The sequence below is a fragment of the Tribolium castaneum genome, chromosome 7 (assembly GCF_031307605.1).
Source record: "Tribolium castaneum strain GA2 chromosome 7, icTriCast1.1, whole genome shotgun sequence".
NCBI classification, from domain to species: Eukaryota; Metazoa; Arthropoda; class Insecta; order Coleoptera; family Tenebrionidae; genus Tribolium; species Tribolium castaneum.
Genome location: NC_087400.1, coordinates 17,142,812 through 17,380,974, shown reverse-complemented (window position 1 = coordinate 17,380,974; position 238,163 = coordinate 17,142,812). Strand labels below are relative to the sequence as shown.

Below are 238,163 nucleotides of genomic sequence, written 5' to 3'. Positions count from 1 at the left end.
GCTTTTAAATCTCATCAGCACTTGTATTTCATCCAGTTTTTCGACCGCCGGCATTTTTAATCGTTCTGAAAGAAACAACACAAAATTAAAATTGCTTTGACTTAGTATTGACCATAAATGACTGCTCACTAATATTTTTTATTACATTTTTATCATAATAATACTTACCCTTGATTTTTCTTTTCACTTTGAACACAAAAGCCAAACTCAAAATTAAAATTTGACATTTCGAAAGTCACGTGACCGGCGCAAAATTTTGCATCACGGACAATAGTTGCTGCTACGCTGCGACATTGCACTTTATCGACTTGAGATCGGACGCATCTCGTGGTCGCAGAGAGCGCGCAAATCACCCGCGCAAAGTTGCACTGCGACCATGATTTGCACCGGTCGTATCTCACAACTTGAAATTGGCCCGTTACTGTTACGTCTATTAGGTCTCTTTTGTGATTGATTAAGCGATTGTGAGTTCAGGGAGTTAGTGTCATCCAGGCATCCCGAACTGATATAGCCAAATCGAACCCTTACTGAAATAGGTTTTACTGATGATGCGGATAGATGGCCTTTGTGTTTTACGGGAAGAAGAAATCCTATTGGCGGATTTAAAATTTCATATTATTGAAGAAAAACGTGGTACCGATGCGCGGCTGACAAGTAAAAATTTCACAAACGTCAGCAAAATTTGAGTTTTTTTTATAATATCACGTTAATTTATCAAAGTTTTGTTAAGATAGTGGTTCAAGGTGTAGTGTTTGGGTTAGACTATTGCCTACTATCGGTTAGGAACAACATGACCTCCAAGAATATAACGTAGTAATGAGCACCAGAAGGTTTTCGTAGATAGGTGCGTTTTTCCCAAAAGTGAGTTTTTTGAGACCGAACCGCAAGTGAGTCACACTGCGAGGAGACTCCCATAGACAGAACATAAGGTGCCAGTTTGGCTGATTACAAGTATGTCTTTATCATCGATTCGGTGACGACTATTAGTTTAGTAAACTTAATGGATTTAATAAATATCTTTAATATTAAATGTGTTTAGATCGTGTCATGTTGGGTAAAATTCTTCCATCTGTGCTGTCTGTGCATCCACCTTTTCAAATACAATTAGAAAATTTTCATAATAATTGTATTTGATAAAGTCTTGACATCATTTTGACGTGAGCAAAAATTTAAAAAATACAAAGTAATCGGGATTATTTTAAATTCGCGCCATTTTTAGTACGTGATGATACGGCTAGATAGCTCCAGCTAGGAATTCATTGCCAACCATTATGTTCCGCTTCTATAAAGTTTTATTCTAGGTAGAGACTCGAGAAGACGCAGCAAACATGGCAGACTGCTATCTCTGATGTTTGTTAATAAAGAGTTTAAGTTAAGTTAACCGTGAGTTTCATTAACATCAGCCCAACAAGAACACAACAGAAATTGGCGACGAGTATAAAACCATCAACAGCAATAATGAAGAACATTCCAGTGGCAATTCCACCGTTCAGAATGTATGATGACTCAACAAACCTTGGAGTCCGTTGGGAAAAATGGATGAGCCGATTTGAGAATTATCTTATTGCAGCCGACATTCAATTGAAAATCCACCGCCCAACATTTATAAAACAACAACTCGGAAACTGAAAGCGTACTTTCACCCTAAAGTCAACAAAGAATTTGAGAAATTCCAATTTCGGCAACGAATTCAACAAGAAAACGAAACCATTAATCAGTTTTATGCAAATTTGCAAAAACTAATGCCCGATTGCACAAAAGATAATTGGGCATTAACAAAGCGTTAATCGTCCATCAAAAATTTTGTGCAACACAAAACACCGCTGACGGCTGATTAATCTCTCATCAAGTATTTGATGAACGTCAACGATAATTGTCAATTAATTGTTGATTAACTCTGTTTTCCGTTGCACAAACGCAAATCAACGCAAATGTCATAGTTAATCAGTGATTAACGAATCATCAGTTTGATGGCCGAACGACGGGCGATTAATCTCTGATTAACCGTCTTTAACAGTTGTTTGAGAATTTAAGGTGTTTTTGATAAAATTTCATTAATTAAACTGATCCATTACCTAAGGGGTAAGACAATAACAAGAATTAAAGAAGAAAACCTTGAATTTATTTTATTGGATGAGAATGGTTATGTGCAAATGACTGAAGTATCTGAGAGACCTGTGCAGAAAATCAGAGATCTTGAGGATCTGTTTGAGATGTCGGTTAACCATGAGTGTAAAAAGCGCTTTAGTTTAAATAAAAACCAGAGGTTAAATTGTATCAAAACGCAACTAATCAAATCTCTCAGTGCGCAAACAAAATTTTTATTTTTTTTGCGTTTTTGGTTTTTTGTCTTTTGTAGAACATTTGTAGAGTTATCACAGAAAGTTACAACACAACTCGTTCACACATGAATTTGTATCGTTTGTTCAATGAAACAATTCGAGAATAACTCATTTTTTAACCAATAACATATTATCTACTTTATTGCTTCCTAATTTGCCAATGCGCATGATTCACTTTTAAACAGCATTGTCCAACAGTTCTAATAACTTAACAAAAAAAATGCAAAAACTTTATTAGTTTTAGTTGAAATAAAACCCCAATGTTCAAATGAAGGTTTATTGATTGTGGTAATAAACACGTGTAGATTCCTTTACGCCCTTAACTTCATCCACCCTTAAGGCTATTCCCTTCTTTCGCCTTCAGGAATCGCTTTTTGGTACCCCCTTGGCACTTAGTGGCAAGGCAAAAACACCCGAAAAAAGAAAACTGGAGAGTTCGCTAACACGTCAAAATTTCACAATGCCAATTTCGCTTCTTGCACCCTTTAGGTCTAGAAATTTTCCATAAACTCTATCACTAGTGTTAACAAATCAACACAAGACCACAAACACTATTTCTGGTACCATAAATTGTCTGCATCAAACAGAACTTTTTGAAGACGAAAGAACACAAGTTAAATCGTCAAGTAAAGCACTGAGTAAAACCCGAAGTCCGAGAAAACAAAATATTAATAAAAAAATCAGCTGTCAAATGTATATGAAATGACAAATTCAAGACGTAAGGCTTTGTTGCCAAATTGGTTTTTTGCTAATGGATGATTAACGGAGCATCATATGATGAACGATTAAAACATGTGCAAATTGTTTTGTGCAACGCAATCAAAATTAACGAGCCATCAATTTTTGACGGACCATCATTTTGACTTTTGTGCAACCGGGCATAAAACACCAAACACCCAAACACCAACGATGAACTCAAATCACAATGAACACGAGACAGTGAGCTACGAAAATTTGGACTAACCGAACAACCCAATCTGGAAGACTTGTTAGCTAAGGGTCGTATCATTGAAGCAACAAAACAACAATTGATAAAGATTGAAGAAAAACAGCAACAACATGGAAGTAAACAAAGCGAACGAAGCAATCGAGTACAACACCACAAAAGAACATCAAAAAAGCCTCCCACTCAAAACAAACACAAGAACGGCAGCGGTAACAAAACAACATTAATCAGAACAATAACACACAACGTAAATGCAAAAATTGTGGAAACAAGTGACACGTAAATGGCAGAGAAACATGTCCAGTCTACAACATAAACTGTCATATTTGTCAAAAACGAGGACACTTTGCAGCTGTATGCATGTCAAAAAACACACCAGGTACAAGTCGTCAACAACACAAAAATCAAATTAACTACAATGAAGCAACAACTGACCAATCAAGTTCTGAAAGTTCATTCAAGCTAACAATCGAAAATGTCAACAGTATAAGTAACATTCCTAAGGTAAAGATTGATGTCGATAGGACCAAAATAGATTTTGTCATCGATACTGGATCATCAGTCAACATTATCAGCACAAAAACCGTAAAGCAACTCCTTAAACAGCAACTTAAACATGTCACAACTTGTGTTTTACTTCACAACTCGCGTCAACAACTAGAACTCGTTGGTAAATTTCAAGCAACTTTAACATATAACAAAACAAAAATAGAAGTTGACATACTAGTAGTAAGAGGATCAGCTGAATCCGTACTTAGTTTTGAAACATCGAAACAACTAAGTCTAATCCAAATGTCACTCAGTAACAACGTTAGACTATCAGCAAATGACGTTCAAAAGAAGTACCTAAACTTATTTCGAGGAATTGGAAACCTCAAAGGAACAACAGTCAAGTTACACATTAATACAAATGTACCCCCTGTAGCCAACAAACACAGACGCTTTTCTTTTCACCTTCGAGCAAAAGTGGAAGAGGAGATCCAACGACTTGAACAACAAGGCATTGTAGAAAAAGCAATTGGCGAAACACTCTGGATATCACCCATTGTCATCGTTTCAAGAAAAAATCAAGACAAAATGCGAATTTGTGTTGACATGAGAGAAGCCAACAAGGCAATCAAAAGAGAACGTCACCCAACACCTTCAATTGATGAAATTATCTCAACATTAAACGGTGCCACCGTTTTTTCGAAAATTGATTTGAATGACGCTTATCATCAATTAACACTAGATGAAAACTCATGTTACATAACGGTATTTTCCACCCACATAAGTTTATATCGCTACAAACGGTTAAATTTTGGCATAAACTCAGCAGCCGAAATATTTCAAAACACAATTAGTCAACTACTGTCGGACATCAGTGGAATACTAAACTTCAGCGACGACATCTTAATTTTCGGAAAGAGTCAGGCACAACACGATAAAACGCTAAATCAAGTTTTAAATCGCTTAAGCTCTAAGAATTTAACAGTCAATCCGAAGAAATGTACCTTCAACACTAACAGAATAAAATTCATTGGTTACATTTCTAGCCGATGGTATACACCCAGACCCGTAAAAAGTGCAATGTGTCATGAATTTAGAACCCCCAAAAGATCAACATGAACTACGAAGTTTCCTAGGAACTCTCAACTACGTTGGAAAATTCTTACCAAACTTAGCTAACAACACCGAAATTTTACAAAAATTAATAACAAAGAAACAGTCTTGGATATGGACCAACGAGCATCAAAGTGCCTTCGACTTTCTGAAACAACAAATGAATTGCGATGACAAACTAGCATACTATGACGACCAAACCAACACATTTAATTGTAGACGCCAGCCCCTACGGCCTAGGTGCCATTCTGTCTCAAGGTTCCAACGATAACTTCAACACTGTAGCATTCGCAAGGAAGACCCTTACTGACGTCGAACAAAGATACAGCCAGATTGAACGAGAAACATTAACAGCAACTTGGGCAATTCAACACTTTAGACTCTATCTATTAGGAACACGTTTCACCTTACACACATATCATAAACCGTTGGTTTCTTAAACAATCCAAAAACATACCCAAGTGCTCGAATAGAGCGAATGTGCATAAAACTTCAAGAATTTAGCTTCTTCAATAAGCACCAAAATGGACAGTCTAATCCGTCTGACTATTTATCACGATATTTACCAATACTAAAGGACTATCACATCAAGAAACAAACTTGAGGAATACATCAACTTTACTACGGTGTAAACAGCATACCAAAGTTAATCTCCATTACTGAAATTCAAAATGAAACCAACAAAGACAATACCTTGAATGCACTAAGTATGGCGATTAAAAACAACGACTACAAATTATGGGAAGCACCAGAATTACGACCATTCAAAAATAGCAGAAACGAAATCACGGAATATAATGGAATCCATTTAAGAACAAATCAAATAATTATTCCAGCCTCTCTACAACAACGAGTGATCGAACTAGCCCACAAAGAACACCAAGGAATTGTACGAACAAAACACTTGCTTCGAACTAAAATGTGGTTTCCACATATTAACAACATGGTTGAAGAATATATGAAGACTCGTTCAGCATGTCAAGTCACAACAACACACATAAAACGAAATCCAATCACAACAACAACGCAAGCTACGTACCCATTTGAAAAAGTTGATGTGGACTATGCAGGTCCTTTCCCAAATGGTAAATATTGTTTTCTTCTGATCGATGAACATTCCCAATTTCCAATAATTGAAATCGTTCCCTCAACTAGTTTCCACCGTCTAAAACCCATACTAGACAAATCATTCGCTCTGTTTGGCATCGTCAAACAACTGCAATCAGACAATGGCCCACCATTCAACAATCACGACATAGCAGATTACTGTCAGCAAATGAACATAAAACACAAAAAGGTAACCCCTTATTGGCCTGAAGTCAGTGGAAGACCTGAACGATTTGTGAAAACAGTGAAGAAATCACCTATATGCTCAGTAGCAGAAACCAACGATATGTCACAACAACTTCAACAGTTTCTAACAAACTATAGAAGCACTCCACATCCAACAACAAACATGACACCTTATTATTTAATTATTCAACGAGAAATTCAAACTTATTTGCCGACAATAATTTACCCTAAACGCAACAAAATTTCATACGATCCCGAGTACGAACGAAAACGACGAGAGAAAATTAACGCAAAGATCAACAAAAAACGATGAACAAAATTTCACAGCTGTAAAATCAACGACATAGTCTTATGCAAACAAGCAAAGAAGAATGCTCTATCACCAAAATATGACCCGAAACCCTTCTGGATAGTCCAGATAATTGGATCGCAAATACACGCAAAAAGAGGAAACCAAATAGTAGTTCGGAATTCATTATTTTTCAAACACCTTTATTCAAAACCTGCTATTTCTGAGAAAAAAAAAGAAAATAGCATTACCCAATTTTGTCGTAATCCCAAACCTATTGTCTACGATAACATCCCCGTTCCCAAACATCCTCCAATCGCTGTCCCTCTTGCACAAACTCAACCTACTGAGGTTCAACAAAGAACACCGTTAACTTCGCCTCAAACTACAAGCTTGAAAATACCTTCAAGGCAAACAGCAATTTCGCCATCGACACCAGCAACGCCGACAACATCGCGTACTCCATTTCCACACTTAGATGGGATGGACAACAATGTGCAACCGTCCCACAATGATGACCCACCCCAACTCCAGAGACGCTCAACGCGGTAAAGAAGACCCCAAAGACACCTTGAACAGTACACAGTGCACAGTTGACCAGTGAGTGCCGGTGAATTTGTCCATTTCGAGTGTTTTGTTCATTTCGAGTAAATAACCTTTATTTTCATGTTTTTTATGTTCATTTGTTGTAACTTCAGGAGAGATGTAGTGTCCTGTAATGTTCTTAGATAATAAATAACAGATGGCGCAAAAGATTGAACAGTTAGAGACTCGAGAAGACGCAGCAAACATGGCGGACTGCTATCTCTGATGTTTGTTAATAAAGAATTTAAGTTAAGTTAACCGTGAGTTTCATTAACATCAGCCCAACAAGAATACAACAACACTGTGCAAGAAAACACATTTATTGTCAAAGCTTATTTCCGAATTGAAGATTTAATAAATGAAGAACGGTAATATTCGGTGTCTAAATGCCTTTCATTAATTCTATAAAGCAGCATTTTTTAATTTAGATGGGAAATTCACAGACGACTAGATGAGAATCATTTAAAAACACATTGATATATCGTATGCAATAATACAAGTTAATAGGAAGGAAATTTTTTATTTCACGATTAACTAGTAAATATCAGTTTATGTTAACCAATAATCAGCAACAACTTTGTAAAATTCTTAACGCAGAATTTCACCAAAATGTTCCGACATTCCTCTTGGTGCTATAGCAGAATTCTTCATGCTCTTTTCACAGTACACCAACGCTAAGCCCATAATATTTGAAATTTAATTTTTTTATCGTCCAATAACGTTTACATTCCATACATAATTTTATTCAAATGTCGTAAAATGAAGCAATAGGAAGGAGGTTAGAATAAAGTGAAATATAGATATTTTTATTTATGGCATTAATTACATTGTCAACAATAATTCAAATCACAAGTCAGGAAGTTCTTTCGTCAGGCCGTTCCAGCGGATAGACCAATCAGCTCAGATTTCATTCTGTAATGAAGTATAAAGGGTTGTTGAGTATTTATGTCAATAATTACAAGACTTAACATTAAAGGTAAATTAACATTTAACTTAAGAACCATGTATGGCCAGATTTCTCTCACTGAACTGTATAAATCGTGCAATGGTTAGCCCGCTAAACCCCACTTGGTTAGCCTCCACGCCGACCTGATCTTGCAGCTCCTTCGATACTCAATCGTGCAATAGAGTGGAATCCACCATCCCTTGGTTAGTATTGGATAACCTCCACCGGATTATGCAATAGGTCAACTTTACAGTCTCCCTAATCTTGATCTTCGGATGGCAGTCATACCGTGACGTTGGTAGCTTAACTACCCTAACTGACTCCACCCGAGACATACCTCATTACAACCAGATCGTGCAATAGATTGGAATCCACCAACCTGACCCTGGCCTAATGATAACTCTACCAGATTGTGCAATAGGGGTTGGACGTAATCATCCCTAATCCTGGTTTATGATAACACATGATCAGAGTGCATGGCATATTACAAGTTCTAGTTTTGTTAGAATTAATAACAATAATCAACTAATCAATCGACCTTACATTCTCTGAGAGAATAACACTCACCGCTTTAACTAATATTGTTTATAAATACTCGTAAAATTTACGCCTTCTGCTTTTCGTTCGTCAGGATTGAAGTTCGTTAAATTTGTTTATTAGAATTTTTATATAGTTACGCGCAAACTAGTGTGATTCACAAACACAAACACATCATTGGTTAATAAATTTATAACATGAAATCATGAATCTTAATTTAACAAATTACAAAAGAAACTAGTATAATTCGACTGAAAGCTTGCAGATTAGGTTGACGCCTTGCTGTTTTAAAAAGATGTAAATAAAACACTTATACTTCTAATAAAAGATATTTATAATTATTTTTAAATCAAATCACATATTTATAAAATACAATCCTCCAAATTAGATTAAAATAAAACACAAATTATAAAGAGTCATTGAAATAAATACAACAATACAGTTACAGTATAAAACTATTATTAATACAAAAACGACATAAAAGACTCAAATAGGCATGATTAGAAAAAAGTATCTAAGGCCCGGTTTCACCAATGGAGGTGAAATTTAGTAGTAGAATAATTCAACAGAAACGATTGTTATAATTATAGTAACAAATATTTTTAACTGTTTATTGGATTCATCTAAAGCTGGTTAAACCGGGCCTTAATTTCTATTCTCAATACGCAACAAAAACAAATTACATACGATTCAAAACGGCTGAGTATGGTTATTTCCACAGTTCTTATTTGGAGGACATTTTTTGGCCAACGAAAAAGCTTTATACAAGTAAATTTAGTAAAGAATCGTTTAAACAACTAAAATACATAAATTATTTACAATGTTTGTATCACATAAAAATTCTGAAACACTTTCCATTCTTCCATTCACTCGCACATCATTACATCACGCGCAATCAACACTAGGTAGTTACATCAAGACTGTCAAAAGTTAACTATTTTGCCATAAAATTTAATAACATTTTTAACGATAACATCAAATACTAAGACCTAAAATCGTTTAAAAAATACAATATACTTCAATTATTTTACATAGTAGATTAATACTGTTTAATAGAACATGCAGTTTTTTTTTAATTTTTTGTAAATTTTAAACAACAAAAACCCTAGACTAATGACAAGTAATAAATTTTTCAACATATTCAACACAAACAATGCATTTGACACCGTATAAGTTACAATTGCATCTTTTCATAATTTTCTTCTTCTGTTTCTTCACTCGGAGTCCAGAAGACCGAAACAAATTCTCACAACTTATCCATTCCTCGATTGGTGCGGATGTAACACTGGTCCTGGTGTAGATCCTACCTTTGGTTTCAGGTTAGCCTAATAGCAAAAATCAACAAATGGACAAAATAACAAAAAAAAACACGCACCAGTCGAATTATTATTATTAAGACAAAAGTCCGGTGATTTTTTTCAAATAAAGCAAATTTGGTAAAAGGTCTTCAGTCGATTACAGGGGCCTATGTCTAGTAAAATTACCCAAAACATCAACAATTTGCTCCCTTTTGGAACTAAATGGAATGATTTTGTTCCAGCGTTTCTGGGAACGTCGGCATTTGTATCCAGCACGTATGGAAGGAATACCTAACTCCCAGACTGGACACACTGAAACACATTTTTACTGTTTTCTCTAATAATCTGCAATGAACATTAAAAATTTTCGCATTTTTTTCCACAAATTTTAATTACATACTTCACATTCAAACTTATTTGTGCCGACTAGGAAAAACTTAAGCACAGCTGTTTCTTCATTACCTTTAAGTAGCTTAAAGACAAGTACAAGTGTAGAAAAATCTAATGCAAACAAAGACCATTGCAATAAAAACTTAAAAAATCGACGAAAGAATTACTTACTAAAAATGTTTAACTAGGGAACAAACGTTGTCAACGTCATCAAACCATTTTTATTTGGAAACCTATAATTTAATAAAACAATTTTCATAAGACTAGTCTTAAAGCACGAATTTAGTGCAAAGAATGAGTACTTCAAAGTTTTATTAAATAAGTCTTTTAGACTATTTTTTGTAATTTCGCACCTTTTTTGTCGTTTTTAGACAAAAATTATTATTTTAGTCGATTTAGAGATTTTTGTGACGGTTGGTAATGTATTTATTTTGAAAGTGAAAAATTGATTTAAAATTTTTGTTTTATCCAAATTTTGTCAAGAAACAAGGGTATGGATGATAATGGAGGTAATCTTGCATGAACGCTCTTTGAAATTTGTAAAATTGGCAAAAATACGGTCACGAATTTGCTTCTTGCCAACTTAAAAATGTTCTGTCAAAAAATGACTATTACGAGTTATGACATCGCACGTGCTTTAAGATACCTATTAAAGCATCAAAATGATAGCAAATTACAAAAAATAGTTTACTGAACTTTAGAAAATACGAGTAAATGTTACCTTACCTTCTCTTCCATATCTACATATTTCGTATTTAAAAATGGTAATGGTAAATTTTGGAAGTTCATAAATGTTTTCGTTGATTCTTTGACACCCTAAAATGTTATTTAAAGTTATGTATAATGAATTTCAATGTTGATTTAATTCTTACCTTGATTATGGGGGCACTCGGTTTAGTATGGGACGGTCTTGATTTTATATTTTGTAAAATTTTTCAAAGTAAATATTTGTATTTTTATAAATAGATGGCACATAAAATTTATTTAGTTTGATTATTTTCTAATATACATTTAACTTAATTACAAATAAATAAGGTGTTGCCAAAGTCAAGGAGTTAACAAAACAAATGAGAGTATTCTGAGACTCTTTATGAATTTTCATTTTCAATTTACAATTACATCAGCATAACAAAACTGAAGAAAAAAAATCTACTTTCGGTTACACAATTTGCATAGTACTAATACAGTATGAACTTTTTCCCCAAAATCTAGTATTGTACCTCGAGTGTTTGATGCATATTAAAAAGATAAAAATAATGAAACGATACAAACTACAAACCTCACAAGTATCTACTCAAAAAATAATGTTTCAAAATAAGTGAAATAAAATCATGTTCAAATAAAAAAACTTAATTGATCAATTTACCTTTACTCCAATTATTTAAAAATTAGTTGACGGACGACAAAAATTTATAAAAACATATAAGCTGTTTCAAAACTATAAAAACGCCAACGTCGCATTTTCTCTCAAAATTAGCTGTTATAAATTATTCATACACTTAAAAAATAGTTAATATAATTTATGCTTTCAATGAGATCATTAATCAATAATAAAATAACTATTCAACAATTTTATCAACCTTATTTAAAAAAATTATTCGATAAATTGTGATGCTGCCGTTAGTTTTGAAACAGCCAATACATAGCTACAATTGATTTAATAAAAAATGGGACAATGGCAGTTATATGAACTATAAATGTCACTTTGTCATTGTTTTTCATTGAGTGGTACAAAATTTAAATAAGCAGATTAAAACTTTTAACGGATATTAAATTAAGACTTCACCACATTCTCACTGCCGTATATAAAATTATTTTAATTTAACTTGTATCAAGACAAATATACATACATTTTCAGAGTAGGTAATTACCAGTAGATATATACGTACGAGTAGCTATTAGCTGTTCCAAAACTATAAAAACGCCAACATCGCATTTTACTCTCAGAATTAACTGTTATAAATTTATCATGCACTTCAGAAAAATAATAGCTAATGTAATTTGCAGTTTCAATGAGAGATCTAATCTTTAATAACTATTTTCCAATTTTATTAACATTATTTAAAAAAATAATTCGGTAAAATATATAAATAAAAAACAATAAAACGCAAAAAATATTCCAAACTCTTTTAAACAAAAAAGAAACACTTTAAACCTTGCTGTAAACTGATGGTAGAGGTAAAGAAAAGTGGCTTGTACTTCGTAATTTCCTCTACATATTTGTGAACTATCTCGGTTAACAAACATGAAGACGGTTAATTTCAAAATGACATTTGAGTACTGAAAAATACTACTCTACGAATGATTTAAAAAAAAATGTTTTAGCCATGAAATTTACCGCCACAAGCAATTTTCTTATCATTGGTATTTTAGTAAACACTTAGGTAATAGAAAATCCAGTTAAAACTAGAATTAAGCACATTTTAGAAAATTGATCTAATTTTAAATTTATGATGTAATTACAACCCGGTAGGTGTTATTAGAATAATCAAGTATTTTGTTCCAAATTTTGCAGTAGTGTAATTAATTTTTGACGATTTTCTGCGTTTTGAAGAACTAAATCAATAGGTTTTTTCCCTTTTTTATTAATAACATCCACAATTGCACCATGCTCTAAAAGAATTTTGACGATATCGTAATCATATTTTTTATTCATGCATGCGAAATGTATTGGTAGGTTACCATCTTGGTTGCAAGCATTTATTTTTACACCTTGACCAATGAGAAATTTTACAACATCCAAGCTCCCAAACTGACATGCAAAATGGATTGGCAAATTATTATTCTTGTTGCAAGCATCCAAACGTTGGCCCATTTTTAAAAGTAATTTTACAATTTCGCAACCATACTTTTCATTCATACACGCTCGATGTATTGGCAAATTGCCATCTTGATCACAAACATCTACTTTTGATCCATGATCAAGAAGCAATTTTACGACATCCACGCTGCCATAATGACATGCTAAATGTATTGGAAAAGTACCATTTTTATTGCAAACATCCAATTTTTGACCTTTTTTTAGAAGTAATTTTACACTGTCGCAACCATACTTTTCATTCGTACATGCTCGATGTATTGGCAAATTGCCATCTTGATCGCATACATCTATTTTTGAACCATGATCAAGAAGCAATTTTACAACATCCGTATTGCCATACTGACATGCAAAATTTATTGGAAAACTACCAAATTTATTACAAACATCTAAACTTTGACCAATTTTTAGGAGTAATTTTACAATTTTGCAACCATATTTTTCATTCACACATGCGAGATGTATTGGTAAATTGTCATACTGATTGCAAACATCTAGTTTCGAACCATAATCAAGAAGCAATTGTACGACATCCACGCTGCCATGTTCACATGCTATATGTATTGGAAAATTACCAAATTTATTGCAAACATGCAAACTTTGTCCCGTTTCTAGAAGTAATTTTACAATACCGCAACCATACTTTCTATTCTCACATGCGAGATGTATTGGTAGGTTCCCATCTTGATCGCAATTATCTACTTTCGCACCATGATCAAGAAGCAATTTTACAACATCCACGCTGCCATACTGACATGCAAAATTTACTGGAAAACTACCGTTTTTATTGCAAATATCCAAACTTTGACCCAATTTTAGAAGTAGTTTTACAATATTGTAAGCATACTTTTTATTCATACATGCCAGATGTATTGGAAAATTGCCATACTGATCGCCAACATCTATTTTTGAACCATTACAAAAAAGCAATTTCACGATATCCTCGCTGCCATAACGAAATGCAAAATGGATTGGCAATTCATAAGAATTTTTTTTACGCACATTTACATTTCCACCATTCTCAATTATAAATTGAAGAGTTGATAAATCGTTCTCATTACAAGAAGCATAATGAATTACAGTCATATTATCGTCATGTATTTCATTAATATCCCATCCACTGTTAATAAAAGCCTTCAACATTTCGAGTGATTTTGAGGCACATATTTTATATGAAAGAAATACTTCCTTCTTCAATTGATCTCTATATTGTGGATTATGCAAAAGCAAGTTTATTGCATGAAACGCCTTTGACTCAATTGCTAGATCTAAAAGTGTCTCACCAGTCCCTAGGCTTTTCGTATATATTTTAATTAGAGGAATTTCGTCAAAGTATTTTAAGATCAATTCGTGATTATATTTGACTGCGTAATATAAAATTGAAGGAATATGCATTTCATCTAGATTAGTTGTATCGCTTGTTATTATAAAAGGACACAAAAGAATTATTTTTTTCAATCGTAAATCTGCTTCATTAAATTTCCTTAAATAATGGCATGTGCTAATGCTTGAGTAATTTTTTGTTTGAATCACTTCATCATGATAAATGTCGAAAGAGTCTTCCCCCTTTATTGTTTTTAAAATAGGATACTTTGTATTCCATTCCAAAGACAGTTGAAAACTGTTACGGTTGAATAAATCTTTGTGATTTAATTCATCTTCAGTACACTGATCTAACATTTGACTACTTTTATACAACACGGCCATATGAGCTTTACAATTTCTGGACAAATTCAAATCTAAAAAAAAACGAATGTTGTCATATTTGCCATTTTCAATAAAATAAGAGATTTTATCAATTTCTTCCAGATTTTCAAAAAGATATAAAGCTGCAAAATATTCTCCAAATGAATTATGTAAGAACTGTGGGGTCAAATCTTCTGTAACTTTTATTATAAAACCGTAAGGATCTTTTTTTTTGTGAATGTCTTGACAATCAGTATTGAAGAATTGTGGAAAATAATGATGAATAGCAATTTTCATATATCCATTGATTGCATTAGTTTTCTCTTTATTATATATTTCAAACATGTGGTCATTGTCAAGATCGACCTTTAATTTTTCTTTAAAAAATTTCTCAATTATCGTTTCAACAAAATACCCATATATATCACTTATTAAAAATATTTGTTCTTTTTTGCCTAATAAATTTAAAGCAATTTCTTTATCATTAGTGAATAACTCTGTTAAAATGTAGGTATGTAAGGGTATTCCCAAAATGTCATTATAAGGAGAAACTCGAATGTGAGACTTAATTTTATCAAAAATGTTTAATGATTTGCTATCTGAACCTGAAACTTGTAAGCGATTCTTTATAAAAGTTTTTTGCTCTTCTTCTCGAAATTGTTCAATACGTCTAGAAAATACATCAAATTCTGTTTCTATTTCGTTTTCTAAATGAATTCTAGATGTCAACCATTGCCTGATACCAATACTAGAAACATCACTTACAATACTTTTTATAATCTTTAGTGTTTTGTCACTGATTTCATCAAGACCATCCCAAACCAAAACTATTTGTTTTTCTGACTTGAACTGTTGAAAAACCTTCAGCTCTGTATCATTTTTTCTGTAATTCTCAGTCACAATATAATTCAAAAATTTTTCAACGTCAGCCTCTGAATTGTTCCAAAAATGTTGAGCATGGTTTCTTGCCACTATAAATATGATCCAAATGGAAGATGAACTGTTCTTTTTTAAACTTTTCATCAACATTGTTTTTCCCATTCCTGGATTTTCACATACAGAATTGATAATGTTGTTGCTAGAGTTAGTAAAGAATTCCGTTTCTTCTATGGAATTGTTGTTATGGAGGTGAAATTCTGACAAATGTTTTCTCAGTGGAAATAAACTGTTTTTATTTGAAGTTTTCATTATCGTTGATTTTCCCATTTCTGGATTACGACATATAAAATTTATAAGTTTGCTGCGTGAGTTAGTGAGAAATTCCGATTCTTCAATGAACTTGTTTTTCTGAAGATGCAATTCCGACAGTCGAAATTGTCGCAAATGCTTGACTCCTTTTAAGCTTCTGATCCATTCGAAACAATCCAAATTACGATATTTCATCAAATGACAGTTTGTTTTTTTGGGATATTTTGAACATAATTTGTCAAACTGTTCCTGTGAACATTCATTTTCCGTGACGTAGACAACTTTCTTTTCTTCACATTTCTTCTCTATATCTTCTTCATTAAAATGGTCATCAAGGATAACAATTTTATACTCGATATATCTTTCCTTGAAGCTGTCTAGATGTGTAACACAACTAACAGTAACCAAGGTATCTTCTCCAATTTTTTTCAAGAATTTGGAATCAATCAAAATTCGGGTCAAATTTCGTGGCACGTAATAAGGTGGTAACGAGAATTCTTCAGATTTCCCAATTTTTAAATTGCCTTCTACCATTTGCAGAAGATTATCAGTTGTTATTGCATGTTCCACATCTTTGCAGATGCGCACTAAATCTTTTAAGAATGCAGGTCTCTGTCCTTCTATCGAAAATGTAAAACTTCGAATTATATCCTCATATAGTTTTTCTTCGTTTTTAAGGTTGGCCAAATGTTGAAAACAAGATTTATTTTGTGTTTGGCACTTCAGTGAATCCATCTTCTCTTCTGAGCAAAGAATAACCAACTGTTTATTAACATTTAATAAATTTATTGTTTTAGTAATCCTTTCATTGTCTTCCACGATTAATGGACATTTGCCCATTAGCCAAAGTAATTTATTAATTTCTGTTCTTTTTTCAGTACTTTGGTTTGCTAATTCCTCTTGATTTTGTATATTTTTAAACATTATCTGGTATTTTATATCAATTTTGTTAAGTTCTTTAATATCAATGTTATGAATTGCGTTTTTCCAGATAAATTTAACCTTCTCGTAACTGTTCTTATTAAGAACAGTAATTTTAAATTTGGAGACAGCATCTTTAAATAACTTAGCGTTTTTGGTAATCGGTTCTGCATTAAACAGTAATGGTCGAATATTAGGAGTTAATATTAATGTCAATAAAACTTCTTCGATCCAGGATTTATGCAACTTTTCCTTTTGTCCAACTCTTAAACTCCAGTTATATATAAAGTTTAAGTATTTTTGACAAATATCTTTGTTAAGGGAAAACAAATTGTGGAATTGTCGGAAGCATGCTGTTTTTAAACCATCTATATTTAGTTGATTAGTGAATAAAAAAAAATTTTCAAAAAATTTTTCTTCAGAATCAACCTTGTACACATTTCCTTCTGAAACACTCATTAGCATTCGTAATTTGTTGAATTTTTCGTACTCTTCTAATTCTTCAACATCAAATACACGATATACTCGTTCTTCATTTTTCAAGTTCAGTTTCAAGTGATCTGAGCAGTTTTGAAATTTAAGATTCGTAAATAAAATTACTTTAACAGCTCTTTTCGATAGGTTTTGCTCATAGTCTTTAAAATATTTTTTAATACTAAAGTTGCCCTTGGCTTGAGTTAGGTCCTGCATTTTTAGTGTACCGCTTTCTTCGTGTGTTAATTGCAGAGCATACGTTTGGTAGTTGTTTTCCCCTTTATATTTTACTTCTAATACAACACCGTCGAAAACACCGTAATTGTGATCATTAGAAGATATAAAGAAATCCTCGACCGTGTCATTTTCAATTAATTTCAGAATTAGATATGAAATGAATAAGTGTTCGTAGTCTTTTCCAAGATCCACAGTACGTCTTCTTTTTTTGAAGATCTGAAAACGATATGATATGATAAACTTTCCTCATCCGGCGATATTGTTATGGAGTGAATAACATTTAACAATTTACAACTGTCACACAGTCAATATAAACTTAGTAACAAAAGAACTATTAAAGAGGTTTTAACAACTCGTAATTTTTAGTTTTTTGACAGTTTTGATACTTTATTTGTACATTTGTACTAAGAATACCTTGTAGTTTTAGCAAATAGTCGATTTTTAGTTAAAGCACGCAGATAATATACAAAGTGTACCAAAACGCAAAAAGTTGAATAACATTTTTTTTACAACTGGAACACCATGTATTTTTTTTTCACCCATCGATAGAAAATTTGATAAGCTTTCTAATAGTATGAGGTTTCTGAGAAATATTTTTTGAGATTGAAAAGTAAATGTTTTATTACAAGAAAATTTGTTATTGTTATCCGATAAGTCAAATGGTAATATATGTTTTATGTGTACTAATGTAACTAATGGGTGGTAATAAAGCGATCAGTAATAAATCCGATTATGATCAGTGTATACTAGTAAATGATCAGTATTTAATTAATTTTTGCATAGTAAAAAACTAGAAGTGATCGGTATAATAGAATATTTTGCACAGTAAAAAATTTAAATGAGAAGGGAATCACACGCACAGTATTTTATTAAACTTTGTTCAGTATAAAGTGCCCAGTAAAACATCGTATATGCACAGTATCTAATTTCACTTGCACAGTTTAAGTAATGAACGCTCAGTAGCTAGCCTACAGGCTGGGCCTGCGCCCCAGCGAACTAAAAGGAAACAGACCCCTTGAACGATTAAACTTGAAATGAGGGATTCTAAACTCTCCAATTTTGAAATGCTGTATTATTTATTTACTGTGCATTTATTATTTTTACTGAACAAAAGTACATGTCGTTTAAGGAGGCCCCCGAGAACTATCAAAATCCAACGTTACAAATAACTTACGTGACAGCAAGATACGCTTTTGCTAAAAGTTTTTTAATTTTGAACAGTGAGAACAGCCCTGCGAACACTACACCGATCTCCTTTCTATTTGGTACAACTTGACTTGTTTCCCTTGTTCGTAAGATAGCTTTATTGAGAGTCTCTTTGTGATAGGGATGATTCTTGCACGGAAAGCACTAGTAGCACTCCGTCCACATTTTACTTAAGCTATCAACATTTCCACATAATCCCCGAAAGAATACATTAAGACAGAGTACGGTTGACCCCGATAGCGCTACTATAGTACTATTAAAATTTTCACAATGACGTTTGCTGACGTTTCCCGCAAATTTCATAAACGACTATGGTAGCGCTCAGCTCCATTTGCGTGTGCGTCATCTGACATTTCTGTCACTACGTTTACATAGCAGGGGCATTCGGAAATAAAATTAACTAGACGCCCTCTGGTGATGACTTTTGAACTATGTCGAAAACAGTAAAGAAATTTTCGTAATGCCACATTTAACTGACATTTAATGAATTGTTCAACAATTCTGCGTGTATAGTGTTAATTACTTACAACAGAAAGAATTACTTTAAAAGTACGTGGTGGTAAATACTAGCGTTGACTTTGGTTCTGTAGTTTTTCATGGTATAATTGTGTTTATTGTTGGAACTTGAAAGTGGATAAAAAGTGAAAAATATTTAAATTTTGATTACACAGTGTTATCAAACAGTTGTCTAATTAAAGATTATAAGTAATGGATCACAGCGAACACAAAGTTTGGCTCAAGAAACCAATAAATTAGTAAAGTGTTATGAATTTTAGGTTAGAATTTTCCACAGAAAAAATCATGAAATGCTGCGGTAAATCTACAAAACTACAATAAAGATTAACAACTGCTGATACATTTAAACGTAAATTATGCCAAAAGGTAGGTTTTTCAATGTCTTTGTAATAATTTTCCAATAAAGAAAGTGAACCAAACAGTCATTCGTTATTCGTGTTTTCCTCGTCATCTCTCATTTGTCAACATAAGTTTCTTGCATCAAAGATGCAATAATCATTCCGCATAGGCAATGTAATAATTGTGAAGCCCCAAAATTCGTACAACGCTCAAAATATCCGAATAAACATTTTCCCGCCATTTATGGTTACTGTTTTCGACCTAGTTCACTGGCGCCCCCAACGGTAATTTTACTTCCGAATAGTGGTGACAAACTATCAAATATTTTTTGAGGTTACGAAGTGTTTAAATTATGAGTTGTTACAAAAAATACAGATTCACAAAACAAGAACTAATAAACGCAGAATCAAAAACCTAACGAAACGCAAATCACAAAACACAATAAACAAACAGAAAATACTTGCGATTAACACCGATAACACTTTCGACAACCATGCGACGACGTCTATAATTTACTGTCAATGTCAGTTTGACAAATTCGTGACACTTGACGGTGTTGTCGAAGTGCACATGTAAATTAATGTTCAAGGATACCACCCTTAGATAGTCCTTAGCTGTTTAAATTTGCATTGTTTTTGATAATTTTTTATACCTTTGTGTTGGTAATGAAAAAATGAAATTGATGACGCACACGCAAATCGAGCTGACCGCCACTATAGTTTACTGGAAAGGTAATAAAGCTAATAGAACATGCAACCGAGCAACAATTATGAGAAATAACCTGGATGGTTTAAAAGACTCTGATTGGTCGAATTAAAACGTTCTTTTCTTGATTAGCGTTCAAGATAGAAAATTTTGTCATTAGGATTATTTTTTCGTCTTTTTATGAGATTTCTTTCATGTTCTCTGCGCGAGTTGTGGGACAGTGTGTATAAATAGCATGTGGTATACCGGGTGCTCAAAAACCGGCGCACCAACTCAATTGTGTGTGGTAATGAATTGCTTCTATATGAAGATAAAAATAGTAAAAAAATCATTGTATTAAAGTTATTGATCAATAACGAATTTTAAATAAATGATATGTGGCAACGTTGTCGAACAGTCGTGATCGCAATAGAATTTGATCAACAATAAAAATAAATTAGTATTGAAATGTTTTCCTAGGAAATAATTCCCAGTATTGAGACATCTACAAACTGAGATTTTTTGATAAATTTCATTTTTTTTAATTCAAAAAACTGCTAAAATCTGATAGTAAATTTAAAAATCACTATTCATCATTGTGTTAGGGATCAATTACTTAGTGTGAAACATAAAAACATTAACAAATAATAAAAACTGGAGAAGTCAACAAAATAAGTTTGTAGCTCCATATTTTTTTAAATATGACTTTAGGAGTTTTTTCAAGATTTATCCCGTAATCTACACATGCTTTTCAACAACGTACCAGTGAGTTGGTGCGCCGGTTTTTGAACACTCTGTATAATGGCAAGCACTCTTTGTCAAAAGATTTCAAAATGACAGAGTATCGTAATGTTTGTATAATATGGCCTCTATCGGCTCTAGATGGCGCCCTTCTAATCAGAGTTAAAAACGCAAAAAATAAAGAATTTCAGTTATTCAACAAATAAAAAATGATGTAAAATAGCGTTTCAATAAATTGGTTTTTGACAACACGTAATTAATAATTACAAAGATTTTAGCTATACTTACTACGTTTATATCATTAGTAGCATTTGGTCTTTTGATAGTCTGGCTGTCCATGTTCCTCGTACTTTCTTCTCTGTTATTCATGATTTCTTTTTTTACTTTGCTATGAAATTTACTTTTGACAGTCTCGGTATTCATATTGCTTTTTTCTTTGTTTTCTGTTGTCTTGGTCATCGTGGTCATAAATGATTCAGATGGTGATCCCTAGAAGAAAGAAATTTAAAGTAGCTAAAATGTAGACATCATTATTTTTTAATAAACTTAAACGCTTATTAATACAACATGAGTACTTCTGGTTGGATTTTCTTGGCGTGGAAATTAACTAAAACAAAGTTTAAAAACCCGACACACCAAACGTTTATTTGAATCACAACGCGTTTCAACCACAAAGTGGTCATCCTCAACATATTTCAAAAAACCCTTTGCCAAAAATGATTAGAGATTTCAACAACTCCTCGAAAACATGTAAGAACCTTATGACTCCTGAATTAAACGTAAATTGCATGTTTCCAACCCAGTTGTTCCTAAATTTTATTGTCTCCCAAAAATTCACAAACCTGGAAAGTCAGATCCATAGTTTCAGCGATTGGCGCCACAACTTTCAAGGTTTTAAAATGATTAACTAACGAATTTAATAACTTACCACTCCAGCAACCTAGTTTTTCAGTAAAAAATTCTTTACAATTTATTAGTAGTTAAGAATATCACACTGCATAAAGATGGGTTATTGATATCATTTGATGTAAGCTCCAGTTCCACAGAATTTCACTTACTTAAAAAATTTGTTGTCCCAAAACAATTTGGAACAATAAGTTATTTACGAATATATTCAACTCACAGAACTTTGCATGAAGCAAAATATTTTTTAAATTTCCGGAAAGTTTTTCGAATAGCAAGAAGGTACGGCAATGGGATACTCATAATCGCCTTTCTTTGCTGACCTTTTCATAAACCGTTTTGAAAAGGATTTAGAAAAAGAGCTCGAATATTTTCTAAGAGTTTGGCTAAGGTATGTGAATGACATTTTTGCTATTTTTGGTCTAAGTAAATGTACAATAAAAGAATTCATCAAAATTTTAAAGAACAGGTTTTAAAGTATTAAATTCACTTGGAAAAAAGAAGTAGAAAGTTGCCATTTTTAGATACATTAGTTATTAGAGCTAGCAAAAGATTAGAATTTGATATTTATAGGAAAAATACTAGTACACTTTTTGATTCACAGGTTTATTAATTTTCCCTTGAGTAACGCAAGGTTTGAAAAGGGGTTCAATAGTTTTGAGACAAGAATAATTGACAAAATTGTTCGAAAAGTTAAATATAGATCTATGATCAAAGAATCCACGACTTTTACAAACACACCCGAGAAAACAAATAACTTTACCCTATACTCCCTCAATCACAAGAGGTTTATATAGAATTTTAAAAAATCTTGACTTACAAGTCAAGGGTTTTCTCGGTATTCCAGAAGATAAAGTTGGACTTCTGGAAAAATATCGGGCAGACACGTCGATCAATTTTAACACTAGATTTAAAGAACATTTAGCACATTTAAAATTCAACAGATTTGAAAAATCAAGTGTTGCCCAACACATTTTTGAAAAAGGCCATAAAGTTGATAGCACTAACTTAAAAATTGTTACAGTAGTTAATAATTGTAAATTTCTTGACCCTTTCGAGAGTCCCCCGTCCTTTTTTTCCCCTCTACTCCTTGGACAGGGGTAGGAAAAGTGAAAGTCGGCAAAATTTATATACAGGTGTCCCAAAATTGGCCGAACAGATTAGCAGGAAGGTGTGGTCTATGGTCCAGAAACATCAAAAAAAAATATTTAAAAAAATCCATCTTTCTTAGTTTTTAAGATATTCGCTCATTTTTAATAGAAAATTTGGCAATATTGCAGTTTTACCTTGATGATCTCGATGGGCATAAAGGTGACCTCTTAAGTTCATGGAAACAAGATCCACGTGCCCCAACAATAATGCAATAATAAAAATTATGGAAACCATATAATAGCGACAATAAAAACCAGACTTCACAAGTCACAAAATCGTTTCAAAACGTCAATGTAAATATGACAGTTTAATGGTAAAACGAAAATCCATCTTAATACAGCTCTGCCCCAGTCCTACGACGCTTTTTGTTCTTGTGGTAACAATGGTCGAAATCATGCAACTTTGGCCTGGTACAGTAAGACCAAAGCAGACGGTTTTAAAAAGTGGTTTCTACATCCGGTTTGAATCTTTGGGCATTTATGCTGACAAAATAAAAAAAATAGCAAACATTTTTGTTTACAGGCATCAACGCATTAACCGACTACAAACAAAAAGGTAAAGCACAACTCAAAACTCGGAATTTATTACTTAATTTCATTGTCATAAGCATTGTTAGTGGCAATGTTGCCGCATATTTTTTCAGGTAAAATGGTCAAAAAATAAATAGCTGTAAAAGCTACAGACAATACCGTAAAAAGCTGTAACTTGGAATATAACTTTTTTATTTATTTCTCTAACAAACCGCATTAAAAAATACATGAAATTTTTGTAGGTACTGAACTAAGTGAGGTCAAATGTTCCAACTTGAAGCCTCCATTACAGCTTAAATAAAAGAGATAAAATTTTTTTAACATTTTTTCTATGATCTCTAAACAGTACCTATTAGTGTACCACATATCTGTTCCGCCAATTTTGGGACAGTCTGTATAAAGCAAACATTGTAAGAATTAGTTTATTTTATATTCCCACACGTTATGTTTCAAATAAACGTTTGGTGTGTCGGGTTTTTAAACTTTGTTTTAGACAACATGAGTATAAAATTATATCAATATAACAAATTTATTTAATTGTAGTAAGTAATTCCTTCAAGGGTCTCTTAGTTTTAAATTCACTCACTTCTGTATCTTTAGAAGCAATTTCATTTTTGAAAGTTATCCTGTCCATGTTGTTTTCCTCATTGTTGTCATCGATATTGTGCCCCATTATTGTAGGGACCTCTTTACCGTGAAGCGTATCCTCGATAGATAATTCAGAGGAGGATAACTAAAATATTAAATGTTTGCGGTGAAGCCGTCCAAAGTCAGAGTTATTAAAATATGAAAATTTATCAAAAATCTAGTTTAAACTCACCTGTGGGACAGCTCTCCTTTTTGTTCTCTTTTTTTTCCTATGGGTTGCGGCACCGGAATCTGAAAATAAGTTTTAATTATATAAAATTTTGAATGTATACCCTTCCAAGCGAAATAATGAAAATTGATTAAAGTATTATTTCATGATAACAATACTGTTGGGGACTGAAAATGATTAGTCTGCACTAAAATGCAAATTAGGGTTTCTTCGGGTAAACACGTTTATTGTTCACTTCGTCACACTTTCCAAAACAAATGTCATGAACAGATATGGGGCCTAAACCGAAGCAAGCCCAAAGAAACCCTAATTTGCATTTTACTGCAGACTAATCATTTTATGTCCCAAACTGGATTGTTGTCATGAAATATTACTTTAGTCAGTCTTCACTATTTCGCTTGGAAGAGAATACAGTCTGTTCCGTTTAAAACCCACATTAGATCCGATAATGATAATGATGACAGGTTATCCAGTACTCTTTCTAGTCTTTCTATATAAAGCATTCTTCACACAGAATCAATTTTGCTTTAAAAATCAATTGTAAAACACAATTTTATCAGATTTCACAAGATGAAGCTTTGAATAAGCGCCGATATGTCCTTTAATGCTAACTGCTTCGTTTTACATTTTTGCATTTTATTCGAAAATCGTTAATTCTAAGACAAAAAAGTTTTTAAATTAAATGAGATTTTAAACGCTCATAATGGCAAAGCCAAACTAATTTGTACTAAAAAGTTGTAAGACAAGTTATTCCAAGGGGGCACCTATTACATAAATGCAAATTACACTGTCATGTGGTAAATAAAAATAATGTTCGCATGCCAAATTTTACAAAAATTAGTTAAATATTTTTCAAGAGCAATAAATCAAAAACAATTTTTTTAAATATTTTTTAAATGTTAATTTATGGTCAAATAGTTGCACTCGTAAGCGGAACACCGTGTATATCTGAAAATTAGTACCCACTCATAATCCGTTAATTCCTTCTCAACATCTCTTTTAAATACCAAAAAAAACGATTTCAAAATTTTTTAAATTAAAAAATTCAAAGAATCCTAGGACAAGTATTTTAAAAACAGCCTAATTTAAGTGTAGAAAATGTTGATAAAAACTCTCTTAAAATAACTTGAGAAATCCAAAAACACAATAAACAGTAGGTGTAGCTTCCCATTTCAAATAAGACAGTTGATACTGTCTTCCAGTGTAATTAAAAGTGACATCATTTTGATACTATTTTCCTTGTGCAACACCAAACGGATGCCAATTTTCAAAAAATATTACTAACTAATAATAAAAATATTATTAATATAATATAATATAATATAATAATTAATAATAAAAATATTATTAATAATAAAATTGATTTCCAAGAAACTAATTTAATTTAGTATACCGGGTGGTTAGAAAACAGAGATTTTTAGACAACATAGCTAAACTTACCATTTGCAAGTTTTAAGAAGATTTCTTCTAAAGAAATTTGATTAACAATGTAATCATCAATACAAGGAAATTCCATTTGTAAAGCATCAAATGTTGTGAATATCTCAGTTAATAGTTTGTTTTCATTGCGTATTTTATATATCAAAGAGCCCTACAAAAATAATAATATAAATAAAGTAAATTACTAGAGAGATAACTTTGTACAGCATATTCTTCTGATAAGTGTAATTGTAGTTCAGAAAGTTTCTGTTTAAGTAAATCAATGTCTTTATCTGACTTTAATTTTACTGTAACAGTGTAGCCTTTGTTGTATTTATTTTTCAATTCCAATAGACTTCCTTTGTCCTCTATTACACCTTTTTTCATTATTGCTATTCTAAAAGAAAATATTACATAGCCTACTTTAACAGAATAGGAGCTACAATACTTACTCGTCCCATACATTTTCACATTCTTCCATGCTGTGAGAACAAAGTAAAAACGATGTATCCTTCTTCCAGCTGCGTATAATTTTCCAAAAGGTACGTCTGCTAGAAGGATCCACCCCACTTGTAGGTTCATCCAATAATATTATTTGTGGAGATCCTACAAATGCTAGACAGGAACATAATTTTCTTTTATTTCCACCACTGTAGTCCGAACAAGGTTTATCTTGATACTTTTCAAGCTCTAAAAATCAGTAGCAATGTGTCACATGAGATTGAGGGTTGGGCTAAAGTATGAAACCAAGCGTTATTTGCGTATTCATAGTGTTACAAAAAGGCATGATGTCACATAAAGTGAGATAAAGTTGAGGGCAAGAATTATTATTTTTTCGCATCTAAACGGTAAAAAGTCATTTGCTTTCATATATTTTATGTAGTCAACGTCAACTGTCCAGAAGAGGGTCCAGTCAATGGCGCGCAATATAATTAATAATGTATTTGTTCGTCCGGGTTACGGATATCTAAAACTGAGGATATGAAACCACGTACAAATAAAACGTCCCCGTCCTTGAGTTCCATTATTGTCACCAGAGGCGCAGTTTTCCATTACCGTTCAAGTTTTCAGAGCAATGAATTTATAGAATTAGGTGTAATTAAATAAAGGTTAGCACAAGGCGAATAAAAAAATACAGGCAGATAGAGCACTAAATTCTCAATAGTAGAAGATAAAAATAGTACAAAAATTATACAGGGTGCTCAAAAACTGGCGCACCAACTCAGTGGTACGTTATTGAGAAGCAAGTGCAGATTACGGGAAAAATGTTGAAAAAATTCCTACAGTTATATTTTAAAAAATCTGGAGCTACAAACTTATTGTGTTAACTTCTTTAGTTATCATTATTTTTTTATATTCTTATGTTTCATACCAGGTAATCGTTCCGTAACAAAATGATAAGCAATTATTTTTAAATTTACTATCAGATTTTAGCAGATTTTTTAATTTAAAAAAATTAAAATTTATCCAAAAAATCACAATGTGTAGATGTGCCAACACAGATAATTATTTCCTAGGAAACCGTTTCAAAAATAATTTATTTTTATTGATGCTCAAATTCTATTGCGATCATGACTGTTAGACAACGTTGCCACATATCGTTTACCTAAAATTAGTTATTTATCAATAACTTTAGTACAAAGAATTTTTTTACTATTTTTACCTTTATATGTAACCACTTCTCTACCACACACCATTGAGTTGGTGCGCCAGTTTTTGAGCACGTTGTATATTAAACTATATTTAAAAAAATTCAAAGTTTTACCAATTTGCACTCTGTCTTATATTTTTCAAAACGCTGCGAATACGGTAGTAGACTGCGGACTGAGGTAGTAGAAAATTAAATTTTTTACAAAAAAGTGCACGACACCATATTTTTTATCTTCAAACGATTTAGGCATAAGTTCACTTCCCAATACTTAACCACCGGCAAATTGAAGGAAATCCGTTTAGATTCTTGGCAATCTATAAACACCTTTTATGGCCTATTCTGAATTTCCCGCTTAAGAATGCAATCAGCGCGCAGGTCTGAAACTGTTTCTAGAAATCAGCTGATACCATAAACGTCTCATAAAAACTATGCTGTCAGATTATTTTCGTTCTTTTTGTTTTAAACAGATATTTTAATACTTTCTGATTTAAGTAAAACGTTTTTGATGTTTATACTGTACGTTATAACTTTATATTCACTTAGCAACGTGTTAATCGAGCCAATAAAAATCCGAGTAAGAAGCTTATAATATAACGAAGTTTATAACGTTTGTGATGCGCAAACTCTGTACTTTTAGATAATAGCACGTAATAGTGTTAATTGTTAGTATTAGCAATTAGTGTTTTTAACAATGTAAATTCTGACAATAGTAAGCTGCAAGTGTCCCTAAAATTAAAATGTGCCGACTACACCACTGGTCTCAAATATTTAGTGGGGAAGTAAGTTAGCGCGCGCACTTTGCAAAGAGTCATAAAAGGTGTTTGTGCAAGAACCACAGTTTCTCGCTTATGTTCCCTCCATAAGTTTCCCCCTCCACGGGTACCGAATATCGTGCGATTTTGTATCTCGTCTCGTAAGTTATAGTCAGGGTGGTGAAACCTAAATGCACCAAGCCAAGTATAGGCGCCAAATTCAAAATCGACTGTAGTTCCGATTGCCGTCGCAGATGTCGCACACACGTATAGTCAATTTTAGCGAAGCTACCTATAATATCGGCAGAAATTAACATTGGACCTGTAACAGTTGACAGTTGACGCAATTTAAAAAGTAAATATTGCCATTGTGCAAATCGCCATTTTGTGCTTGGTTTGTTTGGTGCACAGCTTCCTTGTTTAGTGAAGGGAGGTACCCTTTACACGGCTGGTCGCATTGAACAAAAAAAGTGTTTTTTGACAGCTTACTTTATTGTAGCGCCATCTATTAGTTGCTGCTGAAAAATTCACTTCGTGTCAAACGTGACAACCGTGATATTTTTTACAAATTTAAGTTTTCAACCTCTTTTGCACAAGATTTATACAAAATTTTGCTAACAAGAAGGCAAGACAAAGCTTAGTTTCATTTTTTTTCCACAAGTTTTAACATAAATTTGAAATACAAAGCATTTGGACACTAATGGGTACGTTTTGTACAGTGGTTGCAAATGCGTTCGAACACTCTTTTGATCATTTTCGTGAGCATAAAAATGTTTGTTTACCATTCAGCAAAATGTTCAAGTTTGTATGACGCTTTTTACGTTCGTTTTGTGTTTCGCAGTTCGCTCTTGGCATAGGTTATTGGTCACTCATATGGCAACATGCGCTTTTGGTTCCTCACAGTAAAAACACGTGCCAAATGTTTGTAGAATACGTTTTCTACAACTATACATCTAAAACTAATGGGTTAGCCTTAGAACTCTTCTGCACTGACAGCAGTGTGATAACACTTAACCTTAGAACTGTCAGAATTGTTTTACTTTATAGTGGCTCCCTCTCAGAAACAAAAATATGCCAAGGAACTAAGCAATGCGGCCAGCCGTGTGAAGGGAAAGTCCCTTCATTAATCAACGAAGCTGTGGTTTGGTGTTTACAGTTTTTCCACTGTGTAATGAAGTTTTGACAAATGTTTGACATTTCTCCATACGAAACAGATTTTAAAGCAATTTTAAACTTTGTTGGGTCTTATTTGAAGAATAAAATGTTGTGGTGTTCAGCTCTTTGTGTAAATCGGTTCATTTATTCCACCTTGTGGATGATAAATTACTTGATATCACTTGTGGTTTAAAAATCTACTCGTGAAATAAAGCGTCCGATTTACACTCAAACTTGTTAAATAATTAATTATTATGATAAAACATTTGAAAACATTTATTGTTAAAATTATGTTTATTTTTTAAATGCTTATTTTTGATCTTTCTAACTGTAGATTCACCGTATATTTATTTTACTTTTAAATACTTTTTATAATTTTACATCCCTTGATTGTTTTACATTATACATATTTTCACACACTCAAAGCAGCACTGCCTGGGCAAGATAGTTTGAAGTAACCTTATGCTTATGCAGTTATATTTCTACAATTTCTACAATCTAACAAATATTGTCAGTAGGGTTCAGGTGTATTTTTGTTTTACAAAAATCAAATGTTTGTGACCTATTTTACTTTAATTTTGACATTGTTATTGTGGTAATATTAGCTATTTCAAAACTATAAAAACGCCAACGTAGCATTCTACCAAATATTTTTTTAAATAAGGTTGATAAAAATGTAAAATAGTTCTTATTGATTAGATCTCTTATTTTATTGAAAGTATAAATTACATTAGCTATTATACTTTTCCAGTGAACGAATAATTTTAATTTTATTTTTCGTATTCTTTGTAAATATTCAGCAACAATAGTTGTCTAACATCAGAAAGTGTTATTACCAACTATTATTGTGAATATTTACAAATAATACGAAAAATGCAATCAAACTTTAAAAGAAAAATAAATACGGGCAATTCAAATCGCCCGCGATAACACTTGGTACGCGCTGGCAACTATAGATGTGCTAGTGACACTTTCGCTCTATCGGGACAAGGACAGATGCGTTTCTGTAAAACCTGTTATTCAATATTCTGTGGTTATAGTCCTTCGTGGTACGGGTTGGAGGATACACGTTTTTTTAAACTGAGTCTTATAAAAAAAATTCTGTTGACTTAGAATCCAAACTAAGTTTTTCGATTTGGAATTGCCTTCATCACGAAAAGACGTTTCTATGAAAATTTTTGAAAAACTTAAAATTGGTAAAATTGGTAGTTACATCGTTACATCTTCCTTCTGCATAAAGCTAGAAACTTTATTTTTGTTTGCAAAGATTTCTTAGTGAATGTGGATTCTAATGAATAGACACAAGTTTTAGTTTGGACACAAGAAAATTGAGAAAATTGCATTTTTTTGTAACGTTTCATATTTGTGTAGTGAAATTTTCGAGTTCCAAGAAATTTTTTTATCTTAAAAGACAGACCTATACATAATCGAGATGAAATGAAGCTAATAGCTTAAATAAGTTTTTGGTGCAAGAATTATTTCGATATCTTTAACACTCAACAAGTTATTGCAATTTAAAGTTACTACGATATGCACTTGAAGTGACAATGTCGCGTATCTCTCTTTGTACTCGTAGTGTTGCCCAATTTTCTCAGTTTTCTTTTCTTCAAAGCAAAAAGTTGTGTATTTACGTTAAAAACTACATTCATTGAGCAATCTTTTGCATAAAAAATCGAAGTTTCTATCTTTATCCAATTTTAAGTTTTTCAAGAATTTCTTCAAAAACGTCTTTTTATGATGAAGACAACTCCAAATCGAGAAACTAAATCCAGATTTGAATTCAGCAGATAATTTTGCATGAGAATAAGTGTTTAGTAAACGAGTCCGTTTTTAAGGTTGTAAGTGCACCCCGGTCATAACCCATGAAAATGAATGTACGACACTGAATTGAAGCGAACGCGCAATAGGAGGATTGCTGATATCATAGACAAGAACCGCAAGTTTGTTTTAAGATTTTTACCAGTTAACGATTGACAAGTTCAAGTTAAAACAAAAGCTGCTTTATTCCCAAGAGTCCACTACAGGTGCAAAAGTAATATATTTTCTTTTTAACACACAATGTTGGTGGGAAATGATGTTCAAAGTACACCAATTTTTTTTTAGTTTTTATGATTTTTTTCAGAATTAAATAAAGCACTTACAGCATTTTAAAACACTTTTGCACCTACAGCCCGAGTAGGTGAACGTATCCTGTAAATAACTTTCAAAAACGTTACTAAAAATGGCTGTGAAACACCGAGGAAAATGGCTAAAATTCGACACCTTTTAGCGTGGGTATTCTCCCCCTTAAGCAAAAAATGCTTAGTTCTATAACTTAAAAAACTTACCAAAAGCCTTTAGCAAATGTTTTGTAACTTGTTGTGCATCTGTGTCTGAATATCCTTTCAGACATGCGAAAGTGTATACTAATTCTCTGCCAGTTAGGTAAAAATTTAAGTAGTTCTCTTGAGGGCAGTAACCGATTTTTTTGGTATACTACAAAAAAAAATTAACTACCTGAACAGTTTTGATCAAATAATACTCACATCATTTCGTGTTATGGGAACTCCTTCTACTACAACTGTACCTTCGTCAAAAAATAGTGATTTTGTTAAAATATTAAATATGGTCGATTTTCCAGCACCATTTGCACCCAACAATCCAAAACAAATGGTCCTGCACACTCGCAGCGTTACACTTTGCAGTATTGTTTTTAGACCATATGTTTTAACTACTTTTTTAGCAACTAATGCGTCATTTTCACTCCCACCATCTTCCCATAAAGCAGGTACATTACCGTGTTTTCCTATTTGTTTTGTAAATTTATTATAAATCTGTGACGGAGTAAATCTGATTAAATGAAGAATTTTTCGCATTATTTCCGTGTTTCTAAGCAATAAGAAAAGAAAATATAATCCAAATGCCACAAACATTTCTAAGAGATTCTGTTGGATTCCCACTGTATCGTTAAAAAAATAACTTTTGAAGTTGTCGCATTCTTTCGAATTACCTGAAAATGCATTTGAGATGAATACTAGTAATTACACAACTTTCTTATTTTTATACCATAACAACATGGGTTCGGCGTCAAACGACAAATATGCTTTTTTTTGTTTGGGTTCATGTATTTCCAATTGAAATTTTCAACAAATTTTGTGGTAAATTTTGTACAAATATAACCTAAACTGAATTGTGGGAAAAAGGTTGCGAAGACGTGGGTCAGGTTCTTTGCAAGCCTTATGTAGAAATCATCCTTAGACAGTTCCATTGCTACGATAACAAGTGTACACGTAAGACCGGTAAAAATTCCAGTAACAAAAAATGAAGTTAATCCCGTTGCCATTGTTTTCTTAAAACTGAATAAATAGCAGAAAGGAAGTGACGTCACCATGTATAATAAACATATTGTCATTAATGTTTCTGTAAAATATTACTTTATACCGTTTATTTTCCATAATGTTAACTCATACCAAACTCTTCTCTTCTAAAAAGTATAGAGTTAAATGCCAACAAATTTAAAAGCCATAACGACAAAAAAAGAAGCACTAGATGTAGAACAGAAAATACAAAATCAAAGAAAATATTTGTAAGCCAGTAAAAATATGATTTGACTCCGGCAAATATTTGGAGCTGAAAGAAATTGGTGGAAACTTCTGCATTTGGGAATATAATAAAATTGCTGCCAAAAATTAACATACCTAAAATTACCAAAAAACAATAAAATCATTGAATATGTACTTTTTGAGTATACTTACTTAAAGGTATAAGTAAAACCCACACACCTGCCACATTTAATACAGATAATTCTGGAGGAAATGATTTACAACTGAATGACTTCAAAGGTGTGTTACTTGTTATTATTGAATAACTTTCGTTAAGCAATGTTTGAGCGATTGCATTAGATGCCAAGTTAATTGAAATCGGAAGTCCATGAAGTGCAAATCGATTGTACATAACATTAACACTGAGATGATTACTTGAAGTTTTATTAAACTCAGCAGCCGTAATCATGTGTCTTTTATAAAAAGCTATATTTTGAGTTCCCTTCTGTATAATTTCTTCAGAAACATCGTTTGCGAATTGAGGATATCCTCCTTGTTGTCTAACAATTTTCTCATAGAAAGATGCTATTTTTGTCAATTCCACTGAACGATCGCACTCATAATAGGAATGTGATTTTTCGTAAACTCTTAAAGTTAAATTTAGTTGAGGTTCTGGATCGTTACTGTAGTCCACATTTGATATGCTTAATGAAATCGCAAAAAGAAAAATTGCAATTGATGAAATCATCTGTAGGCACGAATTTTTTTTACACTTAGTTTCAAACTATGTAACTAATACTTACGCAAAGAAAATACCAATGAAATGTTTTCTTAAAGAAATACCAACGTTTGATAATTAACGCCAAAAATAGATCCCGCATAGAACATGTAAAATTTCCTTGTCTCTTATGAAATACATCTATTTCATCTATAAAAGTCAAAGCGGATAAATTAATAAAGATCTATATTTTTTCAATCTCACTTACCAGGAGTTGTTTTTACGTCAACTTCGCTCTGTTGAAGCCCAAGATGTTGGCCTCGCGCTCTAAAAACATCCAAATTAGAAGTTTGTATGTATTTACATTAGAATGATTGTACTTTAAAAAGACGTCATTAAGTGTCGTCAAGTTGAGCCCTATTGAAATTATTCGCCAATCATCTTTTCTTTTTTCTAATAATTCCAAAACTTTTTTATATTTGTTTCTCTTATTCATAGGTAATAAGTAAACACAAATATCGTGAGTTGATGTATAGTAATTTGCAGGTAACAATTTTGCTTCAGAAATGTATCGTTGAATTTCTTTCGTAATTGTTTCTTCGAAGGCTCGTGTTTTTAAGATCAAAGATAAGTGATAACCAGTGTCTTAAAAAACAGATCAGTCAAAAAAATATCTATTTTAAAAAACTAACTGTATTTCTTTTTCAAATTGTACGGAGTATCACAATCTTGTAATTGTCCATTCTCCATGATGGCAATATAGTCTCCAAGAACATCAGCTTCTTCCATTAAATGAGTTGTAATTAGTACAGTTCTCATTTTTCTATATTCGAGTAACAGATCCCAAACTTTACGACGTGATTCTGGATCCATACCAGAAGTAGGTTCGTCCAAAACAAGTATCTTTAATTTAAAACAAATCAAAAGTTTTACAATCTAATGGTGCATAAAAAGGTACCTGTGAACCACCTATCAAGGCCATGCCAAGACATAGCTTTCTTTTCATTCCACCAGATAGAGTAGAAACCATTTCGTCTCTTTTTTCTTTAAAACCAAGTTTTTGTAATATTGTTTCTGCTTCTTCGGTAGCATGTCTCGATCGCTTTATCTAATAAAATAAGACTCAAAACAGTTACATTATTTATTTTTTGTAATTTGCCAACATTTTGATGCTTTATTAGGGATCTTAAAGCACGCAATGTCATCAAGTTCGATGTCATAATAGTCATTATTTGACGGAACATTTTACAAAATTTGTTAGGTTTGGGGACTGTATTTTTGCTAATTTCACAAATTTCAGGGGACGTTCATGCAAGATTACCTTCATTATCATCCACACTCTTTTTGACAAAATTTTATAAAACAAAAATTTAAAATCAATTTTTAACTTTCATAATTGATACATTACTAACTGTTACAAAAATCCCTGAATCGACTAAAATAACAACAAAAAAGGGGCAAATTACAAGAAATAGTATAAAAAAAACGTTTCATAAAACTTTAAAGCACTCATTCAAGCACTCGTAGTTAACGCCACTCGTTTTTTAAACTGAATTCGTGCTTCAAGAGAGGTCTTATGAAACTTGTTTTTTTAATATTCTATTGTCATACCAATGCAAAAAATTTTAAATGTTCAAAAACTGTCAAATCTTCAAAAAGTAAGTTGTGTTGTGTACATAAACCAAGAAGTTTTCTAGTTCCACTAGTATTTTTTTTTATGTTGTTTCCCTTAATTTTGATATCACCACTTGTGGCATTGATCATTCCTGTTTAATAATAATAATAAGTATTTTTAAATAAAATATGTAAAAATACCTGTTAAAATATGCATTGTTGTAGTTTTGCCTGCGCCGTTATGTCCCAACAAGACAGTTATGTGGTTTTCGTTGATAGTCATATTTAGATTATTAACAGCAACCGTGTTGTTAAATTTTTTATATAGGTTACGAATTTCGATACAAGGTGGCTTCTGTCTTCCTTCTAGATCAATAAGAGGAATTTCAGTTAAATCAGCATGTGAGTCATGAACAAACCATTTTTTAAGATACTAAAATTTATCACTTATTTTGTTGTTAAATTAACAGGAAACTTACATTCTTCATTCTTATTAAAGGAAAATTAAGTGGTTGGGCAATTCCGAAGTTTCCTGGCTTAATATTCTCAATGTAGATTGTTAACAATGTTAAGACAGCCATGTCAACAATCAACATTATGAAAACGCTTCCCATCGTAACATCGTTTTCCCCACCGCTTCCTGACTGAAACATATTCGACCAATGGACACCAGTCTCTAAAAAATATTTTAATTAAATTAAAAGTTGTGCACTAAGAATTGTTTGTTGTACCTCTTATTTCATAAAGCGAAATCGCTTTGTATCCGTAATAGAGTGCCATGTTGGGAAATAAAGTGAAAAATATTTTCAAAGTCCATGCTGAATATTCGTATGAGATTATTAAATTCTGTGATATGAAATAAGAGAAAATCCAAATCAGCAAAAAAACCACGGTTGCTGTTGATGCTAAAATATCATTTTAAGTGTAACTTGTGACTTTACGTCTAGACACTTTATACCATGAGATCGAAAATGTACCAAATTAAAGCAAGCCTAAAAGGGAAGTGTAACTTTAGCTACATTTTTTTAACATCGTGTTAAAAACTAAGGAGGTGTCCAGAAATATTGCTTTTACGTTAGTAAAACTCATTTTTTTTTCAGTTGTTAAAATAACATTTAACAATAATTAATTAGCTCTTATAAATTATTGATGAACTACAAAAAATAATAGCTAATGTAATTTATACAAAGCAATCAACAAGTTCTTCTATCAAGTAAGTTTAGAAATTAAAGGGCGTATGTCTGTGGAAATCAAGCCTAATGTCAAAGAAAAAATGTCAACAAAATTAAGCAAATTAAATTATTATTGAAATCCATTTCTGACCCATAGACACCATTTACGGGTCGTGTAACGTTCGGGTGTTATTTGTATCATGGATTCATGGAATTTAACAGTTTACGTTTGAGGAAATTTTAGTTTAAATTTTGACAGTAGGCTGAACTAATATACGATACCGGACACACCTTCTCAAGTAATACGCCTACTTGATAGAAGGACTTTTTGATCGCTTTGTACAATGTACTTTTTAATGATTTTCATCTAGTCGTCTGTGAATTTCTCATGTAAAATCAGAAAATGCCGCTTCATATAACTAATGAAAGGCATTTAGACGTCGAATATTACCATTCTCCATTTATTAACTCTCTAATTCGGAAATAAGCTTCGATATTAAAAATGTTTTCTTGATCGGTGTAACAATTTAATTGCATTTTAACAAAGTTTTCAAAAAAAATTAATTGAATTTCTCAACTGACAGATGTGACATTTATTGACAGAGGATTCAAATGAGAAGAGCGGCACAAATTGATGTAAACCAATTTCAAAATTAACAGATGAGAATCATTTAAAAACACATTGTATTTTCATTGAGAGACCTTAACAACAATTTTACAATTTTAACAATCTTATTTACAAAAAATTATTCGGTAAAATGCGATGTTGGCGTTTTTATAGTTTTTATTGTTTAGCTAATAGGCTTTTTGTTGAATGGTAAACACCATTTTGGAATAATTTAGACAATGATTTTGAAAAAATCCTGATCTGTCAATTTTTGACGTATAGCTAAAATTCCACAGGCACGGCCTTCTCTAATTCAGTTTATTTTCGATTTCATGTTCATAATACGGTACGTTTAAAAAATCTTTAGATCAACTTTTGCTGTGGAATTTAGATTGACAGATTTTTATTGTCTTTGATAGATTATCGTTTTATTCTGTTGAAGTGTCAAACGCGCTACTTGCGATTTTCTCCAACGCCAGTATTTTTGTATGTACCTAATCGTAAGAAATTAACATACGTTCAAAATTTTGAACTTTTTGAACGCACTATATAGTTGATAAGTAAATTTTTTAGTTGAAAAATTTAAACATTTGTTAACAAAAAATCTATACTTACGTTTGTTTATTATTGTAGCTATAAGGAAACAAAATGTGATAGCTGCCATGCAATATAACAAAAGAAACGCAAATATAACGAAACCATTTGAATATTCCACAAGTGGATATGGAACCTCCCAGAGAGGTACTTTCATCAAAATGACGATTAGTATCACAGAAAAAAAATTTACAGTTAAAGCATCAATAAACCATCCTAACCATAACATAGCCGAATCCATACCAACCATCTTCATTAATTCCTAAAATATCTCCAAATTAATTTTTACTTTAACAACATTGTATGCCCACTAACCCTACTTCCGACATATTTTTCATTAGCAACTCTTTGTAATAATGAAAGGCATAAAAATACGAAACTGAAAATTGTGATCAGTGGTAAATAGTTGATAAAGAGTTGACTCAATCGAGAAACATCAGTGTGAGGCGGATATGGAAACTCTTCGATGGAAATATCCAAATTTATAGGTAGGTGTTTGTCTTCATGCAGCTCTATAAATGCTAAGTTGATAGCCAATTGGAATGCAACAAAGCCTTTGTACAAATATTTTGAAGATCCTTCAATCGAAAAATATTAGTTTTATGAATAATATTGCAAAAATATGTAGGTACTCACTTTTAACTTGTTGAACTGATAAATCGTGAACAAATAAATTTCTTGTATCCCATAGTAAATATTTGTCGTAGAAACTCAGATCGTAATTCAAATGTTTAGGATCATGTCCTTTGAAATTAATTGCAACTGTCATGGATGTACAATATGACCCATTTTTAATGTGCTGCTTCAGTGTTTCAAATGAAGTAAACTCTTTTACAACTAAAAAAACCGATGTATATAAAAAAATATATATTTTTAACATGCAATTAAAGAACCCTACTTTCGCCAGGTATTTGGAGTGTGTTCTGTACTTTTGCGATAACATTTTCAGTGAAGTTATTGTAAGGTGAATACAACAAGTTTAATTTCCCAACATCCAAATAAGAATATACATCGTGGAGTGGCTTTATGTCATAGTATGTTGGATAATTGATTATTCGTTTGTCTAGACCTTTTATTTTAGATCTACCGTACGTAATTAGGGTAAATAATAATATGGGAATTAGAAATTCGGTAAGCGTTAGCAACCAACGCCTTTTTCTTCTAACTGTGTGTTTCCATAATATTAACTTTATTTCTTGTAACATTGTAGTAATTCTAAAAATATTAAATTAATTAATTAATTAGGTACTTAAGTCTACAATAATCAAATTGCCAAATAGATATTACAGCATAACCTAATTTAGAAGTACATTGCAAATTGTTTTATAGTTGTTTATTATACTACAAGTAAAGAAAAGTTGTTCATTATCCGTAAGTGATGTGTTTCTGCTAAACCAGTGCGTAACACAAGTCTCAGAAACAAATCTCAAGCAGATAACGCCTACTTTCCTTTAAGTGTAAATTATATTCAGAAATGTCTCCTTGTTTTCATGTAGAACTTAGTACGGATTTTTATTTTAAAAATATGTATATCAAATCGTAAAAGGCAGACATTCTTCCGCTTTATAGCAGTATAAATTTATTTAAAAGCCAACTGTTTGGTCAGTAAGTTAACTGGCGCAGTCAGTATGATAGGTGAAACGTTTTGTACCCACAATAAACCTCCAAAAATCAAGTTGTGAACTTTTATTCAAAAATTGTTAACTCAATAATTGCGCGAACTAGTGGCCGTTGGACCTGGAGAACTCCAAAAACTTCCAATTCAACGAGTCTATCGAAAAAACCTGAAGACCACATTGGCAGACAAAGTACATCTTGTCAGTCTTACAAACTTCTTGCAAAAACCGAAAAACCAATTCTTTGAATTTTTTCAGTCTTAACAAAAATAAAAATGAAAAATGCCAGAATGCCAACCATTTAAACTTGAATATTTACAGATATGAGGTGAATCGTTTCAATTACATTTCCCAAAAGCATGTCAAATCGAATAAATTTACAGTGTTGCCTAATGGCATCGACAATTAACTAGACAAGAGTGACTCAGTTTCGGTGCAAACATGATATGAAATCAAATCTGAGATCTGCTAAATTCCGATTAGTTAAATGGAGATTTTATCCGAGACCAAAAAAAAAACGCATTAACTTCATATCTTTGTTTCATCGAGTGGGTCAAAAGTCGCGGACACGCTCTTTTAATGGATACTAGTGGCATTACTGAACACCAAATAACTTAAAACAAATTTTTTGCTTCTTTTTTGCATGTTCGCAACTTTGGACAGAAAAGTATCATTCCGCATGTGCATTTTTCTTCTTATGATGCTGTGAAGAACTAGAGGGAATTAAAAATGGCCAATGAGGGAACATGTTTTATTATCACTTATTCTGATGTATCAAGTAGTCTATTTGTGAAAAAATAAAAACTAAAATGATGGCGGTCCGTTTACCGAACGCACTGTTTAAAAAAAATCATACTGGTCGATTTTATTTTTGTACATATTAAATTTTGACACCATAGCTACACTTCATTGGTTTTTGAGTAATGACACCATTGTTAATTTTAGGAATTTATTTACTGTTCTTTATCATTCTAGTACCTCTTTAAAAAAATTAGATATTGATGGTGTTACAATTATACCTAGATAAAATTTATGTAAGATAACAATAATGATTAAAATTGATTATTTGTGAAAGTGAGTTTTGAACAATAGTTGCGCTACTTTGTTATCCTTTCCTGTGGTTCTTACTCTTAAATATTAAAACCAATATGAGGAGGTTATGAATCAAAAAAACATAACACTATTATGTTATACCTATTATACATTTTGTCCTACCTAAAACTTTTTATGTTGACATATCATGTTTCCTCATTTCAAAAAATAGGAAAGTAAAACACAATAAAGATACCATTTTGATAATTAAATTCATCACTTACCATTCCAAAAATGAAGAAACTGTGGGAACTGTATTTGGGTAAACCACTCTAGGACAATTATTTATTAAAATTGCACTTTCGACAGAAAGTGTTATCTTATCTTATCATTTATTGGTAAACTCTATTTATATGACATTCAACGATGAGAGGGGTGGACTAATCAGTAGAAATCAGATTTTAGGAAAATAACTTTTTGATTCTATTTAAGGCCATGTCATGTTTCAGAGGGGATATGTTCGTAAGCATTTTTTTAAAATACTAAAACACTGTTATTTGTCTTAAGACGACACATAAAACCTATATTACCTTAAAACCACGATTTTTCATTTTTTTCAAATTTCTTAAATACAAATAATTACTTACTTTTTAAATTAATATTTGTAAGTTCTCATGAGTTTAACTATGAAGACGTACTTACACAAATCTAAAAAAATTACCCGTCATTTATTACTCATCCTATGGGTAATCATCAATCATACCTCGAGGGTAATATAAAAAATAAAAAATATATTTTTTTTAATTTTAGATGCAAGAAGCTTTAATAAGAGTTTCGATAATTGTACCTACAAATTATGACGCTATGGCAGTGGACCGTACTAATTTTAAAGTGAAATGTAGTAATCTTAAGAGCATTAAGGATGACGAAAAATAGGTAAAGAAACAGCACACAATTTTAGAAATCACGTCCTGGTAAATGGCAATGGCAAACGAACACCGAGAAAAATTAATCTGTTACAAAAAAAGAATATCTGACGATCGTGGCTTCACTCTATCCAGTCACCTCGCGGACGCATTGCTGCTGGACTATCAATTTGATTTTGATGTTATTTGCTGAAAAAGCAGTTTCAACTATTTAGCAGACGTCTTGTCTCGGGAATCTGTACCCGAAATAAATACTATATTCTACTTCAGTGCATTGTAAAATTTTACAACTAAACATTTGCATTTTTTGAAGTTTCTGGTGGGTTTTATTAGTTCAACATTTGTCGCTGGTATTTAACTTAACACAGAGTTCTTTTCCTATACAGAAACTCTCAATTTGTGCTTTATTTCACTCCAAAAAATTCAAATGCGCTGTCAAAAAATTCTACTATGAAATGAAATGGGATTTTTGCGCATCACAAACGTTATAAACGTAGTTACAATAGGAGCTTCTTATTTGCTTTCGTATTAGCTAAATTAACACTTTGATAAGATAAAAAAGTTTTAACGTACGGTATAAACATAAAAAACGTTTTGCGCAAACTATATTATCGATACGTCAAGGAAAACTATTTCAGTTCATCTGGAAAATATATTCTTTAGATTTGGAATCCCGCACGTGATCTGTGGCGAGGGTTTTTACATTCATTTTACAATACAGACCAATAGAACAAAAAATATTTATTTCAATCTAGGACCCCCGGCGATGTTTTAGTTCAGACTAATGAATAATGATAAATGTTTTTTTCATCTAGTTGATGATGGAATTCCTTGTTTCAATGCTTATTGTACAATGTGTTCAAAAATGATTGTTCATCAAGTCGACTTTGGAAATCAAATTCAATGGTCCGCTTGATCCAAATGACTATTGTATGTCATTTCTGTAAAACCTTTGAATTACCTTTTTACTCATTATTTTGCATTTTTCGGCAGAGTTATGTCAGAGTTTGTTTTGATTTGTATTTTATATTTTCCTAATTTTTGTTGTGTATTTTGACGGGCATTTACAATTTAAATTAAACAGCATATTACATTCAAATTTCATATGTGACTTGATGAACAACCATTTTTGAACACATTGTAGTATTAAATACAAATTTGATTACTAATGAGACCATTTCTTTTCTTCTTTTGTTTTTTAAAACGACAGAAACAACGAACAATAGAGTCATTTGGACTAATTTGGACAGCGGCATCAGAATTCCAAAGTTGATGGACAATTATTTTTGAACAGAGTATTTGACATCTTCGTATAATGATTTTTTATTTTGACAAATCATTCTTTTGCATATTTTTAAACATATTTTGTACTTGTTTTCAAATTGTAAATTTTTCTGCGTTATTTGGATAGGATTGTCACTTATACCTAACACCAACTAATACCTAATACACCAACGACGTATACAGAGAAACATTTCTGAAAAGTGTATAAATATTGATCTCAAATGGAAAGTGTGAATTTGTGTTCTTTATCTAAGGTTCATGATTTCACTAACTCAAACCAATGCTAGACTCTTCTTAAAATGTAATTAAATAATGCACTTTTTCTCAAAAAGACACATTGCCGCAAAATTCACACAATTAACAAAAATTTAATATTTCATAAACTTTAAAGTGTTGAAATATGTAAATTTTTAACAGAATTAACAGTTGTAAAATGTGTAGTTTGCTTCTGTTTATATGCCCTTTTAGATGGGCGTTTTAAAAAAGCTATTTTCTAATTACTAAGGACATCAGGTTTTCAATTAGGTATGTTACTTTTATTCCTATTTTTTTACTGCGCTGCGTCCGCTCTAGAAGCCGCAAAACTAGGGGTAAGTTGTCTTTCTCACACTTAGGTCAGTTAAAAGAGACAGCAAACTTTCGCAAGCCCAACTACGTCACCCACCCAAAACATATCAGTGACTCTCAACATATCTTTGGGATTTAAAAATCATTTTAAAATTGAAATTCACAATTAACATGAATGTTTGCTGTTAATAGTAAACATTTTGTTTATGGAGGTGACTACGCAAACATACAAAAGACATATTTATTTAACAACAAGAAACAATAACAAAAAATATCAAAGTGGCATCCCATAGCTTGAGAACGATTGGTAGACCCTCCCATTTTCCGCTACGATTGACGGTTTGTATTTTGTTTCACTCATTCACATAGTAATAACAAAGACAAAACTAATAGCAGATGGGAAAGTATTAATAGATACATTTATACAACATTCGGCCAAAATTAAAAAAATTATACTATACTTATATGTATAAAAGAAGCACCCGACAGGTGGCGTTTCATGCCACGTTTGTCTCACCATCGACTATACTTATAGTTGTGTAAATTTTCAGTGTGTACATAACCTTACCATACTAAAAAAGCTGTAGTTCATGAGTTTTTTATTATTTATTTCAGTATAAATAATGTATTTTGGTACATTTTCAGACAAATATATTCTTTCACACTTTACAATTTACTTTAGTTATTACTATACACCAAATTCCGATTTCCACGATCCAATTCCTGGGCAGCAAAATTGCTGCATCTCCTCTTCCATCATTTAATTCCTTCCTTTCTTCGCAATCGTCAACAAACATCGGCACTCGGATTTCCTGCTGCTGTTGGAAAATGAATAAATTATGGGGGCTTCCTTGTCCAAACCTGCAATGTGGACGGTTTTCAACTTTGTGCTTTAGAAAATGTGATCTCTGCTGTCTACGATCTATTGTTTGTTCCAGTGTCGAGCCACATATAACTTGTACATGGGAGTTCAAGGCAGAATAACGCCCCTTTTTGGTGTTTTTCGACAGAGCCCGCGAAACGAACTGCAAACGGTTCCTTCAAGCCGGGGTTCGATAAAAAAGTAGGGTTTCCGAAGTGCCGTTGATCATAAATAGTCTCAAAAGTCGTTCGTCATTAGCACTATCTTCAGTTTCACTTGAATTTTCAAGCAGTTTTAAATAAATCGTTCGCCAAAGGGGCCAATATTTGCTCCCGCCCGCCATTTTCACATGAAATTGCAAATTTGACAGGTCGCAAATCAACTTACGACTGCTCGAAAGGTGTCGCAGCCGACAGTAAAATGGCGGTTTCAGTAATTAATATACCATAACAAGCTCTCTCCAAGTGAGCAACTTTCCGTTCGCTTACCACCTCAGCTACGGCCTCGGTGATTGTAAATGTAACGCCTGCGGCGCCATTTCTGTACCGTTGCTAAACAATAATGCACCTAGAATTGTCTCTGACTAGAGTTCCTATATTGGGAGAGTTGGGACAATGAATGTCAATTTTCGAAATTTTGTTTCATATACGTCGGTTGGAATGTATAAAAAAACAAATTGGGATAGAAATCAGTGGTGTTACACTTGAAATTTGGCGAACAGCCAAATAAATTTGTCAAAAAATGTTTCCATTTTTCGTCGACTAACTGCGTTTAGAAATGGTTTAGACTGGCAGTCGTCGTTAATTCTCAGTTTTTTTTATATAAACCCCAAATTTTAAAAGAGATTTCTTTGTAAGTACAAGAATTTTACGTCTAAATTCTTCATCATAAACATTTTTTTCTTAAATTTAAGAAATGGTAATCATCGATGAAAGAAAGAGAAACTGGACCTTTCCTGCCAAGTTTTATGTTTATTATTAACAAGCATTTGGAAAAGTGGATTGTCGAAATAATGTTATGTACAAAATTTATGAAATTTTGGGAATTTTTCTATGCATTTACAAAATACGTAGGTACTTGAACCCAAAATTGGTTCTAATTTTTAGGAAAGTTGAACCTGTCTACGTGTACTTTAGCTACTGTTTCAAATTATAAAGTTATTGGGAATTCACGATTTTGTTACGTTTTTCATACGAGAACATCTTCAATATCATTTTTTAGAAAATTTAAAAAGACGTCAGGAAATATGAAGGGTTCTTGATGACCAATTTTTGGAACGAGATGTTTAACTAAAAATTGTGATTGAAAGAAAAGCATTTTTAGCATTGAAATATGTTTTAAGTTATGTATTTAATATTAAAATAAATATTGAAAAATTTCGGAAATGTGAACATTAATATTGGTAGGTAATCTATTATTTTCTTTTTTTAAATAGTAATCCCAAAATTTCTACGTTTTCTACTTCCCTGATTAAATTTGACGTAAAATTATGTCATTTTATGCATTTGACAAAAATTATAACCTTGAAATTATTTTCGACATAAACCTCTGACATAAGTTACTAACAAAAATTTTAATAAAAAAGGATAGAAATATATACCTTATCCACATAATACAAAATTGGCTCGGTTTGACGTTTAGTGTCCCAACTCTCCCAATAAAGGAACTCTATCTCTGACTACCTATAGAGACGCTCTCTCAGTCACAATGAAGCACTTGAAAAATTAAAGAAATCGCTCACCCCCTTTGCACAAATTTCATAGTGAAATGCTTCTATGGTCCTTTTGAATCAGCTGGGGGCTGTTAATAAGGCTACAATAGGAGGAATCTCGAACTCGCTTTCGGGGCGTCGATCATAAAACTGTCGGCCCGACCGGCTTAGGGCGCTTAAAAGTCTGTGGTTAAGCTGATGTCACAACAAAGAATGTATTTGTGATTTACAACATTGCCTAGATTGGTCTTATTTGATATTTGTATGCCCAAAGAAGATGTTCTCAATTTGTTTTATTTTCAATTTGAAGTGTTTATTTAATGAAAAAGGAAAAAACTTATAAAATACAGGTAAATCACGATAAAAAGAAACTAATTCAAGGCGTTCTCCGGATTATCAATTTTTCGAATTACTGAATTAGTTTAATAAATTAAATTTTAATATTAATTTAAGATTCGATTAACATATGGTCGAATTAAAAGATTTGACTGTATAATTGGGGACATCTATTTGAGATACGTCATAGCCATAGAATATAGTAGTTATAGAAAATCAAGTTACACGTAATTCACCGGTCGTCAAATTTTCGATAGTGGCGCCATATCTTAGTAGTATGAGGAACTAAAATTGGCGGCAAATTTAAATATTTTATTATTATTTATACAATTTATTTTATTTTTTAATTTTATTCACAATTTAAACAAATCGGTTAAATGTGTTTAATTGCAAAATTTCGATAGTATTCTAAATATAGATAAACGATAAATACAATGAATGAAAATAATTTATTAATGAATTAACGTTTCACAAATTATGAAAACATCAATTATAAGGGACAAATATAGTGTTTGGCTTTCATATATTATTTTGACGACTTCCTCACCCTCAAAAAAACGATCATTTAAGATTATTTTGCAACTTGGAAAAAAATAAGGAACTAAATAAGTAAATTAGGACTCTAATAAGGTACTGTTGGACTCAGATGACGGCTTGTACATTCGCCAACATGTGCCTAATTCTGTTTTCACAAAGAAGCAGTGCTTTTAATAGTTCGTGTAAACATTTCTTGTGTTTTCGTGTTAACAGTTCTTGTGTTTTCGTGTTGGTAGGAGACTACTTTGATGGCTTTACAACAAATTTACCTATATGAACTTATTATACGTAAGAGGTTTTTCTGTTTTTAGTGTATGAACTCCACTTTGGTGGATTCGGTAGTTCTAACTTTGCTTGAAACCTTGGATTTATACACCTTAACGGGAAAAAGGGAGTTAAGATTGGTTTTTGAGGCATTTGTACGGATGAATGAATGAACGCGTGTATTAAATAAGAAACACTATGTGCAAGATAGAAGTCTTAAACGGTGTCGTGTCCATCATAGATGTCCACTTAAAAACTGAAATTTTGTAAAAATTCCCGAAGTTATTTTTCGTGCCCAAGTCGATTTGTTTTTGGGTAGCCCACAGAAGTAAAGAAGCACTGTTTCCACCAGAATCATGTGTTCAAGCCACCCAGAAGTTGTTTAATAAACGTTGTAGGTTGTCTTTTAATTGTATAATATGTCCATACCCGAGCTGGAGATATGTATTACATAGTATTTTTGGTGGTAAAAAATCCCGACTTACCAAATTTTAGCCTTCAAAAATTCAAAACTTAAAATGTTTTTGAGGTTACGTTAGGAATTATAACACCAACAAACGAATCCAAATAAGAATATAAATAGAAAATTACGAATACAACACGTAGCAGACTAATTTAAATTTAAAATTGAAACATTTAACATTGAAAAAAACTTTTGACAATGTTGAATGTAATGTGACCATAATGTGACATTGCGCGCCAAAGGTTGCTTAATATTTTGCGTTTTTGGATAAATTTGTGGATTTAACTTGAAATCACAATACCAAAAGATGGCATGAGTAGTTTCTATTAACCATAGATATATGACAAGAGATCCAGTCATGTGGCTACATAGTTCAGCAAGACGTACCTTCTATTGCTGTCTCTCTCACTACATTAAATACGTATTAGCTCTATCCTTTAGCGAGGTACCAAGATTTGATTGGTGTACATTTCGTTGAAACGATGATGTATGATATATGGTGTCACAACTCCCTTTAATTCCCCATATAAAAATGTCAACCATAGATTATAGATATTTTATTTATAGATAAATAAAATTAACTAGATGCTCTCTGATGACGACTTTTGAACTATGTCGAAAACAGTAACGAAATTTTCGTAATTCCACATTTAATTGACATCTAATAAATTGTTTAACAATTTTGCGTGTTCAGTGTTAATTGCTTACATTAGAGACAATCACTTTAAACGTACGTGGTGGTAAATACTAGCTTTGACTTTGGTTCTGCTATTTTTCGTGGTATAAAGTGTTTATTGTTGGAATTTGAAAGTGGATAAAAAGTGAAAAAGATTTAAATTTTCATTACAAAGTGTTATCAAACAGTTGTCTAATTAAAGACTATAGTAATGGATCACAGCGAACACAGAGTTGGGTTCAAGTAACCAATAAATTAGTGAAGTTTGTGAATTTTAGGTTAGAATTTTTCCACTGATAAAATCATGAAATACTTCAATAAATCAACAAAACTACAATTAAGATTAACAACTGCTAATACACTTAAACGTAAATTACGCCAAAAGGTATGCTTTTCAATGTCTTTGTAATAATTTTCCAATAATAAAAGTGAACCAAAACGTTATTCGTGTTTTCCTCGTCATCTCTAATTTGTCAACATTCGTTTCTTCCACCAAAGATACAACAGTCATTCCGCATTGGCAATGTAATAATTGTGAAGCCTCAAAATTCGTACAACGCTCAAAATATCCGAATAAACATTTTCCCGCCATTTATGGTTACTGTTTTCTACCTAGCTCAGTGGCGCCCCCAACAGTAACTTTACTTCCGAATAGTGGCTGTAGATTGGCGACTCTGCCACTAGCGGCTAGCCCCTGCCGGTCTACAAATGTTCGCTCAGTCGAAATGTTGCGAGCGAGGTCGGAACAGTACGAACGGAGACCATAACGGACTTCTCATTTCAGCTGGGCATATTGGAATAGTGGTTTTTATGGAAATATGTTGCGCGTGGCTGGGGCTTCGCCCCAGTTAACTAAAAGGAAACAAACCCCACGACCAATTAAACTCGAAAACGTGGAACTCGAAACGTGGAATAGTGTTTATGTTTATGAACTGTACGCCACCCTAGCTCCATAAAAAAACACTATTCCACGTTTCGAGTTCCACGTTTTCGAGTTTAATTGGTCGTGGGGTTTGTTTCCTTTTAGTTAACTGGGGCGAAGCCCCAGCCACGCGCAACATATTTCCATAAAAACCACTATTCCAATATGCCCAGCTGAAATGAGAAGTCCGTTATGGTCTCCGTTCGTACTGTTCCGACCTCGCTCGCAACATTTCGACTGAGCGAACATTTGTAGACCGGCAGGGGCTAGCCGCTAGTGACTCTGCCGTTCCCACCACAAATTGTACATTCTAGTTGCTGGTAATGTCACGTAAGCACTAATTGTATCGCGTGGAGGGAAATTCAATCCTGTCTAGTATTAGACAATTCTAATATCAAATATATTTGATGAACAAAAACACAGTTTTACACCCGACACACGAAACTTTGAGTTTTACATGTCGCATTTCAAACTGAGGATTTCCACAAGGTTATCAGCCTCAGTTTGAAGAGGATCTTGTAAAACTTGAAGTTTGGTATGTCGGGTGTAAAACTGTGCTTTTGTTCATCCACGTGCGTGACGCACGTGTTCAACAGACAAAAATTCTGCGCCTGGGGATATAATAAAGTGTCGAAGGGTCGCGACATATTTAATAGTTTCATTGATTCTGTGTCCCATCACAACCAGAGACACAGTACTCAAGTGTGAACCGTTGGAGACACATGCGCAAACAACAAATTTTTTAAATGATTGAGACAGTAATATATTTTATCATTTTTATCTTTCTTGATTGCTTGTCTTGTCAGCGCTTCGGTGATGTTACCACTAACTAACATCCCTACTCTCGGCTTTTTTTTAAAGAGTGAACATCCCCGTTGTTATCTATGTGAAAATACAGTAGTAACAGTGCATGAGTAGAGAAACATTTAACATTTATAATCCTTTACATTTAGAAAATAAATAAAATGACCTATCTAAATTTTCCGCTATTGTTAAGTTAGTTCGTTCTCTCAAGGTTAGGTAGCGCTTTCGCTAAAGACGAGGGGTAGATAGAGAGATTCGCTTCTCCTTCTATCTTATTCCATGTAGGTCACCTATCTATAGTTCATGATTGTGTATGTGAAAAAGTGAGGTTATAGTTTATTGTTTTTGTCTGCAAAATACACCTAAAGTGAGTAGAAATCTCCATCAAAACAATAATTTCAATTCCAATCTTTTAGTTGAGTTAAAATGAATGATACGAAAGTGTAACAGTAAGAATTATGTCTTTCAGAATATTACAACAGCTCAGGCAAAGTTACTTAGGTTAGTGTATCAAATTTTGGTGATTTTTTTATTTATAAGACAAGGAAGGAAAAGTACAAATGTTTTAAAAATACTTCAACAAATAACACCCACTTCTGATAAAAGTTTTTGTACAAACTTTGATTAGTTATCTTTACATCTATCAACTGGAACAAAGTTAACATTTTTATTTTTGCAGTGTATGGTCGAGTGAGCTCCAGACTGAACAGTTTGGAAGTTAACAATTACTTGAGTCAAGGTAAATTATACATTAAATTTTATGTTATTGGATGAATGATGAGTTGGCATGTAGTTCAGTTAGTGTAAATGGGAATAGTTTATTAAATTGTTAGTGGTTTCTATTTCAAATCGTCCTCCTAAGTATTTAAGTATTTAGATAATTTGAATAAACTGATTCAGCCGAGTCACTTAATCTTAATAATGAAGTATACGACCGTGATAACACTCCTGCTTTGTAGGTTGCCTATAATTATCCAAAATTATGGAGTTTAATTCAGGCAGAGGTCTTCAAACGCTATAAGTATTAAGTACTCACCTATATCTTAGGCGTAACAAAGTAACTTAGTGTAATGATAATTGAAGCAAAAGTCCGTAGTGGGTCCGTAACACTATTACAAAACAGTTTTTATATTATTTAAGAATTGTTTGATGGAAATGGTTGGTTAAGGCAAAGGTGAAATATTGTTAATTATTTAATATTCACAAAAAGTTTTAGAAATTTATTTGTCTAGTTTGGCATTTGTTGTTTCTGTGATAAACTAATTGTTAAACATTTTATTTACTTTAAAATATCGTCAAGTGACTGCAAATTAAGCCCAAACAAGTTGTGTTAGTGGTAAAATTATCCTTACAAAACCTGAGAAACTCAAGCGATCATTTATGGTAAACGTTTTCATCAAGATTTGAAGTTTTATGAAAAGAGGTAAACTAAGGTTTTTGTGATAAAAATGTTAGTCGGTTACTGCTGGTTAAATTAAGGGAAACTAATACTAATCTGTGCAAAAAAAGATAATCTGTATCATTTTTAATTTCTGTAAAGTCTTGAACCAATCTTTTTTGTGTTGTCTTTGGCATTCATTATTGACATGATTAACAAATTGTTAATTTTGTCGCACGCACGGATTTGGGAGCCGACGAGCGCAGCGAGGAGTGCCATAATGGAGTAAGTGCAACAAAATGCCTTGTAAACGAGATGTCATACAGTATTTTTTCTACTTTGCATCTTTTTTACCAAAAAAAAATAATTTCGAAATTTAGGAAATTGTCGTAAAACTAGGTTGACAATATTATCCAACTAAATTACCCTGGTTTTTAGTGTAATTATTGTAGCTTTCCGTTGGATATTATGATACGCAAATCGCGTATCTATTATTAGGTCGTAAAATTGCTACTAGGAGACGTATTATGTCTATAAGACCCGCAATTTTTTTAACTGCATTTTTGAAAAATTCATAAATATAGGTTACCTTCCTCAACGATTAAATGATTTCATGATTTCTTTCAATTGATTTAGGTCAATTTTTGTATTTCTTATGTTGTTTATGCTGTTTGCTTATTGTCATCAGGTCATCACATAATTGCTTACACAGACCATTAAAAATACGCTAAACGTTTTATGTAACCTAACTTTTGATTTGCGCTTGTTTTTACACTTGCATCTAGGATATTTTCTTGCATATTTTTGGGGCATATATCTCGTAGAAATTGTGTTGTTTTCTTCACTTTTTACAGTGAAATAATTAAATTTAATATTTATGTCGAATTTTTAAGTACTCGTATTGACTCCATCAAATGATTCGCGGTGGAGTTGCTGTGGTTATGGTATGGTTTACTATGGTAACGACAATGCTCATGAATAATTTGCATTGTTGCTGAAATTAAATTTTAAACTGAAATATGTTTTTAATTAATTTATGTTTTTAGATAGACAATTCAATTATCTTTAAGGGACAAAAACATAAAGTAGGGCGTTCCATTTAACTTTTTAAAGTTATTCAACTTTTTACAAACTTCTTAATTTTTTTGCATTCTTCATTGCAATGCGCCAATCAATTGATACTGGATTTCAGTCTGAACTCTCATTTTTAAAGTGGTGAAAGTCCGACTTTTCTAGGAGTCTTAGTTTCTGAGTTTTTAAAAAGAGCTTGTTTTTATTAAAAAAATAAACATTACAAAAACTAAGCAAAATCAACCAAAGTTTGAGTCAAAATTATCGGTGTTAAAAGCTACATCTAAAAATACAAAAAAATTAGGGTGTTTCATTTAAAAAAACGTAAGTTTGTATTGTAGTTCATTTCCGAATTAACCTGTATATTTAAAAATAACTTAAGGTGAGGCAAGGGGATTAGGTATGGCTTAGGAAGAAAAAGTTATTACTTTTCTAACATTTAGAGGTGACTAATAGACTTTACCAACTCGCTGGGACAGCCTGTATATATTTTCAGGGCAATTAAAAATATCGTTTTATACGAGTAGGTTTTCGCGCGATGAAAAATAAGCGAGAAAGAAAGAATCGTTTCCTTTTATCACTGAATCTTTTCAATCATCAAAAACCTGACAAATATTTGAACAATTTTCACACAACTTCCACAAAATAAAGAATTAACTACTTTTTAGACTTTCTGTTCTCACTTTTGTCTTGAGCATCGAAAATTACTGAGGAATTTTTTCAAGTTTGTGGTAGCTATTTTAAATTTCTCAAATTTTTAGATTTTCTTCACTTAAGATTCTTGCATTTTTTTCAAATAGTGAACAAGTTGAATTTAATTTGATTTTGTCTTCTAGTTTTCGTCGCCGGTAAAAACTCTAAAATTGTTACTTTACAAAGATTTTACCAAATTACGAAAATATTTTATTACTAATCTCTTTATTTCAATATCTATTACATGATCAGGAATTTTTTTCTCTGAAATATTTTGTCGTTGATAGGAGTGTATATAAAGTAATTTGCCCATATTGTATAGGATTAAAAGAAGATTAGAAAGACAGATAACAAAGTATTACAATAAAAAATATAACATTTATAGACACCATGTATTTATTCGCTAGTTGTTGTACAAATAACATTAAAAATGTCGTTACTATCGTTTATTTTTGCTCATAAAGTGCTTGTGTTTTTTGTTGTAGCAACAACAGCATTAGGAATTTCGACTATAGTTCTCGGAGTTAAAAATGCTGATTTAAAAACACAACTCGAGGAAAAAACTACAACTGCATCAGAAGTTAATAAAACAACTTCTATAGTGACTACAACAACTACAAAAATACCAACAACAACAACTACAACTGCATCAGAAGTTAATAAAACAACTTCTATAGTGACTACAACAACTACAAAAATACCAACAACAACAACAACATCAACAACAACTGCTACTACTACCACTACTACTACAGAAGCTCCTCCAGACATGTCCAAATACCGCCTGCCAGGAAATGCCATACCTACGATTTATGACCTCTACCTTTATCCCGACTTAAAAACAGGACTTTTTAAAGGAAAAGTTACCGCTCAAACGGATATTGTTGCGACAACGAATGAAGTCATTATGCATAACAATAAATTAAACGTGAATCAAGTTTTGATCTATGATCAACCAGGAACTTTTGAACTGGATCAGAAATATGAACTACTAACTGTGAGAAAATTAGACGGATCACAATTCCTAAAAGGTAGTTCTGTTAACATAACGGTCGATTTTGACGGAGATATGAAGAACAGAATTGTGGGGCTGTATAAAAGTTCGTACACAAATCCGGCAGGAGAACAAAGGTAGGACTTTTTTATGTAATAGTGGTTTTAAACACGAACGAGCGATGCGAGAGTGACAGAATTTTCTTGTTACATTATACAAGCTATTCCCGTCTAAATCCTACTATCTCCCTACTGTGTATTGTGAATTCTAATAACAATATTTATCTAAAAATTCATAAACGATCATAATCCGTTAAATCTTACATCTTGCACATTAAAAATGTTTTAAGATGGTGGAAAGAATGGCAGAATTTTGAGAAGAACTTGTTTATTCAATAAGAAATTGTATTTCTACGTGCAAATAAGAGGGAATGAATTTCACGTCAGCACCCGAGAGATTGTCCGGTACTTTTGAATCACCCTATATAGTAAAGATCTCAGCTATTTAATCCCAGCTTTACTATTTAAAAATATTTGAAAATGATAAAGTTTTCAATTTTGAAAGGTAAAGATGCAAATCCAAAAAAGTTAAGTTAAGTGTAAATACAGGGTGTTTCACATAACTTTACGCCTAATGTTCGCAACTAAATATACAAAAATTACAAAACACTCGATACAACAAATACATATTTAATTAATTTCTGGAAATCCATGGCGGTAGTTGTCAGACTAATGACTATTTCATTGATAGTCATAAATTTATGTTTTTCACAAAAAATTATCATGTGTTCTATCAAGAGGCGGCATGAATATGATTCTAATCTATTTATCTTAATCACCAACTAACCAAAAACGTAATTTTTCGAAAGGGTGAACAAACTAGAGAAGTCTATCCAATTTTTCAAAATTTGTAATCGAGTTTGTATTGGAATAGGTATTGTTCGTGGCATTTTACAGGCGCAGGTCTCGTAAAATTGTGTGAAACACCCTGTACAAATTTTAAAAACGATTACATCTCGATACAGCGAAAGCTGATTAAAAATCGGGTAATTCCGAAGCACATTAAAAAATCTAGTTTTCAATTTAAAATTAAGGTAATTACTAGTGTAACCGCAATTTTGAATGTATTTTTCGTTGAGCACGACCTAATGGATAATCGTTGTAACCAAATTTTCAGAAAAATACATTATTAGAACTTCCAATACTTCTAATGTTCGCAGCCGTTCGAAGCAGAAAGAGACAGTAAAAGAAAAATCTTGTTGCTTGAGTTTTATACAAAATTTTTATTTTAAACGAAACGCAAGGATAAAGCTTATTTTAAATGTTTTTCACTGCGTTTTTGGATTAGTTGAGTTATTTTAAGGAAGTTTTTAATTTGATTTTAATTTTAAGGTTAATTTTGGACTTTGGATCTGTATTAGCATTCCCTACACCTATCTGTGATAATTTACAAGTTATGTTGTTTTTTTTTGACATTGTAGAAAATTTCTAACCACAGCTATTTTTACATAGTTGGTCATGAAAACATTTCTGATTAAACAAACGTCAAACTCTGTTCAAAATTGTGTTATCCGTTCTGTCAAAACAAAGTAAATTCATTGAATGTTGGTTTAAAAGACTTTAATTTCTCACATTTTTTCTCTTGTTTCCTTGGCAATCTATGAGAAAAGGCCTATGACTAATGAATTTTTCAATCCTAACAAAAAGTTATTGTAATTTGAAAACTATTAAACATAAGTATAGGAAATGCTAATACAGATCGGTGCAGAATTAAATTCTCTACGCTTCAATGAAATAAAACTTGTGGCATTTCATTTGAAAAAATTGAGATATGGATGCTTAAAGTTCTCAAAACTTACCTTTAAATATTAAGAGCCGGTTTACAGAAAGCGAAATTAAGATTTAATTCAAAATTACACTAATTCGAATTAAGTTGCCATTTAGAATGCATTGACAAATGTCAATTTAATCGCGATTAAAATTTAAATACAATTAAAATGTTTTGTAAACCAGTTCTTAGAGTTTGTAATTCTGTTTTTAAAAATTGAAATATTATTTTAGAAATTTTAAAAATTTGTATATGAATCGAATACAAAAAACGATAGCAGGATGCGGTTTTGACCGAAATTATTTGTTCAAAAAACGGACCCTAGAATGTGTTACTCGTTTTTCTCTAGAACTCCTACTTTCGGCGGTCCCGGACATCCAAAATGCAGCACCCTGTGCACAATAATTCATTAAAAAAGATACAAGTTTCAAAAAGATGGAATAAACAAAATATTATTATTATAGGAAATTTAGAATTAAATATAAGGTAGTCTTCGTAGCTCCTTTTATGAAACTGAAGTAGGTAAGCTAATTGATAATAGATAAAAATGAGAGAGTAAGTGATGTCAATAATAATAGTTTACGATATATTTCTGATCAATCATCGGATTTACTGATACTAAAGCTATTATCAGACAATTTGAAATAAATTTTACTGTAGGTAATCAAATAAAAGCATTAATTTTCCAAACATTCTTTACCTGCTAGGAGTAATTGAAAATTTTATTATGATAGAGATGATAAGATTAAACCCTCAACGTTAGTTGGATTTTTACTAGTTTTTTATTATTGTTTTTGTTGCGTTTTTTTTTTCAAATAATATTAGTGTTCAACGAAAAACTAAAGTAGATTCTAGGATCATTTGTCTAGTACTAGTGGTAATGACTAATGAGACTGTGCTTTGTTTTTTCGAAGATTGTCTAATTTAAAAAATAAAAATTAAAGTCAAATTGAATTATACATTTCTGGGACAAAACAATTGAGTTTTGTTAAATAACCTTACTTTTTCACAGAGACACAAGGTTATCCGAAAATGGGCAACAAATAATGGAACTTGTTTTATTTTTTATTGAAATCTTTTGTTTAACTTGCTTTGTTGTCTGTGTGTCTGTTTCATATTTTTGGAGCCAAATTTGAAAGGGTTCCCGTTGTCCTAATGAACTGAAATTTTGCATACTTACTTAATCTGCATGACAATGCAATCCTATGTGCTTACATACCTTCTAAAGGGGTTAAATGGGGTTTTGAAGTTTTAGGTTATGTTTACAAGTGGGTTTTTGATGTGGACCTACAATAACTTGTACCAACATTAAAGGTATGTTGATCATTGGGAAATATAATAATACCTAATTATTTTCATTACGTTTTGTTACAAACAAATGTCGCTAGTTTTTTAAAATCCATTTATCTTGGACGATAGAGTAGGTATAGACACAAAACAAAGGTTAGAATGTGCTTTCAATACTAACAGCTGTTTTATATCATATACCACTAAACAAGTTTGCACAAGTCAGCAAAATAATGGTGTTACAATGATGCGGCGAAACTAAATCTTTTAGTTTTAGAAAAAAAACTTTTATTTAAAAGATGCACTAAAAAGTAAAAAATAATGCTTTTCTCTCAGAGGAGAATATTTTTGCTTATAAATTAGGATTTTAAAATTTATAAAATTACATTCTTAAATTGAGCACTGCTCCCAGTTTTTGTTTTTTTTTAACTTTTTTGTCACACCTGTATTATAACTTTAGCTACGTGTTTATAATATTATAATCATCAAAATTTCTTAAATATTCCGATATACATGTATAAATAAATTCCAGTGATTTCTGCAAACATAAACAGTGTTAACCAATGTTTTTGTATTATGTTTCAAACTTACCAAAGTATTAACAAATCGCGTATCACTTTGTCGTACTATTCGTATGGCATTACATACATCTATTTCCATTTCGATTTCATATTTTTGTATTACGTATGATAAAATAAGGAAGATACCAATCGTTTCAACTCCATCACTAATCAAGAATTAATTAAATAATTGTACAAAATTGCATTTCACTTACCTGCAGGAAACTATAATCTGGCTGTGTTTCTTGATTTCACAAATTAATTTTATAATGCTGATAGCTGTTAGTGTCTGTTTTGTTTGGTTTTTATATTCATAAAATGAAATATTCTTCTTACATACGACCTTTAATTAAGTTAAATTGTTCAAAATTTTTGACTATTATTATGGAGAAACTTACAGTTTTTGTTCGTTTTCCATAAACCAGCAAAGCTATTTTACTTAAAACATAATAAGGTGTGTCAGTGCGATTTAAAATTTGGACGTTAATGACAAAGTTACTTGTTTCTTCTCTGAAAGGCCAAGCCTACATTTGAATTAATTTTTGTGTTAAAAAATTAATACTTACATTTTGTTGCAATTTATTCAAAAATACTACACAACTCGTTGATTCGTGGGCAACCATTAGCCAAAATTTCGATTTGAAGTTAGTTTTTGGTTGTGTTGTGATTATATATTTTTTGTTTTTTCCGTATCCATCAACTAGAAATTTGTTGAATGGGCATTTAAATAATTGTTAAAAATACCAACCAAAAGTTGGACAGTCCGAGTAATTTTTTACTTGTAGACAAGACTGAACAATCTTGTCGAATTCGTGTAGTTTTTCAACATATTTCAGTTGTTGTTCCAGTTTGTGTCTTTGATTTTTTGTTACGATTTGAATATTTTCTTCAGCATTAATTTCAAATGGAAACCGTTCATCCATTAAATATTCCATTACGATCAAATGAGCTAAAATGTAGTGGCCCTAAAACACGAACACAGTCACAGAAGCATACAAAATGATTTTACCAATTGATTAATCATTCCAATTCTTTGCTCTCGTAGATTCTTTGCCAATTCGTAAAAATCAACTTTGTTTTCAATTTTAAGCATTTGAATTGCCAAGTCGCTTAAAATTAAAATTCCTGTTCTCGTGCCAGCAAAACTAGAATTATTTAATTATTTTTTATTGCAAATAATTTTTCTTTGAAAATCTACCCGGAGTGAATTAAAATTGGAGCTGGAGTCGTTTCGTAGCTAATTCTCAGTTTTTTTAAAATGGGTAACACATTATTTGAAGTAAACGAGTCTTTCACTTGTAAATGTTGGATTGTTCTTTCACAGTCATTATAACGTACTTCCAGTGTACGTTTAATATAATGTTCAAAGTTTTCTTCTTTGCTTAAAAATATTAGAATAGACGCACATTCAAACATACCGCCTAACTTTTGTGGAAAATATTCAGCAGCCATTCTCTGAAAAAAATAACCAAACATCTTAAAGCCTTCAACTGGTTCGTACTTTCTTATTTTCGGTGAAATTTGTAGTCATTACAACTGTTTCGATTTGTTCTTGCCATATCATTCTCCAAAAGTCTTTGACTGTGTAAAATTTTGGACCTGGACACGCAATGTAAGCCTTGGGACGATTGTACCCCTAAAATTTTATTTTTTTGAATCAAAGAATGTTAAAAAATTATTTACATCAATGTAACTAGCATTTATGTAATCGCCTTTTCCAACTCCTTCCATGTCTTTAAGAATGACTCTGTTATAATCATCTGAAAAGAATTTCTCTTTATAATTTTATACTAAGTATCGACTCACAAGGTAGATGCTTGTCGTTTTTATTTTTATTAATATTGAATTTTTTTAAAGCGGTATCTGTCGTTTTTTTAGTCACAAGAGGAAGAGCCTGTAGATAATTTACATTAGTTTTCTCAAAATCATACAAATGTTGCACTCACAGAGAATTCTTCTTTTATTTGTTCACATTTTATTTTGTCGATTACGGTGTTTTCAAAGTCATTTCTTCCAATTGAAGTATTCTAAAAGTAGAGAAAGTAAAATAGTTATTAAGTATACGAGTGCGAAAACACAAGCTTAAAGTGCGAGGGCTGTCGTTATGCAACGAGCGTAAGCGAGTTCCATCTAGACACCCGAGAACTTTAAGCGATTTCGTAGTGTTATTCAAATTTTTTTGTTGGAACATTTTAATTTAAAGCACATTGCAATGGGAAGCGTATTTTAAAATATTGAAAACAAGCATTAATTTAATACACGTTGCCATGGGAAGCGTGTTTTAAAATAGTGAAAACACGTTGCTATCGGAAACGTTTTAAAATAGTGTTTATGATCTAGGATTCAGATATTAAAAAGAAGGCTTAAAATGTTACCAACAAAAAAAAATAACTTTCGTGGTGAAAAATACTAATAGCATTTCCGAAGGAAGAAAAAATTTCAATTTCCTTAATTTACATTCCAAACTTTGTTAGATAATGTTTTTATGTTTTTTTATGTCCTGCTTTTTGGTCTTTACTTATTCTAATTGTTTTTTTTATAAATTGTAGTTTCATTGTGTTGTAACAAAAATACGGATTTTTCTAACGTATGGTCTGGTTTATCATGTAAAATATTAGTTGTTTCAAAACTATAAAAACGCCAACGTCACATTTTAACAAATTATTTTTTCAAATTAGATTGATAAAATTTTTAAATACTTATTAATGATTAGATCTCTTATTGAAAGTATAAATTACATTAGCTATTATTTGTGCATGATTTTATAACAGCTAATTTTGATAAAAAATGCGACGTTGGCGTTTTTATAGTTTTGAAACAGCTAATGGGTATGTATACGAACTAAAAAATAGGAACATTTGTTTGTTACAAAACTTAATGAAAATCATTATAATAAGTGAGTGAATAATGGGCTTTTCACACACATACCGTGACGTCATAATGCCCAACATACCGTATGTGTTGATATAAGATGCAGTATGAACAAATTGAAAAACTCGTTTTAACCTAATCTAAATATTAACACCCTATTTAACTTCTTTAGAGGTCGTTTTACTAAAATTATTGCATTGTCACGGAGATTACGTATGTGTGCAAAATTCCAGTTCATTCGGACAACAGGAACTTTCTTAACAAAGCTTTTAAAAAATGTTGTCATTTTCTGTATTTTGTCTCTCTTTTAATTTATTAAAAATAAGTCTCTCGTATACATTTGATTTACTTACCGTTTTTTTCAATATTAAACTCTCTTCTAAAATGTTTGTTTCTGTAACTTGATTTTCTTTATCTTCAACTGTAATTTTGGTTAGTGGAACATTTTCTATATTTGTGTTCAACTCTGTTTTCTTTTTCTTATATAATGCTGCGATCACAAGAATTCCAATAACCAACAAACAAAGACCAAGCACCGTTAGGAAAATTCGTTGGAATATAAATTGATTTCGGTGTAGTTTGAAATAGCATTCATCTGTTGCTTGTAGTGCAGCACTTTTTTTACAAATGCAACCTTTTTTTGGATGGCATAATGCACAGTCTAAGTCACATTTCCGCCGACAACTTAAACCCCAGTAGCCGGCTTTACAAGCTGAAAAATTTATTTTTACCATAGAACATATTATGTTTTTTCAGTAAAACACTTTTAGTACAAGCAGGCTCTTCGTAACCCCATGCACATCGGCACTGATCTTCTACACAAAGTTTGTAATTTTCACAGAATGGATAATTTTCTCCCAAAACGTCACCACACGTTATATTGGATTTTTCATCTAAGTATCCAGGTTTATTTCGGAAGTAATAGTTGTCGTTTTTGAAATTTTTTGCTTTGCATTTGCATGTCTGATTGTCGATAGTCGCTTCCTCTATGTAGAGGTTTTTCTTAGCATAATGACGTAACATAAAATCTATTATTATTATTAGTGATAATGATTTATTAGTGGATTAGATTTTCTTACGATTTATGCAGTCAGGTGGATCAATGTATAGGCTTGAGTAATTTACACTTCCCGTTACAACACATTTTATAACGTTTTCTTTACTTAATGTTACAATTTCTGATTGAACAATTCTGAATAAAATTATTACGAATGTACTTCTCCAGAGGTACATTTTAACTGATAGATTAAGCTCTTAAATTTATTAATATAATCTGATAATATGGATAAGGTGTATGTGAAATATTTGATAATTTTTATTTATTTGTTAACTATTAATCTGAATCAGTTTGCACAAGGAACTTTTACACTACTGTTATTTATAATCACTGATAACTTTTTAAATCTGCATTTTTGAAAGCATGTTACGAGTAGGTTTTTACTTTTTTATTTTCTTTATTGGTGTATTTTTGTTTATCATTATCTTTAAAATAGCTTCGTTAGCAAATAATGAAAAATGGGAAAAATGTAACAAATGGAATATTATGGTATATGTTTTTAAAAGCTTTTATTTAACTTGCTTTGTTGTCTGTCTGTTTCATATTTTTGGAACCAAATTTGCAAGGGTTCCCGTTGTCATAATGAATTGAAATTTTGCATACTTACTTAATCTGCGTGACAATGCAGTTCTATGTGGTTAAATACCCCCTAAAGGGGTTAAATGGAGTTTTGAAGTTTTAGGGTATGTTTACAAATGGGTTTTCGATATGTACATACCGTAACTTATGCCAACATTAAAGATATGTTGGTCATTGGGAAATATAATAATACCTAATTATTTTCATTACGTTTTGTTACAAATAAATGTCGCTATTTTTTTTAAATTTATTTATTTTGGATGATAGAATATAGACACAAAATAAAGGTTAGAATGTGCTTTCAATCCTAACAGCTGTTTTATATCATATACCACTAAACAGTTTGCACAAATCAGCAAAATTATGGTGTTACAATAATTAGGCAAAACTAAATCTCAGAGAAAAATAAAAAAAATGTTTTTTTAGAAAAAACTTTTATGTAAAACTTATAAAAGCTTTGGAAACGATAGTAAGTTATAACAATACGGCATTACATAATTACTTTCTTACATTTTTTATAAGACAAACATTTTATTATATTTTTTAGTACATACGAAGTTACGAAAAAAGTTTTTGGTAATTGCAAAATACATTTCCTACGAAAAAATCAACTATCAGAAATAACACTCTGTATGTGTTAAGTAATTTCATTTAGCGCATCATCTACTTAATACAACGATCTTAGTGAAGGTCAGCTTGTTCAATGTCGAGGTCATTTTATTGTAATATTACATGCCTAATTAACTCTCTAACCAGACTTTGATTTCTTAACATAAACATGGAGAATTTTCGTGAAAAACTATATTCTAGGTCCTGTACTTCTGTAGTTGAAAAAACTGCCAAATTTTTTATTTACTTAATGGTAATAGATTTTAATATTACGAGCACATAGTGTACCATTAATAATAAAACATTGAGTTTCATTTTCAAATAAAAACACTTAAAGAATTTGAAAAAGACTGAATTTTCCTTATTTATCTATATTTTGTTGTTTCGTTTGTGAGATATCGTTCCCATGATTGTTATCTATTGTGACTATTTACATTTTTAAAGATGAATATTTACAGCCGGTAGCTATGTCAATAAAATAAAGAAAAATAAAGTAGTGTAGGAGTTGAAAGATTGTCATTCAGTTACTAAGATTGTCATAATTTGTTTCTGTTTTTTTTAATTGTGTGCAAACCCTTTTCCTTAATAAGTTAATAACTGTGTATGTACTTTATTATTTTGGAGATAACATTTAATTTAGTGTGGGATCTAAACTATTTTTGGAACTTAATATTGTACAACATTCTGATTGTAACTACAATATAGTATTACCGTACGATTTTCTCAAATTTTGATATAGTTATCTATGAGAGTTATGTTAACACGATGTCAGTTATGGTATAATAATAATCAATTCTGATAGCACCTCAGTTTTTCTTTAAAAGATTGTCAAACTGGGACGAAATTACTAAATAAAGTTGAAAATTACATTATGTTACTACTTTTTAAACATTTTACGTTTTTTTAGGACTAATTATTGTACTATTCCTTTATTATTTAGTTATTTCGCAAAATTTGATTACAAACAAGCCCTAGATAACCAAAAAAATGTTAAAAACATTTAAGTCTATCCAATTATTTCTCCAATGAGGCGCGACATTCCGGACAGCCTGTATATTAGCTGTCTCAGAACTATAAAAACGCCAACATCGCATTTTCTCTCAAAATTAGTTGTTTTAGATTATTCACGCACTTTAAGGAAATGGTGTCCGATGTAATTTATAATTTCAGTGAGAGATCTAATCATTAATAACTATTTTATAATTTTATCAATAGTATTTAAGAAAATAATTTGGAAAATGCGACGTTGGCGTTTTTATAGTTTTGAAACAGCTAATAAGTTGGTACATTTTTGATGTGAGCACAAATTTCATAAAATTTTGATAAAACTGAGTAAAAAATCAACATATCTACGGTCTACCTATTACTCGTAGATCGCAGTTAGTTTGATTTTGGACGAGACTCGTTTATTTTGCAAGATCTTGTCAAGCCACATCTAAAAATCACAAATATGTGTGGTCGAAATTTCCTCAGAATAATCAAAGAAAAAAAGATTTGGGCGAAAATGCATTATTAAAATCGAAAAATTTTAATCACTCTTTGTACCGAGATTTAGAAATAAAATTAAATTTGTATAGCATATGTCTGGGAAATTAAACATTTTGTTTTAACCTTGGAGGGAGAAACTTGTGGAGGGAGCATAATCCTGAAACCGTGGTCGTTGCAGAAACAGCTTTTATGACCTTCTTCAAAGTTAGCGCGCTAATTTCTTCCTACTAGGGATTTTAAACCAGCGTATAGTTATTAATAATACGAGTGCGAAAACACAAGCTTAAAGTTCGAGGGCTGTCGCTATGCAACGAGCATATGCAAGAAATTTTAAAATCTCTGAAATCTTCTTTTATAAATCTAGCCATGTATTAGACATCTGTTTGCATCGTCAGGGGCGATCAGCCAGACTTCAGTTTGTCTGTTCTGAGAAAAAATAAATTTTCTCCCTATCATGTGAAGCTTGTACGAGAACTTAGGAAAACTGAATTTGGACGCAGACTAGAGTTTTGTTTCTTTATCAGAACACAAATACAAGTTGGCAATAACTTTCTTTAAAAATTTTTATTGTGATGAATCTAATTTTCTAACAATGATAATGCATAACAGTCATCACTATGGTCAAAAAAATCCACTGTGGATAAGTGAAACACATTTCCAATGAATTGTTTTTGTGAATGTTTAGTGTGGCATCTAGCATCTTCGTGAATCGCATAATCGGTCCATTTTTCTTCCAAGAAAAACAAGCAGGAGGGCAGCATTTAAACCACCTTTTTCCTTAAAAATTATTTTTGTCTCCTTGTTTATTGTTGTAATACCGTTGTAATTTATGCTTTTGTTTACCTATCTTAATGTCTCATTCTTTCATACATTTTGTATTGGAGTTTTACCGGGAAGACCTCTACTTTCTCTATAAACCGATCAAAAAGTCATTCTATCAGTAGCCTGCTGTGAAAATTTAAAATGAAATTACCTCAAACGTAAACTCCTAGATGCCGTGAATTCGTGACACAAATAACACCCTAACGCTACACCACTCGTAAATGGTGTTTATGGGGCAAAACTGAATTCCAACAATAATTTAATTTCCTATTAATTTTTTTGACATTTTTCCTTTGACATTAGGCTTGAGTTTCGTAGACATACGTCCTTTAATTTCTAAGCTTAGTGATAGAAGGATTTTTTGATCGCTTTGTATTATTCCGCGAGCACTGAATGACACTAATGATCGTTCTCTGCACTGATGTCAGTGTGACATAAGATGATAGAAAACTTGGATTTAACTTTCAAATCCTAATTTAAATCGGATCAAATGTGTAAATGAAATACAGTCTGATCCAGAAATAAATACTGAGCCTGTTGGCAGTACTGAATTCAATTTTTAAAGGATACCAATGGAGTACTCCTCCAGCTAACAACAATTTAACAATCTTGTAGTGTTGTACGTCAAATAAATGTCAAAGATAACCCAATCCGTTTGCAGTGTTGCAAATTATGAACAAAAATACTTTCAAATCTGTTGCCAACAGACTCAGTATTTCTGGATCAGTCTGTATGTTTTTTGGTTGCATCGGCAGATTGTCAGGCTCTTTATTTTATCTGAATTTCCCTGTATAGGATTTAGATATTAAAAAGAAGGCTTAAAATGTTACAAAAAAAAATATTTAACAAATCTGTTTGAAACAAAAAGTACAAAAATAATATGACGGGTCAGAATAGTTTTTTCTACAAAAGGTGTTTGTAGGACGCTAAGAACCTAACATTACTGGCTTTATAGGGCAACTTCTCTCAACAAGTTTTTCTCTCCACGATTTTAACAAGTTTTCAAAATTTCGAAGTGTGTAATATCTATGGAAGAATGTACACTTTGGAACTAACTTCGATGTTCTACATAAAAAATAATTTAGAGATTAACGTTTTTTTTTACAAAATATTTTATATTTATATTTATATTCGCGTTTAAAAGGTTCCAATGTTAAATGACAAATAACATTTCCTTATCTTTCCGGTAATAATAAAAAAGTTAAACAAATGGGGTGATCGTTTTCTATACAGGGTGTCCATTTTTCTAGTTCCACCATGGGGATCTCAGTTATAATAACAGATACAAGTTTGGTTAAATTAGGTCAAAACAATAATTATCTGTAAGAAAATCTGACGTGTAATTTTTTCATTTATTCAATTTTTCTATTATTACAAAAAAAGTAGTTTATTATACAAGTAAAGAAAAGTTGTTTATTATTTGTGAGTGATGGGTTTCTGAAACGAGTGCGGAGCACGAGAAAGGAATCACAAGAAGATAATGCCAACTTTTCTTTATGTGTATAATACTACGTTTTCTCTTACAGGTACATCGAGAAATTTTTGTTAATTTTTTTCACCGATAGAATAAGAAAATCACAAATAGAATAAAAAAATCACCAAATAGAATGAAAAAATCACCAAATGGCTACTTTATTCTATCGAATTTTTGTTGTATGGTTTTAATAAAAGAAATTTATTAACAAGGTGTATCGCAGTTTGTTAAAAAAATTTTTTAGTGTTTTTTTCCAAAGCACTCTTTGCTAAAACGCTTTTTCTTAATGCTAATCAGCATGTAAGATTCGATCATATATGTCGTCTATAAGAAAAACCAAAGTTGAGTGTTCTAACTCTGTACTTAAAAGAACGCCTTAGAAAAGGCGATGACTGATTCATATATCTTGTAATGTGCCTCAAAAATATCTAATTTAAAAGGTCTAGTTTTTTTAGTTTTCGTATGAAAAATAAAAACGAAAACTACGTTTTTTTATTTTTCTCAATAATTAAAAATGACAGCAAAGTTTTACCCAATCATCTCTACCCTAATTTAACAAACCTATCTCTTATAATAACTGAGATCCTCGAAAAACGGACACCCTGTGTATTTTTTAAACAAAAGCATTAAAACACTGAAATCTATACACAAAAAAAACCAGGAGAAAATCACAAACAGTCACTCTCTATTTGAAAAGGTAGAACAAAGAAGAATAAAGTTCTTTGTATAAAATTTCCAAATCTTTTTTTAACTTTTTTGTTTTATTTAGTTTTGTTAATCTTTTGTTTTTTATATTTACCAGAAAGACAAAAAATTACGTCATTATGTCAAAATCGACGTGTTTGAAGATTTTTTGAAAAATGACCCACATAAAAGACTTAAATATTACACGTTACTATTGATTTAATCTGTACTGGGTGGGCAACCTTATCGCGCACCCAAGAAAATCGCGACTTCTAATGAAATAAAAAGCCTGAAATTTTACACCAGCCTGTACATTGACAAAGACCATTCTCTACTTTTATTAAATTTTTTTGTTAATAAATAAAGTCGTAGCAGTTTTGTGAGTTTTTGGGCACTTAACTGTTAATTTAACTACAAAGTTTTTAGACCAAATGAATCCTTACCTGCTAGCCCATCGAACGCTGGTATCAGAATTATAAATTTTTACTTGGTTGGTGAAATAATCGGTCTTTTTTATTTAGACGTAAACCAGATGCGTGATTTATTAGAAGATGGTATAATTTGCCAACAAAGGGATCAGTTACCAGTAGCCGACCTTTTTGAAGCCCCTTATTTACAGTCTTGCAATAAAACTGATGCCTGCATTGAAATTTCCCAACGAAATCTTTTACAATCTTACCCCAATTGCAGTTCACATTGTCACCTAAATTTACGACGCCACAAGTAGCAACTCATATATAATATATAATATAATATATATAATATAATATATGATATACCGGGTTCGTCAAGTTTTACACTCAGGCCCTTTACACCTCTTAGAAGAGAGAAAAAAATATGAAATAAGTATATTCCACTGCACTGATATCCAATCTCGCTAGGAAAAAAATATTTTTTTCTATTGATTCATTTGTCCAATAAAAACGAAAAAACCATTTGATCAAAAAATCACATTAACTGTTTTTTACATCAATGGATCGGAAATACGAAACAAAATTATTCTCCAAAAATTTGACTTGAAATAAATCGTTAGAATTGCATTAAAAGCCATTTTGATATTATTCATCCGAAATTTCAGTATAATTTATGAAGGACCAGATTGAGTAGTAATAAATCTTCGCTACAAAAGGATCCACTACCTACCTACAATAACAGTAATGACTGCAGAAATTTTACAACTAGCGGCACGGTCCCATCGGGCGGTTTTAAAGCCAGGACCGGAATAAGCACACTAACGTGTTAAAAATGTTTTTATTAAAAAATTACATCAGATGTTCAAATTGATGACTATTTTGGTCTAAGCACAAACAAATTTTTCGTTTACAATTCGCATGAACCCTTGCCGTAAGATTTAAAGATTAACATTCCATTTAGAGTAAACAGATAAAATAAATGGTAATCCGGGCCTGAAAAATTCTTACCAGCTGCCTCAACCTTCAGACCCAACATTGATCGCGTACCAATTTTACGACAAATGTAATAAATTTTTGAAAATCACCACCCTGATGGAGACCTTTTGTGGAAGTGATTTACAATTTTACCAAAATTCATGGGAAAAAAGCTGCCCCAATATCAAAACGGAAATTAAAAATCAACGACACATTTTCTTAAAAATTTAATTAGGCACTTCGATGCACTACCTCAAAATACACCTATGGACCAAAGATCATTGACATTAGACTATAGTTAACTAAGCGAAAGTGAAAAAACACCATACAAGTAATCATCTTAAAAATTGGTCAAATCGTTCTTCTATACAATAAAATCACATACGATTTTTTTTAGAATTTTAGATAAATTACAAAGAGGTGAAAAGTGCCTGAGTGTAAAACTTGACGAACCCGGTATAATAATATATAATATAATATATAAATAAAAATAATTTTTAAAGTTAAAATGTAAAAGTGCGTTTAATTCATATATCTGATTGGTATTTTTTTCGCAAATTTCGTAAACAAATATCTGAAATGAATACGCGCGGTTTGATATAAAATTTAGAATTTGACTTTTTGGTCGAAAATTACTTTTTTTAATTATTATTTTTATCTGCAAGTGAAAAATTACCAAAAAATTAGGGGAGATACTTTTCGAACGTACAGTCAAGCTTGTAAAATGCAATATTTTCTTTTTTAATTAGAAATCGCGATCTTCTTAGGTTGCCCTACCTAGTATTTTATAAGTTTAAAACTAATTTTTCTGTTGATTTTTGCTTCATAATTTTTATTTATTCAAATTTCGTGCCTCAATTCCAGTACATCATTCGTATCAAAACACTGATGTAATAAAAATGTAATTCAATTCTGTCCTCCCTTTACTCACTAAATCACCTAAACAATTACTTCCATTCCCATCTGTCTCCGAAGCACATAACTCAAACCGCGATCAATCCAAACGGTGCAAAAATCATCGCATAACTCTAGTGAAACTTGCCGCAAGAATTCCAGCTGAATATTAATCAGACACCTGTAATGTCCGTCGCACTCACGAACCTTTTGTCCATTACTCGACCAGCACTGGAGAGTAACGCACTCGAAACAGGTCTCTTCTAACCACGTGAAATGTGCCAATGAACGATGACTTCGGAATCGCGCAGTGAAAAACCGAAACGAAAATCGCGGAAAACCTTCGCAGTGTTGCTCAGTTGTTGTCTTTTCCTTGCGATTGTGTGTGCTTCACTTTTGGCGGCCCTTGTCCTTATCGGAAAACACATTGTGTATAACTCCGCTCCGCGAAATGTGGTTAAAGTGCCCAAAATAGTGCCGAAATATGTTCATTCACGATTACCACGAAACACTTTTCCGATTAGTTACGATGTTGTGCTTAAGCCGGACCTGGAAACGGGAACTTTCACGGGAACGGTAAACATTACGGTAAACGTGACGGCAGTCCGGAACGACTTGATCGTAAACAGCAAAAATTTGAATATTGAAGCGGTGCATTTGATGCGAGATTGGAAAAGTGTTGAGATCGATAATGTGGAGGAAAATGTCGTTGATGAGGTTTTGATTGTTGAAAGTGAAGAGATTCTCTATCCGGGGATTTATAATTTATATTTCAAGTACAACGGAAGTATGTTGAACAAAATGGTCGGTTTGTATAGGAGTAGACGAATAGACAACAACACCGGCTTGACGAGGTAATTGTGAGAAGATTATTTTAGCGTGAAACAAAGTGGTTTTTAATTGAGATATCCGTTTGGTTTTTTGAATGTTCTAAAGTGAAGGTGTTTGCTGTTTAGGATATTAATTGATTATGTCATAAGAACGTAATTACGTTCTTGTTTTCACTTTCTACAAAAAGATTTGTTACACTTTTAAAGTAGCATAAAATTTTATGCTTAGGGAGCGAAAATTCAATAAATGTTGAGTAATATGCAAGAAATTGTAACATGCAAATTACCCAATTATTTACATATGCACAATTATTGTAGTTGAGACTGACAATGAAAGAAATTCAAGCTTTTACTCTTTTTTTTTGTTTTATGCAGTTAAGCCAATAAGTGAGATATTTTGTCGTCTGAGATCATTTTTAGATTGAAGCATATGCGACGAAGGAGCAAATGCTACATTTTGGAAACGGGGCAGAATTATTCTCGCAAGAGGTTTATGCAATATTTTTTGAAGCGGACCAAACATAGGTGCTATTTAATTGCCATGCAATTTTTATTATAGATAGATAGATAGATCGACTTGAAGTACATAAACTAAAAATATTTTTATTGTACACAGGAACATTCTATATATTATTGCATAATTAGATTCAACGAAAAAAAATGTTGCTTTGTATAATTTTTTTATAAGTCTATCTTTTTTCGTTTCGGAATTATTCAACTTTTCGTTATAAAAAGACCAATTTTTAAAAAATCACAGCAAAGTCGCCTATGAATATTTTCCCATAAATTTGCAACAGAAAAACAGAATACTTTATAGTTTTAGCAAATAGTCGACTTTTACTTGAAACACGCAGATAGATAATAAACAGGATGCTGCATTTTGGATGTTCGAATAGAGGGGATCACCGACACTAAGAGGTTTAAAGTAAAACAATTGATACATTCTCGGGTCCGTTTTTTGAGATAATAATCTTGGTCAAAACCGCATACTAGTAATTTAATTATTATTTGATACATAAATGAATCTTACTCATCAAGAATTAATAATAGAATAAATAAAAAAAGAAAAAAATTAAACACTTTGAGAAATATTTTTAATTTGCTATACAAACCGCATATTGTTAGGAAGCTTATAAAAATGCTATCGATACATGTGTTTCATTTGAGAAAAATAGTTATTGATCTTTTTGCGTTTTGGCACATCCTGTACATTATCTGCGTATTTCAAGTAAAGGTCGACTATTTGCTAAAACTGCAAGGTATAAAGAGTTTTTCTGTTGCGAATTTATCGGAAAATATTCATAGGCGATTTCGCAGTGAATAATTTCAAAAATTGTTTTTTTATAACGAAAAGTTGAGTAAAATAAAAACGAAAAGATATAGACCCATAATAGTTTATATAAAGATACATTTTTTGCGTCGGATCTAATTATGCAAAAATATATAGGGTGTTCCGTTAATAAAATATAACTTTGGTACACCATCCTGCGTACAACACCCTGTGCATAATCAAAATATTGCTAGTTTGTGGACTTTAAGAGCCGGTTTACAGAAGATTTTAATTGCAATTAAATTTTAATCGCGATTAACTTGACATTTGTCAATGCATTTCAAATGGCAACTTAATTCGAATTAGTTTAATTTTGAATTAAATCTTAATTTAATTTCGCTGTCTGTAAACCGGCCCTAAGGACCGGTTTATAGAAGCGTCATTAATTTAATTCGCACTTAAATGCGTGATTAACTGATCACGTGACCAAACTGAGCCAATTTGATTGGTCTAATCGCGTTGTTAACTTTTAACAACGAATTAAAATTTGATGCAACTTTCTATAAACCGGCCCTTAGTCTATCTGTCGAATAATGAAAGCGGCATGGCAATATTTCAAGTAACAATAAAGTTATAGACCGATTACCCTTTTTTATCAAAACTTAAAAGTCTGCAATTCTGCATAAGTTTAAAGCTTTGACAAAAATTACACATTTTTTATTAAATTGTTTAAAAATTAAAACTGCTAATTACATTGCTTATCCATATTGTGTCAACAAAAATTGTGCAAAGATTCTGGGTCACAATTAAAATAATTTTTGTAAATAAAATAATGTCAGTACTTTTTGCAAAAAACTTAATACGGTCAGCTTCGAGGAGGGAACTTCAATATACTAGTTATTTATGTTTTACAGAACATAATTAATTAATTATTTGAACTCTGTGAAATGGTTTGTATTAATTTTTTTGCCCAGTTTCTGGAAACATATTTAACGGGGAGATAAATTTAAATCTCAATTAGACTACCTGCTACCTTAGCAACTAACAAAGAGATAAAATTTAACTGTAATTTAAACGTACCAGAAACTGGACCCTAGTCTGCCACAAATCGAAAAAATTGACAACAAGATGACACGTATGAGTGGAATGTAGCAAATTAAAAAAAAACTGTTTTATTTGTAAATTATTATTACTGGCTTACTCGCTTTTCATGTCTTTAGAAGAAACTGCTTTTATGTTTGGTGACAGATTTAATTTTTTTCATAGCTTGTGTGAAGAATAAGAATCACTTAATTTGCAAGCGTAAAATTTACAAAATAACTACATACTCATATTAGAGTTGGAACAAACATTTCGCTTAACAAAACCAGAAGCATTACTTAAAATTGACATTTTACGTCAGTTTGACACACTTAATATAAACAACGTTTTATTCACAAAACATTTAATTTACAGCTGTCAAGTTCGTCTTTTGGTAAAATGTCACTTTAAAAACACACTCCATGCTTGAAAGCTGTAAACAGTTGTTTTTTCTCTTACAGCAATTTAACACCTCTTGTAGAAATTTAATTTTTATAGTTTTAATGCTTTAGCTGTATTGAAATTAAATTAATCTGTTCCAATTCCAAAGCCGACTAAGTAAACAAAAAGAGACTTTTGAGTCATGTTTTAACAAAAAAAAACTGATTTAACTTTTACTACGCTGTACTAAGTTTTTAGGTACAGAAATCTGAGTTATTTTGTATATCATATCTTTGCACTTTAAACGATTTCACCAATCACAAGTTCAAGGTAATTTTTTAATCGTGCTGAATATTTTTTTATTTATTTTCACCTACTTTAATAATCCTTCGTGGTTTCAATACTTCCTTTTAATAAATTTATGTTAATTTTCTGTTAAAAATGTACGTAGGTATGTATAAAAGTTTTCTCTTACTGTTTTTTGTCTAGATATTATTTTATGGAATTACTGCCACGGGGTATAGGAAATAATTAATTTACAGTTATTACTGTCATTAATTTATTAATGTTTACTTTTACTCGTTCTCGTTGAGGTTGAGATTTGTAATTTATAAAGCGATTTTTTGACTGTTTTTTGTTTAAATTTTTCTCTTTGTTTCTACGAAGCTTTCAATATTTATGTATTTAAAAATCCTATTTATGGGCTATTAATGCAGATTAAACTCAACCACAAACCATGACCGTTTATTTTTACACAATAGTTATGACTTATGAAGTTATTATTTATGAACGATTATTGTTATTGAAAAAAAACTAGAAGCTTATTGTAGTTTGTTACGAATAAGCACGGGAAATCATTGACAAAAAGCAAAATATGGAGGAAATCAAGGCAAATCTGGTATTCGAGAATTCTAGGTGCGGTTTACCTCTCGTATTGACTTAAAAATACTATGTTCTAAATGGGCCATTAAGGCAACCGAAAAATTTTGTGGTAATTTCGCATTAATTAGGTACTTAGGTACTTAATTTGTCTCCAAAATAAAAGTCTACAGCATTAGATGCATAAATCATTATTAAATATAATTGTAGTATAAACAGAACAAGCAGGAGACTGGGATTAAATAATGTATCTATTTACAAATGTTTTCTAACTTAAAAAGTTAAAAAAACAATGTGTTTTTTAGAAAATCTCTAATTTAAACCAATCTGCAATAAGTACTCCTGAAAATTTTAAATTGAATAATAATAAAAAATAAAAATATTGAAATAACAATTGTTTATGTAAATTACAATATCTACAGGCTGTTCTGTCTGAACCCCGCATTAGAAGAAGTATGTTTAGTTCTAATAATGATAGTCATCTGAAAATTTGTGTACAACCACAATCTCTTAAATCCTGTCCAATATTTTCAAGATAGTGACACTTCCGGTTATACCGGAAGTCGCTATTAACTTCTTTATTTTAAATGGAAAGCTATATTTTTTAATGCGTTTTTGAAAAAGAATAACAAACCTCAAGTGTTTAAAGTTAAATTTTTAGAACATTAAGCTTTCATAATTCAATTTTTTCAAATGAATTGCTGCAAGTTTTATTTTATTAAATCTGCATCGATCTGTATTAGCATTCCCTATACTTATGTTTAATCATTTTCAAGTTATAATAACTTTTGTTGCGATTGAAAATTTCATTAGCCATAGGCCTTTTCACATAGGTTGTCATGGAAACAAGAGAAAAAATGTGAGAAATTAATGTTTTTTTAAACCAACATTCAAAGAATTTATTTTGTTTTCGGGAGAAGGATAACACAATTTTGAACAGAGTTTATCGTTTAAGTTTAATCAGAAATATTTTTATGACAAACTTTGCAAAAATAGTTGTGGTTAGTAAGAAATTTTCTACAATGTCAAAAAAAAACAACATAACTTCAAAAACATCGCAGATAGGTGTAGGAATGCTAATACTGATCGATGCAGAAAAATATTCTCGTTCATCTAGTAATGACTAGTTTGACTAGAATGACTACTTTGTGGTTGAAACGCATTGTGTTTAAAATAAAGGTTTGGTGTGTCGGGTTTTGAAACTTTGTTTTATTTATTTTCCACGCCAAGAAAATCCAACAAGAAGTTGAAGAAAGTTGATAGCGACTTTCGGTATAATCGAAATACCGCCATCTTGAAAATATTTTTATTGAGCAGGACTATTGAGATGACTCTCATTAGAACTACCAATAGTTCTAATGTATGGTTTAGACGGAACACCTGTATATAATACAATACAATAACATACTTCAGAAAGAAGGACAAAATATTTTGAATTGTTAGGATATATTTTTCAAGACGTTGAACACAATGATGAAAAATTTAGACATTAAAAATTATTGTACGAGTAAAAGAGCACCTCGATAGAAATTTGGAGATTTAGTTCTCCTGAAATTCGCGAATTCGGGAGAAGATACTTGGTTAGACTGCCATCCAAAATTTCTTTAATTTTATTAATTTGACCTTTAGTTCCTCTTTTTTTCTTTTTGTTTTACTTTTATTTAATTGTGGTATATTTTTTTAAGTTGCACTGTTATTTTAATAAAAATGTTTACTTCTGTTTGTGGCATATTCGACAATTTTTATGCGTCACCTTGAAATGTTTCTAGTGAGACAGTATTGCCAATTTCTCAAATAAAAGTAAAATAGTCATTAGTGAGTAAACAAATTTATGTAGATGTTGTAATTACATAATTGTAAACCTACAAATAGTAATTAGTTCTAATAATAAGTAATTTGCTAAAAACAATTTTAATGATTAATTGATGTCAGAAAAGTACTTATTTTATATTTATCAAGTTTCTAATGCCTCTTGTCTCTTATCTTATTTTTTTTTTATTTATATTTTGACAACATAAACAAAGAATCCGAATCTTATTTAATTTTCCATTGCTAAATTTATTTTTCTTTTGTTGTCTTCGAATTTGTAATGTCTATTTTTGTTATTAACTTTCACAAATTAAAAAACACCTAATAAATCAATTTAAAATCAATTTAATCAATTTAAAATGAAACAGAATTTTTTGTGTTATAAAATTCCAATTGTTACTTGAGATTTGAGAATTGGCATCGGCCGTATTAAATACACCATGATTCACATTACAGCAAGGTGAACTAACTTTCGTAATGTAATCTTGTTATGGTCTACGATTGAACCTTGAAGAATATGAATAAAAAGAATATTATTAAATTTATAGGCACAAACAGTTACAATTCGTACATCGCATAAAACTTTTATCATTTTTGTTATCAATTCGTTAAAACTAATAATACTTTTATCTTAAAAACCGAGTCTATAACTCCAATTATTACAGGTAATTTAAAAATAAATACTGATATCTTAAAATAAATTTACGGTCGTAGTTGATATTGCAAAATTTTTATTGCATTTTCTAATTGTGAAAAATAATTATTTATTCTTGAAATAAGGAGTGCATGGCCTCTTAACTAGGAGACGAAACGAGATACAGAGTAAAATGAAAGCGCGTCGAACGTCTCGGTGACAGATTTTAAATTAATTTAAATTCACCCAATTACTAATTACTTGGAAATTACTTGGAAAAAATGCAGAAATGTTGAGCTTAGCATTCTCAACAAACAGAAAAGCAGACGACTAAAATATTCATGAGAAACATGAGAAAAAAATTATTTAAAATTTAAAATTTTTCCGTATTTTTCAAAACGCTGCTAATACGGATACAAGAAAAATGTTGATAAGAAAGTTGTAGAGGATTAAGTTTCCTTTAAAAAACTCATAGGGACCATATCTTTATCTTCAACGGTTTAGGCCCTAAAAACACTTTAGCCACGGATTTCTTTCAATTTGCCGGTGGTTAAGTATTGGGAAGTGAATTTATACCTAAACCGTTGAAGATAGAAATATGGTGTCGCGGAAAAATTTATCGCTTAAAATTATCAATCTGTGTTTCACCTGATATTTTTGTAAACGCAGCAAATACGGTCGAAGATCCAAAAATATGTAAGGAACGAAGTTGTAAAGAATAAATTTTTCTACAAAAAAGTCCGCGACACGATATGTCTATCTTCAACGGTTTAGGTATAAATTCATTTTCCAATATTTGACCACCGGCAAAATGAAGTAAATCCATCACTTGAGCGTCTTTGAATGACTTTGGGGCCTAAATGGTTGAAGATAGGAATATGGTCACGCGGACTTTTTTAAAGGAAATTTAATTCTCTACAACTTTTTTCCTGACATTTTTTTGTATCTGTAACCGTATTCGCAGCGTTTTGAAAAATATTCGGTAGAGTGCAAATTAGTAAAACTTTGATTCTTTTTTTTAAATATAGTTTAGGATATTATTTTTCCGTTATTTTTATCTCCTACTATTGAGAATTTACTGCTCTATCTGCCTGTATTTTTTTATTTGCGCTTGTGCTAACCTTTATTTAATTATAACTGTTTTTATAAATTCATTGCTCTGAAAACTTGAACGGTAATGGAACAACTGCGCCTCTGGTGACAATAACGGAATTATCGAGGACGGGGACGTTTTATTTGTACGTCGTTTCATATCCTTAGTTTTAGATATCCGTAACATGGCCACAATTAACAGTTTTTTGTGTGTTTTGATATTTGGTAATAGGAAATGTTTTATTTCAGAAATATGGCCACTTCAAAATTCGAACCCACCTACGCCCGTCAAGCTTTCCCCTGTTTCGACGAACCCAACTTAAAAGCCAAATACAAAGTTCATCTTTTAAAACCCAATGATCCTGAATACATCGCTTTATCAAATAATCCGCAAGATGTAGGTACCACACCCTAATTAGATGTGTTCAGTAAATCTTGCTTTACTTTTACTAGAGTGAAGAAATCGTCCCTGAAGGTGTTATGGTACATTTTAACGAAACGGTACCAATGTCCACGTATCTATCATGTTTTATCGTGTCAGATTTTAAATATACAAATACAACGTTTCAAAATGGTGGACAAGACATTCCTTTCAGGGTTTACGCAAGTCCCCATCAACTCGAAAAGACGACTTATGCGGGAGAAGTTGGGAAAAAAGTTATAGAGTACTATATAACGTACTTTGCTATTCCATATCCGCTACCAAAATTGGGTAAGTATTGAACTCAAAATAACTTTTTTGGTGCTAATACAATTTTTTTGTTTGGAATAAAAAATATCAATTAACTTTCTTCTCCGAAAACGTAGACAAGAACTAATAAATTGTACTGTTATACTAAATTTTAACTATACTTACAATAGTGATACCCTTGCAATTTTTTTGCTTGTTATGGACATATCTTTATGATTTTGGCATTAAACTCAAAATTTTCCAAATACTATGTTTTTTCCAAACTATGTATACAGGCTGATTCTTTTATATTAGATTTACATTAGAAACTTTTTGACTTTTAATATAACTAGAGCTTTCAAATTTTGTGTAAATACGATCCAAATCGACCATTCTGAGTTCAATTAATTATTTTTAAAATGGTTGAACATTTTGTATTATTTTTGAGAAGAACGTTTTTTTTGTAACTTTTTTTTTCTCCTTATTGTTATCCGTGATTATTATAATTTAATTACAAAATTAACAAAAAAGTATCACAAACTTTTTTTTTATTTTGAAATGAATCGTTAATTTTACTTAAAACTAGAAGTGTAAATTTAATGACTGTGACAATAATTTACAACAAATGTTATAGTTTGTTTCAAAACCCAAAAAGTGATTCAAATATATAACTAGCTGCATATTAACAGCATTTTTGTTTGTAGTTTTTGCCTTTTCATATTTTCCTTGATGACATGTTTATTGATATTACGCTAATTTTTCAGTAAAGAAATCTAACTGAGAGTAAAAATAATTATTTATTTAACGAGTTTTAGTGTAAATCGGACGCTTTATTTCACAAGTAGAATTATAAACCACGAGTTGAAATAAATGAGCCGATTTACACGAAAACGAGTTGAATATAACATTTTATTCTTCGAATTAGACTCAACAAGGCTTTAAATTGCTTTAAATCTATTAAAAATAAGCTAGCGATTCGTATTGAGAAATGCTAAACTCTTGTCAAAATTTTCTTGCACAAGAGAAAAACCGTACATTTTGACAATGTCGAAGAATAAAATGAATTTTTTAAGGGCATTAAAACCTTTATAAGAAGGAAAAAAATTCTTGAATAATTCTCAGCTTTTTTATATTCCCATCAACTGAAATTATTTTTATATGTACTTATACAGATACGATCTAAATGGATTAAATGCGTACTTCAGAAATTTTTATTAACCCACCTGTTGAGAACTACTGTGTCTTATGGTTGTTTATTAGCAGTTGAGTTTTTCATTAAACAAAATGGAGATGGTGGCGAATCGGCGTTTTGAGAATATTTCAAAACAGCGGCTGACACACATTTATTTGTGTGGGAGCTCGAATCCCAGTTCTGGCAAAAACATTTTTGTTTTTTTTTATAAATTTTAATAACAAGACAAATTAAAATAGTGGACCAAGAAGTTAATTTACCTCTGGTGTTTTGTCAATAATATTAAAATTTACGTAAATTTTTATAATTCTAGCTTAGCGGTTCTCAAACTTTTGGACTTTAATTTCAGAACGATTTTTTTGTAAAACTATGCATTTTTTTATTTACATAAATTTTGCTAAATCGATTTGTCTTGCCATTCTCTATCTACCTCTAAATTTTTGCTAAACCATTCGCTAACAGGTTGTATAACACAGGACACACTTTAGTCGTAAATGAAAAGATGCACTGCCACTAATGACAATAGTTCTAACGTAACTAACCGCTGCAATATGATAACAAAAACTGAAACTGCAGATCAGTATTATCCCTTATATCCCTTATTTGACAGTTTTAATAAAATCTGTTGATAATAAGTTTTGTAATTAAAGTTCATTGTAATCGAAAATGCATAGTTTTCTTAAAAAAATCGAGCTGAAATTAAAGTTCCAAATTTTGAAAACCACTGAACTAGAATGATAAAAATTAGCGTAAATTTTAAAATTATTGACAAAACATCAATTTACTTCTTGGTCCACCCCGTATTTTTTATTTCAATTTATGTTTTGTTATTAAATTAGTAGTAATATTTTACTTTTATGCCATACATAAAGAGTATTTAAAAAATTTCAAAACCTTCATGCGCCACTATATCCATTTTGTTTAAGGAAAAAATTAACCGCTAATAAACTACCATAAAGCACACAGTGGTTCTCGACAGGTGGGTTTTTTGGAAAAATGATATAAGGAATTTTTACTTGTCTACTCATGACAAATTATTCACATGCAAACTGTTGCTAATCCATTCATTAACACCCTGTATATTTCACTTAGCAAAGTAAATTGTTTATAAAAGAGTGTAGGATCTCAGTTGGTTTTGGAATTTGAATTTGCCGCATTCAATTATTTTATTTCTATGAAATTTCTGAAAAGTACCAATTTTTATCTACTCAGACAATCAGTAAAACCAAATTTTTCATATACTAACATTGTTCGTTTTTTTCTGGAAAGAAACGGCAAACTTATATACCTACTACGATCGTACATTCATTTATAGACAGATTGTATAATTTTATGTGTATTTTATGCACGGCATTAAAAGAGTAATCAAGGAAGAATTCTAAAATGCACTTATCGTCAACATTATGTGTTGTTTTTGTGACCAACATCTTTGTTCCGTTACTGAATATAATCATGAAAAAGATTTGTAAAATTGCCGGTGAGAATAAACAAAAATAAAAATGTGTCAAATACGAAAAACAATTGTTAAAAACATAAAGAAGGGATTGAATTTTTTAAACATAGAAAGAATAGAATTTAAGTTACTGTTTTTGTAACGTATCACTAATTGTAATCAATTTTAATTTTAAGTTTACTTACTTAAGTTTTTTTGCTTTTTAAATAAAGTGCTTTCGAATCCTTCTAGACATGGTAGCGATTCCCGATTTCGTTTCGGGAGCAATGGAACACTGGGGTCTCGTGACCTATCGAGAAACCGCTCTTTTATACAACAATAAAACACATTCGGCCAGTAACAAACAAAGAGTAGCGGAAGTAGTAGCTCACGAACTTGCACATAGCTGGTTTGGAAATCTAGGTAAATAACTCAACAGACAAAAAAAAACAAACTTGGTGTAATGTAACAATTCGTGCTGATTTTAGTCACGATGGATTGGTGGAACAATTTATGGCTAAATGAAGGTTTTGCAACGTATATTGCCGCTAAAGGAATCCATGCAATCACACCGGAATGGCAAATGGTACTATCTACAAAATATTTTTGCTCAAATTTAAGTGAACAACAAATAATTCTAGATGGACCAATTCCTCATTAACACACTTCATTCAATTCTTTCATTGGACGCCACACAAGGTTCACACCCAATCATTCAAACTGTTGAAACGCCTGATCAAATCACCGAAGTGTTTGATTCCGTCTCGTACAATAAAGTAAGTTAATTTTTTTTCGTACTTCTAAAAACCGTTTTGCAATTTATCACCTACCTCTTTTAAATCAGCAAGTGTACAAATTTGCACCTTAAATTGCCTGTTGAGGTACAATTATTGTGGCCTCTGGCGACTCTTTTTACAATTTAATTTAAAAAATTTAACTTTAACTTGCTTTGTTGTCTGTCTGTCTGTTTAATATTTTTGGAGTCAAATTTGAAAAAAATTGTTTTTGTGTATGTTGCATCCTATCATTTAATTAAGTATTTGTAATTTAGACACAAAGTTTGCATTTTTAATTTTTTGTATTAAAGACGTTTTTAAAGCTTTTTTTAACTTGCTTTGTTGTCTGTGTGTCTGCTTCATATTTTTGGAGCTAAGTTTGAAAGGGTTCCTGTTGTCCCAATGAATTGAAATTTTGAATACTTACTTAATTTGCGTGACAATGGAATCCTATGTAGTTAAATACTCCCTAGAGGAGTTAAATGGGGTTTTGATGTTTTAGGTTGTTTACAAATGGGTTTTCGATGTGTACATACCGTAACTTATACCTACGTTGGTCATTGGAAAATATATTAATACCTAATCATTTTCATTACGTTTCGTTACAAACAAATGTCGCTATTTTTTTTAATTCATTTATCTTGGACGTATCTTGGAGTATAGACACAGAACAAAGGTTAGGATGTGCTTTCAATGCCAAAACAGCAAAATTATAATGTTGGAATAACACGGCGAAATCAAATCTTAGAAAAAAAAAAACGTTTAGAATAAGTAAAGACTAAAAAGCAATAAATAACAAAGTAAAAAAATGTTTTTTTAGAAAAAAGCTTTTATTTAAAAGATGCACTAAATAGTAAAAAATAATGTTTTTCTATCAGAGGAGAATATTTTTGCTTACAAAATAGGATTTTGAAATTTATAAAATCTGTGAGAACGGTCATAAGTCATAATAATACGGCATTACAGAATTACTTTCTTAAATTGATCACTATTCACAAAGCTTTCATAAGTTTTAAATTCCTAATTTGTAAACAAAAATATTCTCCTCTGATAGAAAAACATTATTTTTTACTATTTACTCCATTTTTTAAATAAACGCTTACTTTTCTAAAAAAAAAACATAGCTGACAGCTTACTGAGTTGAAATTGAAATTAAAAAAAAAAGATGAGATTGGTTTTGAGTTGTTTTAACACCAGAAAAAAAAAGTTTGCGGTCAACGAAAAAATGTTGCATTCATCTCGTTTCATTAATAATTTTAACTCAAAAATATTTTTCTAGGGCGCGTCTGTATTGAGGATGTTAGAGACGGTTGTAACTCCAGCAACATTTCAAAAAGGTGTAACTAATTATCTAAAAAAACATGAGTATGGTAATGCAGTTACACAGGACTTGTGGGATGAAATACAAGCTGTGGTGGGTGATACTTTAAATGTTACCGAATTTATGAATACTGTGATGATCGCGGTATTTAAAATTTTATTTTATTAACCAGCGCAAAATATTCGGAGTCAGTTTAAACGTTTAGTTCTTTGACAATATTAATTCAACTTCAATTCAAAAGTTGCAACAAATTTTAATTTAACTTATTTATTCCTTTGTTAGCATTAAAATGTTTAGAAAATTATCGTTCCCACGAAACTTTCCAAGAACTGTTAAAAACGTTATAAATCGCCAAATTGGGTGGTCGAAAGGCCATGTGTTTTAACAAGTGGATATGCAAAGATATGGGGGTTGGCGACGGCCTGGCTCTGCACCACAGTCGCCCAGCTAATCCAATGATTTTCTCACAAAAGCATAATTAATTTACTTTCGTTTAAAATAGCCAAAATTTATTGATAAACCTAAAATTAAATCCAAAATTTTGTTTAGAAATTAACTAGTCACGTTTCAAAAAGAAAGGAATTTATGAGCCAATTTAAGGCACGTTGATGATCAGTAAACAACTCGAGAAAGAATCAAAATTTCATCTTATTCAAAAATTCCCGTAACGTTTCGTACCAAAAAGTTGAGTCTTTATGCAGTGTACTCCAGTCATCAAATAAAATTGAATAATTTATTTTATTCGGCGTAATTGTTAACAAATTGTTGCAAAACTTCAAGAACGAATTGGTCGATTGAAATTCATGTCTGTTAACTAGATTAGTATAGCCAAAACGACGTTGGTCAAGTGCCGCTTGAATAGGGGGTGTTGACAAATTCGTTACAGAACAGAGCTTTTAAAAGAATATCAAATTACAAGCACACATGTGCATTCCTTATAAGAAATTGCAGCGAAATTAACGTTTTCTTTGTTAAATCAACATCAGATCACGAAACCAGTAGTTTAGAAAAACACGCGAAATTTTTCTGAACATTTTGATGTAAAATTTAACCCTAATATTTAAGGCGCAGCCGTCGAAATTCGGATGTATAAATCATTCTATTTAATTAAATTATTGTAAGCAAAAAATTTGCATGACACGATTGCTGCCCGTTACTAACATAATCCTAAGAGGAAAGTAGACAGGAAAATCCCTAAGGAAATTGGAGAAAAACGCGGAAATGTTAAAATAGTACCGGTGTAGTACTGGGGGCGACATCTAACAAGGGGTAGTACGACCAAAATTACAGTTTCCTCACGGGGTTCTCCCTTATATTTTCTGTGTTATTTAAACAAACAAAATTTGTTGTTACACAAAATTCATTTCATTGTGTTCCCAAAAACAACTTCAGACCTGACAACAACCAATTTTGGAGTTTAATTTCTCTTTCAGGATATTTGGGGAAATTCCATAGCGTTCTTGTATTGTATTCAGTTCAGATCGACGATTACCAAATTTAATGTTTAATTATAATGAAATTGTTAATCGGAAAACACCCCAGCTGTTAATTAATAATAATATTTAGAAAGTTAAACAAGGTTTGATCAAATGCCAAGACATCATAAGAGTCAAATTTGCAAAATTTCGCATATGTGGAAACTACTTAACAAGGGTAGTGGGGTAAGCGAGTTAGTGTAGCTTACGCAAGATGAGCCCTTGACTTTAGGAGGGATTCGATTTTTGACGGTCTTTCGAGGTAGTCGATTGTCGTGTTGCCCTTTTAAATTTTTATAAATTTAAAAAACATCTTCGTTTACCTTTTAGTGCGTCTAAATTGTACTAAGTGCATTTAAGCGTAATTTTAAATTAAATTAATTTAAATTCTTGAATTAAGTGATAGCGTTAGTGATTAGTGAGTAAGTTAAAAACGAGACAAGTTTAGTGTTCGTTCGATTAGGTAGTGCTGCGAACTACAACACCTGGGAAGCAGCTAACCCCCTGCGTTAGGAGGATTAAAATTTCTAGGTAGGCCCTCAAAAGGATTAATTAATTTTTTATTCATTTAATATTATAATATTAAATCATTTAAGTCATTTCGAAATAGTGATCATTATCATTCATTTCATAAATTCTCTCGTAACCACCAAGTTATTAAGCATCGGAAATGCCGAAAAGACCAGTAATTATTTAAATTCTTGTGCTTCGTCTTACGTCAGCTATATAAATTTTAAATAAATCATTTTCAACTTAAAATAACTCGCAACAAACAATTTCATATTTTTCAATTCAACCATCCCACCTTTAAATTACAATATTAAAAGTTCTTTATATTCTTTGCTTCTAACTTCTAAATCTGTTACGACAAATTTGAGTGAAACGGCATCAAACAAATATTCAACTACAACAAAAGTCTAAATCCAAAACCCACGGTGCTATTCAAACTGTTGTACACAGATAATTTAAGGTTGCATACACCAAAATATTACGAAATAGAAGGATTTGTTGCTAGTTAAGGATAGGTTTAGAGTAGAACGATTTCTCTTCCGCAACGCGTTAGGCGATAAAGCAAAAGAGTGTTTCTCTTTTGCGTCCAGATCAGAAATTACAGGCTCGTGAGTTGGCCATCTTCATGGGAAGAGTCGTAGTCCCCGGGGACGCTCTTCCCCAACTTTAACAAGGTCTAAGACGCGGTGGCAGGTCGTAGTTTCCGCCCGTTGTACTTAGAATGGACGTTGTAATTCCCGTCCCAACGGCAAGTACTTCCACGTACTTGCAGGCTACTACGGACGATCGAGCAGACATAATCATCCGTGATTATCTGTAATAAACTGATATCGCGACATGGCAAAGTTCTGCACAAGTCTTTGTCAAAGCTCGTGGACGGAAAACTTTAGAGAGAAATTACTTCTACATTTATTCAGATTGATTTGTAAAAGCTTGTATGTCCGGGTTTTATTCGAAATTCATTCTAGGTGTTGATCACCTGACTTTTACCGGAGACGGAATTTCGGCACTAGGGCGCAAAATTCAATGCGATGCACGTATCAAAGATTCCGCGAGCATGTTATAATCCGCCTTTGGTACAAGTAATTTAGAAACGCGTTGTCAATTGCCTAGATCCTATGAGTTCGAACAATATCATCTGAAACGTAGGTTAATTTATTTGGACATTATCGAATTAAATTAATTCATGTTAAATATTAACGTCATATCATATCAATAAAACTTTTTCGTATCACTCAGCAACTTCGAAACTATTTACTTGGAATTTCAAACGAATTGTGGTTACGACTCTGAGATATGTTTTGACGACATTACTATACAAAAACAAATAACAATTGGCCAAATTTGATCAAACTTTCATAACCATTGATTATTGTAATCCATCCAACGGAATATTCATTATTCTTGTAATAAATAACTTTGGAGGAAACTTGTGGTTTAAATTTCTTCTCCCATGCGTTTTGACACTACTTTGAATCCGGACTTGCGTTACGGATAAATCCGGAACCCTTTCTGATAAGAATTAAGATCAAATTACGATATCATTATAAGAGTGACTTCGTACATCAAAACAACACAACGTAGGTAAGTGAAATGATCATGTAGCGTATCAATTAACTAGACGAGCCAAACCATTTCGAAAAAAGAAAACAAAAGTAAAATTCAAGATTAATTAAATAAATCAATTAAAATAAGTTGTAAATCATTTAAACATCGATCAACCATCATCAATCACAGTCTCACTACATTTTTATTGGTGCCGTGACCAGGATTCAAAGTCATAAAGTGTCATTTCCGAGGGGAAAATTGCCGTAAATAAGATACTGCTGTGTTATTAAAATTTCTAGGACTCCAATTTATTTGATCGTTCGATACCCGAGATTGAAGGTTGTCGACATGGAAAACAACAGGAACACCGGAAACGCCGGAGCCCCACCGCAAGAAATGCCGACGTGGTTCGTTCGTTGGTTAAACTCCCAACAACCAAGGAATGTGCCAAACTTCGCGGCGCCATCGACGTCGACAGCGGTTCAAAGACCGCAAGCCATCCTTCAGGTACGTCCAAGTACCAGCGCCGCCGCTGATGTCGATGGTTGGCAAGTCACTCCACTACCTAGCGACGGGACGACTTCGCCAGAACCCGACCCGGAAATTCCGGTAGCTCCGGAACCAGCCCCTCTTGCGAGCCCTCTTGTGCAAGAGCCGGGAAGTTCGACCACATCAGCGACTTCGGGAGCAGTGATGGCCTCACCACCTATGCCAATCACAACAGACAATGTGGCCGCAATTTCCGGAGTACTCCGGAGCTTGCTGGATCGCCCACTTCCAGCTCCTGAACGACCATCTTTCGAAGGCCTGAAAAGGCAAAATCCGGTGAAATTCTTACGAGCCATTGAAGAATATGGACGTTTTTTCGGGCTCGACTCGCAGCGTCTTTTGGGAGTCGCCATGGATTGCTTGAAAGGCAATGCCAAACATTGGACGGGAATATTCCAGAAGAAGTGGCGTGGTTACGAGGACTTTCGACGGGACTTTCTCCGGACCTACTGGTCGGCCAAGCGTCAACGGGACATCAGATTTCAAATCGCTACAGGCCGCTATGACGAAACCAGGGGCACGATGCTGTCGCATTTTGCTTATTACGTCGACATGGCGAACATGTTAACAACACCTTTATCGGAGGAAGTGTTGCTGGATGAATTACTGCGTCACTTCCCCGAAAGAATACAGTCGTTGTGGGTATTAGAGAAAATCTGTACCACCACGGATGCCGCCGAATTCCTGGCAGCTCAAGAAATTCCGGGACAAAATCCGGGAGAGAAAACCAACATCGCTCCCAGGGAACGACCCCGCGCAACAGACCACCAGCGGCGTAACGAGCCAAAGCGCCCGCGGCCAAACATTGACCGCCACGAAGTAACTCGTCCTGCGGCTCCTGCAAATCGTGGAAATGGTTTCCCAAAACGCTCAAGTGACGAACAACAATGGCGCAACAACCAACCCAGCACCAGCAACAACCGTTGGCACAATAACAACGGAAACAACAGCAACAATCACTGGCGCAAAAACAACCCCAACGACAACCGCAACAACACAAGTTCGAGAGCGCAGGGTGAAACATCACGAAACTCCAAGAATTCGGGAAACGGGGGCGGAGTACAGGACGGGGCCTAAAGTACTCCGGCCAGCAGCACGGCCCACAAAGCGACAGCAGGAACCAACAATTGAGGACGGGAGAGAAACGTAAACGTTCAACTTCGTCACAGTCAACAGAAGGGGAAAACGATGCTCGACCGCGAGCATCCCAGGTTAAGTTAAATGTTTTTTCTATAATTAAATCCGCTGCCGCAGGTAACAACAACATACAAAGGGTCGTGCCGGAGATTAAGATCCAAATCTCTCAACAACAATCAGTCACCGCGCTTTTGGACACCGGAAGTGAAGTCAGCTGTATTTCCGAAGAAGTTTGGTCCAAGTTGATCGAGACCGGAAACAAACCGCCCACATTACCGGTTACCTCAATCCATCTTCGTGGAGCCATCGGCCAGCGAAGTTGCCAGGTTGTTATTCAGTGTTACCTGGAAATCAAAATCGACGAACATCTCTACCCCGTCGTGGCGCTTGTCGTTAAAAATTTAATCAAGCCAACCATTTTGGGAGCAGACTGGCTAAATGAACAACGCGCGGTCATCGATTTCGATAACAACGAAATCCTTTTGAGAAACGGGGAGAAGCACCACAGTTTTCCGTTTAGAAAAACCACGGAGATACCACCGGAACCGGAGGATTATGTGGAAGATCTTGTTGGTCACATCGAAGTCAATCATTCGGCGCCGATCACGACTTGTAACAAAAAGCAACACTTAGAGTCACCCAGTGCCCTACAAGCCAAGGTGGACCCATTAAAAATTCCTGAGGCCGAGAAACGGAAATTAATACACCTGCTGCAAGAGTACAGATGTATCTTTAGTTTGCGTCCAGGGCTAACACACAAATACACTCACGAAATAAAACTACACGACAAGACTCCCTTCTTGAAACGACCGTACCCAGTACCTTTTGCTCTACGTCCTGCCGTCGACGCCACAATTCAGGAAATGTTAGACTTGGGGGTGATAAAACGTGAGGCGTCACCTTACGCAAGTCCCATGACGGTAGTGAAAAAGAAAGATGGAACGGTGAGAATTTGCCTCGACGCCCGAATGATCAATTCCAAAATGATCGCCGATTGTGAGTCACCACCCGCTGCTGACGAATTATTACGTCGATTTCACGAAATTCGCTACATGTCCACCATTGATTTGAGATCGTCGTACTGGCAAATCCCACTTTCGCCAGAAAGCAGACAGTACACCGCCTTTCTGTACAACGGTCGCAGTTACACATACCAAGTCCTACCTTTCGGGTTAAAAACTGCTGTGGGTTCATTCAGTCGTGCAATGGACGTAGTGTTAGGAACAGAAGTTCGCGAATTCGTCGTGAATTATATCGACGATTTGTTAGTGGCTTCCGAAACGCTAAACGAACATTTGGAACATCTCCGACAAGTTTTCGAAAAATTGAAGCAAGCTAGAATGACGATAAATCTCGAAAAATCCAATTTCATACAAAAGGAAGTGAAATTTCTGGGGCACATTCTCACAATCAACGGTATCAAAGCCGACCCGGAAAAAATCAGCGCCATCCGAAATTTTCCGGTTCCCCAGAAAACTAAACACGTTCGAGCCTTCCTGGGACTTTGTAATTTTTATCGAAAATTTTGTGCTCGATACAGTGCAGCCACACAAGACTTAAACAAACTACTTCGAAAGGGTGAAAAATGGAGATGGGGACGAAATGAACAAGAAGCTTTCGATCGTGTGAAAGAGCTGTTCCTCGAAGCTGTGTTGTTACGTTACCCCGACCTGAATAAAATATTCTACGTCCAAACTGACAGTTCTGGTTACGGATTGGGGGCGGAATTGTATCAAATTCAGGAAGACGGTTCGCGAGGTGTGATCGCTTTTGCAAGTCGCTCTTTGAAAGGACCCGAACTCAACTACACGACTACAGAAAAGGAATTACTCGGCGTCATTTTTGCCTTACACAAATTTCGAATCTACATCCAAGTCACAAAAATCATCATCCGAACCGACCACCAAGCTTTGAAATTTCTGAGCCGTTGTCGTTTGCTCAGTGAACGCCTAACTCGATGGACTTTGATACTAGGACAGTACGACTACGAAATCGAGTTGGTAAAAGGAAAGGATAATGTAGTTGCCGACATCCTGTCACGATACCCGTCCGACGGTGAAGCCAGTTATGAATATCCACGTGAACAACCAATAGTTGCAATGTTTGAAGTCAACAACACACCTGAAATTCTCCAACTGATGTCCGATCTCAAACAACACCAATCAGATGATCCTGTTTTGAGTCAAATAATTGCCAACAAACAATCCGGTGCAGCTGCTCCAGATGCGAGAACTCAACGGGTTTGGTCCCAATATAATTTCACAAATAATGTGTTAGTTCACAGATCTCAAAATTCAAACGACGTTTGCCTGGCCATACCTGAGAGTTTGGTAATTAAGCTCGTGGATTACCATCACCAACTCCTGGGCCATTTCGGGGCAACCAAAGTGTACAATTCCATGAAGCGCGAGTACTACTGGCCGAACATGTATCGTACAATTAAGAAACGTCTACGAAGTTGTGACCTTTGTCAGAAGACAAAAAGTTCCAACCGTCCACATCAGGGTCCATTAACGCCAATCCTTTACGACCACATTGGAGACCTAGTTTGCGTCGATTTCTATGGGCCTTTACCAACAGGTCGATTGGGGGCGTCCTATGTATTTGTGGTCATTGACGTCTTCAGCAAGTTTCTCAAACTTTACCCACTGAGAAAAGCCACCGCCAAAATCGCTGCCAAACGTCTCATAGAGGATTTCTCTGGGTACATCAAACCCAAATGTGTGTTAAGCGACCACGGGACACAATTTATTTCGAACACTTGGCAGAATAGTTTGAGAGCTGCCGACATTCAACCAACGCTCTCGTCGATTCGTCACCCAGAATCGAACCCTAGCGAGCGCGTAATGCGGGAGCTGGGGAGAATTTTCCGAGCGTATTGTAGAGAAAACCACACCAGTTGGGTCAACCATTTGAGCAACATCGAAGATTGTTTGAACTACGTGCCACACATCAGTACCGGATTTTCTCCATATGAAATCCTGTACGGCAGAACACCACCAAACCCACTAGATGCAGTCACATCGGGTTTACTGCCTGTACGTCCGCCACTCACGAGAGAAGAAATTCATGAAAAGGCTCGCGAATACTTGAGACATCACGCGAACTTACGGCAGAAAAACCAAAAGGGTGAAGTTACCGTACTGGAAATTGAAGATTGGGTCCTACTGAAGAACAAAGTGACTTCCGATACCAGAACCCACCAATTCGCCAAGTTCATGCCTTTGTACAGTGGTCCGTACAAAATAATCGCCAAGCCTCATCCAAACACATACCAAATCGCCGACCCAGTGACGAACGAAATTAAAGGTGTATACAACATGACAAATTTGAAATTCTACCACCGACGAGACGACTAAAATAAAACCGCAAGAAGTTCATGAGGGCCAATCTCGAGGCGTATCTACCAATTCGAGCGTTTCTGACATTATGGGCGCATCCACCATCTGGTGATTCCACCATTCCGACCACCAACCAGAGGACAGCAAACCTACACGCGGTGTCTTACGCTGCATCTACGAAGCAACGCAAGACAGGGGGCGAATGTGATGATCGCGGTATTTAAAATTTTATTTTATTAACCAGCGCAAAATATTCGGAGTCAGTTTAAACGTTTAGTTCTTTGACAATATTAATTCAACTTCAATTCAAAAGTTGCAACAAATTTTAATTTAACTTATTTATTCCTTTGTTAGCATTAAAATGTTTAGAAAATTATCGTTCCCACGAAACTTTCCAAGAACTGTTAAAAACGTTATAAATCGCCAAATTGGGTGGTCGAAAGGCCATGTGTTTTAACAAGTGGATATGCAAAGATATGGGGGTTGGCGACGGCCTGGCTCTGCACCACAGTCGCCCAGCTAATCCAATGATTTTCTCACAAAAGCATAATTAATTTACTTTCGTTTAAAATAGCCAAAATTTATTGATAAACCTAAAATTAAATCCAAAATTTTGTTTAGAAATTAACTAGTCACGTTTCAAAAAGAAAGGAATTTATGAGCCAATTTAAGGCACGTTGATGATCAGTAAACAACTCGAGAAAGAATCAAAATTTCATCTTATTCAAAAATTCCCGTAACGTTTCGTACCAAAAAGTTGAGTCTTTATGCAGTGTACTCCAGTCATCAAATAAAATTGAATAATTTATTTTATTCGGCGTAATTGTTAACAAATTGTTGCAAAACTTCAAGAACGAATTGGTCGATTGAAATTCATGTCTGTTAACTAGATTAGTATAGCCAAAACGACGTTGGTCAAGTGCCGCTTGAATAGGGGGTGTTGACAAATTCGTTACAGAACAGAGCTTTTAAAAGAATATCAAATTACAAGCACACATGTGCATTCCTTATAAGAAATTGCAGCGAAATTAACGTTTTCTTTGTTAAATCAACATCAGATCACGAAACCAGTAGTTTAGAAAAACACGCGAAATTTTTCTGAACATTTTGATGTAAAATTTAACCCTAATATTTAAGGCGCAGCCGTCGAAATTCGGATGTATAAATCATTCTATTTAATTAAATTATTGTAAGCAAAAAATTTGCATGACACGATTGCTGCCCGTTACTAACATAATCCTAAGAGGAAAGTAGACAGGAAAATCCCTAAGGAAATTGGAGAAAAACGCGGAAATGTTAAAATAGTACCGGTGTAGTACTGGGGGCGACATCTAACAAGGGGTAGTACGACCAAAATTACAGTTTCCTCACGGGGTTCTCCCTTATATTTTCTGTGTTATTTAAACAAACAAAATTTGTTGTTACACAAAATTCATTTCATTGTGTTCCCAAAAACAACTTCAGACCTGACAACAACCAATTTTGGAGTTTAATTTCTCTTTCAGGATATTTGGGGAAATTCCATAGCGTTCTTGTATTGTATTCAGTTCAGATCGACGATTACCAAATTTAATGTTTAATTATAATGAAATTGTTAATCGGAAAACACCCCAGCTGTTAATTAATAATAATATTTAGAAAGTTAAACAAGGTTTGATCAAATGCCAAGACATCATAAGAGTCAAATTTGCAAAATTTCGCATATGTGGAAACTACTTAACAAGGGTAGTGGGGTAAGCGAGTTAGTGTAGCTTACGCAAGATGAGCCCTTGACTTTAGGAGGGATTCGATTTTTGACGGTCTTTCGAGGTAGTCGATTGTCGTGTTGCCCTTTTAAATTTTTATAAATTTAAAAAACATCTTCGTTTACCTTTTAGTGCGTCTAAATTGTACTAAGTGCATTTAAGCGTAATTTTAAATTAAATTAATTTAAATTCTTGAATTAAGTGATAGCGTTAGTGATTAGTGAGTAAGTTAAAAACGAGACAAGTTTAGTGTTCGTTCGATTAGGTAGTGCTGCGAACTACAACACCTGGGAAGCAGCTAACCCCCTGCGTTAGGAGGATTAAAATTTCTAGGTAGGCCCTCAAAAGGATTAATTAATTTTTTATTCATTTAATATTATAATATTAAATCATTTAAGTCATTTCGAAATAGTGATCATTATCATTCATTTCATAAATTCTCTCGTAACCACCAAGTTATTAAGCATCGGAAATGCCGAAAAGACCAGTAATTATTTAAATTCTTGTGCTTCGTCTTACGTCAGCTATATAAATTTTAAATAAATCATTTTCAACTTAAAATAACTCGCAACAAACAATTTCATATTTTTCAATTCAACCATCCCACCTTTAAATTACAATATTAAAAGTTCTTTATATTCTTTGCTTCTAACTTCTAAATCTGTTACGACAAATTTGAGTGAAACGGCATCAAACAAATATTCAACTACAACAAAAGTCTAAATCCAAAACCCACGGTGCTATTCAAACTGTTGTACACAGATAATTTAAGGTTGCATACACCAAAATATTACGAAATAGAAGGATTTGTTGCTAGTTAAGGATAGGTTTAGAGTAGAACGATTTCTCTTCCGCAACGCGTTAGGCGATAAAGCAAAAGAGTGTTTCTCTTTTGCGTCCAGATCAGAAATTACAGGCTCGTGAGTTGGCCATCTTCATGGGAAGAGTCGTAGTCCCCGGGGACGCTCTTCCCCAACTTTAACAAGGTCTAAGACGCGGTGGCAGGTCGTAGTTTCCGCCCGTTGTACTTAGAATGGACGTTGTAATTCCCGTCCCAACGGCAAGTACTTCCACGTACTTGCAGGCTACTACGGACGATCGAGCAGACATAATCATCCGTGATTATCTGTAATAAACTGATATCGCGACATGGCAAAGTTCTGCACAAGTCTTTGTCAAAGCTCGTGGACGGAAAACTTTAGAGAGAAATTACTTCTACATTTATTCAGATTGATTTGTAAAAGCTTGTATGTCCGGGTTTTATTCGAAATTCATTCTAGGTGTTGATCACCTGACTTTTACCGGAGACGGAATTTCGGCACTAGGGCGCAAAATTCAATGCGATGCACGTATCAAAGATTCCGCGAGCATGTTATAATCCGCCTTTGGTACAAGTAATTTAGAAACGCGTTGTCAATTGCCTAGATCCTATGAGTTCGAACAATATCATCTGAAACGTAGGTTAATTTATTTGGACATTATCGAATTAAATTAATTCATGTTAAATATTAACGTCATATCATATCAATAAAACTTTTTCGTATCACTCAGCAACTTCGAAACTATTTACTTGGAATTTCAAACGAATTGTGGTTACGACTCTGAGATATGTTTTGACGACATTACTATACAAAAACAAATAACAATTGGCCAAATTTGATCAAACTTTCATAACCATTGATTATTGTAATCCATCCAACGGAATATTCATTATTCTTGTAATAAATAACTTTGGAGGAAACTTGTGGTTTAAATTTCTTCTCCCATGCGTTTTGACACTACTTTGAATCCGGACTTGCGTTACGGATAAATCCGGAACCCTTTCTGATAAGAATTAAGATCAAATTACGATATCATTATAAGAGTGACTTCGTACATCAAAACAACACAACGTAGGTAAGTGAAATGATCATGTAGCGTATCAATTAACTAGACGAGCCAAACCATTTCGAAAAAAGAAAACAAAAGTAAAATTCAAGATTAATTAAATAAATCAATTAAAATAAGTTGTAAATCATTTAAACATCGATCAACCATCATCAATCACGGTCTCACTACAATACCTTTACCGTACAAATGGGTTATCCAATATTAGAAGCCAAAGTTGAAGGAAATACTTATACGTTCACACAGAAACGATTTTTAAAGGATTATGACACGGCAAGGACGCAGAAAAGCTCACCTTTAAAGTAAGTTTTGATCCATTTGAACTTTTGGCTTGTCCCGTTGAATTTAAGTTGGCAACACTGAACAATGAAAAATCGTATATTTTCTCTAACGAGCATAACTATGGTAAAATTAGCTTTTATCAATACAATTCCTCGCCATCTTGCGGCTTATAAACACACTAAAACATGTTTCCCCTTAATCTTAAAGGTATTATTTTTGCCCATTTTTATTGTTTTAGCACATTTTTGCACTAGAAACAAAATTATTTCGCAAAATTATTTTATTTCAGCTTATTATTTTGGTTAATTTAATTACTTTTTGAACTACAAGACTCATTTCTTTTACAAAATTTTGTGAAATTACTTCAAAAATCATCAAATGGAACTGTAACTATTGTTTTCTTTGTTTTAATTGATTTAACTCGTGGTTTTGAACGAAATTTCACCAATAATAAGACTAAATTTTATAACAAAAAATGGCAGAAAGTTATTTTTACATTCATTTTTTTCAAGTTATTAAATACATTTAGCCTCTATTTCCAAGATTTTTTTTGAAGCTAAAACACGCTAAACGAGGACTCAATTAAATCGAAAATTATATTATTTTTGTTTGTTTTGAGACCTTAGGAGGTGTTTCAATTAATTAAATTTGTCATAACCTGGTATTATTTTTTTTTTGACTCATTTCTTTTTTCATTTAAAAAAGTCAAGCTTTTTTCGTAAAATTTTTTCAAAAATGACAAAAAACTAGCAGGATTTGTCGAAATTGTTGTAGCTAATTATTGACAACTAAATCGAGAAACGATATTTTATTTGTTTCTATTATTTAAAAATAGATTATTTTTTACCGAAAATTTCTCACATAAATAATCTGAAAAACCACAATTTTAATCGAATTTCAAAACTTTTAAAAGTTTTTGAACTAAAATCTGAATTTTTGAGCGCTTCAGCACGTGTATCAACACACTTTATCAAACTTTGATCAAAATTGAATTGTATTGAATTTGTACAAAATAATTAATACAAAAAATTAGAAAAAAATATATAAAAAAACATTAATTGACAAGATAATTGACAACAAATTAATCTCGAGAGGGTAGTTTTATAAATTGAACGGAAACAAAGAAGGCGAAAAAGAAAACTAAATAAACATAATTAAATATACCTCAATTTTTTAATCAAAACACACTAACTACACATTTTTTTTTAACTAAACTGAAAACTCACCTAATTAGGCATTAATACGTTTGCTATTTTTAAGCATATTCAATTCAAACTAAAAAATTTAGACTCGAAGCAAATTTTGTCAAACAAACCGAAAAATCAACAAACAGTTGACAATTACATAGTTTTTAAATGGCGTTTTAGCTCATTTTTCAGCCAAAAACACAATTATTTCGCAAAATTTTGCTTACAACATTAACTAATAATGTAAAACCGACTGAGAATTCACTAAATTGTGACAAAATTGTTACTAAATAGCTTTTTTCGCCTTGATCTAGTGTACTCTTTTTAACTAGATGCTTATTTATTAATTGGTCTATACAGAATGTCCGGTTTTTGAGCTCCACCATGGGGATCTCAGTTACTACAACTCTATAAGAAATAGGAGGTCGGTTAAATTAGGGCAAAATTGCGCATTTTTATGCTAAACCATTATCTAAAAGAAAATTTTTTCATTTTTAGTTTTTGAATTATTAAAAAAATTACAATTTTTGTTTTAATTTTTTTAAACGAAAACTAAAAGAACTAGACGTTTTTAAGAACATTTTAAGGACATTTTACAGGCACTTTTCTACAAGAAATCTAAATCTGTCATCGCCTTTTCCAAGGCGTTTTTGATGTCAGAGTAACTAACAAAACTCAACTTTGGTTTTTTTATGGACGCCATATTTGACACTAGTATTTTTGAAAAGTCTTTTTGATTCTGATTATAATGATGTATCACATGATAAAATCTAAACTTACATGCTGATTAAAATTTAAAAAAATATATTTTTGCAAAGAGTGCTTTGGAAAAAGACGCCAAAAATTTGGTTTAACAAACTAGATTTTGTCAGTTATATTAAATATGCGTGCAACATTTTTATAACTTTGTCTTATTTTATTTTGCTAGGAATAAACAATTCAATTAAATTTCCAAAATCTAGTTAGTTTAAAAACAAAATTGTTGAACTTTTTTTCCAAAGCTCTCTTTGCAAAAGTTCAATCAAGGTGTAAGATTCAATCGTATCATGTGATATATCATTGTAATCAGGAACAAAAAGAAATTATTAAAAAAACACAAATGTCAAATATGGCGTTCATAAGAAAAAACAAATTTGAGTGTAGTAACTCTGACATCGAGAACGCCTTGGAAAATACGATGACAGATTTAAATTCCTTGTAAAAAAAGTGCCTGAAGAACGACTTAGTTAAATAAGTCTAGTTTTTGTGGTTTTCGTTTGAAAACATAAAAACGAAAATTACAAATTTCCGTTTTTTCCCAATAATTCAAAAACTAAAAATGACATCAAATTTTGAGCATAAAAATGCGCAACTTTGCACTAATTTAACCGACCTCATATCTCGTAATAACTGAGATCTCCATGGTGGAGCTCGAAAAATGGACACCCTGTATTAGGTAGTTTTTATCGAATAAAAATGTTTGTGATACTTTGCTAAAAGAAACGAAAGATCACAAAAGTAAGTCAAAAATTACAATCTTTTAATTGTATCAAGCTTTTAGCACTTTTTTTTACTATTTTTTGAACCAACCAAAATTCTGAAAATTGTGCCTTTTTCGGCGCTCATTAAAGCCATTAAATTGTTATAAGAAAACTGGTTATTTTTGAGCTTTTCAATATTTATGGCGGACGTTTGTCAACCTAAAACCGGCGGACAATGTTACCAACTTGATTTTAAACTTCTGGCCACTTTAACCACAATTTTCAAATTTTAGTTACAAATGGAGTGTCCCCGTCAAATTCATTACTGATTTGGGAGAATCGGATAAAATCTACTGGTTTAATTACAAATCTGATCGGTGTTAGTATTAATTCAATATTTTTGTTTATGTTTTTTAATTGATACATTTTTAGTGGTCATTGATAAACCGGCCAATGCCAAATGGATTAAATTTAACCCAAGTCAGATCGGTTATTACCGCGTTAATTATGCTGAAAATGATTGGAAAACACTTACTGAAAATATTGAGTCGTTATCAATTGCCGACCGAACACATTTACTTGAAGAAAGTTTCAGTATCGCACAGTCGGGCGATTTGAGCTACGAAATTCCCCTAACTATGACTAAATATCTAACTAAGGAAACTAACTATATTCCTTGGGGAGTTGCCTCTTCACAGTTGCAACAAATCGCTAAATATTTGCAAAATTCGAGACTGGATTCAGGGTTTAAGGTATGTAATTCTAGACTTTATCTATCTAACTTGTATTAAACTAATTTTTTTTATTGGTAATCTATTTTGCTTATTTAAAGCACGCAGCAACTTTCAAAAACGCGCGTTTTTTTAAAGTGGCCGTGGCAACATAAATAACCCAAGAAACGTGATAAATGACAACTTTTTTATGATTTTTTATTTTATATTTTTTTTATAATGACAATCAATTCCATGGCAACGAAAGATATACTGATCTTACATTACATTTCCAATTTTTGTAATATTAATATTAATATTTATGATTTCAAAGTGTACAAATAAAAAAATAATTAAATGGTCTTTAAAACAACTGGTCTATTTCTAGCACTCCTGCTACACCGATTTGCTTGAAAAATTGCGCGTGTTTTAAATACCTCAATATCCACTCATACTTTAATATACTATTTTAGAATTATGTGGTCACTTTATTGAAGCCGGCTTATGACAATTTGACTTGGGACGACAGCGATGACAGTGAAGGCCATTTGGAGAAGTAGTACCAACTTGAGTACCTATGTGTAAAGTCACTAAATTGCGATTTTAGGTTGGCACGTGTGGTTATTTTAAATCTAGCCTGTGTTATGGACTACGATGAGGCTTTGAATGAGGCTAAAAGCATTTTTGGGCAATGGATCGATGATAATTCGTTTGAGATTTCGCCGAATTTGCGATCGATTGTTTATAAATTTGGTAAAAAAAAATATTTATTTATATTTTTATTTTGTTTTTTCATTTTTTTTTAGGTATGGTAACTGCTGATGAAGTTACTTGGAATAAAGTTTTCGAAATTTTTGCTAATGAGACTGATGCCAATGAAAAACTAAAATTGATGAATGGTTTAGCCAATGTGCGAAATCCATCACTTTTGACCAAGTAAGTTTTGTATTTGTTTGACTTCGTTTGTTGAATTTTTGTTTCAGATTGATTGATTTAGCCAAAGATGAGACTTATGTTCGAAGTCAAGATTATTTCACTTTGTTGCAATATATTTCATCTAATCCTGTTGGAACTCCAATTGTTTGGGATTATGTCCGGTAATTTAATTAATTATTAAAAAAATAATCCACATAATCCACTGAAATACTATTTTTAGTGAAAATTGGCCCTATTTAGTTGAAAGGTTTACCTTAAACGACCGTTATTTGGGACGACTTATTCCAGCGATAACTAACCGATTTTCAACAAATTTGAAAGTCGATGAGGTTAGTTTCAATGATAGTGTGATCTTCTTAAACTTGATGTTTGTTTTTTGTAGATGAAATCTTTCTTTGCTAAGTATCCAGAGGCCGGTGCAGGTGCTGCCGCACGACAACAAGCTTTAGAAACTGTCGCTAATAATATCAAGTGGTTGGAGAAATATAAAACGGTTGTCGAAAACTGGATCACTGTTTAATGTGCTACAAGGAACCTGTTGTAAATTGCTCAAACTGTATATTTTTTAAAAATTGTGAAAAATATACCTACTTAAAAAAAATTGTTGTACTTATTTCAGAGCACCTCTTATAATTTAGAAAAACATATACACAAAAACTTTCTATACAGAGAGTGATTTATCTAAAATTACAGTTTGATAACGTGATATTAGACACCCAAAAAAAACTGCTCAATAATTATAATCAATTCTAATTTTTTTTTAAGATGGCTTTAGTTTTTTGTGTGTTTCAAACATTCAAGCACTTTTTTGAATTTAGCACTTTTTTGAACTAGTGAATTGAGACAGCTCTTTTATTTTGGGCTTTTTTGAATATTTAATCACGATTTTAATTAACATAATCGCTTAATATTAATTAAAAAATGATCAACATTGGTCAAAAATTGTTTCAGTTTTCAATAAAAATTACTTTAATTTTGTACAGGGTACGCCATTTTGGATGTCCGAATAGGGATTTCTGAAACTAAGAGGTTTAGGGAAAAACGAGTGACACATTCTCGGGTTCGTATTTTGAGAAAATAATTTTGGTCTAAACCACATCCCGCTATCGTCTTTTGTTTTCAACTTATACCAAAAGTTGACGTTTTAAAAAATCTGATTTTATTTGGCTATTTGTGTAATACATTATTTTCAAATATTTAAAAAATATTTAACATTTTGCTTTTTCTTTTAGTAGACCATAAAAAAATTTTGGATTTTTAATTAAAACTATAAAAAATATACTACCTAACAAATATTTATAATTTAATGATTTAATGAACACTAATTAAATCAAAAACAGCAGAATAAATTATTGTTAGATCAAATTTTTGTATACATAAGTATATAAAAATATCAAACTGTATTTATGTTGTTTTCAGTTCAGAAAAAAATAAGCTTTTTGAAAATGTCATAGCCGCCGCCTCTGATTCCAATTTAAAAAAATACAATTTTATGATATTACAGCTTAACGTAAGGTTAAAAAAATCGCTAATAACATTATTAAATTTTCTGTAAAAAAGTGCCTGTATGATGTTTATGTTTCGAATATGTATCTTTTATAAAAAGAATAATATGTTTTTTAAGATTTCGCTAAAATAATAACTTTTGTTTTATAAGTCGAAAACAAACGACGATAGCGGGATGCGGTTTTGACCGCAAAAATTATTTTCTCGAAAAACTGACCCAGAATGTGTCACTCGTTTTTCTCTAAACCTATTAGTTTCGGAGATCCCTTATTCGGACATCCAAAATGCAGCACCGCGTATATTCGGTTGTTTTCAAAATAAACAGATGGTTGTAGATTTGTTACTATTCTATTGCCCAAAATTTATAATCCAAAGTAAGCCGAAAAATAACGGAATTAATTCGAAAAGTGCTACTGCTTGTGAGCTGGGAACTGGAAAACAATAACTGCTTTTGGTCTTGAATGTTTGTTTACCAACGTTTTTGACCTAAAGATATGTCTAGGAACACGAATTTTTGCTAAAAGCAGGCAGAAAAATTATTAATCTATGTTCAAAATTTAGCAAGAATCGATCATCAAAGCACATTTTTCCAATTGCAATTGTTTGAAGTAGATGTTTAAAAATACAAAACAAGACGCACTACGTTAAGATAAATATGGTATTTGTCATGTTTTGTTTCACGTCTTTAAGCTAAAGACTTGGAATTTTTTACAATTTTTCGCTAAGCATGCCGAAAAATTAAGAAAATTGAGTCAAGAATTAGACACACAATTTAACAAAATGATGTAAAAAAGTCGCGCTCCACAAAATTTTATTATTAAAGATGATAAGAAATTATGAAAGGAAACATAGGTATTCTATTGGTAACTACCAACATCTTCAACCTTATGTTTGCATTGAAAAAAAATGAAAACTTCGCAATTAAAACAATTTAATATTACATTATTAAACAATATTGAAAAGAAAAACGAACAAATTACATAAAATATTTAACAATTGAAAACAGAATTATCCTCAATAGTGGTTCTGTTTTGAGTTGTTAAATATTTTACGTAACTTTGTCAATTTTTTATTTTTTAACCTCTTTTTAACAATGCAATTTTCAATCTATTCAATTTTTCATTTTTCATTTCTTTTGCAATGTAAACGCAAGACTGAAACTGTTTAGTCCGGGAGCAGGTATCTCAAAAGTCGATTATTTAAGAAGTTGGTCTGGATTCGATTGCACACGATGGCTGAAAACTGATTCTTATGTAGAATTTTCTGCTAAATTCGAATCTGTAGGTCGCTTTTCGATTTGGAATTGCCTTCATTATAAAAAAGACGTTTTTCGGAAAATTTTTGAAATACGAAAATTGACTAAATTTTGTTTTTACATCGTCATATTTTCCTTCTAAATAAAGCCAGAAAATGCTTTTTTTGCACTAGTTTCCCAAATATATGTAGATTATAACATATTTAAACAAGCTTTAGATTTTACAAAAGAAAAGTAAGAAAATTACAGTTTTCTTGTAACGTGTCATATTTGTGTAGTGAATTTTCGAGATGCGAGAAATTTTTTTATTTTAAAAGATAGACCCCTGTTTAGTTTAAAAAAGTTTTTGGTGTAAGAATCATTTCGATATCTGTAACACTCACCTAGTTATTGCAATTTAAAGTTAATGCAATATGAGCGCAAAGTGGAAATCAGGACATATCTTTCTTTGTAGTGACTACAGGACCACTGGACTAAGCTTGCTAGGTCAAATGCCGCGCTATGTCGTTCGACTCCTCTTAGTCTTAAATCTATTTTTTTCAATTACAAACAATTCAAAGGTCCAAACACAGTAAACAATATGTAAAATAATTAATAATTTCCACGTCAAAGAACAGTTTATTTACTAACTAAATCCCTTGAACTTAGTTAAAACTTCACATTTTAGTCATTTCTTTTTTAAACTTTTAAATCCAGTAACTAACAAATTTAAAGATGTTGTGCCTATAAAACGAAGCCTTGCAATTGCGTTCTTTTTCTGATTAATAAATCAGACATCGCATGATAATAAATTGAAATTTTTTTATAATAATTTGTATCGTAATTCACGTATTCATAAAAGTGATCGAACAAAGAATCTTTGTTGCTCATTATTTGAAAATCAGTTACATGATTTTGGCCATTTTTGAGTCACTTAGCTTATTCTTGAGTTATAAAGTCACATATTAAAAAAAAACGACGAAAAAAGTTAAGAAAGTGATGAACTAGGAATAAAATGCGTGATTTTAACCACTTGCAAGGGGTTTAGTTAATAAATAAACAATTTTGACGTGAAAAATTATTGGTGATTTTATTATTTACCGTTTTGGTTCTTGAAATGTTTGTAATTGAAAAAAATATAACATAAAAACTAAAAGAAGTCAAATGACATAGCGCGGGCATTTGACCTAGCGAGCTTGGTCCAGTGGTCCTGTAGTCACTACAAAGGGAGATATGCCGCGATCTGAATTCCGCGCGCATATTGCAGTAACTTTAAATTGCAATAACTAGGTGAGTATTACAGATATCGCAATGATTCTTACATCAAAAATTTATTTGAACTATTGACATCATTTCATCTCGATATGTAGGGGTCTATCTTTTAAAATAAAACAATTTCACTACACAAATATGGCACGTTACAAGAAAACTGTGATTTTCTTACTTTTTTTTGTAAAGTCAAAAGCTTACTTATATACGTTGAAATCTACATTTACTGGGAAATCTAGTACAAAAAGAATGAAGTTTCTAGCTTTATTCAGAAGGAAAATATGACGATGTAAATACAAAATTTGCCCAATTTTCGTTTTTCAAAAATTTTCAAAAAACCTCTTTTTCATAATGAAGGCAATTCCAAATTAAAAAGCGACCTACAAATTCGATTTCAGCATGAAATTCTACACAAGAATCAGTTTTCAGCAATCGTGTACATATCCCCTTTTTCTTTTATAATTTTTTTATAATTTTTAATAAAACTCTGTGGACGTCGACTTTGAATTTTCCCATTATTTTGTTCCTTTTCAGAAATCCATTTAGGAAAAAATGAACCAAATTTTACATGGGTACATAATTTAACGTGTTTTTTGAGTGTTTCATTAATTACAGACACGAAAAGATAAAATTAGTACGAAGTTATTGTTTTTTGTTTTTTAGCGCACAAATTTGAATTAAAATTTTTAGCCTCTTGATAGTGCGGTAAAAATAAAGCTAAAAAAAGTTAGTTTTAATCACAGGAGCGGTTATTTTGAGAGACTACGTCCAACATAAGTAGAAAAAATCAATAAATCACTTCTAAAATGTTAGTAATTTACAATCATTTTTTGAAAAAAGTGTGTTTATTTTTTATATGATTCCAGTTACTTCACGTAAATTTCATTTCAAACAATTTAATGTGCGTTTATAGTATATTATTATACGTTTTTTATAAGACGTTCTATTGTGGCACGAATGGTTTTGGAGCACGACGAAGGAGTGATCCAATAGAACGAGTGCCGCAACTAAGTCTTATAAAACGAGTGTAATATACTATTTTTTCTTCTTACTCTTTTAGTTGTTTGTTTTTGTTTAATTTAAAATCTGTTCAAACTATTTCCTGTTAATTTTGTTAATTATTCGGGCTTTATCAATAAACGACTTGACGCTGTTGACAGAGCACAGTCTAAATTACAGTGATGACTGAAGACCCCTCAGGTCAGTACTGCCAATACAATGCCTAAAAATTTACTAAAAGGAGTTGCACAAAAGTTCTCTTTGTGAAAGTGTTTCAGTTTCACAACAAACAATTTGTAAAACCAAAGTAGAAAAAAATATTTTTGATCTAAAGATTTTTTTTTAATTTTGTTACAAAAGCGTTGGAACAAAGAACCGTTAAATTACTATAAAACTTACACAAAAGGTTTGACTTTTTCAATCGTATTCTCGTTTTTACTCAGCTACGCAAAATTATGCCAATAAAATAATGTACAGTGCTCAAAGAGTGTTATTTTTGTCTTTTTTCTAATTTTAGGTAGAAATCTAATTTTTCGGTTAAATCGAGCTAAAAAGAACTAATTTTGACATGAAAATTACGTTTAAGTTTTATCTTTTTTGAAAATTTTAACGTTTTCACCCGGAAACCCAATTATACCAATGTAAACTTTCGTACCGTTCAAAGGAATTTTTTTTGTAAAATAAGCTAAAATGCGTTTGCAAAATAATAAAATTTTGCTCTGTTTGTCAAATTTAAACGATTTTTTCGACTAGAGATTTTATTAATTAATACCAAAAAATATCTAAAAACCATGAAGTCCTTTTACAATTTTTTTAACTATTTTTTAGTTTCATTTTATCCTTACAATAGGTAAGGCAAAAATATCGCTGTCAGGTTTTTCACCTAAGCATCATCTCATTATTTTTCGAAATTTCGTCAAAAATAAACCAAAAAACAGTGAACTTCGTTCAAATAAAAAGGAACTTGTGTTTGCATTTTTTGAATATTTAAGCATGCTCAGTTTTTTGATAAAACTGTGGTTTGCACAACTATTAGGTAATTTGAATTTGAATAAAATTTCTTTATTTTTCAGCGTCACAATCCAATTAATTTGTGAAATTTTGTCCAAAACAGGACAAATTATTTTAGAATTGGTGTAGTTTTGTACTGTTTGCCTTTTGCGCTAAAAACTCAATTAAAAAAAACTTTTAAATTAAGCTAATAGGAGGTAGTAAGTAAGTAAGTAAGAGCCTGATTAGCAAATATTTTGAGAAATATGTATTATTTGTGAAAACTATAAATTCCATAATTGTCTTTATGATTATTATTAACACTTGTTTTCTAATAATAATAATTAATAAGTATCAAAATCATCATGTCCTAAACTTTCATATATTTGACTCCATTTTTTATAAATTTCTTTTTTGGGGAAATTCTTAACTGTCAAATTTGCTCCAATATCAAGATATGGAAAATCATTTTCCTCCACTTTTAGTTGTGGCCAAGAAACATTTTCCATTAGCGTTGGTGTCGGATTCCTAAAAGAAAACTGAAAAATATTTTGAAACATAAAATTTTTAAGTGTAATTACCTAAATTTGGCAAAATTGGTCCACAGTTTAATTAAACGATTTCGTACAATTTGATCTTCTTTTGGAAAACTTTTGATGTCATGAATAAAATCAAAAAGATAATATAATTCCTCGGCATGAGCAACACTTCCAGTACCTAAAACATGACTAAAAAATCAGGTACAGTAAAAACTTGTAAGTATTACCTGGATAAGTTAGACTAAACCCTGCAAAATTTCCGTCGTAAGAAAATTGGTAAAAGTAAGTTGGAGCGAATTTTGAGTAAATCTCGGCTTGTTTCATAATCGGGCGAGTCATGTCATTATCACTGGAAAACTGGACGAATTTTAGGAAAATGATAATTGAAAAATGGTACCTACTCGAATGGCGTCTCCAATATTTTTCGAAAAGTTTTTCCCTCCTGTGTACATGTCTCGAATCTTTCGACCAATTTCATTTAATTTTTCTTCATCTCCTGTTATGTCAACCGGCACCAAAGTTTTATAAGAAATATCATACTGTTCGACATTTTTGTCAAAATTTTTGTGGTCCATTGATAAATTTTCCTCAGTGGTCATCCCAATCATTAAAGGCACTTTAACAAATTTACCACTTTTCAACAATTTGAACATTTTTTCACTAATAAAAGAATCCTCATTTTTGATTTCCAAAGTCGGGGCCCAACTTGATCCTTCAGTTGCCGCAAAATCATCACTTGTACCATTCAAAATCTAATTTAAAAACATGCTATCAGAGTGAAGTAACATTTCCACGCTTGTTAAAGTAGGCTAATTACTTGAACAGTACTTTTTTGTTTTTTTTTTGGTTGTTCTAAAGGTCAGGTCATATTTATTTATTTTTTTGTTGGTAATATTTTTTGAGGCTCCTTTTTACTATCTGAGTCCTAGATTTTAAACACTATTTTAAAACACGTTTCCGATAGCAACCTGTTTTCACTAATTTAAAACACGCTTCCCCTTAGCAACGTGTTTTAAATTAAAAAAATTTGAATAACGCTTGTTGCATAACAATAGCCCTCGAACTTTAAGCTTGTGTTTTCGCACTCGTATTATTAGTAACTATTTTTAGACAGAACAAGAAAAGTGCAAAAAAAAATTATATCATTGATCTTGTGATCAAAATCGAGAGAAAAACAAGAATGGTTGCTACAGTTCTTAAATAAAATTAAAAATAAGAAGCTAGTTTCCATTTTAGGTTTATTTCAGCAAAATTTTGCGAGAATAGTAAGTTTCTAATTAAAAAAGGCAATAATTTTTGAGGAAAATTTTTAAAAAATTTTTCATTTTTAAATGATTTACAAATCTAGAGAAACAGATGACAATAACCTCATTTTCGACTGGACGCTCGTGTAATCGTTAAAAATAAAAAAATATATAAATACAATGTATTTTTCTTTAAATGTTCAAACGTAAAACAAAATATTTTCAAAAAAAAATTAAAAACTCTTTTTAATAAAATGTTTAAATCAATAAATGTTCCATAACAAAAAAAAACGCACGCAAAATGACTTTTTAAGCAAAATTTTCTCGAGCAAATAGGAATATAAAAACAAAATCCTGGAATTAATTATGAGCACAGCAATGCAAGAAGTGCATGCGTGTGAACAAAACACCCTTTAGACTATTTTATAATTATTGTAATATTACTTAGGGACGGTTTACAGAAAGCGAAATTAAGATTTAATTCAGAATTAAACTAATTCGAATCAAGTTGCCATTTAAAATGCATTGACAAATATCAAGTTAATCGCGATTAAAATTTAACTGCAATTAAAATGTTCTGTAAACCGGCTCTTAGGACTGGTTTATAGAAGCGTCATTAATTTAATTCGCAATTAAATGCGTGATTAACTTATCACGTAACCAAACTGCCAATCTGATTGGTCTATTCGCGTTGTTAACTTTTAACAACAAATTAAAATTTGATGAAACTTTCTCTAAATCGGCCCTTAATTTTACATTTTTTGTGAAAGCAACAATTTCGTTTAGAACTTTGCTTAAAATTAACTGAAAGATAATATGTATTTATAAATATATGTACGAGTATTACTAGATTAGGTATATTGAACGCTTTTCTCACTTCTACAAACCTATTATATTCACTTTTTGTTTTACACAATCCTATCTCCGGTTTTGTATTTTTCGTATTTACCGTATGAAGATTATGTTTTTACCTATTAATTTTGAACTTAAATATTTTATGACTTTTTTAAATTTTTTGACCCTCCTTTCGATTTGCATCGGAAATTAAAAGTGAGCTCGATGAGTGGGCCTATTTGGCATAAAATCTGTCTTCCGTTTTGTTTTTCGATTCGTAGTTACTAGTTTTGAAGGTATTAGATAAAATTTCATTGAGTTTCTTTTTCCAATCACCTCACTAAATTCTCCTCCATCTAGTAAAATAAAAATTCATTAGAAAAAATTGAGTTATGGGTACTTGCACTTGTCCAAACTTAACCTTCAAATTTTTTAGTTCATTAACTTTTTTTCCAATTTTGAACACCGAAGAACAGATATAGGCTTTCTTTTTTAATTTTACAAATGTGATTTCAAAGTTCTTAAAAATAGGAGTATGACTATTGCAAGAAAACACTTTTATTATCGAAGTTTATTTCCGAACTGGAAACTTAATAAATAGAGAAAGGTAATATTCGATGTCTAAATGCCTGTTATTAGCTCTATAAATCGGCATTTATTATTTTACATGAGAAATTCACAGACGACAAGATGAGAATCATTTAAAAACACATTGTAGAAAACAACTCATTTTTAATTGACAAATGTTATTTTATAAATAAATTTTTATTTAGTAAAGTACTAATCTCGGTAACCAAAATAGAGAATTTCTTAATTGTGATTTTTCCAAAAGCTTCAAAGACACGACAGTAACAGAAACAAAACCGCTTTCGTCAACTCCATTAAAGCAATAAGGGAAATTTCGAAACGTTTATAAGAAAAGCATTGTTTAGGTTCAAGTTGCTGACCTACCTCAACATGGACGTCACAACGGTAGTGCTTATTCTCTTCCAAGAGAAATAGTGAAGATTGACTAAAATCAATATTTTATGATAACAATACTGTTGGACAGAAAATGATTAGTCTACACTAAAATGCAAATTAGGGTAAAGATGTTTATTGCCCATTTCGTCACACTTTTCAAAACAGATGTTGCTGTGAACAGATATGGGGTCTAAGCCGAAGCAAGCCCGAAAAAACCCTAATTTGCATTTTACTGCAGACTAATAATTCTCTGTCCCCAACAGTATTGTTATCATGAAATATTACCTTTAGTCAATCTTCACTATTTCGCTTGGAAGAGAGTACACAAGTTGAAAAACTTACAAAATCGTAAAACATTTCGGCAGCTGATCGAATCGTTCCTGGTTCCACGTTTTGCAAAAATTCAAGCAATTTTTTCGAATCATTTTGCTCAAGAAATGTCTCATTTATAAAACTAGCAGTGAGGAAAGCTTGTCGTCTCGGTTGCCTTTGATAGGCCCATGGCCCTAAAACGGACCCACTTTGACAAATTGCGGCCCAAAATAAATCTTCCGATTTGAGGTTAAGGAGGTGATAACCGACTGAAGCTGACCCTGCACTGTGCCCAAAAAGTGTGACTTTTTGAGGGTCCCCACTGAAAAATTCAATATTTTTGTGCACCCATTTCAAGGCCATATTCTGATCTTTTAACCCGTTGTTTCCGGGGATCGTATCATCTTGAGTGGAGAGAAAACCTAAAATCTTTTTGATAAAAAAACAAAATTTTTTGTTTTGGTGGTGGTGGTACCAAATGGTCCTAAACGGTAGTTAAAAGTAACTAAAACCACCCCATTTTCCACAAAGAGCCGTGGGTCGTATTGTTGGGTCATTCCTTCTGTGAAACCACCACCATGGATGTATACCATGACTGGAAATGACTCATTTACAAACTCCGGCAAGTTGGGTGTGTAAACATTTAAAAAAAGGCAATTTTCTGATTGATTCTCCAATTTGTTAAACATCTGGTAACAAACAACGTCCATAGTGGTGCAGTCCAAAACACCGTCCCAATTCCTGGGTTCACGAGGGGCTTGAAATCGCAAAGTACCAATAGGTGGTTGGGCATATGGTATTTTTTTGAAAGAGTAGAATTCATTGTTTTGGGTTTTTATTCTTTGCCCTCTTATTAAGCCGTTTGGGAGTTCCACCAAAGGGTCACTCAGATCGACCTAAAATTTATTGTAGTACAAACAAATTTCAAATTTATTTACCCCAATTTTTAGTGAGAAAAACACAAATAGTTGAATACACTTCATGTTTGTTGGGAGGCGTTTGTATCAAATGACTTTAATTTCATAAACGATTGGTCAATAAAACATGATTCGGTCAAATCTAACATTCACTTGAAACTCATTATCACTATAAGTGTTTTACAAGATTGGATAGTTTACTTTTTCACTTAAAAATCCAACCTAAGTTATTGCAATTTTTAATTTAAGATATTTTTTTTAATGTTTTAGAACAAATTCATACAGGCTGTTCCGTCTAAACCCCACATTAAAAGTATTAGAAGTTCTAAAAATGATAGTCATCTGAAAATTTGTATACAAACAATCTTTTAGGACCTGCTCAATGGTAATATTTGAAAGATGGCAGCACTTCCGGGTTATACCGGATGTGGCTACCAACTTCTTTATTTTAAATAGAAAACTATATTGTTTTATGCGCTTTTGAATTACTAGTTACTTTAAGGTAGTTTTCATAAGCTGTCCCTATACCTAAATTTAGCCGTTTACGAAATATTTATGGTTTTTAATTTTTTTTTGGATTTCCATCTTCCACTTCAAAAATCGATAACTTTGCCATTTTGTAGAATTTGGAAATATTTTTTAGCTCATTTGAAAGAGGAAGCCTAGATCTTTCCTGTGGTGTTTTCAAATCCCTACAAAGGAATAACAAACTCCAAAATTTTAAAGTTATGTTTCCAGAACTTTAAGCACCCATAACTCATTTTTTTCAAATGAAATGCCGAAAGTTTTATTTCATGAAATGGTAGAAAATTTAATTCTGCATCGGTCTATATTAACATTCCCTATACTTATGTTTAATAGTTTTCAAGGCACAATAACTTTTTGCTGGTATTGAGAAATTCATTAGCCATAGATCTATTCTCATACTTTGCCATGAAAACGAATGAAAAAATGTGAGAAATTAAAGTTTTTTAAACCAACATTTAATGAATTTATTTTATATTTAGGGGATGGATAACACAATTTTAAACAGAGTTTATCGTTTAAGTTTAATCAGAAATATTTTTATGACAAACTGCAAAAATAGCTGTGGTTAGTGAGAAATTTTCTACAATGACAAAAGACAACATTATTTGAAGATTATCACAAATAGATAAAGGGAATACTAACACAGATCAATGCAGAACAAAATTCTTCTCCATCTAGTAAAATAAAAATTGAAACATCCCATTTGAAAAAATTAAGTTATGGGTACTTGAAACTGTCCAAACTTAACCTTAAAATTTTCGGGTTTATTAACTTCTTTTTCAATTTTGAACAGATACAGGCCTTCTTTTTTAATTCTTCAAATATGATTTTGAAATCTTTAAAAGTAAGCGAGTTACCGATTTTTTAAATGACAGGTGCAAATCCAGAAATTTTCAAAAAATCCTAAATATCTCAAAAACAGTTAAATTTAGACATAAAGAAAGCTGATAAAAACTCCCTTAAAATAACTCAACTAATCCAAAAACACAGTGGAAAACATAGCATTCTATTTGAAATAAGAAAATTAATAGCGATTTCCGGTATAACCGAAAGTGCTGCCATCTTGAAAATATTTTCATTGAGTTAAACTCAACGGATTATGATTGAGTACCAACTTTCATCTGTATCTATATCTATCTATATCTGTATTAGAACTTTCCATACTTCTAATGTGAGGTTTAGACGTTATATTACTTTTCCTCAACGAAAATTCGCCACATTTTTCAAGTGTCTAAGCACAATTTTGATTTAAAAGATAAGTTATTTTTAATGTTTCAGTAAAACTGATTACAAAGTCACCAAAGTATAAATTTATGCTATTTTATCTTACTTGCCTAGATTTTAGTTTGTTCTTTCAATAAAAAAAAATATGTATAGTGACTGTTTCACTCGAGTAAGCTGTTTTAAAGAAAATTTCGTCAAAAACGGCTCAATAACCAAATAATTTAACCTGAAAATGGTAATTATACCTTTGGACGCGTCTAGGCTGTTTTTTAACCAAAATTTCATTAAATTTTTTTATAAAATTTTGTTAAAATACAGGGTGGTTTAAAGTTGTCAGACAAACTCTCATATGGTGATAACAGACGTTCAGTTAAGCACAAAAATTGAGTCAGATTTTTTTTAGGCAGCTTAATTTTGATATATTTTTTCATTTGTTTTGCATAACAACGGTGTCGATTTTTCCTCTTTTATTTTCTGTCATGTCGATGTTAATTTATTGTCGTATTCGTTTGATGTTCCAGAAGCTGTTTTTTCCGCTAACTAAAGTCAAAAAATGTGCTGCTATCTTGAAAATATTTTCATTAAGCAGAAGTTAACGGATTATGCCTGAGTAGCAACTTTCACATAAATATCTTTATTAGAACTTTTAATACTTTAATGAGGGGTTTTGACGGAATCATTATGTATAAGTTTATTTTTTTAAGTTACTTGTGTGTGCATTGACCTTTAACAAAAATCTTACAGCTTAAGTTTTATTTCAAAAATAAACACTAAAGTCAAATCTTTGAATGCACTTTTTTATCTTTTTCGGCCAAATCCTTTACGTTTGACTGTTTTATTTTTTTTATTCGAGTTTGTTTAATTCTTTCAAAATTTTAAATACATACGTATTTCGAGTTTATTTGCACATTAGCAAAAGTAGATAGTTATTATAAAGTAAGTATTCGCAAAGAAGGAATTCTTGAAAAATCATGTATACGTTGCTATACAAGGGATTTTATTTGCATTTGTAAAAAAACCGAATTATTTCCTAAACTGTCAACTTTTGGAAAAAAATTTAAAAGTAAAAAAGAAGTAAAATAAGACACTGAATAGTACTAAGTAATAAAACACAGGAGGTGCTATTTAAAAAAATCAAGTTATGGTCCTTCAAAGTTTACCAAAATGACATTTGTTTAACCACGGACAAAATATCCCAAAAACCAAGCGCTCTGTGATTTTTAATAATATGTGCCTGCAGATGCATTAAATTGTAAAAAAATTAAATAACTTCTGAACGGTTAAATTGCAAAAACTAAACTCATTTATAAAACCTAAAAAGTGCACATTTAAATATATACAAATATACAGGGGCTGCCATTAAAAAACTATGTTAAAGGCTGCACTGTAAAAACAGAACATCCTGTATAGGGCAAAATAATTTTGGAACGTGTCCTCTGACTTCCCATTTGCCATGCCACTTGATTTATTTCTATATCTTTGACAGTGTAAGTGCAATCGAGCGCGCGCCTATCAATGACTCACCCTGTATGTTACAATACACTGTAAAAGTTTTTTACAGAAAAACGAAATTATTGTGCAATTGCAATTTTCAAATATTTTAACTTTGTTTTGCTTTACTTTTTTATTCACAATTATTTTGGATGATATAGGGCACAAGAAAACAATACACTTTTCTCTAATTTTTCTTTAATTCCACATTACACAACAATGAATTAAAAAACTCTTAAAACTATTTTCAGTCTATTTTTTAGTCAAAACAAACATATCATTGACAGTTGGCCACAACCACGGCGCATGCACCCTTAATCAAAGGGGTAAACGTTCACAAAATCAATACGCGTTTCCGCATATCACAACTTATCCAAAAGGTGGCGTCCAATTCAACCACTTCCTCGTGTATACGTGAAAATCTACGAAAACCAACCCCACCCGCTGAATTTGTGACCGCTTTAATCCTGAAATTTTGTGTTTGTGATTGTGTAATGTAATCCTATCGGTGTTTGATTTTCAAGTAAACAGTGTGTGTCGTGTTTGGGTTTGGGGAAGAGGATATCTGCATGGTTAGTTAGTTTTATTTATTATTGATTGTGCGTTCTTGTGAAACCACAGTATGTTGTTATAAACAAATCAAGTGTTGGAACAATGAAAGGAAAAGTTGTATTGTTGGATTGTTTTCACTTTTCTTTAATTTTTTTTAGATGCAGTCTGTCTTTATTAAATTATTGACATTTCGTAGGAGCTGATTTTTTAGAGACCTGTTGTTATATTGATTTGGTCATTGCCACTTCAGTTAGTCATTTTTATTGTTAAACTTCAAGTTGAATAAATTATGCAAGAACAAAATAAATTGGTTCGCAACGACAGGACATTTATTTTTGCCAGTTTTCTTTATTTTATTCTTTCTTAATGCACTATTAAGATGGTTTGGATTACAGTGCCAGGAATAAAACAAGGCAAACCTTTTAACTAAAATCTACTAAAAAGTTAGACAAAACATTTAATTAATTTTACTTATTTAAATAATCAACGTAATATTGTCCCTGCGCATCCACCATTTTCAGCAATAATTATAAATAAAATACAAAATGTGTAATTCAGAAGCAAGGATCATTAATTTCAAAGAATTATTATAAAACGTAAAATAGGAAACTTCATGTTGACATTTTATGAATTGTGAGGTAGTACCTATAAACAAGTTTTACTGAAATTCAATAATAATCGTTCTTTAATTTTTATTTTTATTGAATTGGCACCAAAAGGGAACATATTATTATTTTGTTGGAAATAAGGCGTCACTTAGTGTATTTTAAAAGGGTATAATAACAGTGATAAAATATAAAATATTGCGATTTTATTTCTAAAAATTGTAGACACGAACGAAGGAAATAACGAGTAAGCAACCAGCTGAAAATTTCTTTTAAAATTATTGCTAGTCACGCCATTTATACTAAAATAGGTCAGAGGTTACACTTATTTACGCTTTTTGTCGCCTTGAATTTAGTCTTTTAAGTGTATTCTCGTTAGATTACTTGATTAGTCAATAACAGTATTGTTTCCAAAGTTTTTGTAAATTCTAAAATCCTAATTTGTAAACAAAAATATTTTCCTCTGATAGAAAAACATTATTTTTTACTTTTTAGTGCATCTTTTAAATAAAACCTTTTTTCTAAAAAAACTTTTTTTAAATTTTTTATTTATTCATTTTTAGTCTTTACTTATTCTAAACGTCTTTTTCCCTGAGATTTAGTTTCGCCGTATTATTGTAACACCATTATTTTGCTGGTTTGTGCACACTTGTTTAGTGGTATGTGATAGAATACAGCTGTTAGCATTGAAAGCACATCCTAACCTTTGTTCTGTCTCTATACTCTATCGTCCAAAATAAATGAATTTAAAAAAATAGCGACATTTGTTTGTAATGAAACGTAATGAAAATGATTAGGTATTAATATATTTCCCAATGACCAACATACCGTTAATGTACACATCGAAAACCCATTTGTAAACATAACCTAAAACTTCAAAACCCCTTTAAAGTTAAAAAAGTTAAAGTTAAGTTAAAAAAAAGCTTTTAAAACGGTCTTTAATACAAAAAATTAAAAATGCACACTTTGTGTTTAAATTACAAGTACTTTATTAAATGATAGGATGCAACATTCACAAAAACACTGATTTTAGTGCAAAAACAAAAAGGATTGGAAACTAAAATTAATGCCATTATTGATCAGTTGACCACAGTTTGAAATTTTTCGGCTTGGAAAAAATTTCTCTCAAAAACGAGTGAAATCGAGTGAAGCAAATAAAATAACATAAGTTTTAACTTAATTCTGTGATTTATAAGTCGTTTTACAAAATATTGATTCCAGGTTCAGAAACATTGAAATGACATCAATTTCAACTTACTGTTGAAAAAATAATATTGTCAGATTAGTTTGATACTTTTTTGACTTGTTGCGTTTGCGGATATGCTTAAATCGTAAAGGGAGAAATTTGTAAAAAGAGTATAAACGTGAAACCGTTCTACAAACATCTTTTATGACTCTTTTCAAAATGCCCGCGAACTTTCTTCCCCAATTGGAAATTTCAAACCAGTGGTGTAGTCAGCATATTTTAGTTTTGGGGGTACTTGTAAAGTTTGTCAAAATACACTTTATTAAAAAACACCAACTGTTAACACTAATAATTAATATCATAACGTGCCATTAATTAAAACTACAATAAGTATTAAAAAAAATTTTAAAGCAAAAGGAACCCAAATAATCTGACGGAACAGAATCCATGATCCGCTTATGGTATTAGCTGATTTGTAGACACAGCTTTTGATTGTATACAGCGTGTTAGGGAAAACAATTTAAAGCTAGATAAGGAATGACAAGACAAATCGATTGAGTAAAATTTATGTAAATAAAAAATGCATCGTTTTCCTAAAAAATCGTTCTGAAAGTCCCAAATTTTAGAACCAGAATTATAAAAATTAGCGTAGATTTTAATATTATTAACAAAACAGCAGAAGAGGTAATTTAACTTCTTGTTTTTAATTGTAATTTGTGTTTTGTTATTAAATTTTACGAAAAAAAAACACATTTTTTGCCAAGATCGGGATTCGAACCTCCCACACAAATGAACATGTTTCCCACAATTTTGAAAAATTGGCAAAGTGCTCATGCGCCACCACCTCCATTGTGTTTTATGAAAAAATTAACTACTAATAAAATACCATAAGCTACACAGTGGCTCTCAACAGGTGGGTTAATAAAATTTCTGAAGAAAGTAAAAATGATATAAGGGTTTTTAACTATGCCATTCTCAAAAACTCTGTATACTTAGGCGGAAAATTCAGAATATGTAATAGATCGCCAAGAACCTAGTTTAGGGCACCTTCTCTCTACAAGTTTCTACCTCCACGGCTTAAATACTCGACAAAGTAAAAATGTAAAAAACCTGAAATTTAGCACAATTTTTTATCAAACTTCTCACCTTATTTTTGGGAAAATTTTGTTCAAAAACAAACAAAATAATTAATTACGATTTGTTATGAATTTATAGTTATGTTTTGGCAAAATCTCGCACTCAATCAAAACAAAACAAGCTAAGTATCATAAATTTTGATTTAATGTGATAACCCTTCAGCCAGTTTTAGCAAATTCTTCTAAAACATACTACTTCTTCTTATTAGAAAAAGAATTTCAATACACTGGAATTTTTTTGGAAGTGGCAATATGTAGTGGTAAAAGCTTTTTGATACTGTTCTTGTAATTACTTCTATCTTTGTACTAAGTTCTGTACAAGTTTTGCTCCATTTTGTTTTTTTCCTTTCAAAAATTGCCTTCTGTATATCTTTCTTTAAGCGACTAAAAGGACTAGGCACACTTCTTATGGGAATTTAAGGACCACTCAAATTGGATAATTTTTATGTCAATCGATGCATCTCAAAAAGCTGATCAACTCATATCATTGCACCAAACGTGTAAGTTGATTAGAAAATCCAGAAATAGCCACCGAATTTAAATTATTTCTATTGTTGGAGATATTAACTTCTGTCGGCTTAAATCCCTATTTCCATAAAAGTGTCTGTTCCCTATACCTGACCCCCAATCCAGTAATTGTAGTATAATACCGCAGTGTTGTAAATCTCCAAGATATACGTACAAGCTCTTTGTACTCACCGAAAAGCCGCCCCAATGCTTTTCTTATGGGACAAATCTTCACTTTGATTGCAATTTCTGGCGTTTTTAATTAAGCTACACGTTTGGTGGACTGATATGATTTGTTCAGTTTTTTAAGACGCATCGATTGACATAAAAATTGCTCAATTTGAGTGGTCCTTAAATTCTCATAAGACGTGTGCCTAGTCCTTTCTTTTAATTTTTGAAACCTTATTTTGAAATTATTATGTTCCATAACTAACACAGGTAACTTCAACTTTTCTGTTTTAAGATATACTGGTATTTCATTGAAGTATAATTTGTAATTAAGAAAGATAATATATTCCATACTCCAAATAGTACTGATGGTATAAATTCTGTTTAATTATTAATAATTGTTTGATCTCAAAGTTTCTCCTCTTTTTTTATATCACATGTTGTTGGTGACCGGAAATATGTGCCCAGGAAATAAGCGCACCGTAAATAAACGCACAAGGTAAAAAGCGCACAAAGAAAAAAGCGCACAAGGAATAAAGCGCGCAAAGAAAAAAGCGCACAAAGAAAAAAGCGCACAAGAAAAAAAGCGCACAAGGAAAAAAGTGCATAAGGAATAAAGCGCACAAGGAAAAAAGCGCACAAAGAAAAAAGCGCAACATTGCTTTTTTTGTACTCATTAAGATGCCCTATTTGCTACTTTTACAAACCTAAAATTATGTTCAAATCTGTTTAGGGAATACCTAATATTAAAAACAAATAAAAACCAAAAAAACGTTTTTGCATCTTTAGTTTTAAAAATTAATAAAAAATACAAAATATGCTTCTTTGATATCATTATTATTACCAAGTACGTAATGAACTATTGAACTATTTTATTAATTAATTTTTAAAACTGAATGTGAAAAACCGAATTTTTTTGTTTTTTTTTGGTTTTGGTTTTAATTTTTTTAACAGTAATTCTTGAACCGATTTGAAAAAAAAAGAAGCTAAAAAGGTATCCTAAAGAGCACAAACAATAATAGCATGTTATTAAAAAAATGTATAATTATTACGACATACTTTTTGGGGACACTCTATATAATTAAAAATATTATCCTGAAATGCGTCCTGCAAAATATACATAATACCACAATAAGCTGCTGAAAAAAAACTTATCTATCAATAGTTATTTGTATAATAATAAGGCACTCAAGTTAAATAGTTTTTTCTATAGCAGATGTTAAACTATTTCTTTATCAACTTTTTTGAGTAGATAAAATGGCACACTAATTTGAGGGGTAGACAAAATGTTTTAAATATATTTTATTCAATAAAATTTACCAATTGCAACATATTAATTGAAGTCCTGGTATAGAAAAAATTTATTGTACACGACGATAATGATTGTTTATCTACGAGTGAAAGGTCTTTATTGTCTTGTATAATAAATGACTAATAGTTCTAATCTGAGGTTACGGAGAAGAAACCGCGAGAAGATATTTATAATTTTTAGGTTAAAGTTTAAGACCAAAAAAGTAAATAAATTAAATAAATTGTATTTTTTTTACAAAAGTAAATGATTTGGCCGAAAACATTTGGATTTTAAACTTTGGTGATGACTTCTGTAATTACGTTGTTTCAAAAGTTTATTAACTTTACAGGTTATTTTATATGAAACTGAAAACTGAACAGTTTTGTGTTGCTTTCCACACTATTTTGTTCACTTTATACCGAAAGAAAACAATCACAAAAAAATTGGCAACCAGTTGACATTTCTAAGAACTTTCCAACTTTAATAGATTTCAGTAAACTTTCGGGTTTTAAACAAACAAGGAATGAACAACTAACTAATCGAGTTTGTGGATGAAGTTTCGAACAAGTTACATTTCTAATTAAAACACATTGTACACGTATTTCAATGTAGATCCTGTTTCAGTGTTAAATTAAAACTTTTCTTTTTTTCCAGATGAATTGTTAAGAACCATGTTTGCTCACATTGACTGTGGTTAGTTTAATACAGGTGGGTTTAAAATACATTCATAAATGTAATTAATCATATTAAAAAAATGTTTCAGATGAAATGACAGATAACTGTAGAGGACCTGTAGTTATAGGTAAGTAATTTTACTATAATTTTGACTAAAAATATGATTTGATCGTAATTTGAGATGAGCGGTGATAAAATTGTAGTTAAATCTAAAAATACAAGTCAAACATTAAACACTCACCAGTGTGTAACATCTGTGGACATAAATAGGGAAATATTTTTCGATTATGTATTAACATAGCGCTACTGAAACTATCTCAATTTAAATCGATTTGAAAAATAATGAAATTACAGCTTACTGAACCAATATATTGACTGAAAAGGGAAAAATATCGGTTCAAGCTTTTATCAAATTAGGAAGTTGCCACAATTAACTAAAAAAATGAATGTGTAAAACCAAAAGTGTTATTATTTCTGGGTAAATTAATTGGAGAGAATTATTTTCGTCCAATTTCATAATTAGCTGTTGGCTTCCTGTCCTCATCCACACGTTCCAGGTTTGTCTAAAATAAAACCAAACAGAAACCTCTCCCGCTTGGAGTACACACACACACACGCGTATAGGTAATTATTTTAAGAATTAAAAATCGTCTATTTTAAATTACCACAGATTCAAGTTACGACACACGTCCCTTGTTGTTTTCAGCCAAACACTGAAAGCTTCAGTGTGGGCGTTTGTCTGTGATTGGACAGTTAAGTCATGGTGTCGTGTGCAACAACGTTTGAGTCCCAGTTACTGAATAAAGTTTTGACCGCCATATTCGATTTGTTCTATTAAGTGAATAATTGGTGTTTTTCGGACGTTTAACCGGGAAATTTGATACAATTAGCGTTTATTGTTCAAGTGAAATGTGTTGTGGATGATAATATGCGAGGGTTTTGTTAAATTTTGATTATTTGGACAGTTTGGAGGTAATGGTTTGTTTTGGCGGGATGACGGCGTCGGTTTCCGCCATTTTGTTTCATCGGTTTCACTTTCAACACAACATTTCTCATTAATCCAAACGATGATTTTTGAATTAAAAGGGGGAAATATATTAAAATACAAGACACAATAATAATAGAACAATTGTAGTTTTTCTTTAAATTTCTAATCACATTCCAAGATGTTTTTGTAAAAACGAATTTTTAAGCAGTTTAGGAAAATTTACAAAATGCTTTTTTTTACCAATTCCTTTATGTTTTTTTATTGCTGTCAACGAAAGCAATTACCGTAATTTTAAGGACTCATTGTAGTTTTAATTAATTTCCTTCCATCTCTAAAACAAATGAACAAACTTTAATTAACCATTTTTAATGAGCTTCAATTTATAAAACGAGGTGAAAGCCTATTTTAGGCAAGTACGTGCAAAAAATGTATTCATTGAAGGTAAGAGTAAAATAATAAACCGAAATTTAATTTAAACTGATGTTGAGAAAGACACAAAAAAGTATGACAGTTTTCACTTTTTGTTTTTTGTTTTACTAAATAGTAGACAACAGACACTTCAAAATCATATTCTGTTAATGCCTAGAAATCTTGTATTAATGTTGACTTGTTCGCTTGAAAAACCTGGGAACAATAATAAATTTATAATAAATATTAGTTTATTTAATACAAAAACAGTTTTTTGAGGTGTAGCTATGTCTGGAATTACGAGCGAATATACACTTGAAAAAATTTTGAATTATAATAATCCAAATCACCTTGATTTGCCTAAAATTACCATTTTTGCACTTCTGGTGCTGAAATATGTTACCTTGTCACTTTTTCTGGCCTAAAAAGAAGCAAAATTACATAAAAATACCCCAAATAATCATCTATGTTTCGATTAACAAGACAATTTTCGTTAAAATACGTTATTGATTTATAATAGTTTCAAATCCTGTTTATTTTCTCTCTATTTGTTTAATAAATAATAATAACTTTTTTTCATTTACGAGTAGTAACTATAGTAATTTATTTTTAAAATTACGTAGAATTACTTAGAATTATTGGAATTAATAAGGAATTATAGGAATTAAAGCTGTATAATAATTGGATTATGATGGGGTATGATGAATTTCTGTGCAATTTCTCACAATCAGGAATTAGTTATATCTTTTTTTTTAATTATCGATCTTTTAGTTTTTTTCAGTTTGTCTTCTTGTATTTTTTAAACAATGTATACAATTATCTATCTTTTTTTTAAAATAGATTTTGCTTTTGCACATAATGATACTTGCTGTTAATTTTTTTGCAAATGAGCAAAAATATCTTCAGACCTTCAAACCACATTTTTTTGACTTTAGTTAGCGGAAACGACAGTTCTTGGAAGATTAAACAAATACCTGTTGAAAAAAATCAACAATTAATGTCTTATGATGTACAGTTCAATCAATAAACTTGCAAATTCGACATCACAGGAAACAAAAGGGCAAAAATCGATACCGTTGCTAAGAAAGACAAACTAAAAATACATCAATGTACCTGAAAAACATCTGACTCCATTTTTGTGCTTAACTGAACGTCTTTTATCAATTATCCCCATACGAGAGTTATTATTTGAATCACCCTGTATTGTAACAGAATTTTACGAAAAAAAAATTTAATGAGATTTTGGTTAAAAATCAAGACTAAACGCATAAAAAAGGTATAATTACCATTTTTTGGTTTAATAACTTGGCCGTTTTTGACGAAATTTTGTTTAAAAATAGCTTACTCGCATAAAACAATCACTATAAACATCAATCTCGTGTTTTTTTTTTGTATTGAAAGAACGAAATAAATCTAGCCAAATAAGATAAAATTACATGAATTTAGATATACCGGATGCGCAAAAACTGACGCACCAACTAAGTGGTATGTGGCAGAGAAATACTTACATACAGGCTGATCCAAGGGTGTGTAATCATAATCAGTCTACATATAATTTTTTTTGCTATTTAAAATATTGCCATACCGTTTTTATAATACATAGATCGACTTAAAGTACACAAACTAAAAGTATTTTATTATTTATTTATTAACAGAAACTGTTAATCAGATACATTTTGATAATTTTGATACATTTTTATTATACACGGAGCTGTTGTAATGTGGGTGGACTAAAATTAGATTTTTGTAAATGGAACACCTTATATATGCTTGTATAATTAGATTCTACACAAAAAATAATGTAACTTTATATAAATTATTATTGATTTATTTCTTTTCGTTTAGAAGTTATTTAAGTTTTTGTTATAAAAAAGACCTTTTTTTGAAAAATCACTACGAAGTTGCCAAATGATATTTTCCGACAAATTTGCTACAGAAAAATTCAGAATATCTTGCAGTTTTAGCAAATAGTCGACTTTTACTTGAAATACGCTGATACGCGAAAATACAGGCTGTGCCAAAACACAAAAAGTTGAATAACTCATTTTTTTCAAACGGAACACCATGTATTTTTTACACGTATCGATAACATTTTACATAAGCTTTCTAATGGTAGGTATAGGGTTTGCATAGCAAATTTAAAATATTTTTCGAGATTTAAAAAAAAATTATTGTATTACAAAATAATTTATTATCCTAGAATGTCAAATGGTAATTTATTTTTTGATATGTATTAATGAAATTAATTACATTAGTAATTATTATTTGATACATAAATGTATTTTACTCATCAAGAATTAAAAATGCAATAAATAAAAAAATCAAAAATTTATTTCTTGAACACTAAGAAATATTTATAATTTTTTATACAAACCGCGTAGCGTTAATTTTTTTAGCTCATCCTGTACATTATCTGCGTGTTTTAAGTGAAAATCGACTATTGCTAAAACTACAGGATATTCTTCTGTTGCAAATTTATCGGAAAATATTCATAGACGACTTTGCAGTGATTTTTAAAAAATTGCTCTTTTTTATACCGAAAAGTTGAATCATTCCAAAACGAAAAGAGATAAAGCCATAATAGTTTATATAAGTAACATTATTTTTTGCGCAGATTCGAATTATGTAAAAATATATAGAATATTTCATTAAAAAAAATATAACTTTGGTTCACTATTTTGTATACAACACCCTCTGTATATAATAAATAATAATAATTGTGGACTTTAAGTCTATCTGTCGTATAATAAAATAAAAACGGTATGGCAATATATCAAGTAACAAAATAGTTATAGACCGATGATTACCCACCTCTGGGTCACCCTGTATAAAGGTAAAAATAGTAAAAAAATTCTTTGTATTAAAGTTATTCATAAATAACAAATTTTAAATAAATGATAGAATTTGATCAACAATAAAAATAAATTATTTTTGAAACGGTATCCTAGGAAATAATTCCGAGTGTTGGCACATAATTTTTTGATAAATTTTATTATTTTTTAAAATCAAAAAACCGCCAAAGTCTTATAGTAAATTTAAAAATAATTATTCATCATTATATTAGGGAACGATTACTTAGAGTAAAACATGAAAACATAAAAAAAGAATGAAAACTGAAGAAGTTAACAAAAGAAGTTTGAAGCCCTAGATTTTTTTCAAGATTTCTCTCGCAATCTGCACATGCTTCTCAAACAGGTACCACTGAGTTGATGCCCCAGTTTTTGAGAACCCTGTGTTTTGATGATTTTGTACGTACGTGTAATCAGTTTTACTGCAAATGTAATTAATTTCATTGAGGAAAAAGTAATGAAAATATAAAAATGTTTTATCTTTATTATTTTTGGGAAAATTAAATAGACTTTTCCTGATTCATATTATGAGTAATGCAAAAAATTCCATTTTACATTCAATTTTACATAAACAAACTAACAATTTACTCGTATTTACAACCTCGTGATAAATCATAATTTTCCTTAGTTCTCTCTCTAGACCCTCACTCATTTCTATCCCAAAACCATATGTCGCTCTGTTTTTATGTTTACTGTTGCTGTAAACTGGAGCGTCATCCACAGTTCCTTTTAGAGCTCTGTTCCCTAATCACACGTATCAAAAGTATTATACTATCATCCACAACCACAAAATTAAACGTCACGTCCTGTTTAACTTCAATCCCAGTCGCAGACATTGATAAAACGTCTCTGTTTTCTCGTAGTGCGAAAGTGACTCAAATGTGATACAAGTTCGCGTTTTGAAAACTTATTGACTGTATGAAGTGCAGACATGCCCTAGGAAATAACAGACATGCTTGTAGTGCTGTTGTGCTGCATGATGAAAATCGTTGAGTTTTCCACAGGCAAGCCTGTGGGAAAGCCCCGAGTTCGAAGACGGAGGAAATATGTGAGGAGGAAAGGTAAATAAATTGTTGAAAGCTTGTGAAAGAAATGGAATGCTGTTTTATTAACACTAAAACTACTGGAAGTAATTAACTCAAGTGGTTGGTCACAATGCCTGCATTTCTCTTAATTGAAGATATTATTACAAGAATTGCTTTCAATTAGAGGGAATAGAATTGTAGAGATGGTGACCAGACTGGACGATGAAAATATTTCACTAAAGCAAATTGTCGGAGATTATTATTATATTAATGTTGCGATATTAACCGAATGCTTGCAAAAAGTGGGACTAATTGTTTTATTTTTTGCTTAAATTGGCCGTTTACTTTGAGAAGTGCCTAAACGGTGTTTGACAAATGTGAAATGACGTAAACTTGAATGTGTGACTACTTTACGTGGAAAAGGTGTAGATATAGCAACTAATTTTGTCAAACCTAGATTTCACAGTTCATTTACCTTAAGGTCTTCAAGCAATCCACTTTTAAATTTAACAAAAAATTGTTATTGAAAAGTAAACTTTTTTGGCAATAAAACAACAAATTGTCTGTGTAAAATACTAACATGAAATCGAAAATATATTCAATTAGAGCAAGCCTTGAAAGTGAAGTGTAACTTCTGCCACATTTACGAGGAAACGAAACGAGATACAAAATCGCACGATATTCTGTACCCAAAAAAAAATAGTACGGCAGAGTAAAATGAGGGCGCTTCGAGCGTTATACCGTCTCGGTGTCAAATCGTTTTGAATTGATTTAAATTCAACCAATTCAGTCATTACTTGGAAAAAAATTCAGAAATGTTGATCTTTGCATTCTCAACAAACGGAGGAAATTTTCATGAAAAATATGAGAAAAAAATTATTTAAAATTTGCGGTTCGTCCCGTTTTTTTTCAAAACGCTGAGAATACAATTAAAGATACAAGAAAAATGTTCAGAGGAATGTTGTAGACAATTAAATTTTCTTTTAAAAAACCTGAGCTCATATCTGTATCTTCAACGGTTTAGGCCCTAAAGGCGCTCAAAGACGTTCAAGCGACGGATTTCCTTCAATTTGTCGGTGGTTAAGGCTCTAGACCCTCTGGGAGCTGGCGCATACGTTTTACGTGTAAACTGTTTTTACTGTTTTTAGCCGCAAATTTAGACTTGAAGAGTTTCTTGACATTTGCAGTGTTTCTTTATAAGTAAATGTAGGTCGAAGAGTCATTTTTGATTGAAATAATTGCCTAGATATTTTTTTATTAAATAAAATGTCTGTTAATGAAGTTGATACGAATTTTTGATAACGGTGCATTGTATTGAGAATTTAAAAAAACCATTTTATAGGAAATTTAAAAATACAGACTTGAGATATTTTAGATTTTCGTTAACTGTTCTTAATTGTTAGATATAAAGCAAAAATTAAATTGTAAGTAGGCAACTTTTAATGCATCCTTCTTGGAATGCGTAGCTAGCTGGAAGAAGATTTATGACGGGTTTAGGACGCACCGCTGGAGGTAACCACCATTGGGGTGACCCACAAGATAATAATTTTATTGCATTTGTTCAAGAGAAATGTATCGGCACAAATAGGAATTTTAGCGATTTCTCTAATAGTGGTATAAAATTAAAGCACATGAAGTTCTTTGGTTTTTAATAAGCGATTTGAAAATTTTGTGGTGTAAATGCCACTATTCCCTGATATTTTCTCCAGAATTTTAAATACAAATTTGTTTTTGTTATTTACATTTACGACTGCCGCAAAGCATCTTCCATGATAAGAACCGCGTTCTGAAAAATTTATTCTTTTACCCCCAACAAGTTTGTTAACTACTGAATTAAATGGCTCAACAGAATTATTATCGACATCATACAATAGACTTGAAGATAAATTTGCAACTCGTTTTAATGCCTGCATGAACAACTCAAACAAGGAACTATTTTTAAAGTCAGAATATGCAACTGCATTTGTTATTTGACCAACTGTTTTACAAAAATACGTAGCGCACTTTGAATGATTACCAAAAATATGTGCAGGTCCATTTAAAATATCATTTTTCAGGTTTTCTGCTTTTTGATCGAAAGTACAGTTTTCATTTTTTCTGTATTTTATCGCTGAAACAATTGCGGTTCTAAATTTCAAATAATTGTTGCGCAAAAAAGTTTTTATATTTATGTCAGAACGAGGAGTTTTAGCGATTTCTCTAATTTTAGTACAAAAATTTCGTAGTATATGATTTTGGCATTCAATTTTTTTAATAAAATAATTAGGCCCGTATGGTCTTGCATTACGAATTTTTTTGTAGACGCTATTATCACCATCTCCTATGAGGTTTTTAAATCTTACATTATGCATGTCTACTGATTTTTTAAATTCATCCAAAATAATTGCTGCTTCCATTGAAGTTGAAGTGTTTTTCCAATTTTTAAAACATTTATGAGGGGGCGTCGTTTGGTTTTTTTTTCTTATAATACATACATTTTTTACAATTTTTATTTTTAACTCCCACGTATAAAATTTTTTTGGTTTTTAAATTACGTTTTTAAATTACGCATTATTTGTTTTCGACTTTTTCTTTTTTTTGAAAAACTTAGTTTACTATTATTACCCATAATTTTAAATATACAAAGATTTCAACTATTTACAAGTGATATAATAAGAAATTAGGAAATACACTTACCAACCAGCAGTCGCAACAAATAATTAAATAAAAAGAAATAGATAAAATTGATATTCTGCAAAGTAACAAATTAAAAACTACAAATACCACTGTTTAAAAATTACCACTTATTACAAAACACTGTGGGGCAAGAAAGTGACCAGCACTCTGCAAAGACTCAAAGAGTAAAGAAGTTGTAGAACTATATGTTTTGATTATATATAAGCACCAACCACCACCCTAAACCCTCCACTAAATACAAGTCTTATGACTCATGAGCTTATGAAAAACTTTCTAAACTTTCTAATAAACATTTTTGTTTACATGTGATTTCAGTTTCAGGTACCCGATCTTTAGCAATGTTTACTTATATTTTAAAGAAATACACAAAATTTATATAATGTAAGAGTAACGCAGCTATATCTTTGCAAGCTAGTTATAGAAAAATTGTATAAATTTAATAAAAAAACGAGAAATAATTCCTAAATTCTAAAATAATACATAATTATAAAAGTATCATTTATTTTACTAGGCGTAACGTAAACAAATTATATCCCTAAGACTGGATCTTACAATCTTTCGATACGTTATTTGTACTATAATTATTACTGGGTATAGTTACAATAAATTTTTACAACAATGTATTTTTCAGAATTTATTACCTGGATAAAATTATCAGACGAAAAAGCGGGTTTAAAGAAGTTTTCATCATTTTAATGAGATATTCCTAGTAACTTCTTTAAAGTTAAACTGTTTTCTGAAAGAACAATAATGTTTCACCAATTAATTTTTTTATTTTATATTTTTTCAATGCAAGTGATCCAATTAGAAATGCACATGACACATAATATAGCGAACAGAATTCGGTTAATTAAAACATAAAACCCAATAAATAAATGGTGTAATGGTGTATTATTTTTTACAAAACTATGCTAGTATTTTATTATTCTTTAGTATCAAATTTTTTTAACAAAATAAAAAACGTATTTTTCACTGTATGTTGCTTGAATCTCTGAAATAAGAGAAACTATCGTGGGCGATAGTGGAATTCAGTTTGTTTACATTATTTGCATTTTATGAGAAGGGACAAGACACCCCGAGGCGAAAGTCGGATGCCTATCCGATGATTGACAGCTGTCACTGAAAACAGGTCTAAAAAAGTATGCAACTTGTAGTACACCAATTCTCAACAATCGCTTCGGTACCCTGAAGCCCTGAAGTATTGGCAAGTGAATTTATACCTAAAGCGTTGAAGATAGAAATATAGTGTCGCGGCCTTTTTTGTAGCAAATTTAATTGTTACAACGTCGTTATTTACCCTTTTTTAATATCATCAACCGTATTCGCAGCGTTTTGATAAATAGGCGATCGCTTAAAATTATCAATTTGTGTTTCACCTGATATTTTTGCAAGCGCAGCAAATACGGTTAAAGAAACAAAAATGTGTAAATAGAGAATTACATTTTCTACAAAAAAGGCCAATATAAAACAACGTAACTTCAAAAGTACGGCCGTAAAAAACGGCTAAAATGATAAACACCAAATTATTGCTTCTACAGAGTGGTCCAGCCCAGCTTCCGTTTTCTGTAGCTCAGTTACTATTAAAATTGGAGTTTTGTTATTTTGTAGACGTTATTTATACCCTAGGACACATCTTAAGAAATTATTTTTTGATTATACAGAGTGTCCCAAAAATGGTATGACATCATAATAATCAATTTTTTGAATGGCATGTTATTATTTTTTTGTCCTCATTATAAAACTTTTTTAGCTTCTTACATGTTTCTAAAGTTTTTTTCAAATCGATTCAGGAATTATTGTTAAAAAAATAAAAAACTAAAAAATCGGTTTTACACCTTTGGTTTAAACAATTAATAAAAAATAGAAACAGTGGTTTTTTGATGACATTATTACTACGTAAGAGTTAAACAAGATCTAACAGACATGTTAAGTGACTTTGATTGATTTGAATTACTACAGGGTGTTTACAATTTTTTTTTTAATTTTCAAAGCCTTTTATTTAGTTTATTTTAAATGGCAATCCCTGTTTATTTTTATACCATTCGATGGGGAACTAGAAAGTGAACTCTAACGTAAATCCTAACACATTCGGAGTTATTTGCAAAAAACTTGTTTTGTCAGCTATTTTGTTGACAAATTTAATAAATAAAACTCGAAGATGACTCCAACCCTGTTTATTTTTATATCATTCGATGCCGAATTAAAAAAGCATTTTTTGTTATTACAATCATATAGCAAATCCTTAATCATGTTCCACTTACAATAATTAAGTCATTTGTCATTGACAGAAGGAGTTTTTAGCAAATAGCTCCAAATGTGTTAAGATTTGCAGTAGGGTTGTGATAACAAAAAATGTTTTTTTTTTAATTCTGCATCAATTACCATAAAAAGGAACAGCGTTGAAACCATCTTCGATATCAGTTGATTACACTTGTCATTAAAATACTTGACAAAATAAGTTTTTATCAAATAACTCCAAAATGTGTTAGGATTTACGTTATGGTTGCATTATAATAGGTTGATCGTTTTTTATTTCTGTATTGAATGATATAAAAATAATTGTCATTTAAACTAAGCAAAATAGAAGGCTCTAAAGATTAAAAAGTTTGGAAATAAATTGTAAACAACCTGTAGTAATTCAATCAATCAAACTCACTTAATAAGTCTGTTAGACCTTGTTTAACACTTACGTAGTAAAAATGTCTTCAAACAAGCACTGTTCCTATTTTTTATTAATTTTTAAAACTAAAGGTGTAAAACCGATTTTCTTTTGGTTTTATTTTTTTAACAGTAATTCTTGAACCGATTTGAAAAAAACTTTAAGGACATGTAAGAAGCTAAAAAGCTATCATAATGAGCACAATAAAATAATAGCTTGCCATAAAAAAAATTATGACTATAACGTCAAACTTTTTTAGGAACACTCTGTATAGTCAAAAATATTTTCCTAAAATGTGTTCTACAGTATAAATACCATCTACAAAATATTAAAACTCCAACTTCAATAATAAGTGAGCAATAAAAGACGGGAGCTAAGTTGGACCACTCTGTAGAAGCAATAATTTGGTGTTTATCAGTTGGGACACGTTGGAAGGGGGTTCAAAAATCCCATTAGTCAATTGAGCCACAGGTTGAAGAATTTGGGTTTAATACAAGGAAATTATCGGCAGTAATTTCGGTTACCTACTATTAACACCAAATCCATTTTTCACCTAATCACCATTGTTATTTAAGTTACTTATTAGAAAGTTAGTTTACCCAAAAGTTTCCTTAAAACGATTAAGGGACTTATTTTAAGGGACTAATTTGGAGGCAAATCCTGATAAACAGGTAACACCTTTTACCAACAGGTAATACAGCAAACATGTTTCTTGGAATGTCAAGCACATTCAAACCTAAATCGCTTTTAAATGGTAGTATTATCTTTATGATTTCCAATAAATGTGAAAATGAAAAGCCGTTTGAAAAACAATTTTTCAACTAATTACGTCAACAATCAAATTGTAAAGTTGTTATATATGGTGTTCCAGGGGTGTGTAATCGGTCTATAACTTTTTTGTTATTTAAAGCATCGCCATTCCGTTTTTAATATATGATAAACGGACTTTAAGTACACAAACGAAATATATTTCTGTTTTACACAGGGTGCCGAACCAAAGTTATATTTTTTTAAATGGAACACCTATATATTTTTGCATGACTAGTTTCTTCGCAAAAAAATAATGTAACTTTATATAAATTTATATGAGCCTTTTCTCTTTTCGTTTTGGAATTATTCAACTTTTCGTTATAAAAAAGATTAATTTTTAAAAAATCACTGCGAAGCTATTTATGAATATTTTTTCATAAATTTGCACCAAGAAAAACTCAGAATATCCTGTAGTTTTAGCAATAGTAGATTTTTACTTGAAACATGCAGATAATGTACACGTTGTGCCAAAACGCAAAAAGTTGAAAAACTAATTTTTTTTAAATGGGAAATCATTAAATAAAACAAAGTTTAAAAACCCGACACACCAAACCTTTATTTGAAACACAACGCGTTTCAACCACAAAGTGGTCATCCTCAGGTGAGAAAATAAACTGAGTACTTTATAAATGAATATGAAAAAAATTAGTCATTCAACTTTTGGCACACCTGTACATTACCTGTGTGTTTCAGGTAAAAGTTGACTATTGCTAAAACTAAAGGATATTCTGAATTTTTCTGTGGCAAATTGGTCGGAAAATATCATTTGGCAACTTCGTAGTGATTTTTCAAAAAAGGTCTTTTTATAACAAAAAGTTAAATAATATCGAAACAAAAAGAGATAAATCAGTTTTTCTGTTAAAAATTTATGAGAAAATATTCATAAGGACTTCGCAGTGATTTTTCAAAAACTGGTCTTTGTTTAACAAATATTAGTTGAATAATTCCGAAACGAATAGGGATAGACTCATAATAATTTATATCAAGTTACATTATTTTTCGTGCGTAGAATGTAATTATGCCTGTATTCCTTTTTCGATTTTTTTACACTTGATATCTTGTAATTTTAAATTGTTATCGAGTCTAGAACTAAATCCTATTATAGGAATATGCTCACCGCAGCCAAAAGCACTTGGCACACTTGCAATTGTTTATCTAAAAATTTGTAAATTAGAACATGATTTATATTCTGCTCACTTTAGTATTTTATGTTAAATAGTTTTATTGCGTAACAATACCGAGTAGCACCAGTCAAAATATTTTGATCGTACGGTACTTCTCGTGCGTGAACAGCCATTTAATTATACGTTTCCGTTGTATGTAAACAAAAAGAAAGAAGCAACTATTCATACACATGATCATGATTATCAATTTTTTGAAGCGAGTCAAAATATTACAAACAGCTGCACTTAACATTCGTAGGCCTTTATAGATAAGTGCATTTTATCGTAAACACTAATTTTTAATGCACTTTAGACGATGGGTTGATGTAATGTAGTAGAAATAATTGCTTTTGAATGCTGCTAGAAAACGCACTTTGTTTCACAATTTGTGCGGAAAAATCGTTTCATTTAACTTAATGGAAAATGAGTTCAAATGGTTCGGTTTACATAATTAACTAAATCAATAATGTGTTGATTGGTTGCCAGTTTCTATTTACCGTTTGCCAAATCTGTGTAAGAGGAGAAATAAAAACAATGTGTTCAAGAGAAAACTTTCCTAGTTCGTGTGCCAACATTGCAAGTAAAAAATTGGAAACGGTTACACTTCGTCTGGAGCGTCTCTTTTAATTGTTCTAACAGACTTTGGGAAAGTGAGTCATTTAGGAAGTGTGACTTTGTCAGATCTATTTTAGAATTTGGACCGCCAAAGTAAAATCCCTTACTTCATTTTAAACGAAATAAAAAATTCAATATCAATTTTTCTGATATTTTTAAAGACTCATTCTTGTAAATAACCTTTAATAATAATTAAATAACTGGGAGAAAAACGTGAAACTGTATGATCCTTTTACAGGAATATGTAATACTTACTATAGAAAATATATATTTCTGACTTTTTTTGCTTAATTACTAAAAAAAGCAAAACTAAAAACATGCGTGGCATAAACATTTTCGATTCTCTTTTAATTCAATTTTGCGAATTAATTGCGTCTCTGGGTCAAAATCGCTCAAAAAGTAAAAAATAATGTAGTTACAGTTTCTTGATTTGAAATTTTTCGGTCTATACTAGCAAAAACTGATAACGTAGTTTAAAAACAACGTGCTTTTAAATACTGTAAAAAGCAAATTTTACATTATTCTGGATTCTTTTACGCAGTTGTGCGGAATAATTGTGTTCCTGAGTGAAAAAGCAAAAATAATGCAATTTTCAAGTTAAAGTAATTTTTTGCAAGACTATTTCAAGATTTTTGAAATAATTTATCGATTTTTTGCTTTATTTTTTACATTTTGAAAAACAGTCATGTGTGCTAATATGAAGCTCGAAAAAGACATTTTCCTATCTATTTTTTATCCGATTTGGTATTTTTTCTAGAAAAAACTCACTAAAATCTGAAATTATAGATTTATTTTGCGTACATATTGATAACAGTAAAAATAACGCAATTTTTACGAAACTGTTTTTTTTATTTACGAGTATGTTTCGAGGAAGTTTCGATCAGATTTCGAAATCATATTTGTAGAATTAAAAAAGAAATGTTAAGTTTGGACAATTTCAAGTACCCATAACTTAATTTTTTCAAATGGGATGTCCCAATTTTTTATTTACTAGATATAGAAGAATTTTGTTCTGCATCGATCTGTATTAGTATTCTCTATACCTATCTGTGATAATTTTCAAGTTATGTTGTTTTTTTGTCAATGTAGGAAATTTCTTACTAACCACAACTATTTTTGCAGTTTGTCATCAAAATGTTTCTGTTTAAACTGATTAAACAACAAAAAGTTACCGCAACTTGAAAACTATTAAACATAGGTATAGGAAATGTTAATACAGATTGATGCACAATTAAATTCTCTACCATTTAGTAAAATAAAACTTTTTGCATTTCATTTGAAAAAAATGAGCTATGGGTACTTAAAACATCAAAGGAATGATCTAAAATTTTAAAAATGGCGGAGTTATCGTTTTTTGAACTGGAAAGTGCAGATCCAAAAAAATTTAAAAACTGCAAAATTTAGGCATAGGGAAAGCTTATGAAAACTACCTTAAAATAACTTCAGTAATTCAAAAACGTCTTCAAAAATTTAGGTTTTTATTTAAAATAAGATAGCTGATAGCTATTCCGGTATAACCGGAAGTGCTGCCATCTTGAAAATATTTTCATTGAGTAGGACCTAAAAGATGATGGTTGTACACAAATTTTCAGATGACTAGCATCATTAGAACTCCCAATACTTCTAATGTGGGGTTTAGATGGAACACCCTGTATAAAAACTTGTACTCATAGCTTTTAGACTTTTCTTCACTGCGGTGTTTTTTTACTTAGTTATTTACCTAAAGAGTTGCGAAATTGCTTTCCAATCAAGTTTGGTACAATATTTTTTGTAACGAATCTCTCAAAAAAATATATTTTGTATAATTTCGTGTTTTTTGCTAATGGGTTTGTAACAGAAAAAACAATCAGAAATTTGATAAAAACTGTCACTTATCGTAAAAAATAACCGTTTCCATCTCAACGATAGCGATACCAACTTATTAAATGTCCCTAGCAAAGTAAAAAACACTGCAGCGCGGAAAAGTCTGTTTTCCACACGCTGGAGCATGTGGAATACAGTAGCTATTTAAATGCTATGAGTACAAAAATAACTATTCTTGTACAGTGTAACATTTTAGTTGTTTTTTAACAAAAATTTTGAATTACATCAACTGACAATTTGTTAATTGCACGCGAAGCGGACAACGAAACAAAATTGACATCTTGCAATTCGGCTATATTGGGGTATAATTGTTCTTCTAGGAAGCATGATTATAAATACATAATGATTTTTTTGTATGACACTTATTTGTAAAGATATTGACTTCTAAAAATTTGACGAAATATGAGACACAGAGTTTTTGGAAGCTTTTATTCAAAAAACTGATACATACCAAAATATTTAAAATGGTGTTTTTTTTATACTGAAATCCAATTTGGAATTTGAATTTTTTTTCGTGTAGAAAACAGGAAGTGAAGTTTCAAATCCGATTTTTAGTAACTTGGATCATGTTTTACTTTTATTTTTATTTCAAAAAATTGCTTATAATATCTAGGATTTACATTATGAGTCGCAAAATGGGATCTCTATTCCTTTAGGAAATACAGTATGTACTTAATGTACATACGTGATCGGCCGGCTTACGCAAGAAATTACGCGCTTTTGAGTACATTAAGTATATATAAATATATATAAAGTTTAGGAGATATAAATCTCCTAAACGAATAGAGATCCCATTTTGCGACTTACAGTGTAAATTCTTTTTACTTTAAGCTATTTTTTAAAATAAAAATGAATTTAAAAAAAATGGTCCAAATTAAAACTAAAATTCGGATTTGAAACTTCACTTCCGGTATTCTATACGAAAAAGATTTCAAATTTTAAATTTGATTTTAGAGTTAAAAAGAACAGTGAATTTTGTGTATAAAACATCATTTTAAATATTTTGTTATATATTGTTTAATTAGAAAAACAATTTACAAAAACGTTCTGCTTAATATTTGGTCAGTTTTTAGAATTCAATAACTTTTTAAATAAATCGCTCACAAACAAATCCTTACGTATTTACATTCACATCTTTTAAGAGAACAATTGTAACTGAATTTCAGGTTGTCGCATTTTTTAGAGTGGTCCGCTTCACATGAAATGCCCAAGATTTGACATTTATTGACAGAGGATTCATGTAAACCAATTTCAAAGTTAACTAGATGAAAATCTAGTAATTTTATTGAAGATCTTTTTTATAATAGAAAAAACTCACACGCGCAAACTTGTAAGGTCATCATCGAGATTCAGAGGTTTTTACAAAATGTTGCTACAAAAAATTTGCATGCAAAAATTAAAAAATGCGTTTTATTAGAGATGATTACCAAATTTGTGGCACTCATCTCAGTTATTTCAATCAACCCTCATTCGAACCGCCCCTTTCGTGTTATCCCCTCGGACGTCTAGCCACTCACACCCCCTCGCAAGCATCCCTTTTGTCGCCTTTTATAACCCCAACCCCACATGTTCTCTCGAAGGAAGTCCCCTCCTAAACGTGTGTCATGCCGACAGCCACGAGACTTTCGCGATCAGCTCGAGCGTTTCAGTTCGCTTGTTTCGGTCGTTGGTGTTACAAGTTGCGTTTACTTACTGCGAGTGTGATTATTTTATTGTGTTTTTTGTGCCATGTGGGATATATCATCACTCTTGATAACACCATTGGATCAAATTGATTTTTTTGTGAAAATTGTGCATTGACGGGAATTTTTTATTATGTTTAGGAGAACGGTAATTTTTTTTACCAATAATTTTTGTCAAACTAACAATTCTAAAATTTTGATGGATGTTATAATTACTGGTTTTTATCCCATTGTTACCTTTGATGTGATCCAATAATGCTTTTATGGAATAATCCTTGATTTGAAAAACATAAAATTGCGGGTGTATGAAGGTCGAATGAATAAAAAGCGAATCCGAAGTGAATATATTTCGAGTTTACTTATATTTTTTTCACAGCTTATTGAAGATCTTACAATTAATTACATTTTTCTTAAAAAAAAAAAGAACAATACAAGTCATTTGTTAAGAAAACTAATGTTTTGATTACTGCTGCTCTACCAATATTTGTTTCTATCTTTGTGTTTGTTTACATGATATAATGAAAAATAACGTTCGGTCTTTCCAAGTGTTTTTGTTATTCCGGGAATTGGAAACACAGCTTCTTTAATGTACCGCTTCGATTAAAATTGTCAGTGAATACTGATATCAGTTAGATATTGAATGAAAAAGTAAAAGCAGATTTTTATTAAAAAAACATTTTTATAAATTTAATAAAAACTTCGATTTATTAGTAAATGATAACGTTTTTAACTGAAGCGATAACCGGGTTCTTTTTATTTACCAGTTCTTTTCAACTACTTCCTCGAAATTACTGGGAATATAATATAGAGATAAAACGGCCGTAAAAGACGGAATTTGGGATAATACTGCAATAAGATAAGGAAAATCGAGAAAAGTGGACAAAAGTTAACATTAAATTTGTCTTTTCCAAGTTTATAGAAAGTACAATAGCTAATTATAAAACAAGACACAATAACGCCACTACTTTACGGCAGGTTTAAAAAAATGCGTTTTTTGCATTTCATTTATTTATTTATTTCATTTATTAACCTCCCTTAATGGACCTCTGAATAAGGGACACCTCTCCACAACGGACATTTTTGTAGGAACGTAACAAAACCTATTTTAAAATTTCCTACCTGTATAGAAAGTCAAGGCTGTGATAATTGGCTTTCTATGAAACTTTAACATTTATTTTTTTTAATTCGATTATTATTTAGTTACATACAGGATGGTCCAGCCATAATTAAAACCAAAATTTAAAACAGAAAAATATACAGGGTGATTCAAAAGTGTCGAACACACTCGAGTGGTGATAAACGACTTTTCTAAGCTAAGATTTTTTTCTAAGCAACTTAATCTTTAATGTACTTTTTTAATTTGTTTTATACACTAAACGTGCTTACTAGATTAAAAAAATACTAACAAAATTACTTTGAAGAGCTATATCTCTCGAAAAAAGGCTCAAATAATTTTTTGTCATAGAAACTTTTAACTCAGATTGATGTCTTTTATCACTACCTAAAATACATTGTCCGACAGTTTTGAATCACCCTGTATGGTTTCTACACAAGAAATAACAATCCAAAATAGTAAATTGTAAGGTTAAACGGTTTTTTTGATTTAAAAAAATTGCTTATGAGTCCCCATCACAGGCTAACCTAAATTATTTTTGGAAAACATGTGTTTACCTATATATTTTTTTAATGATTATTTTTATTCTATAAACATTTATTATTGTTGTAAAATTTGTAAGAGTTTTGTGTTATTTGATATGTAGGTTTTTAAAGCTGTATCTTTTTTTTTCGTAGTTCTTTCTGTTCGTGTGTTATATTGTAGTTAGTATTTCATTCTTTTATTTGTATATATTTTTTTGTTTATACCGGAAGGCGCTATCAACTTCTTTATTTTAAATAGAAAGCTATATTTTTTAATGCGTTTTTGAGTTATTTTAAGGTTTACGAAATATTTATGGTTTTAATTTTTTTTTGGAATTGCTCCTTCCAGTTCGAATTGCCATTTTAAAAAATTTGGAATTATTTTTTAGCTCATTTGAAAAAGGAAGCCTAGATCTTTGCTTTGGTGTTCTCGAATTTCTAAAAAAGAATAACAAGCTCCAAATTTTTAAAATTAAGTTTGCAGAACTTTAAGCACCCATAACTCATTTTTTTCAAATGAGATATCAAAAGTTTTATTTCACTAAATGGTAGAGAATTTAATTCTGTATCGATCTGTATTAACAATCCAACAATGAAAAAATGTGAGAAATTAAAGTTTCTTTGGGGATTGGGTAAACAATTTTGAACAGAGTTTATCGTTTAAGTTTAATCACAAATATTTTTATGACAAACTATGCAAAAATATCTGTGGTTAGTAAGAAATTTCCTACAATGACAAAAAAAAACAAGATAACTTGAAAATTATCACTGATAGGTATAGGGAATACTAATACAGCTCGATGCAGAACAAAATTCTCCTCCATATAGTAAAATAAAAATTGGGACACACATTTGAAAAAATTAAGTTATGGGTACTTGAAATTGTCCAAACTTAACCTTAAGATTTTTGGGTTAATTAACTTCATTTTCAATTTTGAACACACTGAAGAACAGATATGGGCCTTCTTTTTTAATTTTCCAAATATGATTTTGAAATCTCTAAAACTAAGCAAGTTAGCGATTTTTTAAGTGCCAGTTGCAAATCCAAAAATTTTCAATGAATCCTAAATATCTCAAAAACGGTTAAAGTTAGGTATAGGGAAGCTGATAAAAACTTCCTTAAAGTAACTTAACTATTCCAAAAACGCAGTAAAAAAAACAGCTTTCCATTTAAACTAAGAAAGTTAATGGCGACTTCTGGTATAACTGGAAGTGCTGGCATCTTGAAAATATTTTCATTGAGCAGAACTTAACGGATTATGACTGAGTACTAACTTTCAGATAAATATCTTTATTAGAATTTCAATTCTTATAATGTGGGGTTTAGATGGAACACCATGGATTTCAAAGTTTATCTGAAGATTTATTTAAATTTTTTATAATTTTTTTATTTTCTTTTAAAATTCCATTTGTTTATTTTATTCAAAAACGTTCCATTGTTGTAAATGCTTTTTTTAAATCCGAAGTAAGAAAAAAAATTAAATATTGGTAATATTGTAAAAAAATCTTTAAGAGCACAAGACGCAACTCATCACCCGGCATCTGATTACGCATCTCCTATCGTATGTGAAGCTAATTCCCAGTGTAATAAAAGCGCAGGCATCATCATTCGTTACATCCTTAAAATTAGCAGCGAGAAAAATGTGAAACCGGAGGCTGTTGCTGGTCACATTGCTATTTCGGAATACATTTCAAAAATAACTTTGCCAAGTCTGTCGTCTTCAAAATCGAAAACACAACAATGCAACGACCACGTCAACTGTATTCGACTCGCTTATAATAAAGGTTAATAAGGATACGACCTATTGTACTCGACCTTTGTTTGCCGAAAAAAAATCCCAACGGTGCTGCTCTAATTTCGACGAAAGTTCATGGTATTTGACATCAGTCTCCCGAAAATATTATTATAAACAGATGCTTTCATTTCGTACACGTGTCCAACTGCCAACGACAAAATAACATCCACGTGCATTTATTTGAAACGGTTCTCAAAAGATTATCATTTTTTTAAATCGGTGACTCAACTCGCGACTAATCTAAATTACGACTTTCTCGCATGTAAACTGGTGTAGTCATGAGTCAGTTAGGTAATCCTTATTTAAACTGAAGAATTTCGGTTTTTATGTAATATTTCAAGTGGAAAAAGGGGCAATTATGCGTCTTGATAACACTGACACGAATCCAAGTAATTAACTTTCTTTAAACTGTAGTTGTAGTGTTTGAACTGCATTTATTATTGTTTGTTAATTTAGTTGCCAAGTCTGAAATCTGGTAGAAAATTATTTAACACTTGAGAGAACACAAATTATGACTTTCTTACAAGCATTTCTCTGTGTTGCAATTGTTTTTGGTTCATGGGTAATTCACTAATTTAATTGGAAGATAGTTTAATTGCAGTTTAAGTTGAAATAAATGTAATGTTGATAAACAGGAAAGTGAGTTATCTTCGGTTCTTGTATAAATACTGTTGCAACAACTTCCCAGTTTTGGTGATTATTTTGATAAGATAAGCATGCGTTTTAATGCACATATTTGTGTTACCTACATATTGTAGTTTTTAATTGTTGACATAATTAATTAATTAAAATTATGTCTATTATTAATGCTTACTATACAGGGTGCCTCTTTTAGAGCCTACATTAGAAACTTTTCAGCTTCTAATACAGCTAGGGCTTTAAAATGTTGTATTCGATTCAAATCGTCCATTTTGAGTTCAACTAAATTATTTTCAAAATGGCTGAGTTTTCGGAACTACAGAAAATTGGCGCTAAGTTTGAAATTTTAAATAGTAACCACACATTTTTATTGCATATTTGAATTCACCTTCTTAAGCTGAGTAATTTTTTTGTTAAAATTTTCATTTGCATGGGTTTATCTAAGACATTACAGCTCTTGAACCCTTTGCGATAAATGAATAATTTTTTTGCATTCGATAATTGTAGGTTTGAAGAGTCTTCTAGACTTTTCAAAATTGTCAACTGTCAAAATTTATGGCTAGTATGATCGTAGTAGCCTTGCAATTTGACAGTTGACAATCCTGAAGATTTGAGAAGACCCTTCGAAGCTTTGGCTATCAAGTGCAAAAAGAATTATTTACTTATTGTAAAGGGTTCACGAACCGTGATATTTTAAATAAACCCCTGCAAATCAAAATTTGTATAAAAAATTGACATAAATCAAAAACTATGACAGATGAGTACTAACAACTAAGCTAAATTTTACTCAGTTTCAAGAGACGAATTTAAAAATGCAATAAAAATAGGTAGTTACTACAGTGCGACCTCAATAATCCGAACGAATTAAAACCAGGATGATCCGAATTAATAAATAATACGGATTACAGAAGCGGAACAATTTTATAATAAAAAAAACAAAAATACATGTTTTTTAACTCAAAAAAATATCTAAGAAATGAAAATTGAATTATTTTCTAAAAAAATTAGTAATTTTCGTTTGCTTAATTAATTTTTGATTAATTATGAAAGCAGTTTCTTTTAGTCTTTGGAGCACTAGAACATCGTGTAATGCAATGTTAAGGTGGTATGTCTTCTTTTTGGAGGCATTTTCAATGCAGCTAAAGGCAGTTCTTGCTTCTGGTAGCGGAAACAACTCACAGTGGACGAATGTATGTGCGCTTTTAGAAGTTCGGGGAACCACTTATTTTGATTTTAATGTTTTTTACTAAGAATTTTTTACAAAACAAGACATCTGATTCATTCTAAACGCAATTAAAATGCTTGTCCGGTTTACTGAAGAATCCGATTTATTAAAGGTACGGATTATCGAGGTCGCACTGTATTTAAAATTTCAAAATTGGCGCCAATTTCTCGTAGTTCAGGAAATTCAGCCAAAAGTAATTTAGTTGAACTCAGAATGGTCGATTTGGATTGTATACAGCTCTAGAATTATTAGAAGTTAAAAAGTTTTTAATGTAGGCCCTAAACGAATCACCCTGTATTTTTAAGTTTAAAATAAGTAAAGATTGACTAAATAATGTTATGTTTTGCAAGACTGTTCTTCGACTGTTGAGTGATGTTTCTGTAATTATCTTTTACATAATTATATTCTCCGATTTGCATAAATTTGAGTTTCATTATCAAGTTTGCATTTTGTGAACTAATGTAAACACAATCGTCGGGTCTTCAACCTTATAAAATAAGTTTTATTTTCTTTTTTTTCATAAATTAGCAACACCTTGAATTTTATCACAATTTAAAAAAAAGTTGTTTTGGAAAAATTTTTATGAATCCTTATGAAGAATATGATCCGTAGCTGAACTTAAACCGTTCAAAAGTTATTTTATGTTGAATATTGTTTCTGTAACATTGTTATTCTTGGCAAATTTAAATATGTAGTCAGCAATTGGCACCGTTTTTGAAAAAACATGACTAAATAATAAGTGTTGGATAATATACAGAGTGTTTATGAAATCTTGTGTAAAAAATTCTTAATTGATGAGTAGAAGTGAGTGACTACTAGAAAAATTAATACTCTTTGTCTTCAATTTGGTTAATAATAATAATCGTTATTTATTTATTTAAAAAAAAGGTGGATGTCAATGAAGCATAAAAATGTAATTGTTTTTCAAACAATTTTTTTGACAATCCATGGGGATTTTTAACGGTAATTATTAATTATACCTTCTACACACTAAAATAACAAACATAAGAACATACGAATATGTAGGTAGTTTAGATTGTTTTTATGCTTATTTTCTATTCTTGATAGTATTTATTTATAATTACTTTTGTTATTATGATACTTTTTTCTAGTAAAAATCCTTTGTTTTTTTATTTATTGTCTTATATTTTTATTATCTTTAAGACTTTTTCAAATATCCAATTTTATGAACTATTTTTAAGTGAGATGTGATTTATTTGTCTCTTTTATCTTTTATTTTTTGAAAATTTTAATTGATTAAGAAATAGGATCAAGACTTTACTACTTCATGTATCAACAACTCTTTCGCACAATTTACAAATGACTTGTTTGCATTAAAAAAGTCAAAGTACAAGTTTTTTCAATGTTTTTTCAATAAACGTTTTATTGAATTTTCTTATATGCAAATATATTTATTTTAAAAGGTAAGTTGCAATATTTGCGATTTAAGATTTATTAAATTGGTACCAAGTTATACAGGGTGTAATTAATTTTTAGTAGTAATTTCAGAAATATGTATTTCTATAAGTGAACGAACAGTTTTTACACTCATACCGTGACGTCATAATGTTCAACATACTGTGTGTGTTGGTATAAGATGCGGTATGTACAAATCGAACATCCCTTTTCAACCTGATCTAAAAGTTTAACACGCCCTTTAGGGGCTAATTAACTATGTAGAGTTGCATTGTCACGCACATTACGTAAGTATGCAAAATTGTAATTCATTCGAACAACAGGAACCTTCTCGAATTTGGCTCGGAAAATATGAGACAGACAGACAACAAAGCACGTTAAATAAAAGCTTTAAAAAAATTAGAAAATTACCGATATTTGAAGGAGAATGTGCAAATACATTTTTTTTAAGTTTTAGTATCTCGAAAACACCTTGTTATAACACCAACAAAATGTGGGTATGATTTATTATGCTTTCCCAAAATTTGAAACTTGGCAGGTGTGAGATTTTCTAGTTAGGTATTTAAATCCAGATGCACGAATTTTTGGCTGAGGAAAATTTTGGTGAAGGCCATTATTATTTATTTTTAACCAGATTCTTGCTCCAAAAGTGAGTGCATATAATTTTGATAAAATTAGCTGTTATCATTCCAAATATTTAGTCGTCGTAAAAAAGAGATAAGGTGTTTTGTTGTTGTTTTGAGGTCGGTATAAGCACTAAGGGAATTACCTAAACTCGAAACTTTGACAGTTTCACGTATATTCTCAAGGGATCACAATAAAATTCAAACACAATTTACAAGTCAAACCATTGTTTTCGACATTTCAAGCCAACAACAGAATCGAACTTCGATTACAATAATTCCGAATTCATATATGCAGGAAATTGTGAAATAGTGCACTTTGAGGTCATTTGAAAACAATAAATAAAAGTTCCACACGAAATTAATCACTTTTTCCGTAGACAAAACCGTTGGTTATCTTTTTACCGTTAAATAAAATTGAACCCAATTACTCTTATATTGTCACAAATTGACTCACTTCATGATTCACATGTCAGTTGCTTAGCAACGGTTACTAATAGGCGACTATTCCATTTTCAACAGTTACAAGGTGTATTTTGAACCAAAATAAAATTAAAGGGGGGGGGTCACAGTTATGTTCAACCTTCCCACTTTAAAATAAGATATTTTTTTCAATTTCATAGTTATTTTAACTTACATTTAAAATTTTTTTATGCAGGCTTCTAATATTTTATCTTTTTATTAGTGCATTAATTTCCCCGTAGTATTTCCTATTATTCATTTCCTCAATTTTTAATTTTTTGTGGTTTTACTATCTTATGGTATTATTATTAATGATCTTACTCTGCAGTTTCATAGTTTTTTAATTATTACTCTTTCAGTCACTTACATCTACAGAATTTTAATGTTACTGTTTTTTTAGTTTTTTTGTATACCAGTTTTTAAGTTTTTTACTTTTTCAGTCTCAATATTTTTTAGATTTTTGTGTTTTTAGTTTCTCGGGGTTAAAGTGTTTGAATTTTTAATTTTTGAAAATATGCATACTTTAATTCTATTTTAAATTACATAGTTTAAATTAGTCATTGCATTTTTAAGGAATATTGCAATCCCAACTGTAACTGTTTCATTACGTTGTAAATGTCTGCCAGACCATCTGGAATTTCGATGTTTTCTAAGACAATTTCAAGTTTTCTATTACACATGGGTTCAAAAATTGTGGATAAATTGTGGACTGATATATTTTTGATAAAGATTGATTTTCGCATTTATGCAGTTTGTGTTCAAACTCAAACATTTCTCAAGTTTTTCAGCAAAAACATAATTGTTTGGCATAAAATTAAAAAATGTATAATTAGATCAGAAGTCTTGTATCTTTTTAGTTACTTTTTCAGTCACTTAGATCTACAGAATTTTAATCTTAGTGTTTTTAATTTTTTTTCTATATTTTAGTTTTTATTTTATTTTCCTTTTCATTCTCTTAGTATATTGATTTTTTATTCAGAATGTCATGCTTTAATTTATTAGTGTTTTTCTTCTTCTGAAGATTTACAAGCCCTTACAAATGCAAAGCATTATTTTAGTCAAGCGACTTTGAAAAATGACTTATCTTCTCACCTTGATATTTTAATAAATAGAATTCTGAGAATAAAAATGTTCTGAAAATAAAAATGTTAATTGAATGAAATTTATTAATAATGCACGGGTGCCTGATTTTAGCAGTAATACGTATTTCCATTTAGTGAGTTCGTTTTCTTGGTTGAGATGAATTCTTTCGGAAAAACAGATTTTACAACAGCAAATTTAGAACAATACTTAATTTTAATATTTAATTTTAACTTCTTTATAATGTTTTTGTGTAATTTAAATTTTACTATAATTAGTTGTTTGTTTATTTTTGAAATAGAATTCATTGCAAATAAAAATTATGTTTTATTTTTCCTGTTGTAGTGAAAAGTGTATCCTAAATAACGAAATATAAAATATAAATATAAAAATTTGGCAAGTCTCAAAAAAACATTGTTAAAAAAATCATGGCACGTCCACTATAATGAAACTTCTCTCTCGATTCGTCCGTCCTTCAAGATAGCACAACATCGTTGTAATAAGAATGTTGTCGACGACATGCACCGGGGGCGTTTAACGATCATAACTTTTAATTACTTTGTTGTCATGCAATTAATCTCGTGAGTGAAAAACCTCACCTGATTAGTTTGGCAGCGAACGTTGTTTGTGAAAAATTGGCAACGGAGCAAGGTCATTGAATAACGCAAATAAAAATACCAGACCAATTTCGGATTGGATTCGTATATGGTTATGTTATTTTATGTATTTCACAGCTCTAGTAACTTTCTTTTGCTGTTTAAATAGAACGACCACGAGTGGTGTAATTTCACTCGGTGGCGCCGTATCGTGATTGTGTGGAATGTTGAGAGAGATACTGGAAAAGGTAATTGGAGATTGAAATGGACATTTGTCGGGAGTTGGTGACATGTTGCGAGCTGTTTATTGCCATTTCGTAATCGAGGAATCATTGTGGATATTTACTGATATTTAATGAAAACGAGATATGTGGTAGAATTGCAAGTAATTTTCATCATGTGCCTGGATCGATCAGTGCTCGCACAATTTATTTTATTTGTTGAAGATTTGACTCAAAAAATGTACTCAAAAAAAATCTTGCCTATTTTTAAAACACAGGGTGACCTAGGGGTTACGCAAAATCCAATTATGAAAAAATATATAGGTGTTCCATTTAAAAAAATGTAACTTTGGTTCACCACCCTGTATACAACGCCCTGTGTATAATAAAAATATTTTTCGTTTGTGGACTTTAAGTCGATCTATCGCACAATAAAAACGGTATGGCAATATTTCAGATAATAAAAAAGTTATAGACCGATTACTCACTTTTGGGTCACCCTGTATGTATTGTAATTTAAATTTAGAACAATAATTTTTTAGTTAAATTGAACCGATGAAAGGGAGGGAGTTTTTGACTCAAAACCGTACAAACTTGTTGGGAAGTTACAAAAAATAAGAGAAATTTTATTATGAGAAAGTAATTGCAATAATTTTTTTAACATAAGTTTTTTGCTATTATAAAATGTGGGATAACAGTTAAGCATCAAATTGACAGTTGTTGGAAACTCTATAGTTTGAAATATAATTTTTTTGCTTTGGGCAACTTGAACTCAAAAAATTTTGACTTTCATTAAAATTTGGAACACCTTGTAGAGACAGTTTGATCTAAAATGACGATTATTTCTTCAAAGCAATAAGATTTTAGTAAGTTTTTGGCTCGAAAAGTGGTAAATTCATCCACTTTCTTTTCTTTTTCAAATAGAATGACACCCTTAAAACCGCAACCACAAACCTTTTTGATATCATGCGGTTAATGTGTATGTTTGGCTAGTTTGTATACTGAAGGCTTTGTTGAAATTTATGACCTAAAAGATTTTAATCGGACATTTGCTATCTGGCTCGGTTGGTAGGGGTGTCATTCTTTTTGATCGTGACTGTACCTAATATGAAAATTAAAAATTATGTCGGTTCAAATAATTTTAATGCTCGAACATTTTTGAAGTACATAAGCTAACTTTTGGCTGCAAAACATCCAAACTTGTTGAAACAGAGTAATTTTGATAATTTCTAGCTTTATTTTATCGAACTCAATTTAAAAAGACTAAATTTTGAATTAAAACTACCGCAGTTTTATTTCCTCTGCATTTACTTCCTAGTGAAATTTACTACTGGTAAGTCACTCTTTGAATAATTTGGACCGTTTAAAGAACGAATTACATCAGCAAAATTTTTTGAAATTTTTACTAAGGAATGGAGGCTAAGGAACTGTACCGGCTTTTACAATATTTGGCTTGTTTGAATGTGGCACAAAAATGTTAGAAGTAGTTGAAACGGCATTCCTCAGACCTACAACGACAATTTTTTGCTTTACCTCTAATACACGATGATTTAATTGAGTTTTTGAATCAAAAGTCTGATAAATTACTTGGAAATTGCTAAAATAGCGTATTTGAACCTAACAACGAAATTTAGACTTGATCGGCAGAGAATGCAAAATTTTTCCGGTGTTAAACAACGTTTGAATGAGACGACAAGTGTGAGTGAGTTTCTGGTTCAAACAGTGTTAGGTCTCCTGGAAAATACTATAAAATATTGTAATTTTTAAATAAAACAACGGTTTTGGGCTTGCATTTGTCAAAATTGGATGGATTTAATTTTGTTCTTTGAATGCGTTTCTGACTAAAAACGGTCCAAACTTGTCAAAAATGGAATAATTTTAATCTTAGATTCGATTTAAATGATGATTTTTTATTTGTTCTAATTGTTTTATCAAAATAATACTCGTACAATTTAATTGATTTTTTGAAATTTTTTTTTGCAATTTGAAAAATAGTGTAATTATTTTGCACTATATTAACTAAAAAAGTGAAAATATTGCGTTTCTAACTCAAATATGTTTTAAATCTAAGTGATTTAGCTTCTTAATTAAATTTATTACTGAGTTCCCCTTGAACCTCCATCTCCACGCTCTCGTCTGTTTGGATCAGCTTCAGAAGTTGTTGAATTATGACTTTTATGTGTTCTGAATTTATCACCATATCTGGGTTCATGTTCTTGTAACCATTTGGGCAAGATTGGACTTCTACATGAAAATAGGATTTAATTATTGTAAATTGGGGCAAAAAAAAGGTTACAGTTTTCGACGACCAGAATCTGCCATTGCCATTATTCTTCCAGCTTCTGCTATGTATTGCTCCATATTCCCAAAATTAAACATATCTGTTCGTTGGTGTCCTGAAGTCGGTGACTTTGCTAAAATTCCTCTTTAAATGAATACTTAAAACAATTTTTGTGTACCCATCAGTGACTCAAATAGGCGTTCCCTTGCCCACTTGAGTCTACTCTGGAAATCAGTATTTTCCCGGTCCAAGTGAACAGCTTTACTAAATGCTTTAACAGCTTCATGCCAATTTTTGAAATTGTAATGAGCCATTCCCAAAACCCCATAAGCTTTACTAAATTCAGGATCAATGATTAGTGCTTTTGTGCAGTCTTGGATGGCTTCAGTGTTCAAATTCAAGTAGCAAAGAGCTAAAGCCCTTTTACAAAAGTATAGTGGTTTCAACGGGTGCAGTTCTATGGCTCTGTAATGCATCAACTTTATTAAATGTCTCTTAATTTCACCTCGAATATTACTTGCTGTGCATAAAACTGTTCCGCTTCTGAGAATTGATTGTTTTGAATGGACACATCTCCCTTGTTTTTGTATAATCTGGCAGCTCGAAGCTGCCCGATGTCTATCCCCTAGAAATAACAGTTTTGTGTTAGCTCTAAATTTTTTAATTAATACCTGTTCCTGCAGATGTGAATTTTCAAAATTTATTTCGTCGTCTAAAGATTTATTTTTTTGTTTATCGGAAGGTTTTAAGTTTTGTAAGATTAGTTTTTTGTCCATGACGTTCAAATCAATTTTAATAAAACAGGCAAACACAAACTTAAGAATTATGAAAAGATTTGGAATCAAAGCTAAGAAAATTACTTAAAATTTTGACAACACGAACTTTCAACTAGACATTATTTTTTTTAATAATCAGCTGTCAATCATCAGCAAGAAAAAAGATAAATTGACTGGACCGACTTAACGTTTACAAAATAAAAACATTTTTATTGTACACAGTGTGTTCTATAGAATATGATGAATTAAAATTACATTTTTTTAATGGAACACTATATATTTTTGCATAATTGGATTCTACGTAAAAAAATAATGTAACTTTATATAAACTGTTATAGGTCTACCTTTTTTCGTTTTGGAATTATTGTTTTTCGTTATAAAAAAAAAACAATTTTTGATAAATCACTGTAAAGACGCCTTTGAATATTTTCCGGCAAATATGCAATAAAAAAATTCAGAATACCTTGTAATTGTAGCAAAATATAAACTATTATAGGTCTATCTATTTTCGTTTCGAAATTATTCAACTTTTCGTTATAAAAAAAGACCAATTTTTGAAAAATCAGTGCGAAGTCGCCTATGAATATTTTCCGAAAAATTTGCAACAGAAGAATTTAGAATACTCTGTAGTTTTAGCAATAGTCGACTTTTACTTGAAACATGCAGATAATGTACAGGATGTGCCAAAACGCAAAAACGCAAAACAGAGGTTGCCATTTGAAATAAGCAAAACAAAAGGCTTTAAATTTTAAAAAGTTTGAAAATAAATAGTAAACACCCTGTACTAATTTAGATCAATCACACGTAATTAAGTTAGACTTTGTTTTAGGTTTTCATAATAATAATGTCATCAAGAAAGCACCTTTTCTATTTTTCATTAATTTTTAAAACTAAAGGTGTAAAACCGATTTTTTTTATTTTAATCTTTTTAACAGTAATCTCCCAACTGATTTAAAAAAAAACTTTAAGGACATGAAAAGCTAGAAAGGCATCCTAATGAACATTAAAAATTAATAGCAAGCCATTAAAAAAAAATATTATTATGACGTCAAACTTTTTGTGACACTCTGTATAATCAAAAATATTTTCCTGAAATACGTCCTAGAGTATAAATAACGTCCACAAAATATCAGAACTCCATGGTTACTAATAACTGAGCTACAGAAGACGTGAAATGGACTGGGCAGCCCTGTATAGTAGAAGTAACATTTTGTTGCTTAAAAAAGTACTTTAAGAAATACAAACAAAAAAATGAATTTTTAAGAAGACGAATTCATTATTTTCTTTTATAATAAGATACACACACCTACGTAATTTGAATATAAAGGCTTTGAACTAGACATGGTATTTATTATATATTTTTCTTTAACACAAGAAATTACAAAAAAATTAGTTTGAACACTCAGAGACAGAGTAATTAAATTAAATATTTTGTTGCTAATTAATCACTAACTTAGTTATGCAAATTAAAATAATGTTGTAGTATGGATGGATTGAGGAAACATCTTTTTCCTTTGTCATAATTGAAAACGTTCAGTTTTGAAACGTTTAAAAGCGCCTGTAACTTCTCGTTTCAAGCCGACACTACTCCATTTGTGTGCACTCGTTCCTCCATAAAATATATAAAACCCAATGTTTATCCTAACACTACGAAGACTATATGTAAATCCTCTCGCCTTAAATTTTAAATATAGCGTAAAATCTTAAATATTTACTCTATCCAACGCGAAGCTATTTCATGAAGGTTTTTCGTTCCAGTGCGCTGCTTCTACATGAATACCGTCAAGAACGATTGTCAGCATTCAAAATTTAAGCCTCTTATATCGTGAATGACACTGAAATATTCTATCCTTTGATACGTCTTGGTGCTCAGACAGCGACAGAAAAAAATACCGTGCCAACTAACAGCCTGCCACGAAATGATTGCCAAGATTGTAATTTGGGACAAAGGAATGGTCTGGCGAAAAAAAAGAAATTTAATTTTAAGGGAGTGTAAATTACCTGCCTAACCTTCATTATATTCGTTTTTGTTTTGCAAAATGTTTATGTATTTTTTTAAAAGCTTTTATTTTACTTGCTTTGTTGTCTGTCTGTCTGTTTCATATTTTTGGAACCAAATTTGAAAGGGTTCCCGTTGTTCTAATGAATTGAAATTTTGCATACTTACTTAATCTACGTGACAATGCAATCCTATGTGGTTAAATACCCCCTAAAGGGGTTAAATCTGGTTTTGAAGTTTTAGGTTATGTTTACAAATAGATTTTCGATGTTTACATACCGTAACTTATACCAACATTAACGGTATGTTGGCCATTGGTAAATATATTAATACCTAATCATTTTCATTACGTTTCGTTACAAACAAATGTCGTTATTTTTTTAAATTCATTTATCTTGGACGATAGAGTATAGACACAGAACATACATACCACTAAACAAGTTTGCACAAATCAGCAAAATAATGGTGTTGCAATAATGCGGCAAACCAAAATCTCAGAAAAAAAGACGTTTAGAATAAGTGAAGACAAAAAAGCAATAAATAAAAAAATAAGAAAATGTTTTTTTAGAAGAAAGCTTTTATTTTTAGATGCACTAAAAAGTAAAAAATAATGCTTTTCTATCAGAGGAGAATATTTTTGCTTACAAATTAGGATTTTTAAATTTATAAAAGCTTTGAGTACGGTCATAAGTCATCAAGTCATAACAATACGGCATTACAGAATTACTTTACTGTTTTCAAAGCTTTTATAAATCTTAAAATCCTAATTTGCTTTAGCTTTATTCTAAAAAAACTTTTAATTTTTTGTGTTCTCGTCACCTGGAACAATTTTTATGCACCACGAACAATAGAGTAGGTCATACAACAAAACATTTGGACGAAATTTACAAACACGTATGACTCATTCGATTTATGCTTGAATAAGTCCACTAAACACCGCCCGTAAAACCCTGATGACATACTTACTTTATCGCCGAAAGAGAATTTAATCAAAAAAGCGGACACTTTGATCCCATTTATTCCGTTCAAACTGTCTGAAACAATCAACGCGTTATTTTAATCGTTGATTGAATAATTATTATGCAGCTGTCCACTGTGTCAAGGTGTCGCAAGTTAATGAAATTCCTAATAAAGTCACTACACAAAGTAAACAATTAAGTTTTGTTTGCGAAACAGCTTTAAGAAGATATTGCGGATTTCATTAGTCACTTCTCGGCCAACGTAGTGAACTATTTTGAATTTTGGCTGTAGGTGGCAAGGTTTTAGTTCGTGGTCAATGTCAATGATTAAAACACAAAACGTAATCATCTCATTTTTACCTTGAGACAGGTTGAAAAATCGGTTTTGACTCAAGTTATGGGTGATAAATGTCAAGTGGTGTGTGTTAGTTTATGTTTTCTAATACCTACAAATCCCCGAAGAGATTAACCCGATTTTGCCAGAGGCCCTACTTTTATTAGATGACAAATTAAACCTGTTGTGAAAATTAATAGGGGTATTCTACGTATTATACAGGCTCTTCCGTCTTAACACTACATTAGAAGTATTGAAAGTTCTAGTAAAGATATTAATCTGAAAGTTGGTACTCAGTCATAATCCGTTGAGTTCAACTCAATGAAAATATTTTCAAGATGGCAGCACTTTCGAAGTCGCTATTAACTGTCTTATTTTAAATGGGAAGTTATGTTTTTCACTACGTTTTTGGATTAGTCGAGTTAATTTAAGGCCGTTTTTATCAGCTTTTCCTATACCTAAGTTTAACCGTTTTTTGGATATTTAGGATTTTTTGAACATTTTTGGATTTGCACCTGTCACTTAAAAAATCGGTAACTGGCTTAGAATTATAATTAGAACTACCAATACTTCTAATGTGAGGTTTAGACGGAACAGCCTGTATAAAATGTTTCGTAATTTGTTGTCAATTCATAGTTATTTTTTTTCGGCTGTTGCAGATCATTTGTTAACAGCCAGGGGCGTGTGCATGCTCTATAACTTTTTTTCTATGCAAGTTATCAATTTGATTTTTTTAAAACGATGGATCTTACAATAAGGCGCATTCTAAAAATATTTTAATCTCTATACAGAGTGTTCCAAAATGAAATACCCAACTAAGTTCTGTTTTTTGAAATGGTACTAGATTCCATAACTACGGTTCAAACATTTGATGAGAAAAACAATTTTCGTAATGGTTTGCTGTTGCAAGATTTCAATTGTTTTGTGTTTATTTTTACATTAGTGAAGTATTTTAACGTAAAAAGGTAATGTATTGTGAAAGCTAACCATGCAATGCATCCAAATGAAGAAAACTGGGCTTTCACTTGGGTGGCTTAGGTCAATTACTTGTTACTAATTTTTAATTAACTTGTAACAATTTATGAAAAAAATAACGACGGTTAAAAGTAAAATTAGAGTTAAATACAGAGTCTATTAAAAATATGAAAGCAAACAATTTTGTTTGAATCATACCAACCCAACCAAAAGTAAAGCATAAAATTCATATCTTTGTGACTATTCATTAAAAACAAAATTCTCAAATAGGTTGATTTAATTTTTTTAAATGAGACATTTTGACATAGTGAGAAGTATGATGTCATTCGTTTTTGAGTTGTGAGGTTATTCTTAATTTTTTTTAATTACAACCGACATTTTGTTCACTGGTATTTAAAAAAATTAAGCCGATTTGTTCGATTTTTTTTTAACAATTAAATATCCAATTCCTCAATTAAATTCAAAATTTTAATTTTAAAGTTTCTTCAATTCTTCCACTATAATACTATCAACGTCTTTTTTATTCTTTTTTCATTATAACATTTGGAGGAATTATTCTTTTTATTTTACAATAACTTTCTGTTGGGATTGAGAAATTTATTAGCCACTGGCCTTTTCTAGTAAGTTGCCACAGAAACGGGAGAAAAAATGTGAGAAATTATTTTTTTTAAACCAACATTCAATGAATTGCATTTGTTTTTACAGGACGGGTAACACTATTTTAAACAGAGTTTGTCGTTTGTTTAATCAGAAATGTTTTTATGCAATTCATTAATTATGCAAAATAGCTGTGGTTAGTAAGAATTTTCTACATTGTCAAAAAACAACATAACTTGAAAATTATCACAGATTATCTTCCATCTAGTGAAATAAAAGTTTAAAAGTTGTCCAAACTTACCTTACAATTTTTTGATTTATTAACTTCTTTTCCAATTTTGAACACACTGGAGAACAGATATAGGTTTTCTTTTTTCATTCCTCGAATGCGATTTTGAAATCTATAAAACTAAGAAAGTTACCGATTTTTTCAGTGACAAGGTGCAAATCCAAAAATTTTCATAAAATCTTAAATATCTCGAAAACGGTTAAACTTAGGTATAGGGAAAGCTGATAGAAACTTCCTTAAATTAACTCAACTAATTCAAAAACGCAGCGAAAAATATAGCTTTCCATTTAAAATAAGAAAAAGAATAAAATGAAGTGCCGCCATCTTGAAAATATTTTCATGGAGTAGAAACTAACAAATTATGGTTCTGTACAAAATTTCAGATGTTTATCTTTAATAGAACTTCCAATACTTCAGTGTAAGATTTAGACGGAACAGCCCTGTATATCACATTCAATGATACGATCAAAACGATTAGAACTAAAATCAACTATAGACAAAGCTTTGTTACACAATGACACATTAATTGTGGCTATAATTCGAAAACAATCCTGAATACATTGCCATTTACATTTTTGATGTTACAGAATTGGTGCAACGAACGTAATAATGATAGATTGGCGGAAGTAGAAATGTATTAGACACAAAAAACACGCTCTCGGATCTGAAAATTGTTTCTAACTATTACTGACTTTAAACATTTTTTTCTACCAATTTATTAATTATTATTAATGTAATTAACAGTTACATACAACGATTTTTAGTTCAAAATACTACACAAATCCGTTAAAATTTCGTCAAATATGGTGAAAACAACTTTTAAATTATTATATTAACATAGTTTAAGCCTGAAACGCGTGCATTATTAATGTTTTTGTGACCACATACTCGCACATAATGCAACGGTTCCTGCATTTATTACCCCACTATTATTAGGTGCGGTGTTCGATAATTTAAGTATAATCGCTTCATCATTATGCAATCAAAGAGTGTTCTCTTCCGGTTCTTTATCATTTCGACCGTCCAAAATTAATGAAATATCTCCCTCTTATGCGAGAATGCAGATACTAATAATAATATGCATAGCATTCGTTCCTGTCGTGTCTCTTGACACATTCTTTACGGCGCCTCGCTCAACATAAAATTTTCTTTATTTTTTTCGCAAAAAAATTTGTTCTTGTGGACATTGTGACACAAGGAAGCTGCAAACGATGATTTATTGTAATAGATGATGTCGGGGGAAACCCCATCAGTCTCGACGGTGTAGAGGAGGTTGGGGAAAATCGATTTTCTGGCGCGTTTCCATAACAACGCTAGATTGGGTATCGTTTCGGAAGTCTTGACGTACACACGTGGTCCATTGATAAAACGAGACGGAGAGCGTTTATTAAAAAACTTGGAGAAATATGGAAGAAAACTTAAAGATTTGTTCACAAATCTATCAGAAAAAATACTATTTCTATTATGGTGTATTGACATAATTTAAGAAAACTGATGTTAGGTATTATGGACTCCATTTAAAGAATTTCAAAACCAAAATTTTTCAATTAGTAGTTGATATAATTTTTTATAGGACAATTATATTTTTATTTTGTTTATTTTAACAGAGATAAAGATCGGTATAATAACAATTTTTTAACATTAATTTTAAATCGATTTTAATTGTTGAAATTTAAAATATCTTAAAGTAGTGAACTATACAGGTGATTCTTTTAGGGCCTCTTCTTTTAGATACTTTTTAATTTCTAATAAAGCTCTAGAGCTTTAAAATTTTGTATACGATCTAAATCGATCATTCTAAGTTCAACTAAATTATTTCCAAGATGGTTGAGCTTCCGAAACTACGAGAAATTGGCACCAACTTTGAAATTTAAGTTGTAACCACACAGTTTTATTGCATTTTTTAATTCAAACTCAGTAAAATTTATCCCTTGAATCCTGTACAATACGTTAATATTTTTTTGCATTTGCTAACCAAAAATTAAAAAATGATTATAAATAACACTCTTTTTTTTCAAATAGAAAGAATGTCAAACAAAAAGAACAGTAAACTAAGCTACACTAAACTAAAAACTAAATAAAATGTTGAAGTTTGACAATTGTTGACTATTTTGCAAGGCCTACTGGATTAAGGATGAAAACTACAAAGTAAAATCCGTTTTTTATGATTAGTTCAAAAACAGTAAGAAATAGGTATAGAACGTGTTTATAAAAGTCATCATAAAAGTCGATGATCTTTCGATTGTCGTTAAGAAAGTAGGGCCACCCTATTTGAAAAACCTGAGTTATAACTGTGTTTTTAGTAAGCATGTTGAAAAAATCATACTAACATTGACAGTTGACAATTTTGAAAATTCTAGAAAGTTTTTCAAACCTTCGGCTACCGAATAAGAAAAAAACATTCACTTTTTATCTAATTATTCACTACAAATAAAAATTAAAAAAAATTGACATACAGAGTGACCTAGAGGTGCGTAATCGGTCTATAACTTTTTATGTGAAATATTGTCATGCCGTTTTTCATTATTTGATAGATCGATTTAAAGTCCACAAACTAAAAATATTTCTATTGTACACAGGGTGTTGTGTACAGGGTGGTGAACCAAAGTTAAATTTTTTTTAAGCGAACACTATATATTTTTGCATAATTGGATGTTACGCAAAAAATAATGTAACTTTATATAAACTATTATAGGTCTATCTTTTTTCAAATTTTCGTTTTAAAAAAGACAACTTTTTGAAAAATCACAGCGAAGTCGCCTATGAATATTTTCCGACAAATTTGCAACAGAAAAACAGAATACCATGTAGTTTAGCAACAGTCGACTTTTACTTGAAACACGCAGATAATGTACAGGGTGTGACCAAACACAAAAAGTTGAATAACTCATTTTATTCAAATGGAACACCATATATTTCTTTACACGTATCGATAGAATTTTTCATAAGCTTTCTAATGATATACGATTTGTCGTCTATTTGCTAAAACTACAAGCTATTCTGAATTTTTCTTTTGCAAATTTGCTGGAAAATATGTATATTCATAGCTGACTTTGCAGTGATTTTTCAAAAATTGTTTTTTTTATAACGAAAATCTGAATAATTCCAAAACGAAAAAGGTAGGGACATAATTGTTTATATAACGTTACATTATTTTTTGCGTAGATTGCAAAAATATAGGGTATATAGGGTGTTCTATTTAAAAAAATGTAACTTTTGTTCACCACCCTGTATATAACACCCTGTGCATAATAAAAATATTTTTAGTTTGTGGACTTTAAGTCGATCTATCGGATAATAAAAACAGCATAGCAATATTTCGATTCCTAAAAAAGTGATAGACTGATTACACACCGTTGGGTCACTCTGTATGTGACATATAAGTACATAACAACAACTTAGGTAAATTTTACTCAGTTTCAGAAGGTGAATTAAAAAATGTGTTGTTACTATTTAAAATGTCAAAGTTGGTGCCAATTTCTGGTACTTTCAGAAGCTCAACCATTTTGAAAATAATTTGGTTAAACTCACAATAGTCTGTTTTGATTAATGTTGTAGCTATATTAGAAGTTAAAGAGTGTCTAATGTGGCCCCTAAAAGAACCATCCTGTATATATATTTTTTTTATTAGGGAACATTTCTGTTTGGGTTAAAACAAAAGTTGGCAACATAGCTTCGAAGGAGTTGACACATACAATAAGAGCTAAACGAAAGTTTTTGACCCCGTATTTGCTTTCTGATTTATAAACATGAAACTGCGAGTAAAGTATAAGTTTGTATTTCTTTGAAACTTTGCCAAATCTTGTCGACTAATTAAAGTTTCAGTACTTGATTCATTAATTTTTGTCATATACGACATTATTGCTCTTCGTAACGTAATTAAATGAATGTAAATAACTGTTCTCTTTAGATATTGCGTGCGTGTTTGGCGTTTATAAACTTCCCGTAAATTGCACAAGGAATTGTTGATTAGATGTGCTGAAAAATCAATAGGGATTTATAACTCCAACGATAATTTCTTGCCAAAAACTGGCTATTTGGTTGTTTGTGTTATTCATTCACAAATCATTTTATGCAAAGGTCGGTATAAATCCGCGATGACAGAATTGTAGGTGTGATACGAACATCCATAATTTTCTCATTTCACCACGATAAATAATGGCATAGTTAGTGTGTTGATAAAAATCACTGTAACTGTTCAACTTGCATAACTTGAATGTTTGTCGTAAAATTCACAAATAAAATTGAAAGTCCTCAATGTTAACAGTTTCATGTTGAGAATTTCATAATTGAGATAGTGGTGTGTACGTATGTAGATGTTATACAGGATGTTAGGGTTATAAACACAAAATTATCGGAACATAATTTTATTATAACTCGATAACATTTACTATGGATTTTATGGGGTTAGCTAATCTGGATGTTCTGTTTATTATGTTTTATTTTTAGATTTTTGTCTAAATGCTGTGAATATTGTAAACAGGGAGATAATAAGATATATTTTATGTTGATAAACTCTACAGGCTGTTCCGTCTAAACCCCACATTAGAAGTATTGAAAGTTCTAATAAAGATATTTATCTAAAAGTTGGTACTCAGTCATAATTCGTTCAGTTCTGCTCAATGAAAATTTTTTCAAGATAGCAGCACTTCCAGTTATACCGGAAGTAGACATTAATTTTTTATTTTAAATGGAAAGCTTAAAGCTATGTTTTTCACTGCGTTTTTGGGTTAGTTGGGTTATTTTAAGGGAGTTTTTATCAGGTTCCCTATACGGTATACCTAAGTTTAACCGTTTTTGATGTATTTAGGAGTTTTTGGAAATTTTTGAATTTGCACCTGTCACTTAAACAATCAATAACTCGCTGAGTTTTTGATATTCCGAAATCATATTTGGAGAATTAAAAAAGAAGGCCTATATCTGTTCTTCAGTGTGTTTAAAATTGAAAATGAAGTTAATTAACCTAAAAAATTTAAGGTTAAGCTTGGACAATTTCAAGCACCCATAATATAATTTTTTCAAACGGGATGTCCTAATTTTTATTTTACTAGATGGAGGAGAATTTGATGGTTTTTTGACAATGTAGAAAATTTTTTCCTAACTTCAGCTATTTTTGTATTTCTGATTAAATAAACGACAAACTCTGTTTAAAATTGTGTTGTCCGTCTTGTGAAGACAAGATAACTTTATTTATTGAATGTTGGTTTAAAAAACATTAATTTCTCACATACTTTGGTTCACCACCCTGTATGCAACACCCTGTGTATAATAAAGATATTTTTAGTTTGTATTTTAACTTTAAGTCGATCTATCGGATAATAAAAACGGCATGGTATTATTTGAAGTAACAAAAAAGTCATAAAGTCATACGGCGACTTCGCACCCCTGGGTCATTCTGTATCATGTGATCGAAATTGTTCTGAATTAGAGTAAGCTGTACCGTAACTTTAGCGACAATTTAGCCGTTTAGTTACGGCCGCACTTCTGAGGATATGTTGTCTTATGCTGGTTTTACACAACAAAGATGTGGCTAAATTTACATATCACTTTCGAAGCTTGCTCTAATTTAGTACATTTTCGATCTCATTATTATTATTATACATTATACATTATTATTATTTTTTTTATTTTATTACCCACTATTATCTAATAAAAATTTTACCATTAAATAACAGCAGTTATTAGTACTAAACAATCCACCAAATTTGAAACCTATGAATGTAGCCGTTTTTGAGAAAAAAATTAAAACTAAATTTTAGGCTAACTTTACATGGGAATAACTCTACAGGGGAATTTATTTTTGAAAATTTTTGAATGAAAGACACCTTAAAATCACATGTAGAACACACTCTTTAAAGGAATGCATTTATTTCGCTAACACCCTGTATCATTAAATTAACCAGACCTAACACTTCATAAGATTAGAACTGAACAATTTACTTTAAATATATTTTCTATTATTTTTATTTGAATCCATACTACGTGAAGTTTAAGTCAAGTTTAAACTAATGGACACTTCTTAATAACGGTCATTTCTTTACAACGGACATTTTTGTAGGAACGCAACAAAACCTATATTAAAATTTCCACCTTCCATTAATAGACACCTCTCCACAACGGAGAATTAAAGATTTCCTATCGGTGTCCGTTGTTGAGAGTTGAGAGGTTTTACTATATTGGGTCTTACGTATAGCCTTTTCTGAGGTACAAAATGGTAATTTTTAAGCGAAGTATTGGTTATTTTGATTAGCTTTTTGTTCACTTAACGAAACCAGACTTGGGTAATAAATCCGATGAATAAAACCAGTAATTATAACATCACCTGGTGATGGGTGTGTTAACTAACGTAAATAATTATCACTCACAGTGTCGGAGTCGACTTGTCTCTAACTTGGTGTACTAAAAATGAACTTGTATTGAGTGTCTCGCCAACTATGCTCCTAGTACTTCATCATAAAGGTGGCCCCCTTTGTGGGGGGAGACCTTGTCATGTTGGATTTATCCCCGATAATTATCGACGATTTTTTAAAGGTATGTTAATGCATGTTGCAGACAAGTTGCTGTAATTATGCTTGGCACTGGACGAGGAGGATTCGTTGCACATTTTCGTCTTCTTATTATCGTAGAGATTTAGGTTTATCTTGATTGTTTAACGCGAAGCAGGTCATTGTTGTTTTCATTAAATGTGTGGGTAAGTGAGAACTCCCACGGTTATTTTACGCCCAAATTTAATTTGTGGTGCATCAGGAACGAACATCGTGGACGTTTGCCAAATATTGATCTAAAAAACTGACTTTAAATTTTGCGACAGTGAGTCACTTTGGACAAGGAGCAAGGGAATGAATTTATGTCAAGTGTAAGGACACTTGGGGGTGAAAGATTACAAAGTTTTGGAGAGGAAAAAGGTTTTAACTTTTTGCCACTTAGACGCGGTTGCTCAGTGCTTAAACCGAGTTTAACTTTAAGTTAAGTTTCAGTTAAAAAATATCGGCTACGCCAACGCTTAGAATTGGTTTAGCTAAGCGGTCGATGTTGGCTTATTATCGCTAAACATTTTTAATATTAACCTTATTAATATACATAACTTTATCATTTTATTGAAATCGTTAACATCTGAATAAAAGAAAACGAAGTAGCAATTTTAAGTGCAAAGAAAAAATTGGTCAATTTTGTTCAAAATTATAAACTAACACTGGATTGTATAAAAGATGCTTGATAGCGATCGATGAAAAAAATGGAGAATGGGCTCAAATTGCACTAAGACTTAATGCAACAACATACACCTGTAAAGAGGCTGCTACATTACGAAAAATATGCGACAATTAAAAAAAGTCATAAAATGTGCCGACCAACAATGTTAGAAAAAAACAGACTGCTGAAGGGCCATCTAGCCCATATACTACTTACTTTCACAAATGTGGAAAAAATTGCCTTTAATGCTAATTACTGATAAAGAACTAATAAATTACCGAATTTGATAGTAAATGCTGATGATGCACAGAAACAGCTTTTTTAAATAAATTTCAGTTCAGTTTGAGTTAAACTTGTGATAAACAAATAAACTTGAGCAAAAACAGTAATGAGTGGAGGGCCATGGCAACAACATCTAAGTTGTTATATTAAAAAAAAAACTAAAAAATTATAATGATAATTATTTACTTATTCTTATTTCAGTATATTAAACATTATTTTTTAATTGCTGGAGCAAAATCCCATTCAGGGGAAGAATGATGTTAGAATTATTGATACTATGTAAATATTATATGATTTTGATTTTAGGAAAATTTTTAACAGTTTAATTATTTATATAAAATTGTTATGCTTCAAAAGTGAGGACGCTCAAGTCTTCAAATGCACAAAATCAACAAATAAACTGTGTAAATCAGTTTATTGCTGTGTTTTGAAAGAAAAACCAGAAAACGATAAATTGCACTTAAGATTTTTATTATAACTCTCTTACTCCTACAATGTACCAATGTACCAAAATAATGATAAATGATGATAATTTCATCTTAACCTAACCTAACTTTTCAAAATCAGAACTGTCAAAACAAAATCTCGCGGCAAGCAACCTCATACTTAAAGAGCTCTAGCGTACAGTACTATCAACCGCATAAGTGGCGGCTTAGCTAAACTTTCCACTGAGCAATACAACTACGGTTTAAACTTAGTTTAAATTTAAACCGAGTTAACGTAAGCAAAAGCTTATGCTCAAACTGAGTAACCGGGTCTAAGTATCTGCTTACTTACATCGATATTCATATCATTCATAAAGTTGAGTGTTATCAAGAACGCCTTGAAAAAGGTAATGACAAATTTAGATTTGTTGTAAAAAAGTGGTGTCTTTTTCCAAAGCACTCTTTGCAAAAACACTTTTCTTAATTTTAATCCATATGTAAGTTTCTACCATATAATGTGATACATCGTTGTAATCGGGAACAAAAGACTTTTCAAAAATACAGGTATCAAATATGGCGTCCATAAGAAAAACCACAGTTGAGTGACCTCTGAAATCAAGAATGCTTTGGGAAAGGCGATAACAGATTTAGATTTCTTGTAAAAAAGTGACCCAAGAATGTCCTTCTTTAAAAAGGTCTAGTTTTTTAATCTTCGCTTAAAAAAATAAAAACGAAAATTATAAAATTTTGATTTTTTTCAATAATTATTCAAAAACTAAAAATAATTCATCAAATTTTTCGTTTAGCTAAACTGTTCACTGAGCAACACAGCTACGGTTTAAACTTAGTTTAAACAAAGCAAAAGCTTAAGCTCAAAACTGAGCAATCGGTCTTTTTGCTAACAACAGACTTGATTTATCCGCAACACATGTTTTGTGAGTAATTGAAGCAATCTATTTTATTATTGTTTAAAATAACCATAAGGTAGCGCTCATATGCATATAAATGGCATGTTTGACTACTCTTGGACATTTTAACAGCCGTCATTTGTAAATTCGAACTGAAAAATCTCAGTCAAATTGAGCGATTTCTAAGAAAAATATTTAATTAAACCACAATTTGCATATAGACATAATCTCGTGTTTTTATTACTTAATTACAATTAGATGCATACACTTAACTTTAATCGATCGATTTATGTACAAAATTAGCATTTCCAAGGTGATCTTCTTCAACTTAACTGGGGTAGATTTTTCTCTAATTAATTTAATGATTACAACAATGTGTGCTTATTTGGGATCCTAATGAGTTCACTCAGGTAGAAATGACCACCTACATTCACAACACAACAACCAGTTTTCGAAAAAGTCCAAAAATTGATTTTAATGATTTTGATGTTGTTTAAACAAGCAAACTAATTAAAATTTATTGCAACCGAACCTTTATATTTTTACGGAACCGAAAAAAGGGAAACTTTGGGATGCAATAGATTGAAAGCGAATTCGACACGTATTTCTCCAAACGGAGTTCAACCATAAAATACAAACTAATTGGACATCGAAGCATAAAATTGCACGTGGCAAAGAAATCAAATTTATGTAATATTTACATACTTGCAGCCATCGGAAATTCAATCAAGCAGAAGCTAAACCATTTTTTTAATTTTTATGTTACAGTGATTGTAACAGTAATTATAAATCATCAATGTTTATTGTTTTTAATGTTTAGAAAGCAGAATGGTGCGGAAGTTCATTTTTAATAAATATGCTTGGTTAATCATGATTTAATGAACCATAGTGTGGAAAAATATGTTGGTAGTTTGTAAAATAACTAAAAAGGACAAATTTTTTAGAGTTCTCACTTTGATTTAACTTAATTTACACTTTATCTACGTATTTTATTAAATATGTAATTTAGTTTCTTTAGAGAATATATTTTGGAATAATATTTAAAGAGATGTTGATTTTTTCAAATCTAGACCAATTGCAAAATTATTGACGCACATTTTTAAGAATGCGTTTTGTGTATTTTTTCCAAGTAATTAATTGGTCAATTAGTTGGATTAAACTTAACACCCGATGCGCCCTCATTTTTACTCTGCCGTACTATTTTTTGGGTTCAGATTTTCTATCTCGTTTCGTCTCCTAAGGTATAGTCTTCTGTATTTTTAAATTTTGTTTTTGAGTATTGTAATTTTTATATATTTTTTTGTGAAATATTTCTTTAGACTAAGACTGATCTATGAGGATTACTTTAACTGCATACCTGAATTCAAATCACTGTTAATTGGAAAAAAAATTGTGAACAAAAACTTTCAAAATCCAGGACCAAAGCTAAATTTTGTCCTTAATCACGATTAAATGTTTTTTGAGAACATAAGTAATTTCATCAATGAAACATTTTTTCGGTGGATTTTTTAGTTTATGTATTACATATTCCAATTTACTTTTGTTGTGATTTCTTGCAACTATTATCTGATTTAAAAATTGGCTGATGTTTTGGTAAATTTTTTTATTGAAATTTTTACTTTTGTAAACATATTTTTGATTTTTTATAGTGAAATTGAGTAAAAAAAATGTATATCAACTGGTTAGCGAAAATGTGCTATTCATTTATTACGTAGCTTTTTTCATAATATGTATTAAAAATATACAGTGTTCCGTCTAAACTCCACATTAGAAGTATTAAACGTTTTAATAAAGATATTTATTTGAAAATTGGTACTCAACCATAATCCGTTGAGTTCTGTTCAATGAAAATATTTTTCAGATGGCCGCACTTCCGGTTGTACCGGAAGTCACTATCAACTTTAAATGGAAAGTAATGTTTTTCACTGCGTTTTTAAATTAGTTGAGTTATTTTAAGGGAGTTTTATCAGCTTTCCCTACCTAAGTTTTACCGTTTTTGAGATATTTAAGATTTTTTGAAATTTTTTGGATTTGCACCTGTTACTTAAAAAATCGGTCAATCTCTTAGTTTTGGTGATTTCGAAATTATATTTGAAGTATTATAAGAGAAAGCCTATATCTCTTTTCCGGTGTGTTCAAAATTTGAAAAGAAGTTAACAAACCCAAAAATTTTAGGGTAAAGTTTGTACAATTAAGTACCCATAACTTATTTTTTTTCAAATGGGATGTCCCAATTTTTATTTCACTAGATGGAGGAGAATTTTCTTCTGTATCGATCTATGATAATTTTCAAGTTATGTTGTTTTTTTTTGACATTGTAGAAAATTTCTTACTAACCAAAGTTTTTTTTGCATAGTTACCATTAAAACATTTCTGATTAAACAAACGACAAACTGTTCAAAATTATGTTGTCCGTTCTGTGAAAACAACATAAATTCATTGAATGTTGGTTTAAAAAACTGTAACTTCTTACATTTTTTCTTTCGTTTCCATGGCAACCTATGAGAAAAGGCCTATGGCTAATAATTTTTCAACCCCAACAAAAAGTTATTGTAACTTGAAAACTATTAAACATAAGTATAGGGAATGCTAATACAGATCGATGCAGAATTAAATTACTATTTAATGAAATAAAACTTGTGGCAGGCACTGCTTAATGTTTTAAAAACTTAACTTTAAACATTTGAAGTTTGTTATTTTTGTTTACAAATGTGAAAACACCAAAGAAAAGATCAAGGTTTTCTCTTTCAAATGAGCTAAAAAGTATTTCCAAATTTTTTAAAATTGCAGAGTTATCGATTTTTGAACTGAAAGGTGTAAATCCAAAAAAATTAAAAACTCTAAATATTTTGTAAACGACTAAATTTAGGTGTAGGGAAAGCTTATGAAAACTACCTTAGAATCCAAGAATCCCTGGTAATCCAAAAACGCATTAAAAATATAGCCTCCTATTTAAAATATCGAAGTTGATAGCGACTTCCAGTATAACCTGAAGTGTCACCATCTTGAAAATATTTCCACTGAACAGAACTTAACAGTTTATGGTTGCATACAAATTTTCAGATGACTATCATTATTAGAACTACCATTACTTCTAATGTGGTGGTTAGACGAAACGCCCTGTATAATGGTTTGAGTTACGATTAAAACATTTTGAAAGTTTTTGGTTTTATTTTTTTACTAAAAACTTATTTCTCTTAAGGAGTTGTTTATTGTGAAAATTTAGTTATTATGAGAACAATATAAAAATAAATTTGAGAAAGAAATGCTCTTAATTAGATGATTTACATAAATAAACATGTTTATTGTTTGAATTACATGAGTTCATTAACAAACAAATGATGTTGATGAGACACATGGTTTAAAATGGTTACATGCATGTTTTAGATCAGGTAGTATACCTTTTTAACCCAATTATTTTGTCATTTTCTGGAAAGTCTGAATAGGAAGCGATTTCTTGCATGAAATGTCAATCCAATCCGATTTATCGGAAGTTCGATTTGACACCCTTCCTGATCAACCGGAGCAAATTTATTACCCAATTTTTCGGTTCTATTATTCCAATATTTTATGATTTTAAAAAATTATTTACGTAAAAAGTTGCTCAAGTATGTTGTGCACTTTCTCTCGTTAACTGTATATTTAATATTAAGCAGATTAGATATGACATTACTTAACTTTCTGGTGGATAATTGGAGTCACTGGTTACGCTGATAATTAATTAATTTATTATTGATATAAAAAAAGGAATTTTTTCGCACGTTTTAATTGCAAGGCGCGCGCTGACATTTAAATTTGCAATATCTTTTAAGTTTATTAAATCTGGCAGTTGAAACTATAATTAGCAACGTCAAGGGAGCTCATTGTTTTGGCTTTTTAGTAAGCTGTCAGTCATTTTGTATGGTTTTGTGTATAAAACGGTTGTTTTGTTTTCGCTTTGACAAGAGAAGAATTAGTTGAACAATGAGATTTAGTTTGGTTTCATTTTATTAATTTCTCTTTTTTAAGACTTTTCTTCTCGCTTTGATAAGGTATTTCGAGATACAAATAAACCTCTTCTAAACTTCTAAAGTAGATTAATGTTTCTATACAATGTGTTTTTAAATGATTCTCATCTACTCGTCTATGAATTTCTTATATAAAATCAGAAATGCCGCTTTATCGAATTAATGACAGGCATTTAGACACCGAATATTAAATAACTGACAGTTATGACAATTATTGACAGATAATTTAATTGAGCAGAGCGGCACAAATTTTTTTACATGTAAACCTATTTCAAAGTTAACTAGATGAGAATCATTTAAAAACACATTGTACTTTTAATCAATAAAAACATAGTCATTGGTTGTGGTTTCTGTGGGTGTTAAATATTCTGAATAAAATCATGTTGATGTTCCTCCTCCTTTGTCTTGTTATTTAAAATCATTTTTAGTAACACTTTAATCTGAAATTTGCATCGCTTTGACCAGAAGTGTCAGTTGTATAGCAAATGCTTTGGCAACTGAGTCGTTCAATGAACGTTAGTATCGACCATGAAATTAACATTTTCATCCATTAAGTAATTAGGATTAATATTTTTAGAGGCTTCATACGCACCAGACTGTGTTATGTGTCTACATATTTTTATGATGGTTTCACGCAACCCACACAGAGGACGTTTTTGTTAAACGACGAGGACGAATTCATTGGAAATTTAAATCGTTTTTCAAACCAACGAATTTTAACAGTGATTAATTTATTATCTGTTTAAGAAGTTTTTTTTACCCAAAACAGTTTTTTGAAGCTTTGATCATTACTTAAAAATAATTTGGAATTTGTTTTCCTTTACTGACCATTTTGTCATAATGACATGTGGCTTCGGAAAAGTACTACATAACCGCTAATTTTGGAAAAACATTTTGACTAATTACTTGTGTAGTCTCGAAAAAATAAAAATATAACTATGATTTCATGTTTTTTTTCATGATATCTACATATAGCAATCAAGATGTAAATGAGTTAGTCATTTTATATCTTTTGTTTTTACAAAAATATTAGCAGTACGCAGTTTGTCTATACAGGGTGCTTCTTTTAGGACCTACATTAGGATCTTTTAACTTCTAATATATCTAGAGCTTTAAAATTTTGTATACGATCCAAAGCGATCAGTCCGAGTTCAATTAAATAACTTTCAAAATGTCTGAGCTGTGGGAACTACAAGAAATTGGGGCCACTTTGAAATTTTAAATAGTTACCAGACATTTTTATTAAATTCACTTTCTTAAACTGAGTAAAATTTCCCAAATTGTTGATACTTATCTGTTATAGTTTTTGACACATATCAATTTTTTTGTTAAAATTTTTATTTGCAAGGGTTTATTTAAAATATCACAGACCTTGAACCGTTTGCGATAAGTGATTTTTTTGGTGAACAAAAAGTATGGAACCAAGCATTTTTTAATTACTACTCATTTGTACTTTGCTTTTTTTTATAGCTTTTTATGCATAATAGTGAAGATTACATGTTTGGAGGTAACGGGTTTACTAAGCATTTTGAAAAACCGAACTGATTCTCTATTAATGTTTATATATACTTGTTTTTTTATGTATTAGCCGTGCAGTTTCTTTGTGCCCATTGTGATGTAAATAGCCTACTCTTATAATTAAATTTTATAATAGTTGTCATTGTAACAGTTAGTCATTTGAACCACAATTGTTTTTATGAAAGTGAATAACCGAAAGTAGGTATTTATCGAAATGATATGCCAAAGTTTGTTCTTTTACTATTGTTTATATTTTACTACAGAACCATTTGTGGGAAGTAAACATTTAGACAACGGAGAAAAATTTTACTTTTGGAAATTTTTGTGGAAGTGGATTGAACTTTACTACCAACCGAATTTTTTTTCAAAAATGAGGTAAACTTTAATAATACAGTGTGTTCAAAAATGGTTGTTCAAGTCACCTATAGAATTTGAACGTAATGTGCTTTCAAAGTGACTGATCCGACGAAATAATACAAGAGGGCTTCAAATCCAAAAACGAAAGAATACACAAAAAAATACACGGAATTATAAATCACAGATCAAGACAAACCCTACACTTGAAACAACTTAGCCGAAAAATGAATTGAATTTGAATTTCACAGCCATAACTTGATGAACAACCATTTTTGAACACATTGTTTTACTATCTTGAAACGTAGAGTGCTCAAAACATGGTGTTCTAAAAACATTTCGTTTTATTATTTTTAGTGAAATTAGCTGAAATCAAGATCTTTTATCTATGAAAATGAATATTTAATTTGTTTTTCTACGTTAGAAATGACATTTGAGTGATGGATAGCATAACAACAGGATGGATCACTTTCATCTCATTTTCTTCTTTGTTTTTTTCTTAAACCAAACGATTAATCTTAATTGATTTATGTGATTGTTTTCCCTTTCGTAGTTTGCTATTAAACTGACCAGTAAATGAAGCGCTTTGCTTACCTTGGTCTGCGACACTACAGTGGCCTTTATCTTCAACTTACATTATTTGCTGTCTTTTAAATTACTTGGGTTAGTGGTAGGAATTGATGTGGTTAATTTACATTATCTATCTGAGAAAAGACGGGACAATAAGTTTTCTCGTTAATGGACAATAAATTTGACAATATTTCTAATCATAATTAAGTTTTGTAAGAAATCACTTTTTTCATTACCGATTACCTGATAATTAAAGGAAAATTCAATCCCACTTGTTGCTTGCGAACCCGTATTATTTATTAATTAGTCGAGATCCGATTTTTAGGAAGAAAAACCTTATTTAGATGTCAAAAAAAGTTGGAAAAAACAGTCATTGGCAATTAAAATCTGGTAATTTAGGGTACATTTATTAATTTCTATTGCAGGAAAAATAAAAACATAATTTTTAATGCAGTAAATGCCATTACAAAAATAAACAAAACTCTGTCTGCGATTAACTCGTTCTCTCATAACTTTTTGACAATTAAAAAAAGATAACAGACTTAACAGACTTTTATAATAAATATGTATTTATTATTTATAAAAACTGTTGGAAATGTTTTCTTTATTGTTCAACACACATAATACATCGCCTTTGAACACTATTTAGCAATCTTGGGTTATGAATTCTGGTTGGTAGGCAACCAATAATACAATGATAAAAATTGTTCTACGACATCCGTAAACATCTCAGAGCATGCTGCGAGTTTTTTTTTAATAATGAACACCTGATAGTTATTTACCTAATATGTTTGAAAAATACATCTTACATGAGCACATAACACGAGCGCAGCGAGGGTTGCATGAACTGCGAATGTGTGAAAAAGAAGTTAATTGTTTAAATATTGTTCTATATGAAAATTCATATCGGTATGGTACTAGTTCTAAAAGTAGGCATTTGATTTTATTACCAATTACCACTACCATTATTTTTTCATTCAATTGATATTTTTATTTTCAGTAGATTTTTGCATGTTTTTTTTTGTGTAGTTGTTTCATTAATTAATTTGTTCACCACTTCTGGAGTACTACAAGAATTTGCATTTTATTTACGAGTTCAATAACTTTAACATGTTACCCTACTTTTTTCATTTGATGCTTTTCACAAAATTCCAGAAATTAAAAGACAGTGTACCCTTAAAAACTAATTTAATATACAATAGTTAGAAATTGGTAAACTGAAATTATAAGAAAGTGAAACCACGAGAAACTGAAAAATTTAGAAAATTAATATGAAATATGGTAGAATTAAGCCAAAATACTGAGAAACTTAAAAACTGTGTGGTTGAAACACTAAAAAAAATTATGTGATTGAAAGACTGGAAGCCTAAAAAACAAATTTTTAGACATAAAACTTAAACAATAAAAAAAAAATTGAAACCCCATATGTTTTTGAACTAATTGCTAATCAAGACATTTTTTTTTCTACTTTGATTTCACAAAATGTTCATTGTGAAACAGAAAGTAGTTTCACAAAGAACTTTTGTGCATCTACTTTTAGTAGATTTTTAGGAGTTACATTGGCAGTGCTGGGCTGTCAATTCGATTATTGATAAAGCCTGAATAATCAACAAAATTAAGAGGAAGTAGTTTGAGCAGATTTTGCTAAGTTAAACTAAACAAAGACAAACAACTAAAATAGAAAGTAGAAAAAATAGTATATTTCACTCGTTTTATAAGACTTCATTTTGGCACTCCTTCGTCGTGCTCGAAAACCATTCGTGCCACAACAGAACGTCGTATAAAACTCGTATAATAAACTAATTTACATGTGGATTTGCGGTTAAATTAGGGTAACCAATTTTTAACGAACTTTTTTATGTTGTTTCAGGCAAGACAATGAACGAGGTGGGGAGTCTGGGTATTCGAGGGCTTGCTGTCAGCCCAGACTCTGACTGCAACAGCAACCACCACGGCTCAGCAAGTTACCTCAGCAATACGTCTTCCCAAGATATAGATTTCATTCAAGATAACTCTGATTACCAATGGTTTCTAGACTATGGCTATCGGGATGGCGGAACCAATCATCACACGAGTATTCTGTCACTTCCCGAGTCGTACGAAGCCAACGATATGAATTATTATGACGCTCTGGCAAAGAACATGGACGCGAATTTGGCAGAAGCCGATATGGAGAGTTTTCGGACGGAGGATATTCACGCACTTTTGACTAACTTACCGCCAATGTGCACCGACCATTTGAGTCAAGAAGTAACATCTAACTTATATACAAAAAAAAAACACTTATTACTATTTTTTCTTGCAGAATAATCGGCAAGGAGAGAGTTATGCAAGTGTCTCGGGTTCAATGATGGCAAAATTTGATTTCGACAGCTCGTTAAGTCCTCATAGTAGTTCACACGGTGAAGATTCGGCAAATTCAACATCAATGTCAATTTACAAATCAGAATTACTCTTTAGTCCAGTCAAAGAAACACCAATGCCTGGCGCTAATTTCAGTGTTGATTCCCTTGATTGTGACATGATGTTAACTTGTCAAGCCAACAAAGACAACTACACCATTGCCTTTGAAGGCTCCACATTGTATTCGGAAGATAGTGACTACCATGATGGTACAAAAGCGATAATACTTATCACACAAATAAACAAATTTGTTTTGTAGATAAGAGCGAGAATTCCGGTATGGGAACTCATTGGGTTAAGAAACCAACAAACAATTGCAAATTGACCGAAGCTTCAATGACTCAGTCCGATTCAAGTAGTTTCACCACTTGGAGCAAGTTGAAGAAAAGAAGTAGTGATAACCAGTTAAGGCGTCACCCTTCTGGTAATAACAACAACTCAGGAGACGAAACTAGTCTAACGGAAAACTCGGCCAAAAGCCAAAGTATGCCCAATTTGTACAAAAAGAAGTTGAATTACCTCAAAAACCACAATTTTGTTTCGGTAAGTCATATTTAAGGTTAAATGGGAACAGTTTTTAGTGTGTGTAAGGCCCGGTTGCTCAGTTCAAGATTAAACCCAGTTTAACTTTAAACTAAGTTTAAGTCGGCACCGAGTGTTGCTCAGCTTAAGCAATTGCTTATCGCTAAACATTTTTAATATTAACGTCATTAATATACATAACTTTATAATTTCATGGAAATCGTTAACAGATGAACAAAAAGAAACAAAAGTAGCAATTTTAAGTGCAACGAAAAACAAAAAAAGTTTTCATCATAGAGTCGTAATTAAATTTGCGCCAACGTAGGTGTATATCGAAGGACCAGGAGACTGAATTTAGGGGATTTCACAAAGAAGCTGTTTACTCTTACGAAGCTATATTCAATCTCTATTTACAATATTTACAAAGTACCGACGGTACCCTCATGGGCACCCCCACCCCGTTGTCGGGGTAGCGTAAAGGGAGGGGAACTCTTAACAGTAGGACTTTAATTTTAAAAATTTTTAAATTGAAAAATATTTTGCAAAACCAAAGTGGGGCGACGAATCTCCATTTCTTCCTGATCACAAATGGATCACAAATCTTATGGTTGAGCTGAAAGGAGGGCACTGCTTGGAAGTAGCTGTGTACATATTAGCCACCATCAAGGTATTTTCAGGGATATACAGGATGTTTTGTCTAAACCCCACATTAGAAGTATTGATGGTTCTATTCAAACTAAATTTTAACCTATTGTTTTCCAAAATAAAAAGTAGATTTTGACGTATTGTAAACTTTTGGTCATTATTCCTTTTTTCCATTTTTGAACAATAAAAAAGGAACTCATAAAAATCACTAAGTAACAAATAAACATTACTTCAAAAAGAATATAATTAATTTAGTTCAAGGAATTAATACGATATATCTGTACATGACTACCAGCAGATGTAAAAACATCATCTTTCACATCTTCCAGTTTTAGTTGTTCAGTTCCTTTAAGTGATAAGCTGTGCCGATTCAGATTCACTTTGCCTGCGCATGTGTCATTTCAGGGATTACCCGGTGCAAAACGTGGGAATTCTCTGATGTGGAAGCTATTTTTGGATTATGATGTCATGGCTTGGCATATCTTTGTGTGCGCATGCGTTATTTTGGGGAATCTTACATTAAAAATTATGTGAATCCCCGATGTCAGTGCTATTTTTTGTATCATGAACGTCATGGTTATTTTTGGAGCATGACGTCAGGATGGGAATACGCTAGGATTCCCACTATTTGCACAGGGGATTCCCTGAAATGACACATGTCCAGACGATGTGAATCTGAATCGGCATAGCTTAACGTTATTCAACGTTATTTGACATTTCTTACTGTCTGCTCAGTTTTCTCAATATCCATTATCAGAAATCTTCGTTACAAATTGATTTTTTAGCGAAAATAATTAAATTAAATTTTAACTTATTGTTTTCCAAAGTAAAAAAAGTTGATTTTGACGTATTGTAAATTTTCGATAATTTATCTATTTTCCCATTTTTGAGCAATGGACAAGGAACACATAAAGTTACTAACAAAAGTAACAAACAAACATTACTTCAAAAAGAAAAAACATCACTAAGTCTTAGTTGACCGAGGTTTATTTTGCCTCCTCTTCCAAATACTGTCAAAATAAAATGAATATTCGCATTTCGTTCAAAACTAAGAATATTTTTTCTAGTTTCTTGGTTGCATTCTATTTGTATCATGACAGTGCACACGTTTTTTAGAATATTATAAATATTTTTTTATAATTTTAACAAAAAAAGTATCGAATTTTTTTTTTCAAAAAAGTTTTACGTTGGCGAAAATTCTAATTGTTTAAAAGACTCAATTCATTTTTCGATTTAAAATTAGTATACAAATATCGCTAAAAATAGAAAAATAATTTTTACTATACTTGTCTTGGTCGTACACTTGGCTAATTTGTTAATTTTTTGCTTAAAGACCGAAACCATTCGCCGAAAACCGGTCAAAGTGTTTGATATTCAGCACCAAAGCAGTAGCGTATCAGACATGGCGACGTCCATCGATGCAAGTACAAGTGAAACCACAACAAACAAACATCAACACAACTTCAGTCTTGTTAAACTCTTCATGAAGCAAAAAAGTATGAGTACGGAAGGTATGTCAACAACAATGGATCAGTTATCATCGACGGAAAACTGGCCAGGAAGTCAATCAGGTGAAAGCAATTCCTCCGACTCGAAACCAGAACTTGACCAAAAAACGAACGAAAGTAGCGTCAGGACTTACGATTTAATCGCGGAAGAACCAGAAGAGGAAGTTTCACGAAGCGAATCAGTCGAGCAATTATCGGAAAGTATATCGAAAATTGACTACAGTGATGAGAACGTTAACAACAACAATACCCTCAAACACGAGTTGATGAATCAAAGCATTCAAACGTCACAGTTTTCCGAAATTACCAACTTGAAAAATATTGCTAAACCTGCCACAAAACCGGTGAAAATCGTCGAACCTTCGTTCCTCAACAAACTCAAACAAGAGGGTGAGGTGCAAAAACCAGTCTATGTCCTGTACCCCAACTACGTTCTACCGAATTTAGACTTTTTGAACAAACAGGACGATATGACTAAAGTTCTACTGATTCCGCAAGAACCAAATTTGAAAACTGTCAACAAGCGGCGACCGTTTAGTTGTACGGACTTGGAAATGTTGAAGAAGAAAGGTTTCAGTCATGTGAAAGACTGGGATTCTTTAAATTTCCTTCTTCCACAAGAGTACCGCAAAATTTTGGCTGAAGTACCCGAAATTTCCGAAAATATTAAAAAATCTCGGAAACGTCGGCCGTTTAGTTGCGATTATTCCAGTTCTAGTTCTAGTACTGCGACGCAACCTAGTAGCGGTTATCGGGGGTCTTCGACCATGTTGAGTGATTCCCAGAATAGTCCTGCCACAAATTTGAATCCCCTTTTTGTCTATCGTTATGACAGCGTAACAAGTTCGGAAGCAAGTCTTTTGAATAGTGGTCAAAGGTCAATAATGACCGCTCCACCACTTCCCGTACGTTGTGTGAGTCTCCAACAAGGCGAAGTACCACCACGTCCACCGCTCCCTAAAGGAATTTTGCGAAAAGTTGATGCAAAAAGGTTCAGTTTGTACGAAACAAGCGAGGAAGATTTGACTGAAGAAGGAATGTATCGGAGAAATATTTTGCGGAAGAAACGGTTCAGTGAGACTGAAGATGAAGGTGTCGATGCTGGAACATCGAGTAGTAGTGTGGACGAGCACCACGAACCTCCCAAAACAGATTTCCTTCTCTCAAACATAAGTACCGATGAACTGGTCCAATTGGAGGAGTTTCTAAAGATAAGCGGAATCTCAACGTCCGATAACGAAGAAATGACCGACGAAAGTCTAATGCAGTTGCGTTCGTACGTCGGCAAATTCCTCTCCTTGAAGATCAATCAAGACGGTCCTGGGAAAAAAACCGTAAGTTTCGCCGAAAAAGTCAACGTTTTGCCCAAACAATTCACAGCCCCAAACAACTCACCCAATGTTTCGAAAAACTACTTTGGGAAAAACCTCGCCGAAATGCCCATCTGTGAAGAGAGCGAAAATAGTAACTACAGTCCGGTCCATAAACCAAATTTGGTGGAAAAACGCAGTTTAGTGAACGCTGTAACCGATTCTGTCGAACAGCTCATCAATCACTTTTCGTCGGCTTGTAACCAATCTGAATTGAACACTTTGGGCGATTCTGGAGCCACTCCAAATTTGGCAAAGTTGGCACTTTCGACACTGTGTCCTGCACTTTACGCTGTATTGAGTGATGGTTTGAAACCAAGCCTTGAGAGCAGTTTCGGTGCAATTAACAATTCCGTTTGGCAAGTGGTGGAAGCTTCAGCTCAGCAAGGACCGCTCACTAAAGCTTTGAACGAACTGGTGATGCGGATTAATAGTGAGGATGCAATAACGGAAGGTTTGGTTAAGTTCAATGCTTTCGTGTTCGGTTTACTTAACGTGCGTTCGTTGGACGCGTGGGTGAGTTACCTAAAAACGAGGGAAAGCATCTTGAGGAAACACTACAATAAGGATTCGTTGATTATGGCACATGTTGGTGGTTTGACTTTACGGACGTTACTCGATTCGCTCATTTCTGCCCTGCAACCTTTGGCGTTGCTCCCGTTCCAGTTGGATCTTTTGTTTGAGTACCGCCAGTTGCATTTGAGTTTCAAACGTTTGGAGCAGTTGAGCCCAACTCATAAAAACCGGACTTCGTCAAGTTCCGACGATGTGTCCGTCGTGACGGTGATTCCCGATCTTTTGAGTTCGTCCAAAAAGAAAGAACGTCCAAGGTCGTGTGTCGAGTCCGGTAGTCTCCCTAAACCAAACTTCAAGCTTGGTGATGTTACAACAGCTGCGAAAAAACGCTGGTCGGGGATTTCCTCAAATTCGAAACTTTACCTAGTTTACGATCGACTGGCACGTGAAGATGAAGAAGAGTATACTGATAGTCTTGAAAATCAAACAAAACCGGACGATGGGGAACCACCTGAATCACTCGACTCGAACATTTCCGACGATAAACCGATCAACGGCCGACGTTTCAAAAAGTTGCAACAGAAGTGGGAGATGTTAAGTGGGCGTGAATCTAACCCCTCCCCTCCGTCATCGCCCACCAATAACAAATCGAAGATCCCTCGTCCCATTACTTCCCCAATTAAACCGTCGGGGATTCCCATCCTGATTTCACCATCAGGTAAGAGTCAAAAAACTCCGAAGAAGAATCTAGTCCAGGCAAAGCCACCCCCAAAACCCAAGAAAACTACTAGTGTGAGGTAATTATTGTTTAGTTGGTAATGACGTATCAATTGATATGTTACGTTTAGGACGAGTAGAGTGGATCAAGTCGAGAGTGAGACACCAAGACATGTCCCAAGACCCAGTAGTTTGCCTTATAAGGCCATGACGGCGCAGAAAGTGGCAAAGGTTACGCCGCCACGAAGGGCAGCATCGAGTTCGTTAAGTAGGAAACCGGTGGGGAAAAGTAACGTACCAAAGTGAGTAACATACACAATTTTTTTCGTTACAGCGTTTTATAACAGTGACTTTTTGATTGGTTTTCTGGTTGTTAGGTTCGCACACATAAAACTTATTAACGAAAAGTAGGAACACATAAATTTATTGTAAACTTTAAAGCCCTGACCCAATACGAACTCGAGTTATTTTACTTGTTTTTATAATTCTAAACAAACATTAATTCTACATTTTACCACATTGTGGGTGTATTTTCTAAAAAAAAATATAAAATCGTATAATTTTCTGAACCAAAAAAAAAATAGTACGGCAGAATAAAATGAGGGCGCTTCGAGCGTTATACCGTCTCGGTGTCAAGTCGTTTTAAATTAATTAAAATTCAACCAGTTTACTAATAACTTGGAAAAAAATGCAGAAATATTGAGCTTTGCATTCACAACAGACTGAGAAAAACCGAGCATCAAAATTTTCATGAGAAACATGAGAAACAATTATTAAAAATTTAAAAACTTGCGCTTTTTTTCGTATTTTGAAAAACGCTGCGATTAAAGAAAAAATAAAGATACAAGAAAAATGTTCTGAAAAAAGTTGTAGAGAACTAAATTTCCTTTAAAAAAGTCATTGAGACCGTATCTTTATCTTCAACAGTTTTGGCTTTAAAGACGTTCAAAGACGCCCAAGCGATGGATTTCCTTCATTTTGCAGGTGGTCAAGTATGAAAAAGTGAATTTATATCTAAACCGTTGAAGATGGAAATATGGTGTCGCAGACATTTTTGTAGTACATTTAATTCTATACAACCTCGTTCCTACACTTTTTTGTATCTTCAACAGTATTCGCAGCGTTTTACTAAATAGGCGATGGTGTCCAAAAAATAATCGCTTAGTATTATCAATTTGCTACGCAGCAAATACGGTTGAAGGTACAAACAAGTGTAAGGAACGAGGTTGTATAGAATTAAATTTACTACAAAAAAGTCCGCGACATCATATTTCTATCTTCAACGGTTTAGGTGTAAATTTATTTTCTAATATTTGTCCACCGGCAAAATGAAGAGAATCCATCGCTTGAGCGTCTTTGAATGACTTTGGGACCAACGTGGTTGAAGATAGGGATATGATATCGCGGATTTTTTATAGGAAATTTTTTTCTCTACAACTTTCCTTTGAACATTTTTCTTGTATCTGTACCTGTATTCGCAGCGTTCTGAAAAATATGGAGCAGAATGCAAATTGGTAAAACTTTGATTTGTTTTTAATATAGTTTAAGTTATAATTAATTTTTTGGCATTATTTTTATCTTGTATTATTGAGAATCTGATGCTCTATCTGCCTGTATTTTTATTCGCCTTTTGCTAACCGTTATTTAATTGCAACTATTTTTATAAATGTATTGCTCCGAAAACTTAGACGGTAATGGAACAACTGCGCCTCTGGCGACATTAACGGAACTATCAAGGACAGGGACGTTTTATCTAAATATCTATCCGTATTTTAGACGATTTCTTGTCTGGCAAGTTTTTTTCGGTTTTTCCTGAAAATTACGTTCATACATTTTTCGCACGTTTTTTGATTAACAGCTCTTTGACACTACTAGTGTCCGATTTTAAATTGTTGTTTTTGAAAATAAAATTTGTTATAAAACGCTTATAACAAAAAATCTTGAATCTATGTCATTTAAACACTTTCGCTACGTTCGTTTAAGGGTCGTGAGGACTCTATCTCACCGCGTCCCTTCCGAAAGCGGGCACTTGTCGTATAACGAGGGTGAGAGACTCAAGGTTGTGTTAGAAGTGGACGACAAATGGTTACTCTGTTGCCGCGGATCTCAGAAAGGTCTCGTCCCGAAATCAGCAGTGATATCAGCCGACAGTCGTTTCTGAAATTCCCTACAATTGTAAATATACGTAGTGTTTTTTCAGTTGTACATTTTTATACAGACTGGATTTGTGATTTTAGTATATTTTAAGTCAAGACACGTATATTATTATTGTTAAAAAAAGTATTAATCATATTGTTGCTTGTTGTAACAGCAAATTTGATATTATTTATTATTGCTTGTAGGATTTGTCATTATGTACTTAATAGGGGCGCGACTCAATTGTTAAATCTTGCACGTCATGAAATTTTTGCACATATCTTAGGTGGTTGGTTGGGTTCTTGTTTGCTCTTCATTTTTTGGTGCTGTTTTATTGTTTTTAACACTCACACCTTCGCACCGTTCCTTGCATGCTAACATGTGATTCCCCCAATTTTGCAGTACCTACTAAAATTGGCATCACTGCGAGCTAATTTAGCTCAAAAGTGATAATTTTGCACTCGCTTCGTTCGATTCTAGTCTTTAAAGCACCACAGCATGAGTGGTCCGAGTATTTTCGACAATACCTCCAGGATTCAACCCAGCTCATCTCTAATTGATCACTTTGTGACGTGCAAGAAAGCCGTTTCGTTTCCTTTTTGCTTCTGTAATGTGTTGCTAGATGTAATAGTGTAGTTTGAAAAATCAAAGTTTGTGAACGGGGCCTTGAGGGATTTTTCTGGTCCTAGTTTTCGTATGCTTGCTTTATTTGCGTCCACTATGTGTATATATTGAACCGAACGCTTTTGTGATGTATATAATGTTACCAAAGGATCGAACGATCGATCGATTTCAGCGATATTCTAAGTTTCTTTTTTCATTTTTTTGGGAACAATTTTTGTGTTGTAACCTCACCATAGGTGCCATAAACACCCGTTTTGTTTTGTATTTTCATTGATTTTTGTCGAAATTGTAGCTAGAGACTATGGAAATAGTGTAGGGATTAAAATCATGTAACTCAGTCATAATAAATGAATTATAATACATTTTGTTGGTTTCTTTATTAAAATACACCGAAAACTTTCTTCATTGAATAGTTTATGTCGACTTTAGAGTCCGTTTGCCATAAGAGTAACACGTAAGTTGATGCATTGCCGCAAATCTGGAAGAAATGGAATCAAAACAGATAAAAGATAAAAGAGGTGAGTAAATATAATACCGATATAAAAATTGGTAAGTCGATCAAAAACATGTTGCCTGCGTAAATCTCAAACGGTTCGTGCAATAGTTGAAGACCAAAGGCATTTAGCTGAAACAAATAAATACTAGGGGAAGGCGGGTAAATAATTGTTAACTCGCTACAAATGTAACAGTGACTTGAAAACTTTTCAGGGTAAGTCAGGGTTAGGTACCTAACCAAAATGAGAGTACAGTATTCCGTGAAAATAAAACAGATTTTTTAATTTCTATTATATATTGCAAATTACATTTTTGTCTTCCAATAATAACTTTCTTTCTTCCAAATTGTTTCTTCTTTTTATTTTGCATATTCTCGTAAGGTCTCTCGAGCACAGAATTACATTAATTTGGATTCAATTGAATTAATCCGACACGAGGGACAACAGAAATTATTCCAGTACGAAAAATATGATTTTCTATCAATGAAAAAAAATGATCTTCGCTCTGTTCTGCACTTATCTTTTGCATTTGCTTTGTTTTCACGTCGTAGTGAAACTTTTTATATCAAGCTCAAAATAATTACTTTATGAAATATTATTTAGTAGAGTATAAAATGTTACTTCTGGGCTAGGACATTTGGCGTCTTAAAAATCAAGGTAGAATCTTACAAATTTAACTGTTTGCCCAAAAGCAAACAACCGAAAAGGGCCCAAAACCTCTCAAAAATCATTAATTTTTATCCACCCCAAAAGTTCTCAAATATGTGTGGACCAGGACATTTGGCGTCTTAGAAATCAAGGCACAATCCTACAAATTTAGTGTTTTCCCAAAAGTAAACATTCGAAAAAGATCTAAAAAACTTACAAAATGTCTTGTTTTTAAACACCCCAAAATGGCTTTTTATTTCTGGACCAGGACATTTGGCGTCTTCAAAAAACAAGGCAGAATCTTACAAATTCAGCTGTTCTCCCAAAGGTAAACATCCGAAAAAGACGTAAAACCCTTCAGAAAGCATTAATTTTTATGCACCCCAAAAGTATTCAAATATCCGTAGACCACCAAAAATTGGGCATATTAAAAAACAGTTGAAAATCACCCAAAATCATGCAAAATTATCTTACGAGCACTCTAAGAAACTTACAACATACCGTGTTTTTAGACACTCCAAAATGGCTTTTTATTTCGGGACTAGACCATAGCTGTTAATTCTATGGGTGAACATTTCATTAACAGTTGTTGCGAAAGAGCAATTCTTGTCTCTTAACATACCAGAGAAACCAAAAGCTGCGGTTCAGTTTTTGTTTGAATTTAAAGTACTGTAGTGAGACCGTGATTGATGATGGTTGATCGATGTTTAAATGATTTACAACTTATTTAATTTATTTATTTAATTAATCTTGAATTTTACTTTTGTTTTTTTTTGAAATGATTTGGCTCGTCTAGTTAATTGATCCGCTACATGATTATTTCACTTACCTACGTTGTGTTGGTTTGATGTACGAAGTCACTCTTATAGTGATATCGCAATTTGATCTTAATTCTTATCAAAAAGGGTTCAGGATTTATCCGTAACGCAAGTCCGGATTCAAAGTAGTGTCAAAACGCATGGGAGAAGGGATTTAAACCACAAGTTTCCTCCAAAGTTATTTATTACAAGAAGAAAGGATATTCCGTTGTATGGATTACAATAATCAATGGTTATGAAAGTTTGATCAAATTTGGCCAATGGTTTATGGGTGTATGTGTTATAAAGTCGTCACAATATATCAGAATCGTAACCACAATTCGTTTTGTATTAAATTTAAAATAGTTTTGTAGTCGTTGAGTGATACGAAAAGTTTTTCTTGATAACTCTTTGATATTAACCTGAATTAATTTAATTCAGTAATATTCAGCAAATTTAACCTATGTTTCAGACGATATTGTTCGAACTTATATGATCCAGGCAACTGACAGCGCGTTTCTAAATTACTTGTACCAGAGTCGGATTATAACATGCTCGCGGAATGTTTGATAAGTGCATCGCATTTAATTTTTTTACGCCCTAGTGCCGAAGTACCGTCTCCGGTAAAAGTCAGGTGATCAACACCTAGGACAAATTCCGAACAAAACCCGGACACACAAGCTTTTACAAATCAATCTGAATAAATGTAGAAGTAATTTCTCTCTAAAGTTTTCCGTCCACGAGCTTTGACAAAGACTTGTGCAGAACTTTGCCATGTCGCGATATCAGTTTATTACAGATAATCACGGATGATTATGTCTGCTCGATCGTCCGTAGTAGCCTGCAAGTACGTGGAAGTACTGGCCGTTGGGACGGGAATTACAACGTCCATTCTAAGTACAACGGGCGGAAACTACGACCTGCCACCGCGCCTTAGACCTTGTTAAAGTTGGGGAAGAGCGTCCCCGGGGACTACGACTCTTCCCATGAAGATGGCCAACTCACGAGCCTGTAATTTCTGATCTGGACGCAAAAGAAAAATCTTCTTTTGCTTTATCGCCTAACACGTCACGACAGAGAAATCGTTCTACTCTAACCCTATCTTTAACTAGCAACAACATTCTACTTCGTAAGGTTTCGGCATATGAAATTTAAACTATTTGTATACAACAGTTTGAAAAGCATCGTGAGTTTTGATTTTAGTTTTTGGTTGTTGTTTAACATTTGTTGGATGCCGTTTCACTCAAATTTGTTGTAACAACGTGATGACTAACTTCTAATATTGTAACTTAAATGAGTGATATTCAAAAGGGAACTAGAATTAGTTGTTGCAAGGTGGTTTTAAGTAAAATACCATTTTTCATAAATTTGAATAATTTATGTGTGAAGCACGAAATTCTGATAACGCGTTTATCGCCTAAATTTTGGAGAACAAATAATTTGTGGTCACTAGAATTTTATGAGATGAATGACACTGATCACTATTACGAAATGACTTTGAAGAAACTCAAAATAATATTATAAAATTAATTGAATAAAACTAATTAACCCTTTAGAGGGCTTACCTAGAAATTTTAATCCTCCTAACGCAGAATGTTAGCTGCTTCCCAAGGTGTTGTAGTTCGCAGCACTACCTAATCGAACGAACACTAAACTTGTCTCGTTTTTAACTTACTCACTAATCACTAACGCTATCACTTAATTCAAGAATTTAAATTAATTTAATTTAAAATTACAATTAAATGCGCTTAGTACAATTTAGACGCACTAAAAAAGGCAAACGAAGATGTTTTAAATTTATAAAAGTTTTAAAGGACAACACGACAATCGACTACCTCGAAAGACCGTCAGAAATCCAATTCCTCCCAAAGTCAAGGGCTAATCTTGCGTAAGCTACACTAACTCGCTTACCCCACTACCCTTGTTAAGTAGTTTCCACATATGCGAAATTTTGCAAATTTGACTCTTATGATGTCTTGGCATTTGATCAAACCTTGTTTAACTTTCTAAATATTATTATTAATTAACAGCTGGGGTGTTTTCCGATTAACAATTTCATTATAATTAAACATTAAATTTGGTAATCGTCGATCTGAACTGAATACAATACAAGAACGCTATGGAATTTCCCCAAATATCCTGAAAGAGAAATTAAACTCCAAAATTGGTTGTTGTCAGGTCTGAAGTTGTTTTTGGAACACAATGAAATGAATTTTGTGTAACAACAAATTTTGTTTGTTTAAATAACACAGAAAATATAGGGAAGAACCCCGTGAGGAAACTGTAATTTTGGTCGTACTACCCCTTGTTAGATGTCGCCCCCAGTACTACACCGGTACTATTTTAACATTTCCGCGTTTTTCTCCAATTTCCTTAGGGATTTTCCTGTCTACTTTCCTCTTAGGATTATGTTAGTAACGGGCAGCAATCGTGTCATGCAATTTTTTTGCTTACAATAATTTCATTAAATAGAATGATTTATACATCCGAATTTCGACGGCTGCGCCTTAAATATTAGGGTTAAATTTTACATCAAAATGTTCAGAAAAATTACGCGTGTTTTTCTAAACTACCGGTTTCGTGATCTGATTTTGATTTAACTAAGAAATCGTTAATTACGCTGAAATTTCTTATAAGGAATGCACATGTGTGCTTGTAATTTGATATTCTTTTAAAAGCTCTGTTCTGTAACGAATTTGTCAACACCCCCTATTCAAGCGGCACTTGACCAGCGTCGTTTTGGCTATGCTAATCTAGTTAACAGACATGAATTTCAATCGACCAATTCGTTCTTGAAGTTTTGCAACAATTTGTTAACAATTTCGCCGAATAAAATGAATTATTCAATTTTATTCGATGACTGAAGTACACTGCATAAAGACTCAACTTTTTGGTACGAAACGTTACGGGAATTTTGAATAGGATGAAATTTTGATTCTTTCTCGAGTTGTTTACTGATCATCAACGTGTCTTAAATTGGCTCATAAGTTCCTTTCTTTCTGAAACGTGACTAGTTAATTTCTAAACAAAATATTGGATTTAATTTTAGGTTTATCAATAAATTTTGGTTATTTTAAACAAAATTAAATTAATTATGCTTTTGTGAGAAACTCATTGGATTAGCTGGGCGACTGTGGTGCAGAGCCAGGCCGTCGCCAACCCCCATATCTTTGCATATCCACTTGTTAAAACACATGGCCTTTCGACCACCCAATTTGGCGATTTATAACGTTTTTAACAGTTCTTGGAAAGTTTCGTGGGAACGACAATTTTCTAAACATTTTAATGCTAACAAAGGAATAAATAAGTTAAATTAAAATTTGTTGAAAACTTTTGAATTGAAGTTGAATTAATATTGCCAAAGAACTAAACGTTTAAACTGACTCCGAATATTTTGCGCTGATTAATAAAATAAAATTTTAAATACCGCGATCATCACAGTACCTATTTTTAAATTCAACGTGGCATGTTAATTTCAGTTTCAATCAGCTAAATCTGTTCCATTTCATATTTCATAGATATTTATATATAGTTATAATAAAACATGAATTACAAAGTTTATATTGTTTTAGCAGAAGTGAAAAGACTCCTTTTTGATATTGGAGTTTAATAATTGGAAGCCGGTCTGATGGGTTTTAACGATTCAATTACCCAAACCACCTTGATCAGGAAATAAAATCTACTATATTTCGGGGTATTCAGGATTGATGGTCGTACCGATGATTCTCCTCGATAGACACATACCTATAAACGGTATAAGCTGTCGTGAAAGAGGAGATGCTGTAAGAATAGATCGGATTGTAGTCGGAATGTAAACGGGGAATGTTTTGCACTTATTTTTATTAATTCTGTAAATATTCTGAATCCAAGATTTATCATGAAGGCATAGTCGAATATTGGGGTTTTGCAAACCGAGAGATTTGAATAAGAATTCTGGCTTTTTTTAAGGTCTGGTTTTCTTTAATTTTACCAATTATTATCCTGGTCCAGAAATAAAAAAGCCATTTTGGGAATCTTAAAACAAGAGCTTTTATTTGTTTAATATTATTACCGGTCGCCACTCCAACCGGTGAATTTTTTGCATGTGCCAATGCTTTCATTTTGGGGTGTCTCAAAACAAGGAATGCTGTAAGGTTTTTTTGGGTGCTTTTAATGTAATTATGATTGATTTTGGATGGTTTTCAACAGTTTTCCCATGTGCCCATTTTCTGGTAGTCTATTGAGTTTTGAGTATTTTTGGGAGCATAAAAAATTATGATTTTTGAAGGAATTTCACAACATTAGTTTGTAAGGCGCCAAATATACCACTTTGATTTGGTGTTGTTTTTCTCTTTTTTTGCATGCGCCAATTGGTCTGGTCCCGAAATAAAAAGCCATTTTGGAGTGTCTAAAAACACGGTATGTTGTAAGTTTCTTAGAGTGCTCGTAAGATAATTTTGCATGATTTTGGGTGATTTTCAACGGTCTTTTAATATGCCCAATTTTTGGTGGTCTACGGATATTTGAATACTTTTGGGGTGCATAAAAAGTAATGCTTTCTGAAGGGTTTTACGTCTTTTTCGGATGTTTACCTTTGGGAGAACAGCTGAATTTGTAAGATTCTGCCTTCTCCTCTTTCACGACAGCTTATACCATTTATAGGTAGTAAAATTCTTTTAATTTTGGTCGAATGTTGTAAAACGTTGTTGTCTTTCTTACTCTTCGAGAAAGTAGCTAGGAGCAAGTAAGATAAACGATGGGCCGACCTCGGCTCGAGCCAGAGGTATACTGTCTTTCTCGCACTTAGGTCATTTAAAAGAGACACGAAACTTTCGCAAGCCCAACTACGCCACCCACCCAAAATATATCAGTGATTCTCAACATGTTCAAATAATGCAACAAGCGCAGACAAGTAAATTTTATTTACAAAAAATGTATAAAAATATTAAATGTACAATATTTACAAATGTATTTACGATTTAATTAACATTTCACTCTCACTTTCACTAACAGTATCGTCAAATTCTCCGAAATCACTATCACTATCACTATCATTATCCGAATTCCCGTTAATGATAATTTCTTTTTGCACCTGGTCAAGACAAATTTGTTTTTTTATGTCTTCCTCTATTAGTTTGTCGCAATAATTGACTGTGTTGCTCCAAACTTCTGGTGTAACTTGATTTAAAGCCTTTTGCCACGTTTGTAAAATAGATTAATCGGTGGAATCAACTTTCCCGATATGTTTGTCGTAAAAAGTTTTACTTACGCCCAAACATGTTCTATCGGATTATAGTGACATTGATAAGGCGGCAATCTTAATACTTTATGGCCATGTTCTTCAACAAGTTTGTCTAATTTGTAATTAATATCCTGTTTATTAGACTTTGCAATTGCTAAAAATTCTTGTTTAAAAGCATTTTGCGGGTGCACTATTTTTTTCTCTTCAAGCCACCTTTTAATCTCGTCTTTTTTCCATGATGACGACAATGCTGTTTACAAATTGTTCACATTAAAAAGTCTTTGGGATTTAAAAATCACTTCCAAATTGAAATTCATAATTAACATGTATATTTGTTGTAATAGTAAACATTTTGTTTATAAAGTTGACCAGGCAAACAAACAAAAGACATATTAATTTATTTAACAGCAATAAACATAACAAATACCAAAGTGGCATCCCATAGTTTGGGAACGACTGGTAGACCCTCCCATTTTCCGCTACGCGTGACGGTTTGTATTTTGTTTCACTCATTCGCATAGTAACAACAAAGACAAAACTAGTAGCAGATGGGAAAGTGTTATTTGATACATTTATACAACATTCGACCAAAATTAAAAGAATTTTACTATACTAATTATTCCTCTTATTAGTCATCACATAAGTTTTTTTTCTGGTTAGTGGAACAATCCACATAAATAATACAATGTGTTTTTAAATGATTCTAATTTAGTTAACTTTAAAATTGGTTTACATGTAAAATCTGTTACATCTGTCAGTTAATGAATTCATTTAATTTCTTTTAAAAATTTCGTTAAAATGCAACTAAATTGTTACACTGTGCAAGAAAACACTTTTATGTCGAAGCTTATTTCTGAAATGGAGAATGGTAATATTTGGTGTCCAAATGCCTCTCATTAATTCTATCAAGTGGCATTTCTAATTTTACATGGAAAATTCACAGACTAGATGATAATCATTTGAAAACACATTGTACCTTACGAAAAAACTAATTAAATAATTTTTTTTTCAAATGGCGCCCTACTACGGCGAAATTTTTGGTGAAAAATTTTGCTCTAAAAATTACTTCTAATTTTATGAGTTTTTGAACCAGTGTTTTGTTTTTAAATAAATTTTTAATATTGAACTTGGCCGAAGTGGTAGATATTTATACAGGGTGACCCAGGGGTGTGTAATCGGTCTATTACTTTTTTGCTATTTAGAATATTGCCATGCCCTTTTCATTAAACGATAGATCGACTTAAAGTATACAAACTAATTTTTTTTATTATACACAGGGTATTGTATACAGAGTGGTGAATCAAAGTTATATTTTTCTAAATGGGCACTCTATATATTTTTGCATAATTAGATTTTACATTAAAAATAATGTATTTTTGTAAAAATTATTATAGGTCTATCTTTTTTTGTTTCGGAATTATTTAACTTCGTTATAGAAAGATTAATTTTTGCAAAATCGCTACGAAGTCGCCATTGAATATTGTCCGACAAAATTGCCACAGAAATACTCAGAGTACCTTGCAGTTTTAGCAATAGTCGACTTTTGCTTGAAACACGTAGATAATGTACAGCGTATGCCAAAACGCAAAAAGTTGAATAACTCATTTTTTTCAAATTGAGCACCGTGTATTTATTTAGACGTATCAATAGCATTTCGCATAAGGGATTTTTCTGTGTATAAATAACTGTCGCGAGAATGTTTTGGCTACAAGGCTGTCCACTTGCGTTGGAGCATTCCCATGGTGTGACTCATTCATTTTGGTAAACTTTGAAGGATCGTAACTTAATTTTTTCAAATAGCATCTTTTGTATTTTATTAATGAATATTGTTCATCATGTCATTTTACATCTTTTCTACCTCTTACCTCTTTTCTACCTCTTTTTTCAAAAAGTTAATAGTTTAGGAGATAAATCGGTTTTTCTGAAAAATGCACATAAAATCTCTTGGATACCAACGTAGTGTGGTGCCATGTAAAACAATAAATTCTGACATATTGGTTTTGTTGTGAAAATTAATTTTTCACCTAAAATGCATAAAAATCTTATCTAGATAAAAACTTTAATGTTGATAAGAAATCATGAAATAAACATATAAAAAAACGACACCACCAGAGAAAATATTCAAGAAAGAATTATAATTTTTTAAATTTTTAAATTTTTAAAAAGAATTAACCAATGTATTACTTTGTTGCTTAAGAAACCTGTCATTTTAAACAGTTTTGTAATTGCAAGTAATATGTTATCGCTATAAATTTCTATCATTTTTATTTAATAATTTCTTTCTTGTTATAATTTTATCAAAATTTATGTCTCGATGACATTTGTAGGTGTGCATTTTACGCGAAAAATTCATTTTCACAAGAAATCTAAATCGTGACGTACTATAAATGCCATTTTAACATTAATATGTCAGAGTGTATTGTTTTTCATAACACGCTTCATTAGTAACCAAGAGATTTTGTAAGCATTTTTCAGAAAAAACTAATTATCTCTTTAATTATTAAGTTTGGGAAAAAAACTAAAGAAGTAAAAATGATGTAAAATGAGACGCTTAATAATACAAAGGGTGCTATTAAAAAAAAACAAGTTATGGTCCTTCCAAAATTAGTTTATCAAAATGAATAAGTTACAGCAAGGTGATGCTACAATACTAATGTATGGTCTTGTCACCGGAAGATACCTCTGACATTTGTTTACCCAGGGACAAAATCCCAACTTGATATCCCAAAAACCAAGCGCTCTGCGATTTTTCAATTATGTGCTTGCAGACGCACTAAATTGTAGAAAAAAATTAGTAACTTCTGAACGGTTAAAGTAAATCGCATTTATAAAGCCTAAAAAAGTGCAAATTTAAATATGTACAAATATACAGGGTGGTGCCATTTAAAAAAATATGTTAAAGGCTGCTCTATAAAAATGAAACAAACACCTTGTATGGGGTAAAATAATTTTAAAACGTGCACTTTAACTTTCCATTTGCATTTGATTCATTTCGATATCTTTGACAATATACATGCAATCGAGTACGCCCATATCAATGACTCACCTTGTAGATAAAGGGATGTGCAATTGAGCATTAATACTTTTTTTTTCATATTTCGTTGTATTTTTTTATTATTTACTTTAATTTCAACTTAATATTCTGTTACATACACAATCTAAACAAAAACAAAAGGCTATAATAAAAATACTTCAAAGATAATCAGATATGAATTAAATATCTCCCTCCACATTAAGATAGCTTCCAAGATCCAAATTATTAGTAAGTAATCCTTGATTGTGTATCAGTGTTTTTATTTTAGATCTCATTGCCACATTAAATTGCCACGTTAGCAAAATAGTATTCTGCTATTGATCTCAGATCATTTATTAAGTGTAAGAAATTTTGTGAAACACCACACAATATTAACTCACAATATTGCACCATTAATCGTAAAGGTAAAAGTATATACATGGTGTATCGTAAAAACTTGTTTCAATTTGAACAGGTAACAGAACTCAACAAATAAAACATCTGAAACGTGTACTCGCCTAAGAGAAGAAAAATAAAACAGACGCACTATTTTCATTGTGATAGAAACCGACAATTTAAACAACTAAAACAACAATGAAAATTGTTGCCATGACTACAAACTAATTATTAAACACTGACCGGCACGTTTGCACAAAAGAAAGGAGGAAAACAGTGAAAATAATAAATAAAACATTTGCAAAATATTATATAGAAAAGTTGTTGTATTTGATGAGTTCTATTATGTGTTAAAATTAACACACATATTTTTGATACGGTCGTGGTCGAATTGGTTCCCAATAATCTCTATAAGTATAATTCTGTAAAAGGTAATGGTCGAATTGGTTCCCACATGAGCAGGTAGGTAAAAAGGATTAAGCCAAATATATGTTAATATTTTAAATTTAAAGCTGGTAGAAATGTTCAAATAATTATTTTCTTGGCACAAAATCCAACAACAAATTTCATTTATTCATGGCTAACTAGTTATTTAAAAAAAGAAGAATGTAATTTTTTAAGCCCAATGCTCTCCTGTAAATTTCGTAAAATGTTTCGTCAAGTAATGACTATTAAGACATCTCACATGATGACGTTGCGTTCGTTAATATGTCTATTAATACTATTAAAGCATCAAAATAGAGACAAATTACAAAAATAATTTTAACATTTTTCGACATAGTACCCATTAAGTTCTATGCGCCTTGTTCATCGTTTTGGAAGTACTTGAATACTCGAAGAAATATTTATCCATAGCCTTTAAATTGTTAAAATACGATTTGTTTTTGAACGTTTTGGAACTTGTAAATTTGTTCATACACTTACAAACGCCATTTCTGTTATCATAATACTTTATCTGTTTACCTGACCTACCTGACCGATGGGAACCAATTCGACCATCCCCGGGAACCAATTCTATTATAATTAGAGAGGATTACAGAATTTGGGAACCAATTCGACTCGTCCCACTTTACACCCTGTATAAAATGTCAATCAACTTACAAAAGAAAACTTTAAATAAATAGTTTTTCACAAAAAATCATATTTACAATTCAATTATTATTAGATAAGATTAAAAATTTAGATATCTTCTCGATTTCTCCTTTATTTATTGCTTGTTTTATTTTACACCGATATGGCAACATTACTCAGCTTTTCTCCGAACATGTAAAAATCGAGTGCACAATTTGTATTTTATTTACATTTTTAGAGTGAAATGAAGAAAAATGATGATCATCGAAAAGAAAACGACAGACGACCACTTCTGTACATAAGATGGCACTTTTTTAAAAAAGACTGCAAGGATATTTTTCTTATAATTTGTGGTTCCGCAGTGATTTTTCTTATTTTATTATATTTTTTGCCCTACCGACTTTTTTCAGTAAGTACCTCATTAACAAACTAAATATAAACTTAAATTGTGACAAACAACAAGAGACGTTATGCAACCAGTTATCTACTTCGCCTTATCTTTAAGCCGCACATGCGCATTGCGCGTTAAGACTGGAATTATACAAGTTTTGACAAGTGCAGTAGCTTAAATAAATATTTGTGTTATTGCAGTAATTATAAAGTACCTACATAATACAGGTAGTATTATTATTGTATGTATTATTTTATTTTATATTTTTATTTATCAGTTTTTGAATATATTGCATTAAGCGTACAAGTTAAAGGTTATGTTTTACCGGTAACTACTTACCAATTTTATTTCATTGAAGTGTATTTTTCTATATAACTTTATTTTTTTGAACTAATTCGTTTGACATGGATAAACAACAAACTTTGAAAGTAGCAACATTTATTGTGCAATATTTTTTTACAGGCATAATATGGATTCAACACCATTTTGGAAATTCTGCAAAGACGACTGTAAAGAAATTATGGTGGTTCTAGGAATCGTAACAATTTGTGTGCCAATCTCCTTGCTTATAGTTTATTGGCTTCAGCGTTTTTTAAAAAATTCAAGAGAAGATAATTCACAAATTCATCAAAATAAACACAAAAATGAAGAACCTCAGGAAACTAATAAAGGATCAAGACTAAAATTTACAGTAGAAGATCTTCAACTTGGAAAAAACAGTTACTATGTATTTAAGAATTTCACTTAAAAATGTTTTGTATTTAATTTTGCATTTTTTTGTAGATATTTAGTTTTTTAGACACTTGTATGCTTTGTTGAAGATTATATTTGATAGAATCATATGTACTTGTGTTTTATTTGAAATGTAGGTATTTAGTATTTAAATTTAAAATAATAAAACAGTCTAGTTATACAGGATGTTCCGTCTAAGCCCCATAAAAATATTGGAAGTTCTAATAATGATAATCATCGGAAAATTTGTATACAACCATAATCTCTTAGGTCCTGCGCAATAAAAATATTTTCAAGATGGTGACACTTCCGGTTATACCAGAAGTCGCTATCAACTTCCTTATTTAATTGGAATATTATATTTTTAATGTGTTTTTGGATTACTAGAGTTATTTTAAGGTAGTTTTCTTAAGCTTTCCCTATACCTAAATTTAGACGTTCACGAAATATTTAGGGTTTTTAATTTTTTTTGGGTTTGCACCTTCCAGTTCAAAAATCGATAACTGCCATTTTTAAAATTTGGAAATATCTTTTAGTTCATTTGAAAGAGGAAGCCTAGATCTTTCTTTTGGTGTTTTCAGATTTCTAAAAAAGAATAACAAACCCCAAATGTTTAAGTTAAGTTTTCATTAATCAATTTTTTCAAATGAAATGCCACAAGTTTTATTTCATTAAATCGTAAAAAAATTAATTCTACATCGATCTGTATTAGCATTCCCTGTACTTATGTTTAATAGTTTTCAAGTTATAATAACTTTTTGTTGGGATTGAGAAATTTATTAGCCTTTTCTTATTGGTTGCCATGGAAACAAGAGAAAAAATGTGAGATATGTTTTTTAATAAGATATGTTTTTATGGCAAACTATGCAAAAATAACTGTGGTTAGTAAGAAATTTTCTACAATGTCAAAAAACCAACATAACTAGAAAATTATCACAGATAGGTATAGGGAATACTAATACAGAGCGATGCAAATAAAAAATTCTCCTCCATCTAGTAAAATAAAAATTGGGACATTCCATTTGAAAAAAAAAAAAGTTACTTGAGGTTGTCCAAACTTATCCTTAAGATTTTATTAACTTCTTTTGCAATTTTGAAAACACTAGAGATCAGATATAGGCTTTCTCTTTTAATTTTCCAAATATGATTTCGAAATCTCTAAAACCAAGAGAGTTACCGATTTTTTAAGTGACAAGTCCAAATCCAAACATTTTCAAAATTTTTCAAATATCTCGAAAACGGTTAACTTAAGTATGGTAGGGAAAGCTGATAAAAGCTCCCTTAAAATAACTCAACTAATCCAGAAACGCAGTGAAAAACATAGCTTTCCATTTAAAATAAGTAAGTTGATTGTTGATTGTGACTTTCGGTATAACCGGAAGTGCCACCATCTTGAAAACATTTTCATGGTGTAGGAGCTAACAAATTATGCTTATATACAAAATTTCAGATGTCTATCATTAATAGAACTTTCAATACTTCATATGTGGGATTTACGGAACATGTAAAATGTTTTTTAAACATGTAAAACTTGTTTGAAGCATCTCATTTGTTGATTTCATATTAAAACAAGTTTATCAATTATATCTTTCAATTTTAATTTGCTTAAAAAAATTTCAAATCAACTTTAAACTTACCTCTTTGCTCACAGACTTATCATTTGAAAACACTGTTAAATATCTCCCCAAAGTTTGCTTCAACACAACATTCTAAAAAATATGTTTTGATTTTCATTGGGAAATGTGAAATTAACTTACCTTTAACATACATTTATGACAAACCAATGCAACAACAAATTTCTCCAATATGCCAACACTGACAAAAATAATCGCAGCTAGTGAATAGTTGAAATATGGACTGTGGTTATAAACGCTCGATACAATGTTAAAACACTGAACTGTCAACAACAAAAAACTCAAAGCGAAAGAGAAGAGAATTTGTGCCGAAAATATGGAATTCACTAGCTTCAAAATTCCGTACAAGTCGTGATAAATACACATTAGCCGCTTCAAAACAATTTTCTTGTTATGTTTTGGTTGGTCAAGTGATGTTTGTGTCTTTTCTATCATTCTGCCCTGAATGTGACTAACAATTCGAATGAGTGTTAAATATGAACAAATCACAGACATGTGATTCAACATTCCAAAATAAAGTAATCCATAAGCCAACAAGGCTTTGTATTTGTCAGCAAAATTTTGACTTAGTAGCAAATAGAGCAAGTAAATGTTGATACTGACCAAACCAAACATTAAAAATCTGACTGTGGAGGTTTTGATATAGCTGTAGTTCAAGTGGATGTCCAAATGTTTTATTTCGTTATCAATGAGGCGAAGATTTTTCCATAACTCCACTGTTGATTTTTTGTGGATTTTGGTCCAAATGAAACTGACTAAAGTGAACCCAACTACGGTAACAAAATACATAATGTTGATGAATTTCATTAAAACATTCTTTTCTAAATCTTCTGTTAACAGTTGATTGAATTGATACATTACGTAGATTACCAGAAGTAATACTATTATTACAAATGCGGAACGGTCGTAAATTAATTTGAGTTGCTTTGCATATTTATGGTTTTTTGATAAGTCGAATGGTGCACCTCCCATTAAAAACTGAGTAAAACATAAAGGAATTAAAGCTGAAGTTATATTTTTGGGTTGCATTTTTTACAGTTTTGTTACTAACTGAAATTTAAATCGAACAATGTTTTAATACTTATTGAATGTTCAACACTGTGGTTATCAGGGCGGAAATATTTACTTAATCGAATTGTTTTAATGAATTGTAGAATATTTCTTTAATTTGTTTAAACAAAGACAAAGCTATTAAAACAATAATTCTAACAAAATATTTTAATTAACTCGGAATGTGTAAGATTTACGTTAGGAAAATTATTATTATTATTAAGGAAAAAACGTTCATTTTCTAATTTCCCATCGAATGGTATAAAAATAAACAGGGGTTGAAATTTGCAATAAGCAAAATAAAAGGCTAAAAGTTTAAGAAGTTTGAAAACAAATTGTAAATACCCTGTAGTAATTCAGGTCAATCAAACTTAATTATCTTTTTAACAGTAATTCCAAAACCGACTCAAAAAAAAACTTTACGGACATGTAAGAAGTTAGAAAAGCATCTTAATGAGCATTAAAAAATAACAGCATGCCTTTAAAAAATATCATTATGACGTCATATTTTCTGGACACCTGTATAATTAAAAATATTTGCAGTTTTGAAATCAGCATCATTCAACAACAGCAAATAAATTCTGAGACAACAGACAAGGTATTGACTGAAAGTTGTGTTTATTTTAAAGGTAAGCTAACTTGAGTTACCTACAGAGTGACCCAGGGGTGTATAACTTTCTTGCTATTTGAAATATTTCGATGCCGTTTTTATTATCCCATAGATCGACTTAACGTCCACAAACTAAAAATATTTTTATTATACACATGGTGTTGTATGGTAGCGAACCAAAGTTATATTTTTTAAATGTAACACCATATATATTTTTGCATAATTAGATTCTAGGCAAAAAAATAATGTAACTTTATTGTAAACTGTTATGTGACTATCTAGTTTCGTTTCGGAATTATTAAGCTTTTCGTTATAAAAAAGACCAACATTTGAAAAATCACAAACTTGCAACAGAATATCTTGTAGTTTTAGAAAACAGTCGACTTTTAGTTAAAGATAGTATTCAGGGTGTGCTAAAATGCAAAACATTGAGTAACTCATTTTTTTCAAATGGAACACCATGTCTATGCAAAAAATTTACAAAGAAGATAACTGAAGATAACACCTAAATTTTCTCATTTTATTCAAATGAATGACATCCCTTTTCAGCAAATCTTATTTTATAAAATCTTTTAGGAATCCTATAGTATACAGGGCGCACAATTTATCTGTTCCCACCTGAAAAGTTTCGAGTAGACAACACAATAAACATTTCTCAGCTAACTTCGTTTTAAGTTTCATTCTTTTTAATTTAGCAACAAAGTGGTTAAGAGTAACTGCATAAGTGTCATCTTGTCATGCACGATATCTCATCGTGAAAATGGTCAAAATGAAATGAAGTTAAGGGTTTATTTAATGAAATTACGCAAATGTTTTGAACATACAATAAGGATCTGCAATGACAAAACAACTGTGGTCTGTACTAAGTGTTCGATCTGTGTCTCTTGCCTTTCTTCATCAGTAAAAAACAACTGAATAATGTTTTTTATTATTGAATTATTGTGTAGTTGGTACCTTATAAATGCACATAATTGCAAACGGTAGGGAAAATCCGTTTCAAGTAAATGCTGAACAATTGTGACGTAATAAGGGTGAAATCTGTTAAAATGTTTTCAAATCTTAAAAACGGACCCTTTGCTCAGTTCTAGTTGCCTTTCGATTTGTTTCTGGTTGATATGAGGATAATCAGTTAGCGTTTCAATCACCGTCGGTTCATTTTCTGAAGTAGTACTGGACGACGTTTATTCTTTTTTTCTTAAAGTTTTCTATTTCATGTAAATTAATGTTGACTTTTCTAAACACATGATTTGAAAGAATCTGTCTCTCTGGGTATCGTCTCGCATAGTGTCAAACTGCTGCATCATAGTGTCACAATAGCGAAAACGTAGTTCATAAACTTATTCTTTCTCATACTTAAATTTTAAACTTTCATCCGCCGGATGTGCGTCCAGCAAAAATCCGATCATAAAATGATGTAATACATTTGTAACAACTGAGGGGATTTTTGCTGAACGTTCAAAAGCGAGTGATGGAACGAAAATAGTGGAAAGAACGAATTAGTCGGTGAACCGGGGTCAGTAGTGGAGGTTGATAGAGACAGTGCCAGCTTGCCTTTTCCCGGAAAAAATATGGAAGTATTTATATTATTTTTCCTGTAAATTTGTTTTCTACCGCTTTTATTTTTTTGAATTCAATATATTAAAATTTTGTTGGTCTAAAAGTTGTTTTCTCGTAACACCCTGTCCCTTCTGAAGTCCGACCCAGAGTTAAGGCTCTAGACCTAGACCCTCTGGGAGCTGGCGCATACGTTTTACGTGTAAACTGTTTTCACTGTTTTTAGCCGCAAATTTAGACTTGAAGAGTTTCTTGACATTTGCAGTGTTTCTTTATAAGTAAATGTAGGTCTAAGATTCATTTTTGATTGAAATAAATGCCTAGATATTTTTTTATTAAATAAAATGTCTGTTAATGAAGTTGATACGAATTTTTGATAACGGTGCATTGTATTGAGAATTTAAAAAAACCATTTTATAGGAAATTTAAAAATACAGACTTGAGATATTTTAGATTTTTGTTAACTGTTCTTAATTGTTAGATATAAAGCAAAAATTAAATTGTAAGTAGGCAACTTTTAATGCATCCTTCTTCGAATGCGTAGCTAGCTGGAAGAAGATTTATGACGGGTTTAGGACGCACCGCAGGAGGTAACCACCATTGGGGTGACCCACAAGATAATAATTTTATTGCATTTGTTCAAGACAGAGAAATGTATCGGCACAAATAGGAATTTTAGCGATTTCTCTAATAGTGGTATAAAATTAAAGCACATGATTTCGGAATTAATTTTTTTAACAAAATAATTAGGTACCTATAGATTTGCATTACGTTTTTTTGTAGACACTGCTATCAACGTATCTTATGAGATTTTGAAATACGAGTAATCACGCTCGCTATTTTTTTGAATACTTTTAACAATAAAATTATTCCTGTTTTAAAAAAAATATAAAAAAAGATGATTAAAACTTTGGTTGTACTTAGCTTCGTTCTGCACAGGTTTTGTAATAGAACTACTGAGCTCCCTCACCACGACAAGGTGTCAACCCACTGAGGAAGTTTTTTTTTACTTTTATTGTTCAAATTAAAAATTATAATTATTATTAAAATGCTTATCATCATATTATGTATTTATGTAAAAATCTCCATTAAAATTTCCAATTTTTAAAACATTTATGAGGGGGCGTCGTTTGTTTTTTTTTCTTATAATACATACATTTTTTACAATTTTTATTTTTAACTCCCACGTATAAAATTTTTTTAGTCCTTGCACCGACTATTGTTGCAACACCAGAAGATGCGTTGTAATTTGATTTGTAGGAACGTTTAGACCACGCACCATCTACTACAACTGTAATGTAAGGTACTCCATCTTTATCAATCTCACCGGCTTCGATTGCCAACGCACGCTCTTTTTGACCGGCTGCTAACATTTCGTCTAGAGCAACGTTTTCCGCGATATGTAAAATTTTTCCTTCGGTTTTAATATATGTTTTTTTTATTAAGTTGTGGAATGTTCAAAGCTGCGCAAAATTCTGTTATTTGAGAATAACCAGCACCTATTGCTACTGTGCCACAGACAGCTGCTTCATTTATGTTATTATCTGCTTTTTCCGTACTAAAAGTCCCTGTTACTCCACACATACTACATTTATATTTAAAAACACTTTTAAAACCAAAATGCGCTTCATGTACTATGTCAACGTTGAAAAAACTGCAAGAATAAATGTCATGTTTTATGTTTTTTAACTGCGAAAATAAATGACCTATGTCAACAATCCTTCTACCGCTTGGAATATAAATTTGTTCTTGACTAGTATCTTTCTCAATAACAAATACTTCATCATCATCGGAACTTGATTCAATTGACTGAAAGCTACACTCCGCGAGACTTGATTTACTTGGAAATTCCGTTTCAGAACCCTTTCGTTGTTTTTTCCAAAAATTACGCATTATTTGTTTTCGACTTTTTCTTTTTTTTGAAAAACTTAGTTTACTATTATTACCCATAATTTTAAATATACAAAGATTTTAACTATTTACAAGTGATATAATAAGAAATTAGGAAATACACTTATCAACCAGCAGTCGCAACAAATAATTAAATAAAAAGAAATAGATAAAATTGATATTCTGCAAAGTAACAAATTAAAAACTACAAATACCACTTATTACAAAACACTGTGGGGCAAGAAAGTGACCAGCACTCTGCAAAGACTCAAAGAGTAAAGAAGTTGTAGAACTATATGTTTTGATTATATATAAGTACCAACCACCACCCTAAACCCTCCACTAAATACAAGTCTTATGACTCATGAGCTTATGAAAAACTTTCTAAACTTTCTAATAAACATTTTTGTTTACATGTGATTTCAGTTTCAGGTACCCGATCTTTAGCAATGTTTACTTATATTTTAAAGAAATACACAAAATTTATATAATGTAAGAGTAACGCAGCTATATCTTCGCAAGCTAGTTATAGAAAAATTGTATAAATTTAATAAAAAAACGAGAAATAATTCCTAAATTCTAAAATAATACATAATTATAAAAGTATCATTTATTTTACTAGGCGTAACGTAAACAAATTATATCCCTAAGACTGGATCTTACAATCTCTCGATACGTTATTTGTACTATAATTATTACTGGGTATAGTTACAATAAATTTTTACAACAATGTATTTTTCAGAATTTATTACCTGGATAAAATTATCAGACGAAAAAGCGGGTTTAAAGAAGTTTTCATCATTTTAATGAGATATTCCTAGTAACTTCTTTAAAGTTAAACTGTTTTCTGAAAGAACAATAATGTTTCACCAATTAATTTTTTTATTTTATATTTTTTCAATGCAAGTGATCCAATTAGAAATGCACATGACACATAATATAGCGAACAGAATTCGGTTAATTAAAACATAAAACCCAATAAATAAATGGTGTAATGGTGTATTATTTTTTACAAAACTATGCTAGTATTTTATTATTCTTTAGTATCAAATTTTTTTAACAAAATAAAAAACGTATTTTTCACTGTATGTTGCTCGCCCACGATAGTTTCTCTTATTTCAGAGATTCAAGCAACATACAGTGAAAAATACGTTTTTTATTTTGTTAAAAAAATTTGATACTAAAGAATAATAAAATACTAGCATAGTTTTGTAAAAAATAATACACCATTACACCATTTATTTTTAGGTGCAACACCAGATGGGTTAGTGGGTTCAAATACTATTGTTGAAATTAAATGTCCATTTAGCGCAAGAAACACAAATATTAAAACTGCCATAGAACAAAAATTGATTAAATACTTAGAAATAGATTCTCAAGATGATAGTAAAATAGTTTTAAAAGAAAAAGATAATTACATGTATCAAGTACAAGGTCAGCTCCACATTACTAATCGCCAAACTTGTTATTTTATAGTGTACACCTCTACAGATTTAAAATATTGTATTATTGAGAAAGACGATAGTAAATATTGGAACGGAAGAATGATAGATTGTCTTGAAAATTTTTATATGAATGCCATGCTACCAGAAATAATTGATTTAAGACATAGTCGCAATTTACCATTACGCAGCATAATAAAAAAGGATTTGTAAATAATATTTCAAGTTTAGTTTTAGAGATTTTTACATAAATACATAATATGATGATAAGCATTTTAATAATAATTATAATTTTTAATTTGAACAATAAAAGTAAAAAAAAAACTTCCTCAGTGGGTTGACACCTTGTCGTGGTGAGGGAGCTCAATAGTTCTATCACAAAACCTGTGCAGAACGAAGCTAAGTACAACCAAAGTTTTAATCATCTTTTTTTATATTTTTTTTAAAACAGGAATAATTTTATTGTTAAAAGTATTCAAAAAAATAGCGAGCGTGATTACTCGTATTTCAAAATCTCATAAGATACGTTGATAGCAGTGTCTACAAAAAAAACGTAATGCAAATCTATAGGTACCTAATTATTTTGTTAAAAAAATTAATTCCGAAATCATGTGCTTTAATTTTATACCACTATTAGAGAAATCGCTAAAATTCCTATTTGTGCCGATACATTTCTCTGTCATGAACAAATGCAATAAAATTATTATCTTGTGGGTCACCCCAATGGTGGTTACCTCCAGCGGTGCGTCCTAAACCCGTCATAAATCTTCTTCCAGCTAGCTACGCATTCGAAGAAGGATGCATTAAAAGTTGCCTACTTACAATTTAATTTTTGCTTTATATCTAACAATTAAGAACAGTTAACAAAAATCTAAAATATCTCAAGTCTGTATTTTTAAATTTCCTATAAAATAGTTTTTTTAAATTCTCAATACAATGCACCGTTATCAAAAATTCGTATCAACTTCATTAACAGACATTTTATTTAATAAAAAAATATCTAGGCATTTATTTCAATCAAAAATGACTCTTCGACCTACATTTACTTATAAAGAAACACTGCAAATGTCAAGAAACTCTTCAAGTCTAAATTTGCGGCTAAAAACAGTGAAAACAGTTTACACGTAAAACGTATGCGCCAGCTCCCAGAGGGTCTAGAGCCTTAAGTACCAAAAGAAAACGCTCTACCAAACTGGGTCGTGACATGTGGTGGAGGCGCCTAATTTAGGCCAAATTAAAGTCGAATCTGCGCACATTTAAGGCGAGTTTGAATAAAAGGGTTATTTTCGTATTAATTAATCATAAACAAATGAAAAAGATTTCTAAAAGCAAGAGGGGACCAGTTACAAGAAATCAAGTAAGAATACAAATTGAAAAAAGCGAAAACGAATTTAAAAAGTTTCAACCGCGTGGTAGAAGTACTGATATTGGCCCGTCCACTAGTAAAATAAATCACTTGTCAGATTCCAGGATAACAAATTTTTTTGTAATAAAATATTTTCTTTTCGAAAAATCTCGAAAAATGTTTTAAATTTGCTAGCAAACCCTATACCATTTGAAAACTTATGCAAAATGTTTTCAATACGTCTCAAAAAATATATAACGTTCCACTTGAAAAAAATTAGTCAATCAACTTTTTGCGTTTTGGCAATACATTATCTGCATGTTTCAATTAAAAGTCGACTATTTGCTAAAACTGCAAGTGATTCGGTTTTTTTCGATGGCAAATTTGTCGGGAAATGTTCATTGGCGACTTCGTAGTGATTTTTCAAAAATTGTTTTTTTATAACGAAAATATGACAAATTCCAAAACTAAAAGAGATAGATCTATAATAACTTATACAAAGTTACATTATTTTTTGTGTATAATATAATTATCTAAAAATATACAGGCTGATCTTTTAAAAAAATATAACTTTGGTTCACCACCCTGTATACAACACACTGTATACAACACACTGTATATAATAAAAATATTTTTAGTTTGTGGACTTTAAGTCGATCTATGGGGAAATAAAAACGGCATCGCAATGTTTCAAATAGCAAAAAAGTTATAAACCGATTTTACATTACATTACATTGTTTTGTTCCTGGTAAAATTATCGTAGTAATACCTGGAAAACATAATCGTTTTTATCAAGATTTATGAAGTCTTATGAAGAAAGGTATACCAAGGTTTTTGGGATAAAAATATGTTAAGGTTGAACTGTACTGGGGTCATGGTCCACGCGGCCGTGCGAATGCACTACTTTGAAACTCAATTTTTAAGAAAAATAATAAACAAAATTGTTTTTTACAATTGGACGTTGTTGCTAGGTTAATCTATTATTAATTTATTACTCACAGACCAGTTCTTATCTATCTTGATTAAATATTTATGACTAAGTTATAACGGGGTAAACAGCGTAATAATCTTAATGCTTTTATGGAAAAACCTAAAGTTCAAATAGCATGAAAAAAAGGGACGAGTCGAATTGGTTCCCAAATTCGGTAATCCTCTCTAATTATAGTCGACTTGGTTCCCGGGGATGGTCGAATTTTTTCCCGTCGGTCAGGTAGGTCAGATAAACGGATTAAAGTATTATGATAACAGGAATGGCATTGAAGTGTATGAATAAATTCACAAGTTCAAAAACGGAATATTGAGGTAAAATCCATAGCCGAATCTCCATGCTAAGATGAAAAATGTTAAAATTGCTTTTGTAATTTGTCTCCATTTTAATGCTTTAATAGTATAAGGGTGCACAGAATTTAAAATTGACGGATAATTTAGAGCAAATGATGTAAAACCGAACAAGAACTAGAACTCTAGAGCCAGAACCATATTTTTTTGATACTTGACATATATCTAAGTTCTCTCAAGCTTTTTTCTCGGAGCACATAGAACCCTATCTGTGAGAATTCAATCTTTAATGCCTAACATAATCGAAAAAAAGGAAATGCAATGGCAAACGCTAATTAGTAAACTAAGAACGGTCAGAGCAAAATTAGCTTATTTGCAGAACATTTTACAAAATTTACAGAGACCTTTGGGCTTAAAAAATAACATTTTCCTTTTTTGAAATAACCAGTTAGCCACGAATAAATGAATTTGTTGTTGGATATCGTACCAAGAGAATAATAATTTGAACATTTCTACCAGCTTTAAATCTAAAATATGAACATATCTGTGACTTAATCCTTTCTGTCCACCTGGTCATGCGGGAGCATTCGACCATCACCTTTTACAAAATTATACTTATAAGGATTAACGGGAACCAATTCGACCACGACCGAAAAAAATACAGTTTTACAAGTACGCCATATACAATACCCATAAAAAATTATCAAAAAACATCGTACCATTTTTTAATAAAAAAATAAAATGACTAAAAATTGAAGTTTTTTTCATTTTATTTTTAAATGACAGTAACAACTTTTTTCAAATGTATGTATATTGTTGCTAAGATCCTCAGAAAGTTAACATATTTTCTGATGCAATTTGAAATTATAATTTTTTTAATAGAACAATAAATTAAATCGACTTTTTAACCCGTATAAACTCAGTTACAAATACTTAAAATGAGATATAAACTGACCTGTGAGGTAGTGACCTAATTTAAGAAGAACATACGATTGTAAAAAAAGCTTTCTGTTTATTACTTTTCTTAAAAATCCAATTTCAAATTTTGCGTTCACGCGCTTGCTTGAACAGTTCCTCTTCGGACGTTCTGAGTACAGTTCAACCTTAACCGATTCCTGCTGGTTACAGTAAGAGAAACTGATACTAATCAGTACAAAAAAAGAAACAATCTGTATAATTTTTTATTTTTCTAAATTTTTGAATCAATCTTTTTTGTGGTGATTTGGGATTCGTTATTAACATAATTAACAAATTGTTAAATAATTTATTTGCTTTAAAGTATTATCAGGTGAATGTAAATTCTGTCCAAACAACTTTTTCTGTTTGTGTTAAGCGATGAACATGGTGAATGTTTCCATCAAGATTTAAAGTGTTATGAAGAGACGTATTAAGGTTTTTGCAATAAAAATATGTTATTCGGTTATTACTAGTCTACATTAAGATAAACTCACCCTCATAGCACAACAGAACAAGCAATCTGTACCATTTTTGATGTTGCAAAAATTCTTAAATACTGATGCTTTATAATGAATGTTGAAAATCTTGAAAAAATTCCTAAAGTCATATTTTAAAAAATCTGGAGCTACAAACTTACTTTGTTAACTTCTTCAGTTTTCATTATTTTTTAATGTTTGTATGTTTCACACTAAGTAACCGTTCCTTAACATAACGATAAATAACTATTTTTAAATTTCCCATCAGACTTTAGAAGTTTTTTTAATTTAAAAAAATTAAAATTCAGCAAAAAATCACAGTTTGTAGATGTGCCAACGCTGGGAATTATTTCCTAGGAAACCGTTTCAAAAATAATTTATTTTTATTGTTGATCAAATTATATTGCGAGCACGACTGTTAGACAACGTTGCCACATATCATTTATTTAAAATTCGTTATTTATCATTAACTTTAATGAAAAGAATTTTTTTAATGTTATTACCTTTACATGTAAGTAATTCTTTACCACACTCCATTGAGTTGGTGCGTCAGTTTTTGAGCACCTGGTATTTGATATTAGAATTGTCTAATACCGGATGAGTTTGAATTTCCCTCCAAGCGATAAAACTAGCGCTTACGTGACAAAACCAATAACTAGAAAGTACAATTTGTGGTATATAAATATCTACAATCTATGATCTATTATGGGCTGTAGATTGGCGACTCTGCCGTTCCAACCACAAATTTGAATCTGAACCAACATTTGAAAAATTACAAATTTGCATCAGAATAGCTTTTAGTTTTAGAAAACAGTTTCGTTTTTATCCAGTTAGTTAGCTGAATGCGATGTTTTTAGTAGTGACAGTACAAAAAGTGTTAAATTTGGGACTTGTGGGCTTTAATTTGTTAAGAAGAATAATTCTATTTAGCTACAGCAGCAACAGAGAAAGGTCAAGAAAAGTCTAGCTTTTTTTAAAGACGCAAACGAATTTTTGTAATTAATAACAAAAATGACAACTGAATAAAATTTAACTGATCAATTTCGTCCGATGAAAAGTTCTAACTGAAATCGCTGAAAGTGCCACGTGAGGAGGACTATAACTTAGGAGACGAAACGAGATTCAAAACGATTTTCTGTACCCATAAAAAAACAGTACGGCAGAGTAAAATGAGGGCGCTTCGAACGTTATACCGTCTCGGTGCCCAGTAGTTTTAAATTAATTTAAATTCAACCAATTCACGAATAACTAGGAAAAAAATGCAGAAATGTTGAGCTTCGCATTCTCAACAGACTGAGAAAAACTGAGGACTAAAATTTTCATGAGAAACATGAGAAAAAAATTATTTAAAATTTAAAATTTCCGCTTCGTCCCGTATTTTTCTAAACGCTTAAAATACGGTTATAGATACAAAAAAAACGTTCAAAAGAAAGTTGTACAAAATGAAATTTCCTTTAAAAAATCAGCAAGGCCATATGTTTATCTTCAACGGTTTAGGCCCTAAAGACACTCAAGCGACGGATTTCTTTCATTTTGCTGGTGGTCAAGTATGGGAATGTGAATTTATACCCAAACCATTGAAGATAGAAATATGATGTCGCAAACTTTTTTGTAGGAAATTTAATTCTCTACAACGACGTTTCTTACACATTTTTCTATCTTCAACCGTATTCGCAGCGTTTTAATAAATGGGCGACGGTGCTCAAAAAAATATCGCTTAGAATTATTAATTTGTGTTACACCTTATATTTTTGCAAACGCTGCGATTACAAAAAAAGTGAAAGAAACGAGAAAATGAAGAAAATAAAGACGTTTTAATTTACAAAGGTTATGAGTACCTAACTTTTCGCAAAAACAGCGGAGTGACTACTTGGAGGTGTCGCCTTAATCGTTCTCTTAAATGCCATTCATTTGTAAAAACCAAAGATAACCAGGTAACTCAAGAGCCAACGATTCATGTCCACAAAAAGCAGAAGCAAATAATCCTAGAAATAATATGAGACAGGAAATGCAATCAATTAGTGCTACCACTCGCAGTGTCATAGGCAATACTTTAAAAGAAGTAAGAGATGAAGTATTGGCATATATGCCTAAACCAACCTCACTTGCAAGAAGTCTTCGGCACCACCGACAACAGCATACTATTGCAAACCCCAAAACTATGCATTTTGATATTCCTGAAAAATACCAGCATTTGATTTTATATGACTCAGGTCTATATGAAGAAGATAGAATATTGGTGCTAGGCGACAAGGAACTTATGCTTGAATTAAATAAAGACATAATTTTTGGAGACGGCACTTTTGATAAAGTACCAAATATGTTTTACCAGCTTTACACATGGCATGCTCAAATTGGAAGTTCTTATCGGCCTTGTATTTACATACTTTTGCTAAGAAAAGATACAAAAATTTCTGACAAAATGTTTAAAATTATGAAACAACTAGTTCCAAATATGGTTTCGCAAAAAATTTTATTAGATTTTGAAAAAGCGTGCATGAACGCCGCTAGAACAGCTTTTCCAGAATCGGAAAAAAAGGGTTGTTATTTCCACCTATGCCAAAGTCTCATAAGGAAAATTAATAGTGTAGGTTTAAAAACGGAGTACGAAAGTGATATCGATGTAAAACTGAGGCTAAAATCTTTAGTCGCCTTAGCCTTTGTTCCAATGCAGGATGTAAGAAAAAATTTTGACTTCTTAGCTGCCTTGTTCCCAAATGAAGACAAATTTAATGAAATTTTGACTTACTAACACTTACTTTGCTGTTTTATTTACTTATATGTTAAATACCGAAAATAAAAACCATCAAATTTTAACTCTAATTTTTAGAATTATGTAACGCAAACTTGGGTGGTTTCAGAATTTTATGTAGTTTAATTATTAATCTATAAATCTAAAAATATCTTTATCTTACAGGTGCATTTTAAGGTACATTATACCACTATTTTCGGTGAGAGAAATCAAATTTCTCTCACAAGAGAGATAAAGCTGTTTTTCTACTCACAAGTGAGTAAATCTGGCAGCTTTATCTCTCTTGTGAGAGAAATTTGATTTTTCTCACCGAAAACAATAGTATAATGTACAATAGTATAAGATAAGATAAGATAAAATGTCGTATATCACACGTAATCGAAATGCCATTATAAAGCTCGTGAGAAGTGTCCCACTAAATTAAAGAAAGCACTAATCACATTTTAAAAGACTTTCTAGAAGAATATATAGCCTATAAATAAGTTTCAAAAATGTTACTTAAAACAGTTGTGAAAGACTGAAAAAATGGCTGAAATTCGACACTTTAGCTCCCTAAATCATAGTCATAAAAATATTTTTTTTGCAACCCATTGTTTTGCATATTATACAGACTGATCCATAAAATCCATAATTCAGATCTGTTGCTAACAGACTCAGTTTTTCTGAATCAATGTGTATTTGATAAAAAAAAAAGTTTCATTCCGTAAGCAGATGGGTGAAGGACGACCCTAATTCCGAATTCGTATCCTCTATTATTAATTATGGTACAAGTACGTTATAAATAAAGAAAATAAATTGCGAGAAAAAATTAAAGCTGCTTAGAACCTTGAGTTTTTATTATCAAGCATTTTAAAATAAGATGTTTGAGTTTAACTGAACCGTTAATTCGGCGATAGCATTTTTAATGTGTGTACTTTTCCGTGTAATTTTTTGTGGGCTTTTTTCTTTGTGTGCTTTTTCCTTGTGCGTTTTATTTCTTATGCGCTTTTATCTTTGTGCGCTTTATTCCTTGTGTGCATTTTTCCTTGTGCGCTTTATTCCTCATGCGCTTTTTTCTGTGCGTTTATTTCCGGTGCGCTTATTTCCTGGGCGCATATTTCCGGTCACCGTGAACCCTGCTAACTGTAATAAGTTTAGAATAATTTTAAACTATATTGATTATTTTTGATTGTGCTTTTGTTTAATTTTGATGACAATATTAAATTTTGTTTTTATTTTTCACAAAAGATATTTTATGTTTAATAAAAGGGTTAAACTTTTGTACGATTGTACGTAATTATTTTCAATTTCGTAAAACAGTGGTTTAATAAACACTTCATTACAATTTTGATCTCTAAACTAAGTCTAAAGTACATTATATTTATACATTGTAAATACAATGTGTTTTTAAATCATTCTCATCTAGTTAAGTTTGAAATTGGTTTACATGTAAAAAAAATTATGCAATAAATGTCAAATCTGTCATTTGTGAAATTCAATTAATTTCTTTTAAAAATTTCGTTAAAATGCAACTAAATTGTTACACCGTGCAAGAAAATACTTTTATTAATGAAGTTTATTTTCGAATTGGAGATTTAATAAATGGAGAATGGTAATATTCGATGTCCAAATGCCTGTCATTAATTCTATAAAGCCACATTTCTGTTTTTATATGAAAAATTCACAGACGACTAGATGAGAATCATTAAAGAACACATTGTATAACTCTTTTTGATGATGAATTTACGTGTACTGAAAGACTTCCAAAAGGTACCCAAGCTCACAAAATCGAGAAGCCATAAATGCTGATAGTTTTCGACAAAGGGGCTGAAATTGTAGGGTATCATTTATGATTATGACTGCAGCTGGCACAGTCTTGACAGCCCAAATAGTGTTGTAAAAATTTGAAGGACAAGTTGACTCTGGACGGGCCTTAACTCGGGGCTTATTAAACAAACAATAAAGGAACAAAGACCAAAAGCATCAATAATTGATGCTTAGAAGACAAGTTTTCTAGAAAAGAAAATATGTTAATATATCGAATACAAGGAAACGACCAACTTACCTGAGCTGTTCTTTAAATTTTTAAATGAGCACGAAATAGTGTTTAAACATAAAACATTGAATGGAATAACAGTGTTCGATCCTGTAATAAGTTAGTCAAATTACAACTTGGTTTAGTATTTTTACACAATGAGAAGAAAGTAGGTACATTCATAATAAATTCTGAAAAGCCTTGTAACTAGAACAAATAGTAGTTTATTCTATATACAAGTAAAGAAAAGTCTGTGAGTGCTCCGCATTCGTTTCAGAAAAGAATCACGAGCAGATAATGCCAACTCTTCTTTCCGTGTATAATACAATGTTTTCTCTTATATTAGTTGTTTCAAAACTATAAAAACGCCAACATCGCATTTTCTCTCAAAATTAGCTGTTATAAATTATTCATGCACTTCAAAAAAATAACAGCTAATGTAATTTATAGTTTCAATGAGATATCTAATCGTTAACTATTCTACAATTTTAACAATTTTATAAAAAAAAACATAATTCGGCAAAATGCGTCCTTGTCGTTTTTGTAGTTTTGAAAGAGTTAATATAAGAAAAAAATATTAATTTTCATTGTCAATCACTACGGATATCTGAAACTCAGGATATGAAACGACGTACAAATAAAACGTCTCTGTCCTCGATAATTCCGTTATTGACACCAGCGGCGCAGTTCCATTAGTGTTCAAGTTTTTAGAGCAACGAATTTATAAAAATAGTTGTAATTCAATAACGGTTAGCACAAGGCGAATAAAAAAAATAAAGCCAAATAGAGCATCAAATTCTCAATAATAGGAAATAAAGATAATGCAAAAATTATATCTTAAACTATATTTAAAAAAAAAGAAAGTTATAGAGAATTAAATTTTCTTTAAAAAAGTCTGCCTGTATCTCTGTATTCAACCATTTAGGCCCCAAAGTCATTCAAAAACGCTCAAACCATGGATTTCCTTCATTTTTGTAGAAAATTTAATTCTCCACAACCACGTTCCTTACACATTTTTGTATCTTCAACCGTATTCGCTGCGTTTGCAAAAATATTAGGTGGAATATAAATTGATAATTTTAAGCCATAATTTTTACGCACTATCGCCTATTTATCAAAACGCTGGGAAGAATGCTGAAAATACAAAAAAGTGTAAGGAATGAGGTTGTAGAGAATTAAATTTTCTACAAAAACGTCCGTTTAACCACCGGCAAATTGAAGAAAATCTGTCGCTTGAGTGTCTTTGAGTGTCTTTAGGGCCTAAACCGTTGAAGATAAACATACGGTCTTGGTGATTTTTTTAAAGGAAATTTCATTTTGTACAACTTTTTTTGAACATTTTTCTTGTACTTTAACCGTATTTATATTTTATAAATTTAAATAATTTTTTCTCATGTTTCTAATGAAAATTTTAGTCGTCAGCTTTTCTCAGTTTGTTGAGAATGCAAAGCTCAACATTTCTGCATTTTTTTTCCAAGTAATTAAAGAATTGGTTGAATTTAAATGTATTTAAAACGATTTGTCATCGAGATGTATTATTTTTTTGGAGTACAGAAGATCCTGCTACTTTGTATCTCGTTTCGTCTCCTAAGGTATAGTTCTTCGTATCAACCACTCTTTTTACGAGAGTACTAACTGCTAATTTGCTAACTGCACTTACCTTTGGTATGTATTTGAAGGGAGAGTACAGGATTTGCTTTCGTATCAGGTTTTGCCTCCGGAACAGGATTTTTAAGTTTTATTTTAAATTTTTGGGTTTGAACTTTTTGAAACACTTTATGCATTGTACCAAATGCAACTTCTATTTTGGAGTCTTTATGTTCGATTGTAATAGTCACATTTAAGCGTGAATTAAAATTCAAAGATGTTAAACTCTGGAAAGGCTTGCCTCGTTTAAATATATCATCCATAAATATGAAAGCATCTATTGAAGTTTGTCCATTCGAATTTATTTCCAATATGTACGTTTCCTTGGTATCTACAATTGAAAAATTATTATTATTTACAAAGTGGAGGAAGACAACTTTTGCGACTGAAAGCAGTTTTCAAACGTGCACGACGCACAGTGCATCGAATTGATCGAATCAATGGATTTTTGGTACAAAAATCAAAATCCGTTTTAAACTGAAGTTTTTAGTAGATTTGTTTATTACGTAGATTAATGGTATTTTTTTTCCATAGGATGTGAAGTTTTTAAGAGTACCTAATTCAATTACGTGGATTTGGAATCCCAATCAAATAAAAACTCTTTGTAAGGAGATTTTGAATGTGTTTCTTTTAAACTGTCTTTAATTGACTGTCAAAACATTTTTTGTTTTTCAGACTTTGGTGCGATATGTGTCACACCTATCAAATAAATGCGCCAGAAGAATGTTTTTCTAAAGGGTAGTAATAAAGCGATCAGTAAAAAATTCGACTTTGATCAGTAATAAATAATAAATGATCAGTATTTAATTCATTTTTGCATAGCAAAAAATTTAAACCACGCACAGTAGTATTAAAATTTGCCCAGTAAAAAAATCGTATATGCACAGTATCTAGATGCAGTTTGCACAGTTTAAATAACAAACGCTCGGTAGCTAGCTTGCAGGCTACCAACTAAAAGGAAACATACCCTTTGAACAATTAAACTCGAAAACAAAAAATTCGAAATGTGGAATTCTACACTCTATAGTTTTGAGATGCTATTATTTACTGTGATTTATTATTTTTACTTTGCATCTATCATTTTTTCTTTGCATTTATTATTTTTACTGTGCAATTATTATTTTTACTGTGCAATTATTATTTTTTTCTACTTTGGTTTCGAAGTTTTGCGTATCATAATATCCAACGGAGTGCTATAATATTTACACTAAAAACCAGGTTAAGTTAGTTGGATAATGTTGACAACTTAGTCTTTTGACAATTATCTGAGAGAACTGTTAGTGTCAATCGGCACCTGTTTCAAGTGCGTAATTTTATCAAATTAATCAAATACGAACTTTCAGAGGCTTTTGTACCAGTCCTGATATGTGGCCCTTTCGAACATCTTTTGAGTAATGTACAAACATAACTTCAAAAGCCAGTGCAAGTAAGTAATTTGAGATCTCATTATCCTTCGGCCAATTTTCAAATACCACGTATTTGCCACAAAAGCCCTTATTTGTTAAGGGGTACATTGCAAAACGTCTTAGACACTTTCAGAATACATTTGTACGAATGAACTAATGACGGTTCAAATTATTAATTTTATTTCACTGTCTGCGCGCAAATGTTGTCAACTGCCATAAAATTCTCTAAATTTCGAAATAACTTTTTTTGGTATAAAAAGTTAAAAGTAGAAAAAATACTGTATGATATCTAGTTTGTAAGCTATTTTGTCGCTCATCGCTGCGCTCGTTGTGCCCTTAATTCGTGCGTGCGACAAATTGCGGCTTATAAAACTCGTATCATAATATACTATTACTGTGCATTTTTTTTACTGTGAAATTATTATTTTTACTGTGCAATTATTATTTTTACTGTCCATTTATTATTTTTACTGATCAAATATACTTGTCGTTTAAATAAAAACATTTTAAATAAAGAATTGTAGCTAAGCCCGAGTGACTTTTAAACCTTGTGATATTGTTCTCAGATTGTTAACAAATTTGGCAACTTTGACTATCAAGTTTAAATGTTAAAACTTTATACTCAATTGTCTTTCACTTCCAACTGACGATCGCCGGCTGCAATGTTGACATGGCATCTTCAAGCAAGACGTATCACTATTGCAGCCTGATGATGATTTATTTAAAATCGAAACGTCGCGAAAAATATAAAGTTCAATTACATCTCTGCCCTAACCAACCAAAAACAATTTCTTCTCTAAAAAAATGTCTTTCTATCAGAGGAGAATATTTTTGCTTACAAACTAGGATTTTAAAATTTATAAAACCTTTGGGAACGCTCATAAGTCATAACAATACAGAAGTAATTACAGAATTACTTTCTTAAATTGATTACTGTTCACAACGTGACTGACTGACAGACAACTCACAGCCTAAACCACTGAACATGAAGTTTGGAAGATACGTTCCCCAGAGGATGTAGAGTTCCGCTAAGAACGCATTATTTGAAAATCAGTCCCTAAGAGGGTGAAATGATGTGTACAAATTTGAACAAAAAAATCCATAATTTTTCCAGAAATCTTGAAGTTATATCTATAAAAATTGGTATTTGGGTTTTACGTTACAAATGAAGAAGATGTGTTTCAGGTTTTTCGAAAAATGAACCCCTAAGGGGGTAAAATGGGGTGTTAAAATTTAAATGAAAATCCGTAATTTATATCCATACAAATTGAAACTTGGAATTTCCGTTAGAGATAAAAAACACATGTTTTAAGACTTGGAAATTCCACCCCTAATAAGAGGCATAACTATAAAAATTCTACTAATAAAAATTAGCTGTCTTAAAACTATAAGAACGCCGACGTCGCATTTTCTCTCAAAATTAGCTGTTATAAATTATTCATACACTTCAAACAATTAATAGCTAATGTAATTTATAGTCTCAATCAGAGATCTAATCATTAATAACTATTTCACAATTTTATCAATGTTGTTTAAAAAAAAATGAGTAAAATGCGACGTTGGCGTTTTTATAGTTTTGAAACAGCTAATATGTGGGTTTTCGATGAAAAATGAAGAAACCTGTATTTTATAATTTTTAGAAATTCCACCCCCAAAAGGGGTTGTATATTAAAATACGCTATTTTTGAAGTTAGATTTATGAAAACTGATACCGGAACATTTAAAATCAGTCTCAATTAAAATTTACGCGGACCAAGTCGTGGGTAACTGCTAGTTTAAAGTATATACATTAAACAATAAAAATATGTAAAAGTACAAAATAATATTTCATGATTTTTTAAAGCTTCCTTAATGTTAGGAAATTTTTGGCTTTTTTTGATAATAAACAAATTGTAGTTTAATTGTCGATGTTACAGTTGTAGGTTTAGTTTAATTTAACATTAAGTAGTTAATTATTTAATTTTTCATTAATATTTTTATATTTAAGCAGTTAATTTTTTATAATTTTTTTATTTAAGCAATAAAAAAGTATATTATATTATAAGTGATAGAAATGCATCATTATATACGAGTGCGAATTTTGACCCACGAATGCGCTTATGGACGAGTGGGACACTTCTCACTAGCTTTATAAGGGCATTTCGATAACATGTGACGTTTTTTCTTACATGTGTATTGTAAAAAAAATCCAAGAAATTTAGTAAATATGTGCCTGTAACATTAGCATTGTTTTATGTATCAGTTTTCGTTGTGACCTGTGTTGCTATAGTTATGAAATAAACAGTCTCATTGTTTTCCTTGTTTTTCCCCAGATTTACTCACTTGTGAGTAGAACTAACAGCTTTATCTCACTTGCATAATGTAACTTCACAACTGAACCTGTAAGATAAAATAAATTTTCTTATGTGATGCGATCTTCCCAAAAAATTCTGATTAACCTCATGGTTAAACAATTGGGCAAAATCGAATAAAATTATTTAATTGAAATGAATTATTAATTCATTCATTTAGCAAAAAGCAAGTTTTTTTATTATGACCATATGATTTATACATTATATTATAATTATCGACGTAGGTAATTTTCTATAAAAGATATTTTTCAAAAAAATTTTGTCATCGACGACTACGACTTTGGACCAGACTCTCTAATAAATAAGAGTTTTTCCATATTTATATTTTATACCTACTCCCCGACTAGTTAGTTTCAACCATTATTGCAAGCGAGCGCAGCGTAAGCAAAGAGTTTGACCGGTGAATAGTTTTTTTCCCGGCTGTAGTACATACCTTGATCAGAACACTCCATATTTGCGATGGTTTTCTGCATACAGGTATTACCCGAAAAGAGCGATAGAAGAAAAAAAATTGAAACTAATAAAGTCATTTCGTAGAAAAATATTCATAAAAAGTAGAACATGCTTATACTGATATTTTTTTAAGTAGATGCTTACATCCATATTCATACAATTGTAAATATATACTTTTGTAGTAATAAGTAGATGCTAATACTTATGTAGTATTAGCATATACTTAAAAATCAGAAAAAATAAGTATCTTCTTATGTCGATATTTATAAAATAGAGAAGTTACTAACAAAAATTAGCGTGTACTTATGAAAACACTAGTCTGCTATTTGATAGACTTATGTTTCTACAGAAAAAATAATTTAACAAAAGATGCTATATTTGCCGTACCAAGAAATTCAAAAAATTTAGAGCTAGGCAAAAAAATGCGGCCGATGATAATTTCATATAAATGTGAGGGTTTTCAGCAGGAAATGTGCAATGGTTAATGCAACATTTTCTAATGAGGGAAAAATAATTATAATGACCCAGATAAATTTACAAAAGCCGATTTATCATTTTAATGTATAAATAAAAAATAAATTTAAAATTATTCGATTAAAAATTCGATATTTTTTTTTCAAGCACCAAACCAATTTTTGGATCATAGTTAAAATAGTTTAATAGTTAAAAAGCTATAAGTAATTGTAAGTAACAGAGGTGGGTAGGTTCAGATTTTTCAGATGATTTTTCGTCGTTTTGCCTCCGGGCTCATCATAATCAAACGATGTTTGGGAGACTTTTTTTGAACTATCAAAAAACCCGAGTAAATAGAGTTACCTAATATTAATATTAAATATCAGAACATGCATCAGTTTTAGATAAAAACTCAATTTTAGATGTTCGGATTCTTTAAACGATTCTGTTTAGAATTTTGCCAATTCAGGAGTATTCTTGGCGATTCCAGTCTATTTCCAAAATTCCGCCAACACGCACTAAACAAACTTTTTATAAATGTCAATAACTCGAAAACCATCAGTGCTAGCTAACTGAACCACACATATCGGATCACATGGGTATACATCTAACTACGAGCATAAAAAATAATACTAACAAAACTGATGCAGTAAAAAACATTAGAATTTTAAATGAACAAAACAAAATAAAATTTAAAAATGCTATAAAACGTGTTGGGAAAAAGTATATGCATGTAATCGCAATGATATCAATGCTCAATGAAGCAATTTTATAAATATTATTAAATTTAACAAATGTTTTCCTCAAAAACAAGTAAAAGAAAAAAAACAAGAGAATATTTATAAAAATGATCCTAAAGTAAAATATTATAAATATTATTCTTTATAAGTAAAAAATACGACGTGACTCTAAAGCGGCACGTAAAAATTACTATGGACAACGGATTCAAAATGCAGACAAGAAATCAAAATGTGCTTGAAATATTGTTAACAAAATTTGTGGCAAAAGTAAAAAATGTTGTGAAATTCAAATCGAAGGTGATCTTAAGCAGATTGTTAATGACATTAACCAGTATTTCATTAATTCAGCGCCCTTTGTACGAAGTAAGTCAAATCATAATACTATCTCATCTAATGCTAAAACTATGTACGTATACCCAGTTACTTACTAGTCAAAAAATTATTACTATAATTCAAAATTAAAAAAATAAGAATAGCTTCGACGAAATATCTAATAATAACATAATTAAATACTATAATGAAGAAATTAGCGCATATTTGTCTTTTGTTATTCGAAACTCTTTAGATTATGGAATTTTCCCAGAACAATTAAAACGAGCACTTCCTATATACAAAAAAGGTGACCCAACATTAATATTAAATTATAGGTCAACAAGTCTGCTGTCATCGTTTTCTAAAATTTTTGAAACTGTTATATCTTCCAGAATTACAAACTTTTTAATGAAATTTCAGCTACTGAATTCATTCCAACACGGATACATTAAAAGGAAATCTGTTGACTTAGTTATATTTAGCTTCACTAATGATCTGTAAGATAAATTAGAAGAAAAAAGGTGGTTTTTGGAATTTTCTTAGATTTCTCCAAAGCCTTCGATTACCTAGATCATAACATCGTAATAAGTATATTAAGGAAATACGGCATAAGAAGAATTATGTTAAAGTTGATCACATCTTATCTTAATAATAGATATCGACAGGTCACAATAACAAGAACCAGTACTGTATATACATCAAATAAACTTCTAATTAAACGAGGTGTATTCCAAGGTAGTATACTAGGGCCTTTATTTTTCATAATTTATATAAACGACCTATTAAACATTTTAACAGCCTCAGACAACAATAGTGCAGTTAACTTTGCTGATGACACATATTAATTTGGGGTGAAAATATGACAGATACAATGAAAGAAGCAAATATATGCATGAATAAGGTAATAAAGTGAAATGAAAAAAATAAATTAAAGTTAAATTTTGAAAAAACTTACTGCATTCATTTGCAATATGTAATCACAAGAATACAGAGAAACCGAATAAAACTGTAATATCATTTAAAGAAATTGAATTAATAGAGAAAACTAATTTTCTGGGAATATGCATTGACCATAAGTTAAGCTGTACTAATCATATACATATAATCATATAGATCATATAATAATACTTAGCATGTTCGAAATCTTAAGACGCAAATTGGTCTATTTCGGCACATTTTGTGTGATTCCAGGTCCACAAAAAGCCGAAATATAATTTAAAATTTTCTTCAGAAATGTTTAGAAAATCATGAAACGGTGATGTTTCTGTTTCTAAGTGGTCGACCTAGCACTCCAAAAATTTAGCTAAGAACTCCACAGGCACATTTACATTTTGAACGTCAAAATAAAAACAATTGTCGATTTGTGACAAATCCGGCGGTAACCAAGCAAGCATGTTAGTAGATACTTATATGATGTAAGTATTTGCTCATAAGAATAAGCATCTTTTTATGAATATGGATTCAAGTATTTACTTTTAGGTTGAACTTTTTACTTTTTACTTTTAAGTAAAAACTAATACTTATAAGTAGATACTAATTTTTATGAATATCACCCATTGGCATAAAAAAGCAACCAATTAGACGTGTGTATAAAGCAGTAGTTTAAAACTGCTTTTTAAATGATAAAAGATCAATAAAATGTTTAAAAATATTTAGATTTTTTATTTTTGTCTATGAGACGGTGCACTGTGCGACGACTGGAACCAAGTTATTCCCGCAAAATAATTAATAATTCTAGTTTTAGTTCAACTCTTGTGGACATGCCTGTTATTGAAGAATTTGTTGAAGCCATATGTGGCAGACATTGCGTCAGTATAAAGAAGAAAATGTAGAAAACCATATTTCTTAACATTCTTTATGTAGATAGGATTATGCGCTTTATTCTAAATCTGCCAACTCCGAAACACCTTACCTCTTCTTTTTTTTCTGCTGTTGGTTTTAACTGACCTTAACTTAAAGCGAACAATAAAAAAACACTTACAGCCAATGAATATTTTAAACCATTTTATTCTTCGACACTGTCAGAATTTCGGATTTTTCTCCTGTGTAAGACAGTTTTGACAACTGTTTGGCATTTCTCAATACGAAACGTCAGATTATTTTTAACAGATTTTAAGCAATTTTAAGCCTTGTTGAGTCTAATTCGAAGAATAAAATGTTGTATTCAACTTGTTTTCGTGTAAATCGGTTCATTTATTTCACCTCGTGGATGGTAAACCTCTCGTTATCACTCGAGGTTTAAAAAACCACTCGTGAAATAAAACGTCCGATTTACACTCAAACTCGTCGAATAAATAACTATTATACTACACTAGAAACTGAGCAAGCAGTTTTGCAGGAAATTAAAATGTTTTCTATGATAAAACATTATTACAAGTTTCGCTGCTTATCTATGAAACAAAACTAAAGCAGTAAACCAGTGAATGTTCTTTATACCTTTGAAAATAAGATAATGCTTTTGTAAATAATAGATAAAACACTTCACTTTTTTGAAATTTGAAGTTTTTAATTTATTTTTTTGTGTAAATTTTACTCAGTCAATTAATTAACTAGTGTTTTAACAGGATTTAAAAGAAATTTTCATGAGTACATTGTACTTTTTGGAGCTACACCAGCGTTAAACCGTTTTTGTGTACTTTTGTATAAGGTAAATAATTTCAATTATCACGTTGTTTTTGGTTTAAATTGTGTTTTGTTATTCAAAACTGCTTATTAGATAACAGTTTGACTCATTTGCGTAAGATGCTACCAGAAATTTCTGTAAAAATTGTTGCTTCAAGCATTGATGGCGAAGAAAGAAATGTGCGGGACGTACACTCACGGTTTTGTAAAACAGAGGTTCACAAAAAAAAGCCGGGGAGCTTTTTTGTGGGAGCTCAACCACTACTCGATTAAGTAACATTAAGTAAGATTGTGGATTGTCATCAACTAAGATTGTGGATTGTCATCAACTAACCTTGTTTAGGCGACTAGCAGGCGTTCGTAAAGTAAATATTTTACCTCCAATAGTCTAGAGGAGACTCAAGGAAGCAGGTCCGTTTACTAAAAGATCAGCTGGAGATCATAAATTAACGGTAGCTCATCAGAGATTAGGGTTTAAATTTGCACAACGCTATGAGAGTTGAGACGACAAGTGTAAGAACGTACTTTTTACAGATGAGTCTAGATTTAGTCCAACATCATCAGACCGTCCGCTGGTTCTTTGTTTGATCCCTTCAACCTAAATCGTTTCGAGCAAGTTTATATAGCGTTATGGGTTTCTACTATCACTCACATCATCCCTTTGAAGGGATTACGAAGACCGTAAACACCCTGTATTTCGAAATTCGAAAAAAGATAACCAGCATTTTTCATTTTTTTCTTCGTTATCAGGCAGGTAGATGCGTAAATCAACCAATTGGCAAACATACATTTGCAAAAATTCTTTTAAATATTGAAAAGTTTTTGAACTTGGCGGAATCAAATTTATACAGGTTGTTCTGTCTAAATCCCACATTAGAAATATAGAAAGTTCTAATAAAGATATTTACCTGAAAGTTGGTACTGAGTCATATTCCGTTGAGTTTTGCTCAACGAAAATATTTTTAAGATGGCACCACTTTCGCTTATACCGGAAGTTGCTATTAACTTTCTTATTTTAAATGGAAAGCTATGGTTTTCACTGCGTTTTTGGATTAGTTAAGATATTCTAAGGGAGTTCTTATCAGCTTTCCCTATACCTACTAAGTTTAACCCTGAAAACTACATATTAAATAAAACTATAGAGAATATTAATATAGATCGATGCAGAATTAAATTCTCTACCATTTAGTACAATAAAACTTTTGCCATTTCATTTGAAAAAAATGAGTTAGGGTGCTTAAATTTCTGCAAATTTAACTTTAAAAATCTGGAGTTTTTCTTTTTTTAGAAATTTGAAAACACCAAAGGAAAGATCTACGCTTTCTTTTTCAACTGAGCTAAAAAATATTTACAAATCTTTAAAAATGGGAGAGTTATCGATTTTTGAACTGGAAGGTGTAAATCCAAAAAAAAAACTATAAATATTTCGTAAACGGCTAAATTTAGGTATAGGGACAGGTTATGAAAACTACTTAAATTATCTATTGTAATTCAAAAATATAGCTTTCCATTTAAAATAAGGAATTTGTGTATATTAACACTATTTATCCGTTTATCTAATAATCAGAACATCCCATTCCAAGATTTAATTTGGCACTCATTGCTGTTGAAACACCTAAAGCAGCAAATTTCTCACCAAAAGAAGCGTCAGGGACACGTCTTCACTCTTTCGCGTGTTCGAATAGAATGCGGTCAGCTTTATGCCTATTTTCTAAATCTTGATGTTCGTTATAAGTTATAAGCGATATCATATTCTCTGCACGCTTCGTCTAATTTGTTAATATCACGATCTCCCCGCTCTAGTCGTTTTTCAAGTTTGGTTCCTGGACCACAGAATTGATAACCCGGGATGTGCAATTTAAATGGAAATTTAATAATAACAGAATTTACAATTCCTGAACCAACAGCCACATTTTGTTACCCTTTCTTTCTTTTCAAAGCTCTACTACGACTGATAAGTTTTGATTTTTTTTCAAACATTTATACTATTTTACTCTCCACACGGATGCACAATATTTAATAACAGCTACAATGCTGTGCGATTGCAGACTACTATGCGAACGGGTTGAAGTACTAGCGGCTAGCCCCTGCCGGTCTACAAATGTTCGCTCAGTCGAAATGTTGCGAGCGAGGTCGGAACAGTACGAACGGAGACCATAACGGACTTCTCATTTCAGCTGGGCATATTGGAATAGTGGTTTTTATGGAAATATGTTGCGCGTGGCTGGGGCTTCGCCCCAGTTAACTAAAAGGAAACAAACCCCACGACCAATTAAACTCGAAAACGTGGAACTCGAAACGTGGAATAGTGTTTATGTTTATGAACTGTACGCCACCCTAGCTCCATAAAAAAACACTATTCCACGTTTCGAGTTCCACGTTTTCGAGTTTAATTGGTCGTGGGGTTTGTTTCCTTTTAGTTAACTGGGGCGAAGCCCCAGCCACGCGCAACATATTTCCATAAAAACCACTATTCCAATATGCCCAGCTGAAATGAGAAGTCCGTTATGGTCTCCGTTCGTACTGTTCCGACCTCGCTCGCAACATTTCGACTGAGCGAACATTTGTAGACCGGCAGGGGCTAGCCGCTAGTGTTGAAGTTGGGATATTTATACTTGTATCACATTTTTATTCTATTTTGTTCTTTCCATGTTTCTGAAACCACATTCTATCACTTATCCAAAAACCTTTTCCATCTTCGTCAGCATCATTCAGAACATGAAGAGTAACAATTTCACTAAATCTTACAGTGTTTGAGTTATTCATTTCTGAATGTGCAAGTTAGGATAGGTTAGATCAATGTAATTTACTAATCACCAACAAAAAAACAATGTTTATTGTGTCATTATTGTGGATACCAGATTTTCAATAATGTCACTTTTTTATTATTTTTCTAATCTACAAAGGAGGCGCCTCTTTAAAAGTGAATCTGATTGTTCTTCATTAATCAAATCAGAAATAAACAGTGGTTCTAATTATAAACATTATAATCACAACCCAATAGAATATGTTTACTGGAATGATATTAATGAATTAATACGTCTTAGTCTTTTACATGGATCATTACAAGCAGGTAAGAAGTCACATTTAAATGAGAGAAGAAATATTGAAGAAGAACTACGTGAACTAGATATAATTGTTTAGTATCACAATAAATGTCGACAAGTTCGGACGTTCCTTAACAAGTGGTAATCTTTATCATCAACAACAAATTTTGCAATCGAAAAGTAGTTTACAATATACTTCAGATGGAAACTTTGATATGCAGAATCATAAAAACTATGTAATGTTAAAGATCCTACTAATAACAATGACTGTGCAACAAAAGGGTATACTGATTCTGCTAACAAAAGTTTTATCATAAAACTCAAGAGTGTTGTTGATGCTTTAACAGATTTAAATAATAATATTGGCAAAGCTGATAAAGTATGGAATGATAAACACAATAATTTACAAAATGATTTTAGAATACAGAATAAAAAATATGATGAAGTAAATAGTAATGATTGACACAAAATTATTGGAAATGAAAAGACAAATTAATAAAACACTGAATGACATAGAAATAATAAAAAATGAGTTTAAACTTGATAATTTTAATAGAGCATTAGCATCGTTAAATAGTCTCAATATTAGCATTAATCAAATGAATGAATACTAGAAAATACAATTTGTTAAAATAACTGAGAAAGTGGATAAGGCTCTTCCTGAATTAGAAAAGCAGATAAAAGTATTTATTGATAAAACCAATACTGAATGGACAAAATTTATGACGGATATAAAAAATGTAGATGAGATTATTCAAAGTGAAATTGATAAAAAAGTCATTGTTTTCAATGAAAAACTTGATAAAATCAATAAATTTTAACAGTTGTTAAGTAGTAACCAAAAAGACATTGAACTATTAACACATCTCATAAATAACTTGGAAGGATTAGATAAAAAACGAAAACATATTGCACCATTAACCAAGAAGGTTAATATAAGTAATACAAAAAAAGGAATTGTTGAAGAAATTTTTCGACCCTCCCGACAAAACTTCACACAAAGACGAACAATAATCAAAGGATTTGATGATCTATGGCAAAAAGATTTGGCCGAAATGCAGAACTACGCCCGTGAAAACAACGGTTACAAGTATATTTTAGTGGTTATAGACTGTTTTTCTAAGTATTTGTGGACTAGACCTTTAAAACCAAAAAGTGCTGATAATGTAGTTCAATCATCAGTTGAAAACATATTTTTAGAAGATAATAGAGTACTACAAAATATTCAGACAGATCAGGGAAAAAAATTTTATAATGTAAAATTTAATTCTTTATTATGAAAAAATATAAAATTAATCATTATAGCACATATAGCGTTAAAAAAGCAGCAATTGCTGAACGTGTAATTAGAACATTAAAATCTAAATTGTATAAAGAATTTACTTTAAATGCTTCGTATAAATGGATAAATAAACTAAACAGTGTTACACTCGATTATAATAATAAATGTCATCACACTACCGGAACAAAGCCAGTTGAAATTAATAAGCGTAATGCGTAATAATAATAAGCCTCATCCTTAGATAAATTATCTCAAAATCTAAATTCTAGTGATTGTAAAACGCAATTACCATCACATGAAAAGTTTTTTGATTATTTAAAACAAGAAAATATTTCAGAACAAGATTATGAACGTGCACTACAAGTATGAAATTTATTTAACTGTAAAACCTTAGGTGAATATTCAGACATTTATTTAATATCTGATACATTAGTTATTAGCAGATGTTTTTGAAAATTTTAGAAATATTTGTTCAAAAGTTTGTAATTTGGATCCCGCTCATTATTTTACTGCACCAGGTTTGAGCTGGGATTCTATGTTAAAATATACTGGTGTAAAACTCGATTTATTGACAGATATTGAAATGTTATGTTTTATTAAAAAAGGTATTCGTGGAGGTATTTGTCAATGCGATGTGAGGAAAGCTATAGCTAATAAAGTAATAAGTAATAACGCATTAATGCCTGAATATAATCCTTTAGAACCAAAGTTCTTATATAATGTATTTGGATGCTACTAATTTGTACGGTAGTGCCATGTCAAATTTTTTTTACCTTTGAACAACTTTCACTGATACGATCCTAATGCTAAAGCTAATTAATAGCTAAAGCTAAAAAATTATGTCCAAACTTTTTGCCCAAATTTAAATATGTAATTCACTATCGAAATTTAAAACAAGTATAAGAAAATGGTTTACAATTAAAAAAAATTCATCGCGTTTAAAAATTTAGACAGTCGGCATGGTTAAAACCTTATATTGATTTAAATTCCAATATGAGAAGCAACTCAAAAAATGCTTTTGAAAAAGATTTTTTTAAGTCAATAAATAATTCCGTTTTTGGGAAAACAATGGAGTCTGTAGATAAACGGGTTGACATTAAATTAATAACTCATTGGAAAAATTTCTCCAAACGGTTAGGAGCTGAAACACTAATTGCGACCACATTTTAAAAATTGCAGTATTTTTAATGAAAATTTTGTTGCAATACAAATGGTAAAATCAGTAGTTATATATAATAAACCTATATATGTCGGTTTCAGTGTTTTAGATATTTCCAAACATATAATGTATGATTTCTTTTATAACCATATTAAAAAAGAATATAAAGAAAATGCTAGTTTACTATATACAGATACAGATTCACTCATTTTAAATATAATCTGTAATAATTTTTATAATGATATCAAAGCTAATCTACACCTTTTCGATACATCAAATTATAAAGTCGATAATATTCACGGAGTACCAGTGACTTTATCTGTTATTGGCAAAATTAAAGATGAATATCAAGGTATAATAATTTGGGAATTATATGATACAGGGGCAAAGTCCTATTGTGTTAATGTTGAAGGAGAGTTAACTAAAAAGGCAAAAGGTATTAAAAAAATGTTATCGCTAATCAGTTAACTAAAAGTGATTATGATCAAATTGTTTCAAGCCAAAATTTACAAATAATGAAACCGATGAATACATTTCATTCAATTTTACACGTTATTTATACGGAATATCGAAACAAAGTTGTTTTGTCATACTATGACGACAAACGTTACATCATTCCTGGAAGTTTTAACACGTTAGCGTGGGGTCATAGAGATTTGCACAAATCTTAGTTTTTAGTTTATTATTTCTTATTAAATAAATAAATAAATGTTCTTAAAATTATGTTTTACTTTAAAACTACTATAATATTAAAAATGTTGGTTGTAAGTAGTAAAATTAGATTCTCTAATTTTCTACCACCTTCGTATGTACGCCATCTCTGTTTTTTTAATATGACACAGTTAGACAACCCAAAATTTATTCCAAATTAAAAAAAACATGTTCGTAAAATTTTGTTTTACTTTGAAAGTTACCAAAATATTTAAACTGCTTAAAATTGAATTCCCTAATTATCAATAGATCTTTTTTTTACATACATATTTTAATTTGACACACATGAGTTAGGCAACCCTGAATTTATTTCAAATTAAAAAAAAATTACGATTTAAAATTTCTAAAATACATTCCCGGCATTTTGCATTTTTGACAATAAATTTCTGCCATATTGAATTTTTAAAATTAAAATTTTCACCATTTTGAATTTTAAAATTTTTCCGCTGTTTTGAATTTGCCGCCATGCCATTTGGATTCTTAAATTTGCCGTCATTTTGTATTTTTAAATTTGCCGCCATTTGAGATTTTGCAATGTGACGTCATTTTGGACTATTTAATTTGCCGCCAATTTGGATTTCTGAATCTACAGCCATTTTGGATTTTTTAAATTGACGCCATTTTGGATTTTTAAATTTGCCGCCAATATCGGAAGTCTCCGTCATTTTGAAAATTTGAATTCCCAACCATAAAAGTCACGTGACGTCATTTTCATATTTAGTGGTGGGGGGGCTGTGCTAGAAACCCTCCATTTTCACTACTGTAGTCTTCCCTGGGATGTTAGTTCTGGTCAGGCCCCTGAAAGTGTATACAAATTATGTGTTCACTGGGTGGGGTGGGGCAAAGGGGGGAAACGGCTAAAATAGTTCGTGTGCTCCAGCTTAGAGGTCGCGTCAGTTGCAAAGAAATCTGTAAATTTAAAGGAATCTGTCACACATTTTGCTAAAAGTAAAGAAGGTTCACTTAAAAATAATCGACGTGCGCACACTTCTCTTTTTAATTCTTTGATTTATCAACAGCCGATTATTTTGCTGTCGTTGCGGTTTTTGGCGACATTTTGTTTTAATGTGTTTTAAAGACTTCAGAAAACGATTTTTTGGATGTTTTTGTGATCAAACATCTCTACTTTTATATGGATCTTTTATTTGAATCTAGTGTATAGTGTGAATGACAGTGTTTTAATGAAGGATGAATCAACTTAAGGCAAATTAAGGTAAACGTTATTGAAAGGTGTCTATACAACAATTAATTGCGATTTCTAGATATTAATATAATCATATTACACCAAGAAGGATCACACAAACTTCTCTAATAAGGAAATTTCTTGATGTTTAGGAGATGAAGACCGTCCTTGGAGATGATAACGGTTTTTGGGATGTAATTGAAAATCCCATGAAGACGAGTTAAATATAATGTGCAGTAATTAATAGGTATATCATAATAATAAATAAATTTATTGTAGTTGCGAAGCTAGTATTTTGTGAAAGCAGGGAGTTTAGGACTTACTATGGTTCAAGGTTTTCAAATTCGCCATGTCCCTCTATGTCTTAATCTTTTATGTTGTTTTACATAATGTTATAACGCCTATGCCTGTTAAAAAAACAAGGTTTGTCCTTTTTGTGATTGCTTAATTTAGAAACTAAGCGAAAAAACGTATTCTACAAGTATCATACAAGTTAATCAATATTAAAGCCTACTATTATTATAAATTTAAATGATTACATGGTAGTTTTAATCAGTTAACTTCCAGTTATAGTTATGTATATCAGATATGTGGCTTTTTATTTAAAATAATTTTAGCACACTTGTAATTCTCTTGTGTTTGAGTAATTTACTAATAACTATGATGCAATCGAGATTACTTTTAAAAAATTTCAAAACTTATCAAGAACTTTGACATCAAACTGTTAAAGTACGTGTTAGGGCCGCTTTTACAAACGTCCGTAAACCTTATAACCGCGAATAAATTTCGAAAAATAGTTGTTTAAATTTAGCCTTAAGGGACTTAAAAATTGGACTATTGTTAAAGGTTACAAGCAAAATTTTGATATTTTTTTGCTTTTCTGAACAGTCTGTAGACAAGTAATCAAACCAACAAAACTGATGTATTTATACAGACTGATTCCGAAATACTGTGTCTGTTAGCAATCTGAATTTAAATTTTAAAGGATACCAATAGTGTACACTTTCAGGTAGCAATTCAATAATTTAATCTGATGCCAACATACTCAGTTTCTCTGGATCATTGTGTATATTTAGACAATGTATTTACATATATTATTACATCTGAGTGTGTTTATGAAGAACAATTCGAGTTAAATTAATTTTGCCTATACATTCCAGCACGTTATTATTTTTTTAATAAATTTTTATTGGAAAGACTTTGTTTCATTTTATTAAGCGATGTTAAATGTTTTTGTGCTATTGCAACTGTTACAGATGCTATTTTATTAAAATGTCTCGTAACAGTGCATGAGTACAGAAACATTTAACATTTATAATTCTTTAAATTTGGAAAATAAATAAAATGTCCTGTTTGAATTTCCCGCTATTATCGAATTAGTTCGTTCTCTCAGGGTTAGGTGGCGCTTTCGCGAAAAAACGAGGGGTAGACAGAGAGATTCGCTTCTTCCTCTCTCTTATTCTATGGTTCTGGTCTCAAACTCAAGTCGGATGGAAACTGGACTTCTTTTGAGCACTTCACTCTGCTTGGTGCAATCAACAACTACTATTGGTTTTGAATTCTTCAGGCGTGAAGATTGGTTCCCCCAGTTTATCCAAAAATAATGCGGCAAAGGAATTATTGTTGAAATTCAAATTTAGGTTATCATATGGATATATTTCATCGTTGAGATAGACTTTAACGTTTCTCAAATTGCACTGATCGAATTGACTGTAATCTTTGGAAAGTTGATTTTTTCTATCAGTTTGAAGTCCGAAAAATATATATTGTGGTTTTTCGATTGATATTTTAATAAACGATGTATGTCGTTGAGTTTGTGTTAAAAGAGGATATTTATGCAATTCTCTGCTTCTAAAAGGAACATCTAGTTCACGATTTTTTGATAACGTATCAATTAGACGTAATCGTTCTGCATCCGAAACTGTTATATGAGGCATTTTCTAAAAGATTTTTGAAATATTAATTTTTACGTTATGTACTGTGTCATCGTTAACAACTAAAGCATTTAGATCAGACGTATTATAAAGAGCCTAGTTATATCGTAAACGCCTAGGCAAACTATGAGAACGAATGAATAAATGCAGGGTTTTTACAATAGCGACTAAAAATTGTAGGCGTATTATAAAACGCCTAACAAGTTTTCGTCTTAATGTAAAATGGTTTTTAATGTTGTCCACTTAGAAAATGACTGATTACGTTTAGTCGTTTTGTAAAAGAATGAATATTTTGATTTCGCCGTTAATGTTTTTTCAATATTTATCAGTTATCACCGAAAATTTTTTTAGTTCTCGATAATGCAACCCTTTATTAATGAAGACATGGCTTTCTGTGTCTTCCAGCATTTTAAAACGATAATTTATAATATAAATTTAATGTTCAAAGCATAAATTTCCCTAGTACTGGCTTGCGCATTATAATACGCCTAAATAATGCAGATTCGTTTCAGTCGTATTGTAATAAAACCATAGGTATTTTACAATAAGACGAAAACTGGTTAGGCGTTTTATAATACGCCTAAAATTTTCAGTCGCGTTATAAAAAACCGATATTTATATATGACCAGGCTTTTTATAATACGCCTAATTTTACAATTACCCTACGACATACACATCTTGATGTTCGTTTGGTAATCGCCTTTCATCATTGAAATTGAAGGAAGTGGATGCGTATGGTTGATGCGTACGTTTTTCAGCATAACTCATTGATGTATCAAAAACAGCCTTTTCATTTACATCTAATATTTCAAAATTCATTATGGATATGTATTTAAACACATAAAGTAATAACAGGCGCACACACTTAGTTTACACTAATACAGTTCTTGTTTTTCGATCTTAATCGTTTTAGTCTATGATGTCGACTAAGTGGTTTCATGTTTGTTGACGTATTTACACAATCTTGATTGATATTAAACCGTTTACGGAAGGAATCAAAAACTAAACCCACATTTTTTTTGGTTCTATGTTGAGAGGAGCTCTTTAAGATGCAACCTGATGGCTTTACCACAAAAATTGACTACATTTCCATCTTGATCTGTTATTTTAAGTACTAATAACGAAATTTTATTTTGATTAATTGGTAAATAGATTACATTAGTTGGCGCTTCTCCAATTCGATATCCGGGAGGTACAGTTGGAAAAAGCTCATGTAAAACATGTACTGCTTTTCCATTTCTATATGAAGATGATACCAAATTGCAATTTGCAATGTACACATAAAGCGTTTACTTTATGAATTTTAGCTGGCAAAGAAGAGATGTGTTTTATATTAGGTTTTAACACAGTTGGCTTGGCGATGCTGCGGCTTAAGGCCTTTTCACCATGAAGATAACCAGAACTAACATAGAACTACTTATGTTAAGACCGAAGATGCTGTAGAAGTAATAGGAAAGGTGAAATGCCATCTTACGGCAAAACTTCTAACGTAGTGTTATCTTTCTCCTCCAAAGAACAAGAGTTTGTCAAACTGTTAACAAATTACAATTTTCAGGAACTAAAGTATTACTATTTTCTAAAACGTATTGTTCACTGTTTTCTTCATTGTTTTCTAAACTTTGGACAAATTCTCCGAACCCAGCTTAATATTGAAGGATTAAAGGGTCAGCAGGTAGAAAGTGAGAAAATATTTATTCATAGAATTATTGGCTTTGGTTTTGACAAATTAATTTTTTGTGGTCAAAATTAAAATACATTTAGGCAAGTTATTTCAGCTTTCAATTAAGTATAAATTCAAATTGTACTCTACTTATATGATAAACAATAAATACAGATGACGATTCACGTGTTTGCAACACGTAGAAGTAAAGAAAAAGCAAAGATCACTGTTGAATGTATTATACGACCAACAAACTAGATAATTTTCCACCAGATAACCAAAAATTTCTTAGATCACTTACTTTGTTTTATAATTATTATTATAAAATGCCGGCAAATATTAAATATGACTGCAACATAACCATGCTTAGATCACCGATATATATTTTAAGTCTTGTTGAGTCTAATTCGAAGAATAAAATCTTGTGATCAACTTGTTTTCATGTAAATCGATTCATTTATTTATTTCACAACTTTTGTTTTGTTTTTGGTAGAATTATCTGAGAAAATCCTGGGTAGCTGAATCTAAGTCCTTAAGTTGGTAAGCATTTACATCAAGATTTAAGTCTTATAAAATAACAATGTTTTCGGAATAAAAATATGTTAGCCGATTACTGCTGGTTATAATAAGAGAAACTGATACTGATCAGTACTAAAAAAGTAACAATCTGTGTCATTTTTTTATTTTTTAAGTTTTGAATCAACCTTTTTTGTGGTGTGTTTGACATTGTTACTGACGCAATTAGCAAATTGTTAAATATTTTATTTGCTCTAAAATGTCATCAGATAAAATGTAAATTAAACCAGATAAACTTTTTCTATGTTATTGTGTTTAAATTAGCGTAACAAAGCCACCACTAGTAGTCCGGTCAATATAGACATTTCAATTTACAAAAATTCGCATAGAGCTGAAAACTGCTAATGGTTTTTGAGCCACTATTACATACAAAATATCAAAAGTCCCAAATATTCAAGCCAACAAATGTATCGGTTTTTGCAATATTTTTCGTAAACGGTAAATGGGTAAATGTTATCAATTAAATAGGTCAGACAAAAGTTATAGACAATGCAATTGTCAAAAAAAAAATTAAAAAATTAAAAAAAAATATTCGGTAAAATGCGACGTTGACGTTTTTATAGTTTTAAAACAGTAGGCGGTTTTGTGTCTATGTGATTGAAAAACTAGTATTATGTAGAATACGCCTCCTTTAACTTTTAAAATCACGGTATCTTGGTAATGGTGATTCTTAGAGAGAAGTCTAAAAACATTTTTTTTAGAAAATTTCGCGGTTTACAACTTCTGACCTATTTTAATGATAACATTTTCCGTTTATGAGAAAAATTCCAAAAACCGATATTTTTGACCTTTAACCTTGAATATTTTTTTTGCGCACATCGGATCGATTGGGACTTTTGATATTTTATTTGTAATAGTGTACTAAAGACATGTACCAATTTTCAGCTCTATGCGCGTTTTTGCAAGCTAGGAGGCTTAAGCGATAAACGTGATGGATGACTTAAGATTAGTCATATGTTCTCAGAGGTATGCAGATACGTATTAAGGTCTTAGGGATAAAAATATGTTATTCGTCTACGTTATGATAAACTGACCTTGATAGTATAAAAGAAGATAGTGTGTAACAGTTTTGATGTTGCAAAAATTAAATTAAAAAACTTGATGTCCTAATTTTATTTCGACTTCACTATCAGGCTTAGGGTTAATTATTATACCGATACACATTGGTTTCATCCACTGGTAAAAAACGTTGTAAACTAGTGTAAGTAATAATAAATCTTAAAATTGATATTCAGTTTCGATTCCGTTATTGCTAAACTACCATACCGTGAAGATTTTATTTTGCTGAACAATGGGGATTCCAAGTTACAGCTAAACACATTGCCAAAGCAATTTTAGGGCAAAATTTATTAATTGATTTGAAAACAGCAGTGTTTTATTACATGGCATTTGTGAAATTAGTTGAGAATTAATATTAATTAAAACCTCAAACCGAATGTTTAAGTTTACTGATAAATAACGCGAGTTTTATTTACATCAATCACAATATATCAAAAACAAAACTTTTTCAAAAAAAACCTTAACGCATCAGCCTGTAAAATACTCTTTTGAATTAACCAGCAAAAACCCAGATCGATTACTTAACTGAGTAAATATGATTCCAATATCAACATTTATGCATTTATTTATATATATATATATATATATATATATATATATATATATATATATATATATATATATGATAAGCATCAACTTGTAGAATTAAAAAACTTTTAATTCTAACCTTTATTACTTGAAATTATGTTATGTATTAAGAGAGAAAACTTGCTGTCAATATGCCAACGTCTCAAATCGTTGGTCACGGACACCCTTAACAAAAGCGTGTTTTCGTTAAAAAATCAAATTATTTCAAAAACTAAGCAAAGTGTTAAAAGCTATATCCAAATATGTAAAAACATCTAGGATGTTCCATTAAAAAATATATTTGTATTATGGCTTTCGAAAAAAAAGATTAATTTTCTAACATCTAAAAGTGAATAATAAGCTTTTTCAAATTGCTGGGATAACTTGTATGCTTAATATATTGATTACGTACATTATGATTAATATTTGAATCAAAATAAATGGAGTGCTCGAGATGTAAAATGGCGAAAATTAAGAGGTAAGGAAAATAAAAGGAAGACAAAGGAAACTGGAGAGGAAAAAAAGGCAAAAGATGGTAGAGGAAATAAAGGAAAAAAAAAGTAAGAAAAAATTAAGAGATAAAGACAAATAGATAGGAAAGGAGAGAAAAGAAAAAAATCCTTGATGATTTTCTAACATCTAAAAGCAAATAATAGGCTTTTTCAAATTGCTGGGATAACTTGTATGCTTAAAATATTGATAACGTACATTATGACTAAAATTTGAATGAAAATATAGGAAGAGAAGAGCTCGAGATGTAAAGTGGCGAAAATTAAGAGGTAAGAAAAATAAAATGAAGACAAAGAAAACTGGAGAGAAAGAAAAGGCAACAGATGGTAGAGAAAATAAAGGAAAAACAAAAATAGCAAAAATAAAGAGATACGAAAGGGAAGACAAATAGATAGGAAAGGAGAGAAAAGAAAAAAAATCCTTGATGTTACAATTGATTTTTGGCAATCGTTAAAAAACATAATAGTGTAACGGATCACTAGGGGCACTCGAGAATCAAACTCACATTTGAAAACAACACGATTTATTCACAATAAACTGCTATAATTTAACTGGATTTTCGGGCCTAACTGCCTAGCTCGCCATCGTACCCACAATGCCCCAGGTACTGCTTGTCACTTTTCGCGCTCGTCAAAACTGCCAACCGTTCGGTCCGAAATCAGTCCGTTTCAATAGTTTTAGTTAATTTCTACGAACTTATAGATTAGTTTATACACGTTCCGTGTTCCATTTTTTTATCTGGAATATCTTCCACTTTATTTCTAACAACTTGCAAATTTGGGTAATTAGCCAAGGAATCACTCTGTACCACCATAACAAAAATGAGAACAAGGCTTGCAAAATAGAAATCAGTCTATGTTAACTGCAAACACAACCAATCAATCTCATCCAGAAAAAAAATACTACTTAAACGACCTAATGCAAAATGCCCTTTATTTGTCTGGCCATTGCTTCCAACTTTGGAAAATAAAAGGGAATTATTTCTTTGAAATTTTTTTCTTTTGGTATTTTTGAAAATTTATGAAATTGTTATGTGTTTACTGTCCTTCATTTGTGGCCGTTCAGTGTCTTTCTCGATACGGATATCTTCAAATTCGTTACCTCCATATTGGAACAGGTATCGACTGTCTTCAGGAACACTTCTTGCGGGTACTTATCGTTCATTAAATAAAAGTAAAATCAATGGAGAGTTTCTTATTTTTAAACGTCATAAGTCATGACACACCTTGATGTATCTCTTGTTATCATAATTAAGAACATTCTGAGATTTGTTTGGTTTTGAATGACTAAATACAGGGTGACCCAGGGGTGCGTAATCGGTCTGTTACTTTTTTTTTATTTGAAATATTGCTATGCAGTTTTCACTATCCGACAGATCGACTTAAAGTCCACAAACTAAAAATATTTTTATTATACACAGGGTGGTGAACCAAAGTTACATTTTTTTAAATAGAACATCCCATATATTTTTGCATACTTGAATTCTACACAAAAAAATAATGTAACTTATTATATTTATTATTATTTCGGAATTATTCAACTTTTCGTTATAAAAAAGACCAATTTTTGAAAAATCATTGCGAAGTCGCCTATGAATATTTTCTGAAAAATTTACAACAGAAAAACTCAGAATACCTTATAGTTTTAGCTAAGGTTGAGGCTAAGGTACTGGATCCTGTCATGGACAGAGGAACTGCCATCATATGATTTTGACAATGACAGCGGTTTTTGTCCTTGAAAGTTTTTCTTGTCAAATCGCCTATAATGTCAAAAAAAGATATTTTAGATTAATTTTTGCCTCAATAATTTTGTGACAACATGTGACACTGACTATTTTTTTCTTTTTTTATTTATTTTAATATTAATTCTTGATGAACAAAATTCATTTATGTATCAAGTAATAATTAGATTACTAATGTAATTAGTCACATTAGTACATATCAAAAAATAAATTACCATTTAACATATCAGATTGTAAATATTTAAAATCTGCTATACAAACCCCATACCATCAGAAAGCATTTCAAAAATGTAATCGATATATGAACAACAATACAGAGTGTTGACACACTCTCACACGACTGGAAATGAGAGAAATTCTCAATACAAACTGAGCATGCTGTAAAAGCAAAACCATGTTCGTATTTGGTGGTGCTATGGCTAGGAACAAACATCAGCTACTTAAATCTAGTGTTAACTTGATGAAACATACATCTAGGCACGATTAATTCTAGCAAGTAAAGTTCAATAATTTTATAACTAACAGCAAATAGGTTCGTTCCTGGCATTTCAATAAATTGTGAGCAATGTAACAGGGATACGTGGTCCCTATACGTAATCTTGTACGAGAACCTCAAGAGACTATTTTGGCATTTTTGTAGAAGATGTTTTTGCTCAGATGTTAAGAAATTGAAACAGACTTGGCAACAGTAATCAAACTTACACAAAATTAGACAATTTACAAGATTCCATTTAACTTCAGATGGCAACAGATGCTTAAAACTATACAAAGTACGAAATTTTGCATACGATCATTTAAGGATCACATTTACATGGATTTGAAAACTGAAAGAAGAATTAGGCCACACACCAAGATTTTTTACACAAGAGTTAATTGGAATATTTACGTTATTAACAAACAGGCCATTTTTCGGGAATTCGTTTACACTATTCACTATTTGTTTGTTACCAACACACAGAGCGACACATTTATTAGGGTTAATTTTTAAACCATTTTTATTAAACCAAACTGAAACACTCTCAAGATCGGCGTTGATTTCACTTATTGCTTTAAGTGCTTCACTCGGAGGAAACTGTTTATAGAGCGTATCATCAGCAAACAAATGAGGCACACAGCGGCTGAGAACAGATAGCATGTCCGATGTATATAGTGAGAACAAAATGGGTCCTAGTGAGCTATCTTGAGGAACTCCCTGCCTTATCTGTCTTTTAGTAGACCTTTGTCTACTTACAGAAACTATCATACTCCTGTCAAGTAGGTAGTTAGCAATCCACTTCACAATCCAACTGGGAAAATCTAATATTTTGTTTAGGAGATGAAAAGATTTACTGTAATCCAGAAAGACAATGATTGCTCCATTACCCTTGTGTGGGCTGTGCAAGTACTATGTCCTTTACGAAAGCCTGGCTGTACCGATGAGAGAATATAATTTTCCTGCACGTAAACTAATATGTGGTTTAGCATAATTTTTTCATTTATTTTCGAAAGCGTAGGAAGAATACTAATTTGCCGCAGGTCTTGAAGTTGTGCTAGAGAAAAAACTTTTGGAAGTGGATGGATCAGCACTTTTTTCCACAAAGCAGGAAGTACAGCTTCTTTCATACACATATTTGCGATATGCGTTAGTTCTAAACTACAAAATCGTATATTGTTCCACAAATTTCTAGGACAATTCAAATTGTTTTCGATTATTTTTTTGTAATAAGCCTTTTTCTTTTGCTGAATTGTCAGTGTCAAGTAGTTTTTCAACTCTTTATAGTAATTCAAGTAAACGTCTCTTTTTGTCAGCATGTATTTACTTAAAGCCTTTCTTTTCAGTTTGATCATTTCCTTAATAGTGTCCCTTATATATGATTTGAGTTTCTTTGAAGTGCGAGTAATTTGTTTTATAGGTGCGTGAATGTCGAAAATGGAAAGTACCATCTTGTTAAAAAGCTTAATTTTTTAATTGATTGTACTCTGTTGCAATATTGAGTCCCAAGACATAGCGTCCCTGTGGAAATTAAAATAATCAAACGACGAATAATCAAGATAGGTATAAACGATGGGTTTTTTGTGATACCAGATACAGAGGGATGTCTAGCGAACAAGGAATCATTAAATGATCGGACACATTTGGCAGATCGACGTTATATTCATTTTTAACAGGTAAGAGACTGACGGGTACACAAATGATGTCTAATAAAGTGGCGGTGTTAGCTGTAATTCTTGAGGGGTTCAAAACAACTTGCTTGAGACTGAGTCTTGCAAGTAGGTCCAAGAAGCTTCTAGTAACGGTAGTATTACGACTGACGTCCACGTTAATATCTTCCACAAAAATTATTTTGTCAAATTTACAATTAATGTTTCTTCTAATTCATTAGAGAATATGTTCAGCTGTCCACTGGGTGGTCTGTATAGAACACCGAAAACAAAATCATGTTTGTTTATTTTTGTTGCTACCTATAAGGATTCAAACAAAAGTTGATAAGGTAGACTTTCTATAGCAGTTTTCTTTCCTATTATATCAGAATGTAAATAAAGACAGACTCCATCGCTTCGTGAACCTCTATCTTTTCGCAGTAACTTGTAGTTGTTGATGCTAATTAGATTTGAGTATGTCATCTGTCAGCCACGTTTCGGTAAACGCCATTATATCAAACTTTTCACTTGAAGTAAAACCTATTATACCATGGAAGCTCGAAGTAAGAGATTTGAGATTTGAGTGACACAGAGATAATAAACTGTCCTTAGTTACGACAGTTGGTCTAAACAATTTCCGGATTTCTTTTTTTTATTTTTACTAGTAATAGGAAAATTAAAACGTCTGGAGCCATAATAATATCTTTATATGTTAATGGCACACAAACCTTAAGGGATTGATTTTTTCCCACAACCGTTAGCTGTTCAACTGTAATGCTGCTGTCATCACTTATTTCTGGGCACTGGTTTTAAATATGCGATTTTATGCTATCGGGTTCGGTCCCAGTCTTCGCTTCGCTTACGTAAACCCAGGCCTTTTTAACTGGATTAGCAAAACTGTT

General features: G+C 31.3%; 6 protein-coding genes, 4 long non-coding RNA genes and 2 other non-coding genes across 45 annotated transcripts; 5 read left to right on the top strand and 7 right to left on the bottom strand.

Moving 5' to 3' along the window:
- Positions 1-3,733: 3,733 nt before the first annotated feature.
- Positions 3,734-8,723, top strand: LOC135266830 (uncharacterized). Of its 2 annotated transcripts, XR_010335037.1 has the most exons (4): positions 3,734-7,425; positions 7,486-7,979; positions 8,034-8,206; positions 8,257-8,723. It is a non-coding gene; the product is annotated as an uncharacterized LOC135266830 (long non-coding RNA). The 2 variants fall into 2 exon arrangements; XR_010335036.1 differs by having other exon boundaries at positions 7,486-8,206.
- A 133-nt stretch (positions 8,724-8,856) lies between these two features.
- On the bottom strand, positions 8,857-38,848 carry LOC655486 (uncharacterized). Of its 11 annotated transcripts, none has more exons than XR_010335029.1 (30): positions 38,542-38,848; positions 38,280-38,480; positions 37,959-38,221; positions 37,665-37,905; positions 36,002-36,175; positions 35,750-35,946; positions 35,472-35,703; positions 35,268-35,422; positions 34,615-34,764; positions 34,349-34,559; positions 34,037-34,301; positions 33,925-33,983; positions 33,742-33,866; positions 33,152-33,686; positions 32,867-33,094; positions 32,463-32,816; positions 31,943-32,406; positions 31,745-31,892; positions 26,312-26,549; positions 26,085-26,256; positions 25,881-26,031; positions 24,444-24,502; positions 24,210-24,356; positions 21,327-21,527; positions 11,101-17,768; positions 10,955-11,044; positions 10,400-10,461; positions 10,239-10,339; positions 9,916-10,183; positions 8,857-9,865 (listed from the first exon to the last, which is right to left on the bottom strand). XR_010335029.1 is itself a non-coding variant. In XM_015984258.2 (20 exons), exons 1-19 carry the CDS (start codon positions 38,846-38,848, stop codon positions 31,565-31,567), a joined length of 4,410 nt encoding a protein of 1,469 aa, XP_015839744.1. In that variant the 3' UTR covers positions 26,369-26,549; positions 31,559-31,564. The 11 variants fall into 11 exon arrangements, 4 of the variants coding, with proteins under 4 accessions (XP_015839744.1, XP_015839745.1, XP_015839747.2 ...); XR_010335030.1 differs by having other exon boundaries at positions 9,916-10,150; XR_010335031.1 differs by lacking the exon at positions 10,239-10,339 and having other exon boundaries at positions 9,916-10,150.
- An 11,011-nt stretch (positions 38,849-49,859) lies between these two features.
- On the top strand, positions 49,860-100,042 carry LOC661399 (aminopeptidase A). Of its 5 annotated transcripts, XM_064358123.1 has the most exons (20): positions 49,907-50,010; positions 50,060-50,144; positions 50,323-50,382; positions 53,271-53,423; positions 53,487-53,916; positions 77,544-77,691; positions 77,748-78,006; positions 80,841-81,011; positions 81,077-81,174; positions 81,230-81,364; positions 82,644-82,816; positions 95,054-95,179; positions 98,100-98,185; positions 98,239-98,558; positions 98,990-99,072; positions 99,124-99,269; positions 99,323-99,452; positions 99,500-99,613; positions 99,673-99,781; positions 99,835-100,041. In XM_064358123.1, the coding sequence occupies exons 2-20, from the start codon at positions 50,102-50,104 to the stop codon at positions 99,970-99,972; spliced, it is 2,922 nt and encodes a 973-aa protein (XP_064214193.1). In that variant the 5' UTR covers positions 49,907-50,010; positions 50,060-50,101; the 3' UTR covers positions 99,973-100,041. The 5 variants fall into 5 exon arrangements, with proteins under 5 accessions (XP_064214192.1, XP_064214193.1, XP_064214191.1 ...); XM_064358121.1 differs by having other exon boundaries at positions 53,271-53,916; XM_064358122.1 differs by lacking the exon at positions 50,060-50,144 and having other exon boundaries at positions 49,860-50,010; positions 53,271-53,916.
- Positions 53,163-53,611, bottom strand: LOC135266823 (uncharacterized). Its single transcript, XR_010335020.1, has 2 exons — positions 53,487-53,611; positions 53,163-53,429 (listed from the first exon to the last, which is right to left on the bottom strand). It is a non-coding gene; the product is annotated as an uncharacterized LOC135266823 (long non-coding RNA).
- Positions 56,555-62,050, bottom strand: LOC103312542 (receptor-type tyrosine-protein phosphatase alpha). Of its 5 annotated transcripts, XR_010335019.1 has the most exons (17): positions 61,404-62,049; positions 61,089-61,352; positions 60,678-61,036; positions 59,400-59,480; positions 59,260-59,347; positions 59,137-59,213; positions 58,955-59,089; positions 58,652-58,908; positions 58,463-58,598; positions 58,202-58,418; positions 58,020-58,153; positions 57,852-57,977; positions 57,669-57,796; positions 57,485-57,620; positions 56,952-57,431; positions 56,826-56,902; positions 56,555-56,766 (listed from the first exon to the last, which is right to left on the bottom strand). XR_010335019.1 is itself a non-coding variant. In XM_008193408.3 (15 exons), exons 1-15 carry the CDS (start codon positions 61,555-61,557, stop codon positions 57,354-57,356), a joined length of 2,370 nt encoding a protein of 789 aa, XP_008191630.1. In that variant the 5' UTR covers positions 61,558-62,049; the 3' UTR covers positions 56,555-57,353. The 5 variants fall into 5 exon arrangements, 2 of the variants coding, with proteins under 2 accessions (XP_008191630.1, XP_008191632.1); XR_010335017.1 differs by having other exon boundaries at positions 56,826-57,431; XR_010335018.1 differs by having other exon boundaries at positions 56,555-56,902.
- A 5,653-nt stretch (positions 100,043-105,695) lies between the features above and the next one.
- LOC661445 (juvenile hormone esterase-like) lies at positions 105,696-119,939 on the bottom strand. 3 transcript variants are annotated; one of them, XM_064358119.1, is made up of 7 exons: positions 119,864-119,939; positions 109,818-110,238; positions 109,373-109,764; positions 106,391-106,741; positions 106,217-106,346; positions 106,032-106,167; positions 105,696-105,978 (listed from the first exon to the last, which is right to left on the bottom strand). In XM_064358119.1, the coding sequence occupies exons 2-7, from the start codon at positions 110,050-110,052 to the stop codon at positions 105,795-105,797; spliced, it is 1,428 nt and encodes a 475-aa protein (XP_064214189.1). In that variant the 5' UTR covers positions 110,053-110,238; positions 119,864-119,939; the 3' UTR covers positions 105,696-105,794. The 3 variants fall into 3 exon arrangements, with proteins under 3 accessions (XP_064214189.1, XP_008191640.1, XP_008191641.1); XM_008193418.3 differs by lacking the exon at positions 119,864-119,939 and adding an exon at positions 110,281-110,445; XM_008193419.3 differs by lacking the exon at positions 119,864-119,939 and adding an exon at positions 110,281-110,456 and having other exon boundaries at positions 105,824-105,989.
- On the top strand, positions 113,874-180,324 carry LOC661485 (uncharacterized protein). 8 transcript variants are annotated; one of them, XM_008193415.3, is made up of 9 exons: positions 113,874-114,074; positions 119,602-119,655; positions 119,711-119,749; positions 171,392-171,771; positions 171,827-172,133; positions 172,184-172,467; positions 174,425-177,282; positions 177,334-177,504; positions 179,186-180,324. In XM_008193415.3, exons 3-9 carry the CDS (start codon positions 119,716-119,718, stop codon positions 179,361-179,363), a joined length of 4,212 nt encoding a protein of 1,403 aa, XP_008191637.1. In that variant the 5' UTR covers positions 113,874-114,074; positions 119,602-119,655; positions 119,711-119,715; the 3' UTR covers positions 179,364-180,324. The 8 variants fall into 8 exon arrangements, with proteins under 8 accessions (XP_008191637.1, XP_015839730.1, XP_972733.1 ...); XM_015984244.2 differs by lacking the exons at positions 113,874-114,074; positions 119,602-119,655; positions 119,711-119,749 and adding exons at positions 120,424-120,594; positions 124,731-124,928 and having other exon boundaries at positions 177,343-177,504; XM_967640.5 differs by lacking the exons at positions 113,874-114,074; positions 119,602-119,655; positions 119,711-119,749 and adding exons at positions 120,425-120,594; positions 124,731-124,928.
- On the bottom strand, positions 146,800-149,252 carry LOC135266822 (small glutamine-rich tetratricopeptide repeat-containing protein alpha-like). The gene is made up of 5 exons (XM_064358120.1): positions 149,009-149,252; positions 148,859-148,962; positions 148,516-148,802; positions 148,353-148,470; positions 146,800-148,300 (listed from the first exon to the last, which is right to left on the bottom strand). The coding sequence occupies exons 1-5, from the start codon at positions 149,111-149,113 to the stop codon at positions 148,153-148,155; spliced, it is 762 nt and encodes a 253-aa protein (XP_064214190.1). The 5' UTR covers positions 149,114-149,252; the 3' UTR covers positions 146,800-148,152.
- Positions 180,321-190,280, bottom strand: LOC107398824 (uncharacterized). Of its 2 annotated transcripts, none has more exons than XR_001575569.2 (3): positions 190,169-190,280; positions 180,498-180,587; positions 180,321-180,440 (listed from the first exon to the last, which is right to left on the bottom strand). It is a non-coding gene; the product is annotated as an uncharacterized LOC107398824 (transcript). The 2 variants fall into 2 exon arrangements; XR_010335016.1 differs by lacking the exon at positions 190,169-190,280 and adding an exon at positions 183,467-185,216.
- A 93-nt stretch (positions 190,281-190,373) lies between these two features.
- On the top strand, positions 190,374-192,916 carry LOC107398825 (uncharacterized). Its single transcript, XR_010335015.1, has 4 exons — positions 190,374-190,560; positions 191,841-192,011; positions 192,456-192,858; positions 192,902-192,916. It is a non-coding gene; the product is annotated as an uncharacterized LOC107398825 (long non-coding RNA).
- A 16,101-nt stretch (positions 192,917-209,017) lies between these two features.
- LOC103314204 (uncharacterized) lies at positions 209,018-219,486 on the bottom strand. 5 transcript variants are annotated; one of them, XR_010334884.1, is made up of 5 exons: positions 219,071-219,486; positions 218,854-219,031; positions 211,388-211,705; positions 209,758-209,838; positions 209,018-209,705 (listed from the first exon to the last, which is right to left on the bottom strand). It is a non-coding gene; the product is annotated as an uncharacterized LOC103314204 (transcript). The 5 variants fall into 5 exon arrangements; XR_010334883.1 differs by having other exon boundaries at positions 218,854-219,018; XR_010334885.1 differs by having other exon boundaries at positions 218,854-219,015.
- A 7,134-nt stretch (positions 219,487-226,620) lies between these two features.
- On the top strand, positions 226,621-227,771 carry LOC135266658 (uncharacterized). The gene is made up of 2 exons (XR_010334780.1): positions 226,621-227,123; positions 227,173-227,771. It is a non-coding gene; the product is annotated as an uncharacterized LOC135266658 (long non-coding RNA).
- The last annotated feature ends 10,392 nt before the right edge of the window (positions 227,772-238,163 follow it).

Coding starts and splice junctions, on each gene's coding strand:
- LOC661399 (XM_064358121.1), top strand. CDS start 50,102: ATGTCTTTCAGAATATTACAACAGCTCAGGCAAAGTTACTTAG. Junction 81,175..81,229: donor TCACACCGGAATGGCAAATG/GTACTATCTACA, acceptor AAATAATTCTAG/ATGGACCAATTCCTCATTAA. Junction 99,453..99,499: donor AATCCATCACTTTTGACCAA/GTAAGTTTTGTA, acceptor TTTTTGTTTCAG/ATTGATTGATTTAGCCAAAG.
- LOC655486 (XM_015984261.2), bottom strand. CDS start 38,848: ATGTTACAAGAAATAAAGTTAATATTATGGAAACACACAGTTAGAAGA. Junction 34,765..35,267: donor ATTTAAAATTTTTTGCATTG/GTATGACAATAG, acceptor TTATTTTATTAG/ATAAAGCGATCGAGACATGC. Junction 33,095..33,151: donor GGTTTTACTTATACCTTTAA/GTAAGTATACTC, acceptor TGGTAATTTTAG/GTATGTTAATTTTTGGCAGC.
- LOC661485 (XM_967640.5), top strand. CDS start 124,820: ATGCTTGTAGTGCTGTTGTGCTGCATGATGAAAATCGTTGAGTTTTCC. Junction 172,468..174,424: donor AAAACCACAATTTTGTTTCG/GTAAGTCATATT, acceptor TTTTGCTTAAAG/ACCGAAACCATTCGCCGAAA. Junction 177,505..179,185: donor GGGAAAAGTAACGTACCAAA/GTGAGTAACATA, acceptor CGTTCGTTTAAG/GGTCGTGAGGACTCTATCTC.
- LOC103312542 (XM_008193408.3), bottom strand. CDS start 61,557: ATGTACCTCTGGAGAAGTACATTCGTAATAATTTTATTCAGAATTGTT. Junction 59,214..59,259: donor AAACGACAAGCATCTACCTT/GTGAGTCGATAC, acceptor AATTCTTTTCAG/ATGATTATAACAGAGTCATT. Junction 57,978..58,019: donor TGAATAAATTGCAACAAAAT/GTAAGTATTAAT, acceptor ATTCAAATGTAG/GCTTGGCCTTTCAGAGAAGA.
- LOC135266822 (XM_064358120.1), bottom strand. CDS start 149,113: ATGGACAAAAAACTAATCTTACAAAACTTAAAACCTTCCGATAAACAA. Junction 148,471..148,515: donor CCTATTTGAGTCACTGATGG/GTACACAAAAAT, acceptor GAGGAATTTTAG/CAAAGTCACCGACTTCAGGA. Junction 148,301..148,352: donor GATTCTGGTCGTCGAAAACT/GTAACCTTTTTT, acceptor ATTTTCATGTAG/AAGTCCAATCTTGCCCAAAT.
- LOC661445 (XM_008193418.3), bottom strand. CDS start 110,325: ATGAAGTGTATTCAACTATTTGTGTTTTTCTCACTAAAAATTGGG. Junction 110,239..110,280: donor TTTTCTCACTAAAAATTGGG/GTAAATAAATTT, acceptor AATAAATTTTAG/GTCGATCTGAGTGACCCTTT. Junction 105,979..106,031: donor ACCAATTTTGCCAAATTTAG/GTAATTACACTT, acceptor GTTTTCTTTTAG/GAATCCGACACCAACGCTAA.